The following is a 288,358-nucleotide window of genomic DNA, read 5'->3' as shown; positions in this document are numbered from 1 at the left end:
TCTCTTGGATGATGAAGTTGTTTGTATACCATGTTTTGGTGTTATTTTTTTTTTGTATTGCTTTTTGGGAAAACACATTTAAAGCCAATGCACCCTAAAAATAAAACATACAACAAACCACAACAACAACAACAATGAGGCGAATTCATTTGTTAGCTAGTACATGTGTTTGTTAGAGTTTTGTATGGAGCAGATGAATTCGCCGGGAAATTGTAACTGAATGCTTTAATTGTTTAAAGATACTCTTTAGTTCTATTGCGATACTGTCCGGGTACGGTTATTAAAAGCGCTTGTTAAATCCCTATATGAGGGCGAACTGAACGACGGCCTAAAACGGTATTTGTTTGTTTGTTTTCTTAAGTGTGTTTGTTGTGTGGAGAGCAAGATTTTTTTCGGATTATACTAAACAAAAATTTAAGAAAATAACAAAAATAAAGAAAAAAATTTCATGGAATTTTAAAATTTATGATGAAAAACAAACTATGTATTTGCAAGTTTATTAAAAAATTTAATAACAATATTTTTGTTATAAAGAAAATCAACCCCATTTAAATTACAAACGACTCCATTCATGACCCGATAAACGTGTAGTGCGGTAGACTAAAGAGTGTTTTTTGGAAAATTAAAAAAAAGGCAAGAACAAATCGTGTATCTACACATACGGTGGTACTCGCTTTACTCATAAAATATTAGAAAAAAATTTACGGAATTCAAGCCTCATAAAAGTGGATCCTTAGACAAAAAAAAACACACTCGTGAACATTTGTTTTTAAAAGGAAAATTAGAGCATCATAAAACCATTGAGAAACTACGTTCTTTTTTTCCCAAATTGTAGTGGCTGTGTGTAGTGAACATTGTGTTTTGAGATTAAAACGGTTTGAAAATCAACAAAACAAATTGAAATTTTCATAGTGCGGGTTTTTCCTACACACTTAACCAAACACAGAGTCTGTCATTTCCCTTGTTTAGAAACGAAATAATAAAAAAAATAAAAAATTATTCCCCCTACATATAAAAAGTGAAATTTATTTACCAAAAAAAATAAATGAAAAAGAAAATTATAATAAAGTAAAATTTAATGTTAAAGAAAATTATCATTGCAGTGTGTATTCTACTAAGGAATCCAAAAAAATCCCCAAAAATATAAAAGCAAAATTTATTTCAACAGTAATCAGAAAATATGCTTCATTAAGTGTTTCAAACGAATAAATAAAAGAATAATAAAAATACATTTTGTATTGATATTACCGCATTTAAAAAAAGAAGAGAATCTTTGAGCAAAAAAATCATTAATATTTATTTAAGTGAAAAATAAAAGAAAAGAAAATCTTTTATAACTCCCGCTCGAGTGTTTTATAATTGCAGCATCATATAGATAAAAGAAATAAATAAATAAATATTGGAAATAAAATTCGTGTAAATTCGTGTTGGAAGAAAAAAAAAATTAAAAAGGAATTTTCTGCATTGTACTTCATTTTCATAACAAGGATAAAGGATTAATAAAGGTTGGTATTTTGCTGAGATGGAACTCAAAAGAAATTTTTATAACAAAAAGTTTTCGCAAATTTTATAAAATAAAAACTTTATTTTGAATATATACAAAGTTCTTAAACAAAAATTTACTGTCCCGAACTAAAATTTTTTAAAGCATTTTTTTCAAAACCTTCTATTTAAAGTTTTAAAGCATAAATCTGGATGAATTTGAAACAAAATGTTGGATCTATTTAAGCTGTTGTTCATAATTTAAATGTTTATAAAAATGGATTTTTTTTTCTTACAAAAATTTTATAAAATAAAAACTCTATTTTGAATAAGGGGGTTAGTTTTTAAAATTATTTTGCTAAATCGTTCTATACAAAGTTCTAAAACAAAAAAGTGTTTAAAATATTTGCAAAATGTTCGAATATTACTACAAAATAATAAGATAATGCCCAGCAGTTACGGCCGACTTCACCGAACTAAATTTTTTTTCAAAATTTTTTTCTAAACATTTTATTATATGTTTATAATAAAAAATTTGGGAGATTTTTAGACTATTTACAACAATTATTTAAGCTGTTATTCAGAATTAAAATTATTTTATCAAAAGTTTATAAAAATTAAATTTTTTTGTAAAAATTTTTATAAAATAAAAGTTCTTTTTTAAATAAGGGGGTTAGGTTAGTTTTTAAAATTATTTTGTGCAATCATTCTATACAAAGTTCTAAAACAAAAAGAGTTTAAAATTATTGCAAGATTTTCCCACTTTGCTACAAAATGAAAATATATAGCATTTGCGGTTGACTGTCCCGATTTTAACCATCATTTGAATCGTTTATTTCAAAAACCAGACAAGCAAAACATTATTGATTTTGAGTAAATTAAAGAAAACTTCCTTTTACAAAATTGCCTATGAAAGTTATCCATTTGTATAACTGTTTGATAAACATAAAACTTTTTTGTTTTTATTTCACATTTATACAGACTTACAACATTTAAGAATAAACTTGATTTGGGCCATGTATTGCATAATATAAAGTAAATCACTTGATTTTTTTTTTTGCACTAAACACGGATTTATCAGTTTTGCTTTGCATAATAGGGGGTAGTACCTCTACAAAACAATAATAACTCAATTTTTGATTTTTTGTTGCTTAACTGGTTTTTGAAATGAACGATCCATTTACAGTATGATTATAGGATTACCGCATAATCAACATATTTATGACTGCTCAAACATTATTCCGATATTACATATTTTCAATACCAAACAAAACTTATCAATACAGAGTTTTTTTTTTAGAAAATTTCAGCCAGCTAGCTCCTGTCGTTTTGACCTTATCGTATTTTCAATAGACAGACGGACGGACATAGCTAGATCGTCTTATAAACTTGTGAGGTCCCAGGATATATGAGACAAATATTTTAATGTGTTACAAACGGAATGACAAAATCAATAAACCCCCTATCTTTTTGATGGTGGGTATCAAAAACTTTGAAGCAACCACACACTACATTACTTAGAGACACTAAAGTGACAAACGACTTCAAAAAACTGTAAGTTTTGAAAATATTGTTTTAATTTTAAGTTTTATTATTTAAATAGACGACCCCTTTAACAACTTTAAAATACTTCACATTAGATTACTGAGGAAGAGCACAAATGTATGAAATTATCCAAAAATATATAAATTAGAGTCAGCAATGTATTTAATTAGACAGCAGTGTAAAATTATAATGAATTCAAATTATTTTAAAGAAAAACAATTGAACTTTACAAAATTATATTTAAATTGTTTACATACGGAACTGAAATATTCTTTGGTTACCTCAATGATATCAGAAATTTTAAATATTTGTATAACATTTCGAAAATTCGAAATTCAAATCTGATGGTTTTATATGTACTTAGTTCAAATTAATAAATATTTGCCAGCATGAAATCAAATATAAAAGTTAAAATTTTGGCACAATAAAATAATTATTTTAAATAAAATTGCTTTAATTAATTAAATTTTCAGGTTGATAAAAATTGCGCAAAACTGAAGTGCTTTCGTTTATTGGAAATGTTTATTGAAACGGTTAAAAAAATTATTTTATTTTTATGATTTTTAGAATTTTAGTTTTCCATTATTAGCAATAATACAATATCTATGATCATATATTAGTGTTTTGGGGAGTATTTATTGAAAAACCATGCCCCTAAAAAGAGGCAGAAGAGTCAAAATTTCAATTTTTGAGTTTACATTCTATATACATACAAAAAATTATTTAAGTTAAAATTTGTTCAATCATTTATTTGTTCTCAAGTACAGAAAAAAATGATTCTACAAACAGAAAAAATAAAATTTAGACACCTATTAAAAAAACAATTGGCGAAATATTTTTGGACAAATTGTTTAGAGATCGATGAAAGATAATTAATTAAATTATTGAAAGTCATTTTGATTTTGTTTTCAATGCAAATAAAATATTAAATCTACATCAAAATTTTTATTAGCTGCAGAGCTGTAAATGAATCATTAATTTATGAATTAATTCGCCAATCATTCATTCATTGAGTTGGCAAATTTTGAATTAATTTTTTTTTACACAAAAAAATTAATTAAATGTAATTTGAGTCAATTCAAATGAATTTGGTAAAAATTAATTGCAATTCATTTCCAATTCAAATTTATTTATAGAAGGAATTACTACAATTAATTCATAATTCAAATGAATTTGTCAAAGTGAATTGTAATTCTTTCAAATTCATTTCAATTGAATTGATTTTGAATTAATTGAAATGAATTAGAAAAAAGAATTGTAAATTCATTTGAATTGATTGAAATTTGAATTTATTTTGTAAGTAAATCTACAGTAAGCTTCACTGTCGTTTTCTTATTCAACTAATATTTTATATAAAAGACAACAAGCTTCACTTTCGTAAATCAAAAAATTCTTAGATTTGAAATTCCCATTATCAGGTAGCGGCAGAGTAGGAATTGAATTATTAGGTATTAGGCGAAAATCTTATAAAAAATGGGAAAATTTTGTTTATTTCCTAAAAGAAACATACATTTTTATTTTTATCAAATAGTGTGAAAATATCATTAAAGGTGTGTTTAACAATTATTTTTAGTTTAAATTATTTCATATTTGCATGTTGTGGAAAATTAATTTTTTTAAAATTTTTCAATATAATTTTAAAGATTCTAGCCACTTTGAATCTCAACATAATATTTTATGCTGTCAAAGCTCTGTTCTTGTACTCGAAATTCTTACTACTTTTTATACAATTGGAAAAATTTGTTTACCCTGCTGCAATTGTCAAATTTGATTGCGTCAATGAAATTTGCGAGTGTAGACCGCAAATTACCAAATGTAGCAATCCATTGCGCAATGATTGCTCTACTGATTGCCTGAGCAATTATTGCTAAGCGATAAGCTGTCAGTTCAGTTGCCATTAATGTAAAATTTCTTCTTTCTATGATTCGGTGCGATTAATTTATACATATTTATTTTATTTAAGTACCAAAAGTAAAAAAACAAAGAAATTAGTGAAAAAAATCATTTAATACAAAATATAAGCAAAATAAACCAAAGTTTTTCATAGAACTTCTCTCTTTGATAATTTTGTATTAGTGACGAACGTTTTCTCCACCTAAAGCTATCAGCAATCACTTTGCTGTTGTACTGCCGACGTTATTGCTTGAGTTTAACAATAAAAATTGCTACGTGGAGACCTAGGGTTACTTTTTGTGTTGAAAACTTCCAGCTGTAGTAAAACTAGTAAATTGTAGTACTGAATATTATCATTTTGGTAGGAGAAATTTCCATTTAGATTTCCCCCTAGATCTGCTCTTTTGATTGTAATTCACTTTAACAAATTCATTTGAATTGAAAACGAATTCCAACTCATTTTTACAAATTCATTTGAATTGGAAATTAATTGAAATTCATTTCTGCCTAATTCGTTTGAGTTGAAAAGAATCAATTAAAATTTTAGCTAATTCGTAACGAATTAAAATCAAAAAAGAATGATTAATTAACAGCTCTGATAGATATCTAAACGCAGATAAAAATAATGGTTGTGATAAACATAATCTAAGAGCAACATATCATGATAAGATTTATAATTGTAGTCCAAATATATTATGATCATTATTAGTATCATAAAATATCATACTATGATCAAATATAGTGTTATTATTATTGTCATACATGATCATAATATAAAGTATGAAATCCCAATGAAATCTTATAATGATCCAACGAAATCATAATGTTAATGCCAAAAAGTCTTATCTGGCTCTGGCATTAATACTTGTGATGGTCAACATTTTCCCTGTCATTACTTTATATACAGAAGCTGAATGTTGTTAATAATAGGCTATCTCTTTCTCACACAATGCCTAAAAGAATCTGTCAACTTGGTCAAAATGTCCCAAATGTTGTTTCCGTTGCTTTCCTAATGAATTCTGATCTCTTCTTGTCTTTTCTGCTTGCAAACCAAAAGGTACAATTTAACAAAGAATTAAATAATGGTTTCCTAGTAGTCCTAAAATCCTAATAATTGTTTTTTATTTTCTTCTTTTCTTCGCTACATTTCCTATTGGGATTTTTCTGAGAAAAACGCAAAATACATAAATATTTTGGTTTTTCCAAAGTCTCAGAGATTGATTTGTTTCCAAATTCATCCAGAGTTCCATTATCCATTTCTCACCCTAACATTTGGTCCTTCGAACCGGTGATGTATAGGTCACTGGTTCATATCCGGTTCGAAGGACCAAATGTTAAGCTTAGAAGCTGGGTTAAGGGGGAAGGGCTGGATGAATCGGAAGGTTGTTCAAACTCTCTGAGCCGAAACAAAATCGTTTAGATTTTGTACTCAGAATAATTTAAAAAACAATCTGAAACGAAAAGGAAGGAATAAAACAAATGAATTAGGAATTTTTCTAATTATTTATTAAATTATTTGGAAGGTGGAAGGAACAATTGGAGTAATACAGCGATGTGAACAGGTTAGAATTAGATTTGTATCTCTCCGAAAAATAAGTATTTACGATTCTGCATAAATATATATTGGGGAAAATAGGAATTGCAGGAGAAATGAGGAAAACGCTAAGAGTTGTTTTGGCGTAAACACATATTATTATTAAAAGTTATTTTTGGGAAAACAAAATTTCATGCGTTTAGCAGAGTGGATAAGAAATTTTGGTTATAAATACGGTTGATTATGAGTTCCTACGCTTATAGAAACATAATATTTAATGGTTATTTGTAAGTTTATATGGTTGTTCATAATATAATATGTTTACCTGTTTATCGTTATTTAGCTGAAATATACATAATTATGTTTCAGTGAATCATACTCAAATTAATGTAAATTCGATGAAAATAAAAATGTTTACAGTAACTAAAATCTTGTTGAAATTAAATTAAAATAACAAGTATATTTCAACAACAACAACATATTGTTACAAAGAACATAGTATAGTTATCGCTACCATGTTTTTTCTCTGCGTGTATCTATATTTTAGAGATAACCAAATAAAACTATTACTTTTAATTTCTCTTGAGTACTATTTATTTCTATGCTACCAATTCAAACTAAAAATTCGTTTATATATTTTTAATTAATTACAATTTGTTAATTAAAATTCTTGAAATTCGTATGTTTGTACTTTTTTTTTCCAATTTTCCTGCTAGTGAGCTCTGGCACACATTAAAATTTCCCTTTGAAAGTGCATATAAAAATCATTCATATTATGTTTGTTTGTTATTATTGCACGAGTAAAAGTATCTACGATCTAAGTGTTTTTGTTTATTTATTTTATTTTTCTAGAGAGAGAGTGTGTGTGTGTAGCTCAGTATCTGTGTAGAATTTCCCCTTCATAGCCAGCAGTAACATGTTTTAAGGGAGTTTTTTTTTGTATTTTGTTTTATTTTACTTTTATTTTTCTACTTTGTGAATTTATTCAGTTTTTATTTTATTTTCTTTTATTTTTCGCCCAGTAATCATGTAAAAGCTAGAAAATTACTTTTAATTTAGCAAACACTTTTCTGTTTAACACATACACTCGAACACTCTTCCATCCATACATAGATTCTCATATAGAGATTTTTGTTGTATGTGTGTTCACATGCCCAGACACATTAAGACAATGAAAATTAATGGCATTTTATATGCATTTTGCAAAAATTATATGCACGTTACTCGTGTGTTTTATATGGGTTGGTTGGCTGGTTCTGGTTGTATTTGAAAAAAAAAAATAATAAAACATTAACACGGTAAATTATAACATAATGTTAAGGAATATTAACGGCATTTTTAAATATTAATTAAAATGATGATTAAAGGCTGGTAAAACAGCAAAATTAAAAAAAAATATTCTAGAAAATTAATTTTATTTCGAATCAACCAACAGACTAATTGATGAAAGTTACTTAAAACTAAAGTAATTTTGTTTATTGAAAAACTTTTCAAAACAAAATCTGTTGATAATGTATACTATAATTACACAGGGCAACAAACTCGAAAAAATTTTAGAGGCTTTCTAAACCACTACACAATTTTGATGTATTGTGGTTTCAGTAGTCCAAATATGGTCCAAATTTTAAATTCTATGGAGAAGTTTTTTTTAATTTTTTTTTTGTAAAATTGTGATTTTTTTAGATGTTTCCCCACATAATTTATGATAACTCAAAAAGGGTTAGTCCTATATTATTAAAATAAACTTGGAAAAGTTTTAATTTATATAACCTTTAATCCGTTTATGTATTGCGTTTTAATCGGCTCAGTAGTTTTGGAGCTATAATAACAAATTTAAGCAAAAAATATATTTTTTACTTGAAAATAGCAAATTTGTTTGTTTTAAAAAAATCATGAAAGATTTAAAGCGGCAGTAATTGTTCAGATTTATTGCTTTATCGCAAAGCCACATGTAATAGGAACAAAATGAGATATCAATTATAAAAATCAATGGATTATTTTCGAATTTATTCACAATTAAGTGAATTCGCTCATTTTCACAAAATTTTACTTTTTTGTTTGATATACATAAAATTGAGTAGTTAATGTTCTTCTTTCGATTGATTGAATTTTGAAAAAATTTTATTCACGATATGTACAAATTTTCACATATATATTCCGTTTCCATCGACTCAGTAGTTTCGGAGTAATAATAAGCAAAAAATATATTTTTTATGTGAAAATAGCAAATTTTTCTGTTTTAAAAAAATTATGAAAAATCGGAAACGGCAAAAACTGTTAAAATTTTTTACAATATCGCAAAGCCACATATAATGGCAAAAAAATGAGATATCAATCATAAAAATCGATGGATTATTTTCGAATTTATTCACAATTATGTGAATTCGTTCATTTTCACAAAATTTTACTCTTTTGTTTGATATACATAAAATTGAGTAGTTAATGTTCTTCTTTCGATTGATTGAATTCTGAAAATATTTTCCCAATGCTATGTACAAATTTTCGCATATATAATGCGTTTCAATCGGCTCAGTAGTTTCGGAGTTATAATAACAAATTGAAGCAAAAAATATATTTTTTAAGTGAAAATAGCAAATTTTTTTGTTCTAAAAAAATCATGAAAAATCTAAACCTACAGAAATTGTTCAGGTTTATTACTTTATCGCAAAAGCATATACAATAGCAAAAAAATGAGATATCAACCGTAAAAATCAATAGATTGTTTTCGAATTTATTAACAATTAAGTGAATTCGCCCATTTTCACAAAATTTTACATTATTGTGTGATATACATAAAATTGAGTTGTTTGTGTTCTTCTTTCGATTGATTGAATTCTGAAAACATTTTCCCCATGCTATGTAGAAATTTTCACACATATATTGCGTTTTAATCGGCTCAGTACTTTCGGAGTTATAATAACAAATTGAAGCAAAAAATATCTTTTTTACGTGAAAATAGCAAATTTTTTTGTTTTAAAAAAATCATGAAAAACCAAAAACGGCAGAAATGGTTCAGTTTTATTGCTACATCACAAAGCCATATGCAATAGGAATACAATGAGATATCAATCATAAAAATCGATGGATTATTTTCGAATTGATTGACAATTAACTGAATTCACTCATTTTCAGAAAATTTTATATAAATGAACTTATTTTTCGGTTACAGTCAATACAAAAAAAAATTTACGTTTAAGGCAGAATTAATTCCACTTTCGAAAGTAATGAAATTCATTGACAAGTAGAATTATTATGCCAACAAAGTGTTTATTTGATCGATATTAGAGTTTTGTTTTCAGTTTAAACAGACAAAATTGTTTTTCGTTATTAAATATGCATTAACTGGGATAATTACACTGTCCAACAAATTGAGACTTTTTGTTTTGAATAGAATAGCGACCCTATAATTCTGAGAGGGCATATTAAGTAGATTATTAGTATAGTAATTTATTTGTGGACTAAACTTATAGTCCCTGGTCTGGGTTTTTTTACAGTGGATCAAAGTTTTAATTTTTTGATCGAAGGGAGAATTATACTAACTGAAAAATATTTTTTAATTTAATGTCTGAGAGAATTCTTATTGTCAGAGTTATATTGTGGAATTTGATGGGTATAATTTTTGTGGAAGATCTTAACCCTCTAGCTCCACTCTTTAGGGGTCAATTTGGGCTTTTTTTCAAGAAAATCCCAAAAAGTCCTTTTAACAAGGACATTTAGGGGGTTGTCGCCTAAGATTCCAAAGTTGTAAATAAAACTCTTTACGCTTAATTAGCAAAATTACATGCCACCTTGGGTTTCACATTTTTTAAAAAAAAAAAACGCCAAAAATCAAAGTATGATAAAAATGAGCTGAAATTTAACATATAAATAGTCCTTAAGGAGGTCTACAAAAAATATGCATACATATGTAAGTTATCTCTTTTAGTTCAACAGATATTTAGGTTTATTTTTTTTTTAATTTGATTGATTATTTTTTTTCGTTTTTTAGATATGGCGGGTCTACGGAGGGTCGACATTTTTTTTTTTAATTATCAGCTATATTTATGATAACATTCCGTATAAAATATAAACAACTAGTTAACAATTATCTCGTTCCTATAAAAAGTTACAGCCACAATTTGTACATGTAAAAATTACCGTATTTTTACGGTTTTTACCAAAAAAAAATCCCCATATTTTTTCTTTTGTATAAAAAAAAATTTCTTCGGGACTATATAAAATTTGTTTATGATCCGGAAAGAGAACTTAATGCAAAAGCGTGTAAAGTAAAACTTGGCTCACTTAAGCGGACATAACACCCCCCAGACCAATCAAAACGTGGCCAATTTTTTTTTTTTTTAAATTTTGGTTTGAGTAAAAAATTCTAAAAACTCAAAGCACCGATCCTCGAAACAGTTCAATATTTGTATAACCTTATATCTTATTTAAATATATACAAAATGTTTTTACTATCACATGGTAAATAACTTCACAGTAGGTTTTTTCCTAAAAAAAAACTCAGTTTTTGGAACACATTTTCCCCATTTAAGGAATTTTGGTATTTGAAATGAAAATATTTCAAAACTTATAATGCCATTGACCCATTTTGCATCTACATTGGGTCCCAGTTTAGTTATGATATCTTTAACCGTTAACATTTTACATTAATTAAAATTTTATATATTTTCTTCATGGATAATCACAATATTATAATTTTTTTTAGATTTTAAGGTAAATGACATCCAAAAAATTCATAAAATTATTTCGTAGTGTTTTCTCTAATGCCAAATCTTATATATAAAAAGAAATGTACATTTTGATGTCACCACTAACTGCGAAAACGGGTCGACCGATTTTAACCAAAATTTCAGGGTACGTTGGGGATGGTCTGTAGATGGTTTATGTGAAGTTTTCACGAAATCGGCATAGTAGTTCCGGAGATATGGCATTCTTCTGTACGAGTGTTAGTAACTGAACTCCTCCGTAACGGCTGAGCCGATTTCGATGACATTTTTTGTGTGTGTTTGAGTTTGTCCCTGGATGGTTTAGATTCACAATTGACCTATATAGGTACAATGGACGTGGCACCTCCCATACAAAATAAAAATTTATTATTGCATATCTGGAGTACTATTATAGTGGCAGTCTTCAAACTTTGTATGAGTTATGGCAGAACAACGTTTGCCGGGACAGCTAGTACTTATATTTATTCTTCACAAGCTCCACAAACCTTGCCCGCTTTCAAAAATTTTAAAGTTTTTTCATATATTGCTTGTCGATATAGCCATGTCCATCTGTCTGTCTGTATGTTGAAATCAACTTTTTGTAGCCCCCAAATAACTTACATGCATGACTCATACATCAATATATCCGCTATAGACCCGGTTCGGTTCTTATTTAAAACCAAAACCAAACAAAAAATTGTATCCTAATTTTTGTTCAGTAATAAAACGAAATTGAAAAAAAATTTTAAATTTTCAATTTCAAGATTTTTTCCGAATTTTTTTTTCAGTAATAAATTTAAAAAAATTTAAAAAAAAATTTTAGCATAAATTTTTTTTCACAAAAAAATTTCAAAAAAAAATTAAATTTTTTTACCTAAAAATAATGAGTTAAATAATTCATTGATAGATTGGGATCACAGAAGCCGTTTTAAATAATATCAGAATGTGCTCATGGAAATGTCTGGAAAATAAGTTATTATATAATAGATATGTAAATAAGTCATTATAAAACTGCTTCTAAGTAATGCAGATGGTATGTAGTAGTCACTGAAAAGCTAGTTATTGAATAATTGTAAGTCATTATCAAGTTTTTGCTGGTTAGTAATTTAAAATCGTAATAATATACATATGTCATTTAACATCAAAACCAATTTTGTTTAAAGATATTTCCAATTTAATAAAAAAGAAATTGGTTCTGCTAAAAGTTTTAAAACTTTTCAATTTTCCATTTAAACAAAATTTTATTAAATTATCAAGTTTTATTATAACATTTAGTTAGCAGTATATTAGAGCCGCCTAATTTGCCACTTTATAGAAATAAAATTTCATATGCAAATCATGTTTTTCGAAATAAGTTAGAATGTTTAACAAAAAATTTTCCCAACATTTAATCAAATACAAAGTCAAGCAAATAAAGTATGTAAGAAAATCATCATCATCAATACAAATTGTTTAGAAATTCAAATGAATTTTGAGCAGCCATGTTGCATGTTGTGTATAGACAAATAAATTTTGTTTTAACAACACAATGATTGGCTTTTTCGATATTAATAATTCCAGACGAGCTTCATGCCAGCCAACATGTACTAGGTCTTCTACATTTAGCACCCCATTCCAGGGTTTGCTGGTGTTTAAACATTAAAAATTATGAGTCAAATGGAAAATTGTATAATAATGCAATTGAATTTCAATAAATTTTTTCGTCAATACACAAATTTTGAAGAAAAAAATGGAAAAGAATAAAGAGTGAAGGATAGGAGTGTGAGCAAGACTAAGAACTTGAGAATGAAAAATTTTCAATAAAATTGGTTTTAATTTTCTTGTGTTATTGTTGATTTCCAACACCAGACAGAAAAATTATAAAAATTCTTTTGTTGTTGGTAATAAAAACTTGGTTATTGTTAGCACGCAAAAAGGATATAAAAAGGAATGGCAATTTTTTTTGTGCTGCCTACACTCAGGCATACATACATACACTCACGCTTATTTTCACAAAAAACACTTACCTACACTTTTAGACACATACACCAAGGGAGAAAATTTGTATGTGTCTAAAAGCAGAGTCGTCGAATATTGTTAGAAAGTCTGAGTCGTTTGTTCGTTCGTCTATGTGAAACATAAAATTCCAATTTGTGTTTATTAAACTCAGAGCTATGCTTATACTCTCACAGAAACACAGCCCAAGGATACTACTTTATTGAACAGCTAGAACAACAACAGGAACAACGACAAAAAAAAACTACCCCCGTAAACAGTAATTTCTATTTTGGTATAGAGGATGAAAAATTTCGAAAAAAAAAATCTATAACAAGGTTAGCCTGGCATATATCCTGTTTTGTGTTGAAATAAAGGAATACAGACACACACTTTTACAATTCCTTATATATATTAGGGTGGATTTGATTTTGCAGTTTTTGGATTTTCAATGTTTAAAAGGTTTAAAACTGTTCTTAGTCATCTGAAGATCAAATGCTGAAAATTTGAGCAAAATCGGATTTCAAACAGCAAAAACTTGGTAATGACTTGAAATTAATTAATAACTTATTGGGTGTATGACTTAAATATGCGCAGTTTTTTTTCAAATGTTTAGCTTTTACTTTGAAACATTTGATCATCTTTTGAGGCCAAGAACGAATCAAGCCAAAATTGGATACTATGTTCCAAAGTTAAGCGTATCCCAGAGAGAGCGTTCTGTATCGATCGAAATAAATAGTAGTCGGAAGGGACACGTCCTGGACTATATAAAGCGAGTGAGGCAAAACTTCCCAACCACTTCTTTCTAAATAATTTTGAACAGGTATTTCAACACGTGGCCGAGCCTGTTTGACATGATGGAATATTACGGTTTCATTTCTGGCCGGATTCCGAGCACTAATCAAGCCAATATCGGATACTCTGTTCCAAAGTGAAGCAACATACGGATTCTGAACCAAAAGAACTGCTCTTCTTTTGAAGCCAAGAACGAATCAAGCCAATTTCAAATACTCTGTTTCAAAGTGAAGCGAATCCCAGAGAGACCGTTCTGCATCGATCAGAACAAAAGTAGTAGGATAGAGCACGGTCAGGACTATGATGATGTTGAGGCAAAACTTTCATGTCTGGCCTTATATTTTGCTCGCTTTAAACCAGGCGCGTATCCAGAGGGGTGAAATAGGAATTCCCCCCCCCAAAACCGAAAAGTTTTCATATAAAAAAGGAAAAAAAAAGAAAAACTTAGAATAAATTAAAAATTTCACCCCCAAAAATGATTGACCTGGATCCGTGCCTGCTTTAAACAAATCGGTTGCATTCGTTACAGATTACCCGTGGTGGTTTGGTCAGATTCCAGCAGCAGATTCCTTTGCTCCTACCAAATACGGTACACTACCTTAGCGCCATGGATTGATTCGGTGCCAAAATGATTTTCTTTTTTTTAAATTAGCGATTTTTTCATATAGATTCCCAGCGAAAAGAACTACTCATCTTTTAAGGCCAAGAACGAATCCAGCCAATATCGGATACTCTGTTCCAAAGTGAAGCGTATCCCAGAGTGAGCGTTCTGCTTCTATCGAAACAAATAGTAGTCGGACAGAGCACCGTCTGGACTATAAAAGGGTTGAGGTAAGACTTCCCAACCAGTTTTCAATTTCGAATATTTCGGTTTCATGCCTGGCCTCATATTCTGGGTGTTTTTCGGCCAATGCTCGCTTCAAACGAATCAGTTGCGTTCGGTACAGGTTCCCTGAGATGGTCTAGTCATATTTCAGCAGCTCATAATAGATAGGAAACTTTTGCTCCCACCAAATACAGAGAATTAGCTCAGCGCCATGGATATTTGGCTTAACATATGGTCTGTGTTATCGTAATGAATCCAAAATGATTTTCTTTTATAGCGTTCAAGCAGCATTTCAGATATACAAAGTCCTATTTCAAGGTTTCTCAGCTTCACTTCGTATGGTACCCGATTTCCCTGCTTTTGAATGAATCCTGCTGATTGCAAAGGATTGTAAATTGCTGATTGAGTAGCTTCCGAGTGATCTGGCAAGCTCTTGTTGAGTTTGACAACAATCTTCATGAAGTAGTGCCTTCATCTCTTGGTCCTCAAACTTTTTTGTCTGGCCTGGGCGATCTTTGTCTTCCGTGTCAAAATTGTCACTTCTGAACCGCACAAACCATCTGTCCCATGTTAAAACCGAATGCCGAATGTTACCCAGTTTCCCTGCTTTTGGTTTCAAAATTGCTCTTCTTGAGTTTGACAGCAATCTTCATGGAGTAGTGCCTCCAATTCTTGCTTTTTAAACTTTTTTGGCTGGCCTGCGCGATCTTTGTCTTCCGTATCAAAATCATCACTTCTGAATCGCACAAACCATCTCCCTCACGTTAAAACTGAAGATCTCTCAGCTTCAATTCGTATGGTAACCAATTTACCTGTTTTTGTATGAATCCTGCTGCTTGCAAACGTTTTGAAATTGCTGATGGAGTAGCTCCCAATGATTTTGCAAGTTTTTGTTGAGTTTGACAACAATCTTCATGGAGTAATGCCTTCAATTCTTTATCTTTAAACTTTTTTGGCTCAAAATCAAATCACCACTTCTGAACCGCACAAACCATCTCTCGCACGTTAAAACCGAAGGCCTCTCAGCTTCAATTCGCATGGTACCCAGTTTCTCTGCTTTTGAATGAATCCTGATGCTTGCAAGTTTGACAAAAATATTGAGGGATTAATGCCACCAATTCGTGGTCTTCAAACTTCTTGGCTGGTCTGGGCGATCTTTGTCTTTCGTGTAAAAATCACAACTTCTGAATGGCACAAATCATCTCTCGCACATTAAAGCTGATGAATCACATCACCATAAGCTTTGGTGTACAATTGTTGTGATTAAAGAAGTAAAGCAAAACTTCTCGAATATGACGCTTTGTTGGCACAAAATTCGACATTTTGGAAGCAAAAAAAGCTTTGTTGTTTACACTATAATGTTCAATAACTAAGTGAGAATAAATGAAGGAAATGTTCCCTTCAAAATTATGTATAAGTTATTAAAACCAAAGATCGGGTTCAAACGATACACCATTTATGGGAAATCCCTCATTTTTAAGTGATATAGCCAATACTTTTCAATGAAAAAACTCCAATATAAGTACCACCCTAATATACCTATACTAAAAGCAATACACAGTAAGTAACAAACTTTGTGTTTGTATGTAAAAGTGTCTGTATATTAATAGACCATAAAATGCATTTACGCTACAATTTTCAAATAGTTTTCATTTTTATTTTGAGCTCCTGTTCGTGTTTTGTTAAAACTGCAAACCACCCTTTTTGGAAAACATCTAGTTGCTAGTTAGAAAACAAACGCCTCTCTCTATTAAAACCAGAAAAAAAAACATATTTTTATTTCATACTTATTGAATCACAAATTATATCGGAAATCTAGCAACATCCGTTAATGTTGTTTCTCTAATTCTTCCCTTAACCACAGCCTTTTTTCAAGCAAACAATGTCAGTGTCATGAGTAATGAATGCATTTGTTGTGTGCGTGCGCTTTTCTAATGTCTATTATTATTATTTCAAATTATGACAACAATATGTTGTGAATGCCATTAATTTTCAAACATCTTTCTATATATTAATAGTCTGTGTTTCTAAATTATGTTGGTTTGGTTTTTTGTAACCATTTTTTAGCACCTTTTGTATGGCGGTATTACAAGTTGGGTCTTTTTTTGTTGTCTTTTGTGTTTCCTTTTTTAGTTTTGTTTTGTTTATAAAAAAAATAGCAATGTAATCCTTGATTTTAACACTATTTGATTTTTCTTTGTTATAATTTTATTTCTAATTTTCTCATTTTGTAAAGCGACCCTAGTTGTGTTAAATTATATTAATGAAAAGAAACAAACACCTTTGTTAAATTGTTTTCATTTTTGATATTAATGGCCATTTAATCAGGCATAAAGTGGAAAATTATGGTTTTTTTAAAAACTAACTTTTGTAAAAGGTCTTTTTTAAAAGTATTAAGTAAATTACAATGCACCCGGAAAAATATCTGTAGTTCTAAATATTTACCATAACCATTTCAAATTTTTTAAAAGTTTATTAACAATATTATGGTCACTGTAATTATTATATGATTGTGGTAACCATAACATTGTTAACTTTCCATTCACTTCATTCTAGCAATCATATTTATGATTGCAGTAAATTGTAGTTATGGAAATCATGTTCATGATGAATCATTATATCATAATATGTTGTTCTCTATGATAACCATAATCCGAGAACAACACAATACTGTGAAGTATTACATCATAAGAATTTTTGCCACAAATATATACTTAATAACTGCAATCATATATATGATTGCTACAGCCATATAAATGGTAACTTAACCATATTATATTTACCACAATGATATACATAATTACTGTGACCATAATATGGTTAAAAAAATATATATTTTCTCTGCATGTGTTTTCAAAACTTTTGTGAAAATTAATCTGAAAACGGACCTTTGGATTTTTACAGTGGTGGTTATAAAATTTTAGAAAAGATAATAACAGATTTGTTGATGTAACCGAAAGTCTTCCTTATCAACTGATTTTCAGTTGCTAGAACCGAAAATGTCTATGTGTGAAACAGATTTGCAAAAAATTCGGATACTACTATGAATCTTTATCAGACAATCAAGAAGTCCCTAAACTGTCAGCTGTCAAACTGTTTTTTCGTTGGCAACAATTTGCTGTACAAATGACCCCAGATTTCATATTTCATTAAAATAGAAAATTTAAAATATTGCAATGGATTCTCTTTATAGAACATCCCTGATCGATTTTTTCATCGACATTTTATGAAGTGATGTAAATTTCTTTCCATTATGTTATCAATTATTTGGTAAGAAAAGTTTCAGTTGGTCATAGACTCTGCTTCCATAGTTATGAATTAGTATAAGTTCATTAATAAAAGTTAAATCTGAATTCGTCATAGTCAGTAGCAGTGAAGTAATCCACAGTACTTAATAATAAATATATTTGTCTGTCTACTGCTTAAGGTATTTATAGACGGCAATACTGAATATTAATATTTGTCAAAAACTCAAGTATCATAATACAATTTCATCGTCTAAACAAAATGTGTATTAGATTTTCAAAAAATACGAAAATTTCTTTAAAACTATTCAAAAACTAGCTAAACTATTCAAAAACTTTTTATTTTCATATGTATCGGATATGTATTTTTAAATACAAATAAGGCAAACAAAAATGTCAAGAAAATATAAAATAAAGTTTTCAGAAAAATATCAATAAACAAAGAAATAAAATATTTGTAATACTATCGTTTAAACAATAAATGTTTTTTCGAAATGATTTTCTGAAATACCTAATGATTGCAATAATATTTTAAATTTGATAAGTGTTAATACTGAGTATTGCCGTCTATAATTTTTTTTATAATAACCAGGGCAAGTTTTTCAAGCTTTTTATGTGAAAAGTAAGCTTTTGAATATTTCACAAAGATTTTATAAAAAAAAATATTTTTCCTGTGCATATATCGAACTTCGACCATAATTTATTTAAAAAAATATTACTCTTGAGTTTTTTATGCTCCACGATATATCGAATATTGGTTGGGTCCTTTGGATAATTAAATACTATCTAGCTAATACCCACCTTGAAGTACCGATCGACTTAGAATCACTTTCTGAAATTGTGCGAAATTTTTATAATTTTTTTACAATAGATGGCGTATCTTTTGAACGCAGCTTTTGTTCTTAATAAATTATGAATTCTTACTTAGTTATTAAACATTATATTGTAATCAACAATGTTATTTTTTTCTTCGATAATCTCAAATTTTGTGGCAACAAAGCGTCATATGAGGAATGTTTTTCTTTACTTCTTTAGTTTGAAAAAAAGTACCGCCGATTGTGCACCGAAGCTTATGTGTTTCATCGGTTTCAATATGCGAGAAATGGTTTGTGCAGTTCAGAAGTGATGATTTTGATACGAAAGAAAAGGATCGCCCAGGTCAGCCAAAAAAGTTTTCAAACCAAGAATTGAAGGCATTACTCAATGAAGATTGTTGTAAAACTCAACGAGAGCTTGAAAAACCATTGGGAGCTACTCAGGAATGTTTGCAAGCAGCAGGATTCATCCAAAAGCAGTGAAATTGTATATCATATGAATTGAAACTGAGAGACCTTGAGCGACAAGGTTTTGTATGTCTGAAATGCTGCTTGAAAGCTATATCACCGAATCATTACTTGCGATGATAAATTGTTCCATTACAATAACCCGAAGTGTAAGATATTGTATATTAAGCCCGCCCAACCAGACGAATCGACAACTAAGCCAAATATCCATGGCACTCTGTATTTGGTGGGAGCAAAATGGTCCTGTCTATTATGAGCTGCTGAAATCTGACCAGAACATCACAGGGCACCTGTAACGATTGCAATTGATTCGTTTGAAGCGAACATTGGCCGACAAACGGCCAGACATGAAACCGTAATATTCCATCATGACAACGCTCAGTCACATGTTGCAATACCTGTTGAAAAGTATTTTGAAAGAAGTGGTAAGTTTTGCCTCATCCGCCTTATAGTCCAGATATTACCTCTTCCGATTACTATTTGTTTCCATTGATGCAGAATGCTCTCGCTGGGATAAGCTTCACTTTGGAACAGAGTCTCCAAAATTGGTTTGATTCTTTCTTGGCCTCAAAAGATGAGCAGTTCCTTTGCCTCGGAATCTATATGTTGCCAGAATGATAGGAAAAGGTCAATACTTTTTCCAAATGTATTCACAAATGTTTCAAAATAATAGCTAAAATTTGAAAAAGTTTATCATAACTGATTCAAGTCGCCATAGAAGGCTAAAACTACATATTGATGGTAAATATACAAGATTCGGCATAGCCGAACATAAAAACTCGCTTTTGTTTTTTTTTTTGTCATTTTATTAATTTTGTTTTTAAAACTGGTAAATCATTGTAATGTTCTTTGTAACAAAACTTTTTATTGCAATAACATTAATTTAAAGTTTTAAGTGATATTTTTGGGTCATTCCAAGAAACTTTACTGAAGAAACCATAGCTCAAAAAATTAATTTCGAGCCCGCGGATTTTTCAAAATATTCAAGAATCGAGACTAAATAAAATTTTATTTCCTCAAGCGAAATGTATATGTGGAGGTTTTATTTTTTAGTGCCACCAGAGGTCGCTTTTTTATTGGATTTTACCACAATTTTTTTGTTAAAATTTACATACATATATTTGACTTTCTCGTAATGAAATCCTAAAGCAAGAATTTAATGTTTGATCTATGGTTTCATTGGCAAAGTTTCATGGAATGACCCATATAACAAGAATATCCATTAGGGTAGGTTGTTGTTGTAGCAGCAGTGATTTCTGAGTCGGCCGAGTGAACTCGGGTCATTCCGGTACGTAGAACCGGATGTCGTGGGAATGATTGGAGGGGGGTGGGTCAATTTGATCGGGTGAGAAAAAACACGACAGGCTTATAGTAAAATCGGAATCTAAACAAAATTCTAAGAAAATTACCAAAAGAAAGTATGGATCTATAATTAAACCCTTGCTCGCGCCGAGAGACATGAAGATTTAAGATTTGATTTTAAAAATTTCTTAACAGTGTATTTTGAAGTCTCTCAGCGCGAGCTAGGTTTTGATTTTAGACCCACAGTTTCTTGGAAAAATTTTCTTAAAACTTTTCGTGCTTTCATTTTGCATATTTTCCAGTTTTGTTGAGCTTTTTTCCTTGCTTGTTTGTGCATATTTAAACCTACACTGATTATAACATAGTTTTAAATCTATTAGGTTTTAATTTAAATTATTTTCAGTAGTTTTTCATATGTAATTTTCTAATTTTATATTTAGAAAAAAACATCTGCTAAACAAATGTCACAAGCAACCATAAAAAACAAAATTTTAAAATCAGCTGCCTCTGGGTTAACATTAAACTAACAGGTAGACCGGAAAGATAAAAGTAAAACTAAAATTATCACAAACCAAATCAAATCCAGAATAAAAGAAAGCAAAAAATGCATTAACACTTTAAAAACATTTTGTTTCTACCTGCTTTTTTAACAAAAAAGAAAAGTGATAAGCCAAAAAATAATAAAAAAAATTGTTTAATTTGAAACTGGTGCATTAATACAGAAATATAACAAAATCACTTTATCAGACATACAAGTGTAAATTACAGATGTTTTTCATAACTCAATATATCTCAGATCTATTTTTTAATACCAAAGCCAGGGTGATTAACGAGTCTCTAGTTTAACGGTTATTACAAAGAGATAAAACGTCTAAGATTTCATTAAAACCAGCATTTTATAGCAACTATATTAAATTCCTATTAATAAACAAATATATGGGATTTATTACAATTTAAATTATCAAACAAACATGACTTAAACACTCAAGTAATTTGATCTTTTTTGTTCATAGTTCCAACAAATGTCGCCCTCTCTGTTTAAAAAAACATTTTGTTCAACTAAATGTTTTTGGTTTGTTTCAATATTCAATAAACAACATTTTGGGAATAGTTTTGAAATGTTAGGTGGTCTTTAATAAAAGTTATGGTTTGTTAAACACCATATCTTTAGAGGAATTTGGTTTAAATTTCAAGCATCCAGCCTAGCATACCTTCCCTGTTTAAGGTATAGGATTTTGTTATAAGTAAAACAGAATTTGTCTTTTACTATTGTTTTGTTTGAACAAAGTGTTGGCGTTTTGTATTTTTTTGTTTTCACAAAATCATTCAAGATTTGTTTAAAAATATTGTAACCTAAATAGCTTAAAGCCATTATCTCTTACCCAGTATTGGAAAAATAACTTTAAGCGGTTTCTTTATTGCATGGAATCATAAAAAAAATAATTTAGCACTAAATGAAAACTACAAGACACAAATAAATAAAAGCCAGTACAACAAAACTGAAATCTATTATGAACATGTTTATGAATAAATGATTTGCTTTTTTGTTCAATTCTTTGAAATAATAATTTTGTTCTAGTATTGAGATGGAAATACATAATACTGAAGGTGTGTCAACTAAAACAATATTATTACTATTATTATTAATAAGTCTGACATAAAACATTTCGAGGTCTATTAATTTTATAACAAACTTCATATAAAATTAATAACTGAATCAAAAACATTATTACTAAACATTAAACAAATTCTTAATGGCAAACAAAATGGAAAAAGTGTTACAAAAATTTGTTGTCAAAAGGGAGCCACAACATATTGGAATTTTAAATTGTCATCATATTTGTATTTTTTCGGAAATTTATTACTCATATTCATTGGTTTGTTTAAAGAAATAATGTTTAAATTGTTGAGACATGTTTATAACACCCACTAAATTAAATAAATCTTAATTTTTGAACACACACATTTAGGTACCCATGCATGTGACAATGATTTAAAAGGGGAACTTTAAATTTATGCCACCAAAATGAAAGATATTCTCCCTGCCTAAAGTTTTTTTTTAAACAAATTTTGAATTTATATGGTTACCCAGGCTTTAAAAGTGATGGTTTTCACAAAATGATTAAATTTTTATATGAAGTTTAAAAAAACCCAGCAAAAACTTTCAATGCCAAAAACAGAGACCCCTGGAGACCCCTTATCACCCACTTTTACTACTAGGGACTTAAATAAATCATTCTTTGGTCACTAGAATAACTGCCCAGCCTAAAATTACTACTCTTACCAAATATTGTATACCACTACAACACCGTAAATACAAAATTACTACACTTGCGGAAAATATGTAAATTTAACAAGCAAGAGAGCTATATTCGCCTGTACCAAATCTTATATAACCTTCACTAAATTATACTTTAAAATAAAAATTTTGAACACGATTGGCTAAAAAAAATTAAATTATTATACCCTTCACCTTCATGAGAAGGGTATATATAAGTTTGTCATTCCGCTTGTAATTTCTACATTTTTCATTTCCGACCCTATAAAGTATCGATTAAGCCATGTCCGTCTATCTGTCTGTCTGTTGAAATCAATTTTCTGAAGACCCCTGATATCTTCGGGATCAAAATCTTCAATAATTCTGTCAGATATGCTTTCGAGAAGTTTGCTATTTAAAATCAGCAAAATCGGTCCACAAATGGCTGAGATATGAGGAAAAAACCAGGACAACCTCGATTTTTGACCTATATCTGGATTACTAAGTCATTAATATAGACAATATGGATATCTAATGATAGATATTTCAAAGACCTTTGCAACGACGTATATAAGACCATAGTAAGTTGGACATACAATGGGTAAAAATCGGAAAAAATATTTTTTAACCCGAAATTTTTTTTTTACCAAAAAAAAAATTTAAAAAACAAAATTTTAAATTTAAAAAAAAAAATTTTAAATTTAAAAAATTTAAAAAAAAACAATACGAAATTTTTTTTTTCCAAAAAATGAAAAAAACTGAAAAAAAAATTTGTTCACCTAAAAATATTTAAATTTTTTATTTTGAAGTATAATTTGGTGAAGGGTATATAAGATTCGGCATAGCCGAATAAAGCTCTCTGACTTGTTTTTTTTTTAAAAAAAATTTGTTTGGTGAAAAAAAAATTCGGGTTACAAAAATATTTTTCCCGATTTTGACCCATTGTAGGTCCATTTCACTATAGTCATATATACATCGTTGCAATGGACTTTGAAATATCTATCATTAGATCAGATATACATCAAAAATATTCCAAAAATCGAGGTTATCCCGGTTTTATCCTTATATCTCAGCCATTTGTTGGCCGATTGTCTCGATTTAAATAGCAAACCGAGCAACCGAGAATTTCCGTTCCATTGATGTATGTATTCGGGGGCTACCAAAATAATTTTTTTTTTTCAAAATTTAAAAAAAAATTTTCGAAATTGTTTTTTTAAATTTTTTTTTTAATTTATTGGTAAAAAAAATTATAAAAAAATTTTTTTTTGGTGAAAAAAAAAATCGGGTTATAAAAATATTTTTCCCGATTTTGACCCATTGTAGGTCCATTTTACAATAGTCATATATACATCGTTGCAATAGACTTTGAAATATCTATCATTAGATCAGATATACATCAAAAATAGGCCAAAAATCGAGGTTATCCCGGTTTTATCCTTATATCTCAGCCATTTGTTGGCCGATTGTCTCGATTTAAATAGCAACCGAGAATTTCCGTTCCATTGCTATATGAATCATGTATGTATTCGAGGGCTACCGAAATTATTTTTTTTTTCAAAATTAAAAAAAAAATCGTTATTACAATTTTTACAATTACTTTTTAAAATTTTTTAGTGAAAAAAAAATTCGGGTTACAAAAATATTTTTCCCGATTTTGACCCATTGTAGGTCCATTTTACTACAATCATATATACATCGCTGCAATGGACTTTTAAATATCTATCATTAGATCAGATATCGAGATATACATCAAAAATAGGCCCAAAAATCGAGGTTATACCGGTTCTTAGTTGGACGATTGTCTCGATTTAAATAGCAACCGATAATTTCCGTTCCATTGATGCATGAATCATGTATGTATTTGGGGGCTACGGAAAGTTGATTACAACATACTGTTGGACAGACGGACATGGCTATATCGACTATGTTATCTAACGTATCTAACGTATAACGATCCAGAATACATATACTTTGTGGAATGACAAACATTATACCCTTGACCCTCATGGTAAAGGGTATAATAAGCAATTGTATTAATTTACATGATTTAGGGGGCCAATTTTCGTCACTAAAACCAGAGAGTCATGACTAGGAATTGTCTCAAGCAATAATTGAATTCAAACCACATGTTTTCTTACATCAATATCAACCAATTTAGCTAGAAAGAGCTCTGCTATCATGTGATATCTAACATGACTACTTGATAAGCCTATTTTTCAAAGACCTATGGTGCTTCCAGCCCAAAATCCCCACCAAAAAGTGATACGAGGTGGATGCAATGGATTCTCTGAACAGCAAATGGGTTAATTTTGGCACTTAATAAAGCCAGCATGATTTCACTCGAAATATCAAAACTAATATTTCATTAAAGAAGTAGAACTACTTCCCCGTTTTTAAAGAAAACCTAACTGAGTACTTATGCGAACACGTTTGAACATGTTTGTTTAGAAATAATTCTACTTTCAAAACATTATTTCGCACCTTTACAAAATGAGAAGCTAATTATAAAAGTGTTCAATTCAAAAGTATTCTCAAGCCTATAAAACTTTTAATAAAGCTTAGTATATTAGAATAAAGCTTAGAATATTGATAAATAAAATTAAAATTGAATTATTTACGAATTTGTTTGGAAAAACTTTCAAGTAATTTCCTATTTTTCAGAAAAATATTTAATTAAGAGAAATAAATCAAACTTTTATTGATCTCACAAATATTAAAGTTTTTAATTAATTTACAAAGCTTTTAATCAAGCTTTGTAAAGTGTTAGGAAACCTCTTTTACAGCTTTGATTGAAAAAGCTTTGAAACCCTATTTTTTTGAAAGAAATTAAATATAATTTTAGATCTTTCGTGTCTCAAGAATCGCATTTTTAATTAAAAGCTTATTAAATTGCCAGGAAACCTTTATTACGAGTTTGTTTGGAAAAGCTTTCAAGTAAAATGTTACTCTTTTTAAAAAATGGATTTTTTAAGTTGTTTATTAATCTGCTTTTAAAACGATATGTGAAACAAATTAACATAAAGTTTATAAATTTTAAGTTTATTGGAAACATTTCTGAGGCCGTTTTAAAATTCCAAAATATTATAAGCATTTTTAATATAATTTCTATTCATAATTTTTAAGAAATTTTTCTTTTCAATTAATTCATAAATATGTATAAAAAACTTTAAGGAGCAAAATTATAAGTTGGACCGATATTGCCCATTTTCAATACCAAACAAACCTTATCAATAGGGAGTATTTGTGTTTTCATCAGACAGACGGACGGACGGACATAGCTAGATCGTCTTAGAATCATATGAGGACTCAGAATGTAGGTATATACTTTTTGGTTCTACGACAAAAATTTCGACAAATATGTTACTAACGGAATGAAAAAATCAATATAGCCCCCCTCCTTTTGATGATGGGCATACAAATATGAATTATTTTTAATCCAATAATGTGATCGATTTTAGTGAAACAAAACAGAACAAGTTCCCGAGACCTCATACTAAGTGTCTTAAAGTTTTAAATTTACCCCTACTAAGACAAATCCATATTAAAGTAACAGTTTCCTTTCACATAAAAGTGTTTGAACTGTAACATGTCCCTATCCCCTAGGAACCAATCACGGCACTAGTTATGTGTCACTTATCTTTCCTCTTGGGTATGTTAATAATTTTTAATAATCCTCTTTTTTCTTTCTCATTTATTTAATTAAATAATTGTGGCCACAATTCATATCAAGTTGATTCACACTTTTTTTTTAAACATAAATTTTTGAATTTTTAGCTGGCTGCTAATTTTCTGCTTCAAAGCTTTTATGCTCATATTATTGGGATTACTAATAAACAATACCCTTTTATTTGATGGTATTTTTGTGTTAAATCATTAAAAATCATAAATCATTTTGTTGGCGGTTTTTTAAATATTTTCGCTTCAGTTTTAATTTGTAGCACATTCTTTTGGCAGAACCGAAACGAGCGAATCACTTACATATGAGATGGGTCTGTTAGGTTTTTTTATAGTTTTTTTTTGGTTTAATAAAAATATGTAATTATGTATGTGTTTATGTGTGTTACTGAGTTATTGTTATTTTTAAGATCAAGATTAAAGATTAATTAGTAAACATTGTTTATACATATGTGTTTCATAGTTGGCTTTTTTCCTCTCTCTCTTTTTTTGGCCAGGGCGTTACACTGAATGATTGTTAGGAATTTGATGATTTGCGGGGAGGAGGAGGACAAGTAGGACTGTTAAAAGCGGTATCTTTATGTTTTTGTAAGACCACAGTAGTTGTTGTTAAAGGTCACTGATGGTTTTTGACTGTGGTTATTCGTATTGTTAGAAGAAAAATTAATTTAATTTGTTTATGAACAATTAAAATTTTTATTTTGTATATTGTAGGGCACAAAGAATACACACAGGAAGCTGAGAATTTAAGTATTTGAGATGATTTAATATCCGCTGAACTGTTTGAGTGTTATAGTTTTATTATTATTATTATTTTTTAATTTATTATAAAAGAAACTTGTTAATATAAAAGAATATTGTTTAAGTTTATTCACCCTGGTACATTTGTTATTAATTTAATATTTCTAAGTTCATTTACACATTCATAATAATAACAAGTAAGAGAGCCATATTCGACTGTGTCGAATCCTATATACCCTTCACCAAATTATACTTTAAAATAAAATTTTTAAATATTTTTAGGAAAAAAAAATTTCAAAATTTTTTTTTTATTTTCGAAATTGTTTTTTAATGTATTTAAAGAAAGTTTTTTACAATTTTTTTTTAAATTTTTTTTTTTTTAAATTTATTGAAAAAAAAATTTATGACAAACAAATTTTTTTCTTGAAAAAAAAATTCGGGTTAAAAAATATTTTTATCGATCTTCACCTATTTTAGGTCAACTTAGTATATCCTTATATACATTGTTGCAATGGAATTTGAAATATCTATCATTAGATGTCCATATTATCTATATTAATGTTAGTAATCCAGATATAGATAAAAAAATAGGCCAAAAATCGAGGTTATCCCGGGTTTTTCCTTATATCTCAGCCATTTATGGAACGAATAGCAACCGAGCCGGAAGAATTCCCGATATATTGATGCATGAATCATGTATGTAAGTTATTTGGGGACTACGGAAAGTTGATTTCAACATACAGACGGAAATGTATCATTAAATAAATTGAGATTTACACGAGAGAACAACTTTTTGCAACCCCGAAGCCCACTAGACCCCATTCCAATTATGAATTATGATCAATCCTAAGCGATGAAGCTCACTTTCATTTAAATGGCTATTTTGATAGTAAAAATTTTCCGCAATTGGGGTTCAGAGAATCCACATTTGATTGTCGATAAACAAATAAATCTCCAACGTGTCACTGTTTGTTTCGGATTTTGGGCTGAAAGCATCAATTGATCATAGTTCTTCGAAAATGTGGCTTTTCAATAAGTGAAACTAAAGGGGATGCTATAGACGAGACATTAGAGGAGAGTATAGATGAGATTATAGAGGATACTAAAGAGAGACTATAGACAAAACGAGACTGTAGACGAGACTATAGGTGAGACTATTGACGAGACTATATACGAGAAAATAGGCGAAACTATAAGGTAGACTTTTAGGCGATACTATAAGCTAGACAATAGGCGAGATTATAGACGGGATGAAGCGACAGGTGTAATGTCTACCGTCCTGCATAGAACGTGCCATTTTGAACCGCTTGTGGTCAGGGTCCCCAAAATTCCCCCACATTTTCAATTACTCATACATTAAGCCTCATCTGGTGCTTGAGATCGCGATATGATAACAGAGTTTGTTTTGTTAAACTTGGTTAATATCGTGAAAACATGCATGAGACATTATCTGATCGTGCACTCTCTCGTTTTGGTGATCAGAATTGACCTCTATATCGTGTGCTTTAACATCAGTGGATTTCTTTTGTGGAGTTATTTGAAGTTGATTAATTTATTATCTCAAATAAATTCTTACGAAATTTAATATATTGAGAGGAAGGAACTACTTTTTTTTAAAAACTTTCATTCAAAGCAGCTGAAAAATACATAAGAAAATTTGAAAATTTCAAGAACTTAACCTTTGACCCCAGCCTAATTGTGATCAAATATTCAGCAACTTTTATTTTGGTTTGAATTATAATACTCAGAAATTGTTTTATCTAATATGAACAACAAGAAAAATTCATGGTCAATTGTATAAAATACTGCAAAGAATAACCTTTGACCCCAGAAATGAAAAGGTTAAACTATCAAAATTATGGTCAAATATTCAGCATATAATTCAATTCTATGACCAACAGTTAAAATTCATGCTCTAATGTACATATTAGAATCAAGAATAAAATTGTCCTCGAATTCCCTAGAAATCTAATCATATTTATGACTATATTAGGAGAGGTATTGAGTTAATTATTTTTCATTTTTATTCTATTAGGTATCCAGAATAAGACTGTAAGATATAACTTTATTTGTGAAAAAATTGTTTAACAAAATTGTAAATTGCGGGTTTGAAAATGCTGTAAAGATCAAAAAAAACTATAAAACGAAAAGAGAGGCAATTTTGAAACAAAAATTTTAACTCTTTTATGAAGAATCAGCTATACAATTCTAGCACTATTACAAGTAATCAATGTATCTCTTCTAGACATTGCAAAACATTTAATTGAATTTTTAATAACTTGGACTTTAATTCTTTAGTGTGTGTAAAACATGCTCACGTTCAAAATATATAACAAATCTAATTGATATTATTCAAAAATGTTTGCTGTTGTCCTAAGCTGTTAAGTATTGAAAAGCAGCAAAATCTGTTGAATAGAAAAAGAGTTATGAATCAAAAAGTAAGGCAACTTCGAAAAACAAAATTTACACTGGTGTATGAAACATCAGCAATAAAATTCCAGCAGTTTTTCAAGAAGTCAATATATCACTCTTAGACTGTAATTTTCACTAATCTCTTGCTACTTAGCTGACTCCAATTTATATATTTCTTAGGACATTTGGGACACGATCTTTGCAATGCAAAGAAAGGTGTATTGTCATTAAAGCTTGAAGTCTTTTGTCACTTTAGTGTCTCTAAGTAATCTAGGGTGTAGTCTCTTCAAAGTTTTCTATCTGCATTTTTGAACTGCACTTTAGAGCGTAGTTATTTTACCCACCATATGTAATCTATGGGATAGTTAATTCTTTAGTTCAGTTCTAGTTCAGGTTCTAGTTCAGGTTCTAGTTCAGGTTCTAGTTCAGGTTCTAGTTCAGATTCTAGTTCAGGTTCTAGTTCAGGTTCTAGTTCAGGTTCTAGTTCTAGTTCAGGTTCTAGTTCAGGTTCTAGTTCAGGTTCTAGTTCAGGTTCTAGTTCAGGTTCTAGTTCAGCTTCTTGTTCAGGTTCTAGTTCAGGTTTTAGTTCAGCTTCTAGTTCAGGTTCTAGTTCAGGTTCTAGTTCAGGTTCTAGTTCAGGTTCTAGTTCAGCTTCTAGTTCAGGTTCTAGTTCAGGTTCTAGTTCAGGTTCTAGTTCAGGTTCTAGTTCAGCTTCTAGTTCAGGTTCTAGTTCAGGTTCTAGTTCAGGTTCGAGTTTGTCATTTATCACTTTAGTGTCTCTAAGTAATTTAGAGTGTAGTCTCTTCAATGTTTTCTGTCTCTGTTTTAGTACTGTACTTTAGAAAGTAGTTACTTTACCCACCCGATGTAATCTATTGAATAGCCAATACCCCAAATGATAGGTAAAACCACTAGTTGGGCACTTAGCCAGAACTGCTGGTTTGGGTTAAATCGAGTGAAGTTTCTTTGATTTCAAGTTTAGGTGGAGGGCATTTATTGATGTTATTCAAAAGCAATTTCACTAAACTGATTTCTTTTTTACACTTCATGAATTTAACCTTATTACTATTATCCTGAGTGTATATCTAATTTATTAAATTAGTTTTTATTGCTTAAATTATGAACATTTTAACTCGCACAATTTATGTTTTATTTTGCTTTCTTTAAATTTGTTTACAACCATAAAACAATTTCTATTTCCAATAATTAAAATTTATTTATTTATTACAATTATTTGTTTAAAACAAATTGTGTTAAACGTATTTTTGGTAATGTGCAATTACAACAAATCAATGACTTTACTCGTATTAAAGTTTTATTTTTACAAAATTTTTAAATAATTTTTTCTGTTTTTGGGGAAACGTAACAAGAATTTATGTGTGTTTTTTGTTGGTTTATAGGAACTTGTAACCCAACCAAAAAAAAAAATACTTTATTTTCAAATGATTGACTATTAGTTATTTCCTTTTATGTGACTCTTTTTCTTTTTTAATTTCCTTTTCGTTTTTTTTTTTTTTTGTATTAAACTTTTCTTTATGTTTGGCTGTTGGTGTTGGAGTTAAAACGAATTTCATTTAACATATAAATTTATGTTAATAATTTAGCCATAAAATATGTATGTTTGCTTATGTCTTTCCAATACACAATAAAACTCTCCAAATTGACATTGATAAATGTCCAAGTCCAACCAACCAACCAACTGACCGACCAACCAACACTTTCAAATGTCTGCAGTTGTAGCAAGCACCAAGTGTGTGTTTGAAAAGTAACACTTGGTTACATTTGGTTTTGAGTCTAAATCGAAAAAAAATATCAAGAAAGAAACAAAACACTTTATATGTTTATAAATGAGTATTAAATGTGGTTTTATAGTCGTCTACATATATTTTTATATATAAATTTATACATACAACATATCTACTTATATGGTAAAATAATACTCGTTCAATAATCGTATAAACATTGAACATGATTTGATTATGAAAATTGATCACGTTGTTAGAGAAATGACGCTTATAAAACATGATTCTAATGTTTATTTATGTTTTAATATTTAAAGAAAAAATAAGTTTTATTAAGGTAGTTTTGAAAAATTCAAGATTTTTGGGAAATATTTTTTTGAATTTTTTTCAAAAATTAAAGGATAGGGAGTAGAAAGAAACGGAAGTCAGTCAAAAGGAACTAATAAATTATTAAATTCATACATTTTGTGAGTTTTTTTTACTTTTATATTCCTGATTTTATATATTGATATATAAGGTACAAAAACTTATAAATCGATTCACAGTTCTAATTCGGTTCTAGTTCAGTTCTAGTTCAGTTCTAGTTCAGTTCTAGATCAGTTCTAGTTCAGTTCTAGTTCAGGTTCTAGTTCAGGTTCTAGTTCAGGTTCTAGTTCAGGTTCTAGTTCAGGTTATAGTTCAGGTTCTAGTTCAGGTTCTAGTTCAGGTTCTAGTTCAGGTTCTAGTTCAGGTTCTAGTTCAGGTTCTAGTTCAGGTTCTAGTTCAGGTTCTAGTTCAGGTTCTAGTTCAAGTTCAAGTTCTAGTTCAGGTTCTAGTTCAGGTTCTAGTTCAGATTCTAGTTCAGTTTCTAGTTCAGGTTCTAGTTCAGGTTCTAGTTCAGGTTCTAGTTCAGGTTCTAATTCAGGTTCTAGTTCAGGTTCTAATTCAGGTTCTAGTTCAGGTTCTAGTTCAGGTTCTAGTTCAAGTTCTAGTTCAGGTTCTAGTTCAGGTTCTAGTTCAGGTTCTAGCTCAGGTTCTAGTTCAGGTTCTAGTTCAGGTTCTAGTTCAGGTTCTAGTTCAGGTTCTAGTTCAGGTTCTAGTTCAGGTTCTAGTTCAGGTTCTAGTTCAGGTTCTAGTTCAGGTTTTAGTTCAGGTTCTAGTTCAAGTTCTAGTTCAGGTTCTAGTTCAGATTCTAGTTCAGGTTCTAATTCAGGTTCTAGTTCATACAGTCGCCAATAAATGCTGTAGAATTTACATGGTAAAGGATATAATAACTTTTAAAAGAATAACTTTTTCCTTTTTAAATTTTAGTGTCCTTTCTTGTAGTTGTTCTTTTTTGTTCACTCCTTAGAAAATTGAAAAAAAACACGACCTACTTTTTGGGACTTTTTATTTCTATTGGCGTTTTTATTTTAAATTTATGCAAATTTTAATTTTATTTTCTTCAGCTACGATGAGAAGGACCAAAACTGTTTATCTTAATTTGACAAAAGCCTGGCATCTATTTCCGAAAATAAAAAGAAACGGGGACACAATAAGAGCGACAAAAACAACGTCACATTACATTTATTATTAAGACATTACTATGCAAATATTATTAACATTTTTGTTCCTTTTGTTACATTAACATTGTGTTGCTCAATGTAAATTTAGTTTTCATTTCTAAAATTTACAAAGTAACTAACAGTTTTTCTCTATTTAAATATTTTTTCACAACTCTGTTAAAAGAGAGGGGTAGATAGGGGGTGGAAGTTTTTGTGTATTGTGAAGCGTGCTGGTTTTTTGCGTTTGAAAAATAAGTTCATAAAACTTATTAAATTAGCATATGAATCATTTAAGATAATTTGCATACAAATTGGTCAACTTGAGTTTAATTAAACACAATTGAAGCGTAAAAAGAATACACATTACATTGTAATACAAAATATATAAGTACAGCGAAAAACACAGCACAGCGGAAACTCCAACACTGAAATATTTACAAACATTTTAACCGCAATTATTTCAAATAAATGAGTGTATGAGAGATTTGAAAACATGTATTCAAATGGCATTATGCAAATATTAACTTCAGGCCCCATTTCCTATTTTATTCAGAAAGAAAATCTAATTTAAAAATTAAAGCAAAATCTGATAAATATAAAGAAAATTAAACACAAATGAATAAACAAAAAATTTATGTAAAAAAAATGTAATTTAAAAAAAAATATTTGGACTTAACATACTTTCATTGCCAGACCCATAGACGCCTGTCTGGCTTTTGTTCAATGGATACAAATAAAAGACAATTATTTTTATTACAATTTCATTTCATAACAATGTTTTTTTCCACAACCTACCTACCGCAGTATAAAATTTCAACGTATTGTACAATTTTGTTGTTTCTTTAGTTAAAGTTTATTTCTATTTTTATGACCAGCCACTTCCATCCATCCATCCAACCAACCATCTAGTTAATAAAGTTACGCCTTTTTGGTCGTAGAAACGCTGACTGACTGCCACAACCAATAAAATCTGAAATGTATACTTACATTTCTGTTTCATCATTTCCATCATGATGATGAGTTAGACTCAGATATCTCTTGTCCAGTTTATGTCCAAACGTGCTTTAGTAATTGCATGTTTGTATTACAAACATAACAAATGTTTTAGACAAAATGTAATGGAAATCTTTTTTATTAGTTTTACTCATTACACGTGCTATAAAACTATAACAACACGATCAAGAAAATTTACTATAAAATGTTGGTAATGAATCACGTTTTTTGTAGAGGAAAAATATCGAAAAGAATATGAAATGTTAGAAGTTTTTACAAAATAGTAAATTATTTAATTTTATGATTTAACGCTTCTTAACAAATTTATAAACCATAATTAAATTTATAATTGTTGCAATATGCTGAACTGTTCATAAAACTATAACTCAATATACTTCAAAATGTTATGCCATTAGTGCCTAACATGAACCAGAACCAGGCCTAGAGCCTGAACTAGAACTGAACTAGAACTGAACTAGAACTGAACTAGAACTGAACTAGAACTGAACTAGAACTGAACTAGAACTGAACTAGAACTGAACTAGAACTGAACTAGAACTGAACTAGAACTGAACTAGAACTGAACTAGAACTGAACTAGAACTGAACTAGAACTGAACTAGAACTGAACTAGAACTGAACTAGAACTGAACTAGAACTGAACTAGAACTGAACTAGAACTGAACTAGAACTGAACTAGAACTGAACTAGAACTGAACTAGAACTGAACTAGAACTGAACTAGAACTGAACTAGAACTGAACTAGAACTGAACTAGAACTGAACTAGAACTGAACTAGAACTGAACTAGAACTGAACTAGAACTGAACTAGAACTGAACTAGAACTGAACTAGAACTGAACTAGAACTGAACTAGAACTGAACTAGAACTGAACTAGAACTGAACTAGAACTGAACTAGAACTGAACTAGAACTGAACTAGAACTGAACTAGAACTGAACTAGAACTGAACTAGAACTGAACTAGAACTGAACTAGAACTGAACTAGAACTGAACTAGAACTGAACTAGAACTGAACTAGAACTGAACTAGAACTGAACTAGAACTGAACTAGAACTGAACTAGAACTGAACTAGAACTGAACTAGAACTGAACTAGAACTGAACTAGAGCCTGAACTAGAACTGAACTAGAACTGAACTAGAACTGAACTAGAACTGAACTAGAACTGAACTAGAACTGAACTAGAACTGAACTAGAACTGAACTAGAACTGAACTAGAACTGAACTAGAACTGAACTAGAACTGAACTAGAACTGAACTAGAACTGAACTAGAACTGAACTAGAACTGAACTAGAACTGAACTAGAACTGAACTAGAACTGAACTAGAACTGAACTGAACTAGAACTGAACTAGAACTGAACTAGAACTGAACTGAACTAGAACTGAACTAGAACTGAACTAGAACTGAACTAGAACTGAACTAGAACTGAACTAGAACTGAACTAGAACTGAACTAGAACTGAACTAGAACTGAACTAGAACTGAACTAGAACTGAACTAGAACTGAACTAGAACTGAACTAGAACTGAACTAGAACTGAACTAGAACTGAACTAGAACTGAACTAGAACTGAACTAGAACTGAACTAGAACTGAACTAGAACTGAACTAGAACTGAACTAGAACTGAACTAGAACTGAACTAGAACTGAACTAGAACTGAACTAGAACTGAACTAGAACTGAACTAGAACTGAACTAGAACTGAACTAGAACTGAACTAGAACTGAACTAGAACTGAACTAGAACTGAACTAGAACTGAACTAGAACTGAACTAGAACTGAACTAGAACTGAACTAGAACTGAACTAGAACTGAACTAGAACTGAACTAGAACTGAACTAGAACTGAACTAGAACTGAACTAGAACTGAACTAGAACTGAACTAGAACTGAACTAGAACTGAACTAGAACTGAACTAGAACTGAACTAGAACTGAACTAGAACTGAACTAGAACTGAACTAGAACTGAACTAGAACTGAACTAGAACTGAACTAGAACTGAACTAGAACTGAACTAGAACTGAACTAGAACTGAACTAGAACTGAACTAGAACTGAACTAGAACTGAACTAGAACTGAACTAGAACTGAACTAGAACTGAACTAGAACTGAACTAGAACTGAACTAGAACTGAACTAGAACTGAACTAGAACTAGAACTGAACTAGAACCTGAATTAGAACTGATCTACAAAAAATTTAAAAAAAAAGTTGACATTAATTCAAAAAAATTTTATGTGGTTAGATATTTGCCTAAAGTTAGAGTCTTATAATTTTATAGACTTTTACTTTTTCCCGGCAATAAAATGAAAATTTTAAACTCACTTTCATGCTAAAACAATAAATGGAAAAAAATAAATTTTATAAATTTTACCAGACAGCTAGTCACCTAAATAGCCATTGTAATAATTACATTTATAAAAAAATGTAAACAAGGCCTAAATTTGCTTAATATAGACCAACAACATAAAAATAAAATTAAAAATTTATTCAAAAATTTATAAACATAATAAAATAAACATTAAAAAAATCAATAAAGAAAAACCAATAAAAATATTTATTTAAATAAATAATTTTTAATGTCAAACTAAATTTGGTAACAGAAAAGAAAATTAATGTATTAATGCTTAGTGTGTTATTTTGTTAAATGACAAATTTCATTACAATTTCTAGACAAGACATCTAGAGCTACCATGAAATTAAACACAGAAAAATTATTTATTTCCTGTTTTATTTTGGAAACCCTTAAAACTTGCTTTAACTTAAAGCAAGTGAAGCCTTCTTTAAGGTGTTTTTGCAAATATTCATTCATATAGAAGGAAAAAAGTTACGCTTTAACACTCTTTAGCTGTAGCAAAAGAAAGTAGATATTACTTTTAGCATTTTCATTACATTAAGGCTTAGCCTTCCTTCCCCCACCCCCCATTCCTTTGACAGCTGCTGTATTTTAAGTTTGTTGCTCCTTTTTATGTTGGGCTGTTTCTGTAGCTGTGGAGAAAAATGTCAATTTCAATAATAACTTTCACCTTGCTTACGTACATACTTATTTCTGCTAGCTTTGCAAAGAGGCAAAAGTAGCAACAAAGTATGCTACAGTTTTTCTTCTTAAAGGCAACAAAATAAAAATCCATAAAATCAACATTATATGTTTGTATGTATGGATGTGTGAGAGCTACAAATAAATGTCTACGTGTAACGACTCGGGGAGAGAAATAAAAAAAAGGCATTTTTACTCCCCTGCCCCCTTCATTTGTTATTAAGAGGAATGTGGTAGAAAGTCGTTATTTCTGGTGCCTTTTTCATTTTGCTGCTTGCTACGTTTGTCTGTCTGTCTTTCTATCTTTATGTATTTATTCCCTTTTGTAGCATATTTTTACCATTTATATATTAAATTGTATATATGTATGTATGTATACAAAAGTGTATCTGTATTTGTTTTACTTCCTTTTCGGCAATCAGGTAAACTTATTATTGTAGCTATTGTTGGAATTCTTAAACAACCCCTCGATAAGTATGAAATTTTGCTGCCTGTATTTGTTTCATTATTGCTTTAGAAGGCCAGTATTATTGAGTTTGTTATGTTGTTTTTATAAGGACCCTCTGTATTTGATAAATATTTTTATTTATTTTTTGTTTCAATTTTTGGCAAAAGTTTTGCTTTAGTTTTTGTAGCTCATATGGTTGGGTTAAAACAATCAAATATTGTTTTCTCAACTCACACATAACCTCACACACAATTTGTACACACATCTAGGTATATACACATGAATGTATTAACTAAATCTCATGAATCATTTAACGAAAATACTGCTTTATTTTCCAAAATAGTTGAAAACTAAAGTTTTTCCATTTCGCTGGCAAACATGGCCTGTATCATTATAAATGATAAATGTTTTTTTCCTTTTATTTTCTTTCGTTTCTTTCCAGCAATAATATGGAATTCAATTCAATTTCTTTATATTGCTATTGTATAATAAGACCTAAAAGTATGCCATATATTTTGCACCTAAATGTAGGCTATAGATTTTGTTTTGTGTGTTAGGCTAAGGGTGCATATAAAATATAATTGGTATTATTATTGTAGGAAATAAAAAAAAAAGCAAATAATAAGGTAACATTTTTATGGTTTTTCTATATGGAAAATATTGCCTACTTTAGGGAAAATAGCAAGTGAAAATTATAATAATTTTAAATTGTTTACAGTAATGTTTTAGGTTATTAGATTTTTTGGGGAATATATTTATACATATTTGTTGTAATAAATTTCTTAATAAAAAAGGTGCTTCTCAAAAAGTACCTTTTATACAATTACTTAGAGTGAAATAGAAATATTATTAAAGTAAACTTAAACAAATTAAAATTTACATATCATTTAATCCGTTTATATATTGCGTTTTATTCAGCATAGTAGTTTCGGAGTTATTATAACAAATTGAAGCAAAAAATATATTTTTTACATGAAAATAGCAAATGTTTTTTTTTTAAAAAACTCATGAAATTTGTTAAAATTTTTGTTACAATAACAAAACACATGTAAAATTTACTCTCAAAGTACACGTATGTAAGCACATACAATTCTCTGAAAAAGAGCGAATTCACTTAGTTGTGAATAAATTCGAAAATAATCCTTCGATTTTTAATGACGATATTTCATTTTGTTCCTATTACATGTTGCTTTGCGACAAAGTAATAAATCTGAACAATTTCTGCCGTTTTCGATTTTTCGTGATTTTTTTAAAACAAAAAAAATTGATATTTTTACATAAAAAATAAATTTATTTATTTTTTAAATTATTTATTTGTTATTACAATTCCGAAAGTATTGAGCCGATTAAAACACGATATATATGTGAAAATTTGTACATAAAATGGGGAAAACGTTTTTAGAATTCAATCATTAAAAAGTAGAACATTAACTACTCAATTTTACAAAAAACAAAAATTTTGTGAAAATGAGCGAATTCACTTAATTGTAAATAAATTCAAAAACAATCAATCGGGATTTACGATCGATACCTTATTTTGTTCCTATTACATGTTGCTTTGCGATAAAGTAATAAATCTGAAGAATTTCTGCCGTTTTCTATTTTTCATGATTTTTTTAAAACAAAAAAAATTGCTATTTTCACGCAAAAAATTATTTTTTTGCTTCAATTTGTTATTATAACTCCGAAACTAGTGAGCCGATTGAATCGCAATATATGTATGCAAATTTGTACATAGCTTGGGGAAAATGTTTTCAGAATTCAATCATTCAAAATAAGAACATTAACTACTCAATTTTATGTATATCAAACAAAAAATAAAAATTTTGTGAAAATGAGCGAATTCACTTAATTGTAAATAAATTCGAAAAGAATCAATCGGTATTTACGGTCGATATCTTATTTTGTTCCTATTTCATGTGGCTTTACGACAAAGTAATAAATCTGAACAATTTCTGCCGTTTTCGATTTTTCGTGATTTTTTTAAAACAAAAAAATTGGATATTTTTACATAAAAAATAAATTTTTTTCTTCAATTTGTTATTATAACTCCGAAACTACAGAGCCGATTGAATCGCAATATATGCATGAAAATTTGTACATAGCTTGGGGAAAATGTTTTCAAAATCCAATCAATCGAAAGGAAAACATTAACTACTTAATTTTATGTATATCAAACAAAAAACTATAATTTTGTGAAAATGAGCGAATTCACTTAATTGTAAATAAATTTGAAAAGAATCCATCGATGTTTGTGATCGATATGTCATTTTGTTGCTATTACATGTGGCTTTGCGCTCAAGGAATAAATCTGAACAATTTCTGCCGTTTTCTACTTTTCATGATTTTTAAAACCAAAAAATTAGCTATTTTCACGTAAAAAATTTATTTTTTGCTTTAATTTGTTATTATAACTCCGAAACTAATGAGCCGATTGAAACGCATTATATAAACGGATTAAAGGCTATGTAAATCTCAACTTTTCTAAGTTTATTTTAATGATAGCGGACTATCCGTTATTGAATTATTATTAATTAAATAGAGAAATGTCTAATAATAATTTTACTTAACATTTTTTTTAAAAAAAATTTATCCATTGAAAAGTTTGACTATTTTTGTACTTAGGTAGCCATGATGCATCAAATCTATATAATGGTTAGTCAAGCCTTTTTTTGCTATTGACCTGGGTAATCGTTTGACCTGTGTAAATTTATGTTTTAAACGGTTAAAAAGATTTAAAAGGAAAATTTTCCTATATAGTCTTTACTAAACAATTAATGCACAAGTAATGCAGAAAGTATGCAGTAGCCATTACAAAGTATGCTTATCAGTAATACCCTGTCATTACTCAGTAATGGCTGGGTTTTAAATATTTTCTTAAAAAGTTTTCATTTATATTTTCTTTAAGTAATATTTTTTCTAAAGTATACTTTCCAGCGACTTAAACAATTAAAATATTTCTATTTAGATTTCATTTGCATTATGAAGAGAAGATTTATTTTTACAATTTTCCTTTTGTAAAGTAGTATTTTATGCATGATTTGAAAAGTTCCTAGAACATGCATACTTACATGCATAAATATTTCTCGCAATTTTTATTCAACATTTTTTTCTTTTTATTTTTTTTTCAAAAAAGATTTTCTTCCCCATATAAATGTATTGATTTTTACAGTTATATACACAACATTTTAATAGAGCGTAGAAATATAGCAGCGGGCGAAAATAAGGAAAATTGAGCTAAAGATTTGATTTAATCTCTGATCAGGGCAAGATCAGCACAGATCTTTGTAATTAAGGAATTTGTTTCCAATCTAAAATACCATAAAACTACCGTTAACAAATAATCTCTTAGGTAATGGAAAGTAGAGCTAGATCAGAAGCATTTGATTTGATTTCTGATCAGGGCATGATCAGGTGAACTTGTGCTTCAAATGTAATTGTAGAAAATAGTTTCTTTGTTATAAACGAATTTGTTTTCAATCAAAAATATCTTCATTAAAAGCTTCTGTACACAAATAATCTAAAAGTTAATGGAAAACTGAACAAGATCAGCAGCATTCGTGCTAAAAATATGATCATAAGTTCGGATTTGATTTCTGATCAAGACAAGATCAGCAGAACTTGTGCTGAAAATATAAATAATTTTAGATAATAGCTCTCGGCTTATCATAATCTGAGAACAACATATTATGATAAAATTATTCATCATAAATATGGTTGCCACAAACATATATTTGTTTACTGTAACCATACATATGGTTGATACAATCAGGTGAATCGTAAATTAACCATTCAGTTACCACAATCATGTAAATGGTTACTGTGACTATAATATTGTTAAAAATATTGTAACACTATTTAAATGGTTACAGTAACCATGCCCAATTATATTTTTTTTCTGCGTGTACATGCCAAATAATCTAAAAGGTAATGAAAAGTAATTTATGAAAAATCCATGTATTTTACAAAAGATATTCAGTCTGTGTTTGTCATTCTGACGTTTTAGTCACTAAACCATTACCAAGATTTCTTTCTTGCAGCAGATTCAACAGAATCTGGGCAAGAAATTAAATTTCTATCTCAATTGGGAGTAGATCACATAGTTAGTGTTCTATAACATTGCAAGTTTTACTTAGTTCAACGCCATATCCTTCTTATAAAAACCTTATCCGAAATGAATCGTTTTTTGCAAAAACCAGTCAAGCAACAAAAAATTCAAAATTGAGTTATCGGGCGAATAGTAAATGAATCGTTTAATTAAAAACATTAATATTCATCGAAAAAAATATCAATTTTGTAAAAGTAATTTTTAGGTTGCTAGAAAGTTTTCTTTGATTTACCCAAAATTTGTTGCATGGCTGGTTTTTGAAATAAACAAGTCTACTATGAGTAAGATGTTACGACAAGGTAATGTTAGAAGCATCAACACATTTGTTGATCCTCTACTGTTGTCATATTTTGAAAAAGTGGGGGTGTAGAAGAGCTTTATGCAAAATTTAATTTTTTTTCTCTCCGCTGCACTTCATTCTAGAATCTAGACTCTTTAAAAATGCAAAAAAAATACAGGAAAAAAAATATACAAAAATAATCTGTTGTTTAATCTTTTCTACTCCTCACATTGCGTATTACATGAAAGGGAAATGAGTTTCTGTATTTATTATTTTCTTTTTTCATATTTTCAGTCTTGTGGTTTTGAGACTCGTACAATTTATTGAAGATTTTATGGTTGCTACATATTGCATATTTTGTATTTACAACAGCTTTACATGTCATTTCCACAATAAAACACATGTTCCAATGTAATCTGCCATAGATTTACCAAATATTTTCTTTAAAAAAAAAACTTTGTTCGAAACAATTCATTTCAAGCTTCATTAAATGCAGTCAAGCTTAAGAACAAAAAAAAAAAACAAAATAAATCTCAAAAGATTTTTGGTTTTCCTAAGTATCACTTGACCATATGGTGAGAATTTTTTTGTTTGTTTTCATGCTCCTAAACTATGCCCTTCCTTTCCTTTCCTTATCCTTATCCTTTTGCTTTGTGCTCTAACTTGCCAAAGGAATGTGTATTTATCATGAGAGTTGTATGTATGAATTTTTATGAGTCTGATGATTATTTTTACAAGTGTCCTTCCTTCTTGTGCATTCAAAGTATGGTCTATATAAAAAAGAAAATAAACAACAAAATTTTACTTCTTAATATAAACACATTTCATTTTATTCAAGAATTTTTTAAGAAAAATACTGAGGACTTAAGCACACATGTTGCAAGCACATAATTTACTCTTGAATATGAATCATAAAATTTTGTTTACAGCCCATACACAATTTTTTGTTTAAATGTTTATTTTATTGAGGGAGTTTCTTTTTAAAAAGACGGCATATAGCACCACATCAAATGAGAAAAAAGAGTTATGAAAAAATTCATTAAAATAATGAAATACTGAATACAGTCATTCATGAACAAAAGAACTGCTCAAAACAAATCAAGCCAATATCAGATACTCTGTTGCATAGTGAAGCGTATCCCAGAGAGAGAGTTCTGCATCGATCGAAACGAAGAGTTGTCGGACGGGGCACGGTCTGGACTATAAAGCGGGTTTTTCGGTCAATGCACAGTGGTTTTGAAACGTTTTTTTTTTTAAATAATTCGGTATCTCGGAAACTATTGGCGTTATTTTTACGAAATTTGGTTGGAACTGAGGTACTTTCGAGTTGATTTACGTTTGCTCAGCTACCTAACGCTAATGGGGGCCAGTGCATTGCCCTTCAAAGTTGGTCATCTCGGGTATCACATTTTTTTAAACAAATCGAAAAAATCCATTTATGGGATCATAAGCTGAAATTTAAAATGTAAATAGTCCTTGAGTATATCTACAAAAATAGGTTATCTTTATTAGTTTAAGAGATATTTAGGTTTATTGATTTAATTTTTTAAATTTTACTCGAACTTTTTGTGGTTTTTTATATATGGCGAGGGTCGAAATTATTTTTTAAAATATCAGCTATATTGCTGATGAAATTCTAAATAAAATAAAAAAAATTTCTAACAGTTATCTAGTAACTAAAAAAAGTTACACGCATGCAAAGTTGGAACTTGTAAAATGGGCCGTATTTTTTTTCCCAAAAAAGCCTATATATTTTTTCTTTCGTAGAACAAAATTTTCTTCGGGACTATATATAATGTTTATATGATCCGGAAAGAGAACTTAATCCAAAAGCATGTAAAGAAAAATTTGGCTCTTCTAAGCGGACACAACACCCCCCAGACCAATCCAAAGTTGGCCAATTTTTAAAAAAAAAAAAAATTAGGTTTGAGTAAAAAGTTATAAAAAGGCAAAACACCGATCCTCAGAAAAGCTCCATATTTGTATAAACCCACGATACAATAATTGTAGAAGGTAGAATCACTAGGGAGAGTTTTCAATATTTAGCCCTATAACATCAAACTTTGATTTTGATGTTTTTCATATTTTTTTATATTTTCTTTTGTTTGACGTTACAAGAATTGTATAATTTAGAATTTATTTTCTACTGGATGCACCTTATATTGTTGTGTCATGTATAAACCTATATGTTTCTTAATTACTTACAAAGTAATTTTACTAGCACACGAAAAATAACTTCACCGTAGGTACTTTTCTAAAAAAAAATCAGTTTTTGGAACACATTTTCCCCCTTTTAGGAATTTCGGTATTTGAAAATACAAAATGTGGAAAATTGTAATGCCATTGATTTAAGGACATTTTATTGTATATTAGTTACAAATTTTGTTATGATATCTTAAACGGGGAACATTTTACATTAATTCCATTTTTATATTTTTCTTTAATGGAAAATCACCATATAATAATTTTTTTAGTTTTTAAGGTAAATGACTTCTCAAATATTTATAAAATTATTTAATTTTACTAAAATATCAATCTTCAAGTCCTAAGGTTTTCACCAATATCAAATACTTATATAAAAAGACTTTAGTTACTCCTCAGAAGTTCCATAAAACTTGACCCCTTTGAAAAATGTGTACGTTTTTCATATATTGCATGCAAAATACTTACAAACGTGATTTATATATCAATATATCCGCTATAAACCGGGTTTAGTTGCTATTTAAAGTCTAGAAAATCGGCCCTCAAATGGCTGAGATATAAGGAAAAAACAAGGACAACCTCGATTTTTGACCTATTTTTTATCTATATCTGGATTACAAAGTCATTTATATATACAATAGGGATATCTAATGATAGATATTTCAAGGCGCTTTGCATCGACGTATAGATCACCATTGTATGTCGGACTAATAATGGATCAAAATAGCAAAAAATATCTTTTAACCCGAATTTTTTTTTTACCAAAAAAATTTTTTTGTCATAAATTTTTATTCAGAACAAATATCAGTATGTTGAAATCAACGTTCCGTAGCCCCCAAATAACTTACATACATGATTTATACATCAATATATCCGCTATAGACCCAGTTTGGTTGCTATTTAAAGTCGAGAAAATCGGCCCTCAAATGGCTGAGATATAAGGAAAAAACAAGGACAACCTCGATTTTTGACCTATTTATACCCTACACCACCATAGTGGGGAGGGTATAATGCGTTTGTGCAGATGTTTGTAACGCCCAAAAATATAAGTCTAACACCCACCTTAAAGTATACCCATCGACATAGAATCACTTTCTGAGTCGATTAAACGATGTCCGTCCGTCCGTCTGGCTGGTTGTCCATGTAAACCTTGTGCGCAGAGTACAGGTCGCAATTTTGAAGATATTTCAATAAAATTTGGTACATATAATTTTTTCGACCCAAGGACGAAGCCTATTGAAACTGGCTGAAATCGGTCCATTATTTCACCTAGCCCCCATACAAATATCCTTCCGAAATTGGACTTTATCGGTAATAAATATTTAATTTATATATGTATCTACACAAATTTCGCTCCAAATAAGTTGTATATATACAAAATTCATGTCACCAAATTTTGTTACGATCCGTCCATAATTAGTCATAGCTTCCATATAGACATGCTTCCGAAAATCACTTTAACGTGCTTAAATCACTTAAAAATGTTGGTATATGCACAAAATTCAACATAAATAACTTTCATATAGACATAAATCACACGACCTAATTTCATGGTGATCGGTCCATAATTGTTCATAGCCCCCATATAAGGCCCACTTCCGAAAATCACTCAAGAATATAAATTATTGATATTTTAAAAGAAAAATAGTTTTACTCATTTACTTGGAGTAAGGTATTATATGGTCGGGCTTGACCGACCATACTTTCTTACTTGTTTTTATCTATATCTGGATTAGTAAGTCATTTATATAGACAATATGGATCCAATGATAGATATTTCAAAGACCTATAGAACACCTATAATGGGTCAAATAGGTAACAATAAGGTTTAACCTAAAAATATGTCACCAAAGATTAAAAAAATAATTTTTTTAAAAAAAAAAATTTTAAAAATTAGTTTAAAAAAAATGTTCCCTACAATATTTTGCACTAATAAACTAGAAAATAAAATATTTTTTTTTTAAATTAGAAAAATTATTAAAAAAAAAAAATTTCCCTACAATATTTTTCACTAATAAATTAAAAAATAAAATATTTTTTTCTTTATATTAAAAAAATAAAAAATTAAATGAAAACCAAATTTAAAAAAATATCTTTTTTTAAATTTAAAGAAAAAAAAAGAATGAAAAAAATTATTTTCAAAATATTTGCGCTGCAATTAAAAAATATTGTTTTTTTTAAATAAAAAAAAAATTTTAAAATTTATTCTTCTAAATTTTGTTTAAGATTTGGCACAGAAGAACACAAAACCTTAAATAAAATGTGCGATTTCTAATTTTAAAATATATGTCCAACAATTTACTAAATTTCTTGCATTCTTTTCTGTCTTTCTAGGTAAGAAACTAGTTTGAACTAAATATTATTTGGCTCTCTTACCGAATATTACTGTAAATATTCGTTCTCTCGCGAAGTTCAACGAATGCTTACGTACCAGACACGATTCTCAATGAAATCCTGCAGCATAAAAACGTTAAAGCAAAAGTGACAGGTAAAGAGTACCAAAGTTATACGTTAAATACATAAAAACGTAGTCATAACCCATATTAACTACGAAGTTTATTTCTAATGCTCTAAGCTTTTTCCTATAACTGCAATAAATTTGTTACAATTTTTTTTAGCATTCAAAGTGGTTTTTTGAGACTATAGAAGACACTCAACAAAAAAATGTTAGTCACGTTTTCAATGTTTATTTTCTGTTTATATTATATTTGGTTTGTCTTCTATGGCGTCAAGTCATAAAATTTATTAAACTTCTTTTTTTTCTGCTTACAAGCTATGTTACGTTTTGTATTTTATTGTTTATGTTTTGCAATACAATAAACAAACAGAACAAAAAAAGAAAACCTAACAATTTCATATAAAAATTAAATAAATTTAAACTGAAGCCCCCCTAAAAACAAATACAATAAAATGTAGTAAAAAAACAGTACCCCAAAACCGTTAATAATGCTTAGATTTTTTATATTTTAAAGCAAAAAAAAATAAAAAAGGAAACATTGTCACGTTCTCAAAACTTTTAAAACATTTCATCTAACAAATTATGTATGTCATTCTGTGTTTTTTTTTTGTTTTTTGGAATAAGTGTGACATCACATTTAAATACAACACAACATCATCTATAACAATAATAAAAAAATATGAAAATAAAAAAAATATATCACAAACATGTTACATACGAAATTATGTATGAAGTACGACAACAAAGTGAAAATTTTCTACAAAAATTTACATTTACATTTGTCACTCACTTATTTTACGTTGTATAAACAATTTTATTCTATTTCAATTTATTTATTTTGTTCTTTTTTATTTTAAACTAAAACTGAAGAGAAATGCTATTTGAATTCTAAAAAAAAAAATATTTGAATTGAAACATTACATTTAAATTGAAATTCACATGCAAGCATACTACTACGTTTTTATGCAAATGTTTTATTTTTTTCTTTCATTTTTACAAGTGAGACTAATGATATTTGCTTTATTTTAGCATAAAATTGTTTGTTTTATCATAATGATAAAATCTGTCACAAAATTTAAATTTTTTTCAAGGTATAAAATAAAATGAAACTGTCAGGGACAAACAAAATATCACAAAAAAGTGTGAAAAATATAACATTTGTATACAGTTTACTTTACTATCAAAATTTTAAAAGAAAAAACTTTTATTTTTATTCGTAACTAAAGCATTGATAATTTTTTTTTGTATCATTAAAACAAAATTAGCTTAAGTGTAAAAATTCATTAATTAAGTGGATTTTAAATTAAAAAATTTGTTTCATGATGTTGCTATAATAAACCTGTGATAAATTGTTATCATGTGATAGATATGATGTTTTGTATAAAAATTACCTTTTCAAAGAGTAAGCTTTTAAACATATTAAATCATTTTAACAAATTAGGTTGCGATTATTTTTATCACAATTAATGTAAATTGAAACATAAAAAATTGATTGTAAATAAGTTGTTTATAATCTATATGTACATGTGTTTGACAATAAACTTATTTCAATAATCAAGATATGTAGGGTATAAAAAAATACAAAATAAAACTTTTAAATTTTTAAAATTTTTGAGATTCATTGCAGTTTAAAAAGCTATCACTGTGAGAAAATATTTAAAAAGCAATATTGCAAATACCAAGATTTTCTTTGAGATATTTATTTTAGAAAGCATGTTTATCTGCAACAATGTAGGAAATTTCTAAAATTTTACCTGATTCGTTATAAGCCTATCAAATGTAATTTAAAAACATAAAAAATGTAAGAAAATTTTTCAAAAGTGAAATTTCCCTAGAAGGGAAATTTTTTTAAGTAAGGGAAGTTTTTAAATTTTTTACACATTGTTGTTTTTTCGTTTAAGATTTGTTTAAATATATTGGAAATTTATTAAAAACTCATTTTAATAAAATTTCCTTAAAAGGGAAATTTTTACAAACATGGGAAATTTCTAAAATTTTGCCAGATGCCTTATTCTTCAATTAATTTTGTTATAAAAACCTTCAAATTGTTAACAAAATTCTTCAAAAGTGAAATTTCCCTAGAAGGGAAATTTGTTATGTAAGGGAAATTTTGAAAATTTTGCCACATTGTTTTTATTTCGTTTAACATTTGTTTAAAAATATTGAAAAAATTTTAAAAACTCCTTTAAATAAAATTTTGCCAGATGCGTTATTATCCAATTAATTTTGTAATAAAAACCTTAAAATTCTTCAAAAATTAAATTTCCCTAGAAGGGAAATTTTTTTATATAGGGGTAATTTTGAAAATTTTACCAGTTTGTTTTTATTTCGTTTAAGATTTATTTAAAAATATTGAAAAATTTTTAAATAAATAAAATTTCTTTAAAACAAAATTTGCCTTGAAGGAAATAATTTATTAGCATGGGAAATTTCCAAAATTTTGTCGGATGCCTACCCAATTTATTTTGTTCAAATTGTTAAGGAGACTCTTCAAAAGCGAAATTTCCCCAGAATGAAAATTTTTTATATAGAGGAAATTGCAAAAATTCTACCTGATTTGGTTTTTTTGAGATGTTTTAAAAAAAATATTAAAATTTTTTTAAAAACTCGTTTTAAAAAAATTAGCTTTCAATGGAAATCTTTAGAAATTAAGGAAATTTTCCTGCTTTTAGCAAATTTGGTTTCAACATTTAAAGTATATTAGAAAAATAAAGAAAATTTAATCAAATTCCTTTAAGACAAAATTCTCTTAATAGGATTTTTTTATAAACATGGGAAATTTCTAAGCGCCAGAAGCCGTTGTTACCAAATTAATTTTGTTATAAAAACATTTAAATCGTTAAGGAAATTTTGAAAAAAGTGAAATTTCCCTAGAAGGTAAATTTTTTATTTAGAGGAAATTTCCAAAATTCTACCTGTTTTTGTTTTTTTGAAATTAAAAACTAATTTTAATAAAATTTCCTTAAAAGGGAATTTTTAGAATTTAAGACTATTTTCCCAATTTTGGCAAATTTGGTATAAACTATAAACTATATTGAAAAAATATAGAAAATTTGAAAAAGTGCCTTTATAATAAAATTTCCCTTAATGGGAATTTTTTATAAACGTGGGAAATTTCTAAAAATTTTAAAGATACGTTATTATTAGTATTACGTGTGTTTGAAAAAGCTTAAAAAACTTAAGAAAATGCTTCAGAAATTAAATTTCCCTAGAAGGGAAATTTTTTATGTAGGGGAAATTTTGAAAATTTTACCAGATTATTTTTTTCATTTCAGATTTGTTTAAAAATATTGCAAATTTTTTTATAAAGTTCTTTAAATAAAATTTCCTTAAAAGGGAAATTTTTAGAATTAAGGGAAATTTTCCAACTTTTAGCAAATTTGGTTTTAGTATATAACGTATATTGGAAAAATATAGAAAATTTAAACAAATGCCTTTAACACAAAATTTCCCTTGAAGGGAATTTCTTATAAACATGGAATTTTTTTTTATAAAGATCTTCAAATTGTTAAGGAAATTCGTCAAAACTAAAATTTCCCCAGAAGGGAAATTTTTTATGTAGGGGAAGTTTTGAAAATTTTATCAAATTTTTTATTTTCGTTTAAGATTTGTTTAAAAATATTGAAAATTTTAAAAAATCTAAGAAAGTATTACAAAAATAAAATTTCCCTACAAGGAAAATTTTTTAATATAGGGGAAATTTTTAAAATTTTACCAGATTGTTTTTATTTCGTTTAAGATGTGTTAAAAAATATTAACAATTTTTTGAAAACTCCTTTTAATAAAATTTCTTTAAAAGGGAAATTTTTAGAATGTTAGGCAATTTTCCTACTTTTAGCAAATTTGGTTTAAACACATAAAGGACATTGGAAATTTTGAATAAATGTCTTGAATAAAAAATTTCCTTTGAAATGAATTTTTTCTCAACATAGGAAATTTCTAAAATTTTGCAAAAACCTTCAGTAAATTCCCCAAAAATAAAATTTCCCGAGAAGGGAAATTTTGAAAATTTTACCTGATTGTTAAAAAATATTGAAAAATTCCCTAGAAGGAAAATTTTTGAAAATTTTACCTGATTGTTAAAAAATATTGAAAATTAGAAGAAAACTCTTTGTAAAAAAATTTCCCCTGAAGGGAAATTTTTAGAACCTAAGCTCTGATTCTATAATCAAACTAATTTATTTGCTTAAAGTTTTATCACAGTTTGTATAAAAGTTTTATTAATTTAGTTGGTGTTTTTATTGTTAAATATCTGTGTTAGTTTCTTATTTTAGAAAATCAGTGATAATTTGTTTATGATATTTCTTACAACCAATAAAAGTTTATTTATTTTTGTAATGTAATGTCTATATAAACAGCTGTAAAAATGTTTATTATCTTGATAAACTAGTGATATTTGGCCACGATTAGTTTTAAAGCCTGTTAAATTCAACTTTGGGCTAAAATAATTTGTTCTATTATTTTCATTTAACACTCTTAAATGGTGATAATTTTTATTTCATATTAAATAAATAAATTTTATAGTTCTCCATTAATAATGGTTTGCAAAAAAAAAATCCCATAAAATACAATACATTAACGACCATATAAAAATGTCTTTTAAAATCATCACAATTACTTAATACATACAAACATATTTGTAATCATCAATAATCTACAATAATGTTTTTTTGTGGTATTTTTACTTTTCTTTCGATTTTTTTTTTAAATGGAATTGAATAATGGTTTCACTATGTTAAGTAGAAGCAAAGAAAACAAAAAATCCAACAAAAAATCTTGCCAGATTGTGTCTGACATTCGCAAATTAAATTATCGCCCATAAAACTCATTGAAGCTTTAAGAAATTTTATTGTAAAATTCTTTATTTCAACTCAGTTTAGTTAAGAAATGTGAAAACTGTGAAAGAAATGAAATAAATAAATCAATAAATAAAACGGGAAGACGCCAATCTCTGTTACTCTTTATTATCAGTTTTTATTCATTTAATTTGATTTTACACTTTTTTCTTCCCAGTTTTCAGTATTGTTTTATACATATTGAGGAATAAGTGATTGATTGATTTATGTTAAATGTACGAGTATTGTTTTGAACTTATTTTGCAATGAATTAATTGAAAACTGCAACTAGAATTTTTGATTATATGTCTAGAGTTTGTCTTTGATATTCACCTTTAATCTTTTGATAAAGTTCAGAGTTTAAATATTGAAACATGATGCTAAAAGTCCTAGACGATCATTAAGTCTTAAAGGAATAGTCTGTCTCCCAGCAAAAATTTGGTAATGGCTTACCATTACTACTTAACATACTTAATAATGACTACTACTTACTGGAGGCATTACCTAGAACCGATTTTTCAAGATTAAAATTCGAGATTATGCAGTGCATTCAGATAATGATGTTTGTAAGTCCTTACGATTAATGTCATAATATTGTTACGTTTTTACCTTTTAAAAACGATGGTTTATTTCCTTTAAATAAACCGTAATTTTAACAACTCTTTATTTATTCAAATTTACACAACAAATTTACTGCAACCACTGCCACTATTTACATACATCGCCATCTTCCTTCCAGTAGCTTCATGAATGATCTTAATGGATAAAACTAGAATATTCGAATTCTAGAGCTTTTAGCAGTTTCATTTAAGTTTCGAATGGGCTCCATTGAAATTACCGGTTCAGAACAAAGAGATCAGTTAATTTAATGGAGTAAGACTTGTCAAAATCATTTCCTTTAAATAAACCGGATACTTTTGATTGCAAATAAAAGCAATTTAGTGGTTAATTATTGTAACAACTCTTTATTTATTCAAATTTACACAACAACAATATTAAACCACTTAAATTACACTTTATAATGTATAAGAATGTAGTTGATGTTAAATATAACAGCGCCTTTGATAAACTGAATGCCGACTGCAACCACTGCCACTATTTAGATACATCGCCATCTTCCTTCCAGTAGCTTCATGAATGATCTTAACGGACAAAACTAGAATATTCGAATTCTAGAGCTTTTAGCAGTTTCATTTAAGTCTCTAATGGGCTCCATTGAAATTACCGATTCAGAACAAATAGATCAGTTAATTTAATGGAGTAAGACTTGTCAAAATGTATTAATTTTATTAAAAATTTTATGATGAAATAAAATTTTCATTAAATTATTCCACTATACAACTAACATTTGTTGTTTTATTTCCTTTAAATAAGCCGGATACTTTTGATTGCAAATAAAAGCAGTTTAGTGGTTCAAAATTGTAACAACTCTTTATTCAAATTTACAAATTGCACTTTATAATGTACTAGAATGAAGTTGATATTAAATCTAACAGCACCTATGATAAACTGACTGCAACCACTGCCACTATTTATATATAGCGCCATCTTCCATGCAGTAGCTTCATGAATGATCTTAAAGACAAACTAGAATATTCGAATTCTAGAGCTTTTAGCAGCTTTATTTAAGTCTGAGATCACTGGTTTAAAACAAATAGATCAGTTAATTTATTTGAGTAAGACTTGTCAAAATTTATTAATTTTATTCAAAATTTTATGCTGAAATTAAATTATTCCACCCTACAACTATTATTTGTTGCTAATTAAGCTATTTTCGAAAAGAGCGTTAAAATTTGTTTATTTTCTTTCCCATAAAATCTCTTAATTACAGCATGTTTATCAAATAATGAAAATTTAATTTCCTCACTTCCAACAAAAAAAAAAACAACCACAAAAGTAACTATTTACTGCATGAATTTAAACTGCAGCATCATAATATTACTTCCCCAACAATTTGAAGTCTTCATTATTATGATGGTGCTAATTAATATTGAAACGCCTTCATTTCTTTGTGTTTTTATTTCATTCTTTTAAATTACATTTAACCAAACACTTGCTGCATCTGTTACAAATTTAATATCACACTCATATAAAATTAGCATTATCTGGCTTTATACCAAAAATAGTAACTCAGAGTTTGAGTTTGAAACATTGTCAGTGGAAAACTGGCTGCTTTAAATGATGTTTGCTTGTCAATGTTGTTTGCTATATAAAGTGAAATGGAAAAAAATCCCCAAAAAAATCTTACTATGAGACATTAAAAGACAAAAGACATATGCTGCACAAAAAGATAAATACAGCAACGAGAGCATCACAGGCATCGTCAACATCATCATGGTTAAGGCAGCAAGCAGCATATTAAACAAACAATGACAATGCGTTAAACTAAAGTGAAAAATAATATTAATGACAGACAGACAGACAGAAGGGTACAGACGGACCGAAAACACACACTTTTATAAAATAAAATTTCAAATACAAACTGATAGATTGTCAGGCAGACAGACAGACCGACCGACATTCAAACACCCAAACAAACGCTTAAATGTTTAAACTACCAACGCAAAATGATTAAACCCGTACATGGAACCACCACCACCTACCCACTTATACACACCTAAACAGACAGACTCTTTTCTCTCTCTCCTTTTTCTGTTAATTTTCTTCAATTCAAACTCCAAACATTTGAAAACTTTTAATCCCTACAACTGTTTAAATTGAGTTTAAAAACTCTTGTCTTGTTGTTGCTGATTTTCTATGTATTTTTTTTAATTTTCTAATGTATGTTAGACACAGACTGTAATTTTGTCATTAGAAGTTGGTAATTTAACGCACATACGAATCCACTTTCTTTGATGTGTACATTTTTATTCATACATACATAGTTTGGAACACATGTCTCTACTCTGTATTACCATTTAATGGTTTATGGTTACACTTCCTACGGTTTTTTTTCTTTATTTTTTTATATTTGTTGCTGCCTTTTGGAGTTTCCAAGATTTTCTAAACCATGAAATGATTATGGAAATACGAAGACATCCTTGTTTAGGTTTTTTGAAAATTGATACAAACACAGATAAGTTGTGTCTTTTAAATTAATCACTGAATATTTATTAGGGCAGTTCATTAATTGCAGGAAATTTTTAATATTAGAAGTTTTTACTGCTTTCGGCATCTTATTAAGATGCGAAATATTTCGAAATATTATTGAATAAAAGAGAAGAGATACTTTAAAGCTCTCATAAACACCAGGAGATGAATACATTTGGTTACTTACCTGTAAACAAAATTAATGTCAACGATAATTAAATGAAAAACAAACAATACAATCAATAGCTGATCAGATACAACAGAGAAATAAAGATACAACAGAGAAATTTGAGTTTAACGGTCTGTAACGGCTGCTCGAAACTTCTACTTACCAAAAATGTTGATAACACACTGTTATTAACATTGTTTGTAAATATAACAACATTAACTGTTAAATCTGCTAAAAGCAGTCGAAAATCGAATTTAATTCATAATAGGCAGCTTTGTCAGTTAGATAGATAATTCATGAAACTACTAGAAGATGGCACTGTGTTTAAAAATAGTAAGCGAAAATTGCAGTAAGTTTTAAAATTAACTGCATTACCAGTGTATTGTTGTACATTATAAAATGTTAAATATAAGTATATGAGTTAACAGAGAGTGACTGCTGTGTAAATTTAAAGAAATAAAGTGTTGTTACAATGTTTAAGCTCCTAAACTACTTTTATTCGCAATCAAAAGAATTAAATTTATTAAAATTAAATAATCCACCGTTTTTAAAAGGTTAAAACGTAACAGTATAGTATTTATACTAGAGATAATTGTTTGTCGATCTTCTAGCTATTTTGTCATTCCAAAGGAAATTCCTCTCTTGCATTAAATATTAAGTAGTTACTGATGATTTGATAAATGTAAAACTGTGAGACTTTTTTGTTCAATATTTGAACAGTTACGGTGCTAAATTTTAATCTCAAGAAAAATGACTCAAACAAATTACATTTTTGATTCTCCAAAGGTTATTTTAAATAGCTTCAAAGAAGTAAGTTTAAAACTAATCAGAACAAAGCAACTGATATTACTACTGTCATACGAGAGCGGAACAAAAAGTCCGTGACTTTTTGATTCTCCCACCTTTTAACTGAGGCCCAACACCCAACAGGCATGTGTCAGTTGACTCCTGTCAAAATTTGAACAAGCTGCGTCATTTAGTTTATATTAGACAGCCATTGATAGCAGACTACCACGTAACAAGGGGAGAAAATGGAAAAAGTGAATTTCATAAGCTCACTAAGCATTATTTTCTATCATCACTAAATACTAGTGATAAATACTATGGAAGCTCTGTACCATCAATTTCAATGGCAAACAAAGGTTTACAGAAGATGTCTAACGTTCTGGATGCCCAGTTGAGGTATATATATATAAAAAATGTTCAATATTTTTTTGGCCGATCAGAGATCGAAAGTGCGATAGATTGTCGAAGCAATAGGCATCTCACGTGGCTCAAAGTTTTCAATTTTGAATGATCACTTGTGTATTGCAAAGCTTTCCGGAAGATAGGTGCCGCGTTTGCTCACAAACAAACACAAACTCAATCGAGTGACAACTTCGCAGGAGTGTTTGACGTTATTTTTTTTCTCATCACCCTCCTTGGGAGCATATGGCTTCCAAAAAGCATGTCCATCTTACACGATTTGTTGCAGTCTTCCCATGTAAGGTGATTGCACTGCCCTAGTTCTTGGAATATCGTGCGTCTCCATGTATTCTTTGACCGACCACGGCTTCTTCAACCTTGAGGGTTCCACTCTAGTGCCATCCTTGTTATACTTTCAGGATTCCTTTCGATAGTATGACCGATCCACCTCCATTTTTGACGTTTTATTTGTGTTAGTATGAGTTCCTCGTTGGTAAGGTTCCAGAGATCCGTGTTGCTGATGTTGTTTGGCCATAATATTCTGCACATGATGCTGAGGCACTTATTGATGAATACCTGTAGTTTTTGCGTGATGATGTTCGATGCTAACCAAGTTTCACTTCCGTACAGCAGAATAGACTTTACACATTCGTTGAATATTCTAAGCTTGGTCCGTCTGGATATTTGTGAGTTTCTCCAATACTGGTTGTAGTCTTCCTAATGCTACTATCGCTTTTGCTTGAATGTTAGAGATCTTGTGCGAGATTAGACAAAAATCATTCGCATATTCCAAATCTCCGAGTTGACATGAGAGGCTCCATGATATTCCTCTTCTCTCTAAACAGACTTCGCTCATGATGTCATCCAGCACTATAGTGAATAGCAGGTGTGATAGGGAATATTCTTGTTTTACTCCAGCGTTTGTGTGGAATGTTTGACTTTTATTCCCGTTGTGAAGAACTGATAGTTCTGCATCCTCGTACATAGCTCTTATGATTCGAGTTATTTTCTGGGATACTCCTTTTCTTCTCAATGCTTTTCATATGGCAGTTCGTCTGGTGGTATCGAAGGCTTTCTACGAACAGTAGTTACAGGGGAGTACGCCATTCTAGACATTGTTCTATTATAATGCGTAGAGTGTTGCCCTGGTCTACGCAGTTCCTGTTTGGAGGTTTTTCATTATTCAACCGCCATTTCGTAACGTTGACGAAAAGTATATCCAACAAAACACAGGAGTCAAAACAGTGGGTTTATCGATTTCGGGTGATTCGGCGCCAAAAAAGGCCAAGATGGGTTTGTCAGCCAATAAATTTATGCCGACCGTTTTTCGGGATGCACGCGGCATAATCTACATTGACTACCTTCAAAATGGCGAATATTATGATAGAGACGACCGCATTTGGCCAAGAAAAAAGTTCTTTTTCACCACGACATTGCGAGGGTGCACACGTGTGTCGTTTTCATGTCAAAAATCCATGAATTAAGCTATGAATTTTTCCTGATTCGCCCTGTACTAATGATTTAGTCCCGAGTAACTATTACTTGTTTCCAAACCAGAAAAACTGTCTGAGCAGAAAGTAATTTGACTCCAACGATGAAATCATCGGTATTTTACTGAAGTTTAGTGGAATGTTTTCCACACCATCATCGGTGGACTCATTAATGAAGAGCAAGGAAACAATGCACCGTCTTCGCGATATTTTAGTACTAATGTTCAATAATGAGACTTCGTGGTACAGCAACTTCGGAAGGCAGTCGAACACAGCGACATTGGTCAATGGCACCGGCATTGGTTCTGTGTTCAATACAGTGAGTTCCAATAACAGTTCAATAGCGACTTAGGTCAACGGTTCAAAATTACAGGTTGTGCCGACCGTTTAATAAAGAGATTTCGATCAGCTGTTTTAGCTAAGTACTGCCAGCTACTGTAGAAATTAGTGATTTGGGTCGTCAATTCAAAAATCAATTTTGGCCAGAGAGTTAATATATTGGACCATTGAATATAACGATTTTGGGCCAACTGTACAGTACAACAACTTTGTTGTTTCAAATACAGCGACTTCGAACGACTGTTGAGTTAAGTGGCTGGAATCGACAATCGACCTTTGATCGTCTTTTGAACATAGCGGCTTCGGTCTACAGTTCATTGTTCAATTTTAAGCTTTCATTCAAAGCAATTTCATCGACCCTTTAACACATGGCCTTTCATGTACTATTTATAGACTTCAAGTCAAGAGAGAATTCAGAAATATTCGCTTGACTCAACAAACGAATAGTCCTTCAAAGTTCCTGTATTATACTGTATTTGCAAATACACTGAAGTCTCCTAATCTCTTGATTTGAAGTCTGTAAATAGTTCCTGGAAGTCGATGTGTTAAAAGCTCAGTATTGAACAATGAACTAACATAATTCGACTGTTCAGTAATCGACTTTGGCTAACGGTTCAATAATAATAGTAACTTAGCATGACTATTCCCTACAAATATTTCGGTCAATTGTTCTGTATCGCTACATGGGAGGACTGCATGCGTTTGGAGCTGCTGCTGAATACATTCAGAGACTTCTATAGGGTATATGTCTCATTTTTCTTTAGCTGGTCTGATTGTCTTAAAATTTCCTAAATTCTTTACAAACATTTTAAATGTTTAACACTAATGACATATGTTCTTTTGTTTATAAAGCAGGTAAATAATGTTTATATAATTTCTACTCACAATATTTTCTCATGTAATACATATATTAAATGTAATTATCATAAATATTATTTTTGTAGTTATACAAAATGACAGACAACGCCCCCTTACTCCACCCTTTTAATTTGATAACCAAAGACATTTACAGCCCGAAACGGTTTGGATTATAATTTAAAGGGACAAATAAAAGGTTTACATTATTACATACATAGAATGAGACAAGAAATAATTCTATTATTTGTAACATGAAACAATTTCCAACTCTTTTTTGTTTTGATCTAAAAATTTTCGAAAGGAGTTGGTGTAACACACCATTATTTTCATATAATTATTAGGCCTAAGGGTAAGTTTAACAGTGAAACAACTGGTAAATTACTTTGAATATTAAAATTGCTTACAAAACAATCATTCGGAAAACACTATCGAGAAAACCAGCAAACATTTTGGTTTCAGGAAAAATTTCGAATTATGTGAAATTAAAAACTTTTTCAAGTATCAAACATAAAAGAAATATTTGATAAAGATTTGATTTGAGAAAAATATAATTCTCAAACAAAAACCGGAGTTTAGTTTGAGAAATATTTTATTTTCAAATTAATATCAAACCTAATTTTAAAATGCACTTTTTGTTGAGAAGGTTTTTATTTTGAAATATTTATCAAATCATTCTCTAACATTTGAGAAATGTGTTAATTTCAAATCATTCTCAACTTGCTAGGAATCCTGAATGTTTGCTGGTTAGTGTATGTTTGTCTAATAATTGAAATCTATAGCAGGATATCAAGGAGTGTGTGCTTGTGGAGACATGGTGTTAAATATGTTTGTAGCTGAATGTTTCCGGAATGTTTTTTGCTGCGTTGGCGTTTTGTTTTTTGAGTTGTGATGTGCTTGCTGCTCTTCCATTATGCAGAGTAATCTCTGTGTGATATTAAATAATGTAACAGTTTGAGCGACATCAGCAACTGTTGTGTGTGCCATATAAAATAATGTTTCAGAGGACTTTCAACGTACATACTTATATTTCAGTATAAGTAGTAGGGATATTCACTAGTTAGGATAAATGGAACTTAATATAAACCTTTAAGGTTCACCTCGTTACTCAGGGCCTATCGAATTTCTAGGTTTATAAGCTAGCTCTACCTATAAAATCGTCTGCTTATGTATGGTATACATTTCTGCTCCAATCTGTGATTATCCCTAATACTTATACACATAATAATACCCCTCCATACTCTAAGCCTGTTTGTTTGTGCTTGTATATCTAAAATATTATAAAGTTTAAGTACTTTTCTGTTTGTAGGAGCCAAAGATTCAGTTGAAGTTTCTGTTTAGTAACATTGGCATTACAAAAACGAAGAGCAAACAGAAAAAATACTTAATACAAAAAAAAACGCAAAACCAGCAGCAGCAAAAAAGGGTTCAAAATCACACTGAGAACGCCATGGATGCCATGTGTTGTGCGTATGTGTTAAAAATACAATTTAATATTGTCTTAAACGTTTTGAATTCTGGGTCTTTTTACTATGTATTGTTGGAAAAACGATACTTTTTTTTAAGTTGTTAATTTCTTATTTTCCTAGTAGAGTACATATGACTATGAGTTGTAGGTGGTGAAGTTGTTAAAGTAATGTATGTTGTTTGTAATTAATATTTCTTAGAAAAATAATTAAAATGTTAATAAGTTAAGAAATTCTTGAAATCTAAAAGAAAAATATAAATATGTTAAAAGTATTAAAAAGAGGAAAAAAAAACAAACAATAAAACAAAAGATATTAATGACAACATAAAGGGATTTTCAAATTAAAAATCTTAGCAAATTGTTTAATTACTTAAAAATGTTGGGATACAAAATTTTGACAGATACTTCAAGGCAGGTACTGGTTACAGGAAACCCAAAGGGGTTAAGCAAATGCCCCTGGTAGAGGAGGTTAAGAGCGGGGATAAAATTCCTGGGTTTAAAATATAAAGGATCCACTTATTTTCAGACCGAAAATATTGGATGTATGACTTAAACATGCGGGTTTTTTTTTGTGATGCTCTGATCAGATTTCAGCTGCTGAATGGATATTTGGTTTTGGTGTCGTTTTGGCTGGTTGGTCTGGCTTCACATACGATCTCTTACGCTTCGGCTTATCGTAATGGATCCATTTTTCGTCGCAAGTAAAGATATGGTGCAAAAATTATTTTCTATTATAGCAGTTAAGCATCATTTCGGACATGCAAAATCGTGTTTCAAGGTCTCTAGGTCTTTTCGGCAGTATGCATCCTGCTTTTGGATGAATCCTGATGCTCGCAAAATTTTTTAAATTGCTGCTTGAGTAGCTCCCAATGATTTTGCAAACTCTTGTTGAGTTTTACAACAATCTTCATGGAGTTATGCCTACAATTCTTGGTTTTCAAACTATTTTGGCTGACCTGGGCGATCTTTGCCTTCCCTGTCTAAATCACCACTTCTAAACCGCACAAACCATCTGTCGCCCTTTGAAACCGATGGAACACATTCGCCATAAGCTTCAGCGGCCCCTTTTTATACCCTTCATCATGAGTGACAAGGGTATATATAAGTTTGTCATTCCATTTGTAATTTCTACATTTTTCATTTGCCACCCCACAAGGAATATATATTGTGGGTCGTTATGGATAACGAAGTCGATATAACCATGTCCGTCTGTATGTTGAAATCAACTTTCCGTATCCCCCAAAAAAATTGCAAACATGATTGATACTTCAATGTATCGGGAATTCTCCCGGTTCGTTGGCTATTTAAAATCGAGAAAATCGGGCCACAAATGGCTGAGATATAAGGAAAAACCCGGGACAACCTCGATTTTTGACCTATTTTTGACCTATATCTGGATTACTAAGTCATTAGTATAGACAATATGGATATCTAATGATATATATATCAAAGACCTTTGCAACGACGTATATAATAGTAAGATGGACCTACATGGGTCAAAATCGGAAAAAATATTTTTTAAGCCGATTTTTTTTTCATCCAAAAAATTAAAAAACCAAAAATTTTTTTTAAAATTTAGAAAAAAAAAATTTTAAAATTTAAAAAGAAAAATTTTAAATTTAAAAAATTTTTAAATAATTCGAAAAAATATTTTCCAGAAAATGAAAAAAAACTACTTTGAAAAAAAAAAATTTTGTTTACCTAAAAATATTTAAAATTTGTATTTTGAAGTATAATTTGGTGAAGGGTATATAAGATATAGCTCTCTTACTTGTTTTTTTATCAAAAAATTTTTTTTATAAATTTTTTTCACTAATAAATTTTAAAAAATTAAAAAAAAATTGCGAAAAAAATGTTTAAAAACAATTTTGGAAAAATTTTGAAATTTTATTTTTTTTTAATTTTGTATTTTATAGTATAATTTGATTAGGCACAGCCGCATATAGCTCTCTTACTTATTTTAAATTAAAGAAGTAAAGCAAAATTTACTGGCACTAAATTCAACATTTTCCAAGAAAAAAACTTTGTTCTAAAGATACGCCACCTATTGTAAATTTCGCATTTTTAAGTCAATAAATAAGAGGTTTTATTAAGCTTTAAATATCACTAAAACAGAAAATATTAAAATATTTAAACAAATTATGTGTTTAACTGCGACTAAGTATTCATTTCAAAGACTTGTAATTGCGGACGTGTCAGAGTAAATCCGAATTTTAAAGATTGAAATATCACAACTTTTCTTAAATTATCATGATATCTACATATCATTTATAACTTTGTCAAAAACATATTGAATATTTATTTTCAAACACACTTAATAAATATATTTTTTATTTTACTTGCAGGTTTTATCGCCCAGTTTAAAAGTATAGCAACGGAATTTCCTGCATTTCAAGACTCATATTATGACAACAGGTAAATATTTAGCTTATTAAATATACTATCCCAGCAGTAAGGCAAATAGTCAATGTATCCCTTATAGACAATAATTGTCACTAATAATGAATCACTTGGCTACCTCCAATTTATATATTGTCATTTGACACTTATGTGCTCTTTGTAGTGCAGGCAGTTGGTTACTTTATACATCCAAGGTAATCTAGCGTGGAGACAATTGTCACTTAATTGTCTCTAAGTAATCGAGAGTGTAGTCAATTTAAACTTTTTTATGTTTATATTTTAAATACAAAATCAAGGTAGATTAAAACTAAATAATTTTTCAAAAATTATAAAAAAATAAACAAATTAAATTAACTACAAAACAAAAAAATAAACTGACCCAAATACTCGTTATTTTATGACAACCCACAAAAAAAACTATACGATAATGCAGTCAAAAATTACATACAAAATGCAACTTACGTGCTGCAACCCACTCCCTATTATCCCCAACATGGAAATGAAAACTGTCATATAAAAGTCAAAAGAATTGAAATACGAGCGACACAGAAATAAATAAATGATAGATTACCAAAACGCCCTTTTTACCATAAACGCTCCTACAATACGATAAAAAACACCTTTACAGCAACAAAACAAGAAAAACCCCAACTAGTACAATATAATATACCCTTTTCATAATTTAAACAGATAAAAGATTGAATGAACATAACACAAAATCAAAGTAAAATCACTATGAGCTTTATATTGATTTAACAAATAAATAAACAAAAGCCAGAAAAAATATTATAAATTTTGAACAAATACTGTCAGATTTGTTTATAAAAACTCATAGTCATAAAAGGAAATATTACTTTGTGTTTTTTTTTTGTTTTGGCTCATAAAAATATCACAGAACATATAAACGAGTTAATTTCTATTGAAAAAGATAAGAATTTTTATGATTATTACGCCTGGCGATATTTTCCCCACTAAAGCCACACGAGGGGTTTGTTCAAGTAGGCTTCTTTCTTTCTTCTATTCTATTCCCCAATGCATGCAAGAAGACAATAATGAATTATGATTATTTTTTATTGATACGCGTATCTATAGTTATGTGAAGAGGTTTCTATTGTTGCAAGTTTTAAAAGAGATTGTAACTAAAGATTTTGTGGTCTTTGTTGTACGAGTTTTTTTGTCAGTGTAAAAGCGAGGCGCCATTAATCATTTATTAATCATAATGCCAAGCGATAATGAATTAAAAGGCACAGTGGTGTTGAATGGGGGAAAATAAGGATAAAAGTTAAATACCAAACCACGAACTATCCCCTAATATTCCAATGAAGTTGATATTGGATATTCTCGTCCAACTTAATATCCGAAAATCCACCAAAATGTTCAAAGTGAGAGGCTTGATGGCCTGTTTGATCCTTGTGAGTATGACCGTGTACAAACCTGTCAATAGGTAACTGAAAGCGAAATGGAATTGCCTAAAATGTACAAGACAGCAGTTGGCCTCAAGTACCTTAAAACTTTTTACAACTTTATAACTTCATAACTTTATACATAACTTTATATCTTTACAACTATGACTTTATAACTTTATAACTTTATAACTTTATAACTTTATAACTTTATAACTTTATAACTTTATAACTTTATAACTTTATAACTTTATAACTTTATAACTTTATAACTTTATAACTTTATAACTTTATAACTTTATAACTTTATAACTTTATAACTTTATAACTTTATAACTTTATAACTTTATAACATTATAACTTTATAACTTTATAACTTTATAACTTTATTACTTTATAACTTTATAACTTTATAACTTTATAACTTTATAACTTTATAACTTTATAACTTTATAACTTTATAACTTTATAACTTTATAACTTTATAACTTTATAACTTTATAACTTTATAACTTTATAACTTTATAACTTTATAACTTTATAACTTTATAACTTTATAACTTTATAACTTTATAACTTTATAACTTTATAACTTTATAACTTTATAACTTTATAACTTTATAACTTTATAACTTTATAACTTTATAACTTTATAACTTTATAACTTTATAACTTTATAACTTTATAACTTTATAACTTTATAACTTTATGACTTTATGACTTTATAACTATAAAACCTCACAACTTTATAACTTAAGTCTACTTACAACTGGATCTGTCCTCTAACAGCGGTGATTATAGTAACTGGTACGATAAATAAAGCTAAAACGTAATTTATAATTATTTCTCACCACTTTTGCTCTAAAGAAAATAAATTTCTTAAATAAATAATTAACATACGAGTACAAATATTTGCATCTGAAACAAATTATGACTCAACACAACAACATTTATTTAAAAATAAAATCAAAGCACACACTTAATAATAAAAATGTTAATCTTGTTACTCACATTAAAGTAAAAAACACCGCTTTTTATTATCATAAATAAGCAAATTTTAATAATTTTATGATTAATCCAAATATTTAATTAACAAAACAAATATTTAATAAAGTAAACAACAGAAAAAGACATAAACATTTGTATTTATTGCATTTATTATTATTATTATAATTCGTATAATCTACTAGTGATAAACCAGAAAAAATATCTTGCTTCCCCTGCCTTAAACACGAGCCTGTTTACAGTCCATATTTATGTGAGAGAAAATATCTGATGAAAAGAATTATTAAAACCACTTCACACCTCATTTGCAATTTAACTAATAACGCCTGCTGTTTGTTCACAAATGATATTCAGTCAGTTTTATTTTTTGTTGGTTACAAGTCGAAATCGTAAGAGTTTCATTCTTTTTATTTTATTTTATATGATTGTTTAAATGTTGAACGGCTATAAATGTTGCAAATTTGTAGCTGTACGAGAGTATCATTTGGCCCCTGCAACAAATTAAGTTTAGCTATCAACACCGATATGTTTGTGGTCTGTTGTTGCATTGTATGTGCCACACTCTGTGGCATGTTGTATTCATCTTAAAGTATTTAATTTTAATTGCAAAAGCACGTTTGGTGTTGCTGATGTTGTTGTATTTTATTTAGTTGGCGTGGTGCTGCTAAAATCTATCCTTAGTTGGTGTTGCTGATTCTATTTATTTGGACCGTTTCTGTATCAAGTCACGAGTATGGCAAATCATATGGAACAAGTTAAAGTTATGCCCCTTAAACATGTTCGTTTATTTATTCTTACTTTATGTTGCAGTACGGGTAGTGCCACATTATTGTGTTTCAAGGTTACCATACATGGTTTCCAATGATCTGAACGTTATACGTATTTATGTATAAAAAAATATATTCAAACTAGTTTTCAGGGGCAATTATTATAACAAAAAAATATTAGGGGGAGCAAACTGAGTTTAAGTTTTAGAAATATATCCAGTTATAAAATTATAAAGTTATAAAGTTGTAAAGTTGTAAAGTTATAAAAATATAAAGTTATAAAGTTATAAAGTTATAAAGTTATAAAGTTATAAAGTTATAAAGTTATAAAGTTATAAAGTTATAAAGTTATAAAGTTATAAAGTTATAAAGTTATAAAGTTATAAAGTTATAAAGTTATAAAGTTATAAAGTTATAAAGTTATAAAGTTATAAAGTTATAAAGTTATAAAGTTATAAAGTTATAAAGTTATAAAGTTATAAAGTTATAAAGTTATAAAGTTATAAAGTTATAAAGTTATAAAGTTATAAAGTTATAAAGTTATAAAGTTATAAAGTTATAAAGTTATAAAGTTATAAAGTTATAAAGTTATAAAGTTATAAAGTTATAAAGTTATAAAGTTATAAAGTTATAAAGTTATAAAGTTATAAAGTTATAAAGTTATAAAGTTATAAAGTTATAAAGTTATAAAGTTATAAAGTTATAAAGTTATAAAGTTATAAAGTTATAAAGTTATAAAGTTATAAAGTTATAAAGTTATAAAGTTATAAAGTTATAAAATTATAAAGTTATAAAGTTATAATGTTATAAAGTTATAAATAATCTATTATACATTTTACTTTAATTCCAATTGCATGAATTCTATTTCTATTTTTATTTAATTACAATCATTTTAAATTTCTATATTTTTTTCTAATACTTATAATGCTTAGGCTTTCTTTTCTAATTTGAAAAAGCATGTTACACATTGCTGAGCACACAAAAATAAAAAAAAAATCTAAACCATAAAACCAACAAACTGAAAAAAGGATGTCAAAAGGACCTTTGTAAACAGAAATGTTTAACAACAATGAATTTATTTATTTGAATTATTTTAGAAATTTCTATTACGAAAAAACAACAGCATTAATGTTACATTAAAAAGGTTAACAAAAACATTATAAGTATTTTGTTTGTGCAATAAATTTTGTTGCTGATAAAATTAAAAAAATGTCGAAATAAAATAAATTAGAAATTATATAACAAATTCATGAAGCATAAACTAGCAACGGCCAAAAAGGAGCAGAGTATGACAAAAAACTGATATAAATTAAATTTAAATTTCATTTCTATTAAGAGGGAGCAAAGAGACTTAAATATAAACGAAATTATGGCAAATTAATGTCAATTTATATGAAGCAGCAGACAACCGGTTGTGACAGAATTTTTTGTGGAATTGTCATAACTTAAGCAAAAAAAGTAATGTAATTTATTTAATATTTTTTAATGTATTAATAGTAAATAAATTATAATACTTTTGTTAATGCTATTAATATCCTTTATAATAAATGGATTTATCGTTTAATCAATTATTTTCAGCCAGCAGATTTTTTTTAAAAAAAACTTTTGTTTGTCTGTATAAATACGAGCATAGTTACATGTTCATCGATTGCTTATATTCAATAAGGACTATCTCAATAAATTATGTATATTTTTATAGTACATGTGTAAAACTTTCATAGGCTCTAAGGCACTAATTAATAACTAATTTTGCCACTATTTTTGCTGTTCATTATCATCTTGTTGTGCCGGGGTGAACATATGACTCGTACATACATGCACCAAAAATTAAAAAAAAACTAAATTATCAGTTCATGATCAAACACTTAAAAAGGTGAACAACTTGCCAAGCAACTCATTCCAACAACATTTTGACAGCACCAAAAGATTACAAACCAGGTTTAAGATGCCAAAATAGCTTTAGAACAAGAAACAGAGATACAGATCAACACTCCAGGGAAACCGCTGAAAAACTGATAAGATTGTGAAGATGTTCTAAATGTTCGAAAAACAAAGAAACAGAAAAACCAAAATAACAGATGATAATAAGCAACGCCCTATAGTACATCTTAGCTGTGTTTAAATTTAGCCTAAGAGGCTGGGATAATTTTTAGCAATATAAACACGATCACATGGCGGCTTGCAAAATACAAGTTTTTTTTTATATAGTCTCATCTTGCAGTGGTAGTAACTGAAGTAATTTGCTACATTTTACACTACTTTAGGAAATGATAGTAAAATTATATAGGGGGTAAAGAAAAGATTTTGGATTGCTTAGAAAATAGGTTTCAAAAATCGAACTAGATTGAAATTCTTCCCTCCATACAAACATATTTTGCCGGTCTTTTTAAAGTTATAAAGTTATAAAATTATAAATTTACAAGTTTATAATGTTTTAAAGTAATAAAGTTATAACGTCTAACGTTATAAAGTTATAAAGTTATAAATATACAAGGTTATAATGTTTTAAAGTATTAAAGTTATAAAATTGTAAAGTTATAAATGTATAAATTTACAAGGTTATAATGTTATAAAGTCATAAAGTTATAAAGTTATAAAGTTATAAAGTTATAAAGTTATAAAGTTATAAAGTTATAAAGTTATAAAGTTATAAAGTTATAAAGTTATAAAGTTATAAAGTTATAAAGTTATAAAGTTATAAAGTTATAAAGTTATAAAGTTATAAAGTTATAAAGTTATAAAGTTATAAAGTTATAAAGTTATAAAGTTATAAAGTTATAAAGTTATAAAGTTATAAAGTTATAAAGTTATAAAGTTATAAAGTTATAAAGTTATAAAGTTATAAAGTTATAAAGTTATAAAGTTATAAAGTTATAAAGTTATAAAGTTATAAAGTTATAAAGTTATAAAGTTATAAAGTTATAAAGTTATAAAGTTATAAAGTTATAAAGTTATAAAGTTATAAAGTTATAAAGTTATAAAGTTATAAAGTTATAAAGTTATAAAGTTATAAAGTTATAAAGTTATAAAGTTATAAAGTTATAAAGTTATAAAGTTATAAAGTTATAAAGTTATAAAGTTATAAAGTTATAAAGTTATAAAGTTATAAAGTTATAAATTTATAAAATTACAAAGTAATTATAAAGTTATAAAGTAGTTATAAAGTTAAAAAGTAATAAATGTAAACATTTTACTTTAATTCCAATTGCATGAATTCTGTTTTATTTTTATGGCTTATAACCCAGCCATTTATAAAACGATTTTTCTGATTTTGAATAGCAAAGTTCTTGAAAATATAGCTTATTTATGGCCCCTATAAGACACCAAGTTATCTCCATGTTTTGATTTCAACTAACAAAGGACAGTTTTCGTTTTAAAAAAACTTTATTTTTTGGCAAGCGTTTTGTTATATTCCTCAAAATTTCAAACATAGTTTCTCTTTACAAGTATGTTTATCATTATAAATATACATCTATCTCTTCTTTGCATAAATAATTAAAGATCTTGCAATAATTTCAAGCCAATTAACCACTACAAGTTGCACTACACCATGTCAAGTAAATCAAGCATAAAACCCACACATAATAAGCACACAAAAAAAAACAGCCATAAAACCAAAAAACACTTTTAGCTATTAAGGAAAAAGATATTTCGTTTTATCATAAAATAGCAAGAACTACTCAAAATCAGGCATGGAAAAGTTTATACTATGTTTTTCAAAATATGTTCGAAAGTTCGAATTTAAATTCGAAATATTGAAGGAGCTCCAAAAATACGAAAATAAAATAATATTAAAAAACATTTTTAAAAAAGCTTTTGTTTAAATTGTTCACTATATTTAAAATTTTAAGAAATTGTCCTAGAGATTTAGAGGCTTTATGAAATGTTTGAATATGAGTTTGAATTTTCGAACATAAATTCGAATTTTCGAATATAATGGTGCATCTGGTTTAGGAATTATTTACAAATTGTTTTAACAGTTTCAAAAATGTTTCGAACATAACTTCGAATTTTCGAATTCTTTTATTTTTGATTTTTTGAAATATTGTTCAGCAATGAAAACTAAAATTATTAAAAGGTTGTATTTTATATTTCAAATATTGTAGATTTCATAAAACTCGATTATTGCTATTAAAAACGTATTTGAAATTATATATAGAATAGCGGAAACGTTAATTTTTGTTTTTTCGGTAACGGTAGCCAACCTTGATAATACATTTTCCATACCTGCATAAAATACACATAATTTTCACCAAATAGCATTTGGTCCAAAAAATTTAAAAACTTCAACAAAATATACACAAAGAGAATAAAAATTTGAAAAAGATTTTAAAACCAACATCGCAAGATGTTGGCTGCTTGCGGTCATACAAACTTTTAAACACATTTTAATGGCACTTTAAGCACAAAATTTATGCAAAATTAAGAAAAGTATTAAAAAATTCACTAAAAATTTTGCCACAAAAACAGAAAGAAACATAAGTATTTTCTTATTTTTTTTTGTGGTTTAAATAAGAGATGGGACAGAGATGTGCAAATGCAAGCATGTTTCAACATGTTTGTGGTAAATTAAAATAATTTTCTTGTTTTAAGTAACAAGTAATAAAAAGAAAGAACAGAATCTTAAAGGTTTATTAAAATGCATAACAAGGGTATTCAGGGGAGGAACACATTTAGTAAATTTAAAGAAATATTTATTTTTTCTGTCTGATTTTGAGAAAATGTTTCCAAAAATGTAATAACTAAAAATTCATAATATATAAATTAAATTACGATTTCCCGATGTTCATTACATGTTCATTAAATTTATGTAATTTGTTTTTTGTAACCTTGAATACCCTGTCTTTATGCCGCCTGTAATTGGCTCAACTTTGAGAATATAAATTCAAAAAATTTAACGCTTTTGTGTGTTTTTTCCTGTTTGTTCTTTGTTATTTAATGTTTTCAAGTTGCGGTTAAGATGTTGCGGCCTTAAACATGCCACAATCTTGTTGTCTTATTTTATACTTACGTTGTTGTTGTTGTCTGCGTTGTTTGTTGTAAGTGGTAAATGTGCGCAACTCTATAATTTTCCAATATAAATAATGAAGTGTAGTCTGTTATTTTTCTTGGTTGTTTTGCGTTTATTTTAACGTGGGTCAACCGAAATTATATACAAAATGTAGACAGACAAATAAATATTTAAACATACATTTGTTGCATCTTCCTGCTCTTTCCCCATGTTGGCAACTCAAATAGATACTTGAGTATGTACTAAGAGATGTTTTTTTTGCATCAGCATTTTTGCAAAAGTTTTCCCTAACACACAGCTGTATGTGAATAAAGTCTTTAACATCTTGTTCAAGTTTTATTTTTTTTATGGGATTTTGGGGAAAATCCAAAAAGAAATATAAGTTACAGTGACATTTTCAAAACTCTTTTTGCTGTTATTGTTTGCTCTGCAAGTAAATAAAAGAAATTAGCTTGGTTTTGCCGAATGAGATAGAGGAAAAATAAAAACCATATAATAATGTAAATTCTGTGTTTTTTTGTTTGGTTTTTTATTAAATAAACATTTTTGGCAAAGAACCAACAGAAAAATATTATTTGTTTTTAAGTGAAATCCAGCAGACTACGACGACACATTTAGAAAAGGACTTTTGAATGTAAAATATGAAAAAATAAATGGTTGACGTTTACCAAAAAAAAAAAAGAATGTAAGTTCAAATGCACTGTGGTTTTGCAAGAGGAACATGATTTGTGTAATTCAAACTTTAGTTTAGACACTTTAAGTTAACGAACTGAAATATTGGTCTTAAGGAACAAATAATGAAAAAGAAAATATCTATTTTAGGGAAAATAGTTTTTAGAAAATCTGTTTTGCCGAAAAAATTAGTTTAAGCTTTTTTTAAAAAAAAAACATTGAAAACAGTATATGTATTTATACCCTACACCACCATAGTGGGGAGGGTATTATGCGTTTGTGCAGATGTTTGTAATGCCCAAAAATATTAGTCTAACACCCACCTTAAGGTATACCGATCGACTTAGAATCACTTTCTGAGTCGATTAAACAATGTCCGTCTGGCTGTCCATGTAAACCTTGTGCGCACAGTTTGAAGATATTTCGATTATATTTGAAACATATTATTTTTTCGGCTTAGGGACCAAGCCTATTGAAACTGGCTGAAATCGGTTCATTATTTCACCTAGCCCCCATACAAATGTCCTCTAGAAATTGGACTTTATCGGTCATAAATGTTTAATTTATCTATGTATCTACACAAATTTCGCTCCAAATAAGTTTTATATATACAAAATTCATGTCACCAAATTTTGTTACGATCGGTCCATAATTAGTCATAGCTCCCATATAGACCCGCTTCCGAAAATCACTTTAACGTGCATAAATCGCTTAAAAATTTTGGTATACACACAAAATTCAACATAGTTAACTTTAATATAGACATAAATCACATGATCTAATTTCATGGTGGTCGGTCCATAATTGGCCATAGCTCCCATATAAGGCCCACTTCCGAAAATCACTCAAAAATATAAATTAGTATTATATGGTCGGGATTGACCGACCATACCTTCTTACTTGTTTAAAAAGGCATTTTTGTGAAAACAAATTTTTTGTGAGAAAACAACTTTATTAAAAAAAATAAAAAAAATTCACTTTTTTATTTAATTAAAGAAGCTTTGATTTTGATTACAGCTTTTTAACAATAATGCATTTTTGCCACAAAAAAAAATTATTTTTTTTTTTTATTTTTTTAAGAGATTTATTTATTATAATTCACTTTTTTATTTAATGAAAAAAGCTTTGATTTGATTATTTTTTTTAAAATAATTAATTTTTGTAAAAATTGTTTGATTTTTTTTTTCTTTTTAAGAGATTTTTGGAATTCTTATTTATAAAGAGCTATTTTTAAAAGCTATTTGTGAAAATGTTTTTTTAGAGAGATCTTTTTAAAAAGTTATCTTTTCTAAAAATAAGATTTTTGAACGAGCTTTTTGTAAAAAAGCTTTTTAGAGAATAGAGGGTTTTGTAATATAACTTTTTGTGGAAATATTCTTTTGGAAAACATATTTGAAAAGAGCTTTTTGGTTTTATTTATTTATCTGAAAAAGATTTATGAAGAGAGTTTCTGGAAATAGCATTTTTGAACGATTATTGGAAAAAGTTTATGAAGAGCTTTTTTTAAAAGGTTTTTGTGAAAAATTGTTTTAAGGGAGATTTTTTTAAAAAGTGATATTTTCTGAAAATAAGATTTTTTAAAGAGCTTTTTGTAAAAAAGCTTTTTCGAGAATAGAGGGTTTTGTAATATAGCTTTTTGTGGAAATATTCTTTTGGAAAACATATTTGAAAAGAGCTTTTTGGTTTTATTTATTTTTCTGAAAAAGATTTATGAAGAAGAGAGTTTCTTCAAAGAAAATATAATTTTTGAACGTGGTATTTTGGAAAAATAACTTATAGAAATTAAAAAAAAGCTTTGTGAAAAAACTTTTTGTGAAAGTAACTTTTAGTTTTTTTTTTTAAAAGAACTTTTTGTAAAAAAATTTTATGAAAAAAGTTATTTGCCTCTTTGGAAGAAGGCTCTTTTTGAAAAGAGCGTTTTTGTAAAAATATTCTTGCTTCTTTTTTGGAAAAAGCTTGTTTGCAAAATGAGCTCTTTTGTAAAAATGAACCATGTAAAAGTGGAATTTTGGAAAAAGATCTATCTTTTTCTGAAGGAGTATTTTTTTTTTAAAGAATTGTTTGTTAAAAAGTTTTTATGAAAAGGCTTCTTTTGTCAAAAAGCTTTTTTATAAACTTAGCTCTTTGTTTTGTGGAAAAACCCTTTTTTGTCAAAATGTTCTTGCTTCTTTTTTAGAAAAAGCTTTTTTGCAATATGAGCTCTTTTATAAAAATGAGCCATGTTCTGGAGAGAGCATTTTGTAAAAGTGGAATTTTGGAGAAAGATAGAGCTTTTTTTCTGAAGAAGTCTTTTTGTTAAAAGAATTTTTTGTTAAAAAGTTTTTATGAAAAGGCTTCTTTTGTGAAAAAGCTTTTTTATAAAATGAACTCTTTTGTAAAGAGAGGCTTTTTGTAAAAAGGGCTTTTTCTTCCGTGATTTATTTTTTTTTTTTTTGTTAAAAATGCTTGTTTTGTGGAAAAACCCTTTTTTTAAAAATCGCTATTATTTCAACTGATTTTATAACGTTTTGCGGATTTTTAATAGCGATATTCCTGTTTTGTTGGGTTAAATGAAAAATCGAATACAAAGTTTTAGAACATCAGGGCAACTCAATTGATACCTATTTCGGGTATGCACCCATGCCAGTTTTGCCTTATTTTGTACGTTCCAAAAGACTCTGTCAGCTAGTTTTGAACGTAGTCTCTCCTATGTTATGTTTTGCAAATTTCCAGCCATTATCCCTGACTCATCAACTTCTTTGCCTGCCCCTCAAACCACAATATAAACAAGTTCTTTTTGATATTTTTAGAACTCGTTGTATAGTGGTGCCAAGGTTGTTAAATTTCGAAAATTAAACCCTGATAATCCACAAATCTGAATGCAATATAGACATTAATCTTCCGAGATTTATAATTTTCCGATTTTATAATATTCCCAGATTTATAATTTTGATAGCAGATTGTCTCTGTGTAAAAATACTAATGGGGGATATAATTATTATTATCAAAAATAGTACCACGATCTCCTAATTTCCAAATGGGTTGCTTTATTCTATATTTTTATAAATTCCGGTGTTGCAGTAAATATTAATCCCATAAATTCTAATCCTTTGTGATGTTAACCCTTGCTAAAACTTTTAGTAACTTCTGGTGTCTGGCTCAGTGGTGATTGTCTGTCCCATTCTATACAAAGCTAAATGATCATAAGTATTTAGAAAATTAAAAATTATTTATACAAACTTTCATAAATGTATTTCAAATTATTTCAAATCAATAATTACCCTGTGAAATAGGAATTTTACCCCCCAAATCCGAAAATTTTGCATATAAAAAAGGAAAAATAAAAGACAAATTTAGAACAAATTTAAATTCTCCCCCCTCCCAAATGGTTGACCTGGATCCGCGCCTGACCTTGGTATATTCTTATCTCCATTGAATCAAAGTTGGGTTCCGTATTATGTTTTGGTCCTTCGAAACGATTATGTGCATAGTGGGTTCACTAAAATACTATCCAACTTTAAATACTCCAGGTATTAAAGCTTTTATAAGATTTTAAAAAATTAATTTAAAAAAGCAACATCCTAAAGAGCCCTTAAAAATTTGTTTATTAATTTCAATTTATTTTGTTTCAATTCATAAATATAGGTCAATTTTATTTCCCATAATATTCATAGTTTAATATTAATGTTGGCCAAAAATTCATTTAAATTTCAAAATAAAATATATTTTTATTAAAAATATTTCATCATCATGCAATGCAATTATTTATTCCTCTCTTTTTTTCCACACCGCAAAAATTATTTATGATTTTTTATTAAAAATTTATCGATATTCATCCACAATTATTATTATTTTATGCAAATTATTTTGTTGTTTTGCCTTTTTATTCCTGCTTTTTTTTCTGTATTATAAATACATTTTTTCCGCTTATTAAGTGGCCAATTTCCTGCTAATAATATTTCTTCTTGCTGGCTAAAAATGGCTTATAGCGGTTATAGGAACTGTGGAAACGAGTAGAAGGGAAGAACAAATCCACCTACATATTGGGTTTAATTTTGATCCAGCTGTTTGGTTATAATACCAATGAATAGCAACCAAAAAAAAAAATCTGATTTTTTTTTTGCCATTTTATGAATTTCATTTGAACGGAATAAAATATATTAGTTTTGTTTACTTGTATGTATTCACTCTGTTGTTTATGGTGATGTTGTTGAGTTTCTTTTTCTTCTTTTTGTAAAATATTTTCTTAAAATTTGTGTTGTTTTTTTGTTGCTGCTTCTCTAAACTGTGCGTATTTCCTTGTAATTTTCATGTTACTACAAATGCCGGATGCTTCATGGTGGAAGAAAACACCTTTAGTTTAGTGGCTGTGTCTTTGGCACTCTTTGGGTAAAGTGGCTGAAGTTGGCTGATCGACAGTGGGCATTCGAGAGGAAGAAATTTTAAACAAATTAACAAAATTTTGTAGTTATTGTTTTGAATTATATTTAAATCAAGCAAAATATGTCATACATATATATCACACACAATTTTATGAAAATTAGCGAATTCACTTAATTGTGAATAAATTCGAAAAGAATCCATAGATTTTTATGATCGATATTTCATTTTGTTCCTATTAAATGTGGCTTTGTGATAAAGCAATAAATCTGAACAATTTCTACCCTTTTCTATTTTTCATGATTTTTTTAAAACAAAAAAATTTGCCATTTTCACGTAAAAAATATAGTTTTTTGCTACAATTTGTTACTATAACTCCGAAACTACTGATCCGATTGAAACGTAATATATATATGAAAATTTGTACATAGCATTGGGAAAATGTTTTCAGAATTCAATTAATCGAAAAAAGAACATTAACTACTAAATTGCATGTATATCAAACAAAAAACTAAAATTTTGTGAAAATGAGCGAATTCACTTAATAGTGAATAAATCCCAAAATAATCAATTGATTTTTATGGTCGATATCTTGTTTTATTCCTATTAGATGTCGCTTTGCCTTAAAGTAATAAACCTGAAAAATTTCTACCGTTTTCTATTTTTCATGATTTTTTTTAAACAAAAAAATTTGCCATTTTCACCTAAAAAATATATGTTTTTGCTTCAATTTGTTATTATAACTCCGAAACTACTGAATAGATTGAAACGCAACATATATATGAAAATTTGTACATAGCATGGGGAAATAGTTTTCAAAATTCAATCAATCGAAAGAAGAACACTAACAACTCAATTTTATGTATATCAAACAAAAAACTAAAATTTTGTAAAAATGAGCAAATTACCTTAATTGTGAATAAATTCGAAAAGAATCAATCGCTTTTCATGATCGATATTTCATTTTGTTCCTATTAGATGTGGCTTTGCGATAAAGTAATAACTATGATTATTTCTGACGTTTTATGTTTTTCATGATTTTTTTAAGGCAAACAAATTAGCTATTTTCACGTAAAAATAATATTTTTTGTTTCAATTTGTTATTATAACTCTGAAACTATTGAGCCGATTGAAACCCAATATATATGTGAACATTTTTACATAGCATGGGGAAAATGTTTGCAGAATTCTATCAATCGAAAAAAGAACACTAACTACTCAATTGTATTTATATCAAACAAAAAACTAAAATTTTGTGAAAATGAGCGAATACTTAAGAGTGAATGAATTCGAAAAGAATCCATAGATTTTTCTGATCGATATTTCATTTTGTTCCTATTACATGTGGCTTTACGATATAGTAATAAATCTGAACAATTTCTGCCGCTTTCTATTTTTCATGATTTTTTTTAAAACATAAAAATTTGCTATTTTCACGTAAAAAATATATTTTTTTGCTTCAATTTGTTATTATAACTCCGAAACTACTGAACCGATTGAAACGCAACATATATATGAAAATTTGTACATAGCATGGGGAAAATGTTTTCAAAATTTAATCATTCAAAAGCATAACATTAACAACTCAATTTTATGTATATCAAACAAAAAACTAAAATTTTGTGAAAATGAGCGAATTCACTTAATTGTGAATAAATTCAAAAATAATCCATCTATTTTTATGATCGATATCTCATTTTGTTGCTATTATATGTGGATTTGCGATAAAGGAATAAACCTGAAAATTTTCTGACGTTTTCTATTTTTCATGATTTTTTTTAAAGAAAAAAATTTGCCATTTTCACGTAAAAAATATATTTTTTTCCTTCAATTTGTTACTATAACTCCGAAACTACTGATCCGATTGAAACCCAATATATATGTGAAAATTTTTACAGAGCATGGATAAAATGTTTTCAGAATTCGATCATTCAAAAGAAGAACACTAACAACTCAATTTTATGTATATCAAACAAAAAACTAAAATTATGTGAAAATGAGCGAATTCACTTAATTGTGCATAAATTCGAAAAGAATCAATCGATATTTATGCTCAATATTTGATTTTGTTCCTATTACATGTGGCTTTGCGGTAAAGTAATAAATCTGAAAAATTTGTAACGTTTTAAATTTTTCATAATTTTTTTAAAACAAAAAAATTGCTCTTTTCACCTAAAAAATATAATTTTTTGCTTCAATTTGTTATTATAACTCCGAAACTACTGAACCGATTGAAACACAATATATAAGCGGATTAAAGATTAAGTAAATGTAAATTTTTCTAAGTTTTCTTTAATAATATTGGACTAACCATTTTTAAGTAATTATTAATTATGTGGAGAAAAGTCTAAATAAATTCATAATTTTATTTAAATTTTTTTTTTTAAATTTGGACCATATTTGTACTACATCAAAATTGTGTAGTGATTTAAATAGTCTCTACAATTTTTTTTCGATTTTGTTGCCCTGTGTAATATGATCTTCTATAATGGTCCTTCCAAATTAAACTTCCAACTAAAATAAAGGTCCTTCGAACCAAAAATAAATGAATAACTTAGAAATCACCATTATCTACAGCAACTCCCACTGTTCATTTCGCAAAACCTCTAGTGAATTTGTTGCTTTTGTTTTATGTAACTTGGTTTGTATATAATAAGACGATATATGAAGGTAGGTATAAGATCCCAGATAGTGAGAGAGTGGTAGAGGGAAAGGGAGAGAAAAGGAGACAAACAAAGTAAAAACAAAAGTAAACAACTGTAGAGAAGAAATTGCTTATTACCGTTGTAAAGAAACAAACAAACACCATATGTAGGAATGAATGAATGCCTTGGAGAATGATACCAGATACAACAACAAGAGCCTCCAACATATAGTGACGCATTTCCTTTTTCAACATTCTAACGAAAACCTTTTGTTGCATGGTTTCTTTAGTCTTTGTCATGAGTGGCAGGAATAGTGGATTCTTTGTTGTTTTAAGGTTGTGTAGATAGAAAACTATTATACTTTTAAGATAAACAAGCTAAATCAAATGAATAAGCATCTTTTGTAGGTAGATATTGTTGTACTTTAGAATTGTAGAGTAGATTCCAAATGCGGATGAATGTAATTGTGAATGTTGTTGTTTTCGCTTTTCTCTTCTGTTTTTTTTTTTTTGGTTATTTTAAATAGAAGGCTGTTAGAGAAATATAAAGGAAACTAGTTAGTTTAGTTTAAACCTTTTAAGGGGGAATAGCATCTAATAAAAAAAAAGTATTCTAGAGTAGGGAAGTAGATAATGATACTCTAGGGTACAGTGGTAGCGAAGGACCATGTAATTTATAAAAGAAGTAAGTAAATGAATTGTGGTTTTTAGAATTCTTATACCTAAAGAGTGATTTTAAAGCTGGTGTGTTTTAAAATGACTTTGAATGTTTGATTAGGATTTAACAAGTCAGAGTAGTAAATAAATAATTTCAGTAGCACTAATCTTGCATTTTTTTGGTGCTCTCAATCATTAAAATTTAAAATATGAAAAATTTAAAGTTTACACATTTTTTTGAATTTTCGAGTTTTGGATCAAAATACATATCAATCAACATTTACCAAGAAATTCCAATTAAACCCATAGATAATTAAATATAAAATATTAAGACTATCTGTAATCGACAAACCATTTTAATTTGATACAAAAAAACTATGAGTGCTATATTCGGCTGTGCTGAATCATTTTTAAAGAAATTTTGTTTTAATTTATTTGTGAAAAAAAAATTAAAAAAAAATTTTTTTGGTCAAAAAAAAAATTCGAGGTTCTCTCGATTTTGACCCATTGTAGGTCCGACTTTGCCCTTATATACGCCTTCGCAAAGGTCTTTGAAATATCTACTATTGGATATCCATATTATCTTTATTAATGACTTAGTAATCCAGATATAAATCAAAAATAGGTAAAAAATCTAGGTTGTCCTGGTTTTTTTCCTTATATCTCAGACATTTGTTGGGCTGATTTTAAATAGCAACCGAAAGAATTCCCGATATATTGATGTATGAATCATGTATGTATGTAAGTTATTTAGAGGAAAGTTGATTTCAACATACCAAATGAGCCAAAAACGAATCAAGCCAAACGATGCCAAAAACGAATCAAGCCAATATCGAATACTCTGTTTCAAAGTGAAGCGTATCCGAGAGAGAGTATTCTGAAACAAATAGTACAAAAGCAGGTGTGGCACAACTTCACAACCACTTCATTCTAAATACTTTGAAACATGTGGCCCAGTGTTGTCATGATGTACACCAAATAGAGAGCATTACCTTAACTCCATGGATATTTTGGTTTTGGTGTCGATTCGGCTGGTTGGTACGATCTCTTACGCTTCGGATTATCGCAATGAATCCATTTTTCATTGCAAAAATGATTTTCTTTTATGGCGTTCAAGCAGCATTTCAGACATACAAAATCCTCTTTCAAGGTTTCTTAGCTTCTCGTACCCAATTTGCCTGCATTTGAATGAATCCTGCAGCTCTCTCTTGTTGAGTTGACAACAATTTTAATGGAGTAATGAATCCCATTCTTGGTCTTCAAACTTTTTTATCTGGCCTGAAAGATCTTAGTCTTCCGTATCAAAATCACCGCTGTTGAGCCACAAAAACCATCTCTCGCACATTGAAACCGATGGAACACATTCACCATAAGCTTTCGTGAGCAATCGGTGTGCTTCAGCGGCACTTTTTTTTCAAATTAAAGAAGTTAAGCAAAACTTTTCGCATATGACGATTCGTTGGTACAAAATTCGACCTTTTCGAAAAAAAAAAAAAAAAACGTTGCACAGTGGTATGAGAATAAAAAAAGAGGGAAAGGATTAACAATAGATCTATATATCAAATGAAGAAGAAAGTGTTTAAAAATCATGACTGAGTCCAAAGTTACATGCATTTGAATATAAAAAAATTAAAAAAGCGATTTTTCGCAATTTTTTTTGGGAAAAAATTACTTTTATTCTTTTTAAGTTATCTAAAATTTTTCTAAGAGGATGTATAATGAATTTGTACTTTTTGAAAAGCTAACTTTACGCCAAATATTTTAAATGAACAAAACATTTATAATTTTTGATACCGACGGGATCAGGTCCATTGAAAAAAAGCCTATTTTTTATGTAAAATTCAACTTTAGGGCAAAAATTCTCAAATCGCATACTCGACATCAGAATATAGTAACCTATTTTGGATGGCCCAATAAGTTCTTAATTATCTTGTAAAGGATTATGGATATTATAGCCAAAAAACGAAAAAAAAAACATTTTTGGGATTTTTCAAGATTTTTTGGGGAATTGCGGGATACTTGATAACAAATTTCAAAATTTGTTTTTGTTTTTCCATTTCAAATAGAAAAATCGCCCAATAGATAGCACCATATAACTTACAATCATGATAATGGGAATATTCCTGGTTCGGTAGCTATTTAAAATAAACAAAGTCACGACTATCTCGATTTTTTTCACCAAATTTTTTTTAACAACAATTTTTACTTTACTAAAATTTAGTTTTTATAAAATTTCTGTCATTAAAAATTTATTTTTTTTAACAAAAAAATTGTTTCTCAAAATTTTTTCTAAAAATTCTTATAAATTTTTTTTTCCAAAAAAAATTTTTTCACTACCATTTTTCTTTTTCATGAAAAATTACTTTTTCACCTACAAATTTTTTTATTTCATCTAAATTTTTTTTATCAGAAATTTCGTTTTCCACCAAAAATTTTTTTACAATATTTATCTTAAAGTATAGTTTAGTGAAGAGAATATAAGATTCGGCTCAGCCGAACATACCACTACTACTTGTTTTCATTAGGATTTAATTCCCAGACAGTTTTATCAAAATCCAAACGAATTTCTGAATTTACAGACGATGCGGCAAATTTAACTAAAATGTTCAGACTTGGACTGTTATATCACAATAATTCCAACCTTAAACTCGTAGAAATTCTTTATTATGTTAGGGCTTTATTGTTAAACCCAAAGTTATTGGCAAATATTAACTTTTACGATTTGGTGGTCACTTTTCTAACCACCTTTTCTACAGTCTTTAAATAATATTTTATTGACATTTTGCTAAACAATTACATTTTTTGAAGTCATCGTTTAGGTTTTGCAAAACTTTGCTGTCTGGTTATATTAATTTGAAAATATTGTAAACCGCAGTTTTTCTAAGAGACTTTCACGCATTGAATGTTACTTTGCTATTTCGTTTGTGTTGATCATTATATTTAGTCAAAATGATTAGCCTTCGAACTAATTTATACGCTAAGAAAATTCGTATCATAATTAATTTTAATGCCAACCGCCATGGTGGTTAATAAACTAACCACCCCATTCCATAAAAACCTTGGAATGGCTTGTTTTTTTATTTTTATACCCTTCACCTTCGTGAGAAGGGTATATATAAGTTTGTCATTCCGTTTGTAATTTCTACATTTTTCATTTCCGACCCTATAAAGTATATATATTCTGGATCCTTATAGATAGCGGAGTCGATTAAGCCATGCCCGTCTGTCTGTTGAAATCAATTTTATGAAGTCCCCAGATATCTTCGGGATCCAAATCTTCAATAATTCTGTCAGACATGCTTTCCAGAAGTTTGCTATTTAAAATCAGCAAAATCGGTCCATAAATAACGGAGATATGAGCAAAAAGCCGGGACAATCTCGATTTTTGACCAATTTTTGATATATATCTGGATTACTAAGTCATTAATATAGACAATATGGATATCTAATGATATTTATTTCAAAGTCCATTGCAACGATGTAGATATGGCTATAGTAAGTTGGACCTACAATGGCTCAAAATCGGGAAAAATATTTTTTAACCCGAATTTTTTTTTCATCAAAAAATTTTTTTTGTCATACATTTTTTTCCAAAAAAAAAAAAATTAAAAACTAAAAAAATTTTTTTTAAAAAATTTGAGAAAAATTTTTTTAAAAAAAAATAAAAAAACAATTTCCAAAAAAAAAATTTGAAAAACAATTAAAAAAAAAATTTTGTTTACCTAAAAATATTTAAAAAAAATTATTTGAAAGTATAATTTGCAACGATGTAGATATGGCTATAGTAAGTTGGACCTACAATGGCTCAAAATCGGGAAAAATATTTTTTAATCCGAATTTTTTTTTCATCAAAAAATTTTTTTTGTCATACATTTTTTTTCCAAAAAAAAAAAAATTAAAAACTAAAAAAATTTTTTTTAAAAAATTTGAGAAAAACTTTTTTTAAAAAAAATAAAAAAACAATTTCCAAAAAAAAAAATTTAAAAACAATTAAAAAAAAAATTTTGTTTACCTAAAAATATTTAAAAAAAATTATTTGAAAGTATAATTTGGTGAAGGGTATATAATATTCGGCACAGCCGAATATAGCTCTCTTACTTGTTTGTTTTATGTTTTCAAATTTTTCATAATAAACTGACCTTCTATATCTAACTATATATAGATCGTCAGTTCCTGTCTATCCAAGTAAGCCCATTGGACAAAATACTGAATGAATCTTGGAATATAATTTCATACATTTAATATTTTTCGTTTCATGCTTGAAAAAACCAATTGATATTGATTCAAATCGGCTCAAAATTTCACATAGTTCTCCTGGAGTATTTTTAGCCTATATCATCTATATTTGGTTAAAAGTCCCATGTAAGGCCCTCTAATAGTAGCTCAGATTTATCCAACTATATTATTTTACTCGTTGTAAAACAACCTTAAGCAAATACTTGCTAATTAAATTTACCACACTTGATTATACATTTAATTTTTATTACAACATGTTCATAAAAACTAGTTTTAAACAAATTAAATTAATGTCTGATCTTTTTTCTATTCTCTTGCAGCTTGTACACTGGAAATAATATAAATAAAAAATCCATAAAAAAAATATAATTGTTGCATTTACTAAATTTGAACACGTAGCAGCACACTTAAGCTGGCTGCGTCAACGTGACAATATTTGCCAACATTTCTATCAGAGACAGACAGACTGACGGACACCCAAGCAGCATATTTTACAACTAAATTTTTATATAAATAAAAACTACTAAAAACATAAATAATAACAACTAAATAACAAATAGAGCAACATTAGTTGGCAGCAACAGAAAAACTAGACTTTTTAGAGACTGAAATAATGCACAAATAGATGTGGCAGCAACAAAAAATAAACGAATAAATGCAAGCAAGAGTGTTGGAAAAAATAAAACAACAAACAGCATATAGCAAGTGATAAATTGCCTGGAACGTAACAAGACGCTCATAAAAACTTCAACTTTAAGCATTTTATGGTGAATGTCCTTTTTGTTGGTTTTGGCTGTTCCTAGACTACTAACCAGCTCCACTGCAAAGTGCCACTCTACTGCTACAAACTTAACAATTTCAACATCCTTTTTTTCTCTTGCTCTTGGAGACAGAAAATAAAAGGCCAAGGCGACGACGAACGAGTACAACAATTACGTACGTGGTGGTGTCGCTGAGGCACTTGAAAAACGTGTGTATGACTGAGAATTCCTTTTGCCATTTCGAGAACAGCTCTAAAGGAAAACGTTATTGTTGGTGTTACTATTATTGTTGGTAGTAGTTGTTGGTGTTAAGGATCAAGTGCAAGGTTATATTACATTTCCAAATAGCAAGCATTGTACTTGACACTCAATGTTATAGTTTCCTTGGCTTCCAGAATTTAAGTGCAACAAACAACAACAACAAAAAAACTTTATATAATACAACAAAGCCAGCAAAAAGTTTACAGCATAAAACAGAATTTCCTTTTCTTTTTTTTATAAGAAAACTAAATAAAAAAAATCAAGTAATACAATTTTTAAGCATTGTATTTTGAATTGAGTGCAAAACATGAAAGCAGCATAAACTTGTAACACCCTCTCAGCAACTAAAAGTATGCAACATTATCATTGTTCAAATTACTGCCACTAAATATCCTATAACTTTTATTTTAAAAGAAAATTCCTTTTATTCTTTAAAGTTAAAGAAGAAAGAAACATTGACAATTTTATGTTTACTTTGGGCGTTAAGGAAAATGCTATAAATATGACATATTTGAAAAGCAGTTCTTATGACAAGAGCTGTCTTACTCCTGGTTATCAACACGGTCAACTTTTGAATACAATACATCACCATCATCATCATCATCTACAACAGCCTTTGGATAAAATCCATGTGAATAGAATGTTTCGCTTAGCAGTTAATAAAGGCATTTATTTAATTTTATATCTGACATTGCTGATAACGATCTCACTGCAAGGAGTACAAGGTAAGTGTTAAGGAATTTTTATTGTATATTTACATGGTCCTACGCACCTGAAATATCTATAAACTTTTATTGTTTGTTATTTTTAGTTTTGGAAAATATTTATTTTACAAAAAATGTTTTAGAAATTTAAACATCTTAAAATAAAGCAATTATTATAATGCTTCAAGTATGGTCCTTCGAACTGGGGAAATATAATAAAGATTGTTATTGTTATAGGGTTTTCTTAAAGAGATAAAAAACAATGTTTTTAATTTTAGAATTTGAAAATTATGTATGGCAAAAACCATTATTAAATCATTTCCATAATGGTCCTTCGAACTTTGATAATATTAAGTGGATTCTTATAAAGGGTTTTCTAATGGAGACAAGCCAATATTTTTACAAGATGGCCAAAACAAAACATTAGCTAAGGTTTATATAATCTGGTGAAGTCCATAAACAGCCATTTTTGGAAATTATTAAAAGTGAAAATATATTTTTTTTTTAAATTTATTAATGAAAACAAGTAAGAGAGCTATATTCGGTTGTGCCGAATCGTATATACCCTTCAACAAATTATACTTCAAAATACAGATTTTAAATATTTTTAGGTAAAGAAAATTTTTTTTTTTTTTAAAGTTGATTTTTTCATTTCTTGTAAAAAAATTGTTTCCCATTTTTATATTAAATTTAAAATTTTTTTTTTAAATTGTAAAATTTTTTTTTTAAATTTAAAAAAAAAAAATTTTTAAAACATTTTTTTAAACGCCGCTGCAAAGTTCTTTGAAATATCTATCATTAGATATCCATATTGTCTATATTAATGACTTAGTAATAGGTCAAAAATCAAGGTTGTCCTGGTTTTTTCCTCATATCTCAGCCATTTGTGGACCGATTTTGCTGATTTTTGATTGGAAACTTATTAATCAAGCATGTCTGACAGAATTATTGAAGATTTGGATCCCGCAGATATCCGGGGTCTTCAGAAAATTGATTTCAACAGACAGACATACGGACATGGCTTAATCGACTCCGCTATCTATAAGGATCCAGAATATATATACTTTATAGCAGTGGTACGCAAAAAGAGTCATTTAATTTGTGTGCTCTTTTGGGTAAAAAATAAAATATCCACAACAACATCAAGAAACTGAATGAATTGTGTGTATTTTTACGCTCTTTTGTTCACATTCGGGTTGTTTGACGAAAATCATCGTAACCTCAACAATATGAACGCCTACCATGGCTTTATAGGGTCGGAAAATTATATTGTGGAAATTACAAACGGAATTACAAACTTATATATACCCTTCTCACGAAGGTGAAGGGTATGAAAATGTATTACAAAATTTTTTTTTTCCGTGGAAAAAAAATTCGGGTTAAAAAATATTTTAGGTTCAACTTACTATGGCCTTATATATGTCATTGCTGAGGACTTTGAAATATCAATCATTAGATATATTTTCTATTTGAATAGCTTGGTAATCCAGATATAAATGCAAAATAGGTCGAGGTTGTCCTGGTTTTTTCCTTATAGGTCAGCCATTTGTGGGCCGATTTTCTCGATTTTAAATAGCAACCGAATCGGGTCTATAGCGGATAGGTTCCAATTACATATTCTTAATTATATTTTAATAAAGAGGCTTCCGAAAATTGACACTTGATATCGGCATTTTGTTGAAGCTACATCAATTGAATTGGCTGTCAATTATTCAGTTTGTTTTTTCAAATCACCATGGAAGGATATAGAGATTACCAAAAACACGTGCAAATGATAAAACAGTTTTATCAATCGCGCTAATTTTCATAAACAAATCATTTTCTATGACGATGCCCATTTCTGGATGCATGGGAACGTCAGCAAATAAAACTGTCGAATTTGGGACGACATCAATCCACATAAGATCGAAGAGCCTCCAATGTTTGGTGTGGCTCTTGTGCTGGCGGAGTCATTGGTCCATATTTCTGTATCCAGCGCTACAGGTCGATGATTACCAACTTCTTTTGGCCTGAATTGGATGATATGGACGCCAAAGGTATATATAAGTTTGTCATTCCTTTTGTAATTTCTAAATTTTTCATTTGGGACCCCACAGAGTCTACATATTCTGGATCGTTATAGATAGCGGAGTCAATATAGCCTTTTCCGTCTGTCCGCCTGTATGTTGAAATCAACTTTCCGTAGCCCCTAATAACTTTCATACATGATTCATACATCAATATATCCGCTATAGACCCGGTTCGGTTGCTATTTTAAATCGAGAAAATCTGCCCACAAATGCCGGAGATATAATTAAAAAACCGGGACAACCTCGATTATTGGCCTATTTTTTATCTATATCTGGATTTCTAAGTCATTCATATAGACAATATGGAAGTCTAATGATAGATATTTCAAAGTCCATTGCAACGATGTATATAAGGCTATAGTAAGTTGGACCTACAACGGGTCAAAATCGGGAAAAAAATTTTTAACCCGAAATTTATTTTTTATCAAAAAAATTTTTTCATCATAAATTCTATTTCCAAAAAAAAATTTAAAAAAATATTTTAAAAATTTAAAAAAAAAATTTGGAAAAAACTTTTTTAAAAAAAATGTCGAAAAGAAAAAATTGTAAAAAAAACTTTTTTAAAAAAAATGTCGAAAAGAAAAAATTGTAAAAAGAACTTTTTTTAAAAATATTTCGAAAAAAAAAATTAAAATTTTTAAAAAACAATATTTTTAAGTATAATTTGGTGAGTAAAATTCGGTTAAGTAAAATTCGGCCCAGCAAAATATAGCTCTCTTACTTGTTTTGATGTATATCTGGATTAGTAAGTCATTAATATGGAAGTATAATGATAGATATTTCAAAGTCCATTGCAACGACGTATGTAAGGCTATATATAGTAAGTTGGACCTACAATGGGTCAAAATCGGAAAAAATAATTTTTAACCCGAATTTATTTTTTATCAAAAAAATTTGTTCGCCATAAATTATTTTTCAAAAAAAAAAATTAAAAAAAAAATTTCAAATTTTAAAAAAAAAATTCAGCAAAATTTAAAAAAAAATCGAAAAAAAAAATTGGAAAAACAAAAAATTAAATATTTTATAGTAGTTTTTGTTATAAAATTTTTATGTAAAAAAAAAAAAATTAAAAAAAAGGTTTTTCACTATAAATTAAATTTTTTTTGTTTTGAATTTTTTTTTTTTAAATTTAGTTTATCTGAAAATATTTAAAATTTTTATTTTAAAGTGTAATTTGCTGAAGTGTATATAAGATTCGGCATATAGCTCTGTTACTTGTTTAATTTAAATGAAAGACCTTTTGGGAAAACCCTATATTTACTTTAATTAAATAAAATTTTTGCTCTAAAATATGTAATTTTTCAATTGTAACTAAAACTAAACTTTATTTTAAACAAAATTCTTTAATTTTTTTTGTTTTTCTTCAAATTTGATAAATTTTAAACAATCTATCAACATTGAATTACTTAAATACTTGTTTCCATTTGTTGTTTATTTCATAAATGTATTGTATAAGTACTACTAACAGCAACAGGAAGAGTTGAGAAAAAGTTTTGAAAAACTTTTCCTGCAAAAAACCCCAAAAAAAAGTTTTCAAAGCTCTGTAAATGTTAGCAAAATGCATACAAATAATATAATAATTCTTAGGGAAACAAAACAAATTCATATGGAATTCATATACAGACATGTTCTAAAATTTATATGTGTTTCTAAATGTAGGAAGTATAAAAACTATTTTACTTGCAACTCCCCCAGCTTAATTTAATATACAGTACATATATGAATAAGGAAGAGCCTGCCATTACTTGGCTGTTGTACGAAAGTCTACTTATTTATCTTTAAACCCCTGAGTAAAATTTATTTTATTTTGGTAAAAAATATTAACAAGTTTTTTCTATATATTACTTACTTTATTTATGTTGTTGCTTTGCAAAAGTTCTATAAAAAATTATAAATATCTCGTTAGAACATTGTGGTACATAAACAAACAGTTTTAGAATATTTTGAAAATTTTAAAGTTTTGTATTAAATAAAAGACTAAATAAGCTTGTGACAATAAGGTGGATATTATTGAAAATTTATTTTTAAAATTAATTTTGAAAAAAACTTCTTTAATGAAGCAAAAATTCTGGCGGTCTTGATGGATACGACACCAAAAGTATGCAACATTATTTTTGCTAAAATTACTGCCCCTAAAAATCCTTTAACCTTTTCACTAATGTTTAATTACATGGCTGACTTCAATTGATATATTGTTGGATAATTTACAAAGATAAATCAATTGGTTACTTTATACATCCCAAGTAAGCCAGCTTATATTCAATTGTCACTTTAGTGTCTCTAAGTAATCTAGGAAGTAGTCAATTTAAACTTTGTTTCTAATGACTTTAGAAACTTACCTAAATTAATATTTTAGTTCAAGTTAACCCACTACTGCTGGGATATTTTGCTTTACTAAAATGGGTAAGTGGTTTATTTGGAGTAGCTTCCATGTGCCATTATTTGTACACATATATGATGTTTTAGTGGCGGAGTATTTATGCTCTACATTGCCATGTATCATAGTTATAAAAAGTCATTAATTTAACGATTTTTTTTTTCATCTCATTTCTTCTCCACACATAGTAAACTTATTTACAACCACAATTCCTAGAAAATATTTTCATCTCCACAAAAAATTTTATAATAATTTTTTTCGGCACTTTTTGAGTTATTTTTTTTTTCTTTCTATATAATAAATTGAGTTTATGTTTGGTGTATAGGTAGTGTAAACATAAAAAAAACTGTATAAAAATTATATTTAAGTGTCTGAAAAAAAGTTTTATTGCTATAGTAATATTTCACTTTATATATGGTATAATTTTTTCTTGTGGGGCAAAATTGTGCAGAAATTATATAAAAAAATACTGCAAAATAAATAAATTTATATTTATTATGGAACATAAAACAAACAAGAATATGATGAGTTTTTAACATTAAATTGAAATTTCAATATAAAAATTTTCCAAAAAAAAAACTTGTGCTGTAGGTAGGAATTTGATATATCTTTTAATTACCTCTCTTTATTAAATTGGAATTTTGTTTAATTTTGTATATAACCCGCCTCAGGTTTAATTAAAACAAGCAAGGGTGACGAATCTTATATACCCTTTAACAAGTAACTTTAAGATAAACAAGTAATATACCCTTCTCCAAATTATACTTCAAAATAAAAATTTTAAATATTTTTAGGTAAACAAAATTTATTTTTTTCCAAAGTTGTTTTTTAATTTTTTGGAAATTTTTTTTTTTCGAATTGTTTTTTTTTTTCAAATTTTTAAAATTTAAAATTTTGTTTTTGGGTTTTTTAATTTTTTTTAATATTTAGCGAAAAAAAACTTTTGGTGAAAAAAAAATTCGGGTAAAAAAATATTTCCGATTTTGACCCATTGTAGGTCCAACTTACTATGGTCTTATATACGTCATTGCAAAGGCCTAAGAAATATCTATCATTAGATATCTATATTGTCTATATTAATGACTTAGTAATCCAGATATGTATATGTAGGTCAAAAATCGAGGTTGTCCTGGTTTATTCCTTATATCTCAGCCATTTGTGGACCGATTTTCTCGATTTTAAATAGCAACCGAGCCGGAAGAATTCCGGAGATATTGATGTATGAATCATGTATGTAAGTTATTTGGGGGCTTCGGAAAGTTGATTTCAACAGACGGACCGACGGCCAAACATACAGACGGACATGGTTTAATCGACTCCGATATCTATAAGGATCCAGAATATATATACTTTATAGGGTCGGAAATGAAAAATGTAGAAATTACAAACTTCTCACAAAGGTGAAGGGTATAAAAATATTTTTTGGTGGAAAAAATTTTATGGCAAAAATAAATTTTTTTCTGAAAAAAAATCGAGTTAAAAAATATTTTGTTCAGATTTTAAACCATTGTCGGTCTGAATTACTATGGCGTTATATATGTCGTTAGAAACGTCTTTGAAATATCTATCATTAGATATCCATATTGTCTATTTTATGATTTAATACAGACAAATATCAAAATAGGTCAAAAATCGAGGTTGTCCTGGTTTTTTCCTTATAACTCAGCTATTTGTGGCCGATTTTAATAAGAAACCGAAACGGGACTCTAGCGGATATATTGTTATATGAATGATGTAATCAATTAAGTGTTTGGGCCATAAACTATTAAATTATTATAAACAAAAGCATACTTTTAGGCAGCTTTAAACAATTTTTTTTTAATTTTTTAAAGTTTTTTGCGATTTTTATCTTGAAGATGAAGTTTTTTTGATTTTATATGTTCACAATGTTTGATCTTTACGACAAGGGCTACAGCTTTGCCTCAGAGAGTAATTGAAAATGGTGACTTTTAAAAAAAAATTACACCGAGGCCCCAAATCTTTGGGGTCCCATAAAAAAAGTTAATGACTTTGGGCAAAACTGGGAGATACGGGTCTTTTATCACGTAGTATATGGTTTTTTTTCCTGTTGCACTGTGTAACAATGGCCAATACTTTGAAAAAATTCATGTTTTACAAATGTTTCAAAAAAATCTAAAAATTGTATGTAAATTTTCTATAAGGCCCTCGTCAATTGTTTCCCAAATATAAAATTTCTTTTAATTTTGTTCCAATTTTGTTTAATAAATTATGTTTGCTTTAATATTTTTTCCAAAACTAATAAGATACATACAAACAAACATACAAATCGGTTGCTATACTTCCTAATACTTTTAGCCATTAATAGCATTATTTCATTTAGAAACCATACATACAATTGTATGGAGGAGCCCCTTAAAAGCTTATTAAGTAATCAAATACATATTAATGCTTATTTCTAAACAAAATCTCATATATATTTTTCAAAATTAATGGCCACATGCTTTTAACGAAACTAAGCAATAAAGAAAATATTCCCAGGGTTTGGAAAGGGAAAACATAAAAAAAATAAAGCAACAAAAAAAAATAAGTGATTTACAAAAAAATGAAACAATAATAACTTAAAGTACTTGAAAGCCATTAGACGACCTTTAAAAATATAAATAAACAGAAATTTTTTAAACAATAGTTTTGAAATATGAATAAAAACCACAATTAACAATTTATAAATTTGGAGTAAGAGTTCATGTTGGGGAAGGCTTTAAGATAAATTTAGAAATTACAGTTTTGAAATTTTGTTAAACAAAATGTTTACATATGTTATCCGCAATTGTACGTCCGTCTATCAAGCTCAAAGACTTACCACACATTTTAAATATTGTCATAAATGAATTTATAAACACAGAAAACAAAGACAAAAAGAATCTTGACACAAAAACAAAATACGCATCCATAGAATCCATAAATATCTACATGATGACAGTTTTAATAACATTTGAAAACATTTGTTGTCTCTAACAACAAAATCCATTTACAAAAAATAAAAAAAAAACTGAAACTAAAACTAAAAACACATCTTGAAGAAAATAAAAACTAAAAAATAAAAGCAACTGATAAGAACTTTGTATTCGTTTTCAAGTTTTGTTTATGTTTTTTTCAAAAAAAAAAACGAAAAAAGAAAAACAAAATCTTTATCTCTTTGGGATTCGTATTTCAGCTGCACTAAGTATCCATCTACAGTTTTCTATCTTTGTCTAAAAATGTATCTTATGAATGTGTGTCGCTATTGTTGGTTGTACTGCATGGAGATTTTTATGTTAATGAGCTATTTTAAGTGAATAAATGCATGTTTTTTTGGTCTTTCTCTCCTTTCTCAACATACGACGGACGTTTCCAGCAATTGGGGTCACTTAAGATTTGTATCACACAAAGACAACAAAGGAATTTTAGAAGCTATAACCTTAGTTAACAAACGGGTCTTGTAATAGTAGAAAATTAGGGGACGCCTTTTGATTCAGTTACATTTGTTTATAATTTAAAAGCAAAATATTTGCAGATTCTTAAGATTTTATTAATTTGTTAAAAAATACTTTACTTGATATAAATTAGAGGCGGGCCTTATCGGATTTAAAGCTAAATGCTGTAATAAGTAAATTTTTTTATAAAAATGTTTTAAATATTAAAACTGTTAGGCTTGGAGAGTTATTATTTTTGACGTCGTAAAAAAAACTTATTATTGGGAGTACGAATTAAATATTCGGGATTTTTTAAACATTTTGTCATTTATTTTGAAACATTTGTACAAAATAAATTCTCCACCTTCCTAGGAAAATAAGGATTCCGAGCCAAAAGAACTGATCATCTTTTGAGGCCAAGAACGAATCAAGCCAATGTCGGATGCTCTGTTCCAAAGTGAAGCGAATCCCACAAGCAGAGAAAAAATATAATTGGGCATGGTTACTGTAACCATTTAAATAGTGTTACAAGATTTTTAACAATATTATAGTCACAGTAACTATATACATGATTGTGGTAACCATAATATGGTTAATTTGTGATTCACATGATTGTATCAACCATATATATGATTACAGTAAACAAATATATGTTTATGGCAACCATATTTATGATGAATAATTTTATCATAATATGTTGTTCTCAGATTATGATAAGCCTTAAGCCGAGAGCAACATAATATGATAAGTCCTTCAGCATATGAATGGTTGTCACAAACATATATATGTTTACTTTAACCATATATATGGTTGAGACAATCATGTGAATCGTTATTTAACCATATTATGGTTACCACAATCATGTAAATGGTTACTGTGACTATAATATAGTTAAAAAACTTGTAACAATATTGAAATGGTTACAGTAACCATGCCCAACTATATTTTTTCTCTGTGTGCAGAGAGAGCTTTCTTCATCGATCGAAACAAATAGTAATCGTTCGGGGTAATTACTAGGGTATTCATTCGACTAATGATCGTTAGATTAATCGAATAATTTCTTACGAATAATTATTCGAACAATTTAAAAATGGCCATTTTCGAATAACATATAATTCGAACTATTTTATGCAGAATAATCGAATAAATGTTCATGTATATTTAAATTTATTAAATTGCTTAATTATATAAATATTACTGCAAGAAGTTACAATTCTAAAAATAAATCTTTCAACATTTTTAACTTAGGACTTGAACCAATGAAAATAAAAGGTACGGAATAAAATATTTGTTATTTAGCTGGCGAGATATTAGAAGAATCGCAATTAATAATCAAAATATTAACTTAGGTTAAAGTGGAGTTGAATGTGATGGAAAATGTGATTTTGAAACGTTCGACGACCGTTTTAAAATTTCACATTGATATTGAGGATGACATTTATAATGATTACATTGAAATAGATGAAGGCCATGATCTTAAAATATATGTATATAAGTGATGTTATTAACCGCGTACGTAAGTTAGAGTGTCCCAAAATTTTTTTTTTTTTGGAATTTTGGAACGCATTAGTTTTGAAGTGCATTTACAAGGGGAAAAAATGCAATTTTTTCAGTTTTTGTAAAAAAATTTCCATTAAATAACTACTTTTGCAATTTAATTTAAAAGAATCGAAATGTTTACGTAATTTTCGTTCTAATAAGATATAAAACACAAAAATTGGTTAAAAATTGTCAAAGTTATTAAAAAATCGCCAGGCCATTAACGTGTCTCAGGCCACTAGAACAAGAAATTTATGAACAAAATTAACATATTTTGAGAAATATTAAAATAAAAGCTTATTTTTACTTAAAATATATTCATATTTACTTGTATATGAGTTTTCGTCTTCGTAGGATACCGTTAACCTATTCGCAGGTATGACCAAAAAACATTATTTTATTTTAACGGCAGTTTCAAAACTCCATTTTCAAATTTTTAAAAATTTTGTTAAACAAATTTCAGAATTTTTTGATCATCACATGGTCGTTTATTTACAACATAATGGGGAATTAAAATGTGAAAAAAGTATGACAATACCTCCTATAGTTTTTCCTTATCTGCTATTTAAATTTTGCAATTTTCGAGAAAAACTAATTTTTTGGCGAATATGCCGAAGTTCCTTACTGTTATGATTTTTAAATAAAACCTATTCAGAATATTATAGTCCATATAATTTTAAATATAGTCTGAAAGTTTTAGTAAAATCGGAAAACGTTAACCCTTAAATCGATAAGGCCAAAGGTAAAATTTTCCAATATTTGGCATTTCTCATGGAAAAATATCGAAATGTTATATATTTTTGGGCCGATTTTGATGAAACTTAAGAAAAATTTAACACAAAGTCTGGTATTTACAAAAACAGCACAAAAGTTAAAATTAACCCATAATAGCACTTATGGGTCATAATAGCACTTATGTCAGCATTCCGCCGATATAATTTTTTCCCAGAAAATACCAGTTTTCATTTTCGAATTATCGCCAATCGTCTCCATATGTCTGCCCCAACGTGCGATGTATATTAGGCTATTATAAGTTGGACCTACATTTGGTCAAAATCGGGAAAATTATTTTTTATCCCCAATTTTTTTCGCCAAAAACTAAAAAGTTGTCACAAAATTTTTTTCACTAAGAAATTTAAAAAAATATTTTTTTCTTAAAAAAAAAAATTAATTTTTTAAATAGAAAATTTAAAAGAAATTAAAAAAAAATATTTTGTCATACAATTTTTTTTCACTAAAATATTAAAATTTTTGTCATAAAATTGGAAATAAAAAATTTAAAAAAAAAGAATTATTTGTTCATACAATTCTTTTCACTAAAAAATTAAAATAAAAATTTTTATATTAATAATTTGGTGAAGAGTATATAAGATTCGTCGCAGCCGAATATAGCTCTTCAAATTAAAGAAGTAAAGCATATGACGCTTTGTTGCTACAAAATTCGACAATTTTTAAGCAAAAAAAATCTTGTTGTTTTCTATAATGTTCAATAACTAAGTGTGAATAAATGTTAGATATGTATCCTTCAAAATGACATATAAGTTATTAAAAACAAATACCTCTTTCAAACGATACACCATCTATTGTAAATCCCGCACTTTTTAAAATGGCCCGCCTCAGTTTAATTACTATTAAATTCATATTTATAACATCAATAATTTGTTTTTCTAAAATATTTCTTTTTATTACTCATTTCCAATTGTAGCTTGATGGGAAATTATATTTAGTATTAACCAATTTCCCAAATGATATCATAAAGTTGTAAAAGAAAACTTTTTACAATTATTTGGCACAAAATAATCAACAACAAATAAATATCAAACAAAATACTGTTGGCCCTTCACTTATTTATGATAATAGATACAATGATATTTAACAAAAGTGATTGGCTGCCTGGCAGTACAAAATGGAAAAAAAATTCCTGTAAAATTAATCTAATTTCGCTGGTTATTTTGTGAAGGTTTTATCATTTATCTGATTAAAATGATAACAGTTATTTTTTTGGTTTTGCTCTCTAAAGAATTGTGGCAAGCAATTTTTATCAAACACATTGGCACAATTTAGCACGCACAAATTGCTTAAAAGCAAAGCAAACCCATCATCTAACACGAAGTTATTTACGCATAAAGAAGCAAACGGGAAAACCTCCCCAATTGTAGGGCATAAGAAACATACGAATATAAAAAGAAATTGCCGCAGGCAAAGCCTCAAGGGAGCTTTAGTTATTTTAATATATGGCTGTAGTGGCCTCCTCCCCTGGAATTGAGTAAAGATGAAAATATATATATAAAAAAATAGAAGTTTGTGTTAGAACTAAGGCACCTTGACACTAATCCAATTACAGTTCCTGCGTGATTTTTCTCTGTTGTGCCAGAAAAAAGAAGAAAAAAACACGGATATTCATTTCTCTTGCCTTATATATGGTATTTATTTGACAAGATACCAACATCTACTTTAAAAGCATTTTCACAAATTTCTTCTCAAACACTGAAAAAATAAAAAAAAAACTCAAACAGAAATCCTTATTTAATCAACATTGAGAGCTTTAAGCCACACCAAACACTCAACATGTCTAGCAACTTTTAGTTAAGAATTATTTCTTTTTTTCTTTGTTAAGTTTATACTTTTTTTATAAGAAAATTGAAAAAATTTTTGGTAACAATTTTCAAAGTGACCTTTTGCTGAAAAATAAGGAAATTTGTAGCATATTTTTTTTTTCAGTTAAGAAAACATATCAAAAACACCAAGGTATAAAAAAATTCACTTTGATGGTGTAGATTATATACTTAAAAATTTATAAACACATTTATTTTGTAAAGTATGGTTAAGTTAGAGGGACAGACAGACAGACGGACGGACTGTTAGCAAGTTAAACGTGCTTATGGTCGGGTGTTTTACAATGTAAATATTGTATGTCAACTGTTATTTTCTTTGCCAGTTTATTTTATTTCTATTTTTAAGTGCAAACAGTTTGTTTTTTTCTTCTTTCTTTAAACCTGTCTCAAGTTGTTGAGGTGTTAGCAGAAATGTCTTTGCATTTGTAACATTAAGATTTTCATTAAGTTTTAAATAGTTTTCTTGAATTTCGCCTCAAAATTTTGGGGATTTGTTAAAATTTTTTAAACGCAAAGCGGAATGGAATGTGTTTTAAGGGCCCAGTGCCAAACCTCACCCAACATTCTTCTGATTCTTAAATTTGTGAAAAATATTTCTAATTTCCCAACCAAATTGAGATCAAATTAAAGACAATCTAGTTAATTACAATTTCCTATTGGGTGTATGACTTAAAAATGAGGGATTTTTTTTAAATTTTTAGCTTTTATTTTGAAACATTTATTCAAAGTATTGGCCATTGTTAGCCAAAATTACTGCTCATTTTTTGAAGCCTATAACGAATCAAGCCAATATCGGTTACTCTTTTCCAAAGTGAAGCGTATTCCAGAGAGAGCGTTCTGCATCAATCGAAACAAATAGTAGTTGGACAGGGCATGGTCTGGAGTATAATGCGGGTGAGGCAAAGCTTCCCAACCACTTCTTTCTAAATAGTTTTTAACAGATATTGCAACATGTTTCCGAGTCTTGTCATGATGGAATATTACGGTTTCATGTCTGGCCGTTTTTCGGCCAATGATCGCTTCGAACGAATCAGTTTCCTTCGGTGCAGGTTCTCTGTGATGGTCTGGTCATACCTCAGCAACTCATGATAGATAGAACCTTTTTGCTGCCACCAAATACAGAGCATTTCCTTAGCTCCATTGATAATTGGCTTTGATGTCGATTCGGCTGGTTGGCCAGGCTTCACACACGATCTCTTACACGATAACTCGAAACGTACACAGAGATAACAGAATCGTGATAGCAACCGAATTTGTTGCCAATCGAATGATTCGGTTGCACACATAGAATTTTTCAGTTTTAACAACAGAAAGTCAGTTGATAAAGAAGAATTTCAGTTGAGGCAACCAAACTTTAATTGCCCCTTCCAAAATATTGTAGCCACAACTGTAAAATTAGGTCACTAAGACAGAATCATTCGATTGGCAACAAATTCGGCTGTTATCACGAATCTGTTTTCTCTGTGTACGCTTCGGGTTATCGTATTGGATCCATTTTTTATCGCAAGTAATGATTTGTTGCAAAAAAGATTTTCTTTTATATCGTTCAATCATCATTTCGGACATTAAAAATCGTATTTCAAGGTCGATCGGCTTCTATTCAATTTATCTGCTTTTAATCGTTTTGAATTTGCTGCTTGAGTAGCTCCCAATGATTTTGCAAGCTCTTGTTGATTTTCTTGGTCTTCAAACTTTTTTGGCCGGCCTGGGCGATCTTTGTTTTCCGTGTCAAAATTATCACTTCTGAACCGAACCGACCCAACCATCTCTCGCACTATGAAGCCGATGAAACACATTCATCATAAGCTTTTCTCTGGGAGATATTAAGTTTTCCCTAATTAATTTGCCAAGTAAAAAAACATAAGATCGACATGTTATATATCAATGTATAGGGGATGTACTTTTCAAAAATATATATAACTTTTGATAATTAAAAAATTCCTGGAATAAATTTTTGAAAAATATAAAAAAAAAAATTTTATTGAGTTTTTGCAAAGATCAAAATTTTTCAAATTGAAATCAAATTTTTATTTATGAATATTTTTTAATGAAATTTGACAGTTGTATACATTTTTGCTATTGAAAATGGAAATCTAAAAACAGATTTTAAAATTTGTTATCAAGAATCCCGGAATTCCCAAAAAAGTTTTGAAAACTCCCAGAAATCGGATTTTTTAGTTTTTTGGCTATAATATTTATACCAGGGCCGGGATTATCCAAAACCTTTGAAAAGTAATTCAGAATATATTAGGTCATCCAAAATGGGTTATTATATTTTGATATTGACCATGCGATTTGAGAATTTTTGCCTTAAATTTGAATTTTAAATAAAAAATTGGCGTTTTTAGTATAGACCTGGTCCGCTCGAAATTGAATATTTTCTAAATTTTTTTCATTTAAAATATTTAATGTAATTTGAACTTTGCAAAAAGTATAAATACTTTATACATCTTCTTAGAAGTTTTTTAGATAAATTAAAAAGAAAAAAAGTACTTTTTTCCCAAAAACTAAGCAAAAATCGTTCTTTTTCAAATGTTCAAATGCATATAACTTTTGACTCATTCATTCTTTTTAAACAATTCTTTTGTAATTTGACATATACATATATTGTTGTTAGTACAATAAAGGAAAAGTGGAGAAAATCGGGAAATATTTAGGGAGTAGGGTGGTAAAAAATTTTGAAAATTTAATTTTCAAATGCGAATAGCTTCAACGAGGTTTTAGTGGTCGACAAGGAGATTTTTGAAAAATTCTCGGCTAGGTTTTGCTAGCGTATGCTATTTATCTCTTATAATTTCCGAGTTATAGGCAATTCAAAATTGAAATTTTAAAAATTTGCCATATTTAGCTTAGCCTTTTTTAAATGTAGGGCATACTTCTGGACCAAATAGACTCAAATTTTTTCCCAATAATATACGATTTCAGAGCAATATAAATTGTACATCCAAAAATAAACGATTTTTAATTTAAAAATTCAAAAAATAATAGATTTTTTTTGTTTTTTTGGGCGAAAAAGTGACATAACTCTTTTTTATTAAAAAAAAAACTTTCTGTAAAAACATATAACAAAAATGTTTTTCTGTAAGGTATCTTTACATAGAACATTTTAGTGTAAAAAACATGTCCTATTTTTCGAAAATTTCGCCCCAAGCAATTTGTAATTTGACCTATTTTTCCGTCCGTCCGTCCGTCCGTCTGGTCGGCTGGCTGGCTGGCTGTCCATGTAAACCTTGTGCGCAGAGTACAGATCGCAATTTTGAAGATATTTCGATGATATTTGGAACATATTATTTTTTCGGCTTAAGGACCAAGCCTAGTGAAACTGGCTGAAATCGGTCCATTATTTCACCTAGCCCCCATACAGATGTCCTCCCGAAATTGGACTTTATCGGTCATAAATGTTTAATTTATATATGTATCTCCACAAATTCCGCTCCAAATAAGTTTTATATACACAAAATTCATGTCACCAAATTTTGTTACGATCGGTCCATAATTAGTCATAGCTCCCATATAGATCCGCTTCCGAAAATCACTTTAACGTGCATAAATCGCTTAAAAATTTTGGTATACACACAAAATTCAACATAGTAAACTTTCATATAGACATAAATCACACGACCTAATTTCATGGTGATCGGTCCATAATTGGTCATAGCTCCCATATAAGGCCAACTTCCGAAAATCACTCAAAAATATAAATTATTGAAATTTTAAAAGAAAAATGGTTTTGCTCTTTTACTTAGTGTAGGGTATTATATGGTCGGGCTTGACCGATCATACTTTCTTACTTGTTTAGTTTAGATAAGTTAATTTTGGTCTTACAAAAAAAATATCTCAATTAAATTCAAAAATATGCCAGTTTAAATCTCCGTCCTTCAAAAATGCTGCACTTATTTTGGAATTTCAATACTTTCAAATGGGTGCTTATATGGCCCTCCTTAAATGTTTGGCAATTTATATCTTTTTGTAACTTTCAATTCATAATGGTGGAATTTGAACACTTCCAGATGGGTGCTGCAAACGGTTGTACGGGTATATTGCCAAAATCAAAATATAATGCCTTTCTCAAGTCGTCTACAGCCTAACAAAATTGTGTTTCTATTTTCCCATTTCAAATTTCCTTCTCTATATTTACCTTAACCTTGGCTGTTGTATGTATGGATGTGACTTGTTTGCTTAATATTTAAAATACACCGCACAAAATAAACCAACAAACACTGAAAACCATTATCCTTTTTTTAATATTTACAGGTACAATTTTTACTTTCTGTACATGCCACATTATTTTTTGTTCATTATTTTTTCGTAAAATTCTTAATGCTTGATAAAATATTCTGTTTGTTACAAAATAAAGTGTTTTAAAAAAAACTAAAGCATGGAAATGGCTTAAACATAAGCAAACGACTTCAGGAGATTAGAATTGTGGAAAAAGCTAAATCAGGATTTAGAAAAGTAAATTTTTTTGTTAACTTAAAATGATTATAACAAACATCAACCAGACAAAAATCCAATCAGACATTTTTTTTAACAAAAAAATAAAAATAAAAACTATTTTGTTTAATTGCCTTTTAATTGACATTTGTTAATTGCCATCATTTATAATCCATAAAGAGGAAAAAAATGAAAAACAAACTCACCAGCAAACTCAAAAATGCTTTAATTAAATTAAATTGTTTTTATTTTTTTTGTGGTATAGCCGACTCTTGTTAAATTTGTTGATTTTTTTTTTAAATTTTATTGTTGTTTTTTTTTTTTTTTGTAATCCTTGCTGATCAAATTACTTTAGTCATTATCAGACAGACAGCTTTATAGTAAAGTAATCGAAACCAAACTACAAACAATCTGTAAACAAGTACCTACTAAATTGTCATTATTGACAGCTGTCAAAACATTATACAAAAAAACCAAATATTATATGCATATGTATTTACGTTTGTAAATATGTATGTATAAGAAAATGATTTAAAATGACATTTACACAAAACATATGCAAAAAACAAAGCATTGCTGTAAGTACATGACTGTAATTGTTGTTGATAATTTTGCAATAAAAATGTTGAGGTTGATGTCGTTGTTCTGACAATCAATGCTGATGATGACGATGGCTGCAAATAATAATAAAATTTTTTGTAAATTAATGCATTTAACAAACTGCTATTATTTTTGCAGTTTCCATTTTTCCTTTTTTTGTGATTTTAGATAAACACATGTTTAAAGAATTTAATATTATTGTTTATGCTGAAAAATTGATTGCGCTCTCCAACAAATTGAGACTTTTTGGTTGGAACATTTTTGTAGAATAAAGTTCAGGTTCAGCTTGTTTGAGATTTTTTTACATTAATATTTTGGTCGACGGGAACATTATACCAAATGAAAAAAAGTTTAAAGTTAAAATCTAAGAGAATTCTTAATGTCAGAGTTATATTGTAGAATTCTAGGATCATTTTTGTAGAAGATCTTAACCTTCTAGCTTCTATCTTTATGGGTCAATTTGACACTATTTCCATAATATCAAAAAAGTCCTTTCAAAAAGGATATTTAGGGATTCAAATATTGTACGAAAATTTTTGCCGGAAAATTTCAGTACGGGTCATCAAATATAACAAAGTTGTAAATAAAGACAAATAAGAATGTTGAAGCCATTTGTTGAGGGGGACCTTATTTGGGGACTAGAGACAAAATAGAACATTTCTGAAAAACTACCTTTTTTCTAAAGTATTTGGTATATGGTTTTTTAGCTTATATTTTGAAATATTTGTACAATATAAACTTATTCAAAGTCTTTGCCATTCGTATCTATGAACTTTTCCCATCTTTCTGGCAACATATGAATTCCGAGCCAAAAGAACTACTGATCTTTTGGGGACAAAAACGAATCAAGTCAATATCGGATACTCTGTTCCAAAGTGAAGCTTATGCAATAGAGAACATTCGTCGATCGAAACAAATAGTATTCGGACGGGACAAAGTCTGGTGGTATAACACGGGTGAGGTAAAACTTACGAACCATTTCATTCTAAATATTTTTTAACTGGCTGCATATTCTGGACGTTTCTCGGCAAATGCTCGCTTCAAACGAATCAGTTGCGTTCGGTACAGGTTTTATGTTATGGTCTGGCCAGATTTCAGCAGCTCATAATAGATAGGACCCTTTTGCTATCACCAAATACAGAGCATTACCTTAGCGCCATGGATATTTGGCTTTGGTGTTGATTTGCCTGATTCGCCGGGATTTACATACGGTCTTTTACGATTTGGTTTATCGTAATGAATAAATTTTTGATCGCAAGTAATGATTCGGTGCAAAAATGATTTTCTGAATTTGATTACTTTTTTGGATAAAAGTACCTTTTTTGAAAATAGTACATTTTTGATAAAAGTACTTTTCTGATAAAAGTACATTTTTTGATAAAAGTACTTTTTTTGATAAAAGTACATTTTTGATAAAAATATTTTTCTGATAAAAGTAGTTATTTTGATAAAAGTTTCTTTTTTTGATAAATGTAACTTTTTCGATAAAAGTACCTTTTTCGATAAAAGTACCTTTGTTGATAAAAAGTCTATATTTTGATAAAAATACTATTTTTTGATAAAAAGTACCCTTTTTAATAAAAGTACCTTTTTTGATAAGAGTATCTTTTTTGATAAAAGTACCTTTTTTGTTAAAAGTAAAGTTTTTGATAAAATTACATACTTATTATGATAAAAGTATTTTTTTGAAAAAAAATTACGTTTTAGATAAAAGTACCTTTTTTGATAAAAGTAAATTTTTTGAAAAAAATACCCTTTTTTGATAAAAAGTACCCTTTTTTAATAAAAGTATCTTTTTATAAAAGTAACCTTTTTGATAAGAGTATCTTTTTTGATAAAAGTACCTTTTTTTGATAAAAGTACATTTTTTGATAAAAGTAGCTTTTCTGATAAAAATATTTTTCTGATAAAAGTAGTTATTTTGATAAAAGTTTATTTTTTTTGATAAATGTAACTTTTTCGATATAAGTACCTTTTTCGATAAAAGTGCCTTTTTTGATAAGAGCACTTTTTTGATAAAAAGTACCCTTTTTTAATAAAAGTACCCTTTTTTAATAAAAGTAGCTTTATTATAAAAGTACCTTTTTTGCAAAAGTGATTTTCTGAATTTGAATTTTACTACTTTTTTTGATAAAAGTACCTTTTTTGATAAAAGTAAATTTTCGATAAAAGTACCTTTTTTATAAAAGTTAATTTTTTGATAAAAAAACCCTTTTTTGATAAAAGACCTTTTTTTGATACCCTTTTGTGGTAAAATTACCTTTTTTGATAAGAGTACCTTTTTTTATAAAAGTACATTTATTGATAAAAGTACTTTTTTTGATAAAAATATCTTTTTTGATAAAAATACTTTTCTGATAAAAGTACTTATTTTGAATAAAAGTACGTTTTTTGATAAATATTCCTTTTTTTGATAAAACTAACTTTTTCCTTTTTTTTTTTTGATAAAAATACCGTCTTTTGATAAAAAGTACCCTTTTTAATAAAAGTACCTTTTTTGATAAAAGTACACTTTTTTGATGAAAGTACCTTTTTTGATAAAATTATCTTTTTTGATAAGAGTACCTTTTTTTGATAAAAGTACCTTTTTTGAAAAAAATACCTTTTTTGTTAAAAGTAAAGTTTTTGATAAAATTACTTATTTCGATAAAAGAATTTTTAGATAAAAGTACTTTTTTGAAAAAATTACTTTTTTGATAAAAGTACTTATTTTGATAAAAGTACCTCTTTTGATAAAAGCACCTCTTTTGATAAATGTTCTTTTTAGATAAATGTACATTTTTTGATAAAGGTACTAATAAAATTTACATTTTTCAGTATCCGATTTTTAAAAAAGTATCCTTTTGTATAATTTAAACAAGTAGACTTTTGTATAAAAAATATATGAGTAGATTTTCCTGTGAAAAATTACTACACCATTTCCAATTGTATTTCAGAATTTTCCAATTGTATTTCAGAAATTTCTAATTATATTTCAGAAAATTCCAATTGAAGTTCAGAAATTTCCAATTATATTTCAGAACTTTCCATTTATATTTCAGAATTTTCCAATTATATTTCAGAAATTTCCATTTATATTTCAGAATTTTCCAATTATATTTCAGAATATTCCAATTATATTTCAGAATTTTCCAATTATATTTCAGAAATTTCCATTTATACTTCAGAAATTTCTAATTGTATTTCAGAAATTTCCAATTGTATTTCAGAATTTTCCAATTGTATTTCAGAAATTTCCATTTGTATTTCAGAATTTTTAATTTATAATTAAAAAGTTTCTAATTGTATTTCAGAATTTTCCAATTGTATTTCAGAAATTTCCATTTGTATTTCAGAAAATTCTAATAGCAATACAAAAGAAAATTTCTGAAATACAAATAGAAATTTCTGAAATACAATTGGAAAATTCTGAAATACAATTAGAAACTTTTTAAGTATAAATTAAAAATTCTGAAATACAAATGGAAATTTCTGAAATACAATTGGAAAATTCTGAAATACAATTGGAAATTTCTGAAATACAATTAGAAATTTCTGAAGTATAAATGGAAATTTCTGAAATATAATTGGAAAATTCTGAAATATAATTGGAATATTCTGAAATATAATTGGAAAATTCTGAAATATAAATGGAAATTTCTGAAATATAATTGGAAAATTCTGAAATATAAATGGAAAATTCTGAAATATAAATGGAAAATTCTGAAATATAATTGGAAATTTCTGAAATTCAATTGGAATTTTCTGAAATATAATTAGAAATTTCTGAAATACAATTGGAAATGGTGTAGTTTTAAATTTATTTCAAGTTAGCTTTAGGTGGGTCATAGCTGCCGTAAATAAATATTATCAGATAAACCAAATCCCTCAATAAGCATTTTTACTTGAATTCAAGTTGAAAGCAAGTGTAATTCAAGTCTTGAGTTATAGTCAAGCAATTGAATTATTGTTGTATTACACTTTATATCAATAGCATTGTCCAGTAAAAAGGAAACATGTTTGAAAAATATTTAAGTTTTTAAAATATTTTTTAAATTTAAAACATAATTATATTAGGATTCAAGTCAAATTCCAACAAAATGTTCAAGTGCTTGAATTTTTGGGGCTTTGGTGCTTCTTGGATCCATTTGAAGGAAATTATTTATATTTTATAACGAAAAATTATTTAATTTTCAAGTAAGTGGTTTCGCCTCATTCAGTTGAACAAAATCAGCCGAGTTTAATTGAATTTGATAAATTCGTGAACTCTTCTTTAGTTGTCATTTATTTACATATTTCGACAGGCGTGGCATGTCTCTATTCAGGACACAATTTTAGACTGGAATTAAAAATCAAACAAAAGCACTTTTAATACATTTATGGTTTAAGAAGTCCTTTATATAACCCTAAATATCCCTTCCTTTTATTATAGAATTATGCAAAATATTGTTGTTTTACATTTATTTACTCTCCATAAGTTCTTTGGCTACACTTCCACTTCCTCACATACACTTATCTAACAACAGTGAAATGTTAGAAAAAGAAACTTTTATTTTGGAATGACTTTAACAAAACAAAACACACTTCATCAATTTGGCAACATCATGTTGCACGTAGAATTTTCTCGTTTTTTTCCAATTTTTTGTTACAACTTGTACTACTTTATGGAACGTTTGTTTTTGCTCTCTTGGTTTGTTTGTTTGTTTTTATGCCACAATAAAAATTACAACATATACAACAACAATACGCCTGGTTATAGCTGTGTGTTGTTTTTTTTAGTAAATTACACAATCGACATGGTCATCATTTGTTGTAGGAACTTTAGCTGGTTTTGGTTTTTTTTATTTTTATTTCAAAGAGACCCATTCATTCATCCATCCATGGCTAGAGTTGCTAGTCGGTGGCCGTGCTTTTGCTGCTGCTCTTAACTCTTATGGGCTTTATAAAACGTCTGGCCGGCCTGCATTGTCATGGCAGACAGTAAAACGGCGTCCACAATGACGGTAGTCTTCGTCGTTATACATACGTTTTTTTTATTCAGTTGTATACAAGTAAGTTAACTTTTTTGTTCACTACGTGCAACGCGCCGCACATCGTGGCCAGTAAATCATTTTTTATATTTTTATAATACAATCTTTATAAAGTTGAGTTTTTTATTTGTAGCTTTTTGTTTTATTTGTTTTTCATATATAAACAAAAGTATATAAAAAACAACACAGCTCGTCGTTTAAAGTACTGATCAAATGGCTTTATTTTATCCCCCTACCCCTTAGACTTCCTTACCCTGGCTGCATCTTTTGGAATAACAATAACAGCCAACCGTTTAATATGGCTGTCGTTGTTGCCACAGACACACAACAGTAGCCGTGTCTCGTTCATAATGTTGATGTAAGACAAGATAACCATTTATGAGGAGTTAACCCGCTTTTTCATCACACAACAACTCATATTTATAAATATGAATTTTTTTTCTCTTGCTGTTTTTTGTTGATTTTTAAGTAAATGTAATTTAATACAGATATTGCTCTTTAAATACGTTGATATGATTATAATTTATAGTTTATGAAATGTATAAATATAATTGGTCAAGGTAAAGACAGTGACGAGTGCAACAAATTAATTCGTTGTAAAAATATAAAAGAGGAAACAGAAAGTTTGTTCCTAAAAGTAGGCAACAGTTTTCATGCCAATCACGAAGAGGGGGATCATTCCGTTTGTAAAATATTGAAATATTGGTCGTAGATCCAAAAACTATTTGTACATTCTGTGGTCTTATAGGGGAAAGACTAATATTCTTTGTTGATTAGAAATATTTGGTATTGAAAATGAGAAAAATCGGTCATGGAAAACAAGAGCTATGTACAAAATGCACAGAGGGGAAGAATCAAAATTTATTTGGAAATAAATCTGGCATTTCTAAACTGCTGGTCCAATCGGGATAAAATTTATTGTGCGCGTAGACAAGGACCATTTGAATTTAAATTATTGAAATGGACCCTACAAATGCATACAAGTGCGGCGCTATGTGGGCTCAAAATATGATACCTCCGATAGGTAAAATTTTTAAACACGTGTCATTTTTTTACCAAGATGTTTAAATTTCTGGAAAGCTCTCGGCTAGGCCTTGAGAAACCATGCATAATTGTACTATTTATCTCTTATAATTTCCGAGTTATAGGTATTTCAAAATTAAAATTTTAAAATTTTGCCACGCCTTGCTCGAATTTTTAAAAATATAAGGGGTACTTTTGGATCCAATGGACTCAATTTTTTTTGTTAGGTACCCAACTAAATTTCCAATATCATACAAAATATTACAGAGCATTATCAATTATGTATCCAAAACTAAACGATTTTCAATTTAAAAATTCAAAAATAGTAGATTTTTGCTGTTTTTTTTGGGCGACTTAAAGAATTAACTCTTTTTTTATAAAAATAAAACTTTATTTAAAAATATATAACAACTTTATGTTTCTCTGTAAGGTGTCTATATGCAGAACAATCTAGTATAAAAACTATGTCCTATTTGTTGAATATGTCTCTCTTACGCCCTTCGGAATGTGGCCTATTTTTTTTTTTATCAAAATTTCAACTTTGGGCCAAATTTTCAAAAATCCCAAAGCTGGTATCAGAAAACGGAAAGCAGCTTTGAAAACCTTGATGTGTTCCCTATTCTTTCCCATAGTATTTCCAATAACGATAAAAGATTTTCAATTTAAAAATTAAGAAATAGTAGATTTTTGCAGTTTTTTGGGCGTGGTGACTTAACTCTTTTTTTATATTAAAAAAAAAACTTTCTTTAAAAACCTATAACAACTTTATGTTTTTCTGTAAGTTAACTTTATGAAGAATATTTTGGTATAAAAAACATGTCCTATTTTTTGAATATGTCGCCCCTACTCCCTTCAGAATTTGACCTATTTTTTATTAAAATTCCAAATGTGGGCCACATTTTCTAAAATCGCAAAGCTGGGATCAGAAAACGAAAAGCAGCTTTGAAAATCTTAATGTGTTCTTTATTTGGCCCCAAAGTCTTTTTCCAGCCCCAAGCGAAATGTGGATTCTATGGTCAAAATTGTAAAAATACAACTTTTGGGCTCCAATTTTTAGGAATTGCGGGATTCTCTTTTACCTTTTGACAAGTTTTTTACACTTTGTTATTTATAATGACAAATTTAAAAAACCCTTGGAAATTTCATTGAGTTTTGTTAATAAATAAAGATTTTATTACATATAACATATTTGAATGGGACTTCAAATATTAGGAACATTTTGATCCACATTTATTCCGAATATTTATTTTTTGTTTAGATAAGTTAATTTTAGTTCATATAAAAAAATTTCAAGTCAATATCTCGATTAGATTCAAAAATATGCCACCTTAAATCTCCGTCCTTCAAAAATATTGGGTGACATTTTCCCAATATTCTTTGTTGATTTTAAACGTTTGGTGTGTTTGGCTTATAGCTAACTTATTTATCCAAAAATAGGTTGAATCGTTAAAAAGTTTTGGATCAAAAATTTAACCAAATCGGTAGAACAAGATAAATCACCCCTATCGCGAATCAACATTTCACATGAAATATTTTCCCTTTTCCTTTTTTCGTTCATCAACTTTGTTCACGTGAAAAAAATTCCCCTTGTTGTGAAATTTGTAGATGGAATTTTGTAAACAATAAACAGCTGTTACGAACAAAATCAACTATTGTGAATGTAAAGTTCATCATGATATTGCCGATAGCAATTTTCCCTTCGAGGGAAATAAATATTTCATGGGAACAAAATTTCACATGTTATTGCCGATAGGGGTGAATGTTTTTATACATATCTATGGGAGTCCTTATTATATTGGTGGTGGATATACAGATCTAACCCTCTTACTTGTTCATCGATTCCTTTCTTGTTTTTTTTGAGTTTGATTTAAATTTGAATTAGTAATTAAAGTTTCTACCTAAAGCTTTAATTTTTGCTCAACCTCTCTCCTACAATGTCTGCTAAAAGTCTCCCACACATTAATCTAAATAAAAGATTTTTACTAAATTAGTTTGCAACATATCACTTTCATTAAATGCATAATTTGTTTAATACAATAAGTTCTTTTCATATATACTTCTACAAAAAAAACACAACAATGTGTCTATTTAGTTGCAACACAAAGTAAGACACAGACACCCATGCACAAGTTGCAACTATAAAGATACTATCTCGAACAAAGAAAATAAAAAACATGAAAAACATCTAATGTTAAATAACATATTTTCTCCTTGACTTGCACTTGACTTATAGTCAACTATCATCAATTTAACACTTGCCATTGCAACAACTACTGGGACGACTACTAGCAACTACTGCTTTGTGATTCTACTTACTATCCATAGTATAAAATTATTACCATAGTGTTAGTAGAGTAATTTTAATATAACAACAAGTTATTGGATATTTTTAGTATCACAAAATAAAATATAATAAAAAGGAAGGAAGGAAGGAAAGAAAGTACAGTGGGATTTTGTGCAAGTGCAAGTCAATATAGTATGTGTTTTTAGTGGCAAGTGTTACATTAGCCTTTATATTTTACACAATATATTAGATAGTTTGTTATATATGCAACATTATTGTAAAAATGCTACTTAACAAGAAAATTTATGGTTGAATTTTTAGGAAACTTACAAACATACTCTCACAGGCTGGGAAAAATGCATGTAATTTTATTTACCAGCAAACATAAAATCAAAAGTTTGAAAAATTCTAATAATTTTTATCAAATATTTTATTTTTATATTTTCATAAACAGAACATGTTCTTTTGGTTCAGTGTCTGTAGATATCTTAGAAGTCAGCTGTTAAAGTGACAGATCCCCATCCCTGATGTACCAATCACGGTTTCATTTCTGTATCGATTCCCTTCTCTCTATGAACACATTTTAGAAACCATTTTCTTTTGAAACTCAACCGCCCCCCCCAGTTTGCTGGGTTATTTTTGTCATACATCCAAACACTTGGTTGAGCTGATGGCTGCCTCAATGTGGTAAAATTATTTAAACATCATTTACTATATGAGTTTTGCACTTTCAACTTTTAGTGCTTTAACCACTACTAAATATTTACTATAGCTGCAACATCATCATCTGTGTTATACCCATCATCATTTCGATTATTATGAGTAGCAACATTATCATCATCCTTGTTGACATCTTCCCAGCAGTTTTAGAGACAGTCATAGTCATTAATGTCTGATCACTTGGCTGTCTCCAATTTATATATTTTGGGTCAGTTGAAACGATAAGTCAATTGGTTACTTTATATACCCCAGGTAATCTAGCGTGAAGTAATCTGGAGTGTAGTCACTTTAAACGTTTATTCTGAAATGCATTTCAGAAAGTAGTTATTTTAAGAACCCAAAGTAATCTATTTTAGAGTAGTTTATCCAATGTGTAGACTACTTTGGACCAGTTATAAGACAGTCTATTTGTGATCTATGTTGTGTCATGTAACTACTTCTCAACCTAATCACTAGTTCGGGACTAGGTCACCCAGAACAGCCGAGTTATTTGCTGTTGATATTACGATGCAGATAATAAGTGTCATTGTATTTGTACAGCCAATAGTGATTGCATAATGGGTTTTCTTTTCAGCAGAGAAAGTATCAGCTGTAAAGGAAACTAGCAAAGTCATAGTAGAGAGTTTAAACGATTTATAAAGCAAAATCGAAACACTTGAAATAAAAATATATCCAAAATAAAGAACAAAAGATTTCCTTAATTAGTTAAAATGCTAATATTCTGAAACTTCATTACTTACACGATACATGACGATTTCATTGGAGGCAAGTATTTACCGCAAGACTTGTTACAACTAACTACTTTAAGAATCCATTAATCGGAACTCACAGAAGCTGATATCAGCAAAAACATGTAATTCAATAATTCCAAGTCGTTATCAGGCTTTTGATTTGTTTTGAAACGCTTTTTTATTATGAACTAGTTGATCGCCCCCGGCTTCGCCCGGTAACATTTACTAATGTTAGTTCTTCAAGTTTCTCCAACCCACGTACACCAGCCTGTTCTTATTTATTTGCAAATAAAATATATAAATTTGTACTGCATACTTTAGGGAGCTTTTTTATTACAGTTGACTGGACTCACAAAAAAAGGAATTTCCGAGTTTTACCCGGAATTTTTGAATTTTTTTTCTTTACAAACCATCTCCTGAAAATTTCGAATCGAATAAAAAAAAATCAGCCAAATCGCTCCAGCCGATCTCACGTGATGACATTACATACATGGACCATTTCATTTTTATATATATAGATAGATATTAGAGTGGCCACAATATTGAACTTTTCCGATTTTTTCTGCTCCCAATGTCTAAATTAATTCTCTGTCATTCAAATGCTAAATTGCCAAAAACTCGAAACATCAAATAAAATGTGCAACCTTTAAATGTTTGCCGATTTTGCTCATATGATCAGTATTTATGTAGCTTCTAGATATCGGAAAAAATGTAAGCATCGAAAATGCAATAAAGCAGAACAAAGGCCACCTTACTGTCTTGTCGAAATTTCCCTGACCACTTTATGATCTTCATTGGTGCAGTGTTGAATTTTCCCCTTCAATGCATGGGATTGTTGACATAGACCTTTGACTTTGAAAAAACCTATAAAAAGAAAGCCAAATGATCACACGATTGAGAGGGTAATTTCTGATCACCGAAACGAGAGAGAGTAAAAGTCCAAATATCTTATGCAGGCATGTGGTCTTGTCTTGTGAAATCCACATGACATTCATATCATCCCATTTTGGTAGAAAGTAACAGTCACTGCTTCGAAGAAGTATAATCCAATGATGCCTCCATCTAAAAATCGCCCACAAACAGTGACTCATTGTGGATGCATTTGTTTTCGACCATTCCATGTTGGTTCTCCAAACCCTAAATGCGGCGCTTAAGTTGAATAAAACAGCGAAAATATCTTAAGTGTAAAATACAAAACTTTTACATGAGAAGCATAGCAGTGTTAAGCTAAAATTGCCTTAAATTTTTTTAACGATACTTGATAGACTTGGCAGATTATTAAATGAACGATTTTCATCTAAAAACGAAAATCGAATATAATGTTTGATAAGCTTTTTTCGCTGTTACGCATCGATACGTAGGGCATATTTTTCGTTATAGAAATTGTTAAATTAGAAACTGGAATTAACGTAAGCAGTGCCAAACCACCAAACCTTCAATATAAAAACCTCTCTCCTAATTATGATTTACTTATAATACCCTTCACCATGAGTGGCAAGGGTATATATAAGTTTGTCATTCCGTTTGTAATTTCTACATTTTTCATTTGCGACCCCACAAAGATAGCGGAGTCGATATAGCCATGTCCGTCTGTGTGTTGAAATCAACTTTCTGAAGACCCCAAATAACTTACATACACGAATGATACATCAATATCTCCGAAATTCTTCCGGCTCGGTTGCTATTTAAAATCGAGAAAATCGGTCTACAAATGGCTGAGATATAAGGAAAAAACCAGGACAACCTCGATTTTTTACCTATTTTTGACCCATATCTGGATTACTAAATCATTAATATAGACAATATGGATATCTAATGATAGATATTTCAAAGACCTGTGCAACGACGTATATAAGACCATAGTAAGTTGGACCAACAATGGGTCAAAATCGGGAAAAATATTTTTTAACTCGAATTTTTTTTTTCACTAAAATTAAAAAAAAAAATTTTTTTAAATTAAAAAAAAATTATTAAATTTAAAAAAAAAAATTTTAAATTTAAAAAAAAATTAAATTTTGTTTACCTAAAAATATTTAAAATTTTTATTTTAAAGTATATTTTGGTGAAAGGTATAAAAGATTCGGCACAGCCGAATATAGCTCTCTTACTTATTTTTTGTAGAAATATTTCTGTATAAAGTTCCTCCGTTTATTAGTTGCCTTCACAGAAATGAATCTGTTATACCCTCGATTTAGCAAATAGTTTGCTAAAAAAAAGTCTATCTGTATTACTGTGATACAAAAATAAAATATGTATATAGAAAAAATAGCATAAAAGTTTTAAAAAATATTGCTGACATTAAGAGCACCCTTGTAAACAGTAAACAATGCATGTTTACACATGCACTGTGCTAAACACACAAATGCATACATAGTATTTACTACATTTTACTATGTATAAAATGTGTGCAATAGTTATGGTACTTTATGTTATAGGGGACGAGCTCAAAAAAATATTAAATTTTTCAGAGAGAATGCGCCCTGTAGTTTTAGTAGCAGTAATTGGCGACTTAACACAAGTTACACCGTTACTTAGGTAGATTTTTTTTTTTTTTTTTATTGTATTTTTTTTTTTATTTATTTTTTGATTGTAATATAAATCTTTATAACTAGTAGTCAGAAGTACCTTTCATCAGAAAATTCGTTATATAGTCATTAATGAATTAAGCTACCGCCATCAATATAAAATTAACTGGTGGTCGATAGCCATAGCCACTAAGGGCCGATCGCAATCGAATTTTCAGATGTGCACAATAAGAAAGCACCAAAAGGACACAAATTGTAGATTGTGCATCAGATTGCATAAAACAATTTTAGAATACATTTACTTATGAGTTATGATTTGTTTCCCGATCACTGCTATAGATCTTCATGAGTGATCAATAGCCTTGAATGTAGGTTGTTGGGTAACTACTTATGGTTCTTAGTGACTAACAAATTCGTCAATGCGAAATAGCCACTAAGGGCCGATCGCAATCGAATTTTCAGATGTGCACAATAAGAAAGCACCAAAAGGACACAAATTGTAGATTGTGCATCAGATTGCATAAAACAATTTTACAATACATTTACTTATGAGTTATGATTTCTTTGCCGATCACTGCTATAGATCTTCATGAGTGAGCAATAGCCTTGAATGTACGTTGTTGGGTAACTACTTATGGTTCTTAGTGACTAACAAATTCGTCAATGCGGAATGTTTAATCGCTCACTATGTGTGTGTACGTTTATTGTTTTTTTTTTCAAGTTTTTTTACCATAAAACTTTAGTGTTGATGACAAATATTGGTGTTGCAGCTTTTATTTCTACAATTTGTTTGTTGCTGCTACTACAAAGTCAGTTTGTTTTGCATTAGTGTTTGTTTGTAGTCATGATGGGTTCAGGACATGCATGGATAAGTTGATACGATCGTACTTCTTTTTTATACTTTTCATATTGAAGAGTACCGTAGGACTCACTTGACTAATTTTTATTCAAAAGGGTCTGCTATTAAGTCATATTGTCCTATTATATTAATTGTTGTGGTTCTTCAAACAAAAAAAGTGTTATTTTATGAGTTTAGAATTTTTTTTGTTTGAAACACAACAAAAAATGTATTAAACTAAATTAATATAATAGGACATTATGACAATATGACTTAATAGAAGACCGTTTGTATCCCCCAATTGTCTATAACAATTTTTACTGTACAAACATTTTTGTATAACAGTTTTTTCAATAGACAAGTTTGTGTATAACAGTTTTGCTATAGAAAAAATTGTGTATGACAGTTCTTTCTGTATAAACATTTTTATGCAGCAGTTTTATCTCTAGAAAAATTTGTGTATAACAGCTGTTTATATAGAAAAATATTTGTATAAAGCTTTTTCTATAGAAAGATACACGTTTTTCTATTGAAAAATATGTATATAATATATAAATATATAATAGTTTTTCTATAAACAAGTTTGTGTATAACAGTTTTTTCTATGGAAAAAATTGTATATAACAGTTTTTTCTATAGAAAAATTTTTATATAACAGTTTTTTCTATAGAAAAATTTGTGTATAACAGTTTTTTCTGTAGAAAAATTTGTGTATAACAGTTTTTTCTATAGAAAAATTTGTGTATAACAGTTTTTTCTATAGAAAAATGTGTGTATAACAGTTTTTTCTATAGAAAAATTTGTGTATAACAGTTTTTTTCTATAGAAAAATGTGTGTATAACAGTTTTTTCTATAGAAAAATTTGTGTATAACAGTTTTTTCTATAGAAAAATTTGTGTATAACAGTTTTTTCTATAGAAAAATTTGTGTATAACAGTTTTTTCTATAGAAAAATTTGTGTATAACAGTTTTTTCTATAAAAAAATTTGTGTATAACAGTTTTTTCTATAGAAAAATTTGTGTATAACAGTTTTTTCTATAGAAAAATTTGTGTATAACAGTTTTTTCTATAGAAAAATTTGTGTATAACTGTTTTTTCTGTAGAAAAATTTGTGCATAACTGTTTTTTCTGTAGAAAAATTTGTGCATAACTGTTTTTTCTGTAGAAAAATTTGTCTATAACAGTTTTTTCTATAGAAAAATTTGTCTATAACAGTTTTTTCTATAGAAAAATTTGTCTATTACAGTTTTTTCTATAGAAAAATTTGTCTATAACAGTTTTTTCTATAGAAAAATTTGTCTATAACAGTTTTTTCTATAGAAAAATTTGTCTATAACAATTTTTTCTATAGAAAAATTTGTCTATAACAATTTTTTCTATAGAAAAATTTGTCTATAACAATTTTTTCTATAGAAAAATTTGTCTATAACAATTTTTTCTATAGAAAAATTTGTCTATAACAATTTTTTCTATAGAAAAATTTGTCTATAACTATTTTTTCTATAGAAAAATTTGTGTAAAACTATTTTTTCTATAGAAAAATTTGTGTAAAACTATTTTTTCTATAGAAAAATTTGTGTAAAACTATTTTTTCTATAGAAAAATTTGTGTAAAACTATTTTTTCTATTGAAACATTTTTGTATAACCGTTTTTTTCTATAGAAAATTTGTGTATAACAGTTTTTCTATAGACAAATTTGTGTATATCAGTTTAATCTAATGAAGAATTTGTGCATAACTGTTTTTTCTGTAGAAAGATTTGTGTATAACAGTTTTTTCTATAGAAAAATTGATGTATAAAAGTTTATTGTATGGAAAATTGTGTGTATAACAGTTTTCTTTATAGAAAAATTTGTGTATGACAGTTTTTCTATAGAAAAGTTTTTGTATAACAGTTTTTTCCAAAAAATAACAAAAATGCTATTTGATTATTATGAATTGCAATAAAAAATTCAATATTATTTTGATACCGTACAAAACTTTAATTGTCCATCCCTGGTTCTGCATATGTAGTTGCTGATATTTTCTCTCTCTAAGAGAGCAATAACCGCAACATTTATTTGTGTAATTCTGGGAAAAAAATTAAGATTTTTTTTGGAGTTAAACTTTTAGGTTTGTTAAAGGTTTTTGCGTTTGTTAAACAAACATTTCACGCTTGATAATTAGCTGAAATTGCATAATAAATTTTATTTTTATTGTTTATGTCATTTGTATTATTGTTATTTTTTTCGCATGGCTCTTTTCCTCCATTTAAGTGAAGTAATAGAATTGAGTTTATGTTTTTTTTTTTTGAGGATTTTAAGATGAGAGTTTTTTGATAAGTTTAAGATTATTAACGTTTTGATAATTTTTAAAGTTTTATTAAAATATATATAAAACTAAGCTTTAAGAAAGTTAGCAATTATATTATGAAATAAAAGAAATAATAATTTTTATGTCTTTTTCTGAGAAATTTACTGCTTAGAATACAAAGTTGCTAAGTCCACTTTTTATGAAATGTAAACAAAAGTAAACCCTTTGCTGTTACCTTCCGTATGTTTAACAATAAAGAGGTTTATAAATCAAAAATAGCTAAAATTCTTAAATTATTTAAATTTCTATTATAAATATTAAAAATGGCTCTTAAGTTCGCCATAGTTTTCAAAACTCCTTAAAATTAAAAGAAACTCTTAAACTCATCTGCCATATTAAATGCAAATTTATTTCCACCCACTGAACACAAACATGTGCATTTATTATGAAATTTTGTTGAAAATTTCCTTAGATGCTGCCAAAGGAAATCTGCCAGAAAAATCATTACGATGATGAAGACGACTAGAGTATAAAACCAAGTAAATAGAAGAGATGGACAAGTTTTCTCGTTATTAAAATGTTTTATATGGTTGTAGTTGAAAAACAAAAAAGAAGATGAAGGAAAAGTAGAACTTTTAAAGAAAAATTCCATATGGCAAAAATTAAAAACAGCCAATGGAAATGAACAGGCATTTAAAACTCTATTTGGCACTCAAACACACAAGACCTTAAAGTATTGTGTGAATTGCAGAGAGTAGAGCAGTGATTTAAAACTTTATCAAGAAATGATTTTCATACAAATACGTACTTATATTTTCTATTTTTGTTCGGCAATCATTTGGTTTTGAGAATATTACTATTTTAATGTACTTGTAAATCTATTCTTTTTAAAAACTTTTACTACTCGTACTTTCTTTTTTCCTTTCATCCTTTAGCCCATAAACCTAAGTACATTAGTATGTACAATTTTATGGCATTTATTTAACAAGTTTTTTTTTAAACATATTTTGAGTTTTTTCCTATAACTACTGCTATATTTGCTAGAATTATCATATGTACAAGCAGACATTCATACAAGAAACAGTTAGAGTGTGAGAGTAAGAGAGAGATAGCTAGAGTTTGTGTTGCTTGTTTGTTGAGATAAGGATACGGATGTGTCTGCACTTGCTTAAGCAGCCGTTTTTACACAGGAAGTAGACACAAAAAATAAAAAAGAAAATACTGCAGTATTATTACAATTTATAAAGCAGTACATACATGAGTGTGTGTATGTGTTTATGTGGTTATATTAACCATAATAATTTATTGTTGCCACTAACTTGCTTTATAAGATGTAATAATCACATGCTGGTATGATTTTTTGTAATGCTATTTCTTCTAGGAGTATATTAAGTCATAAAATTTTGTAGGAAATTTTAAATGCAAGAATTTTATAGTTAACTCTCAATCTTGCAAACAAGTATTAGAGAAATTTGGTAAATATTTGAAAAAGAACATATATTTAGCATGATTTGTTAGTAAACTTAAGGACATGATTTCATATTTTGGGAAAATACTCAAATACAGCCTATTTTATAGAAAGAATTCTGTATAACAGCATTATATTTTGCTATAGAATTTTTGTTTTATAATAATTTTTCTGTATAACCGTTTTTTCTATAGAAGAATCTTTGCAAACCACTTTTTTCTATAGAAACATTTTAGTATAACAGTTCTTTTTATAGACATATTTGAATATAACAGTTTTTGCAATAGAAAAAATTTAGTATAAGAGTTGATCCTAAGAAAACTTTTTCTATAACACTTTTTTCTATAGAAAAATTTCCTCAAAAAACTTTTTTCTATAGAAAAATTTAATATAACAGTTTTTCCTATAGAAATATTTGTGTAAAACAGTTGTTTCTATAGAAAAATGTTTAAGTTTTTTCTATAGAAAAATTTGTATATAACAGTTTTTCTATAGAAATAATTCCGTATAACAGTTTTTTCTATAGGAAAACTTGTGTATAACGGTAGTATGATACAAAAATTATAAAAACATTTTTGTATAACAGTTTTTCCTATAGAAAAAAATCTGTGTATCAATATTTTTTTGTTGACAAAATGGTGTATAGCTATATTTTCTATACAAAAATTAGTGTATAACAGTTTTTCCTATATAAAATTTGGGTATAACAGTTTCTCATATAGAAAACTTTGTGTATAACAGTTTTTTCTATAGAAAACTTGGTGTATAACACTTTTTTCTATAGAAAAATTTTGGTATAACAGTTTTTCCTATAAAAAATTTAGTGTATAACAGTTTTTTCTATAGAAAAATTTGTGTATAACAGTTTTTTTATAGACAAATATGTGTAGAACAGTTTTTTCTATAGAAACGTGTTTGTATAACAGTTTTTTTTCTATAGAAAAATTTCTGTGTATTAATACTTTTTGCTGACAAAATCGTGTATAACAATATTTTCTATTGAAAAATTAGTGTATAACAGTTTTTCCTATATAAAATTTAGGTATAACAGTTTCTCCTACAGAGAATTTGTGTATAACAGTTTTTTCTATAGAAAAATTTGTGTATAACAGTTTTTTCTATAGAAACATTTTTGTATGACAGTTTTTTCTATAGAAAATTTTCTGTATAACAGTTTTTTCTATAGAACAATTTTTATATAACAGTTCTTCTATAGAAATAATTCTGTATAACAGTTTTTTCTATAGGAAAACTTGTGTATAACAGTAGTATGATACAAAAATTATGAAAACATTGAATAGTTTTTGAAAAATATTCACTTTTAATAGCGAACGCGACAATCTTTGAAAATCAATATAAAATATTTTTTGTTAACTCAACTCAATTTTACTGTGAATTAAAATGTTCTGCCACTTACTTAGAACAATAGCGAAGTACTGATGATTTGTACACAAGAACGCGACATTAGAACATGAACAAATCAATTGAAACATTAATCCAGCTATGTTTCGCCTCTTTTAAAATGTTTTGTTGATAGAAGAATTTCATAATAAATACAATACCAGAGAGAAAATGTCATTAAAAGAAAATTTTAGATTGCAAGTTTGAGCCTTAATTATACCTGAAATTACTTGAACAATTCTTTATTACAACCGAGCGATTAAATTATGACGCCATTATAAATGTCACGTGCTAGATCATATTAAAGTTTGTATAAAACAATGCAAATATTTAAACATAACAATAATAACCAGTAAGCCACATTATTGTACTTCCAATTCTTGTGGGAAATGAGTTCTAATTTTTGTCGCATTCTGGATACCATGTTTATTGCTAATAAATTGGAAAAACAAAACCTACTAAATATAGTGCTACTAAATAGCTATTAAAAATTGAAAGCAAGAAAACAAATTTTTAAAATTTTCATTATTTATTCACTGCAATAGCGCTCAAATGTCGCGTACTGGACCATGGAAATGCCCATATATCAAACCACTAAACTAGTGATATCTTTACTGCTTTTAAAGCTCCTAACACTTGTCATCCACATATACCTGAATTTTATTTTAGCCACTTTTATACTCTTTACAACACTAAAGATTTTTATGATATTTGTTGTAAAATTTAATATTACATACAACACAATTAACACTTTAACTACCCCAACTATTTAGTTTACTTTAGCTGCTCACTTACACGGTTTGAACAAACTACCGCTTTTTTATTACTTCATCTGGGAGCAGAGTAGTTAGTGTCTGTCAATCCGTCTGTCTGTCTGGCTGGCACTTAACAAAAAAGAATTTTTATGTTATAAATGAAGAAAAAAAAGAGTTTTTCTTTTTTATATTGTTTAAACAAATATGAGTATCATTGTGTTACACAAAAAAAGGGTGATGAATGCTACAAATAAAATAACAAATAATAATCGTAAAAAAACGGTAGCTAAAATACTCTATATAGAAAGAAGTACAAACAGAAATCGAAACTTTTTATCTCTGTTCATCTATGAATGAGAGATAATAAAATGGTTTTATGGCTCTGGCAATTCGTGTGTACAACATAGATGAGGATGATAGGGAGCAAAAGAGATACAAAAAAAGAGGTTAATGACATTATTGATTAAGTCGTTTAAAAAAACACAGAAAAGATAATGAAATTAAAATTGAAAATGAAAAATAATTTTAATTTTTAATGAAAAATATAAATTTAATTCAATAGTATTTAAATTTATCATTTTACAACTTTAACAAATGACAACAAAAAATTATTATTTAAACCCCTAAATGACGGTTTTTTTCGCTGTCACTACAAATGATGATGATGCTGCATCAAATATTGAAAATTAATAAAAATCATGATTTACGATGTGTCAATTTCAGCTGGTGCTGGTTATGTTGGCTGTTTCAATGCCATCTTTACAGTATTTTTTTATTTATATTTTTTTGGGATTTTGTTGGGGGCTACTGACTATTGTCAGTGGAGCTCCCTGCTGTGTTCTCTATGGTTTAATTGTGTGCAAAAAAAAAAACACAACATTTTTAACATGGGTTAAAAGTTGTGTGGTCCACCACAATTTGTTCAAAGTTGTTTTTTGCTGCTGGTGATATTTTTTATTAAAACCAGCAAAATAAAAAGGAGTTGTAATGGAAAAAATGTCAAAACCTTTATGTGTCTATAAATATGATATGTAGGTAGAACTGAATACATTTAATGGAAAAAATTAAGCTGCTTATTATATTTGTTTAGAAAGGAATAAATCTAGCGTGTTTTTATAAACATAAAAAAGAATAGCATTTTCATCACGGGAAGGAATCTAGAATTTTCGATAGGACCTTACCCGTTCCCAAATTTGATAAAACTACATTTTTAGCTACTTAAAAATTGTATTTTTGTACTTTTTTGTCACGTGCTAGATTGTAAAAACTAATGCAAATATTTAAACATAACAACAAATAGCAATAATCTTCATTATTGCACTTCCAATTCTTAGATATTTGCTTTATTCTAGATGAATTCGGAAATGTGTTCTTTTTTTTGTCGCGTTCTGATTACCATGTTTATTGCAAATAGATTGGAAATACAAAACCTATGAAACATAAAGCTAATGAAAATGGAAAACAAGAATAAAATTTTCATAATTTGTTCACTTCAAACTAACTAAAATGTCGCGTTCTGGACCATGGAATTGCCCATATATCAAATCATTAAACTAATGATAACTTTATCGCTTTTAAAACCTACTAAACATATGGCTACTAACTGGCTATTGAAAATAGAAAACAAGAAAACAAATTTTTAAATTTTTCATTATTTATTCACTTCAAAAGCGCATAAATGTCGCGTTCTGGACCACGATAATGCCCATATAGCAAACTATTAAACTAGTAGTATTATTCGGTATTTTTTCAAGTTTGTACCTTTTGAAACATTTGAAAATCTAAATTGATTCAAAGTTTTAGCCAAGACCTTTTCAAATCCTTCTGGCAACATATGTATTCCGAGCCATATTATCTGCTCATATTTTGAGACCAAGAACGAATCAAGCCAATTTCGGATACTCTGTTCTGAAGTCAAGCGTAATCCATAGAACGTTCTTCATCGATCCCAACAAATAGTAGTCCGACGTAGCAAGGTCTGGACTATAAGGCAGTTCAGGCAAAACCTCCCAACCACTTCTTTGTAATAGTTTTTAACAGGTATTGGAACATGTGGTGTAACGTTGTCATAATGGAATATCACGATTTCATCTGGTTGCATATTCTGGACGTTTTTCGGCCAATGATCGCTTCAAACGGTTTCCTGTGATCGCCTGGCCAGATTTAAGCAGCTCATAGTAGATAGGACAGTTTTTGTTCCACCTAATACAGACCATTACGTTAGCGCCGTAGATATTTGGCTTTGGTGTCGATTCGGCTGGTTGGTCGGGCTTCACGTACGATCTCTTCGCTTCGGATTATCATAATTGATCTATTTTCCTTCACTAATGATTCGTCGCAAAAATGATTTTCTTTTATAGCGTTCAGCCAGCATTTCTGACATACAAAATCGTCTTTTGAGGTCTCGCGGCTTCAATTCGTATGGTACCCAATTTCCCTGCTTTTGGATGAATCCTGCTGCTCGCAAACATTTTGAAATTGCTGCTTGAGTAGCTCCCAATAAATTTGCAAGCTCTTCTCGAGTTTTACAAAAATCTTCATGGAGTAATGAGTCCAATTCTTTGTCTTAAAACTTTTTTGACTGGCTTGAGTGATTTTTGTGTTCCTTCAAAAATCACCACTTCTGAATCAAACAAACCATCTCTCGCACGTTGACACCGATGGAACACATTCACCATCGGTGTTTTTCAATGCTACTTTTTTTTCAAATTAAAGAAGTAAAGCTAAACTTTGTTGGCACAAACTTATTTCATTCAAAATCCCTTAAAAACTAAACCTTCTTGTATTTTAATTATAAATTAAAAACCGATTAACTTCAAAATAATTTTAAATTCGAAATGAGAAAATATTTTTTTTATTTTAAGTGTTATTTCTATGACTGCTTTAAAGTTTTATTTCTTCCCTTCTTTAATATTATTTTTTTAGGCAGGCAGCCCTCAGTTTGCCCTTGACATGAGTATGCTAACTAATCTTGGTGTTTTTTCTATTTTAAATTAGAAATATTTTTCAATACACTTTATCAAGAAAATGTCTGCTTTCATAAACGTTTACCAACACCCTTCCTGTATCCAAACAAAAAAAAACCCAAAAAACTGCCAAATTTTGCATGGAATACATGTTTTTCCCCCTTGGAATGGGTGTTACAATGATAAACGAAAAAATTGTGTATGTATGCCATCAAAAGCACTCATAGCTAAAGGGAAAATGTAGCAGTAAAGTGGCCTTCATAAAGGCCTTATTTGGGAGACACAAGGGCAGCTAGCCGCATTGCACAATCATTTCTATTTCGTCTATACTTGTTCCAATGCCGATAGAAGCCCCATTTTGGAAGGGCTATTATAAGGAGTTCCGTAAGGAGACTTGTCAAACAATGGCTTTATAGAACATGCTCTGAGACAAGGCAGAGGCGAATAACTTTCGAATCTTCAATAATGTGTACATATGTCTTTTAGAAGGCCTTAAAAATTAAGCCCTACCAAATATTCCCACTGATTACATATCCACACACAAACATTTGTTTAATTACTGTAACTGTGTGAGTTTAATGCAGGAATAAGGGTAGAAATTTGTTGTAGAGGTATTAAAGCTTCAACAATGTTAGAAAACGTTATTGGTTGTTGCTGTTATTCCTGTCATTATTGCGGCGTTGGTGGTGGTGTTACAAAAGCTTAAAGAAAATAAGGATATTTGTGGCACATCATTAGTAGAAATCAAAAATGTTTTCGTTTTTTTCCATTTTGTGTTGTTATGGGGAACGCGACGGAACAAGGGGAGCAGCATTAATCAGTATGTGCTAGGAGTGGGGGCAAGATGAAAAAATATTGCTTACGATTGCAATAACTACAGAAATAAGGGTGTCGTTTTTTTTACTAAATAAGAATTTTAATTATTTTTTTCTTCGGCAATGAATGTAAGATTTTTAAGAGACGTTTTATTGGTAAGATGGAAGTATATGAATTTTTGGAAATTTCTTTACAATTTAAAAGACATATTTTTTTTAACACTTATAAAGAAATAAATGAACTAAAACAAGAATCTGCACAAGAACTTGGTCTAGAACCTGAACTGAAACTGAAACTGAACTAGAACCTGAACTAGAAGCCGAACTAGAAGCTGAACTCTAAGCTGAATAAGAAGATGAACTAGAACTGAACTAGAACTGAACTAGAACCTGAACTAGAAGCTGAACTAAAAGCTGAACTACAACTTAACTAGAACTGAACTAGAACCTGAACTAGAAACTGAACTAAAACTTGAGCTAGAACCTGAACTAGAACCAGAACTAGAATCTGAACTAGAAACTGAACTATAACCTGAACTAGAACTCAACTGTTGAACTAGAACCTCAACTAGAAACAGAACTAGAACCTGAACTAGAACCTGAACAAGAAACTGAACTAGAACTGAACTAGAACTAAACTAGAACCTGAACTAGAAACTGAACTAAACCTTGAACTAGAAACAGAACTAGAACTAGAACTAGAACCTGAACTAGATCCTGAACTAGAACCTGAACTAGAACTGAAGAAGAAGCTGAAATAAAAGCTGAACTATAACTGAACTAGAAGCTGAACTAGAACTAAAGTAGAAGCAGAACAAGAACTGAACTAGAAGCTGAACTAAAAACCGAACTAGAACTTGAACTAGGTAGAACCTGATCTACAAATAAATCCTAAACTAGAATTGAAATAGAAGCTGAACTTGAACTTGTACTGAACTGAACTAGAAGCTAAACTAGAAGCTGAACTATAAGCTGCACTAGAAGCTGAGCTAGAAGCTGATCTAGAACTGAACTAGAAGCTGAACTAAAAGCTTAACTAGAACCTGAACTAAAACTAGAACTAAGTAGAACATGATCTAGAACTAGAACTTGAACTAGAACCTTAACTAGCAACTGAAATAGAACCTGCACTAGAATCTAAACTCGAACCTGAACTAGATCCTGAACTAAAACTTGAACTAGAACCTTAACAAGAACCTGGACTAGAATCTGAACTATAACTGATCCAATTATTTCACCAATAATGCTGCTATTATAATAGCATTAAGCCCTACCTCAATGGGTTAAGTCTTCAACATTAACATTGTAGCATTCAGCACTTAAATCTCAGCTCAATGCAATAGAAAAAAACATAGACTTAAGAAAAAACCTCATAAAATAGCCAAACAACACACACTCAAAGCATGTCAGTGTAATAGATTACAGGCGTTAAACAACATGACATTACCATGGCGATTGCTAACGTTTTGATAGAGGTCTCAACATGAGATTTACGAGCTCAGCTAACAAACACATGAGCTTGCAAGCATACATATATATGCATTTTCAACTATTTACAACTATTTGTCTTTGAATTGTGGATTTTAGACTTTTAGACAAATGTCAAGCATTTGATAATGCATTTGGGGGAAAAAAAATTACTTAGAAAGACACACACAAATAAAAATCAAATAAACATTTTAAAGCTCAGCGAAAAAAATCCATTAGTGTAAACATGCGTGTCGAAATAAGACTAGAGGAAATTTATAAAAAAATTTAACTAAACTACAGTGCAGCTTAAAAGTGTAGAGACAAGAGATAAACTGCAAATTTATTAATAAACCATAACACTGTTTCGAAGCTGTGGATTCATATTTGTGTACTGGCTAAGTATGAGACAGAATAAAGTTCAACCATAACATTTATTAAATTTTAAAATTTTGCTTGTTTTTTTAATTTGATCCCACTGTTCGTTAAACTAATGTTTTCTACTGTTCATCACCAGCTAATACCATGTCCAATTCACCATGACATTCGCAGTGTTTATGTTAGCTGGATTTGTTTTTTGTTTTTTTTTCAATTCTAGGCTGTAATCATTATCTAAACTTGGCTGCTTTTTGTTGCCTTCCCGCATTTTGTTAAAATTAAAAGAAAACTTGTTATTAAAAACACTGTCAGTTAGTTACTTTGAATTATGAATAGTGTTTGTGGTGCTAGTGTGTCTCCTCTAAGATAAATGATCAAATGACATGCAAACAAGTTAGACTTTTATCATTTCCACAACTCATATGGACGTGTCTATGAATGTAAACTCATAAAACACAGTGAAACAAATGAATGAAAAAGCATCCAAGTACATTTATGTAAATAGAACAAATATATTTTTTATTAACAAATTGCAGTTTCCATATAATAAACCCGTTAAAATAATTTTTAATTTTTGCTTCCATTTTATTCTCCCCCAACCCACTGTACCTTTTCCTGATTTCTTTGCTATGCTTTTTAGTCAAGTTTTCTTCTTTTGCTAAATTGATTAATAAATTTGCCAACAACTTTTAATTAATTTAAAAAAGATTATGCGGACAGCCAACCATCCAACCAACCGACCAGCCAACTTTGCGGCCACCGTAAATTGATGTTGACAATTTATTTGAAATTTTAGACAGAGAAAATCTTAAAAAAACAGGTTGTTTTCTCATGACATTCACTCGCAACATGAGTAGTGGTACAATTAATCTGAAGATTAAAATTTTACACTTCAATTGAAATTAATCCATTAAAAAATACATATGAGAAATTTTAAAAATCTTTACAGTTTTGCGAAATAAGAAGAAACAATTTTAAAGAAAATTACGCTTAAAATGACACATAAAGTATACGAAGAATTTAAAAACGGTAGACAAATAGTTGTCAAATAAATCGTGTTGAAATGGTGGAGTATGGATGTGAGAATAAACTGAAACTTTATTCCGTGTTGCAAAATTTTCAAAACTAATAATGATTATAGTCAATAAAACGGAGAAAATTTTGAAAACATGTCTAAGATTTCCAAGATCTGTTCTAATGCAGCTTCCATTTCAGGTTCTAGTTCTGGTTACTGTTCAGGTTCTAGTTCAGGTTCTAGTTCAGGATCTAGTTCAGGTTCTAGTTCAGCTTCTAGTTCAGGATCTAGTTCAGGTACTAGTTTATGTTCTACTTAGTTCAGGTTCTAATTCAGTTCTAGTTCAGTTCTAGTTCAGTTCTAGTTCAGTTCTAGTTCAGTTCTAGTTCAGTTCTAGTTCAGTTCTAGTTCAGTTCTAGTTCAGTTCTAGTTCAGTTCTAGTTCAGTTCTAGTTCAGTTCTAGTTCAGTTCTAGTTCAGTTCTAGTTCAGTTCTAGTTCAGTTCTAGTTCAGTTCTAGTTCAGTTCTAGTTCAGTTCTAGTTCAGTTCTAGTTCAGTTCTAGTTCAGTTCTAGTTCAGTTCTAGTTCAGTTCTAGTTCAGTTCTAGTTCAGTTCTAGTTCAGTTCTAGTTCAGTTCTAGTTCAGTTCTAGTTCAGTTCTAGTTCAGTTCTAGTTCAGTTCTAGTTCAGTTCTAGTTCAGTTCTAGTTCAGTTCTAGTTCAGTTCTAGTTCAGTTCTAGTTCAGTTCTAGTTCAGTTCTAGTTCAGTTCTAGTTCAGTTCTAGTTCAGTTCTAGTTCAGTTCTAGTTCAGTTCTAGTTCAGTTCTAGTTCAGTTCTAGTTCAGTTCTAGTTCAGTTCTAGTTCAGTTCTAGTTCAGTTCTAGTTCAGTTCTAGTTCAGTTCTAGTTCAGTTCTAGTTCAGTTCTAGTTCAGTTCTAGTTCAGTTCTAGTTCAGTTCTAGTTCAGTTCTAGTTCAGTTCTAGTTCAGTTCTAGTTCAGTTCTAGTTCAGTTCTAGTTCAGTTCTAGTTCAGTTCTAGTTCAGTTCTAGTTCAGTTTTAGTTCAGTTCTAGTTCAGGTTCTAGTTCAGGTTCTAGTTCGGGTTCTAGTTCAGGTTCTAGTTCAGGTTCTAGTTCAGGTTCTTGTTCAGGTTCTAGTTCTAGTTCAGGTTCTAGTTCAGGTTCTAGTTCAGGTTCTAGTTCAGGTTTTAGTTCTGGTTCTAGTTCAGGTTCTAGTTCAGGTTCTAGTTCAGGTTGTAGTTCAGGTTCTAGTTCAGGTTCTAGTTCAGGTTCTAGTTCAGGTTCTAGTTCAGGTTCTAGTTCAGGTTCTAGTTCAGGTTCTAGTTCAGGTTCCATTTCAGATTCTAGTTCATGTTCTAGTTTAACTTATAGTTCAGGTTATGGTTCAGATTCTGGTTCAGTTTCTAGTTTAGCTTATAGTTAAGTGTTAGATCATTTCAATTTCAGTTCATTTCTCATATTAAGTAGTTGGCATGTCTTCAGCCTTTGGCTTTATTTGCATAAACATTTATAAATTTGTATACATGTTCATCCCCCAGGCCTTAAACTTCTCAAATAACTGTTGTATATGACTTGAAACATGATTTTTCTTAAAACTTAGTAAAACTTTGTTTAAATTTGTTTTAAATTCAGTATCATTAATCATTTCTTTAAATTAAATATATAAAGTTTTTAAGTTTAAGGATTAAAATAATCCAACACTTCTTTGTGTAATGAATACTGTGTTATTTTTTTTTTATAAATTCTCATTTTTTCTAAAACATTTAAACAAATCACTCTATTCATTTTGTTGAATGTTACAGAAAACACCTAGAAACCTAAATTTGTATAAATTAAAAAAACAGTATCCCTACAATATGTCATGTTTAACAAATGAGTGATTTTCAGAAAAAAAAAACTATATATATTCATAGTAGAAATCACCTGTTTTTCACTAGAATACAAGATAAAAAAAAAACAAATGTACCATGAGGTGACCCACATTATCTTTTCATAACTATACATTCATGTAAATTTACACATTTATAGTTCAACATTTTCAAAATCTAAACTGACATTAACAAAGTGTCAGTTTGGGTATAGTTTTTTTCCAACATTTCCACTTAAAATTTACATATGTATGTAATATACATATGTGTGCCTTTATTTAAAACAAGACCTTAAACAAATGAATTGCTGTCTTTAGTTTTCATTAGAAAAAAAGTATTCTTTTTTTTGCTAAATTTTCTAGTTGGAAAAATAACGCGTGTGCCACATATACATACCTTGAGTTTTGTTGTTATACTATGTGTATTTTGTTTAAATCCTGCTGTACATATGCTTTTTGTACAAATTTCTCTTAGTCATTGCTGGTAACAAATTTCCTACCTTTTGCTGCCAACAAAAAGGAAAGTAATTTCATTTTATTCATCATAATGTTTGGGACAAAAAGGTTTTCTCACTAGTTTGTGTAAAATACTACTCCTTGTTAAACTTCACACCTTGATTTTGATCCCTATTTCTACCTTCCTCCTCCTAGTTTGCAACGTTTTGCCTAACAATGATTATGAGTTTTTGTATATATTAATTGTAGTCCTTTATAACAAATTCTTTACTACCCCCAACCTGAATTCTGTTAAATATTTTAGCATTTTGAAAACACCAGCTGCCTTAAACAGGTCATTAGAGAGGATTAATGGGCATTTAAGCTAAAATTATATTAATCTGTTTTTCTTAAGAATTTAGACACTGTAAGAGTGTGTTATAAATGACCATAGTTTTATTTTTTGTATATTTAATAATTTTAATATAAATTTATTTAAATTAATTTAAGCTTTTTCTGTTTATTTTACTTTCAGGTATGTGTTCTAATTGTTATTAATTACTGAAAGGTTAATATGGTAATGGTTATGAAAACTGCTCATTATGGTTAGTATAGCCACAGCAAAAAAAGGTAGAGTATGTTAACTATGTTAGTTAATAGAGAAAAATTGAGGAAAGTGGCCTTAAGACAAATTGTTATGAATTTTTTAACATCAATCTAGAGCAATAATTATAAAAAATTGGATTTAAAATTGCTGAATCGTTTAGATTTACAATCGTTAAAATTAGTTTTTAAATCATCATTTAGCATCTATTAAAATTAAGGAATATTTATTTAAATTCTTTAAATTTCGTTTAAAAAAAATTAGCATGAAACTCAAAATTTAAAAGAAAAAATGTGCAACCTCGAAATGTAATGCGATTCATTCAAATTGTAGTACAAATCATGATTTACCATCAATAAAACATATTGTACTACTCCTAATGCAAAATATATAGAAAAAACACATGTGTGGAAAACCACACAACACGTAATATAATGCGATTTTGCGAAAAATTTCAGTATTTAATATTTAGATGACGGAAGAAAAGGTTTAAAAAAAACTTACCTTGTTTACGCTCTTGTGTAGTTTTCCACACATATGGTATGTCTACGTATTTTACACTAGCAACAGATTTTTTAATACATAAAATCAAATTGTAGTCATAATCATGATTGACCATCAATAAAATACATTCCTAGTGCAAAATATTCATAAATATCACATGTGTGGAAAACCACACAACAGAGTCAGAAACGCCACTTTTTAAATATTTTTATATAAATAAATTTTTAGAATAAATTTATGCATTTTCTAAGCTAAAACATTTGTTTTTTTATAACGCTCGTGTGTAGTTTTCCACACATACGTTATGTCTACGTATTTTACACTAGCAACAGATTTTTCACTCAAATTGTAGTGCAAATTATGATTTATCATCAATAAAACTTATTGTAATATTCCTAGTGCAAAATATACAGAAAAAACACATGTGTGGAAAACCACACAACGTATTTTTTTAAATATCTATATACAAATAAAATTTTGGGATAAATTTAAGCATTTTCTAAGCTAAAACTTTTTTTATAAATGTATAAAAAATGTTTCATGTTGTGTGGTTTCTCACACAATAGTCAAATGAGCGCTAAATCTTTATCTCAATCAATATTTTTTTATATAAGATTATAGAAGCACTTGTTTTTCTTACAAATTAGAATAACTTTTAATAGCAGAGTATAAGGGATCTAGTCTACTATTTTTTTGAAAATATTTCTCGTGTGTAGTTTTCCACACATACGGTATGTCTACGAATTTTACACTAGCAACAGATTTTTCAAACAAATTGTAGTTCATATCATGATTTACCATCAAAAAAAACATATTCCTAATGCAAAATATATATAAAAAACACATGTGTGGAAAACCACACAAAGGGTAAGCAAAATTTTGGAATAACTTTATGCATTTTCTATGCTAAAACATGTATAAATGTATCAAAAAGTTTAATTTTGTATGGTTTATAACACAAGAATAAGAATATAGCACCTTTTTTTTAAATTCGAATAATTGTTAATGTATGTGACCTACTACTACCGTCATCTAGTCTAAATAGTGTAAAACCGTATTAGAAGTAATAATTAAGTGTCAAACTTACCTTTCGTCTAATGTTACGAAAAAAAAAACACCTGCACTGTTATAAAAATAAGAAAAAATATATTTAATATTCTTTAATAAAACACTTGACAAAAAACAAATAAATAAAAATGTTATTAAACAAAAAGAGACAAATTGCTTTCAAAGATTAAATATTTAGAACAAACAGCTTTCTTTACCTTTTCTGTAGAAAGCATAAAGGTAGAATTAAAGCCATTGTAAATAAAGTATGTATTAATATTAATAATATTTTATTTGTAAATACCGTGTGTAGCCTACGCCACAGGATATTCCTGGCAGCTTTGCTATAATAACAAATCCCTTCAAGAAACTGAAGCAAGCTGTTTCCTTTGTATAGAACACACCTTCTTTCACCTACTACTACAACTGTTCGCTTGCCACAAATGAAGGATGACAGTCTAAGGTAGAAACAAAATATTAATTCCCTTAATACAAAAACACTGAGAGAGAAAGAGATAGAGATCAGGAGTATGTATGCATGTGTGGGTATTTATGACAGTTTAATATAATATGTCATCATAATACAATGAAACGTAAATAATATTTGACCATATTTTTCTTTTATTTTGTTTCTTCAATGTCGCAAGTAAAGAAAAACTAACAGCTTATAAAGACGGACGGACGGACTGACGGATAAAAAGTTTTTTTTTATTTATTGTTTGTTGATGTAAAAGCGAAGTATAAATATTTAAAGTGCTGTGAGAGTGTGTTTTTTTTTGTGGCTGTTGTGTTGTAGCTTTGAAAAGAATTATATAAATTTATGTTATTTTGGATTAATGTCAAAATATTATACAATATGTTTGTATGTTGGAGACAACAAACATTTCTGTTTGTCTGTCTCTTCCTTTCCTATATGGGGAGTGTTTGAAAAAAAAACTTATGAAATATTTAACTTGTCAAGAGGCTACAATTGGATTAAGAACACAAGAAGACAAGTAACAGCTCTTGAACTTGTTACATTTTTTTTTTCGTTTTTTCTTTCAAACTCACACTTGTTCTTATTTATGAAAGTCTCTATAGCAGTGGTCGGCACTGCAGTGCCACCAGGGATCGAACATGATCGCTTATTTACCTGCAACACGAATGCCAATCAAGTTTAGAAAAAATAACAAATAAGATGAAAAATCGAAGACAGAAATATAGAGAAATAAAGTACATAAGTAGTTATTATAACCCATGTTCTCCTTATGCCGATCACTGCCAATTTATTACAGACATCAAAAATCAAACAATAAACTGCTTTTTTCATTGGCAAAGAAGAAAAAAATTATTATTGAAGCAGTCCTCAGAACTTTAACACTCCTACTGTCTAATAATTTTAAAATTATTTTTATAAAATTTTTTAAATATTAAAGATCTCAACATCTTATTTAAACGTAACCATAACATTCTCTTTATCCCTATCCTTTCTACACTTCTTCATTGCCTCCAATAATACAATAAAAAACTGGAATTTTTATTTAAGGCTTTAAAATTTAAAAAGCTGTTGTAACGTCGAAAGTCAGAGTTCGTTTTCGACAACACAAATAAAACCTTTAAATATTATTTATTTTATTTTTTTTTATTATTTTATTGTCTTTGAAATTAAACTGTATGAATTTTGTTATTAATCTGTTTTATTTAAGTAATTGATTTAAATGTAACTGCTTTTAATATAAACAACGCCATCTATTATTCAGTGGCATAAACAAGTAGTCATTCCTACCATGGAATACAACACTACCAGTGTGTGAAAGATAAAATAGTACGCAAATTTTATAACTGTGTGTGTAGTGTTCTAGGGTATAAAAGGCGTGCAATTGCTGAACATCGATCAGTCTGTAAGGAAGTGACCAAGCGGTAAGAACAAATTTTGGTGAGGAGATTAACTCTCCCCAAATATTTTCTTATTGGGTACTTAAGGACAAATAGTGAGAGAGTAGTGATACATACAGAAGTTAAACTTCTAATTTGTCCACTATATTTCTGCCTAAAAAATCACTGAAGTTAACCTTCAAAGATTGTGGCATCTCTCAATTGTTCGTTAAACAGCACCTGGTTGTGTATACGGAGATTAAATCTCCAAATACTCAATTTTAGAACAAAATAGTTCTCCGCCAGCCTCCTCAACAGCAGTTTTACATAGTGTCAAGTTTTATGTTAAGTGTTTTGTGTTAAAATAAAGTACGCTTTATAACGTGGTGTGAAATAAAGTGTTTTATTTAGACGACCCTGGACTCCGCTGAACTTACCCCAGCAACCAGCGGAAACGTGTCGTTACAATTGGCGCCCGAGCAGGGACATTTCATTGTCCAACTTCAAAAAAAAAAAAATAATAATATATATTAATAAAATGCTGAAAACTTCGTGGGCATACTCCCTGAAACGGGAAGAATTGGTGAAGTACCTAGGCCAGGTCGGAAAAGATAGTGCAGGAAACGTAGACGAACTCCGCAAGAGGTTTGCAAAATTCCTGTCTTCAGACCATACCGAGAGTGAATTAAAAGAGCTTTTGGAATTACAATCAAAGCATGAGGCCACAAGTAACTTAGCTCCAACATCACCAATGTCAAGACTACAGATACCTTTGGAAGCATCTTCCATCCCAACAACCTCCCCGGTAAAAGTGGAGAATAATAATAAGACGGTAGACTCTTCAGCCGCAACTACGAGGTTGCCCATACCACCACCTAGTCATAAGGAACCACAACACTTACCTAGCGAAAGCCGTATTATGGTCATTGATTTGGTCAGAAAATGGGGATTAAAATATGACGGAGGCAAAGACCCACTAGGTTTCATTGAGCGGACAGAAGAACTTGCGGATATGTATAACATCGAACTGGATCAGTTACCACGAGTGATGCCGGAGTTGTTCAGAGAAAAGGCACTGATCTGGTTTCGGAATAACAACAGGCACTGGGAAAAATGGACAGCGTTTAAAGCTGATTTCTATGCATTTTTTCTTCCTACACGTTACTTTGAGAAGCTGGAGGACGAAATCCGTAAGCGTACGCAACGTTCTCGGGAGTCCTTTAGGGAATATGTGCTTGCCCTACAGGATCTAATGCGACACTCTGATCTTTCTGAAAAACAAAAAATTGAACGAATATTTCACAACGCTCATCCAGATTACCAGTGGTACATTCGGAGGAAGGATTTTAATACTTTAAGCGAGTTAATAGAGTTAGCAGATGAATTAGAGTGTATACCCACCACGTCACAATCCAGTCGCGGAGATCATCACCGAATGGTGAACACAAATCCAGATGATAACAAAAATCGTTTTCTATGGAAACATATTGAAAATTTACCAGAAAGTAAAAATAATGATAATAAAACATGCCTATTATGGGAAGAAGATAAAATAAAGGCAGTAGTGTTAATAGAACATCAATTAATTACTACCATCATCGACACCGGAGCCACCAGGAGTTTTATTACACCAAAACAAGTGGAACGAGTATCAGTTAAACCATTATACGTATCAGTAGACATCGATGTGCTTTTAGCTGATGGGTCCAAAAAGATAATTTCAAAAGCGGTTCGATTTGAAGTAACTCTAGGAAACATTACAGCCGAATGTAATTTTCTCATCATGAACGAGGCAACAGTAGACATTATCCTAGGGCTAGACATATTGCAGATGTTTGACACCACATTCAGTTGTGCAGGACTGATGGTAAAAAGCAAACATCCGGAACCAAGTTATTTTCATGATAGCCGTATTGAGAAGGTAAGCAGTATTTTTAATATAAATAAACCAGCAGACAAGACAGCCAGCGTAAATATAAACGAAGATAGTAATAAAATTCCAAACTATAAACTGGAAATTACACGTTTTTTGGAAAGAGAACTGCCAAAGTTTCAAAATATCACTGGGTTCTCAAATATCGCCACACATAAAATTGTTATGAAAGATGACCGCCCAGTCAAGATAAGGTACGCACAACGAAATCCTGCAATGCAAGCGATAATCGACGCAGAGGTGAATAAACTAATGAGTCGCGGATGTATAGAACCATCACACAGCCCATATAGTTTCCCAATTACATTAGTTAAAAAAAAAAATGGAACGTGGCGAACCTGTATGGACTTCCGACAATTGAATTTACGATCTGTCCCCGATGCTTACCCTCTACCGCGGATTGATGCCATTCTAAATAGACTTCGTAACGCCAAATTTATAAGCAGCATCGACTTGAAGGATGGTTACTGGCAAATACCATTGGATGAGGAAAGCAAGAAATATACTGCTTTCGCTGTATCTGGTCGAGGTTTGTATCAATGGCGTGTAATGCCTTTTGGACTGCATTCAGCACCTGCCACATTTCAACGAGCTTTAGACAGAGTGATAGGGCCGGAGATGGAGCCACACGCTTTTGCTTATTTGGACGACATTATTGTAATCGGTGCTACATTCGAGGAACATTTGGCAAATTTAAATGAGGTTTTTCGACGCTTGAGAGCAGCAAATTTAAAAATCAACCCTGAAAAATGTGAATTTTTCAAAACCGAAACGAAGTACTTAGGTCATGTGGTGGTGCAAATGGTATTCAAACAGACCCCAACAAAGTATCGGCCATAAGAGACATGTCCCCTCCAAAGAATTTGAAAGAAGTCCGAAGGTTCCTGGGCGTCACATCTTGGTATCGTCGTTTCGTTGCAGACTTCGCTACAATTTCAAAACCACTGACCCAACTCTTAAAAAAGGGTAAACATTGGAAATGGGGAGAAGAACAACAACATGCTTTTAATTTACTGAAGAAAAGATTGACAGAAGCCCCAGTGCTATCCTGCCCTGATTTTACTAAACCTTTTGTCCTACAAACAGACGCAAGTGATTACGGGCTCGGAGTAGTTTTAACACAAAATCTGGATGACACCGAGAGGGTAATATCTTACGCAAGTCGACATCTAAATGGAGCAGAAAAGAATTACTCGACTACAGAAAAAGAATGTTTGGCTATAGTATGGGGAATTCGTAAAATGAGGCCCTACTTAGAAGGTTACGAATTTGTTGTAATAACCGATCATCTATCCCTAAAATGGTTAAATAACATCGACAATCCGACCGGCAGATTAGCACGATGGGCTCTAGAGTTGCAACAATTTAACTTCCACGTTGAGTATAGAAAAGGAAGACAGAATGTGGTAGCAGACGCTTTGTCACGACAGCCGGTAGAGAACATTAACATGATTCAAACAAACAGTTCTGATTCATGTCCATGGTTAAAAGCACGAATAGCCGAAGTAAGTCAACAACCCGAAAAATTTTCCGATTACGCCATAGTGAATAATCAGTTATATAAACATTTTTCGCGAGATATAAATGATGAAGACAGCACGCCATGGAAATTATGTGTTGCCTCCCCATTGAGAGAGCAGGTTATCAAAGAAAATCATGATGCAGCAACAGGTGGTCATCTGGGAATAAGAAAAACTATCAATAAGGTCGCTGCCCGGTATTACTGGCCAAAGCTGTCCAAAGATATTTGTCGTTACGTTCGCAGATGTGAGTCTTGCCAACGATATAAGGTAAATCAACAGCTACCAGCAGGAGAAATGCTTACCCGTATTCCCGAAGAGCCTTGGGCCACCATTTGCGCCGATTTCGTGGGTCCACTACCAAGGAGTAAACATGGTAACACGATGCTTCTTGTATTCTTTGACAACTTTTCGAAATGGTGTGAGTTAGTACCTTTAAGAAAAGCTACAGCGGAAGGCCTCGTTAAATCATTCCGTGAACGCATCTTGGCACGTTATGGTGCCCCAAAAGTTATCATTACGGACAATGGAACGCAGTTCACATCGAGGGTTTTCAAAAGATGTTTAGAAGACATTGGGGTACATCAACAGTTCACGGCTCCCTACACTCCACAGGAGAATCCCACAGAAAGAGCTAATCGAACCATCAAAACAATTATTGCCCAGTTATCTGATAAGCAGCATAACACATGGGACAAGCTTTTACCTGAAATAATGTTGGCCGTCAATACCAGTGTCTCCGAATCAACGGGTTACTCTCCTGCCTATATTACACAAGGCCGGGAACCTCGTCTTCCAAAAGCCCTCTATGATGAGGTCACAATGGGCACAGGAGCGCGGAACCCAAATCCGGATGAACGAGCCAACGAACTGAAAGAAGTTTTTTCTATCGTTAGAAGAAACCTAGTGAAGGCTTCACAAACCCAGCAACGCCGCTATAATTTGCGCCGTCGCAATTGGAAACCAAAAATTGGTGATCAAGTTCTAGTTCGTCAACATCCTCTATCCAAAGCCATTGATAACTTCGCTGCTAAACTCGCACCGAAGTATGGGGGGCCTTATATAATCAAGGGATTTGTGTCCCCGGTTATCGTGCAAATACTTGGAAAGAATGGCTATATGCGAACTGCGCATCTGAGTGAATTGAAATCATATTGCTATAAAAAATCATAATCATTCGTATAAATAAATTTTCTTTTTGTGTTTATCTTCCAGATCCAACATCGAAATAAAAAGAAAAAAATATATATCCTCGAAAAAAATGAGTGACGACAGAAAAAAGTTCGAAAACACTCGCAAAAGGTTCCGACAAAACATGGAAAAGGAGAAGGCCAAGGTGAGAAAAACGATTTTCCTCGATGATGACGATGTTCCTACTACCAGTAGAGGTAAAAATAATGCATCTAGTCAACGATTTGGAGCTGGAACCAACAGAAAGTCACGGCCACCAACTAAAAAGAGCGAGCCAGCATGTTATTATCGCATGTCAACCCATGATAATAACCATAAGACGCAGTCCTTTGTGGAGCAGGAGGTAGAGCCGGAAAATTTGAATGAAAATCCCTGGTTCAAGGAGCCAGAAATAATTATTTTGGACGATGAAACTGAAACTCCGCCGCGACCCGATGAAGATGACACGTGTTTCATCGGCCTGCCTGAGGCCGAATCTCTTTTGACCGGGCCATATCTACCAATATTAGAGGAAATCCAACGCACTTTCTTTGGGTTTGATGACCGAACAATCTGTGTGCGACCACGAACACCTCCTTCACCACTTCCTCCCAGATCACCATCATCGTTAGACTGGGAGAACGAAAATTTCCATCCACCAACGCCCCCTCCTAGACAAGGGTTGGGTTCTGTGGAAATAAAAGATCGGCAGTACCTTCACTTGGGAATGAGATGCTATGAAAGATCACTGGTAGTTCGTTTAATGGTTCCTTCAACGCAACCAACAGAAGGGATTTGCTATCAATCCGTAAACGAATGCCATACAGTTGAACCGGAAGCGTACGTGGATTTAACTACTGAATCACCGCACTCAGTTTCATCTAGTGTCCAAATTAATTCAAATAATGAGCGCATCCCTATTACACCAGGCAGGGATTGGCTTAGTCCAAGGACCGGAATGTACCAAAATTCACCGTTAAATGTTCGCCATCTTACCGTCACAAAGGAGACCTCGCCCTTGCCATTTCACCAACCTCCAATAATCAGAGTTACGCCATCATCATCTTCTTCTAAATCATCGTCATCATCTTCTGCTAAACCATCACCGTTACCTAGATCCTCACCAAAATCACTGTCATCATCATCACCGTCTTCTAAACCATCATCATCACCGTCTTCTAAATCATCATCATCACCGTCTTCTAAATCATCATCATCACCGTCTTCTAAATCATCATCATCACCGTCTTCTAAATCATCATCATCACCGTCTTCTAAATCATCATCATCACCGTCTTCTAAATCACCATCATCTTCTTCTAAACCATTACCGTTACCCGAACCTGCACAAAAATCATCGCCATCATCATCTTCTACTAAATCATCATCTTCATCAAACTCATCACCATCAACATCTTCATCAAACTCATCGCCATCATCAACATCTTCATCAAACTCATCGCCATCACCATCTTCATCAAAACCCTCACCTGCATCTGTACTTGTACAAACAAAGGATTCAGTGCCATCCCGTTCGACAACACCACCCATTCCAACGAGCCCAAAAACGATACCTTTGTCACAAGCTCCGGAGAAAATAAAACAACTGATAAATGAAGTACTAGCTGGTCGAAAAGGACAGAAACAACTACGCTTGATGAGGATAGTCAAGGGACAGCATTTTCGAATATTGGTATCTCGAAGCGGAAACGTTCGGATTTTGTGGATACAGACAGAGGGGGAGGGAGAGTAGTGTAACGTCGAAAGTCAGAGTTCGTTTTCGACAACACAAATAAAACCTTTAAATATTATTTATTTTATTTTTTTTTATTATTTTATTGTCTTTGAAATTAAACTGTATGAATTTTGTTATTAATCTGTTTTATTTAAGTAATTGATTTAAATGTAACTGCTTTTAATATAAACAACGCCATCTATTATTCAGTGGCATAAACAAGTAGTCATTCCTACCATGGAATACAACACTACCAGTGTGTGAAAGATAAAATAGTACGCAAATTTTATAACTGTGTGTGTAGTGTTCTAGGGTATAAAAGGCGTGCAATTGCTGAACATCGATCAGTCTGTAAGGAAGTGACCAAGCGGTAAGAACAAATTTTGGTGAGGAGATTAACTCTCCCCAAATATTTTCTTATTGGGTACTTAAGGACAAATAGTGAGAGAGTAGTGATACATACAGAAGTTAAACTTCTAATTTGTCCACTATATTTCTGCCTAAAAAATCACTGAAGTTAACCTTCAAAGATTGTGGCATCTCTCAATTGTTCGTTAAACAGCACCTGGTTGTGTATACGGAGATTAAATCTCCAAATACTCAATTTTAGAACAAAATAGTTCTCCGCCAGCCTCCTCAACAGCAGTTTTACATAGTGTCAAGTTTTATGTTAAGTGTTTTGTGTTAAAATAAAGTACGCTTTATAACGTGGTGTGAAATAAAGTGTTTTATTTAGACGACCCTGGACTCCGCTGAACTTACCCCAGCAACCAGCGGAAACGTGTCGTTACACTGTGTATAAATTTCACAATTTAAATCCTTTTCATGACTATCTACCATGCTGTAACAGCACAATGAAAGTAGGTTTTTATAAATTTTAGACGGCAAAAAAAATGTGACAGCTTATGTACCAAGAAATGATATTAAATGCTTCATGAGGATGGTGACGATGTGTGTAACTGATTTTGAGCCTTGTCAAATCATATAATCCTTTTAAAACATGCCTCAATGTGTACAAGAAAGTATAAAATTTTATTTAATAAGACATAAAGTGAACGGAATCAATAAGGAGTTAAAGGAAAATGGCACATAACAAACAAGTACTCTAGATATTCTCTAGAAAAGAGCTAGTAGTTGCTGCTAGATTTTTTTTAGAAAATAACTAGCAGTTGCTGCTATATTTTCTGTAGGAATTACCTAGAAGTTGCTGATTGATTTTCAATAGAAAATAGCTAGCAGTTGCTGCTTTAATTTCTATAGCAAATAGCTAGAACGGCTAGGTTTTCTAAAGAAAATAGCTAGCAGTTCCTGCTATAGTTTCTATAGAAAATAGCTAGCAGTTGCTTCTGCTAGGTTTTCTATAGAAAATAGCTAGCAGTTGCTGCTATAATTTCTATAGAAAATAGCTAGCAGTTGCTGCTATAGTTTCTATAGAAAATAGCTAGCAGCTGCTGCTAGATTCTATAGAAAATAGCTAGCAGTTGCTGCTATAGTTTCTATAGAAAATAGCTAGCAGTTGCTGCTATAGTTTCTATAGAAAATAGCTAGCAGTTGCTGCTATAGTTTCTATAGAAAATAGCTAGCAGTTACTGCTATAGTTTCTATAGCAATAGCTAGCAGTTGCTGCTATAGTTTCTATAGAAAATAGCTAGCAGTTGCTGCTATATTTTCTACAGAAAATAGCTAGCAGTTGCTGCTATAATTTCTATAGAAAATAGCTAGCAGTTGCTGCTATAGTTTCTATAGAAAATAGCTAGCAGTTGCTGCTATAGTTTCTATAGCAAATAGCTAGCAGGTGCTGCTATAGTTTCTATAGAAAATAGCTAGCAGTTGCTGCTATAGTTTCTATAGAAAATAGCTAGCAGTTGCTGATATAGTTTCTATAGAAAATAGCTAGCAGTTGCTGCTGTAGTTTCTATAGAAAATAGCTAGCAGTTGGTGCTCGATTTTCTATAGAAAATAGCTAGCAGTTACTGTTACATTTACTATAGAAAATAGCTAATAGTTGCTGCTAGATTTTCTATAGAAAATAGCTAGCAGTTACTGCTATGTTTTCTGTAGAAAATATCTAGTAGTTGCTGCTAGAGTTTCTACGTAAAATAGATAGTAGTTGCTGCTCGATTTTCTATAGAAAATAGCTAACAGTTGCTGCTAGATTTTCTATAGAAAATATCTAGCAGTTGCTGCTAGATTTTCTATAGAAAATAGCTAGCAGTTGCTGCTAGATTTTCTATAGAAAATAGCTAGCAATTGCTGCTAGATTTTCTATAGAAAATAGCTAGCAGTTGCTGCTAGATTTTCTATAGAAAATAGCTAGCAGTTGCTGCTAGATTTTCTATAGAAAATAGCTAGCAGTTGCATCTATATTTTCTATACAAAATCTAGCAGCAGCTATTTTCAAACTATTTTCTGCTGCTATATTTTGTATAGAAAATAGCTAGCAGTTGCTGCTATAGTTTATATATTAAATAGCTAGCAGTTGCTGCCAGATTTTCTATAGAAAATAGCTATAGACTTTCCCATTACCATAATTAAATATTTAATAGGAAACTTGATAGTTGTTTGCTAACGCATTTCTTTACTTTTCAAATGAATTGCTTTATAAGTTTACAAACTCCATAAAAGTTTTTGCAACATCCACAAACAGTAGCAAAACTATTATTTATTTAATTATTATAATGTACTTGTATCTGTTTCTTTCCCTTCTTTGTTTTAATCATCTTAAAAAAGGACCATTCAATACATTTCATTTAATTTGTTTGCCCTAATAATTTTTCCAATTGCTTCACTTCGATGTATTGCAGCAAAGCAGGGTGGTTGGTTTTTGGTGTTGCAATGTTAATATTTATGAATATTTCTCAATAAGTTTCATTAACCATACAAGAGGGTTTTGCGAAAAGAGCAATGAAGCTTGAAATCAATATTGCAACTTTGATGAGTTTTCTTATAGTTCTGTAGTAAGGGGCGGGTGGTGCTGTAGTATAATAGAGTGAGAGATGAAACAGATAATAGCAAATAATTGAAAAAGAAGGTCATGAACTGCTATAGCTGCAAATGGGGTTGAAGTTTTGTAATGAAGTTGTAAAACAATAAGCAAATACAATAGAGTTATGACTAAAATAATAAATAGAGACATTAATAGAAAGACCCCAATAATATCTTATATTTAAGGAAATGTTTATTTTATTTTACTATATTCTATACGTAAATTTGTTAGTTGAAATCGTGGTAGATTAAGATTAACATTCAATAAATTTGAGCATTAAAATTGCCCCAGAACTCTTAATATTTGCCGGTTAAATTTTAATAATCATAACAAGAAAAAGAAACAAACATTGCAAAACTAATTTTAGACTGACTCCCTGCTAGTGCGTGTTAATTAAATGATAAATGTATGAATCATTTTCTCTAAATGTCTGATAATTTGCTAAACAAAACACTGTATTTTCTTGAATACAACAACATGATGTGTAAGGGAACTATTTTGCACTGTGCTGCCGATGTTGCAACAACGCAACGTAATATGAAACACTTGTAGCAACTTTAGGAGCTAAAAATAATCTTTAAGAAAACAGGGCATACATGCAAATCATATGCAGCAGACATGGTAGATTTTGTGTAACAGAAGTTGTTTTGCCAGGTTTTTATTATTTTTTTTATTTTTTTGCGTGAATTACAGCGAAAATTTATGAGTCTTTAAGATCATTTAATAAATTTTAAATTTAGAGATATGTATGTACTTTAGAAAAGTGCCAACAAAACACTTGAGTGTAGAATAGAGAAATACAGAAATACTTTTGAAAACTTGGCAAAATATCAATTTAGGATTATTTTAAGTGAGTGGAAACACCATTACAAAGTGTATATTTGCAAGAAATGATAGGAAATTGTGCAATGGATTAGCTATAATGCAACTAAATATAGTTAATAATATAAAGCAGTTTAGGCTATATTTTCTATAAGGAAAATTAAGCAATTTCTTTATGATTCTAGTAGAAAATCAGGCACTTTTTTGCTAAACATTCTATAAAGCCATCAAATGGTTTCTGCTAGGTTTTCTAGAAACTTCTAGCAGTTTCTATAAAAGAAATTAGTCAGTTTTTTACTTTTTTTTACATAAATCAGTTTCTTCTATATTTGCTATAAAAAAAATAAAGTCAACTCTGTATTAATATCGATAGCAGAAATTAACTGCTTGCTAATAACTAAAGCAGTTCTTTCTAGATTTTCTATAATGATTTATCAAACTGATTTTGCTAATTTTTGTTAATAAATAAGCAGTTTCTTAGATTTTTTAAGAAAATCTATCAGTTTATGTTAGATGTTTAATAAAACAGTACCAATAAGTTTCCGTAAAAAAATCAATCGTTTTGTAATAAGCAAATTAGGCAGTTTCTACAGTAGTTTTGTCAGCAGTTTCTGTCAAAAACACAGTCGTTTTTTACAATAATCATCGACCAGTTTCTATAAAAATTGTAAGCTTTTCCACATACAGAATATCAAAAAGTTTCCTCAAATAAAATCGAGAAATTTCTATAAAAAACGATGAGTTTTCGCTAAGAAAATCAAGCAGTTTGTACAAAGAAAACCAAGCAGTTAGTATGAAGAAATCTTGGCAGATTGTACAAAGAAAATCAAGCAGTTTTCTTAAATGTTTCCATTAGGCAAAATTTTGTACAAAGAAATCAAATAGTTTCTATAAGGAAAATCAATCAAATTCGTTAAAGAAATGTATGTAGTTTGTACAAAGAAAATCAAACAGTTTCTATAAAGGAAATAGACTATTTCTATCAGCAGTTTTGGTGAAGAAAACCAAATAGCTTCTGGATAACTTTCGCAGAGAGAACTGAAGATGAATATGCTAGATTTTCTATAAAAAAATCATAAGGAAAATCAAACAAATTTTGTCTTCAGTTCCTGTGAAAAGAATCAAGCGGTTTCTACAAATAACATCAATGAATTTTTATAAACAAAGCAAGCAGTATAAGAAAGGTATAGTTTCTAGGCAATCAAACAGTTTCTATTGGGTGTATGACTTAAAAATGCGGGATTTTTTTCAAATGTTTAGCTTTCATTTTGAAACATAGTATTGGCCATTTTTAGCTATTTTTCCCATTCTTCTGGAAACATATGGATTCCGAGCCAAAGGAATTGCTCATCTTTTGAGACCAAGAACCAATCAAGCCAATATCGGATACTATGTACCAAATTGATGCGTATCCCAGAGAGATCGATCTGCGTCGTTCGAAACAAATAATAGTCGGACGGGGCACGGTCTGGTCTAAAAAAGCGGGTGAGGGGAAACTTCCCAACCACTTCATTCTAAATACTCTTTAGCAGGTATTTCAACATGTTGCCGAGCGTTGTTGTGATGGAATAATACGGTTTCTGTTTCGGCAAATGCTCGCTTCAAACTAATCAACTGCGTTCGGTACAGGTTCCCTGTGATGGTCTGTTCAAATTTCAGCAGCTCATAATAAATAAGAACCCTTTGCTCCCACCAATTACAGAGTAGTACCTTAGTGCAGGCGCGAATCCAGAGGGGGTGAAATAGGAAATTCCCCCCTCCAAAACCGAAAAGTTTTCATATAAAAACGGAATAAAAAGAAAAATGTAGAACAAATTTTAATTTAACCACCCCCCCCCCCCAAAAGGTTGACCTGGATCCGCGCCTGCCTTAGCCCATGAATATTTGGCTTTGGTATCGTTTCGGCTGATTGCACGGCTTTCACATACGATCTCTGACGCTTCGGACATGGAAAATCGTCCTTCAAGTTCTGTCGGCTTCAATGCACATGGTACACAATTTCCCTGAATTTGGATGAATCCTGCTGCTCGCAAACATTTTTAAATTGCTGCTTGAGTAATTTCCAATGATTTTTCAATCTCTTATTGAGTTTTACAACAATCTTCATGGAGTTATGCCTCCAAATCTTCGTCTTCAACTTTGTTTGGCTGCGCGATCTTTATCTTTCGTGTCAAAATCACAACTTTTGAACCGCACAAACAATTTCTCGTACGTTGAAACCGATGGAACATTTTTTTTCAAATGAAAGAAGTAAAGCAAAACTTCCCCCATATGAAGCTGTATTGGTACAAAATTCTACATTCTCGAAGCAAAAAAAACTTTGTTGTTTACACTATAATTTTCAATAACTAAGTGAGAATTAATAACAGATATGTAATAAATTCAACAAAAAAAATCACACAGTTTCGAGGAAGAAAATAGAGCAGTTTCTCTAACATAAATCAGCAGCTTTTATGAAGTCGTAGAAGAACAGAAGTCCGTGCATGATACCAACTAACCATTGCATGGAGAGTAAGTTACAAAAATGAAGACAATGGGCTAACTCAGACTTTACTAGTCAGCTTTTCTTAATCAGAGAGCAATATGAAGATTCTCGGTTTCCAGAAGATCCGTTCATATCGAACTATAAGCTCCAAGATATCATATTTGTTAGGAGAGTTCAATTAGAATAAAACGAGGGTTATTTACTGACCGATAAAATATCTTTTACCGGCTCTGGTGCCTAACTACATAGAATAGACGTATACTAGGAAGTGTTTTAGTTTGTTTGGATGAATGTAGTGTTTTTAAGGAGGACATTCTGGCGTTCCTTAAACTTTTGAACTTATGTTAACATAGAGAAACAGGCCATTTGAAGATTTCATTTGAATTTGTTTTGCGCACATGGATTTTCGGAAATCCGTTTATATCGAACTACATGCTCACCGAAATCAACTTCGATAGAACACCCCCAATAAAGATTCTGGATATAGATGTTTAGAAGAGTTCTATTAGATTAAAATGAGGGTTATGCCATAACTACTGTCGGTTCTAAGATGATATAAGACACCAGCTCTTGTATCTATATATTAGGGTTGAATACAAGGAAGTCTTTTTGACAGGTAACGAACTGGATCTGGACAGAGTTAGTATTAGGGTAATCATAGGTATTTCGCGTGTGGTCAAATGGTTGTTTTAGACTGCAGAGCATAGTATCTGTCCTTGTCCGATGCTGCAAGGCCACAGAAAATATTTCCACAATGGATTAGAATAAGTTGTAAGCTAGAGGATATTTTTTCCTTCATCATGGAATAAAGAGGTTTAATTGAAGATAGTTATTAAAGCACTTATGCAAGAGTAGATCTTCGGTTTCCTAGAACATATAACCAAGATTGCTTCTTTATTAAGGCGATTGAATGGAAAGAAAATAAAGCTCTTCCTCTTACTTTGTGTCCTCCCTACTATTACAGTAAAGTAAAAAAAGCTCATTTAAAATTCACACTTCTAAAACTGTGTTCATTATCTAAGTTTTAGTGGTCATTTAATATGCGACACAACTATGTCGTTTTTACCCTTTCATGCTTAATGACTTTAGTTTTTGCATTAAAACAACAAACACTTAAAGTGCCAGGGAAAAACTGTCATTAACTCGAGTCGCATAGCGTTAAAGGTAAATAAGGGTATATATTTAACGCCTTTTAGTGCAACCAATTCAAGGGTCGAACAGTCAAATTATTTAAAACAGTTTAAATGGCTACAAACAATATGTGAACAAATTGTCAGCGAAACTACTTTAAACAGATGGACACTCATACGGTGGCACAAAGTGTATCAATACAATATGAGACGGTCAAAAAATGCTAATTAAAAAATTGTGTTTTTTTTCTTCTGTTGTCTGCACAATGGAGCACAGCGAGTGTGTGGCCTGGCTGTCACAGTAGGAAGAAGGAGTAAGTCTGTGTTGTCGTGTGTAAAGCGGTAAAATTACAAAGTCATTACAAAACGTAGACATGTCTGTACAAACAATGACAAACGTTTTATATTGCAACGTCAATGTTGTAACTCAACTCAATTTGGGTTCTTTCAACCAACTGTGAAATGACACTGGCGTCATTCGTGACATAGGAAATCATTACACAAACATACATATATACATACAACACATGTGTGTTTTGTTGCAACTTCTGCTGAAGGAGGACCCACCTCAGGCTGCCATCACACAGTCAGTCTTATTATAGCGCACTGGTGCGTTTGTAATGAATTGGAAAATGAACAAAATCAACATTATTTTTTTGCAGTAAATGTTTTGCATAACAATTGACAAGCATTTTTACAATATTTTTCCAACAAATTTACAATTAAATAAAGGATAATGATGTATTAATCAAATGTTTATTGTGCGAGCAACAATGCAAATAATGATTGTTTAGAGAAATATATAAAAATAAAGAGTTAGATGGTTAGTTGTGTGCACAATGGGGCAAAAATTGTGGAATCGCAATTATTTATTGATTTTCATGACAAGGAGACAAAGGAAAGATTTTCTTTTAAAGAAATTACTACTGAACTTTATAGAAATTTAGTCATAGTGTTTATAATACTGGTGCAAGGTAATGCAAAGAGTAGCTAGTATGAACACAAGTTAATGCTATTACTGTTTAAATTGAAACCTAATGAAATCGTTGCTGTTATATTTATAGAATATGTATTTCTTTTAATTAAACTCTATTTATATACAAATAACAATTCAATCACATGTTTGCCTTAGCTTGGCTGAAATTTCAATTATAGAAAGTCTTAGTAATTCTATAACAATTATTATAAATTTTATTATTTCATTAAAAATTTGTTTCTATCATTATTATTATGCTTTAGTAAGTAAAAAGAAAATGTTTGGTATTTTATTTTTTTAATTATTTACTGAATTTTCTTCTTTTAATTAATTGTCAAGATTGATAGAAATATAAATGAAATATTTTCTTTTTTTATTATTATTTATGTATTTTTTAACTGATAAGAGAGCACTTTAGAAAAGAAGATGTTTGAAATAAAAAATTTTTGTTGGATTTTAAAGCAGCAAGAAATTGAAAAATCTTGTTAAAATAAAATCATAAAAAAGTAATTTTAATTGCATCTTTTTATAGAGTTTTTCTTATGTTCTTAAATAGTTTAAAGTGCATTTCAAGTATTTTATCAATTTTTAAGAAACAAATATTTTTTATTATTTTGTTTTAAAACGTGAGAAAATGTAAAATAAATAAGTAAAAGTTTTCTTTCTATCTATGACTTTAAATACACAATTTTTAAATTTTGTTCCTTTATTTAGAAACCTTTATACAATATAAATTTATTCAAAGTATTGGCCATTGTTATCTCTGACCTTTTCCCATCTTTCTGGCAACATATGGATTCCGCACCAAAAGAACTGCTTAACTTTTTAGGCCAAGAACCAATCCAGCCAATTTCGGATACTTTGTTCTGAAGTGTAGCGTATCCTAGAGACAGCGTTCTTCATCGATCGAAACAAATAGTAGTCGGACAAGGCAATGTCTGGACTATAAGGCGGGTTAGACTAAACTTCCAAACCGCTTCTATTTAAATTATTTTTAACAGGTGTTGCAACATGTGACCTAACCGCATGCCGCATATTCTGAGCGTTTTCCGGCCAAAGCTCACTTCAAACGAATCATTTGCGTTCGGTACAGGTTCCCTGTGATGGTCTGACCAGATTTCAGCAGCTCATAATATATAGCACCCTTTTGCTCTCACCACATACAGAGCATTACCTTAGCGCCATGGATATTTAGCTAAGGTGTCAATTCGGCTATTTAGCCGGGCTTCACATACGATCTCTTACGTTTCGGGTTATCGTAATGGATCCATTATTCATTGCACGTAATGATTCGGTGCAAAAAACGATTTTCTTTTATATCGTTCAAGCAGCATTTCGAACATACAAAATCGTCTTTCATGGACTCTCAGCTTCAATTCGTATGGTTCCTAATTTCTCTGCTTCTGGATGTATACTTCTGCCTGCAAACGTTTTGAAATTGCTGTCTACATGGAGTTATGATCCCTAATTCTTGGTCTTCAAACTTTTTTGGCTGGCCTAAGCGATCTTTGTCTTCCGTTTCAAAATCACCACTTCTGAACAGCACAAACTATCTCTCGCACGTTGAAGACGATAGAAAACATTCACCATAAACTTTGGTGAGCAATCAGTCTGATTCAGCGACACTTTTTTATACCATACACCACCATAGTGGGGAGGGTAATTCTTGATAACTTGTAATCTAACCAGCTATTGATTGTTATTTTTGTTTAATTTTCGATAATTTATTAAGATTTAACCTTGAGAACTATAAGAGCCGGCCACTGATTTAGAGTTGTAATTAGATCAGTGACCGGCACAATGAGATCATAACACATTAGTAAATGTATTGTAGTTTAGCATAAAGTCTATTTTCATAGAGACAAACTCCAGTTGGTTCTGTTTTTTCGTGTTCTCAACATCAGCATTCGTCCCTTGGTGGCTATGAGTGCCGACCTCTACATTAAATGTTCATTGTAGGAAATATCCTTAACATTTATAATTGCTGCTGACAGTTAGCTATTTTGTCATGCTGACATTTTACTACATGCTGTACAAAAGGAAATCTAGATATATCATTAAAATTTCTATTTAACATGACATGCCATTACATAGTAACCTTAGATACCAATTTCCATAACCTGTCATGTCATTGCTGACATTTATTTAATGCAAAAAATTTTTATAAAAAAAAATCCTTTAATAAAATTTCATCATCCAACAACATGACATCAAATTGAAAAACAACTACAAAAATATCAGTAACTGCTTACTGTTTGAATGTTTAAAGCTAAAAAAAATCCATAAAAATATTTTTTTCAAACTTTATTTAAAGCCTTTAGGATACGCAGGTGTTTACACAGAAATCACACACACGAGAAATCCTGTGTCATAAATTGAGAACGAGCAGCAAAAAAAAATAAAAAAAAGAGAAAACAAAATCATTGATGACTATGAAATTGTTGGCCATACAAATTGTCTGTACAATGCACAAATAACAATTTTTGTTTTATCCACAATTTGAATTGATTGCAACTACAATACATAGTAGATGTGGCAGTCATACATGCGTGCCACATGATGATGACTTAGCAAGAACAGCATCAAAAAAAGAAAATAATGATAAAACAGAAAAACTGAACAACTGAAAAACTCAAAAAATCAAGCACAAAATTTATGTGCACCTCAGTGAGTAAAGAGAAGCGTAGAGTTGTGGAAAATTTGCATATCAAGTCATATACATACAGATTGATTTCAAATAAATAAATGTCTTCTTCTACTTTTTTTTGTGTAGCCCTCACATACAGCGAACACATAGTGTAAAGGGGCGCTGAAAAAAAAACGTAGACAATTTGTAAAATATGCCGCAGTAAGACGTGATTATGGCTGAATTTTAAATATTTATTACTTATTGCTGCTTCTGTTTTTAAACGCCAAAGATACGAATATATGCAGCATTTGAAATTCACAGAAATTTTTATTAAAATTCTTTTATATAAATATTTTAACAATAATGGTTTTTAATTTCCTTTTTTTTGGCCATGGAGGGGATTATTGGTGTGTTATTGTGTTTCTTGCTTGATTTTATCAGCAATTTTTGAAAGTTCTAATTAGAATTTTTTTAATATCCTTAAATTATTTTCAACTTCCTTGTTATCCTAAGGACATTTATCTAATGTATTTCTAATTATAAGGGTAAATGCGTTTTACATATTCCTAACTTCTTGTACTCCTCATCACGGTAATAAATAATTTATTAATTCCACAATTGGTTGTCTTGACTGCAAACAAGCCCAAAAACAATTTATTTTGTATATGAAAACCATAGAAATTTGCGAAATCAGTAAAGATATTTGCCTTTAAGTCTCTAAAATGTTAATTTTTTTTCTAAAAACAAATCATAAGGACACGACGAATTGTTATTTGAGACGTTTAAACATTATTTTTTAATCTTCAAAGTCTATTTTTTACACTATTTTTTCTTTTTAAAATATTTTAATCTTTAATCCGATTTTTCACGAAAAGAGCTTTTTCACAAAATTAGTTTTTTACCAAACTAGAAAAGGAATAGTGCTATATTCGGCTATGCCGTATAAGGTAAGATTGATAAAAATTAAAAAAAAATTATCTAAAAACAAAATATTGATGAGAAAAAATTCGGGTTAAAAAAATTTCCAAAAGTATGACTTAGTAATTGACAATAAGCTAAAATCAAAGTAGTAGCGGTTTCTTGTTTTTATCACAACCACCTGCGGGCTGATTTCCTCGACTTTAAACAGCAACAGAAACAGGACTATATCCGATAATATTGCTCTATCAATCATGATTGTAAGTTATTTGGCTGCTTAGAAAAGTTGATTTCAACAGATATACAGAGAGACACTTTGCTCAAAATAAACTTTTTTTTGAATAATATGTTTTTCAATGAAGTTTTGTAAAAAAAACGAGTTTTAAGAAAAAATAAATTTTACCTGAAAAATCTCCAGATTTTTTCACGAAAATAAATTTTATTTCTTTTTACGAAAATAATTATTTAACAAATTTATTTCAAAATGTTCCAATATTTTATACAAAAAGAAATAGAGCTATATTCTGCTGTGCCGAATCTTATAAACCCTTCACAAAATTATACTTTAAAATACATTTTTTTAAATGTTTTTAGCTAAAAAAGTTTTAAACATTTTTTTATTTTTTTTTTAAAAAAAGTTTTTTCCATTTTTTTTTTTAAGTTTTTAAATATAATTTTTTAGGAAATATAAATTATGACAAAAAAATTTTTTGATGAAAAAAAAAATTGGGTTAAAAAAGATTTTTTCACGAACATAAATTTTATCTCTTTTTACGAAAATAATTATTTAACAAATTTGTTTCAAAATGTTTCATAATTTACAAAACAAGTAAGAGAGCTATATTCTGCTGTGCCGAATCTTATATACCCTTCACCAAATTATACTTTAAAATAATTTTTTTTGAATATTTTTAGCTAAACAAATTTAAAAATTTTTTTTTATAAATTTTTTATTTTTTTTTAAAAAAGTGTTTCCCATTTTTTTTTTAATTTATAAATATGACAAAAAAAAATTTTTGATGAAAAAAAAATTCGGGTTAAAAAATATTTTTCCCGATTTTGACCCAACTTACTATAGCCTTATATACATCTTTGCAATGGACTTTGAAATATCTATCATTAGATATCCATATTGTCTATATTAATTACTTAGTAATCCATATATAGATCAAAAATATGCCAAAAATCTAGGTTGTCCTGGTTATTTCCTTACATCTCATTTGTCGATTTTAAAAAGCAACCGGAGCCGGAAGAATTCCCGATATATTGATGAATGAATCATGTATGTAAGTAATTTGTGGGCTACGGAAAGTTGATTTCAACATGCAGGTCAGACGGACAAATTGTTTTAAAGCTTTGTTCACGAATACAGAAAAAGCTTTTTATGTATAAAAACAATTTTTTCTGTTAGAAAAGATTTTTTATAAAAAATTATTTGTATTAAAGTCCTTTTGTGACTTTGACACAAGATTTTTAAAAAAAGCTTTTTTTGTGAAAACTATTTTTTATGTGTAAAAAGCTTTTTTAAAAAAACTTATTTTTCTAAAAAGATTTATCTTTGTTTTTTTGTTTCTTCACTGAAAATTGTTTCTTTTTGTATGAAAGTCAGAAATAAGCCATTCTGAAATAAAAGTTTTGATTTTTTTTAAAAAAAATTATTTTTTTTGTACAATAAATTTGAGGTGGCAAAAATCAAAATTACACGTGCCCCTAAAAAATATTGAATAAACCTCTTTTACAGTAAATTGTCCAACGAAATGACACTCTTATTACAATCAGATTTTTGGTTCAGAAGATATAGCCTTTCAAAGTGATCTTCAGTTTTCAAAAAAACAGACAATTTGTAGGTGATTTGGTCCGCTTTCAGATACAATATATCAAAAACTGCGTAACAGATCGTCATTATTTTTTATTCTTTTGATAGATATATTTATTAAGAAAAGAATAAATAAAAATTGTACTGTTTGCTTTGTATTTGTCCAGGTAAATCGATATTTACCAACTATCCATTTTTTCAATATTTCTCAACTTTGAACGAAAATAAAAAAAACTATCAATTTCTATATTTACATTATTTTCAAAATAAGTGCTTTGATTATTCATTTACCTAATGAAAAAATGTCCAGCTGCCCGTTCTTGCCCCATTTTTTGGTAGAGTTAAAATTTTGAAAAAAGACATGGTTTCAAAAATGACATATGACCGTAAAATCCACCAAAACTTTTTTTTTAAAAAAAAAAAATTTTTTTAATCATTTCTGGAATAATTTTAAATCATTAAAAAATATTTTATTTTACTTCCCATAAAATTGATTTTTCCACAAATTTCAATTTTGCTAACCCATAAGTAGCCACCTGAAAGGCGTAGAACCATTTTCAAACACTCATTTCATATGCTGATCAATTATCTATCACATGCCTTTTAAATTGGAAAAGAAGCTTTTTTATATAAAATTCAATGAAATGTTTTTTCATCAAAGAGACAAAAAATGTTTTTTTTTTTCAATGATAATGTAGCATGTTTTTCAAACATATTTTTATGTTTCTGGAAAACAAATAAACAATTTTGAAATAGCATTTTTCCAAAATTTAGTTTTTCACAGAAAAATAATTATTATTTTCCACAAAAAAGTTTTTACAAAAGAAACTTTACTTTATACAAAATTCTTTTTACAGCAAAAGCATTTTACAAAATATTTTCCAAAAAGCTCTTTTTTCAAGGATATAAAACAAAAAGCAGTTTTCATCAAAAAGTCTTTCTTGCACAAAAAAACGAACTAACTTTAATAAAAACAATTGTTTTTTACAAGAAAATATTATCCCATAGATATAGAAGAGCTTTTTTTTAAAAGAATAAGCTCTAGGTTTCTTTTTCACAATAAAGCTTTTATCAAAAAAAGTTTGTTTTTTAAATGAAATTTCTTAAAAAAATCTCTAAAAAGTTAATTTTTACTAAAAAATAACTTTTTTTACATATGGGCGATTCCACGAGAATCGCTACCACGACTGAAAACACAAAAACCCTTGAAACTTTTTTCAAGATGATTTGAATAGAAGAAAATAATAAAATGTTACTATGTGAAAGTATTTAGATCATATTACAATATTTTAAAGTCAAAAATAATAGTTTAAACTGATTACATTTAATTTTTTAATGTTTTAGGCTAAAATTGCGGCGAACACTAGGCTCCCAATTAGCTTGTAGTATGAAATGAATTTGACTCTGATTGTTTTTTTGCTATTGTCAAATTGTTTATTGAAACCGAATGTATATTTTCTATTCACTTTTTTAGTTTTTGTATACATACATATATTTACAGAATATATATTGTTTTATTATAAGAGAAAAATCTGTCACGTACGGTATGTCACTTACGATATTAAATTTTATTTATTATAAAATCATCCAAAGATTGTTTTTATTTAAATATGATGGATTGTAAAGGAAAAATATTTCGTTTAGTGTAAGAAATTAAAAGAAAACATAACGCCTCTCACGATTTGAATATTTTCGCATATTTCTACATGTAACTCAAAATGAGTTCCGTTTTATGTCACGTACGATATACCCTTATTTCGCTCTATATTTTGGACAACAATATTTCGAAAGAACTTTTTATAATTTTAAAATATATTACCCTCTGAATGGAACATAAAGACCAAATTATTTTTCAGATATTCTTATTTTTGCAAAATCTATTCCACTCTATAGGCGTACAAATGTCACGTACGATGATATGGAATTACCCATATCATTAAACCCTAAACTGCGTAGGTTATTTACAAGTCATTAAAAATCGTATTCCCACTTTAAAAAATTTTCTATTCTAATCATTTATTTCTTATTTATCTGTTTTCTTCAGTAATACCAATAATAATAAAAACCTATAAAAATAAAACATTAAATTCTAATAAAGAAAATATTCAAAGAAATCTCACTCATTTGAGTATTTAAGTTGTATTTGAACCTTAAACAACATGTAGTTAGAGTTATAAGTAAAAATTGATGTCCTACAGAGTAGTGAGTGAGTAGTTGCTGTGGTGGAGTATGGTGGTCAGTGGTCATAAAAAATTATATTTTTGTTTTATGTTTATTACACACCATAGAATAACAATTTATGTTAAGTGAAAACTATTGTAAAATTGATAATTTTAAGAAAATAAAACATGGACTTTTATATGAAAACACAGTCGTAAAAAAAACGGACATAAAATCATAGTAAAGTAATTTATTGAAAATATACAATATAAAGAATATTTAAAAAAAAAATTTAATATTGATCTTAAGTGTTAGTTAGTTTTAGTTAACTAGGAAATTATGAATTTAATGTGTTTATTATCAGTAATATTTTGTAAGATTTATGTATTTTTTTTTAATAGACTTTTATGTTTAAAATCTTAAAACTTTCTTTTAGTTAATTAATATTTTAAGTTAAATTATGACTGCATTTTCAAGTGACTTTATTTAGAAACTTTAATTTCCGTTTGTCATAAATTCTTTCTTTCAATTATCTAAAACTATTTACTATCTTTTAAATTGATTATAAAAAGAAATTCGAAATCATTGAGACTTCAAATTGTGCTGGCTGTATATTTGCTCTAATTAGTGATATTATAGTTAGTTTTTGGTCAAATAACTATTTAATTTCATTGCTTATTATATACAATTATTGCCAAATTCTCTATGCTCCACAAAATGCTGCAATATTTAGTATTTGCTTAAATGCTGCATACTACTTTCAAACTCCATTTCATGTTGCTTAACGTAAATACGTATGAATGTACCTCATTATCGTAATGAGCCACCATATAAAAATTCATTCTAGCTGAATATACTCTCTCGTATGTAACTAGTACTCAAATTATATAGAAATATTTTACTTATTAACACATGGTATAAGTTTTTCTTTCCCTGGATACTTGAGCAAAATTCTACCACAAGAACTTCAATGAAATTACATAGAAATTTCACAAATTACTCCATATTCTTGGTGTAGTTCAATGTGTAGTTTTTTTTTTTTTTTTGATTTTTCTGGAGGAAAATTATAGTAAATTTAGCAAATTGTTGTTTTCAAGAATGTACGCTTTTAAATTGCATCATGAGGAACGGGAATAAAAAGAAATAGCTCACATTAGCATTCTGCAAAAATTTAGCAGTTGAACAGACAGTTAGAAAAGATTGGCATGAAATGGGAAATAATTAGGGATATTCTTTTAAACAAGAAATAAATTACGTGTTCACAGTTGAGGTGGTAAAATTTAGCTATTTATAGTTCAACTTGTTTACCAATTAAATATTAGGTCCTATTCTATAATATTAATAGTGGGAATTATGTACCTACTCTACAATAGTCAAGGAGATAAACTCGGATATCATGTAATTACATTATATACAACAATATGACAAGTTTAATTTTCTAAAACCTTTAAGTACATTTTCGTAATTCCCATAAAGAAAAGAAATGAAGTCTTTCGCTAATGGGGTCCAAAAATTGTTCTTAAATAAAAATTAACAAATAATAGAAAACATAAAGAATTGGAATTTGTTTATGTTAAATATAGCACATATAATTTTTTTAATAAAAAGGAATCGCGGAAAAAACTCCATTTGATTTGATACTATAGACCTTTAAACAACTAAGTGGTGCATGACCCCCTGCTACTCTTCCAACAACAAATTGTCAATGAAATTAAATATACGTTTGTTATACCAAGAAATATTTATCCAATTCCGCAAACTGGGGTCAGATAAGTTAAATACATATAATTTTCATAAATATGAAATTTTTATTTGTTATAGCTCTCAATTTGTGTGTTTAAATCACTCTCATTAACAAAAAACACAACTGAAATAAACTAGTTTTATACAAAATATTTGTCATTCTTTTAGAAAGCTTGGTATTGAAAATTAGCAAATTTCATTGAGTAATAAAAAAGTTATAGACCCAAATGTGCGACAACGTTGAAAAAAAAATAGAAACAAAAATTTCCCAAAACAATTTCCAACCTTGCTGGCTTAGCTTGGTTTGTTTTTGCAGGTATGATTGTTGTTGTTTCTCTTCAAGCAACCGGAGAGTAGCTTTTGTATACATTCGAATTGAACTTTCTTTCATTGAAATGGACAATAAAGTCAAATTTTCTCGTCTGAATAAACCAATATCTTTGCCTGGATCTAATTGAAAATTTCTTTAATGGAATGAAAGTTTGCATCACCAGCATGATTACATTCTCAAGATAATTGTCATGGCATTGACTTTATTATCCAGGAAACGAAGTTTCTAATTGATGGACATTTTCTTAGATAAAAAAGGAACTTTTTGTAGCTGTCCTTGAAGGGTTTCGAAGTTTGGAGACTGAAATGTCTGCACATCGTGGGAGTGTTTATAATTTAAGCTATCTCCTTATTTCTAGTTGATTATACTCTCGTGATGCCTTATCTCGGCTCGTCTAAGTGCGATCAGTACCGGCAATGCCAGGTCAGAAATCTGCTACCAGTTCCCCTCTTTACGCATAATATATGTATCTAAATTCAGTGGTTCTATAGTTGGCATATCTGGTCCACTAAAGCGCGGTTCAGCATCATCCTACTCCAGACATCTTGGGCACATAGGTTAGCAGGTAGTTTAGGATACTTCCATGATTCCTGTGAAATTGAGTCATATCGTAACAGAGACATCCGTGAGTTCTTCGATACCATTCTAATGTATTCGGGATGATATTGTATGTCCATTTTCTCTTAGTAGAAATGTCTTTGCTGGGCTGGTATGTGGTGCCTGACACAGTCACTGTCTAACATTATGTTTAGATATTTTAAAGACCTGGGTGTTTCCTACTCTAGTAATCACACATATATTGTGTATAGCAAATTCAAGCCTATAAAATCTGGTTGTAACAGTTTCACTGTTTCCGAGGGAAACAACTTTCCATTGATACTGATGTCGATGAGTTGAACATTTTTGGCCGAGTATAAATTGGGGCGTTGCGGAGTTAATATCTAATTTTCCTGGATGCGTTAGAATAATGAATTTTTAGCTCCAACGAGGATTGCTATGTTGCTATATTTTTATACCATTCCCCATGAGCGGTATTCCGTTGTAATTTCTACATCATTTTCACTTGCGACCCCACAAAGTATATATATTCTGGATCGTTATCGATAGCGAAGTCGATATAGCCATGACCGTCTATCCGTCTGTATGTTGAAATCAACTTTCCTTAGCCCCCAAATAACTTATAAACATGATTAAATGAATATATCGGGAATTCTACCATCTCGGTTGATATTTAAAATCGAGAAAATTGGTCCACAGATGCCTGAGATATAAGGAAAAAACCGGACATCCTCGATTTTTGATCTATATCTGGATTACTAAATCATTAATATAGACAATATGGATATCTAATGATAGATATTTCGAAGTATATTGCAACGATGGACCTACAATAGGTTAAAATCGGGAAAAATATTTTTTAAACCGAATTTTTGTTTAACAAAAAAATTTGTTTGTCATAAAATTTTTTCAATAATAAATTTAAAAAAAATTCTTTTTTAAAAATGAAAAAAAAAATATTTTAAAAAAACAATTTCGAAATTTTTTTTTTTAAATTTTCAAAATACGTTTTTAAAAAATATTTTTTTTTAAATTTTGTTTACCTAAAAATATTTAAAATTTGTATCTTAAAGTATAATTTGGTGAAGGGTATATAAGATTCGGGACAGCCGAATATAGCTCTCTTAATTGTTTTATTTAAAGGCGTGTCTACGGAGCAATTTTACAGTAGTTTTCACTATTGTCTAGTTATTTGTCTGAATCCAATTTATATACTTCTGGCTCGCTCATTGATACATTTTTAATGAAAACAGATGTCAATTGGGTCCTTTATACATCTCAAGTAAACTATCGTGAAGTCAATTGTCACAATCTAGGGTGTAGTCAGTTCAAACTTTATTTGCACTGCTCTCTAGCATATAGTTATTTTACCCACCATAATTAATATATCAGAGAAACAATTGTCCCTAAGTGTATCAATGTAATCCGGAGTTTAGTCTTTGTAGTTTGGACACGCACGGTTTAAAATATCAAGTCACATAGTAAATTATGTAACCCTAGTTATAGGTAAAATCACAAGTTCGGGGACAGTTAGCCAGATCTACTGTGCAATTCTTGTGTTATCTGCAGGTTATTAAAGATTGCAATTTCCTTATCATAGGAACTTCCCTATTGTTTGCATTCAGCAACGAAATAAGGTTAATATAAAACCAAATTGCTAAAACAACCAATTTTTTCTTCCAGAAATTAGGAGGCGATAGCAAAAATTCTTTATAATTTGACTGTTGAATGATAAAATGCCTGCAACTTTGAAAGTACTCAAAAAAAAATCAGCCATAGAGGAGTATAAGAAATTACACATTGTTTAGCATAGGAATTTCTAAGGAACTACGATAGTTTATTCATAGTTGCTATTAGAGGTACTAGGAACCTTAATTTGTTGGAGCACAAAAACATGCATACTTGCAACACACACAAATGCAGCCAACAGCAACTATACCAACAATCCCAACCGGCCAAATAATCGAAAGCAAACATTTTCGTTAAATGATTTGAGAATTTTTACAAAAAAGTTTTGTAATTGTAAACCATTCTCCATCGATATTGTTAATGATTCATTATTGATATCGCTATCGAACCTTCAATAATGAAAGTTTTGTCATAAACTATGCGACAGGTGAAATTTTTTCGAGCGATATTCATTCTCGAATGTTTGTAAGTTAAATTGTTGGAATGCTCTGGTTAGGTGGTATGTTTTATTAAGAATAATGAGTATGTGTGGAAAATTGATATATCGTATGCTTACTGTGCAAATGTGATAAGTCGCATTTCAAAATAAAATTCTTTTATCTTCTATATATATAAAAATTAAATGGTCCATGTATGTAATGTCACCACGTGAGAACGGCTGGAGCGATTTGGCTGATTTTTTTTTATTCGATTCGAAATTTTCAGGAGATGGTTTGTAAAGAAAAAAAATTCAACAATTCCGGTTAAAACTCGGAATTTATTTTTTTGTGAGTCCAGTCAACTGTAATAAAAAAGCTCCCTAAAGTATGCAGTACAAAATTAGATATTTTATTTGCAAATAAATAAGAACAGGCTGGTGTGCGTGGGTTGGAGAAACTTGATGAACTAACATTAGTAAATGCTACCGGGGCAATCAACTAGTTTTAAATATTTTTGAAATCTGTTAATGAGTGTATTTTTACTTATCCTAACGTGTTGCATTAAAATCTTAATTTTAATAAAATGTGGACTTAGCACATTTGCTCACTAAGCTAGCGATATGTAAGTAAATGTGTGTATGTGTTGAAAACTCTTTACAATTTTCCGTTTTCTAATTTTCGAAAAAAGGTATTATGCTGGAAAAATTATGGAAAATTACTTTTCTTTTATTTTCTTCCTATTTTTTTTTGTGTTGTTCATTATTTTCGTATGTATTTTATTTTTAGCTAGAAGTACACAACTTAAGTATAATTTGTAATATTTCTTTCAACACATTGTCTTACAACGTTTTGATTATGTGTGGGGATGTTTGTGTATTTGTTCATTTTTTGCCTTGGGGTGATTGTTTTTCATTTTAACTTTTATTTCAAAGCTTTTTGTTTTTCTCCTTAAGTTGTTATATATATATTTTCTTTCATTCCTTTTTCGATTACTCCAACATACATTTAGATGGCACATATACTAAGGCAGAGTGATTAGAAATAAATCGGGAGAATGAAAGGAGTTAATTCTTGTAAAGAATTTGAAAGTAAACTAAAAATTGTACTCTTAAACATTTTGTGAGAAGTAAATACCTAAAAAGATGTTTAAATACTAGATTAGAATATAGACATTACCAAACCACTTCTTAGTAATGCATAAAGTAATTAGTAGTCATTACGAATTATATTAATCATATATTTTCTGGATTATTTTAATCAATAATGATTTCACTAAAACCTAGTTACAAATATATGTTTGTAATTCTTTACTTTGTTTTTTGCCATTCCATAGTAATTATCAACAAATTCCTACTTCTTTTAGTATTTTTTGATCTTTTGTTTTTTGGTTCATACTGATTTATAGCAAACATACAAAGTGTTGAGAGTTTATTTCTTTCATTTCATTCTTAACATATATACACCATCATAAACGAAATAACCCCTTGGGTAACATTTTCAAAGTTTTCCTTTTGTAATTTTTTTTTGTAAATTAGAAACACACAAAGTAAAAAAAACCTATAGCAAATACAAAGAATAGAAGAAAACTTTTCAACATATAGGAAAATTATTATTACTCCTCCTTTTATAAATAAAACAGAAAAACAAAACAATTTCTTATTAATTTTCCTAGTATTTGAGGAATATATGGAAAAGGGTTTATAGGTAAACTGTTTTATGAAAATCCCTTTCAATTAAAGAGTAGAAATGTAGAAAGCAGCAAAGTATTTGAAAAAGTTTGAGGGCTTTAACTCAGTTTTATTTTATTTAGTTCTTTGTATTGACTCCTACATACCAGTAAGTACTTACTTAGAAGCAGTTTATTAATGTATGTTATAATGCAAGGCTTAAAAAACATTCTATGTCTACAAAGAATACTAATTATGCTGTGTTGCAAAGAAAGTGATTAAATGTATTGATAGGTTTAATTAAGAACTTAAAAAAAGCCCTTAAAAATTTTTGATTTTTTTTTCAGGTAAATATCACTTTTTTAAAATTTTAAACACGCCTACTTTGTAAAGTTGTTGAAGAGGGCGGTGTATAAATTTTAAAATTTATATTATTTTGTCATAAGTTTTTTCTAAATACAAAAAGCTTAAAAGTAAAAATATTTTTTCTTTAGCCACGCCTACTTTCTAAAATTGTTAAAGTGGGCGGTCTAAAAATTTTAAAATTTATTTTTCTCTGTTTTAAACTGTTTTCAAATACATGTTTTCCTATTAAAAATAAAATAAGATACAAATTTTACCTAAAGACAAAATTTTATTTTCCCTACTTCTAAAAAAGTATCACAACTTTGACATTTTACTATTAATTATTAGTAAATAATAGCTTATTTTATTTAGAATAAATAAGGCTTTCAAACAAATTATGCCAATTCTAGTCATATACATATAAAAAATTAAAAAAATGTTGATATTAAAAACAATTGTAATTTTTGCACTTTATTTAAAAATTAATGTTTGAAATGACTATTATTTGAATAAATATTCTTAAAGCTGTATTTAGTTATAGTAATTTCCCAGGTTAAGAAAATTAAAATATTTGAGGAGCCGCAGAACAAAAAATACTTTTTTGAAAATTTAAAAATTTTGGGAAATTGATTTTTTCTAGAAGATTTCAACCCAAATATTATAAAATTACCAAAAAATCAATTTGTGAAAAAATTCGAAAAAGTACCTTTTGTTATGCGGCTCCTCATTTTAGAATATTAATTGTACATTAATATAGATTTTTTATTAATTTTGTTTAATATTTCCTATTTTTACAAAAAAACAACCAAATCTCCACCTACCAAAAGTAAAAATCGCTTTTTTTCAATTTTAGCCACGCCCATTTTTTAAAATTGTTAAAGTGGGCGGGGTATAGATTTGAAAATTTAAATTCTTTTAACATAAACTGGTTGTAAAGGCTTTCTAAATAAGATTTGTGTTACAATTAATTTGTTTTTTTTAAATAAAAATTGGAAAAATTAAATAAAATAAAAATTTTAAATTGCGAAAAAATTGGAATTACAATATTTTGAAAAAGTTTCACAACTATGATATTTGTAGATACACTTTTGTAAAGGTTTGTTTATTTTATTTTTTAATAAATTATACTTAAAAAACATTTTTTTAGTTTTAGCTACGCCCTGTTTGTAAAAAATGGGCGGGATCTAAAAAATAAATTTTCCAAAAATTTTATTTTAAATTCCCCTATTTAGAAAAAGTATCACAACATTGGTATTTTATCAATAATTTATGTGAAGAAAAGCTAATTTTGTTTAAAATAAATCAGGATTTCCAAAATATGTTTGAAATGATACACAGAGAAAACAGATTCGTGATAACAACCGAATTTGTTGCCAATCGAATGATTCTGTCTTAGTGACCGAATTTTAAAGTTGTGGCTACAATATTTTGGAAGGGGCAACTAAAGTTTGGTTGCCTCAACTGAAATTGTTCTTTATCAACTGACTTTCTGTAGTTAGAACTGAAAAATTCTATGTGTGCAACCGAATCATTCGATTGGCAATAAATTCAGTTGCTATCACGAATCTGTTTTCTCTGTGTAGACATTTAAAACAAATTTTTTAAATAATTTGTCGCTAAAGTTGAATAATTAAAAATTCAAAATGTTTGACATTGAAATCAAAAAAGCCCATGGAAGCCCATACTATTTAAAAAATTGGAAACTGATAGAAATTCGGGTCAAATACAAAACTTATACAAATCGGGTCGAAATCACTTTATGAACAGATTTAACAATGTCCATCCGTCTGGCTGTACATTTGTACAGCTCTCAAATTAAAGGATACTTCGATGCTTTCACCTATCCCCTATTCAAATGCTTCATGCCTTAAGTTCTGAGGGTTGTGGGCCTTTAAAAATTTTGGCGACAATTGTTATTTCAAGTTAATTAAGTTTGTTCTATATAAAATTGATAAATTTTCTTCTAAATTATTTTCACATACCAACACGTTTAATAGTTATATTTCTTAGCATTCAAAATATTTCCTCTACCCATAAAAATCTATTCCAAATTCAAAACTATTTAACAAAAATGTTTCCTGATGAGAGATATTTTTAAAGAAAAACAAATATAAAACAGGCTATTAAAAACGCTACATTAAAATGATAGTATTTTCTTTATTACCAAAGCTTTAGGATTAAAAACATAAACCCCAATAGAAAACAAACCAATTTTGGGGATGTACCCAATACCGACGGTACACACTCTCGCTTCGATCATCACACATCACAAAAAAAACAAGCCATAAAACTGTCAATTTTGTTAGAAAATTAATGACAAACTACAGATAAATTTTAATGGACTAAAAAGTCAAAAGATGTGTTTTTGTGTAAAATGGTCTAGTGGATTATAAAAATAAAATAAAAATTTAGGGGCTGGGTAATTCACTAAAATTTTTTTCTGGTTGTTTGTTCATAAATTATAATTAATTAATGCAGTGTTGTCTATATTTGTCTACATATTTGTTAAATATAATTATTAAATTACTTCCACTATATGTTGTCAAGCTAATTTGCCTTTTCATATGCAAAATATTATAATTTTCTGTAATTTAGTTGATTTAGTTTCCTGTTAAATACATGTAATGTGTAAAACATAAAGCTGGCAAAATGTTGCAGCAAATATATAAAGTCTGTCTGTCTCTGACAGTGACAATCATGAGCAGTAAAAATGACAAAACGTATAATACATGTACAATATTTGTAGAATAACAACAAAATTATCATATTTATAATTATAATTGTATAATTTGTTTAAATTTATAAATAAACACACCTAGTTATAAATACAAAAAAATAAAATATAAAAAAAATATTTAATTTTTATGTTGTTTTTAAACAGAACTTTTTTCTGTAAAACTGAATATTTAATGTAAACAACAATTGTGGGTATAAAACGGCTTGTAAAAGCCCTACACATGAAATGAGCTACTAAATAGGAAATTTTTATTTATAGAAGAGTAAGAGTTAAAAACTGAAACAAAAATATGATTTTCTTCCTTTTCTTCCTTCCACGCTGTTATTAACATTGTTTATATGTACATTAAAATTAACTGTTAAATCTGCTAATATTAACATTAAAGCTGCTAAAAGCTCTAGATGATCATTATGGAAATAGAACATTCTAGTTTTGTCCTTTAGATAATTCATGAAACTACTAGAAGATGGCACTGTGTATATAAATAGTAACAGCGAGTTGCAGAGGAGACAGTATATCGTAGGCGCTGTTAGAATTAATATCAACTGTATTACCAGTGTATTCTTATCAATTATAAAGTGTGTGTAATTATTAAAAAAGAGTGACTATTTAAAATGTTGTGTAGGATTTTAATAAAAAAGTAGTTGTTTAAGGGAAACAAACCACCGTTTTTAAAAGGTAAAAACGTAAATATAATATTACTCATACGTCCTCTAAGTAGGAATAATTGAATACTTCATCTTCACATTTTTTAAATTTTTAAATAAACAAAAATTATTTGAAAATTTTTGATTTAAAAAAAAATTTAATTTTTTCATAAAATTTTCGAATTTCACTGCATTTAATTTAAAATTTTTGTTTGCAAAGACCATTATTTGAATACAGTTTTTGTAAATCTGATTTATTCTAAATAAAATAAACTGGTTTTAACTTAACTCGAATGACAAATATCTAAGTTGTGGTACTTTAGCTAAATAGGGATATTTCAATTTTGGAGTGTACTTGATGTACGACTTTGAACATTTAATGGATCCTAAACCAGTCATTTCCAAACCGATTTTAAATTTTAAAAAAGACTTTGAGAGGAAATGTTTAGGTCTTTGAAATAGTATGCATACAAATTTCTAAAAATCAAAAAAAATATATAAATTTGTAATTTTTTTCAACTTTGATGACCATAAATTACAAATTTTTGTTTAAAACGATTACTATTTGAATGAATTTTTTTTAAGCCTGATTCGTTCTAAACAAATTGAGTTAAGCTTCACTTAAATTTCTAGTCTTATGTTAAAGTTGTAATACTTAATCCAAATAGGGACATTTACATTTTGACTTGTGCTTGATGTATGACTATGAGCACTTAACGTTTCCTAGCAAAGTCATTTGCAAAGCGATTTGAAATTGTTAAAAAGGCTTGGAAAGAAAATTTTTATTTCTTTAAAACACATCAGGAAAATTAAAAATATTTGAAAATTTCTTTAAAAATTTTAAACAAATTTTTCTAAATTTTTCATCACTTGTTTCAAAATTTTCCAACATTGATGACAAAAATTAAAATTTTTTGTTAAAAACTACTATTATTTAAAAACACTTTCGAAAATTATTGTGAATAAAGTATGTTAATCCCCACTTAAATAGCTTGCTAAATGTCAAAGTTTTAATACTTAATCAAAATAGGGACATTTAAATATTGGCTTGTATTTGATATATGACTTTGAGAACTTAAAGAATATTAAAGCAGTCATTTCTAAATCAATTTAAAATATTTAAAAGGACATAGAAAGGAAATTTGTTGGCCTTCAAAATAATATACACATTTCTAACCCTAAACTAAAAGTATTTAATAATTTTTCTTAAAATATAAAAAATTAACAATTTTTTTTTTTTTTTAATTTTAACTTCGTAGCCATTTATTTAACAAATTTTGTTTGAAATTAATATCATTTGAATTATTTGTTGCAAAGCGCCATATATGCAGAATTAGAAAATCTAATTCTTGTAAAAATGTATACACAAATACTTTTATAAGAAAGAAAATTAAAATTTTGGAATTGGGAAGAATTTTTTTTATTAAATTTTTACTAAATTTTAGAAAAAGTCTTGTAAATCTTTAAAATCACAATTCAATAGTATTTAGAAACAAATTGTGACAAAAAAACTAGAAATATAAAAATTTTCTTGCCGCCCACTTTAACATTTTCTCAAAGTGGGCGTGACTAGTAATCAAAAAGTCTTACTTTCACTTTTGAGTTTGATCTAAAATTGATTATAGATGGAGATTTGCATGGTTTTTTAACAAATTTGTCAATATTAATAATTTCAATTATGCAATTATTGCAATTATTTGAATAATTTCAGTTTTCCTATTCAGAGAAACCATCATAACTTTGGAAATTTACAATCGTTTGGTTTTGTTCAGAATAAATATAATACTTAGTTTGAAAGCCTCATTAATTCTGTATCAAAAAAGATAAGCTTTAGAAATATGTATGAAAATTTATAAAAAGTTTGAAACTTATTATAAATAGAGAAATATAAAAAAGTAGTAATTTTTAATTTTGGTTTAATTAATTGAAATAATTTGGAAAAAATTCTTTAAATAATAATTCAAATAATATGTAAAACCAATTTAGGACAAATAAAAATAAATTTTAGAATTTAGACCCCACTTTCACAATTTTATAAAGTGGGCGTGGCTAAATTTTAAAAAATCTTTAAAATCATAATTCAAATAGTATTTAGAAACAAATTGTGACAACAAAAAATAGAAATATAAAAATTTGCTTGCCGCCCACTTTAACATTTTCTCAAAGTGGGCGTGACTAGTAATCAAAAAGTCTGACTTTCACTTTTGGTTTGATCTAAAATTGATTATAGATGGAGATTTACATGGGTTTTTAACAAATTTCTCAATATTAATAATTTCAATTATGCAATTATTAGAATAATTTCAGTTTTCCTATTCAGAGAAACCATCACAAATTTGGAAATTTACAATCGTTTGGTTTTGTTCAGAATAAATATAATACTTAGTTTGAAAGCCTCATTAATTCTATATCAAAAAAGATAACCTTTAGAAATTATATAGTAATTTATAAAAAGTTTGAAACTTATTATAAATAGAGAAATATAAAAAAAGTAGTAATTTATAATTTTGGTTTAATTAATTTAAATAATTTGGAAAAAAATATTTTAAATAATAATTCAAATAGTATGTAAAACAAATTTAGGACAAATATTATAAATTTTAGAATTTAGATCCCGCCCACTTTCACATTTTTACAAAGTGGGCGTGGCTAAATTTTAGAAAAATCTTTAAAATCATAATTCAAATAGTATTTAAAAACAAATTGTGACAAAAAAATAGAAATATAAAAATTTGCTTGCCGCCCACTTTAACATTTTCTCAAAGTGGGCGTGACTAGTACTCAAAAAGTCTTACTTTCACTTTTCAGTTTGCTATAAAATTGTTTATAACTGGAGATTTGCTTATTTTTATAACAAATTTTGTAAATATTAAATAAAATTAAAAAATCTACCCATTGTGCAAAAATTATCAGGTATTTCTCAGAAACAACCACAACTTTATTAATTTACAATCGTTTGCAGTGAAGGATAGCTGGTTTTATGCAGAATAAATAGGTCTTTTATAATATTTATTCAAAAATATTCATTTCAAATATAATTAGGAAATGAAATGCAGCCAAAATTAAAATATTTGGAAAAAAGGTTATAAAATGTTTAAATTATTAAAAATTGTTTTATATATTCACATTATATTGTAAGTCCTTATAAAACAACTAGTTATTATAGCCCTTACCTGTAACTAGTTTTTCTAGTGATGTCAAAGTAATGACTGTCACCAACTTGATGACAAACTCTTTGACTAACTTAAGCGGATCCTAACTAAACCAACACAGTCTCACTTACTTACAAAACCTAAAGCAGGGGAGTTTTTTTTTAGATTTTTTTTTCGTTTGACATTCCTGTTGTAATTCACTCATTTAATATGCGTATGTGTGGACTGTAATTACCATGTTGCCAATGTTTTTGTCATTTTTTTTTGCTTTACACATCTAAAATAACAAGTAAGAAAAAAACTTAAAAAAATATATCTATGTATGTATAATAAAATGAAAAACTTTTTTATATGCTAATTTAAAATTTTATACATACAAAAAAGAAACATAAAATGACAGAAAAACTTCAACAAACGACAACATGAACAACATTTAAATACACACACAAAATATACAGACGGACGGACAGAAAGTATGCAAGTACCAGCTAACAGATGCATGCTTAAAACTATGGACAAAAGGACAGACGGACGGACAGACAGACAGACTTAGAAATAGACATGTTAGTCAAGTTAGCTAAACTAAACGGGCAGGCAGTCAGTCATTCAGCCACAGTCACATAGAAAGAAGTTAACAACATTTTTAACGTTTAAATTGTTTGTCTGTTAAACAACAACAAAAGGGAAACATCAACTTACTACAATGTCTCAACTTGCATTTAACAACCATCATCATCATCATCACCGTCGTCATTATTATTGTCGTTGCAGTTGTGGCCATTGCCATAGAATTCATAAATATTTAGTAGACAAAAACCCAAAAGACCATCATCAATCCTTCCTTGAAGGTGTATCTTGTATGAAGAATTCATATATAAGGTATAGAGCAAGTGACTCTCAGGTTTACACAAGTATAAGCAATTTGAATAGATTTAATAAATAATGTAAAATATCGAAATTGTTTGTGAGCATCTATCTAGTTTAAGAATTCAAATAATAAATATTAATTAGCTTAGTTATCTCAGAAATGAATCTATAAAATTAAATCATGTAATGACCTAGAGTAAATAACACCTTTTTAGATAAATTCAAAGAGACACCTTAAATCTCCTGATAACACCATACGACACTCAATATTAGACACAAACCGGATGATATACGTCTGAAACAATAAATTAAATGGGGTTTTTCATTTCGTGATCCTGTTTCCTTTTAAAAGGACTTCAAATTTTCAGAGGAATTAATTTTTAAAAAAAGTTTTAAAATACTTCTAATCATCCTACTATGTCAAATTTGGTGTCAAATGATCAAGAAGAGTTGTAAAATATTTCGTATTATTTCTATTTTATCCTGTAAGGATCAAAAGATGTCAAAAATGTCCTTTAAAATTTTTATCCTTGAATATCCTTTTAGATTTCCAATAATTTTTCTTTTTAAAAATAGTGAGTTAAAGATCCAAATATTGAATACCACATGCAAAAATTTCATCCTTCTATCTTAACTACTTAAGTGTTAAAAAATATTTTTAAATTTGAATTATTTTATTTTTTATATTTTATTGTTGTGAAAAGCAACGAAGAAAACTTTTTAATAAACAAGTAAAATGGTATAGTCGGGCAAGCCCGACCTTATGATACTCTACACCGGGTATATGATTATAAAGAGTTTTATTTTGATATGAAACTTATTTGTGTTGAATCTTATTTGAATACACACATTTTCGGTAGTGGGCCTTATATGAGAGCTATGACTAATTATGGACCAATCGTCACAAAATTTGGTGGAATTAATTGCGAATATATGAAACAAATTTGTGTTGAATTTTGTTTGGATACTGACATATTTCAGAGATTTATGTATATTAATGACATTTTCGAGAATGTTGCTTATATGGGAGCTATGGAATATTGTTGACCGATAGTCACGAATTTTGGTCATGAGAGTTCGGCTTACATAAAACTTAATTGTGCTGAATTTGGTTTCAATATGTTTATAATTAAGATATTTATGAGAGCTTAACTATTTTCAAATAGGCCAATTGTATGCGGGCTAGGATAAATAATGGGCTGATTCTAAAAAAATTCAACATTCTTTGTCCTTGGGGCAATATAAAGGTTTGTGCCAAATTTTGTCGAATTATCTTTAAACCTGCGACCTGTAGTTTGATTACAAAGTTTACATGGATGGACGGACAGACGGACGGACATCGCTCAGTCGACTCACAAAGTGATCCTGAGCAGATTGTTATACTTTAAGGTGGGTGTTGGGACAATATTTTTGTTCTTTTGACATACAATTTGTCATTGTTGGAATAGCAGGAGAATTTTTAAATATTTTTTGAAAAATCTACTTCTTTGAAGGATCACGAAATGAAAAACTGAAAACACAGTTTTCCTCCATTAAATTTATAGTTTCCGACGCATATCATCCGGTTCGTGTCTAACGAATTTTTTCTCTATTTGTCGGACGGTATAATCCCCATTTCTTAGTAATATCTAAAATATTTGAAAAGCCCTATTTGTTCTGAATAAACCCAGCTATCACACACTTCAAACGATTGTAAATTGTCCAAGTAAAATCCGAAAAATCCCTGATAATTTTTGCACAATTGGTAGATTTTTTATTTTATTTAATATTTAGAAATTTGTTATAAAACTATGGAAATCTCCAATTGTGAGCTATTTTAGAACAAACTTAAAAGTAAAATCTATTTGTTTTATTTAAGCCCATACTCACTTTGTAGGATTGTGAAAATATGCGGGTTCTAGATTCTAAAATTTCTACTTTATTACACCCTACACTTTTTTGATCTATATCTGGATTCACCAAAAAAAAATTTTTATCATAAAATTATTTTCAGTAATAAATTTAGAATTTTTTTTTTTAAATAAAAAAAAATAAATAAAAATGAAATTTTGAAAAAAAAAATTTTATCATAAAATTATTTTCAGAATAAATTTAGAATTTTTTTGTAAAAATTCAAAAAAAAAATAATAATGAAATTTTGAAGAAAAAAAATTAGGAAATCATTTTCTAGTACAATTTAAGAATTAAGTTTTCCTTAATTCTTAAATTATTCTAATTTCACTTTAAGTTTCTAAATATTTCCGTAGAAATTTGAGCAATTTCTCAGGTTGAGAGAGAGAGATTTGACCCCGCTTGATTTTTTCTTTATGGGTTTTCTGACCATAAGTTTATGCTTATAAGCTACATAGACTTATGACTAAAATCAAGATACCTCAAACTCAAGATAACCAAGGTCAACACACAAATTTTGCCGAATCTATGCGGGAGAATCATTTAGTGTTGGTGCTCTCACATTTGTGATACCTTGATAATCTGCGTCGGACATTTAAAGATGTCATATTGGCAGACTCCAATTGAAATTTTTTTTAGGTCATTTGGCACATATATGCTCTTTGTAGTGCAGAGAGAATTCTATTGCTTACTTTATACATTCCATGTAATCTGGAGTGAAGACAATTGATACTTAGGTGTCTCTAAGTAATATAGAGTGTAGTCTCTTGAAACGTTTATTTTGTATTGCACTTTTTGTAAGTAATTCGTACAAACTGTTTTTATACAAATTGTGTTGATATAATTCTCATACAGTTTAATTTCTTTTTGCTTAAGTATACTGACATCCCATGTAATCTAGCGCGAAGTAGAGTTGTCGGAGGAAGGATTGTTTGTAAGCAATCGGTTGTTGGACTGTGTATAAGATGTCTTTTTAGCAGACAATTTGAGGTTAATGTGCATCCGTACATGTTAAAATAACTAGTTATGTAGCTGATTAAGTAACCAGTTAGGTAGCTAGTGATCTAAATGTCAATATGTAACCAATATGTGAATACAATGCGTTGACTACTCATTACAATCCAAAAGACTCAAGCTTAGCACGTTTTGAAATATCTAGTTACGTAGCTATGCATTTAGTTGTCACACTAAATTATATTTTAAATCACTAGTTCGGGAATGCCTCCTAGAAATGTTGGCATACATCGAGCTTTAGTACCTCGTTTTCAATTTCAACATCCTCTCTTTAGCTCTTTATTGGAAAACTTTAAATAATTGTTCAATTCACAAACTTCCCAGCAAAAACTTTCATTGCGAAGTGTAATAAGTTACAATGCTAAATTCTGGCTCTTCTAAGTGGTGAAATCAATCACAATATCATTTTAGCTCATTATTTTTTCACTTTTATGTCATTGGAGGCAAGTGCTTACCAAACTAGTTACAGGTAATGTCTTAAATGTCCCAATACATAATATGCTTATGCAAATGACTAGACCAGTGGTACGCAAAAAGAGGCATTTAATTTGTGTGCTCTTTTGGGTAAAAAATAAAATATCCACAACAACATCAAGAAACTGAATGAATTGTGTGTATTTTTAAGCTCTTTTGTTCACATTCGGGTTGTTTGACGAAAATCATCGTAACCTCAACAATATGAACGCCTACCATGGGACTAGACTGTAAGCAGTTAGGTAACATATAATAAATAAGTCTCATTATACAACTACTTCTGTGTAATGCAGTCGGTATGTAGTAGTCATTGCAAAGTAATTGCAAGTTTTTGCTGGGTATTGCATGAGTTGTATTTATATCATCTGATTTTATAAAAGTTATAAAAAAGTTTATGATAGTTCTTATGCATAAATGTGGTACAAAATTTTGCAGATTTGTATTGAATGCAGTATGAATTGTGTTTGCAGATATGAAATCATAAAAAATCGATTTTTTTTTAAACACAATAGCTTGTGAATTTTACAAATTATATTTAAAAATACTGGAGTTTTTATATTTTGTTTAGATCCTAGAAATTTATAGAAATCTTTAAGCATACATGTAACACTATAACTTCATTAAAAGAAAATGTCTTAAGCAAGCGCAGTCTAGCTAGCTGGCTTCCTCTTATTCGGTATTGTTTGGTATCCTGTTTAACATATTTAATGATCAATTTGTACAGGATGATATTTCTATTAGAGTGGTGGAAAACATAAAACAAGACATGATGTGACACATTATGCTTAACAACAATATGCAGCAAAAACCGTATGCAAAACTGGCTGAGCGAACAAATGTGAAACCACATGATAAGGTAAATAAGGTTCTAGACGAGCATGCAGCATAAATGTGGCATTATAATGATGATGACTGGCTGGATGGTTGGCTGCATGGATGGGAGCTTATTATCATAAGGCAAATCATGTTTAAAATTGCACATAAAGTCAATAGAAAACGTATGAACGGGGTAAGGACGTGTTTGTGTTAACTCGCCTAATGATGACATTCAAATCGTGGTTGTCATGACAGCCGTGCATTGCATTGCAGTGGCTGTGCTGTGATGTTGATGATGGTGTGATGAAGATGATGGTGCCAGTATTAGTGTAGTTTCTAATAATTTGCTTAACATGCTTATCAATTACTATTATTATTATTATTATTTTCATATTTTTCAGTTTGTTTTAAAACAAACTGCAGCTTATATGTATATAAGCTCATTTATATCTGCATGCAGATACCTACAATGTATGAATGAATGAGTCTGTGTCTTGTTGTATGTATGAATTTAGTTGCCACAAAAACGTGATTTTCATTTTTAATGAGCTTAAATATTTGCATATTATTTGGGTTATGATGTGCATAAAATCTACAGTATTAATTTCAATTTATAGCAAAAAAATATCCATAAAATATTTTGAAAAAAAAATTCAAAATATTTATAAAGCTAATATTCAATTAAAAATATACTGCAGTTTTAATATTTTATTAGTATTCCAACATTATTAAAACTAATTTAAGTTAATTGATTTAAAACATGCTAGAAAATAATATTAAATCTACTTAAATTCCTCTAACCATTATCATAAACCCAATTTCATTAGAAATTTAGTTTGAAAAGTTTTTAAAGGAAACTAAAAACAAAAACTAAAACAGCAAGAAAACCAATTGTTTTAAAATGTTTTTTTTATCTTGTCTATTTGCAGCTCAATATCAATCACCGCGTATAATTGAACATCCCACGGATTTGGTGGTTAAAAAGAATGAACCTGCTACATTGAATTGTAAAGTTGAGGGTAAACCCGAACCGACAATTGAATGGTTTAAGGTAAGTTTATCAGGCAACTTGCTCTAAATGAAATTGTTTTAGTTTTGGGAAGAAAAAAAGTTAAAGAAAATATAACAAAAATAAAAAAAGTAGTTGTAATATACACTGCGTAACGAAAATATAGTTATATAATGATAAAATTGGAAAAACCTGTAAATTATCTAAGAATTTACAAGACTTTATGAGATGAATGAGTGTATCAATATATAAGTTTATCAACCATGAGAAATATTAATCTAAGATCTCAAGAAAGTATATATTTATACACTTAATGTGTATAGCTTTCCAAATTTATTGAGCTGTATTTGTCTGTGGTGTGTTTAAATCACACTCACGTCCAAAATACTGAATGAAAATCCATGAGATTTTTTTAAGTTAGTTATCATTATTCTAAGTATGTTCCTATTGAAAATCATCTAAATCGGATAAAGTGCAAACTAATTATGATTTAAAATGTTTATCAACCTGGAAAAAAAATTTAACAGTGAGGCAGAATCGTAATTTTTTGGAAATAAAAACGGCATTCCTAATCGGCTGGTCCAATCAGGACAAAATTTGACATGAAAGTAGCCAAAGAGTATTCGAGTTTATGTTATTAAAATGGGGCCTACAAATTTTCCTGGGGCGGCGCTATGGAGGCTCAAATAGAGTATCTTCGACATGTAAAATTTTTAAACAAGTGCAATTTTTTTGTTTCCAATCCGATTTCAAAGCTTTTGTTTGGAAAGCTCTCGGCAAGTTCTTGAAAAAAACATGCTTGCATGTGCTCTTTATCTCTCACAATTTCCGAGTTATAGCCATTTCAAAATTGAATTTTAAAATTTTGCCATACCTTGGCCCGCTTTTTTAAAAATATAGGCCACATTTTTGGAGCCAATGGACTCGATTTTTTATGTTAGTTAGAAAACTAAATTACCAATAATATACAAAAGATTTCAGAGCAATATCGATTATGGATCAAAAAATAAACAAAAATTCAAAAAATAGTAGATTTTTGCAGTTTTTTGGGAGAAATCTTTTTTTTATTAAAAAAAACTTTCTTTAAGAAAATACAACTATGAACTCGATTTTTTTTTGTTAGTTAGAAAACGAAATTACCAATAATATACAAAAGATTTCAGATCAATATCGATTATGGATCCAAAAATAAAACAAAATTCAAAAAATAGTAGATTTTTGCAGTTTTTTTGGGAGAAATCTTTTTTTTATTAAAAAAAAACTTTCTTTAAGAACATACAACAATTTTATAGTTTTCTATAAGGTATCTTTACGTAAAACATTTTTGTATAAAAAACATCTCCCAATTTTCGAATATGTTGACCCTACTCCCTTCGGAATGTGACCTATTTTTTATCAAAATTTCAACTTTGACTCACATTTTTCTAAAATCCCAAAGCTGGGATCAGAAAAGGGAGAGCAGCTTTGGAAACCTTCATGTGTTCCCTATTTATCCCCAAAGTATTTTCTCAGCTGGGATGGAAATGTGGACCCTATGAGCAAAATTGTAAAAAATACCATTTATGAGATTTTCTCTGCAATTTTTAGGAATTGCGGGATTCCCTTTGACCTTTTGACAAGATTTTTTACACTTTGTTATTTTGAATGGCAAATTTAAAAAACATTGAAAACTTCATTGATTTTTGTTAATAAATCAAGATTTTATTACATATTTATTGAGTTTCTAAAACTAAAATTTGTATCAAAATTTTAATAGGATTGCAAATATTGCAACAATTTGATCCACATTTATTCCGTAATATTTTTTTTTGTTTAGATGAGATAATTTTTGGTTTTACAAAAAAATAAGTCAATATCTCATTTAGATTCAAAAATATGCCACTTTAAAACTCCCTCCTTCAAAAATATTGCACTTCTGGCTTTTCGGATTCTTTCCCACAGTGGATTGTTCTTGTAATATGTATAAATAAGTACATATGTTGTTGAAATTTATACGGTAGTAGAAGTTTACTGTGTGTTTCAACTGATATTTGTAGCTTTCTGAACCGATTTAACGATGTCCGTCCATCCGTCCCTCCATGTAATCCAACAGGTGGCAGTTTTGAAAATAATTCCATTCCTAAGGCATTCATTTGCTTTAGGAATGGACCCTATTGAAACGGTTTAAAATTAATTCAACAATATTATGATCACTATAATCATGCATATGACTGCCGCAACCATATTGTTGGTGTATGATTTAAAATAGATTAAGTATCTTTTGAACGCCTTATATAAGTTCATAATAATTTGAATTAATTCACTCATTTGGTAATAACACCTTTCCTTAATTCATAGACTTCAAATTGTCTGTCTAACACCAGCTGTATTTCTCTATCTATTGTAAAAAATAAAATCGAAAAAACTTAACCAAATGCCAAAGAAAGTAAAATTTATTGATCCCCAACAATTTATAGCTCAATTTATAGCAAAAACACTTAAATATACAAACAACTTAAAATAAAATTGAAAAACCCTAAAACGAAAATATAAACAAATCTTAAAATATATAAAAATACATAAATTTTACTGCAAATTTATACTAACTATTTCTTGCATTCTTTCCATTTTCCCTTTTAGGATGGCGAACCGGTGAATACGAATGATAAAAAAACCCATCGTGTGTTATTCAAAGATGGTGCCCTGTTCTTCTATCGCACCATGCAGAGTAAAAAGGAACAAGACAGCGGTATCTATTGGTGTGTGGCCAAAAATCATGTCGGCAAAGCAGTAAGCAGACATGCCACACTGCAAATTGCGGGTAAGTGCAAAAATTTATTACAAAAAAAAATAAAACTAAACTATAAAAAAAAGAAGCAAAAACAATATTAAAAGTGTCTTTAGCACATTAAGTGTTGGCGAATAATTAACACTTATTAAAAATGAAACCACAAACAACAGCCACTCTGGCAAAGTGTGACAAAAATGTAGGCCCACTGTTTGCACAGTTTTTAGCTTAATGTACACAAGAAAATATGGTCATAAATCTATCATTTCGACTGTTTGTTAACTAAACATCAATTGTCGATTTTCAACATGATAAAATAATGTTCCAGTTCTTTTTTCTTTGCTGCTGCTGCTGCTGCTGCTTGCAACGTGTTTATGCCACATTCATGTGTTTTGTTTCCAGACAGCAATCTATGTTAAGCGCTTCATTTAAAATATATTTTAACACGGCTTTTTAGTTTTAGTTTAATTTTTTTTGCCTTTACAGGAATACATTTTCAGTTTCTGGAATTTTTGTGTTAGAATTTTGTATTACATGTGTCGCTAGTGTTGCTTTTCTCCCTGGAGTTGACAAATTTTACCAGAGTCTGTTCATGCTTTATATTACAACTCGTGTTAGTTTCTTCTGTGGTTGAGGGGGAGGTAGTGTGAGGTAGAGCACTGTTTGGTAATTTATTAGAAAATATTTCATTTTTATGGTTTTTACTTTGAAAAATTTATAAAGTGAGACTAAAATAATGTGACACAGTAAAGATATTAAAAATAAACTATTAAAATTTGTTACTTTTACCCAAAATAAACGATTTTACTGTTATTTTGTTAAGCACCCAATGAAATGAAAAAAATATGACGACAGATAAGGCTAAGTTAAAAGTACAGTTTTGAAAAATGGTACTTTCTTAAATAAAGTACCAAATTCGAAACGAATAACCAAAAAAAAACTTCCATTTAGCAAAAGTAGTCTGTGGAAAAATCTGGCATCGAAAGGGTTAATAATTGCTTATGACACGATGAAGCTGTAGGAATATTATTTTAAAATTAGCACAGCACGAAGTATTTAAAAATATGAATGCTTTATTATTTAATACAAGCACATTTCTTAGCACATAAACTATAATCTTAAAGTATAAACTGAGAAAATTTCATTCAGAAATTATGAAGATGAAGGGCTGCTGTCAACAAATGTATTATATTTTGTTTAATACACTTCCATGAAAGCGTTAATATTGGGTAGGAGGAAAAGTGAGCTTTAAAAACTCGAAAAAAGTCGAATAATCTTTTGATGATATAAAATCATCAAAAGATTATTGACATAAGTCGAACATTTAGTTTTTGAAAAAGTGAACAAACGATTTTTTTTCTACGAAGAGTCGAACAATTTTTTTGTTAAAATAAGTCGAATAATCAATTTTTTGCTGAAAAGGTTGAAAAATCAATTTTTTCTGAAAAAGAGTCGAACAGTTTATTTTTTGCTGAAATACGTCGAACAATCAATTGTTGCTGAAAAATAGTAAGAATCTTTTGATGAAATCAAATCGTACAATCTATTTTTGGCTGAAATAAGTCAAACGATTTTTTTGCTGACGAAGGGTCGATAAATTTCAATGAAATAAGTCAAACAATAAATTTTTGTGCTTAAAGGGGCGAACAATAATAAAATCGATTCGACAATCTTTTGATGAAAAAAGTCGAACAATCTATTTTTATCTGAAATAAGTCAAACAGTTGATTTTTTTCTGAAAAGTTTGAACAATCAATTTTTTTGCTGATTTTTTATTCTGCAAAAAGTCAAACAATCTTTTGATGAAAAAGGTCGATTGATTTTTCGCTGAAAAAGTCTAACAATCTATTTCCTGGAGAAGATTCTAACAATTTTTTGCTAAAATAAGTCGAACAATCTATTGTTGGCTGAATAGTTCGAAAAATTAATTTTTTCTGAAAAAAAGTTGAACAATCTTTTGATGGAACTAAGTCGAAATTTTTTTTGCTGAAATAATTCGAACAATTGATTTTTGGCTGAAATCTTTTGATGAATACAGTCGAACAATCTATTTTTTCTAAAATAAAGCAAACAATTGAATTTTTGCTGAAAAGGTCGAACAATCGATTTTTTGATGAAATAAGTCGAAGAATTTATTTTGTTCTAAAAAAGTCGAACTATCTTTTAATGAAAAAAAAGTCATCAAACGACTTTTTTTGCTGAATAAGATTCGAACAATTGTTTGCTGAAATAAGTCGAACAATCAATTTTTGGCTGAAGGGTCGGAAAATCGATTTTTTTTCCGAAAAAAAGTCAAACAATCTTTTGATGAAAATACGACGAACAATTGTTTGCTGAAAAAATTAATTTTTAGATTTAAAGTTCGACCTTTACCGATTTTTTTTTCCAATAATTGATTTTTTGCTGGAAAGGTCGAACAATCGATTTTTTGCTGAAAAGGTCTTTTGATGAAAAAAATCGAACAATCTCTTGATGAAAAAAAGTTGAACAATCACTTGATAAAAAAATCTTGAACAATCTCGTGATGAAAAAAGTCGAACGATTGATTTTTTGCTGAAAAAGTTCGAACAATAAATTTTTTAATGAAGATTCGAGCAATTTTTTGCTGAAAGAAGTCGAACAATCAATTTTTGGCTCAAAAGGTCGAAAAAAAGTCGAACAATTTTTTGATGGAAATAAGTCGAAATTTTTTTTTGCTGAAATAAGTCCAACAATTGATTTTTATTCAGCTAAAAATCTCTTTTGATGACAAAAAGTCGAACAATCTATTTTTTTCTGAAATAAGTCAAACAATTGACTTTTTGCTGAAAAGTACGAACAATGGATTTTTTTGCTCGATTTTGTTCTATCGAACAATCTTTTGATGAAAAAAAGTCGATTGATATGTTGCTGAAAAGTCGAACAATCAATTTGATGAAGAAGATTCGAACAATTTTTTGCTGAGAAGTTCCAAAATGGATACTTTTCTAAAAAAAGTCGAACAATCTTTTGATAAAAATAAGACGAACAATTTTTTTGCTGAAATAAATCGAACAATTGATTTATGGATGAAAAGGTCGAACAATCGATTTTTTTTAAATAAGTCAAATAATTGATTTTTAGTTGAAAAGGTCAAACAATTGATTTTTTGCTGAAATAAGTCGAAGAAACAATTTTTTTTTTAAAAAAAGTCGAACAATCGTTTGATGAAAAAAATTCAATTGATTTTTTGCTGTAAAAGTCAAATAATCAATTTGCTGAAGAAAATCGAAATTTTTTTGCTGAAATAAGTCGAACTATCAATTTATGGCTGAAAAGGTCGAAAGATAGATTTTTCGAGTCGAACAATCTTTTGTTATATTAAGTCGAACAATTTTTTGCTGAAATAAGTCGAACAATTGATTTTTAAATGAAAAGGTCGAGCAATCGATTTTTTTTTTAAATAAGTCGAAGAATCGATTTTTTTTAAATAATTCAAAAAACATTTTTCTCAACAATAAATATATTTTTTGCATAAAATAGGATAAAAGCCGAAAAACTGACCTTAGCAAAAGTCGAATATTCATAAATGTATTGATGGTGAAAGAAAAAAAATAAAAATGTCTCCTTTTTGTTTCAACTATAGATGGCATTGCTCAAACAATATTTTAACAAGAACAGAAACTTACTTGTTGACCCCTCTAATATAAATGTCATGATTTTAAGCATTAGCTAAAGTTAATGATCATTATCGAGTGAGTAAGTAAGTAATATTGATTGGGCAGCTAGATGATGGTGATGATTATATTGCAGAGCTACAAGTGACTGTTGTGTCTGTGATACCCTCAGTTTGTATTTCAAAATGTCTGTCCATTCCTGTCTGTCTGAGTGACTGCCTGCCTGCCTCCATCCATCTTTATCTTTAGAGAGTTTTAGTCTAGATTAAAGTGCATTTTTTTTTGTTATTCTTGTTGTTATTTGTTTTTGCTGTGTAGGATCACACCATTGTGATGTTTAAATGTTGCACTTTAGCGTGTTGATTTTGTGTGTGTTTGTTTTTTTTATGCTATTTATACTTTTTTTTAAAAAAAGATTCACTCGTGTTGAATCTATAAAATACATAGATACATAAATATTATACATTTTATAAAGCGTGAACATCTTCTGGGGTTATTGGTGTTGTTATGATTTTTTTTTATTTTTTCTCTCTTCTACTTCTACTACATCTACTGATTGATAACACTGCGGGCGGTCGTTTTGTTGATAATACTCTTGTAGTATTTGTTATTTAATTTTATTTGAATTTTTCGTTTTTTTGCTTCTTCAAATATTTAGTTGTAGTATTGTGGATTTTTATTTAGTTGTTTCTTATTTGAACATTTTATGTAGTTTAAAGCATAAAAGTTTAACAAAAATGTTATAAAATAAATAAAATAGTGTTCAGTTGGAGTTTTTTTAGTAGGGGTGTGATTAAGAAAAACAATTTATTATTTCCGTTACTTTAAGCTTGTTGAAAAATAGATTTAATAGAAGTTTTATTTTTTATAATAATCTTGGAACTTGTTAGTTAAATGCAGGAAATTTAGGGAATTAAGTAATTGGTATAGAGAACTCTTAAATGTTTAAGCCTTAATTTAATTACTTTAGCAATTCTAAATATGACTTCAAAATGCGGGTTTTTTTAAATATTTATTTTGAAACATTTGTACAATATAAATTAATTCAAAGTATTGGCCCTTGTTAGCTATGAACTATACCCATCTTTTTGGCAACATATGGATTCCGAGCCAAAATGACTGCTCATCTTTTGAGCACAAAAACTAATAAAGCAAATATTCGTTCATGTTCCGGCAGATACAGAGAATTATCTTAGGGTCATGAATATTTGGATTTGGTCGGTCAAGCCCGACCATATAATACCCTACACTAAGTAAAAGAGCAAAAACATTTTTCTTTTAAATTTTCAATAATTTATGTTTTTGAGTGATTTTCGGAAGTGGGCCTTATATGGGAGCTATGACCAATTACGGACCGATCACCATGAAATTAGGTCGTGTGATTTATGTCTATATGAAAGTTATTTATGTTGAATTTTGTGTATATACCAACATTTTTAAGTGATTTAAGCACGTTAAAGTGATTTTCGGAAGCGGGTCTATATGGGAGCTATGATTAATTATGGACCGATCGTAACAAAATTTGGTGACATGAATTTTGTATATATAAAACTTATTTTGAGTGCAATTTGTGGATAAATTAAAAATTTATGACCGATAAAGTCCAATTTCGGAGGGACATTTGTATGGGGGCTAGGTGAAATAATGGAGCGATTTCATCCAGTTTCAATAGGCTTGGTCCTTGGGCCGAACAAATAATTTGTACCAAATTTGATCGAAATATCTTCAAAATTGCGACCTGTACTCTGCGCTCAAGGATTACATGGACAGCCAGCCAGCCAACCAGACGGACGGACATCGCTTAATCGACTCAGAAAGTGATTCTAAGTCGATCGGTATACTCTAAGGTGGTTGTTAGACTAATATTTTTGGGCGTTACAAACATCTGCACAAACGCATAATACCCTCCCCACTATGGTGGTGTAGGGTATAATAATATTTCAGCCATTTGTGAGCCGTTTTTCTAAGTTTTTAATAGCAACCAAACCAGGACTCTTCCCGATATTTTGATGTATCAATAATGTTTTTGAATAATTTGGGGGCCTCGAAATGTTGATTTAAACACACAGACAAACTGACGCTCTTTTGAGTTTATGAATGGTCAGCAATGTTGAACCTAGTACAATTTGTTATAGCTGCAGGGTATTTAAGATTCAGTACAGCCGAATTTATTCTTCTAACTTGTTTTATTTCATTTTTTGTTTGTTTTCTAAAGTAGTCTCTATGCCGTAGTTGTTTTGCAAAACCCAAGAACTTTAAACAGTTTCATAATTTATATTGACACTATATTTAGCCATAAATTTAATTTACAATTCAATTGTTCTGTTGCAAACAATGGTTCCTACTTCTAAGGAAGTTTGCTGCTATTATTGTATTTTGTGCTATTGTATGAAATTTATTGACAAAAATTGCAATATAGTTTCTTCTATGTGTGTTTTTATACACATTAAAGTTTATTATTTTTTTAACATAAAACTAAAGTTTAAATGGTCGGTACATACAATTCAAAAGAATTTTATGTTACTCTAGTTGTTGGTTGTAGTAGAAAATATGTGAAAATTTGTATATATTTTATATTAATAGCCTTAAAGTAAATTCTATTATTCTGGCTCGAGTTTCCAAAAATTCTCAGAATACTTTGTCCCTCTACAAGCTTCCTGAACAAACTTAATTGTCCAACATAATAAACTTCATCAATTTAACTTACTTCTGCCGATCAATATAGAATTCAGGATTGTTTTCCCAGCCTCTAAATAAATTTATTTCACACCTTTATTCACCAAAGTGAGTTAGGTAGAAAATAATTACAGGAGATATTAGATGCAGTTTAATGGGAAAGACAGTAGTGGGGCATAAAATCCATTCCAGTCTGCTAAATGTCTAAAAGACTATTTTAGACATTCTTTCAGTTATTACAAATACATGAACCTGAACCTAAATAATAAAATTTTCTTTATATTAAGTAAATTACGAAATCAAATAAAACACTAAATTTTCATAGTTGATACATACAACCCTCAGTTTAAATAATAACTGAGCTCGAAATTAAAATGCAACAAAAACTTCTGTAACGAATTGTGATAAATGTAATTTATTTACCCTAAACCATTATCATATCCAGCTCCAGGAAATATTACTTAGTTTTTTTTCTCATAAAAATCCTACGTTTTGTATTTAATAAAAAAAATTATTAATTCAATTAAAGCAAACATAATAAAAAAATTACACTTATTATAAAAAACTACAGAATCTTGCTAATGAATTTATGAGATTTTAATTGTCTGGCAAAAGCAATGGGGAAGAATTAAAAAAAGAAAAAATAATTGTAATGAAGCCCTCGAGATTAAAACAAATTGGGAATTAATTAAAAAGTTAAGTTTAATTTGAGTCTATTATAAATCATAAGTATAAAACAAATTCAATGTTTATAAAATGATTGGAAGTCATACCAGAAAATACATGTTAAGTTAAGTATATTAAATTGTATACACATTCCAGCAAAAGCTTGGTAATGACTTGTAATTACTGAACAACTTATTTTCCAATGAAAACTGCATACCATCTGCATTACCAAGAAGTAGTTTAGTATTAACTGACATATAATCGATATATGTGCTTGTTTACGAAATTCAGAATTAAATCATGGGAAAATTCATTCAAACTTTGAATGATTAATTGCTAGGGTGACATTTGGTTGCACTATTTCGATTTTATTCTAAAGTCATCTAAAAAATTCTGCAAATTTGAGAAAAGTCGGAGCAACATCTGATAATTTTGGGCCAAAGTAGAAATATTTAAAAAAACCTATTCAAAAAAAGCTTTTGTATTTTATTTAATCATATACATATGTTTAATATGAAATATAAAAATTTTCTAACAACATTTTTCCATTATAGCTTTAGGCCAATAAAATCATGAAATTTCTGCTGAAATCACAAATCATATATTTTAAATTTTTAAAATTTTTTTAAACGAAATTTAATTAATATCGATTCTAATAATCACAAAATGAGGCTTAAAACTTCGGGATTTACAATAAATGTCATATCTTTTAAATGCTGTATTTGTTTTAAATAATTTACATGTCATTTTGAAGAGTACATATCTGTCATTTCTTCCCACTTAGTTACCGAATATTATAGTGTAAACAACAAAGTTTTTTTTGCCTCGAAAATTTAGAATTTTGTGCCAACAATGCTTCATGTGTGTGAAGTTTTGCTTTTCTTCTTTAACGCATTGACTGCCAAGGCACTTTCAGCAAATAAGATGCTGGGGGCCACAGGATTTTCTTTGGAATTTTTTATGGGATACTGAGTTAGAAAAAATACTCAGTACAAGTTCTGAAAGTGATGAAGAATGTGAAGATTACAGTTTTGATGAGAAACTTCCAGACAACATCGAAAAAATTCTTAAAATCTAGCACTATTGTCTGACATGGCTAGAGAGAATAAAAGTCGTGTCGGACATATGTGTCCGACGTGGCGTAAACCGCATAGTGCAGTGTCATACATATGTGTCCGACGTGGCAGTCAATGTGTTAATTTTTTAAAAAAAAAGTGCTGCTGAAGTACACCGATTGCTCACCGAAGCTTATGGTGAATGTATTTCATCGTTTTTAATGTGCAAGAGATAATTTGTGCGGTTCAGAAGAGATGATTTTGACACGAAAACAAACATCGTCCAAGCCATCAAAAAAAGTAGGAATACAAAGAAGCCGAGAGACTTTAAAAGTTAACAAGAGCTTGACAAATCATATTCCAGCACTAATTTTAAAACGTTTGCAAGCAGCAGGATTCATTCAAAAGCAGATAAATTGGGTACCATACGAATTGAAGCCGAGAGACTTTTAAAAGACGGTTTTGCATGTCCGAAATGATGCTTGAACGCTACAAAAGAAAATCATTTTTGCACCGAATCATTAATTGCGATGAAAAATTGATCCATTACGATAACCCGAAGCTTATGATCTGTACGCTCCTTTCTATTATGAGCTGCTGAAATCTGGCCGTAATATTCCATCATGACAACACTCGGCCATATGTTCCAATACCTGTTAAAAAGTATTTAGAATGAAGTGGTTGGGAAGATTTGCCTCACCCGATTTATAGTCCAGACCGTTTTCCGTTCGATTACTATTTTTTTAGATCGATGCAGAACGCTTTCTCTGGTATAAATTTCACTTGAAACAGAATATCCGATATTGGCTTGATTCGTTACCAGGCCTCGAATTCATATTTTGCCAGAAAAACGGGAAAAGGTCATTGATAACTATGGCCAATACTTTGAATAAATTTATATTTTACAAATGCTGCAAAATAAAAGCTAAAAATTTGAAAAAATCTCGCATTTTTAGGTCATAATATAACAAGAGAACTATAATCGGCAGACAAAAAATTTTATTTGGTGAAAAACATCGGGTTAAAAAATAGTTTTCCCGATTTTGACTTATTCTATGTCCTATTATTAGGTATCTATATTTTCTCTATTAATGACTTAGTACTCCAGATATAGATAAAATCAAGTAAGAAAGTATGGTCGGTCAAGGCCGACCATATAATACCCTACACTAAGTAAAAGAGCAAAAAACATTTTTCTTTTAAAATTTCAATAATTTATATTTTTGAGTGATTTTCGGGGCCTTATATGGGAGCTATGACCAATTATGGACCGATCACCATGAAATTAGTTCGTGTGATTTACCTCTGTATTAAAGTTAACTATGTTGAATTTTGTGTGTATAACAACATTCTTAAGCGATCTATGCATATTAAAGTGATTTTCTTAAGAGGCTCTATATGGGAGCTATGACTAATTATGGACCGATCGTAACAAAATTTGGTGACATGAATTTTGTGTATATAAAACTAATTTGGAGCGGAATTTGTGGAGATACATTTATGACCGATAAAGTCCAAATTCGGAAGGGCATTTGTATGGGGGCTAGGTGAAATAATAGACCGATTCCAGTTTTAATAAGATTGGTCCTTGGGCCGAAAAAATAATATGTACCTAATTTTATCGAAATATCTTCAAAATTGCGACCTGTACTTTGCGTACAAGGTTTACATGGACAGTCAGCCAGCCGACCAGCCAGACGGATGGACGGACATCGTTTAATCGACTCAGAAAGTGATTTTTCCTTATATCTCAGCCACTTGTGAACCGATTTTCTCGATTTTAAATAGCAACCGAACCGGGTCTTTAACGGATATATTGATGTATGAATCATGTATGTAAGTTAATTGGGGGTACTGAAAGTTGATTTCAACATACAGACAAACAAACGGATCTATATCGACTCCGTGCGGTCTCTGTGGGTTCTTAAGTGAAACATGTTGAAATTACAAATGGAGTGACAAACTTATATACACCCTTGCCACTCATGGTGAAGGGTATACAAATTTTCTGACATCGTCAATCCATTATAGCTTGAAAGTAAAAAATAAATCATAAAATTTCATGCAGATCTCAAATTCCAAATTTTACATTTTCAAAATTTTTTTAAACGAAATTTAAAAAATTTGTTTTCATTTATAATAAACATAAAATGGGGATTAAAATCACAAATTTAAACAGTTAGGATAGGGACCGAAAATATTTCTTAAAAATACATTTCGTAGCCTATTTTCTAATATTTAATTTCTGACTGTTTCATTGGGTTGCTATCACATATTTCTAGTTTTTAAATTTCTAGGAGATTGTAATTTTGAAACTCCCTTTATTTATAGCTTTAGTTCAGCACAAATTCGTCATTCACTCAATAATGTTCATTTATGAGGGATATTTGTTTTTTTTTTTTAAATAAAATTTCATATTTATTTAGCTGCTATTTATTTAGCCTGCCATCAGCATGTCTCTTCATGTTAATGCAAGTAAATTTTACACCATTATTTACATGTTTACCTTAAGTAAATACATAAATACAAAATGTTTAAAGCGGCTTTTGTAGCTTTGATTATTCAACACATACATTTTACTTACATATGTATACAAATTTAATAAGGTCTTGATAAATAATAATAAAAACATTAACATACATTGTACTTGAGAGTGTCAAATATTTACCATTTCATTATGTAGCCACACTTTTTCTTTAGGTGTTTAAAATTACTATAAATATTTAAATAAAAAGAAAAGCAACATTTAAAGTAAATTAGGGAAATTATGTAGCTATGTAATGAGTTAATTACAGAAAATTTCTATTATTTTTCATTATTATAAATTAAAATTCTTTTCATTCAAATGTCTATTACAAAAAACATTTCTTGGAAATCTATAATTTTTTTATATAACAATTTAACACCTTTTGCTAGGTAATTACACAAAGAAGTTTTACTGCTTATTATAAATTCTTAATGAGTTTTCTATTAGATAAAAAAAATATAAAAATGTTAATCAATTTTGAAAACAAAAGTCACGTATGAGTTTAGTGCAGTTAATTAATTGAATTTAAATTGAAACATTTATGGCTTTGGCTGCATAAAAAAACATAGTTAAAGACTAATTAAATAATATTCGCAGAAAAGCCAGATTATTAGGAAATACTTATTTTGATAATGAGATTTTAAAGGATTTATTAATAAATTCACAGCGTAGCAGCAAAAAGTTTTGCAATTACAGAATTCTGATAAATAATGACTTCTTTATTAGCGGCTATAAATATATGTATGTACATTTGGTTGGAACTTATTTTGGATACATCATAATATTTGTCGCAGACACACATTAGTTTTGTATATTCTAGGTCTTCCTAAGATTCTAAGACGATATAGCTATGTCCGTCCGTCCGTCTGTCTGTTGAAAGCACGTTAGGGCGCAATCGAAAGGAGATGGCCTGCAGAAAAACCCTCTATTGATATTTGTTTGATATTAAAAATGGGTAATATTGGTCATTGATTTCATCTAGCCCCCATACAAATGTTCCCCCCCCCCAGCCATAAATATATTAATTATGCGACAATCCAGATAAAATTTTGTTCAAATTAGTCCTACAGATAGCGGAGTTGCTTAAGCTATTAATGTAGATATGTTTGTCTGTTTTATTTATAAAATTAAAACTAAATTGTTAACATGATAATCACTTGTTGGAACCATTGGTCCGCCCGTCCGTCCCTGTGTCTGTGACTGTCGTGTGATAACAAATCAAACTGTCCACCTAAACTTGTTGGTCGTCCATCAATTTGCACCCTCATTTTTTTTTTGTTGTCTGCTCTGTCTGTAGCATTTTATTAGTGATATTTAAAGTAGCCAGCCTCTTATACCATGTTCTACATGGATTTTTCCTTGTTACACTCTGCTTTACATTCCCAGTCATGATGATTGATTTGACGAACAAATAACAAATGCAAACAAAATGACAGAAAACATCTCGTTCATAAATTAAAAACAATTGAAAGTGTGAAAGAACAATCGATACATTCATCTTGATGCTAAATATATTGTATTTTAGACGCAACTGAATGATGTGGATGAATGAGGGAATAAAGGAATTTATTTATTTCATTTAATTTGAGCTAATTTTTGTCTTACATGTCTGGTCTTTAAAGAGTGTTTTGCTGCTGTGAAACATGAAAAACATAAGACTTTGGCTTTAAATTAGGGGCCAATGTTTAGTTGCTGTTACAAATTTAATGTTAAAGCTTTAAGGAGAATTTGGCCAAATTATAATTTAAAATACAAATTTTAAATATTTTTAGGAATAAAATTTCAAAATTTTATTTTTTACAAGTAGTTTTTAATTTTTTTTTAAAAAATTTTGTTTTCGAAATTCCTTTTTAAAAATGTTTTTCCGAATTTTTTTTTTAATTATTAAAAAAACTTTTTTTTTTTTAATTTAGTAAAAAAAAATTTCTCACAAAAAAATTTTTTTGTTAAAAAAAAAATTTTAGTTAAAAAATATTTTTCCCGATTGTGACCCATTGCATATCCAGCTTACTATAGCCTTATATACATCGTTGCAATGGAATTTGAAATATCTGTCATTAGATATCCATATTGTCTATATTAATGACTTAGTAATCCAGATAGAAATTAAAAATAGGCAAAAAATCGATGTTGTCCGGGGTTTTTCCATTTGTGCGCCGATTTTCTCGAGCCGGAAGAATTCCCGATATATTGATGTATCAGTCATGTTTGTAAGTTATTTGGGGGTTACGGAGTTCAACATACTATGTTTATCAAACGTAATAAGAACAATAAATGTGAGTTATAGTTGACAATAAAATGTATTGTGTGTATGTGGCTTATTTTATAATTTTACAAGCCTAAACATATTGCCTACTTTTAGGATGCCATTTAAAAACGAATATATAACATATTTTTAAGCTAAATTATAATTTTTTCATTCTTATTTCATTTAATTTTAAAATTTTGTAGATTTTTTTCAACTGCGTGTTCTTATGAAACAAATTCAATAAGATATTTCTTGTTGTTGTTCTTTTATTTAATTTCACATGTTGTTATTTGACAGTTTTTTTTCCAAAAGTTTTAAAGAAACATTAGCATCTGTTGTTATTTTTGTTTGGTTTTGTTGTCTTTTGGAAATATTCCAAATAAAATTTTTCTTTCGTAAACAATTCTTGTCATACAATACTTTTCAGACAATTGTCATAAGTCTCTTTTTTAATACATACAAGTTCGAAGGTTATATTAGGCAGTGAGGATTATCAAATACTCTACAGCTACAAGTAGAATTATACAAATTATACTCGTTTCATTACTGATGATCATTCTCACAAGGGCATACCAGTGCTTGATGCTCTCAAGTTTTTACAATTTTTCCGTCATTTAAAAACCAAAATTTCAATATTATTTATTAAAAACAACATTTCCTAACCAAAATTCTAATATTTGATCTCATATTGATTCTTTGAATTGCTAATTTACAATTTTGTAATATGATTTTTTTAGGACATTGTTAACTCTTTTATATCTGGGGTCAAAACATCAAAGTTAGACCTCTAAAAACTATTACTATTACTCTACTGGGCAAATTATGTAGTTTTTTATTTGAACTTCAATATTAAAGACTATTAACAATATTTTTTCAGAATTAACCAGAAGGTAACCTATAGCTTGCGTTTTGAATCCTCAATTAATATTTATTAGAATCGAAAACCATTTTTTTTTAATTTTTTAAAATTTATTTTAGAAAAAAAAATTTTAAAATGTAAAATTTTGAATTCGATTCATGCATGAATTTTTTTTGTAATCCTCAATTAACATTTATTAGAATCGAAAACATTTTTTTTTTAAATACAAAATTTCTTTGAAAATAAAAAATTGAAAATGTAAAATTTTGAATTCGATTCACTCATGAATTTGTATTATTTTACTTGGTATCAAATTAGAATGGGTTATCGATTAGGATTCTACAGCTCGATTATTCGAAAAAAGTCGAAATAAAATTTTTGTTTGGAAAGAAACCGTCGAACAATCGATTGAATTATCCCAAAAAAGTCACAAGGTCGATTTTTTATTTAAAATTTTTGTTGTAAAAGTTTTATAAAATGCGAGTTTCTTATCAATAAATCTAGCAATCATATATTTTAACATTAAAATAGGATGAGAAAGTTCGAAAAGTCTAAAAGTCGACTTTTAAAAATCGAGAGGTCGAAAAGTCGACTTTTTGTTTTTACAATGGAACCCAATTTTCGATGTTCGGAAATGTTTATATTTTATATTTAAACATCTGGGATAATAAAACACAAAAACAACATTAAAATTTTTTATTTTTTTTTTTAGAAAATAAAGCTATTTAACCCAATTCATAAAACAATGTCCGATTTTGCATAAATTTCCATTATTTGGTTTTTAGAAGAGGGAAAACAGTTTTAGATCTTGAGGCATTCAAAAATCGAAAAAGTGGAAAAAACATCCCCCCCTTTTAGGCTCATTTAAGACACATATATAAATAAAAACAACACTAAGTTAATTTTTACGAAGTTGGCTAACATTTTGATTCATAACTTTTCTTCCACTAAACCAATTTGGCTGATTTTTAATACCAAACAGCCTAGAACAATGATAAATATTTTAGAAGAATTTCATTTATGTTCGTTTTGTAGTTTGGACGTGATAGTGATTTAAACAAACATATTTAATTTAAACGATGTATAATTTTTCAAAAATCAAGGAAAAGCTTTTTGGTAACTTGTGTGAATTTCTAAATGTTACATATTAAATGACAAATTGATATTGTATTAAATGTATAAACCTATATTAATATGTCTTTGAATTCTTTGTCATTTCAGTGTTGCGTGATGATTTTCGCTCACAGCCCAAGGATACACGTGTGGCTAAAGGAGAAACGGCATTGTTGGAATGTGGGCCACCCAAGGGTATACCCGAGCCAACGCTAATATGGATGAAGGTAAGATTTCATTTCTTATAAAATATTGTTTAGGTAAAGAAGTGAAATATATAAAAATAATTGAAATCCCAATAGCTAGAAAATTTGTACCTTATCTCCCCTAACTCTTGCTTTCTCTCTCTCTATGTTTGTGTAAAACCTAAAAATTCATATTAAGTGAAGAAATTAAAAAAGTTCACATGTGTTCAAAAGGTATACTTACAAATGAATCTCTATAGGGATGGCTAGATTGTTTTCCTTGTTTTAATCATGCAGCACGAGAGCATACATTTCGTTTGGAAAAAAAAAATCACTTAAATATAAACGAATGTATCTAAAAAATGTTGTGCATACATTTAAATGTTAAGGCAGCATAAATTTGATTTTATAGATTGTTTTCGTTCGTTCTGCTTTCATACATATTTTAGCAAAATACATACATATTTGTAGATAAAAACATCATGAACTAAAATAAACTATGCAGCTCATATGTTGTCAGGTGTAATGTTGAAAAATAAAACAGAAAAGAAATCAACTGCTAAAGCAAATGTTTTTCAAATGGAAATGTCATGCAAAATTTATTTCAACTCATGTTCAAGCTGAAATTTATGTATAGGTATGTATGTATTTATGGAAAAAAGAAACTAAATAGAAAAGAAAAACTATTTGAGCAAAATGTGGAATTTCAATATAAATATTTGCTTAAATGTTTGTAATATGAAATTATTTAACAAATATTTTAAACATGCTAAAAATCAAGATATTAAATAGTGAATCCCAAAAGTGGTATTTATGAGCTTCGCTACTCCAATCGTAAAAAATTTAAAAAGTACCATTAGAAAAACAACTTTTAAAAAGACCAAATATTCCAAAATATTACCTTTGACCCTGCAGATGATCTTAGGAAGTCTAGGTCATAATATTCTCCAGAGAGTACAAACTTAAAAAAGTACCATTAGAAGTATATAGATACAATTTTACCAAAAATTTCAATATTTCCAATATATCATTGTATCGAATGGAAATTTTAGATTAGATTCAACTTAAATATTTCTATTTGCTACATATTTTCTTTAAATGGTTTCTCTTAGTTTATATTTCTAGCTCTCTCTTCATTTTCATCCCCCTTTCCCCCCAAATATTTCGCTTAATCTAAAACCTAAATTTGTATTCATTGTATTCCATTACAATTCATTACATTTTCTATATTTTTGCTTTTTGTGTTTTTATTTTTTTTGTTACAGGATGGAGTTCCTTTGGATGAATTAAAAACGAAATCTTATGGAACCACATCACGTATACGCATTGTTGATGGTGGTAATTTATTGATAAGCAATGTCGAACCAATTGACGAGGGCAACTACAAGTGTATCGCTCAAAATATAGTCGGTACACGTGAGTCCAGTTATGCTAAACTAATTGTTCAAGGTAAGTGTCTAAAATACAATCACAAACGGTCACACGGACATGGAGATGGACATGGATGATTCAAATATGTTCATTTCAAGTAGGTTAGGGATAAGAGAATGAATAAAAATGATTGAATTGAGAGATGTCAGGAGAAGATTTCTTAGGAAATGTCTACGTGAGTTGTGTTTAGAAGTGGGTTAATGGTTTTTAACAATGTCCGGCTGACTGTTAGATGGATAATCTATATTTCTTGTTTCAAAATCATTTTACTGTGATAACATTTCCATAATACAAATTTAAGCAGGTACAGTGTTTCCAAAACAATGATTTATAAGATTTAGCAATGATGGTCAAAAGGAATATTGTATAACAAAGGTGAGAGGTTAACTAAGATGATGAAGACCAGAAAAATTAATATATTTAAAGCTCCTACAGTTAGAAACTTTTATATGATAAACTGAGACTTAAGTTTACATAAGTAACTTCATTTAAACACTTAATTATCAGGTCAGTTATAAATTATTCTTTGTATCTTAACTACTTGATTTTAGTTCATTGAATCTTTCAAAACCAATTAGTTCCAAACATTTCAATACAAAAAACTATTACTAGAATTTAATTTTTTTCAACTATTTAAAGCAAAATCTCTCAAATCTATCTATTTTTTTTTAACAAAAATTGTCTTTTATTTAATCACAATTTTGTCTTAGATTTCTTTTATTGCGCTTTTACAAACCTCCATAAAAACTAAGCACTTTTAAGTGGTTGGATGCTACATTTAAGAAAATTGCACTCCAAATCCTATAAAAAAGAAGAGAAAAAACAACACAAAACTAAACCATAAATGCCACTGTGAAATAAAATAAAGTAACAGAAAATGTCAGGACAAAAACCAACAAGAGCTGAAACTAAAGAACACGACAGCTCAGCAGGATTTCGCACGATTTTTTTGTTGTTTCGTTGTTGTTTCTTCTTAAAGGAGCATTGCAAGAAGAATATTTAAACTAGAAATCTTTAAATTTCACGTTTTCATGTAAGATTTTCAAAGAAATTGCTTTCAAAGTATTAAAAAAGATGGGAAAATTATTAGATTTTTTAAAACCTAAACAAAAATGACACAATGCTACAGGCTAACTTGCGACCAAAGAAGTTGTATATAGGTCAAGATTTTCTTGTAAAATATTTTATAGATTTGAATATATGTTTAGTATAAGATATTTAAAGAAGTCAATTTCCTAAATGTTCTTAATACTAAACTCAATTTAAATCAATTGCGGATCTTATTATATTCAATTTCTCGTCATAATCGTGGGTCATATTATAGTCAGTTTATAGTCTTAATCGTGGGTCATATTATAATCACTTTATAGACCTAATCGTGGGTCTTATTATAGTCAGTTTATAGATCTAATCGTGGGTCATATTATAGTCAGTTTATAGTCCAAATCGTGGGTCTTATAGTCAGTTTATAGTCCTAATCGTGGGTCATGTTATCGTCAGTTTATAGACCTAATCGTGGGTCATATTATAGTCAGTTTATAGACCTTATCGTGAGTCATATTATAGTCAGTTTATAGACCTTATCTTGGGTCATATTATAGTCAGTTTATAGACGTAAACGTGGGTCATATTATAGTCAGTTTATAGACCTAATCGTGGGTCATATTATTTTCAGTTTATAGACCTATTCGTGGGTCATATTATGGTCAGTATATTTACTTAATCGTGGGTCATATTAAAGTCAGTTTATTTACTTAATCGTGGGTCATATTATAGTCAGTTTATTTACTTAATCGTGGGTCATATTATTGTCAGTTTATTTACCTAATCGTGGGTCATATTATAGTCAGTTTATAGACCTTATCTTGGGTCATATTATAGTCAGTTTATAGACGTAAACTTGGGTCATATTATAGTCAGTTTATAGACCTAATCGTGGGTCATATTATTTTCAGTTTATAGACCTATTCGTGGGTCATATTATGGTCAGTATATTTACTTAATCGTGGGTCATATTATTGTCAGTTTATTTACTTAATCGTGGGTCATATTATAGTCAGTTTATTTACTTAATCGTAGGTCATATTATAGTCAGTTTATTTACTTAATCGTGGGTCATATTATAGTCAGTTTATTTACTTAATCGTGGGTCATATTATAGTCAGTTTATTTACTTAATCGTAGGTCATATTATAGTCAGTTTATTTACTTAATCGTGGGTCATATTATAGTCAGTTTATTTACTAAATCGTGGGTCATATTATAGTCAGTTTATTTACTTAATCGTGGGTCATATTATAGTCAGTTTATTTACTTAATCGTAGGTTATATTATAGTCAGTTTATTTACTTAATCGTGGGTCATATTATAGTCAGTTTATTTACTTAATCGTGGGTCATATTATAGTCAGTTTATTTACTTAATCGTGGGTCATATTATAGTCAGTTTATTTACTTAAACGTGTGTCATATTATAGTCAGTTTATTTACTTAAAAGTGTGTCATATTATAGTCAGTTTATTTACTTAATCGTGGGACAATTAATTGTTGGTCATATTATAGTCAGTTTATGGAACTAATGGTGGGTCATATTATAGTCATTTTATAGACCTAACTGTTGGTCATATTATAGTCAGTTTATGGACCAAAGCGTGGGTCATATTACAGTCAGTTTATAGACCTAATCGTGGGTAATATTACAGTCAGTTTATAGACCTAATAGTGGGTCATATTATAGTCATTTTATAGACCTAATCGTTTGTCATATTATAGTTAGTTTATAGGCCTAATCTGGGGTCATATTATAGTCATTTTATTTGCTTAATCGTGGGTCATATTATAGTAAATTTGTCATCATAATAGTACATTAATTTATAGTCAATCTCAAGACTTAATCGTGGGTTATATTATAGTAAATTTGTCATCATAATAGTACATTAATTTATAGTCAATCTCAAGACTTAATCGTGGGTTATATTATAGTCGGTTTATTTACATAATCGTGGGCTATATTATAGTCAGTTTATTTACTTAATCGTGGGTTATATTATAGTCAGTTTATTTACTTAATCGTGGGTTATATTATAGTCAGTTTATTTACTTAATCGTGGGTTATATTATAGTCAATTTCTCGTCATAATAGTACTTTAAACTATTGTCAGTCTCTAGACTTAATCGTGGCCTTTTGTAAAACGAAATCTTTATTACTTGAAGGAAATTTCTGATTAGTTCCCTTTATCCTTTAATAACTCTTTTTGTTTACAACAAATATAAGAATAGTTTTCAAAGAAAAATTTTAATTTTCAACTCTCTAGACTTCTATCTATCTTCTATTATTTTACAATTTTACTCAATTTACAATACAAAATATATACAGCTTTAAAAATCATTCACAGCTACTTGTCTTTTAAAAAATATTTGCTTATAAAATCTAAACCAAAAGGCTTATTTGGACGCCCTGTTGTTTCACTTAGTTTCTCTTTCAAATAAATTCGACAAAAATCACAGTTTTCACAGTGAATATCACATTAATGTATTTAAAGCAAATCCACAAAAAAAGGAATACTTGTGGTGTATGTGTGATATGAAGATTTGAAAGTTTGGCGCCATCGGGGGATATCAAATGAAATAAATATTTAAAAATTATTTTGTTTTTCCAAAAAAACATATATTTTTAACATGGCATAGAAAAAACTAAATAAAAAAGGCCATGAAAACGCCATGGGTGTGGAGCAAAAAAAAAAAGAAAAAATACTCACAAATAAAACTAAATAATTGGGTATTTATTTAAATAAACACACAAACCAAAAAAAACAAGACCAATAAAATTCATGATTTACACATATTTTGCATGCAGAGAATTACAAAAAAAAATCAAAATCTAACTATGTACTAGCAAAGAATATCAGATAAAAATCCAATTGAAAGAAGTAGTAAAAAGAAATGCTTGTCCAGTTTTTAATTAATTGTTTTCCTGTAGCTAGAACAAAAAAAACAAGACAGAAAAGTAACTCCCCATTTAAATGAAAGAAAACTTTTGTTAGCAAACAATGGTCAGCAGGTTTTGAACTTAGAAAAAGTCATTAGTGTAACCAAACTCAAAATAAAACAGAAAAATATAGAACAAAAAATAAAACTCTTGAAACTTTAACCATCATCATTGTCTCCCCTCTACTACGTTACAAAGGACTAAAATCCAATATTTTTGTCTTTAACTGTATTAACATTTCAAGTGTCATACTTTAGTTTTAATTTTATTTTCCTACCATATTCTACTAAATGAGGGTTTAAATATCTTCAGCAGCATCGCTAGCAAAAAAAGAAAATATGGAAAACTTTATTAATTTCTTAAAACTTTAATTGCTCTTATACTTTGTATAACTCTACTTTATATTATTTTAATTTACCTCCCCGTTTTTTATTTCTAGTTAAACCCTACTTTATGAAGGAACCACAGGATTTAACCATGTTATCTGGTCAAACAGCCACCTTTCATTGTTCCGTGGGTGGTGATCCACCACCCAAGATTTTGTGGAAGAAAGAGGAAGGTAATATACCAGTTTCTAGAGCTCGCATACAACATGATGACAAAAGCTTGGAGATTACAAATATAATACCCGAGGATGAGGGCACTTATGTGTGTGAGGCCCACAATAATGTGGGACAAATTAGTGCGAGGGCTTCGCTAACGGTACATGGTAAGTACACGATTATATCAAAGCAAATTGTTTATCCTAATTATGGCCATATAATAGTGAAATTCCGATACAAATCGTAGTTCATATTGTAGTCAGTTTATAGTCCTAATAGTGGGAAATATTATATTCAATTTATAGCCCCAATCGTGGGTCACATTGTAGCTAGTTTATAATCACAATCGTGGGAAATATTATGGTCAGTTTGTAGTCCTAATCGTAGGTTATATTATAGTCAGTTTGTAGTCCTAGTCGTAGGACATATTGTAGTCAGTTATTAGACCTAACTGTGGGTCATGTTATAGTCAGTTTGTATACCTAATTGAGGTTTATATTATAGTCAGTTTGTAGTCTTAATCGTGGGTCATATTATAGTCAGTTTTTATACCTAATCGTGGGTCATATAGTCAGTCTTTAGACCTAATCGTGGATCATTTTATAGTTAGTTTAGACACCTAATCGTGGGTCATATGATAGTCAGTTTAGAGACTTAATCGTAAGTCGAATTATAGTCAGTTTAGAGACCTAGTCGTGGGTCATATTATAGTCAGTTTAGAGACCTAATCGTGGGCCATATTATTGTTAGTTTAGATACCTAGTCGTGGGTCGAATTATAGTCATTTTAAAGACCTAATCGTGGGTCATATTATAGTCAGTTTTTAGACCTAATCGTGGGTCATATTATAGTCAGTTTAGAGACCTAATCGTTGGATATATTACAGTCAGTTTAGAGCCCTAATCGTGAGTCATATTAAAGTCAGTTTAGAGCAGTGATGTTCAAAAATAAAAATGAAGATATTTGGTGAGAGAGCTACCCAGCAAACATAATGTCGAACACTTAAAATAATAACAAAACGAAGAAAGTTTAGATTTAGAATTTTTGTCAAATAAAACCAAGTTATTAAATTAATGAAATTTAAATTTCAGGGAAATGAAAAATATACATTATACGGCCGAAAAACTCTCAATTTTTTAATTTATTTTTAACTTTGTTTTTTTTGTGTTCAATTGTAATTGAAACGCGTGTGCTTGCTATGCTTCATCCAAAAACCAACCAACAACAATGCTTATTGAATTTCTGAAAAAATGAGACATTTATTACGCTCTTTAAAAGAGCGTAACAAATGTGTTTAAATTTTTTAAACAATTGTTGTATGGGATGAACATCACTGGTTTAGAGACATAATTGTGGGTCATATTGTAGTCAGTTTGGAGACCTAATCGTGGGTCATATTAAAGTCAGTTTAGAGACCTAATTGTGGGTCATAATATAGCTAGTTTAGACACCTAATCGTGGGTCATATTATAGTCAGTTTAGAGACCTAATCGTGAGTCATATTAAAATCAGTTCAGAGACATAGTTGTGGGTCATATTGTAGTCAGTTTGGAGACCTAATCGTGGGTCATATAAAAGTCAGTTTAGAGACCTAATTGTGGGTCATATTATAATCAGTTTAGACACCTAATTGTGGGTCATATTTTAGTCAGTTAAGAGACCTAATCGTGGGTCATATTATAGTCAGTTTAGACACCTAATCGTGGGTCATATAAAAGTCAGTTTAGAGACCTAATTGTGGGTCATATTATAATCAGTTTAGACACCTAATTGTGGGTCATATTTTAGTCAGTTAAGAGACCTAATCGTGGGTCATATTATAGTCAGTTTAGACACCTAATTGTGGGTCAAATTATAGTTAGTTTAGACACCTAATCCTGGGTCATATTATAGTTAGTTTAGAGAATTAATTGTGGGTCATATTATAGATAGTTTAAAGACCTAATTGTGGGTCATATTATAGTTAGTTTAGGGACTTAACTGTGGGTCATATTATATTCTGATCTTGCGACTTCTAGTCTTAAATAAAGATCCTTATTATAGTCAATTTCTGTTCATGATAAAGGTTTTATTATAACATTTATACTTATGGCTTTAAACACAATTCTATTGTTGTCCTTTTTAATTGTTTACCTTCTTTCTAAAATATCTTTAAATTAATACAAAACAATACCATATTTCTCTAGCACCACCCACTTTCATTGTCAAGCCACAAGATAGAAAGATTGGCTTAAATGGTGTTGCACAATTTCCCTGTGTTGCCGATGGCAATCCACCACCCTCGGTGTTCTGGACTAAAGAAGGCTCGAGTACTTTGATGTTTCCCAACAACTCGTATGGTCATTTGCATGTCACGGTTGAGGGAACGTTGCAAATTAATGGTGTACAGAAAGATGATGCCGGTTACTATGTGTGCTCAGCATTTAGTGTAGTCGACTCAACCACAATACGAGCATTTTTACAGGTAATTTTATTTTTTTTTTTAATTTTGTCTTCATCTCTACATAAAATTTAAAATGTCAAACAATTGCTGGATAGCTATTGTATTGGAAATGAAATGATACATACATATGTATGTATAAATATAAAATTACGTTTAAAGAATGTATTTGAAATGTTGATGCTGTTGATATACTATAGACATTATTAAAATTTCAAACAAAAACCTCAATTGTTGCCCTAGGTTACCTCTGTTGATGATACACCGCCACCCATTATACAAATTGGTCCTTCCAACCAGACCTTGCCAAAAGGCAGCGTTGCCATGTTGCCCTGTCGAGCTTCTGGCCACCCAACGCCACGTGTCAAATGGTACAGAGATGGCACAACCTTACAAAGTGGCAATCGTTATACCATTGTACAGGGCGGCTCTCTAAGAATAGACGGTAAGTGGGTGTATGATTTCATAAGGAAATTTCAAATTGAAATGTTTTGTGTAGACATTTTGTTTTATTAATATATTTTGTGTTTTCAATTTTAATTTTCATTTTAGATTTGCAATTAAGTGACTCTGGCTTGTATACCTGTACGGCTTCTTCGGAAAGTGGTGAAACTTCATGGTCGGCCACTTTAACGGTAAGTTTCTTAAATATGTTTTTAGCTGGAATATTTTGTTCATTTTGTTCAAAATTTTAATTATCCATAAATCCTTTTGGTTTTATGCGTTTTTAACTGCGTGTGTTTTTGTTGAACACAAACAACTAATTAAAGTTAAAATACATAAAATTATTTTTATTATTATTTGTGTTGTTTGCGTTTTGTTTGTAGCTAAAGAGTTCAGCAAAAAAGAAAACATAATGAAGAACAAAACGTTGTAACACCAAAATTTAATCTTTATGTTTAAATGGTTTTTATGTTTTTTTTTTGGGAATTTCTAGGAAAAATTAGGGTGTATTTTTAATTAAAGTATTTTTAAGCAAAACATATTATATTAATTTTAGCTAAGCATTAAAAAGAATTAAAATCAAACAGATATTACGTTATTAAGACTGGTTAACGTGATGTCATAGCTAATTTTTTTAATACTTTAAAACTAACAGATTATTGTATTTTTTTTAAATTATTATATTATAAGTTTAAGTATTTAACTATCTGTTTAAGGATTTTTGCACATATTCACAAACAATTTTTAAATTTATCAAATGTTTATACAACAAACTGACTAAAATATAACCCACGATTAGGACTGTAAACAGACTATAATATGACACACGATTAGGACTGTAAACAGACTAAAATATTACCCACGATTAGAACTGTAAACAGACTAAAATATGACTCACAATTAGGACTTTAAACTTACTATAATATGACCCACGATTAGAACTTCAAACTGACTATATTGTGATCCACGATTAGGTCTGTAAACCGACTAAAATATCACCCACGATTAGTACTATAAAGTGACTAAAAAAGGACCCACGATTAGGACTGCAAACATACTAAAATATGACCCAAGATTAGTACTATAAACTGGCTATATATAACCCAAGATTAGGACTGTAAACAAACTAAAATATGGCCCACGATAAGGACTGTAAACAGACTAAAATATGACCCACAATTAGGACTGTAAACAGACTAAAATATGACCCACGATTAGAACTTTAAACTGACTATAATGTGACCCACGATTAGGTCTGTAAACTGACTAAAATATGACCCACGATTAGGACTGTAAACAAACTAAAATATGACCCACGATTAGAACTTTAAACTGACTATAATGTGACCCACGATTAGGTTTGTAAACTGACTAAAATATAACCCACGATTAGAACTGTAAACAGACTAAAATATGTCCCGCGATTAGTACTATAAACTGACTATAATATATCCCACGATTAGGTCTTAAAACTGACTATAATATGACCCACGATTAGGTCTAAAAACTGACTATAATATGACCCACGATTAGGTCTAAAACTGACTATAATATGACCCACGATTAGGTCAAAAAAATTACTATAATATGACCCACGATTAGGTCTAAAAACTGACTATAATATGACCCACGATTAGGTCTAAAAAGTGACTATAATATGACCCACGATTAGATCTAAAAACTGACTATAATATGACCCACGATTAGGTCTAAAAACTGACTATAATATGACCCACGATTAGGTCTAAAAACTGACTATAATATGACCCACGATTAGGTCTCTAAACTGACTATAATATAACCCACGATTAGGTCGCTCAACTAATTATAATATGACACAGGATTAGGTCTCTAAACTGACTATAATATAACCCACGAATAGATCTATAAACTGACTAAAATATGACCCTCGATTAGGTCTGTAAACTGACTAAACTATGACCCACGATTAGGTCTGTAAACTGACTAAAATATGATCCACGATTTGGTCTGTAAACTGACTACGATTATGACTGTAAAATGACACTCGATTAGGTCTGTGAACGTACTAAAATATGACCGACGATTAGGACTATAAACTGACTAAAATATGACTCACGATTAGGTCTGTAAACTAACTAAAATATTTATGGCTCAAGATAAGGTTAATACTGACTATAATATGATTATGACTCTAAACTGACTACCTTAAAGTATTTTATAGTAAAAAGAAATCTGTTTTAGATTTTGGTTTTCATTTATGCTTAAAATATAAACTGTCATGTCATCCCATGTAAATTATGTTATGAAAGACAGCTGTTTGTTTTCTTTTGAATTCAACAATTCTAAAATCATGCCTTTAATTTGTTTTGTTGGTAAATGGTCCCATCATTTAATAACGTACACACTTGAATTACCAATCGAAGCTTCTTACAAGATTTTGAATAATTTAAATACACTGGAAATTTAGTTTAGTTTAAAAAACAATCATGCAAAATATGATAAAAAACAAACTAGAAACTGAAGCTGTAAGAGAATCTAAAATTAAATAATTATGAGAAAATCTTTACTAAATGTGACCTTAATTTATGATAAGTCGACTTTACGACATTTTTCAACTTTAATATTTAGAAACACAAGCTGTAACAGAACTTAAAATTAAATAATTATATTTAGTTACCTAAGAGATAATCTTTATAAAAATTTATAAAAGTTTTAAAAGTCTACTTTAGGACCTAAATTTATGAAAAGTCGAACTTAAGATTTTTTTGGCTATAAAACTTTTTCAATAAAATTTTCGCCTTTTTTCATTTAGTTGATTTTTTAGTTCGATTTTTTTTCAACCAAAAAGTAAATTTCAACTTTTTTACTTTACTTAGCTATAAATCAATAGATCGATTGTTCGAAACTTTATATACAAATTTCTAAATATTCAAACCAAAACTGAAATTAAATTGAATTATAACATTAAGTGGCCTCAATAAATTTATAAAATTTAGAAAAGTTGAGTTTCTGACCTTTATTTATAAAGAGTCTATTTTACGACTTTTTTTTGAGTTTAAAATTTTTCCAATAAAAAAATCACCTTTTTTTAATTTAGTTGACTTTATTTTATTTTTCGACTTTTTGCCGACCAAACATTTAATTTCTACTTTTTGATTTCACTCAGCAATATCTCAATTGATCGATTGTGAAAAATCGTATATAAATTTATTGATTTGTGAAAAGTCGAATGGTCGACTTTTGCTTATTTATAAAAAATCTACCATTCGACTTTTGCTTATATATGAAAAGTCGATTTTTATCTTTTTTAAAATTTTTCCAATAAAAAAAGTCGACTTTTATGAAATAACCTAATCGATTGTTCGACTTTTTTCACCAAAAAGTCGCGTGATCGACTGTGACTAACTTGTGTCTCATTTTTCTTAGTGTACTTTAAATTTAATATTTTTGTTTTTTTTTTTCTTTTAAACCAAAATGCTTTGTCATTTATTTGTAAAAATCTTTAAGAAAACATATTGAAGAGTTGTTCAAAAGATTCTTAAAATAACTTTCGAACATATTTCAAGTATATTGTAAGAGTGTGTGTAAACAAAATAATTTAAATGGAGGCAAGCACAAGCATGTTTTGGCATATTAATTAAGTTAATTTTGGGAATATATGCATTCATATGAACGAGTATACTACATTAATAAACTTATAATTTTATTTGGGCCAACAAAGAAAAAGCATTATAAATTTGAAGCATTAAAACAGGGTCAGAAGAAAAAGAAATGTTGAAGTATTTCAAATGTTAAATAAATATATAGACATGTTACCCAAAATTGGCTGCACAATAAAATAAAGGTAAGGTATGGGAATTGGTATAGGCCTCTTTTTTGTAAATGTTAGAAATAGTACCAAAATCTGCTGTTAGTGTCTTTAAGGATTTAAATTCATCATTTAATTTATTATTTCGTAATGATTAGGTTAGGTTTTATTAACCTTTGCTACGACTATTAGTAAACTACGTTACGTAAGTTACTCAACTACGTAATTTATTATATTATATTACGTCACGTAACTTTTATATATTACATATTTTTTTATGTAATATGATGATGGAAAAATTGCCCATCTTAACATTACCTATAATTTTACCTCAAACAAAAAATACAATTAAAAATCATTTATCATGCGTGAATATTGTGGTTTCCTATTTTCTCTTGACTCTTCATTATAATGTTATTTTTTTTATACAATACATATGTATATTGGAAATATAATTTATTTGATTTTATTTAAATGTTAATTGCATTTCAAATGGCATTCATGCAAACATGTGCAGTTTTTTTTTTCTTTGCAACACGTAAAGCTACTGTAATCAAAAAAAATATATAAAAATTGTATCAAAATGTCATTACAATTCATTATTATCATTTGATATATATAATTTTTTTCCTTTTTTCTGTATGGACATACAAGATAAAAAAAAAATATTTGTATTTATAAAGTTGAAAAAAAAATGCTTAAATTACCCACAAAACCGATTCTGTCAATATTTGAGAGTGACTGCATACATGCAGGCATGCCTGCATTCATGCAAACCTCCAGCACACACAAACCGTATGCAAATGAAGTGCAACCGACAACAAAAATAAAAAAAATAAACCAGAGTCATTAATTTTTGTACAAACTTGCTCCATTTCTTGTTACAATTTTATTTTATATACATATTTGTTTTTATGTTAGCCTCAAAATATATTTAGTTTTTACTCTCCTTCGGTTTGTGGCTTTCAGTCAGGGTTGTAACCATCATGACCACAACAACAACATCAAATTGACTTTTTATAGGAACCCCAAAATGTAAGAGAAAAAAGCGACGCCGTAAAATGTAATACACACATGGACAACCAGAAATGCACAGCAAAATGTTTGGCAGCAAATCAAACTAAAATGCTAAATCGGGGAGTATACACAATTTCCTAAAGGCTGGAAATGCCAGCATCGATTTTACTGAGATATCTCATGACATGATCAGACTACATTCGTTTAACGAAAAGCTGAATGAGCGACACAACTTCATACATATACCTATATTTTGGGGCCTTAAAAAATTCTAAGACAATCAAGCTATGCCTATCCAGTGGGTCTCTCTGTCTGTTGAAATTTCGATAAACTCAGATAAAGAAATATAGTTTTACAAATTTACTGTAACCATTTCAAAATTTTTACAAGTTTTCAACAATATTATGGTCACAGTAATAGTTTATATGATTGTGGTAACCATAATACAAATATTTTTTTTTTCTAAAACCTACATTTTTATATTTGTTATATTTCAATATGTTTGGACGAATCAATTATTTTGGACGAATAATCGTTGTAAATTATTCGAATAATTTTTTATTCGCTTAAAAAAGTTGAATAAAATTTTGTGTTTTTAAATAAAAAATATATTTAAGCATTAAAAATTGTTTATTCGGTAAAATTTGGTAAATTTTTTTACACCCTTTTAAAAATTTTTATGCGAATAAAATTTTCTTATTCGAATAATTTTTTATTCGTTTTATTTTTGTAAAAAAAATAAATTTTTTATATATTTGTTATATCTCAAAGTGTTTAGTAACCATTTTGGACGAATAATAATTATAAATTATTCGGATAAATTTTTATTCGTTTTATTTTTTATAAAAATATTTTTAAGCATTAAAAATAGTTTATTCGGTAAAATTTTAAATTTTTTTTACACCGTTTTTAGAATTTTTATGCGAATAAAATTTTCTTATTCGAATAATTTTTTATTCGTTTTATTTTTGAAAAAAAAAACAATTTTTTTATATATTTGTTATATTTCAAAGTGTTTAGCAACTATTTTGGACGAATAATAATTATAAATTATTCGGATAAGTTTAAAAAAGTTGAATAAAATTTTGTGTTTTTAAATATAAAATATATTTAAGCATTAAAAATTGTTTATTCGGTAAAATTTTGTAAATTTTTTTACACCCTTTTTAGAATTTTTATGCGAATAAAATTTTCTTATTCGAATAATTTTTTATTCGTTTTATTTTTGTAAAAAAATAAGTTTTTTATATATTTGTTATACTTCAAAGTGTTTAGTAACCATTTTGGACGAATAATAATTATAAATTATTCGGATAAGTTTTTATTCGTTTTATTTTTTATAAAAATATATTTAAGCATTAAAAATTGTTTATTCGGTAAAAATTTTAAAATTTTTTTTTATACCCTGTTTAGAATTTATATGCGAATAAAATTTTGTTATTCGAATAATATTTTATTCGTTTTATTTTTTAAAAAAATATATATATTTTATATATTTGTTATGTTTCCAAGTGTTTAGTAACCATTTTGGACGAATAATAATTATAAATTATTCGGATAAATTTTTATTCGTTTCATTTTTTATAAAAAAAAATTAATTTTTTTTTATATTTAGTATTTGTTATAATTTTAAAGCTTTTCGTTGTCAAATTATTCGAATAATTTTTTATTCCTTTAACTTTTTTTTAACAAATCAAAAGCAAAAGAGGTATATAGGATTCCACATTACGGAATACAACACTTTTACTTGTTGATAATTTTCTAATCTAAATGAGCTCCAAATATATAGCCAATAAAAGTAAAAAATTTAAGTAAAATTTATAGCTAAATTGTTTATTGGGCTTTAGGGCTTTTGTAATGTCATTGTGCAAAGTATGCACTTGCTGCCATCAAAATCCCCCATAAAAACTGGCCACCAGTTTTTTTCATTTTTTGCTGTAGTTTTTTAATGTTTTTTTTTCTCTATTCAGTGTAGATGTTGTTGAAACATCAATCATAAGTTTTCAGTTCGATTTGTAGTTTTTTTGCTACCTTGCAGTCCGTTGTGTAAATAATTAATTGTAGCGCCTTAAGGCCATGATGAGTTTGAGGATTTCATAACAAATCTAGGGAAATAAAAGAGGCATATAACTATTGTTGGAATAGTAATTTATCACTTATTGGTGTGCAAGAATTGATGACATAAGTGGCTGCTGTGATAAGAATAGCAGATTTTTGATTGAAATTCAAATTCAAATAGAATAAGAAAATTAAAGAGAAACAAGTAGGAGGGCTACATTCGGCTGTCACCAATTATATATACCTTTTACCAGAAAGCATACTTTGAGATAAAGATTAAAAATATTTGAGGTAGAACTAAATTTAAAAAAAAATAATTTTTTAATTGAAACTAATTTTTTTCCGATTTTGCCCCATGTGGGTCCAAATTACTATGGCGTTATATACGTCCTTGAAATATCTATCATTACATATACATTTTGTCTATATTAATAATTTATTAATCTAGATATCGATAAAAATATGTTAAAAATTGAGGTAGTCGTGTTTTTTTATTTATAACTCAACCATTTATGGGCCGATTTTCTTGACGGCATGTGAACCGGGACTATAATGTATATATTTATGTACTATGAATCATGTATCTAACTTATTAGTGGATAGTTGATTTCAACATACAGACGGACGTACGGACATGGCTATATCGACTGCGCTATCTTTCAACAAACAATGACAAACTTAGATTGTACCCTTGCCACTCATGGTGAAGGGTATCAACATACTTCATTAATTTATCAAATTTTTTACGTTATTCCCAAAACTTTTCTTCGAATAATTTTTTAGTTAAAAATAGATCTACTACAATTTTAGAAATGTAGGAACATATAAATTTATAGCTCTAAATAATAAACTGGTTGGAGTTAAAGAAAAATCTGAAAATTGTTTAGGTTAAATAGTAGTAGATCTACTACCTTTTTAAAAATGCAGTACTGTAGAAATCTATAGCATCAAATAATAATAACTGGCTTGAGTTAAACAAAATTTTTAAAATTTTGGAGTTTTGGTAACATTTTAAAAAAGTAGTATATTTACTACTATTTTAAAAACAAAGAAATTTACAATATTTTAGCTTTAAATAATCACAATAGCTCTAAAATAAAGAAAACATTAACATTTTGCGATTTTCCTGACACTTTGAAATAGTAGTAGATTAACTACCTTTTCAAAACATATAGGTTTTCACAAATTTATAGCTCCAAATAATTCTAGCTAGCCTTAATTAAAGAAAAATTTAAGAAATTTGTAGTTTTTGTAAATTTTAAAAAGTAATAGATTTACTACTACTTAAAAAATAATTTACAGTAATTTAGCTTTAAGTAACCACAATAGTCTAAAATAAAGAAAATATTAACATTTTTCATGTTCTCAAGATTCTAACATCTTTGAAGTAAAAAATAAATTTGAAAATACCCTCTATATTTGGGTGTTAAATTCTTAAATAGAAAATGAATAGAAAAAACATAAGATTTTTAAATAATACTCGGTCATGAATGCGACATTCATAGATCTTTGAAGTACAAAAATATTGAACAATTAAAAATTTTTTTATTTTGTTTTCATTACTAGCAATAAATATAAGATCAAGAATGCGACAGAAAAATTTAATAGAAAAATTAAGAAATCTATGCAATGGAACATAATTAACATAAAATAATGAGACATTCTGTTGAAATGATCATTAGCAATAAATATGTGATCAAAAACGCGACAAAAAACGCCACTGTATATAGAAAAATTTTAAAATCTATGAATTGGAATATAATAATGTGGCATTCGGTTAATAGTTGTCATGCTAAAATATTTCTATTCTTTTATTTTACAAACTTTAGTATAATTTTTTCAATCACGTTTGTAGTAAGGATGAGTTCAAGTACTTTTAACACAAACTTATTTTTGAAACTTAAACACTTACAATAGCGAATGCGACATAGACTTTGTTAAGGACCCAGAAAACAATACTTGTTGTTCGATATCATCTCTCTTATAAGAATAAATGATTTTCATTACGGTTACTAATAAAAATCTATTAAAAAATAAGAAATTGTGAATGATATTTACACAAAAAAAGTGAAGCAAACAGATGAGATGTAAAATGGATCCATTACGATATCCCAAAGCATAAGATATCGTATGAGAAGTCCGACCAAGCAGCGGAATCGACACCAAAACGAAATATCCATGGCGCTAAGGTAATGCTCTGTATTTGGTGGGAGCAAAAGGGTCCTATCTATTATGAGCTGCTGAAATCCGGCCATACTACCAAAGGCAACCTGCATCGAACGCAAGTGATTTGTTTAAAGCAATATAGCAACAATCGGCCACATGTTGCATTACCTGTTAAAAACTATTTAGAAAGAAGTGGTTGGGAAGTCTTGTCTCACTCAACTTATAGTTTACATAATAAACAGTAAAAAATACCATTATTTATTTTTTTTTATTAATTTCTTGTTTAATTAACAACTTGTTAATAAAAATTTCAATTTTCTTCCATGTTGGTATTCCAACAAATTAGCATATAAATGACCATAAACTAAATATAAATTACCTGACATAACAAAAAAAATTACAATTGATTGACAGCACAATTAATGTGAATGCAGGTATATCACAAAGAAAACAACAAAATAAAACAAGACAAGACCTTTTCTGGCTCACTTAACTTTAATATCAAACATGCAACATTATTTTTGTTTATGTAAAATTTTATGTTATTTTTCCTAGAATTCCTGTAAAACAAGAACAAAAAAGAAACGTATCTCATAAATTAACTTTAAACTAACTGTTTATTTGTTTCAATTCTTCCTTTTCTTTTTCTCTTCATTGCTGGTCTGTTTACTTTTCCTGCCACAACACCAGGTGGAAAAGAGCAGTTCATCAATATTACATCGTTCAGCAGATCCCAGCACGTATCCAGCACCACCCGGCACCCCAAAAGCTGTCAATGTAACACAAAATTCAATTGCATTGCGATGGTCGAGAAGTCAAGAAAAGCCACAGGCAACAAGTCCAATTATTGGGTAAGTTTTCTTCTAATATTATTTTGTTGATTTCCAAGTTGTAGAGGAGAATGTAAGAGACCAACTCTTCTTTTTTTCTTTTATTGCCACAAATATAAAACCAAATAGTTGTAGTAGTTGTTCAATTTGTTTAGTTAATGAAACTTTTGATTTTTTGGTTATTTTTTTTTCCTATTTTTGTAGAGGAAAAGGAAATTTTGTTTAAAATTGTTTGATGAAGCAGTAAGTGAGTGCTTTGTATAGATAAATGAAAACTATTTTAAAGTCTTGAGGAATATTTATTTCGATATCAAAATAAAATCTTTTATGAACATTTATAAATCCGAATCGTATATTTCATATTAAATCACTGCTATTGAAATTCCGGTTAGTTTTTTTGTGTATGAATTTGAATCCCATCTTATTTATTTCATGAGATTTTGATCAGCTGATGTTTCAAGGCTTTTTTCCGCTAACATTGAATTTAAACCATTTTTTTCGTAAAAAATTCATTTGGTAAATACACATGGCTGACAGTTACCACTTTTCCATTCAATTTTTATTTTTATTTTTTTTCCAACAGGCTATTGTGCTGGATATTAGTGAAATAAAAAGAATCTATTGATATACCAAAAAATTGCAAAAATTGTTTTTGAACACTAGAACAAAAGTTCAAATTTTTTGGGAAAAAGCTCGAAAAGATAAAAATAAAAATTAAATAGTTTAGATTTAAATCCCTTTTTGATAGCCAAAATAAGCCTAAAAACATTTCGTATGTTTAGAATACCAAATGGACACACATGAAAGTTGACCATTGTTTTTTTTTTATATTTTCTAGTTAAACCATTCTAAAACTTTTCTTAACTGCATATTGACTGACCATTTAACCGTTTAATATGGCTGGCCTGGTTTGGACAATTTTGTCTGTTCTATCGTGCCATTATCCACAACTATGTTACGATTTCTTCTTTTGATTTTGGCGTGGCTGGCCTGTTTAAATTTTTCGCTTTTTTGTGGCTTTATTCTCTTCTATTGTATTTGTTATACAATTAGATTTTTTTTTCTGTAATGGCTTAGAGGTTTTTGGTCAGGCGTCTGGGTTCTTTTCTAGCTTGTTTTTCTTTTGTAGAGCTGCAGCATGGTGCAGCATGATGCTTCAAATGCATAAAAGGTATTAAGTAAATGTTAGTAGAGAAAATAAGCTGAGGATATTGAACAGCAGCTGCTGATGATGCCTGAAAATAGTAGATTTTTGTTGTATTTGTGATAGGGTCAAGAGTTTTTGCTAAAAAAGTTTTTTTTTGTAAACTTTTTTAGGTAAAAAATGAAATGTGTAAAAAAGCTTCCTTTAATGATTAAAGCTTTTGCGATTTTATAAGTATTTAAAATTTTTAGGCGTAAATACTTCTAAACGAAAGCTTACTTATGTAAAAAAGCTTCACTTAATGATAAAGCTTTTACAATTTAAACAAGTTTCAGCTGTTCCGAAGTATGTTTTAAATTTTTGGTGAAACGAAGAACAGGTGAAATTTTTTTTTGTGAAAGCTTTTTTAGGCGGAGATAGCTTTTTTTTGTGAAAATTAAACAATTTTTTAGATAATGTTATTTGTTGAAAATAAAAGCTTATTTTAATTAAATATTTTGGTTGTTGGATCTAAGCATGACCTGGGCAAACTTCTTTGGTATAAAGGTTTATTTTTGATGATTTTGGCAGGTAAAACTATGCAGGTAAAACTATGCAAAAAAAAAAACATTTTTAATACAATATGCAGTTTTTTTAATTGAAGAAAGCTTTTTTAGTGAAAAGCTTTTTTCTGTTCTCGCAAAGCTTTATATGTTCTCTTAATATTGGCAAGTAATTTTTTCCAAAATTCCTTTTTGCAAAAAAGTTTTTTTATGTAAATAATGTAAATGTAAATGAAGTTGAAAAAAGCTTTTTAAAATAAATGTTTTATTTGAAAAAGTTTTGTGTTTTAGTGAAAAGCTTTCTTTTGTTCTCGCAAAGCTTTATCTGTTCTCTAAATATTGGAAAATTATTTTCGAATATTCTTTATGTAAAAAAGCTTTTATAACTTCATAAGATGAAAAAAGTTTTTGTTATTGAAACGGCTTTGAAACATCTTTGTTATTTTAAGAATGCTTTTTTAATACAAATTTTAAAATTTTTGCAAGTATTCAGCTTTTGTTGCGATTAAAGCTTTTTCTGTTCTCTAGACATCTAGTCAAACCTTTTTCGTTATAAACACTCTTTTTACGAAACTAACTTCTTAAGATGAAACAGGCTTCATTTCGTCACACAACGCTTTTCGATTATTAAATTAAGACTGGCAAACAAATACATGACAATTTATGATAAAACAAGTTTTTTTTAATAAGCTTTTTTTTAAAAAAAAGCTTTTTTGGTTTCAAAGCTGAATATTATTAACAGACAACAAATTTTGTTGAAATTGTTTTTTTTTTGAAAAGCTTTCTTTTTGAAAAAGCTTAGCTGGTAATATTTCTAAAAAAGCTTATTTTATGCAAAAAACTTATTTAAAACAAAAAATTATTTAAATTAAAATCATAACTGACATACAAACGATTTTGTTTCAACTTTGTAAAAAATAGCTTTCTAAAATTTTTTAATGATTTTTCCCTGAAAAGTAAAAAATATTTATTTTTTTTTTCAAAAAAAGTTTTAACAAAACTTTTTACTTCCCTGAAAGTAACATTTTTGTCTTTCGCTGAAAAGTAAAAAACAATTTTGTTAAAACTTTTTTTTTGAAAAAAGCTTTTTTTACAAAAAACCTTCACTTGGAAATAAAAAGAAACTGTCATGATCACAGACGATCACTTTATATATAATTCCCATTGTGTAATATGGAAAGCACAGCCCTGTATTTTTATTCAACAGAATTCCATTATTTCACGTGAATTCTTTGCTTTCTTTGCTAGCAAAACAAATCCCAGAAAATTTTTGTAAAAGGCAGAAATTGCTAGCAATGTTTCATTACATTTTGCCAAAGAGACTAGCAACCATATTGCGCTTTCTGTTTATGTGGCCTGCCACATGCTTAGTACTGGACATTAAAGCAGTAATGTTTTGGACACAACAATAACAGCAATAATAGCAGCTAAATTTGTGCATTTAGTTAGAGTTTTCTATTGTATGTAGAGTTTGGCTTTTAAAGCCTGTTTTTTTGTCTTTTGATAGTTAGGAAAAGGAAAAGCGTATGGCATGTTATGGTTGCATTTAATTTTGGTAACAACATTTTTGGGTGTTGTAGGCCAGTGGCACCTTTTTTCATAGACAATTTCCTAGTTTTTTTTTCTTGTTATTTTGTTAGCGATTTTTAACACAAGATTAATGGCCAAATTAGCATAATGAAAATAAAAATATAAACAACAAAAATGTTGAAAGACGGTTATATATTTCTGTTAAAACGTCTATTGTTTGCAGTACAATAAGAAAGTTTTTGCCATTTATGGTTAAATTATGAAATTTTTTACAAAAAAATTTCCCTAAATTTTAGAAATCTAATTATTTAAAAAAAAAATTTCCTTAAATTTTAGAAATCTAATTATTTTTAAAAAGAATTTCCCTAAGTTTTAGAAATTTAATTAATTTTATTTTGGTTTTTTGAACTTTTTAGCTACACTGTGGAATATTTTAGTTCAGATTTGCAGACAGGCTGGGTTATAGCAGCTCATCGTGTACCTGATCAACAAATAACGGTAAGTATTAAAGAAAATTTAAAAATATCTAAAAGTAAAACAATTCGCTCTTTATTTAATGTATGTACTTTTTATGCTGGAATAACAATTTTAAGTAATATAAAACTTTTCATTACTATTTGTGCTAAAAACACAAGGTTTTATGTTTTTTTTTATCAAAAAACCACAAACAAACTTAGCTTCTCCTTCTTTTGTAAAATGTTTGCAATTTTCAGCCTTTATTGCTAATGTTTTTTAGCAAAACATTTTAATATAAAACAAAGTTTTCATGTTCAAGAACAAAATAAACTAAGTTATTAAATATTTTGTATAAAACATTTTCTTACAGATTTCCGGCCTAAAACCAGCCACTTCGTATGTTTTTCTGGTGCGTGCTGAAAATTCCCATGGCTTGTCGGTGCCCTCCGGCTTATCGAATGTCATTAAGACTTTGGGTTCTGAGTCAGGTACAGTGCCTCCCAGTGAAATATCCGAGGCTCGGGAAATATTAAGTGGCAAGGTAAGTGAATTTTTAATAAGAAAATTTTAAATATTTTAACAAGCCATCAAACATACAAAACAAAAAGGACAATTTATTTACCAGTGTTATCAATATTTATGATATTTCTGTTGAAATATACCCAGTATGCAACATTTCGAGTCAGTTCTTTTTATCGAACTTATTTCGAATTAAAATCGAAAATATGAATTTATTATGATACTCTATCCAATCTACATTTTTTAGAATATCGTATTTTAATATTTTATAGAAATGGCGAATAATGTTCGAGTTTTTTTTTAATGTCAAATTTTATTTTTGCACAAATTGACAAATTCATATACATACATATTATTCTTTTGTCAATTTGTGAGAAAATAAAATTTTATTTTTCGTATCCTATCAATAACATATTCAAAAAAATATAGTTTAACACGTAAAATGGATCAAAGACGTCTTAAAAGAAAAACGCAGCCAATTATTGATGTTGTTTTTGACAATTCGAATCTCATAATCAGCAAACATCAGAAATATGTGCAGAGTTTATTGCATTTGAAAATGAAAACACATCTAACGCAACATTATTGGATAATAATAAAGGTATTGAATATGCATTATTTCATGAAGAAATTGCTCGATGGTATAATGTATACGAAATTGTTCATATATTTAATCGAAATCGAATCAATTTAGAACATTTTTAATACCGAAAAAGGTATAGTATATCGATAAAAATTAGAATCAGAATAATAAATAATTTTCGACTCTTTATCGCTCTGCACTCTACTTAGGAAAACACGCACATTCTCGACATTATATCGAAGTCGATATCGATAAAATTTTACGAAAAAATGATTCATTTTCGACATAACTTCGAATCATTTTGCATACTGGGTAGAAATTATTTTTGTGTGTTGCTAACAATTGTTGGTTTGCTATAAAACTCAGCGATTTGGAAAACTGTATGCGGTGGAGCATGTCACAAAAGCACTCACCTAAAGCAAAAAAGGTCATGCTATTTATACAGCAAGTGTCAAAAAGAGGTCATACGTTAACAATTACCTTTACAATATATTTAGTAGAATTTTTATGTTAAACTATTAATATTTGAAGTGAAAGTCCTATAATGAGTGCCTAAATTTTGTCTAAATTGTTTTAAGAAAATAAAAACTTATACAGTTTTGACTCAATCTCTACTCGACAAACCTCAATGCGTAGATTAATATTATATATAGTCTTATTTAGGAAGTTATAATTATAAAAAAATCCATTTTTTTTTCTTTTCAAAATCGGTCTATCTCAGCTTTAATACGTTGTAAAGAAAACGAAATGCTTGAAATAAATTCTACAAAGTATCTTTAATATATCACCAAAATTTCTTAAAAAAATCTTTATCACATAAAAAGTTATAGAGCTTTTGAATTTACTCTAACTTTTTGAACTACAGTACGTATGATTAATATTAATTAATGATAAATTTTAGTAATTTTGATAATTTTTATTGGTTTTTCTTACAAAATCCAATGTTTAAGTATAACTCAACAATAAATAGACTTTAGGATTTTATAAAATATAATTGTTTGTTTTAAATTAATTTAATTTGAGGAAAAATTTGTTAACAAAACCTAAAAAAATTTTCAAATCCAATAATTTTTTCGAAAAAAATATATTAAAATTTCAGTATTTTTGCTATTTTAAAATTTGTTTGTCATATTTCTTAGGGTTTTTTTGCCGCTAACTGTAAGTGGCAGAATTTTTATGTAGTTGAACAAATTTTTTTTGTATGTGTTGTACTAGAATTTATTGTTTTATTTGCTACTATGTATTTATACATGTTTTATAAAAAAACATTGTTATTGCTAGTGTTTTTGCTACAGGTCGCCTCCCTGAGGAGACATATATTTTATTTGTTTTTAATAAACTAAAATAAATATTTCAATATTTTTCAGATATAAAAACAGGTTTTATTTAATTGTATGTATTCTGAAATTTGAGTAAAATACTAAACAATTATTAACCTTTGAGCTTTATGAATTTAAAGATTTAAATTAATTTCTAGCTGATTCATTTTTTAGTGTGTGACTGCGTGATAGTCTGTCTAGTTATCAGGTTTCTGTTGCCATATATTTTTCTTTTTTTTTTAGCTTAAGTTTGCTTAACTTTCCTTTAGCGTTATTTTTACGCCATATTCATATTTCCAATTCCATGCACCTGAGTCAATATTAACTTGCCATATACAATTGAACAAAAAGGACATGTGTAGTTTTCACACAGCTCCCAATAAAAGAAACAATGGTGTTAATAAAACATTTTCTTTTTTCTGTATAACAAATGTGCACCAGGGCACCAATTGACCCAATTTTTTTCCTATATCGGTATCATACACAGCAAATATTACAAGGAAAAAAAAATGGAAATTCCAAAAAAATGGAAATTTTAAATGCGTTACCAGCAATATCAAGGAAGTACTGAAAATTCAAATGATTTATAGCAAAAACTAGGAAAAAAAATTGTGTTTCTTTACACAGTATTTATAGTCAACAGCAAGGAAATATTTCATACAACCAAAAGCAATTAAAAAGTAATACACAGAAATAAATGGTTTATTAAGGGAGTGAAAGAAAAGATTTAAAAAATAGTTTCGCTAACATGTTGAGACATGTTATTCTTCTACATGAAAAGCCTTATATATGTAACTGTGATGATTCTCAGAAATTTTATTTAAATTTCTTTAAACACTTTTAAATTAAACCAATTTCTTTTGTAATGATTTAGCCTAAGGCCCACTAGGCGTATGATTAATATTATTTATTAACATTTTGTTTCAAATTGCTTAAATTTTCCATAATTTTATTAATAAATATTATGGAACATTAGTTTGGCTATAATTTAAGGCTCATTGAGTTTTTTTTAACATATATTACTAGTTAAGGATAAAGGAGAGGGTTAATAAATGGCAACAAAGAAACGAAAGAAAAACCCTCAAAATCAACTTCATTTTATTAGAATTTTTCATAAATCCTCAAAATTATTATCCTTGTGTAAGCTTTTAGTAATATTTCTTAATAGCAAATTTTTCAAATTGTTATTATTTCCTTAAGCTGTAACATTTTGGCATGTAGCTACAAGAAATACATTAATAACGGAAAGAAAACTTTCACTTTTAGCACAAAAAAAAAATAAAAATAAATCGCCAGGAACGAAAAAAAGGGAAATCTATTATAGAGAAATTGATATTTTGCAATATTTTTATAAACATAACAGAAATAAATAAAATACAATACTGTTTAAAAGAATAGGAGCACTAAGATAAATATAAATATAAGTAAAAAATTAAAAATAAATTAAATGATTTAAATAGATTCTTATTTTATTAGTAAAACCTATTATAAAAGCAAGATTTATAAAAATATGAAATTAAAATTTTGTTTCTATAATAGTTCTTGTAAAATCTTCTTATACTACCTCTAACAACTCTTTAAAATGGCTAATTTATAGAGAAAGTTATTAACAATTTCCTAAAACAATTGCTTAGAAACCTCTATGCGTATGATTAATATTAATTATTTATATAATTTAGAAATCAGCAAATTTTATACTAAATTTTTACAGAATAACAACTTTTTAGTATTACAAATCATTTAAAAGCACATAAGCAATAATTAGAAATAGTTTTAACTTGGAAATAATTTATAATCATGAAAATATACTTGACTAAACCAAAAATAAGCGATTTTTTTTTTAATTCAATTTTATAAAACTTTTATATAACAAAACTTTTAATTTTGCTTTTTTCGCAAAATTTATCAATATTTTAGTTATTATATAAAGTTGTGTACTTAAAAACATGTAAAAATGAAAATTAAAAATTTCATATTCATCTCTTGGTTACACAGTTCCTGTAAAATTAAATGCAAATTTTATATATTTTTTAGAGGGTCTAAAGTCTTGTTAAAATTTTCTTAGAGTTTCATTTAAAAAGTTTTATTATATTAAAAGTTATAAGAAATTTTCTTTAACTATTGCTCATATACCACTACGCGTATGATTAATATTAGTTCTTAGGATTATTTACAAATCAACTAGATTTTCATGATTTTAGTGTAGAATATATATGTGTTTCTGGTAAAACTCATTAAACAGAGTTTAAGCTATTTACAAAATAAGTTTTTTATTGAAAATAATACAATTGCAGGAAGATACCTTGACTAAAAAATACAAATTTTTCAAAATTTAAAAAATCACCCCTATCGCGAATCAATACTTCACATGAAATATGTTCCCATTTCCCATTTTTCGTTCATAAACTTTGTTCACTTGAAAAAATTCCCCATGTTGTGAAATTTTTAGATGAAATTTTGTAAACAATAAACAGCTGCTACGAACAAAATCAACTATTGTGAATGAAAATTTTAGGGGAATATCACGATAGCAATTTTCCCTTCGAGGGAAATAAATATTTCATGGGAACATAAATTTCACATGTTTTTCACGTAGGGGTGAATAATTTTACTTCGACTAAATATTTGTTAATGAATGAGTTTCAATTTTCTTAGTTTTTGTAGTAGAAAGTATTTTTGATGCAAAACATAGAATTTCGAATGTTTTATATTTAAATAAAATTCAGAATCATTGAAAAATTGGACTGAATGTAAGAAATTTCGATCTTTAACTTCATGTGAATGGCATAAGTTGGGTTGCAATATTTTCGATATTTTGACATGAAAATTGTATCAAGGGCACATTCAATAGTGACCCAATTTTGAGCTTGCCTAGTGGCAGAATTAAAATTTCAGAAAAAGTTAGCAGACTCGCTCAAAGCTGATAATTTCAATAGCAATTTGTAATAATATTCAAGTAGAAACTCATTTTGATAGTTAATTATTTTTTTTTAATTTCAAAAATGTCTAAAGTAATGGTTTTCTCTCAATTTGTATGGTAGTATTCAAAGTATACCAAGTAGTCCAACTCTCTATTTTATAAATTTACTCTCTCACATATACGGGTACTGTGTAAATTCAACACCCTTGTGAGAGAATTATACACATCAAAAGTCTCGAAATTTTAACTATAAATAGTCCAAAAAATATAGTTTGATACGCGTAAATTCACTAACACACATTATTTTATAATTTTTTTCAACATATTTAGCACTTTTTCTTTTCCGAAGCACGTCCATTTCGCACAAACTAAAAAATATTTTTTTTTATTAATTTTGACGTTTTATTTTGTTTGTGGTAGGTTTTAAAATATAGAACAGAGTTTCAATTTTTGGTATTGAAAATAGAACAAAATTTAAATAAATTAAAATTTAATCATTTTTTTAGAACTCTGTGTGTCTGGGGAAAATTCAGAAGGCACCAACACATATATATTTTTGTTACTAACACATATTTAGACTTAGGCACTTTTTCACTAACACATGTATAGAGTTAGGTACTGCTGTCAAAGAGTTGGACTACTTGTTATACTTTGGTAGTATTCATAGAATAATATATCCATAGAAGCGTTACTGAGAGGGAAAAAACCTAAGTTTTTGACAACAAACCTAAGTCGTGAGAATGTATTAGTACATAGTTTTTGGATTGTATTGGTGCCATTTTTATTTTCGCCAGACACACAGAGTTGCATAAAAATTTATAAATTTTAATTTATTTAAATTTTCTTCTATTTTCAATGCCAAAAATTTAAACTCTGTTCTATAAATTAAATTCCACCACAAATAAAATTAAGTGTAAAAAATTAATAAAAAATATTTTTTTCGTTTGAGCAAAATTAAAGTGTTTCTGCAAAAAAGTGTCCTGAAAAGTATTCAAAAAATTCGCCAAATATTGTGTAGAAGTGTAATAAAGTGGTTCGGTCTGTATTTAATCGAAAAATCAAAGTTAAAATTTGAAGTATTTTGATATGTTTAATTCTCTCAATAGTATGTTGAATTCACATATCACAAGTACGTGTGAAGAGAGTAATTATTGTTACTCTCAGCTTACTCTCAGTTGCGCCTCTAGTTGTACCCTATGGTAGTATTAATCAGTCTTAATCTAATGAAAGTCGAACTTATCTCGTACTTTGCCTAAAGTCCTTCGTTCGAAATTTCAATAATTCGTTTGTTTTTAATATAAAAAAACCGATGAATGACTCAAGATTAAATATTTTGTTATTTATTTGATTATTTGGGCGCTTTTTTGTTACTCCTTTTTCAATCTTTCTCTTTTTAAAGCGTTTTTTTTATCCAAAAAATTTATAAATTTTCAACACATATTTATTTTAAATCACTTTTAAGATTCTAAACATATGTTCTTTTTTAATTAAATCAGTTGACTTAGTTTCCAAAAACCTTGTTGGAAGAAAAAATGATCAAACTTTTTACTAAAAATAAAAATTTAAAAAAATCGTTTTAAATCACCTGTAATCTAGAAACTTTTAAATATAACAAAACAAAAACTTTTTTTAAAATATCCTTAAAGTCTTCTTGTAATACCCTAAAAGTGGCTTTTAAAACAATCTATTACTTAAAAAGTTATAAAGATTATTCGATAGTCCCCTGCAAATGAACTACTAAACGTATGATTAATATTAATTATTCCCATTTTTCAGAAAAACTTAATTTTTATTAAATTTTCAACAGAAAATTAAACATGTTTAAAGGGGATTTTATTAAACAGTCTATAAGCTTTAATATGGAAATAATAATATATTGAAACTAATAAAAATATATAACAAAATATTTGCCTAAACATGAAGAAAAATTTCTCAGATTTTTTTTTTATAAAAAAATTTCCCAAAAAATTCAAAATTTTTCTGTAATATCTTACAATATTCCTAATTATGTAATAATTTTATATATTTGTTATTTTTTTTTTTAAAAAATTATTTCCAAAGTAGTCATTTTATTTTACTGCAAAGTGTAAATATTTATTTCGTCTTATATGAAAGGCGTTGTTGCTATTTGTCTGCTCCAATAAATTTAAATAACTCTGCCAAATGAAATAAATGCAAAAGAACAGCAAGAAATATGTCTATTTTTTGCCTCAATTCCTTAACGAAATTGCCTAAAATACAAAAAAACAAGAAATTTTATATATAAATATATTACAAAACAACATGATTTAAAAGATAAAGCTTAAGGCAGTTGAGGAAAACATGTAAAACATATAGCGAAATTCTTTTTGCCAATTCCTTAAAAACAGAGCTAGAGAATCAAGGGTGGCTGTTGAACTGATGCTAAGTGGTAATATCAATCATTGTTAATGCAGTAAGGCATACAAATACAATAATTTAAATACATATATGTATATTTACACCTATACATATGTATGGTAATATATTTATATTTACAAAAAATAAACCAAAATTCAAATCGAGTTTTGAAAAAAAAGAATTCATGCTTAAGGAAATCCCCTTAAGAAAAAAATCTATATTTATGTGTTGAATTTATATATTTCAAAATACGAGTGTATATGTTCTCATAAAAGAGAGAGAGTATTAAGGTGTTGTTATGCACATTTATTTTCATTTTGCTCGATTTATAAAATTATTCACACAATAAATTGTCGATTCATTTTAGTTTTCTTTCTTTTTTTTCTGTAGCACACTTTTAGGTGTTTGTGTTATTTTGTATTTATTTTTTTTATACACATGCTTCCTTTATTTTCTATGTATGTGGAAAGTATAAGTAAAAAAAGTAAAGAAAATTCCTTAAGAGTGTGTATGATATATGGCCTATTATTACATTAATGTGGGTATTGTGTTGTAGAAGTAATTTTCCTTAAAAAGGGAAAAAATATATAAAAACCAATTGGTATGTTTAAAAGAGGGTAAGATGATTTAAAAATATATAAATTTTTAGGGTTAAAAATATTAAGCCTAGGGCCCAATAATTTTATAAAATTTAAGATTAAAAATAAAAATTGGTTTACCAAAAACTTATTTTAAAAAAATGTAAATTTTTTAAGAAGTTATAAATAATTTTCTACAGTTCTTACTGAAAAAACTACACTGCGTATGATTAATATTAATTAATGAGCTTTAATAAAAATCTTAAAGTTTTGTTAAGTAATTCCTACAAAAATAAAAACCTTAGTATTTTAAATGATTTTAAATAGTAAAAATTTAAATACTAAAAGAATTTCGAAGTTAAAATAAACTAAAATTTCTAAAAATATTCAGCAATTTCATAATTGAACCTGAAGATGAAAAGTCCGATGAAAGGCTAAAAGTAGTAGTAAAATGTTCAGCCTATAATTCTGTTGATGTCTACAATAACATTCTGTAATACTTAGTATCATTAAAATTAAGAGTGATTAAAAGTTTATAGTGAAAATTATTGTCAATGATAATATTCTACCGAAATCCAATGAATTCCAATGGCTGGTAGATCTAAATTATTCAACTAATATATTTTCGCTTTTATTCTATCAGATGACCTTAAAATTGCAAGAGATTATTTTAGATTTTCAAAATTTATTTAACAGAATTTTCAAAAATTCTATAAACGTACTTGAAAATGGCAAACTATTATCCTACTTAGACAAAAACTTTTTTTAAGTATTTATGATTCTAGCATATGAAAAACAAGCCTTGTATTTGACAAATTTCTTAAAAAAAATATTAAAAATTTTGTTGCAAATTTTAATCAAGTGATCTTAAGCACATAATTAAAAATATTTGTAGTAACTTGCATATTTTTATACCGCTAAACGGACTTTATATGGAATATATAGCGAACATGATATGACCAAAAAGTAAAGTTGAAATTTACATAACTTTTATATAACATAATTAGAAATTATAAAGTTTTCCTTAATTTTAATTCATTAGTTTAGTTGTTGAAAATATTTTAAAGTTTAAATCGTAAAAAAATTTCAAAAAATTTCCTATAAATTTCATATTCTAATCATTGTACCGCAGCCCCTATAAACTCTACTGCAAATTATATATATTTTGTAAAATATCTAAAGTCTTGTTATAACTTCCCTTAGGTTTCTTTAAAATTGTTTAATTATATTAAAAGTTATCAACAAATTTCTAAAACTATTGCCCATATACCACAGTTCGTATGATTAATATTAATTGTTAATGTACTTCGGAAATCTGCAAAATTTGCCTGATTTTAGGGAAAAAATTTTATATGTTTCTGGTACAAATCATTTAACAGAGTTTAAGCTATAATAAAAGTTAATTTTTAAACTAAATAATTAAAAATGATAAAATTTCATGAATAAATTGAAAAAAAAAAATATAAATTTTTAAAATATTTTTTTTTTATTTTTTAAAGAAAATTAAAAATGGATTTAAAACAAATCCATATCTTATTAACTTTATAAAAATCACAGACTTGTAAAAAAACCGTGTGTGCAAATTGTTATAAATTGTCATAATGTTTGTAATACAGAGAAAAGTACAGTATAACAAATCGAATTCGTGTTCTGTATTTCAGTCTATTTAAAACTTAATTGTTTAAAGCTATATAAAGGCTCTTTCTTCCTTTTAGTCTTAATTTTTGGCATGTAATGTTATTAACTTTTTTCTAAATCTCTTGCAAATCCGAGTTTTGTATTTCAATATATTTAAAACTTAATTTGTAAAGCTACCAAAAGGCTTTATCTTCATTTTAATCTTAATTTTGGCATATAATGTTATTAAGCTTTTTCTAAAACTGTTGGTAACATATCACAGTGCGTATGATTAATATTAATTAATATCATATTTTAAAAACTCTTCATTTTACTATACATTTTGTCGCAATAAAAACCATTTAAGTGAGTGTGAATGAACAGGAGACTAATTTGGATTAAAATTATTTTATATATGAAAAATTAAACATATTTATGAATTAAGAAAATGTTGTTTTCAATTTTAGCCGGGGATAAAATTGAAAACAACATTTTCTTAATTTTTGAAATTTTTATAAAATTTAATTTTCTATGATAAAATCATAGTTATGATGGAAAAATTGTCATTAGATTAATAAAAACCTTTTTTCTTTGAACAATAATTGAAATAAATTTCAAACTATGTATTGAAATTTAACTAATTTTATCTTCGAAATTCCGTTTCAATTGAAAACTGTTTATTTAACTTGCCTAATATCACCTGCCATTATATAGAAAAAATCCCTAAAACTGCTGTAATACTTATAAAGTTATAAAGCTTTTTTTAAAGCAAATACCAAAAAACTACAGTGCGTATGATTGATATTAATTGTGGTCATATTTCATAAGTTCGTAATATTTTATTGGTAAACAGTATAAAAATTAATAATGTTATTATTGCAAATTAAATAAAAGAGTCCAGGCTATTAAAAGAAATAAATTAATATTTGGATTATTAAACATTTATGAACGATTTTTGGGATTAGAAAAAAAAATATTTTTTTCAGAATTTTAGATATACAAATTTTTACAACTTTGACATATTAATAAGCAGAAAGCATGCCCTAAAATGAAGGCTTATTTGTTCTAAACAACTACTTAAGAAAATAATTTGAATAAATAAAACTTAATACGAATTTTACAACTCCAAGCCGTTTTAATATAACTTTAAGACAGTTTAAACTTAAGTTTTTTTTTCAATTTCTCTTCACGTAACTAGCTGCTGTTCGTTAAAGCGTAAAATTTATTAGTTATATGTCTGCGAGTAAACAATTTCCAAAAATTTTACTGATGTTTGTCAAGTAACTAGAACATGTCTGGCACGAGCGCAGCTAAATCAATTATCTTAACAACTACATAAATTTGCTGCTACAAACGAAAACTAGCAATAGCAGCAAGTTTCTATCTGTTCTGATACAAACTCCTTGCTTTTGGTTTAAAGGAATAAGCCTTTTTTGTCTGTCTGTCTTACTAGTCTCAGCTAAAATGCGTGTTAGCTGGTAAAATAATGTTCAAAGTATAATTGTAAAGGGAGATACACACAGAGAGTGAGAGAGAGAGTACATATTTCCAATTACACTTTGAAGTTTATTTTACAATTGTAACAATCATTTTAAGGATTTCATTTTTGTTGTCAGTTTTAATTTCAGTTTGCAAGTTGATGTTTTAGTTTCAGTTTTTCTACATTAAACATGATTTCCTCTTGGTTTTCTTGGGAGTTCTCATGATGACATGATGTTTGTTGGCCGTTCAAACTAAAGGCTTTTTTCTTTGTTAGATATTGGTTTTCCATTTCAATCTATTGGTTTGCCAGTTTAGTTCTGTTCTGTCTGGCTGGCTGTGTCTATCAATGTTTAGATCGTATGTCTAGTTTTGTTGTGTTACATTATTGAATGTTCATTTCTGTGTGATGTTGTCAGAAGGGTTGGGGAATTAGGAAATTGTTCTCAAAGGTATTGAGGAAAAATGTATAAGAAATTGAGTCAGAGGCTGAGGCAGCATAACATTGATGGAATATGTATCAGAAATTGAGTCAGAGACTGGCAGCATAATATTTTGGAGAAAGTCAGTGTTTTGATAAAGATGTAGTTGTCGTAGGTATTCGACTGTAGCAAATAAATAGCCAGCATATTGAAATCAAACTACTATGTACGAAAACAACCAATAGAACCAATCACCTTTTTTGCTCATAACTCAGTTATGGTTGAATACACTCTCCTGGTTTTCAATATAAATATTTTCGAAAGAATATGTGATACTGGTATCTTCGTGAAGAATACTGCTAGTCGGTCGTCATATAGATTTAGTGAGGAATTCATTGTCTTTAGGCTGGGATCTTGGTGGTCTGGAAAGCCGGGGAATTGAGAAGGACGTTAGCTGTGTCTATCTATGTCGACAGTTAAGCTGTGCTGAAGAACATGAAGTGCCAAGAATCAACTTCAGTGTAAAAGAGAGCTATTGAAACGATACCATCGATCCTGGGAAATCAGAACGAGCAGCTTAAAATTTTGAAGTCACATGTGGTTAACTTCAGGATAGTGGGGGACTTCAAGTTAAGTATACAAGGACTGAGTTTGGGTAGCGAAGCAATGTAACATAGAGAAAATGTTATTTCGGACGAAAAAAGCGAAATGGGCTAATGAGTCTATACATCGATAGGATAGGATGGGTCCAAGAAAAATAGGTCGTGGACGATCATGTGTGGCAACGATTTGGACAGGAATTAATGGTGAACAAATTGAAGATAAGATAATCTATCTATCACTATTCTAGGGTAATATCTGAGAGAAATTTGAATGATTTGGCCAATTTTAGGATGAGCTGGGTAGCGAACATTGGTAACGTAAAGATAAATGTTGTCGTGGACGAAAAGAGCTCTACATGGGATAATGAGTCTATCGTAGACGATCTTGCGATACAACGATCTGAACTGGAATAAAAGGTGAATAGATGCTGGGAAAGCAAAATGGTCTATAAAGAGTCAAGGGCCATATGACCCAAATTGGAATAGGAATAAAGCAGAATGCTGATAGGGTTGGAGCGTTGTAATCTAGGGAAATTTGTGGTTCTGCTAGCGGTTCACTGATTGCAATATTAGCAAAACCAATAATGACACTCCTAATTTTTGAGGGATGTACGAGGATATCGATGAGACTATATATTGATTCATATGGATCCAAGTTGGAACAAAGGGCCGTAATGAAATTCTTCCATCGGGATCTGTCCTGACCCATTTCGGATTCTAGTTGCCTTCTCCAGGTGTTCTCCTGCTGGCTTGAAGATTCCAGTCAATTGCCATCTTCGATATATCATCACGAGATCTTCTCGAAATATGACCAACCCAGCTTCATTTCCTCTTTGCAATTTCTATGTGAATGAGACTATAAAACAAATCATCTGTCTGGAAAGAAGGACTAGAAAATTTTAAATCAATTTAAAAGCCAGACGTTACTAAACTACTTCTAAGTAATGCAAACAGTAAATAGGAGCCATTACAAAGTACGACAATCAGTATAAGTTTCTTGTTAGATGATTAATAAACTTTTTACCAAATTTAAGCCATTTCAAATATCCTTTCTTGTTAAATTATTGCAGCAAACATTTGAGACAAGTCTCTAGAAAACTGAAATTGTTTTTGATTAAAAATCAATTTTACTTTTTGAAACATTAAAGTTTCATCATTATTTTTCTGTTGTACTGCTGCTTTTAAAGGATGTATTTTGTTGTTGAATTTTTTCCTTGTAAAGTGAATCCAACAGAAAAAAAACACGAAATTGTGTTCCTTGTAAATGCAAGTCAAGAGTCTTGTTTATGTCTTGTGAAGTGTTTTTTTGTTTTCCGTTCATGTTTTCAATAATCAGTTTTTTGTGTATTTTTTTTTTATTTTCATCTACCATTTTTATGTTTTTCAATTCTGTTTTCTCCTGACTTGTTCCCTGTTCAGACAGCTCGTTATTATTTTGTTCTCGGCTCAACAATTCAAGTGTTGCTGTATATTTTTGTTGTTGTCGAAAGACAGACAGACATGTATCTATGTGCAACCCTTAGTATTTGTACTGATATTTGTGTGTGTTTTTTGAGTTTTTTTTTCATTTCTATCAACACCAGACAGTCAGGAGAATATGATTTTTTTTTAAATTTTTTGCATTTTTTTTTTGCCAGGAGTTGGAAGGGGGTAAGGAATTTAATGATTGCAAACTTAAGAGTTTTAAGAGGGTGGGGTAGCATTATGAAACCAGAAAAAGAAATTGTTAAAAGAAATGGAAATTAAAAACGAGAAATGAAATATTTAAAGATTTCCTGCGAATTCCTCTATATCGCTAGAAAAGTGAGTCAAACAATCTTTAATGAATGACTCATCTTACTCTTACTTTGAGCTTCCCTCTGAAACATTAACATACCCATTACTATTCTAGTTCCAAGCAATGCAGTCGATATTTACTAGTCATTACAAGGTATATTAATAAGTAATGACATGTTTCTAACTCGTTTTTGAAGGGATTTATGTTAATATATGAAGAACTTTTAACAAAATCTTTTCATTTCCACCAATATTCGGTATATTCAGCATGTTTGGAGATAAGTTTGGTGGTGCATTTAGCCATAAAATATTCTTATCTCACTGAGAATTATATTGAGTATTTGTGTGTCATCTTACAGATTGTTTTAAATTCCAATATATCATAAAAACTGGACTTAGCTGTCTTGCACTATAAGCTAATGAAATTATTTGATTTTACATTATGAATTGCAGTTGTACACATCACATTTTTTGATACTAACTCTCCGCTATCTAGCCTTTATAATTAAGTAGTTTTTTGAAAAATTCGCAACCACATGTCTTTCAACATTTCGCATTGAATTTCAACAATGTAAGAGCCAAGCTTTCTGCATGTCAGTCAATATGTCCGTCCGTTCTTTAGCCAGCCTTACTTCTATTTAGGATTTGGGTTAACAGCCCACTCTTAAACACGTATCTAAACAATTTGTTGTCTTAGTTTGGTTATTTTTGTTATTATTAAATGTAAAATATTTAGGTCTTATCTTTCATATTAAAACAGCAACAAAATTCATAATGTGATAAGAACAAAGTAAACAAAATATATGCTGTATGAATACTTTTGTATATAGGTATATGTTGTTATTATATTTGTTACATACTGTAAAAGCCAGCAAAAAACATATTAATAACATGTCTTTAAAACTCGTTAACTTAGTAAGTAGACATATATACCGTATGCATTACTTAGAAGTGGTTTAGTAATGTCTGACTCATAATCTAATATATATGTATTTATTTGTATTGTTTTTTTTTATCTTGTGAATGATCTGAGAATCAATGAGCTCTTATAGTGCTTCCATAGAACAAATTTTCACAATAATCAATAGAACGACTACAGTGGTAAAAATGGTGAGTTAAGCGCTTTAAAAATAATATTTTTATAGCCAACATTTTTGATATTAGAATTTCAATCGGTGACAGGGTAATGCTAAGGTTTTGTTTGGATAGTAGCCATTTTTAATTTTATAAAATGTTTTTTGCTTAAGCGTATCTATAATTCGGCTAACTTTGACTAAATTAATTTAATTTTTTTTATGGATTTTATCTCACATTGGACTGTATGTAGCCCACGCTTTTGTAAAATATTTTTACAGTTTTTGCTACAAATGTTTGTAAAGCGCTCATTAATACATGCAAATAAATGCATTTAATGTGTGTTTAATAAACTGCTTAAACACATCAGCTATGCTGTTTGTAAAGGGTAAACCGAAATTAATATTTGAATTTCAAACATTTTTTATTTGCCTTCCCATAAAGGATGTATGTTCGTCTATTGAAATCATCTTTCCGAAGCTCCCCAAGAACCTTCATACATGATTTATACATCAATATATCTGTCGTAGTCCAACTTAGAATGCTATTTATATTCGAGAAAATCGTCCCAAAAATGGCTGGGATATAAGCAAAAATTAAAAAAAAAATTTAAATTTTTTTTTCAACCAAAAATTTATTTCACCAATACACCTAAATTTTTTTCCATCGAAACTTTTTCCACCAAAATCTTTTTTTACCAAAAATTTTTTTTATCCAAAAATAGTTTTTAATTTTTTTTCTTAAAGTATTGCACTCATACTTTGCATAAATGTTGCTGCATTTCGTAAAGCCTTGAATTTTCTCTTTCAATGCAGGGATGGTTGTGGGCTTGTTGGCATAGATCTTTGCCTTTGTCCATGGAGTTGAATCACACGATCTAGGGGGACAATTCTAAACATCTAAATGAAGGAGTAGACGATGAGGAGGTATTACAGGCAGTAATTGTATAGCTTCACATGCTGTGTGATATGTGTGAATTTCAGTTTGCAAGTTGATGTTTTAGTTTCAGTTTTTCTACATTAAACATGATTTACTCTTGGTTTTCTTGGGAGTTCTCATGATGACATGAAGTGGGCTGTTAACCCAAATGCTGTGTGATATGTGACACCACCTTTTCTTCTGCATCATATTCCCTTTCCAAAGAAAGTAACATAAAAATACAGAATTTGCAATAGATGGCTTATCTTTTGAACGAAGTTTTTGTTTTTAATAACTTATGTGTCATTTTGAAGGGTACATATCTATTATTTATTCTCACTTAGTTATTGAACATTAGTTTAAACAACAACTTTTTTTTATGTTTCGAAAATTTGCCAACAAAGCGTCATATTCTGAAAGTTTTGCTTTACTACTTTAATTTGAAAAAAGTCCCACCGAAGCACATCGATTGCTTCATCGGTTTCAACGTGCAAAAGATGGTTTGTGCGGTTCAGAAGTGGTGATTTTGACACGGTAGACAAAGAAATTCACCCATGCCAGCCAAAAAAGTTTGAAGGACATGAATTGGAGGTCAAACTTAATGAAAATTGTTGTCAAACTTAACAAGATCTTGCTAAATCATTGGCAGCTATTCAAGCAGCTATTTTAAAATGTTTGCAAGCAGTAGGATTCTACCAAAAGCAGGGAAATTGGGTACCATACGAATTGAAGCTGAGATAACTTGAAAAACGATTTTATTTGTCTGAAATGATGCTTGAACAATATAAAAGAAAGTAATTTTTGTCATTACTTGTGATAAAAACTGGATCCATTACGATTTGTAAAGCCCGGCCAACCAGCCGAATCGACCAAACGCAACTGATTCGTGTGAAGTGAGCATTGGCCGAAAACGCCCAGGATATGCGGCCAGACATGAAACCGTAATATTGCAATAGCTTTAAAAAAGTATTTATAAAGAAGTGGTTGGGAAGTTTTGTCTCACCCGCTTAACAGTTCAGACCTTGCCCAGTCCGACTATTTTTTGTTTCGATGGATACCTCTCTATCTGGGATACGCTTCACTTTGGAACAGAGTGTCCAAAATTGGCTTGATTCGATCTTGGCCTCAAAAGATTAGCAGTTCTTTTAGCTCGGAATCCATATGTTGCCAGATAGATGGGAAAAGGTCCCGCATTTCAAGGTAAAACGCCCAATATATTTTATAAAGTATTAATTGTCTGAGTGTTACTTCACTTTTTAATAAAAATTAAATGCACAAAATCTGCACCCAACAGTGACATTTGATCCCCGATAATTACAAGTGGGTTTTTTCTACTATTTTTGAAATTATTGCATTATAGTTTTTTATTGCCAACACTTTACTGCACTTAAAGCGGAAAATTTCAATCATGCATGAATTTTGGGACACCTTTTAAAACTATATATATATATTGAATTTAGTAAATATGTTTATATGTTTGCTAGTTTTTTCATTTGAAAACTTTTCTACTTCATGTTTAAATAAATTTTTAATATAAATAAAAATTTAAATAAAAAAAAAAAAACTGAAAAGCTTTACAGTAACTATATTAGGAGCCAAAGGCGCTAACTCGACTTTTTGAAAACAATATTTTGCATATAAAAATGTTTACTGTTTTAAAATTTACCTTTTTCATTTATTTCCATTTAGAAACCTAGGATAAATGTGATTAATGACTTAAGTTGAAAATGAAAATCTAAAATATAACTAGAAAAGTGGAGTTAATCACTTTGGCGAATGAGTCGTCCCACAGTGGAGTCGATAGGAAAAAAAGTGGTAATAAATCCGTATCATTTAAATATTAGTTAAATTGTAGAATTGTATACAAAATAATAGTACAGAAGGTGTTACGGTCCGGTTGGCCTGGCGAGCAAGGTTGGGACCTCCCTGAGGTCAATACATGCCCGAGCTAGTTGGGAACGCCAGGCCAACCAGACCGTAACAAAGGACATAATCATTCTGAAATATAAATTTATGACTATCCTGTTAAAACACAAGGTGAATGCAGGGTGTGAAATTTGACCACCTATATCTAGTTAGCAAAACTTTATAAATAAATACTTTTTCGATAATTAACCAACTTTCACATTCACAATTTCGTATAGAATTTAACAATGTTTGAGCAAAATTTTGAGTCCGCCCATCCGTCCTTCCATCCTTTAGCCAATCTTTCATTCTCGATTTGTTCTGTTTTGTAGCCGATTATTTTTTTTGTTTATTATAATTATTTACCAAGACTTTTTCCTATTTTCGCTTTACTGTGCTCAAATGTTTTTATGTTAATATTGTCACATACCACCAAATTCAGAGACTGGCGCTTGTATAGCTGCTATTACAAGCATTTACATTTATGTTATTCAATATTTTTTTTACATTTTTTTTCAAAACAATGTTGTAGCCGTCATTATTATTGTTGTTGTGTGTTTTAACAAATATTCAAAGTTTTTGTTGTGGCTGTGTTGTTTATTTATTTATATGTTCAATTTATACATGATAGTTTGGCCGGTTTTTTGTTTTGCTAAAAACGTTTGTTAAATAGAAACTGCAAATAATATTGCTTATTTATCATGGTTTTAAGATCTTTATATGACACTTTTTCTATAAGAGTGGGTATGTTGTTGTTATGTTGGTTTTCCAGCTATAATTTTCGAAAGTTAAGCAAATTAAGTGTTTATACAGAGAGACTGCAAAAAAAGTAAACTCAAATTAAACTTTATTAATTAATTTAAGTTGATTTTGATTTAAGTAACAACAAAAAAAACCTGTTGTTCTCTAATAGAATATAGATTTGATGTTATCTCAACAACATTCTGATGTTGTCAACAAAAGTGACTTGTCATATAAAAGTAATTAAAGTAAATATTGGACAACAGATTTGAATCGTAATCGATACTGAATTATTTTTTCAAATGTTAAAATCCGATTGGAAAATATTTGAGTTATTAAAATGTATACTCAAGCTCTCTGTAATGCAAAGAGAAGGCAATTGGTTACTTTACTTATCCCAGGTAATCTAGCTTGAAGTCAATTGTCACCCTAGTGCCTCTAAGTAATATATAGAGTAGTCACTTAAATCATTTTGTTGTACTGCACTTTAGAAAGTAGTTATTTTACCCACCAAAAGTAATCTATTGGAGAGTTGTCGAAGGAAGGTTGTTTACAAGTAGCCAGTTATTGGACTGTCAATTAGATGTTTGATACTGTTACGAAATTGTACTTGAATTCAAATATAACGATTTTAACGGCTGATTTAAAAGTAACATAATGCTTTCAAATAACAGTGCTGTAATAGCAAACTGTAACATATCTGTGGGCATTATTAACATTGAATAAAAGCTTTCAGTTGACCATTGATCGTAAGTTAGCAACGCGACCGTATATTCGAATTCGAATATTCAGTTAAAGAACATTGTAGAAAGTACACCGCAGATGGCGTATGTATTACAAAGCTCTAGAAAATACGAACTTTGACAGTTAAAGAGCAATCTGGAGTGCAGATGGCAGTGTTATAAATAGTGGCAGAGCTTGCAGTCGTGAATTAGTTTATCAGAGACGCTATTTGAATAAACATCAACTGAGTGCCTTAAAGGGTGCTGTGTTTTTCAAGTGAATTCGTGTACATTATAAAGTGTGTCTGTATTTCTGTGAATTTATAAACGTGTATAAAAACATTGAGTGACTATTTAATTTTGTTGTTGTACATTTTAAATAAATAAAGAGTTGTTACAATTTACAAACTACTAAACGGCTTTTATTTGCAATCAAAACTATCCGGTTTATTTAAAGGAAATAAACCAACGTTTTGAAAAGGTTAAAACGTAACAATACGATATAGAGTCCATATAGCCATCCGTCTGTATTTTGAAATCTACTTTCCGTAGCCCCCAAATAACTTACATACATGATTCATACATCAATATATCCGCTATAGACCCGTTTCGGTTGCTATGTAAAATCGAGAAAATCGTCAAACAAATTTTAGCTTTTTTTTATCTATATCTGGATTACTAAGTTATTAATATAGACAATATCTAGAGATATATATTTCAAAGTCCATTGCAACGATATATAAGACTATGTTGGACCTACAATGGGTCAAAATTGGAAAAAATATTTTTAACCCGAATTTTTTTTTCACAAAAAAAAAATTGTTTGTCAATAATTTTTTCACTAATTTTAAAAAAAAAAATTTTCTATAAAAAAAATTTGAGAAAAAAATTTAAGTTTTTTAAAAAAAAAAAACAATTTTGAAAAAAAAAAATTAAGTTTTGTTTACCAAAAAATATTTGAAATGTTTATTTTAAGGGTATTTAAATTTTCTATAAAAAAATTTAAGATTTTGTTTTAAAAAAAATTAAAAAACTATTTTGAAAAAAAAAAAAAATTATGTTTTGTTTACCTAAAAATATTTGAAATGTTTATTTCAAAGTGTAATTTGCTCTCTTACTTGTTTTAACTGGTTATTTCAGGCCAATTTGCACCGGTATATGTTAAAATAACCCTTTATGTAGCTGAACAAGTAAACAGTTAGGTAGCTACTAGGGTATTCATTCGACTAATGATCGTTCGATTAATCGAATAATTTCTTACGAATAATTATTCGGACAATTTTAAAATGGCTATTTTCGAATAACGAATAATTCGAACAATTCTATGTAGAATAATCGAAGAAAACGAATAAATGTTCATATATATTTAAATTTATTAAATTGCTTAAAATTTTTCATAATTCCAAATTTAAATAAGTAATAATGACCCACAAAATTACATTGTTTCTGAAATTCGACAAATAACTAAAGATAAAGGGAGTCTTTCGATCACTGTAGATGAGTGTTCCGATAGCTCATTATATAAATATATAAATATTACTGCAAGAAGTTACAATTCTAAAAACAAATCTTTCAAAATTTTTAACTTAGGACTTGAACCAATGAAAATAAAAGGTACGGAATAAAATATTTGTTATTTAGCTGGCGAAATATTAGAAACCGCAATTAATAATCAAAATATTAACTTAGATTAAAGTAGAGTTGGATGTGATTTTAAACGATCATCGAAAGTGATATTGAGGATGACATTTATAATGATTACATTGAAATAGATGAAGGCCATGATCTTAAAATATATGTATATAAGTGATGTTATTAACCGAGTACGTAAGTGTTGCAAAATATTTAATAAATCGAATGATAAACACAAGTATTGCAAACTAACGTTTTGTTGCAAGAAAAGCATGCAGTTCGTCTTATATATGATTTTGAACATCGTTGAACATCTTTGTTAACATGATAATAAACAGTTTGCGTATTTGTAAATGCGTCAATCATGCACTGCCTGACTTCAACTTAGCCACGTTCACTGACAATGATATCAAACTTTGGACAGATTCCCTTTATTGAGTAACTCCTCAAGACCACTTTATTAAGCAAAGATTCGGCAACGTTGATAGAACTTGATGTCCAATACAATTTGTTATAAATAATTTAGAAATAGTGAATAATTAATTTACTAAAGAATTAGTTACTCAATTTAAAACCCGAATTAATGAACGACATAAAAAAGTTCTTAATACGTTTATATTGTATAAAGCATAGCTCCAAAACAGAAACTAAAGTGTTTGCTAATCAATTTTGTTGTAGATTGTTCGAGAGTTAATCTGATCCGAATATTTCTGTTGAAAATTTAATGATGGACTTTGTTTTCGAATGTTTTTTAACATTATCAATACTTGAATTGTTAACTTTAACATTCACCCCTATCGGCAATAACATGTGAAATTTTGTTCCCATGAAATATCCATTTCCCTCGAAGGGAAAATTGCTATCGGGAATATCATGATGAACTTTACATTCACAATAGTTGATTTTGTTCGTAACAGCTGTTTATTGTTTACAAAATTACATCTAAAAATTTCACAACAAGGGGAATTTTTTTCACGTGAACAAAGTTGATGAACGAAAAAAGGAAAAGGGAAGATATTTCATTTGAAATGTTGATACGCGATAGGGGTGATTATTTTTTGTTTTTCTTTAACAATGAAATATTAAAAACCCGTCATCAAAACTTCATTCTTTACTTTTTTAAAAAATTGTAATTATTCGAATAATTCGATTAATTTTAAACGTGTGATCGAATTATTCGAGCAAGTTAAAATCTCTTATTCGAATTATTCGTTTTATTCGATCAAGAGAAAAATCGAATAATTCGAATACCCTAGTAGCTACTAAGGTAACTGAATCTGTGAAACCGGTATGCGAATCCAATTTGTTGAATACTTTGAACCAATTATCAGATAGTCTCATTGTAGTTAATCAACGCCCTGCTTAGGACATGTAAGTGTTAAAATAACTAGCCACTTCTGTAACTAGTTGTCACCCTAAGTGATAGGTAAAATCACTAGTTTGGTAACAGTCACCAAGAACTGCTGGTTATGCATTTATTTATGTATGTCATATAATTGTATGGTACTGTCTGAATTTGTACTCGTATTTTCATTACATTACCAAACAAATTTAATGTTTATTTAAGCGTTTTTGTGTATCTGCTGTAGGCCATGATCTCTTCATTTCGCTACAATTCTACCAAAAATTACAATATATTTAATTTTTGTTTTATCAACGCGTGTTTTTATTTGTACTTAAACAACAATATAAATTGAATTGTTTGCAAGTTGTATGCGGAATTCAATGAATGCACAGCATAACAATTATTCAATGTATTTAGCCGTTTATTTAAGTGTAAAATAAATATTTATTAAAAGATAACAACAGTTTGCATACACATATTTGCAAATAAATTTATAGATATTTAAATAAATAGTAAGGATAAAACAGGATGTTCAAAAAGGGATGCTAAATAAAAATGGGAAATTTCATTAAGCTGTCATAAGAGAAATTTTCAGTAGAAATTTTTTTCTAACTAAACGATTAAATCCATTTATAAATTTCAGATGATTTGTTGTATTTACAAGGAATGTACTGGAATCTCCTAGTACAAGTCTGGTCCTATAGAGCAAAACTAAACATCTATTCTCCATTTGTAAGGACCCATATTCCCGCAACTTTCAAAAGTCGTCCCTACTCTTTAGCGCCTGTAGATTTTCCTGCAGATTTTTCAACTCAACTCTGTGTTGTTACGATAGCATCGTATGAAATCATAAATTCACGGTTTATGTTTGCAATTTTCTTGATTGTTTTTTCTTCATACATATGTTTGTATGTAGGTAGATACTCTGCATATTGTAACATATGCAGATATTTTCACACGCAGTTCTTTGGTTGTAATCGGTGTTGATGATATATTTGTATTGCATATGTAAACATGATGTTGCAGTTGCATTTCGCAACACAATGATAAGGGAATAAAAGGGAACTATAACTATGAAATAATAGTTTTACAAATATAAAATATGAAAGCGGGCGGTAAAAAGTAAATGCAAGTAAAAAATGAAACCAATATAAATAAATACTTATGTATTTATATGCATTCGTATATTTCAAATTTATGCTGAAGGTACAGTGGGCTAGAAACTATAGTAGATTCTGAGAATGAGTTAAGCTTTCAGAATTATGTGTTCATAAATAAAAACATAAATTATTTAAAAAAAAAAAATAGATTAAAAAAAATTAAAAAATTTTTTGGTGAAAATTTGTGGGCCGATTTTCTCGATTTTAAATAAGAACAAAACCGGGACTATTCTTGATATATTTATGTATCAATTAGGTTTGTTAGTCATTGGTGGGCTTTGGAAAGTTGATTTCAACAGACAAATCTGGACGTGGCTATATCGACACTGATATCTATAACAATCCAGAATATATATATATATAATATAGGGTCTTAAATGAAAAATGTAGAAATTACAAACATATGTATATAGGGTGAAGGGTATGGTATAAAAAGAGCCATCATTACCACAATATGAAAAAAGATATGAAAAATTAATAATAATAATTGCTGCCCACTGTATTTATTTCATAACTTACTTGCATGCAAATACTATGCATATTTAAATATGCATTCATATATGTATTCTTATATTGGAGTATAGATACATACATGCATATATAAGTTACGAGGTAAATGTTTACAGTATTGAAACAAAATGTAAAATTATGTATTTAAAATAAAATCAATATTTACTACCCCTAGGAAAATATGTATGAAAAAATTGTGTACAATATTTCTTGAAAATAAAGGGATTTATGTGAAGTTTAAAAGCTATACTTATGTGAACATATTATTTAGAAGAAGTTAAGGCACGTATTTGCTACATTATTGATCAAAACTATTGATAGATGAAGATTTGTAAGGATATGTTTCCACCAGTTTTAAAAGAATGTCCTGCAAAAACACAGTAATGAGATGCTTTCATTTATAAGCTCATTGAAGCAGCTAAAAGGTCTAGAAATAGAGCATTATAGATTTGTCCATTAAAATAATTTATGAACTTGCTGGAAGATGGCACTGTATATAAATGGTGGTTGATGTCAGTTTAGTTGAACATCAACTGTATTACCAGTGTATTCTTCTACATTACCAGTTTGCTTTTAAAGTGTGTAATATAAATATCTGTATTAAAAGAATTGTATAAATTTAAATAAATAAAGAGTTGTTATTAAACTGCTTTTATTTGCCATCAAAAGTGTTAGGTATATTTAAAAATATACACGTAATTAAAAGACGTTTTTAAATGGTAAAAACTTCTATTATTTCAGAGCCGAGCCTTCTATTTGATATGAATATATATTGATTTACATTTCATTTACTCTCTGATTTTACGTGCTTAATGTTCATTAGCTTTAGTGTTTTCATATTTCAAAAATTTTTTGAACAAACTGAAAAAACCAAAATTCTGGAACAAAATTACCTTTAGGTAAGGCTTGACACGTTTTTAGTCATTTTAGAAATATACATTTTTTTTTAGAAAAATTTCGAAATTTTTTGTTTTTAAAACGGCATTAAAAATTGGAAAATGCATATACTCTCTTAATTTTTAAATTCAAATGAATATAACTTTAGAGTCAGTGACGATTTGTAAACAATTCTTTTTTTGTTTGACATATACATTTGTAGTTAGTCCAATAAAAGAATAAAGGAGCAAATCGGGAAATATTTGTACCCGTTTTTATCAAAAAACTGGAGTATGGTGGGTGAAAATGTTGATAATTTAATTTTCAAATGCGAATATCTCCTAAGCTATACGAGATAGTTGATAGCCACGACGAGGTTTTTTGTAGTGCTCGATGAGGTGATTCTACATGTGTAAGTTTTTTGAAATCGGAACACAAACAAAGAAATAGGATCGTTTTAAAAATTGATCATACCCGAGTCCTACTTTTGGACCCCTAGCCGCACCTCTGGTGGACTCATTCGGTCAAAATTCAAACTTTAAACTCGACAACACTACGTCTTTGCACATGTCAAATTTCATTAAAATCAGACTAAGGCTTTAGATTTATTTCACTCTTTTTTTCTATACCACTTTGCACTGCACGATGTAGCTAATTACTACGAGTTATGTATTTTGATAAAATATTAGGGGATATTTGTATTATTTTTTCTGAATAAAATGAAAAGTTGTGGATAGATTTTAATTATTTAGAGCTTGTTTTATTTGGAACTTCATTTTCTAAATGTTTAAAAAAAATTCGAAATTTTTCTAAAAAATTATTTTTTATTCCAAAATTAATTAATATTTCTAAAACGACTGCGAAGATTATAAACATGTTAAGCTTTACTTGAAGGTAGTTTCGTTGCGGAATTTCGTTTTTTCAGTTTATTCAATAAAGTAAACCACTTTTGAGTTACGCGAATATATGTTGTGCAACCTCCCCCATTTTCGAAATAACGGTATATCTCGAAAATACGAGCTAACCTAAAAAAACGGTTAGCACCACTGAATTCAGCGTACCCGAATTAGTTTAAGCCGCTGGGTGCCCCTCTTGACAGAAAAAAGTGTCAATTTCATGCACAGTGTAATCAATGTCGCTATTGCACAAAACAATTTATCGTTAAAGAAATGTAGAAAAGCAGCAGAATAAAATAAGACATTTTACTTTATTGGACTTCTGAATTCTGGGCACATTTATTTGGGCATATTTATACTTTCTTCTTATTTTCTATTGGTAGAACATAAAAATATATGTACACATCCGAATCTTTCGATCTGTATGCCTAAAAAAGTGTGTATTCTGATGAAAGGTAGACAATTCTACATAGCATGTAGGAGAAAGAACATGCTCTATTTGTGTAGAACAATTTGGTAGAAAATACGTTCTTCTTTCAATTCTACTTACTTGCACAATAAACGTCGATATACTTATACCGGGAAGAGTGCTAAAAGAAAATAGTAAAAAATAGTATTTATCAAAACCTCTACTGCCAGAAGATAATTAACATTTTCAGAAAATTATTGCTTCAGATATTCCTTGCATAAAAGACTAATTTTAATATAATTTATTTGGATAAAAAATGTGCATGCTTACTAAATTTTTTTAACATTACACAAGCTGTAAAATAAAAATTTACCAACGTTTTGTAAATTTTTATTTATATAACTTTTCCAATTAAAATATTAATAGAGTTTTGCATGATGGTGCCACAAAATAAACAAAAATTCGAAATAAACTTTAATAATAGGAAATAATATTAATATAGCCAGCACCTAAAAGTATGCTAATTATTTTTTAAATCAGTCGTTTCTCTCACACATGCTTATGCAGTGTTAGTGTGTTTGAGAATGTATGTATGTTATGATGGTGGTTATTTTTATATAAATTGTTAAATAAATTTACATTTTAATATAATTAAACTGAAATTAGTTCATATATTGTATATTTAATGATTTTTTTTTATTTTATTCTCTTTATAGGTGGTTGAATTAATTGATGCTGCTGCCATAAATTCCACAGCTGTGCGTCTCGATTGGGTAATGCATGTCAGTGTAACAGAGAAATTTGTTGAGGTATGTAAATTTACAAGAGAATAATACAAATATACTTGAGTATGTTTTGCAAACAATTAAGTGTAAAAACAAACACACTTATAATTACTTTCCGTGTGTGATTTTTTTGGCTTCAAACAAATTAATTAATTTTATTTTTTTCTTAATTTTTAGGGCCTGTATGTACGCTATCGTGATGTTAGCGCCAATTCACAGCAATACAATATAATGACGGTATTAAATCCCTCAATTGAATCTCATGTGGTGGCCAATTTAAAGGAGTATACGAAATATGAATTCTTTTTGGCGCCCTTCTTTCAAACGTTGGAGGGTCAGCCGAGTAATTCGAAAATTGTGCAAACCTATGAAGATGGTAAGTTTAAGGAAGATGTTAGAAACTGTTTACAAAACTAATTTTGTAGGCAAAACTTCATCATGTTAAAGTAGTGTAGATTTCCAAGTCACATATTGTAATTTAAAGTTACAATATTGTAGATCAAAGTTCTCTTCTACATTTTAAATATTCAGGATTTTATTAAATAATTTATTTTATAAATTTTCGTTTTTTATTTTTTGCGGTATGCTAGCATTATTATGTTTTTATAACTTTACCACAACTTTGTTGCAAATTTTAAAGTTGCAGGTGTTGCCTTGTTAATATTTTGCATTTATATTAATAAAATTATAAATATTTTGTGTTGCATTTTAATAAATTTCATTAAAAAACCTCATCAAAAAGTTACAGTTTTAAACATACAAAAACTTTACAACATTACAAAAATAATAATAAAAACTAACCACCAGAATAAATATTTTTTTATGATTAAAACTATACACAACCCACAGGTTAAAAGAGACACCCAACTGTTAGAGAATTTTAAACTGAGTGCACTTGCAACTGCAATATAAACTTTATATAAAAGGGAATCGTTAAATTAATTCATGTTAAACAGGACTAAATTTTTAGTGCCAAGTAAGAGGGTTAAAATACTGTCCCATAGCAACAAAGATTTTAGCAACAAGTGCAAACTCGAATCAAATTACTGTCTAAATATTTATGAGAATAAGATCCTTACAGCACGAAATTCCCTAAACAATCTTTAATAATTCCAATAATCATGATAAAATTCGGGAAGAGGTCAAAAATGAAGAGCTCAAGGAAAGGTTCAGATATTTTCGGAATGTAAAAGGAATTTTAACATGATTATTGGAATTATTAAACATTGTTTGGGTAATTTCGAGGAGTAAGTACAACACTTGATATAGTTTTGAAATTCTGAAAATTTGAGTCAAATCAAGCCTATTGAAACCGTATCACCGAATTTATTATACCCTTCACATTCGTAAGTTTGTCATGCCGTTAGTAATTTCCACAATATAATTTTCCGACCCTATAAAGTATATAAATTTGGATCCTAATAGATAGCGGTGTCGATTAAGCCATGTCCGTCTGTCTGTCTGTCTGTCTGTTGAAATCAACTTTCCGAAGCCCCCAAATAACTTACATACACGGTTCATACATCAATAATGATAGATATTTCAAAGACATTTGCAACGACGTATATAAGACCATAGTAAGTTGGACCTGCAATGGGTCAAAATCGGAAAAAATATTTTTATCCGAATTTTTTTTTTCTAAAAAATTAAAATACCATTTTTTATCCGAATATTTTTTTCGCTAAATATTAAAAAAAAAAATGTACAAAAACAATTCGAAAATTTTTTTTTTCTAAAATATTAAAATAACAACTTTGGAAATAAAAAAATTTTGTTTTTCTAAAAATATTTAAAATTTTTATTTTGATGTATAATTTGGTGAAGGTTAGATAAGATTTGCCACAGCCGAATATAGCTCTCTTACTTGTGTACAATACATTTTGTGAGTTTTTATAATATTAGACAAATTAATATCACAGTATCTTAAATTTAAAACTGAAATAATTAATGAATTCATACCTATACTCAACCTTTTTCATTTCTAAATTTTTTTCCATAATTCTTTTTCCTTTCAGTACCCTCTGCCCCACCTGACAACATACAAATTGGCATGTATAATCTAACGGCTGGCTGGGTTCGTTGGTCGTCACCACCACCTCAGCATCATAATGGCAACTTGTTGGGTTACAAAATAGAGGTAAGTGTCGATTTTCTATGTTTTTCGCTAAATAGAGAATTCCAAAATAATGTTTAGATTTTTGTGCAACTGAATAATTAATATTGCTACAGGACAACAAAAAAATATGAATTTTAATGTGTTTACTCAACCACTTTACAAAAAAATTTCTCCCACTATTTTTGCTTTATTCCCATGTATTTTTTTTATTGTTATTACAGGTAACGGCTGGAAATACCATGAAGGTTTTAGCCAACATGACTTTAAATTCCACCACTACTTCGGTGTTGTTAAATAATTTGACCACAGGAGCCACCTATAATGTACGCCTGAATTCGTTTACCAAAGCGGGAGAAGGGCCCTACTCACAGCCGGTAAATAGCTCTAACTGCTTTATTCTATTGTGTTGCGAAAAATATTAACTTAATGGCTTAATTTACCCCTATCTGTATGTGTGCTTTTGTATATTTACTTCAACAGGTATCGCTGTTTATGGATCCTGCACATCTGGTGCATCCACCACGTGCCCATCCCAGTGGTTCGCACAGCAGCATTACTGGCCATGCGGGTGAGGGTGGCCATTTTGCTTATCATCCCAATGGCGCTGGTATGCCTGATGATGCTGCCACTACAACAACTCAACGCAAGTCAACAACAGTTGTTCACGAAACATGGTTTATGGCTTTGGTGATAACAATGCTTTTGGCCATATTAATATCCGCTGCAGCGGCCATGTTGTTTTTCAAACGGCGTCATCAGTTGACCAAGGAATTGGGTCATTTAAGTGGTAAGTGGAAGGAGAAGTAGGATGAGGAAAATAGTTTATTGTGCTGGCAAAATAACTGTCTGAGTAATGCGAAACATTTGAGTAATATGGCATAAAGAAGAGCACAAAGAGAGAAAATTTATAAAGAATGTCACAAATTGAATACAGATTATAAGGAAAATTATGGTACGAAGGACCATAATTCATTTAAGGCATTTTTTGCTGTTAAGAATTTACTTAAGATTAATCAGATTTTCAATATAAATGGATATCAAAGGATCATTTTGTACAACAAATTTGATTTATTTAAAAATAAATAAATTTTGTAATTTTGAAGAACCATTTATTAGTAAATATGTTTTTTATGGATCAAAACTATTTCAAAGACTGATAAATCATTTTTGATCAGACATAACATGATTTTTATACCCTTTACCATATAAGTTTGTCATTCCGTTTGTCATTTCTACATTTTTCATTTGCGACCCCTCAAAGTATTATATTCTGGATCGTTATAGATAGCGAAGTCGATGTAGCCATGTCCGTATGTATGTTTAAACTTTCCGTAGCCCCAAATTACTTACATACATGATTAATACATCAATACATATATCGAGAATTCTTCTTAAACATAGCTGAGATATAAAGAAAAAATCAGGACAACGTCGATTTTTAATCTATATCTGGATTACTAATTCATTAATATAGAAAATATGGATATCCTATAATATATAATGAAATGACCTCTGCAACGGCGTATATAAGACCTACAATTGGTCAAAATCGGGAAAAATATGTTTTACTCCGATTTTTTTTTTACCCAACAATTTTTTTCAGATATAAATTTATTTTTTTTTGGAAATTGAAATAAAGTTTGGAAAATAAATTAAAATTTTTTTTTTTAAATTTTAAAATTATTTTTTTTTAAATTTGTAAGATTCGGCACAGCCAAATATGGCGCTGTTACTTGTCGGTTAGTCCCATTTAAATGAGACCTACAATTGGTCAAAATCGGGAAAAATATTTTTTACTCCGATTTTTTTTCCAACAATTTTTTTTTCAGAAATAAATTTAATTTTTTTGGAAATTGAAATAAAGTTTGGAAAATAAATTTAAGTTTTTTATTTTTAATTTAAATTTTTTTTTTAATTTGTAAGATTCGCCACAGCCGAATATAGCGCTGTTACTTGTCGGTTAGTCTCGGTTAGTCCCATTTAAATGAAACTTGACATGTGCAAAGATGAGGTATTTTCGAGTTTACGTTTTGAATTTAGACCTAGGGCCCACTAGTGGGCCCTAGTTGCGCAGCCAGGGGTTCCCAAATTAGGACAACTCGGGTATCTTAAATTTCTTCGTTTCCAATTTCAAACAAATTCCATATATAAAATCTCCTCGTCGAGAACTACAAAGAAGCTCGTATTGGCTTATTTTATAGCTTAGGACATATTCACAATTGAAAATTAAATTTTTCCACATTTTTACCCACCATGCTCCAGTTTTTTGATTAAAGCGGATCCAAATATTACCCGATTTTCTTCTATTAGACTAACAACGTATATGTTAAATAGAATAATTGTTTCTAAATCATGACTGCTTCCAAAGTTACAAGCATTTGAATTTAAAAAAATGTAAAAAAGGAGATTTTTCGTTAGTTTTTTGGAAAAAAATACTTTTTTTCTTATTAAGTATCCAAAACATTTCTAAGAAAATGTATAAAGAATTTATACTTAGTGAAAAGCTAACGCCACATAAAATATTTTAATTGAATAAAAATATGAAAATTGTTGATACCGTGGGGAGCAGGTACATCCAAAAAACATTTTTGTATGAAAAAAAAACTTTGTTTCTTTTTAATTTATCAAAAAAATGTCTAAGAAGATGTATAAGCAATTTATACTTCTTGAAAAGCTAACTCTACGTAAAATATTTTATGTGAAAAACATTTGAAAATTGATCCGAAAAACAGTTTTTTTTATATAAAATTCTAATTTAGGGCAACAATTCTCAAATCCCATATTCGATATCAAAATATAGTAACTCATTTTAGATGGCCCAATATGCTGTTCATTACTTTGTAAAGATTTTCGATATCACCGCCCCTGGTATGGATATTATTGCAAAAAAAAACTAAAATATCCCATTTTTGGGATTTTTAAAAACTTTTTTAGGAATTTCGGGATTCCTGATAACAAATTTCAAAATTTGTTTTTATTTTTTCATTTTTAATAAAAAAAATCTATATAACTGTAAAATTTTATTACAAAATATTCATAAATAAAAATTTAATTTCAGTTGGAAAAATTGTTATCTTCACAAAAACTCAATAATAAGCATTTTTTGTCATATTTTTCAAAAAAGTATTCCACAAATATTTTAATTGTCAAAAGTTATACATATATATATATATATATACATATATATATACATATATATATATATTTTTTCAAAATAGATAAAACTTTAAGAAGAAAATTTAGTAATTTCTCTAAAAAAATCAGAAAATTATTTTCGATTAGGAGCCCTATTCAATTGAATTAGGTTCGAAAGACCACATCTACCGAGGTCTTTTTGGAAGACCATTAGCCTTTAGATTGCCTGAACAAACATCCTCAAATGCATTCACTAATATTCACACCCTATCTAAACAGTTTAATTATTCTATAAAAAATCATTAAATGTTAACTTGAATTTCTATAAAACCTAGTGAATTTTCAATAAATTTTACACTAATTTGTTATACTCAGTAATAATGAGTGTCATTATCATTACATGGCCTGCAAACAAATTGTCCATTCAATACTTTTTCTACACTCTTTAGAAAAAGTTAATTGTCACCAATTTGTCCCTAACAAACATGACATTTTTCATATACAATTTTTTTCTCTCACTCTTAACAATTCTATACTAGTAATTTACAACATTTTCACCAATTTCTAAATCAATCATGGTCAGGGTAGTAATTAATTTCAGTCTGTGTAGCAAAACAGAAAAAAAACTACAATCCTCTATGTATATTGACACTCTAATGACTTCCTTTAAAAACAAAGTGGATTTCGTTAACAAACAGAAAAAAAATCTTTACAAAAATCCTTAATTAACTCGATACTAAAAAGGAAAAATGTATAAAAACTAGTATTGAAACTAATAGTATTGTATAATAAAAGACTAAACCAAATAGTATTGATTACCAAATAAAAAAATACAGCTTTCTTTTATATAGTCATACATGTTTGCACCAAAAAAACTTAATAAATATTTTCTGTTTCCTTTTTTCTGTGTATCTTTATCTGCTCACTTTTTTTAGTAGTTAGTGCCAATGAAATTACTGCCTTGAATATCAATGGCAAAGACAGTTTATGGATTGACAGAGGCTGGCGCACCACAGATACCGATAAAGATTCCGGTTTAAGTGAAACGAAACTGCTGTCCAATACCAACAGTCAATCGAATTATAATACATCTATAGATGGTGGCACGGATTATGCCGAAGTGGATACCAGAAATATGAGTACATTTTATAACTGCAGAAAGGTAAGTAAAACAAACCAAAAAAATATATCTCCAACATTATTTTAATATTTTTGTTAAATTTGTTTTTCATATATTTCTTATTCTTTTAGAGTCCTGAAAATCCTACTCCCTATGCTACCACCATGATTATAGGTGCTTCTTCGACGGAGACTACTTGCATGAAAACATCTGGCTCCAGTACAGATCAAGATTCTGGCACACATTCCCCTAATTCTGAAGGCATTAATCCCCACTGTCCCCCTAATGGTCCTACGGCCAAACATAGTTATCATCAATATCCTCCCGGTAAGTACTGGATAATATTGCTTTAAATGTTTAGAATCTGTTTGTCTTTTCTTCAGTTTAAGTTTTTGTTTATTATGTAAAAGTATTGGGTATAGAATAAAATGTTTGTTTAAAAAGTTTATTCAAAATGAAACCAGAACAGTTTCCCTGTGACGGTCTGGTCAGATTTCAGCAGCTCATAACAGATAGGACTCTTTGGCACCACCACATTACCTTAGTACAATGGGTATTTGCCTTTGGTGTAGCTTTGTCTGGTGGACAGGTCTTCACATATGATCTCTTACGCTTCAAGTTAATGCAGATTTTGCATGTCCGAAACATCATTTCGGACATGCAAAATCGGCCTTTAAAGTTTTACGGCTTCAATTCCCTTGCTTTTGGATGAATCCTACTGCTTGCAAACGTTTGGGAATTGTCAATTGAGTAGCTCTTAATGATTTTGTTGAGTTTGACAATAATATTCATGGCGCAATGCCTCCTATTCTTGGTATTTTGGCTGGCCTGGCCGACCTTTGTTTTCCGTGTCAAAATCGTCACTTCTGAACCGAACAAACCATATCCCGCACGTTGAATCCGATAGAACACATTCACCAGAAGCTATGGTGAGCAAGCTGTGTGCTTTAGGGGCACCTTTTTCAAATTAAAAAAATAAAGAAAACTTCCCGCTTATGACGCTTTGTTGGCACGAGATTAAACATTTTCGAAGTATTAAAAACTTTGTTGTTTCAATAACAAAGTGAGAATAAATGAAAGAGATGTACCCTTCAAAATGGCATAGAAGTTACTAAAAACAAAAACAGCGTTCAAAAGTTCATTGCTAGTTCAGTTCTAGTTCAGTTCTAGTTCAGTTCTAGTTCAGTTCTAGTTCAGTTCTAGTTCAGTTCTAGTTCAGTTCTAGTTCAGTTCTAGTTCAGTTCTAGTTCAGTTCTAGTTCAGTTCTAGTTCAGTTCTAGTTCAGTTCTAGTTCAGTTCTAGTTCAGTTCTAGTTCAGTTCTAGTTCAGTTCTAGTTCAGTTCTAGTTCAGTTCTAGTTCAGTTCTAGTTCAGTTCTAGTTCAGTTCTAGTTCAGTTCTAGTTCAGTTCTAGTTCAGTTCTAGTTCAGTTCTAGTTCAGTTCTAGTTCAGTTCTAGTTCAGTTCTAGTTCAGTTCTAGTTCAGTTCTAGTTCAGTTCTAGTTCAGTTCTAGTTCAGTTCTAGTTCAGTTCTAGTTCAGTTCTAGTTCAGTTCTAGTTCAGTTCTAGTTCAGTTCTAGTTCAGTTCTAGTTCAGTTCTAGTTCAGTTCTAGTTCAGTTCTAGTTCAGTTCTAGTTCAGTTCTAGTTCAGTTCTAGTTCAGTTCTAGTTCAGTTCTAGTTCAGTTCTAGTTCAGTTCTAGTTCAGTTCTAGTTCAGTTCTAGTTCAGTTCTAGTTCAGTTCTAGTTCAGTTCTAGTTCAGTTCTAGTTCAGTTCTAGTTCAGTTCTAGTTCAGTTCTAGTTCAGTTCTAGTTCAGTTCTAGTTCAGTTCTAGTTCAGTTCTAGTTCAGTTCTAGTTCAGTTCTAGTTCAGTTCTAGTTCAGTTCTAGTTCAGTTCTAGTTCAGTTCTAGTTCAGTTCTAGTTCAGTTCTAGTTCAGTTCTAGTTCAGTTCTAGTTCAGTTCTAGTTCAGTTCTAGTTCAGTTCTAGTTCAGTTCTAGTTCAGTTCTAGTTCAGTTCTAGTTCAGTTCTAGTTCAGTTCTAGTTCAGTTCTTGTTCAGTTCTAGTTCAGTTCTAGTTCAGTTCTATTTCAGTTCTAGTTCAGAGCAGAGGAAGAACTGACTTGTCAATAAGCTGTCCTAACTGATGCAAAAACATTCACAAACTCGTATCTAAGAACACATGTTGCTCGCACTAGATTTTGTTTCTTTTTACTTCTCTTATCCATATTACAATAATTTCGAAATAAATAATCTAAATACTGAAACCTTATAATACAAAATATAACTTAAGTCATAAATAAAATGTTTGTAGGTCTATGTTTTAACTAGTTAAATAGAAAACTAATAAATTACTATACCTAATACTTTTTTTATTACTTAAGCTTTTTTTCACATCCTTTTTCATTCTTATCCATGCACATTTGTTATCATTATCCTATTGCTTTCTTATTTTTTCGCAAGATTTAGTTTTTGTTCTCGCTAATAACCATATCATAAGATTTTTAAGGTTCTCTTTAATTCTTTTTATCTATTGTTTTATTTAAAAGTATAAATTTCTTTTTATTTGCGTGCAATTGTTTTCGCACTCGATTTGTTAAGCTTAAAGAGATTTTTCATTTTGGTATTTTGTTTATATATTTCAAACATAATACCGTTATCCTTGTTATCCTTTTGATTTTAAACAAATGATTGCTATTGACAGCTGCTCGTTTAGGCAGCAGTAACTGCCTGAGAAGGGGGAATATTTTTGTTGCCAGCTCATTTTGCGTTTTACACTGAAATAAAAACCCTCCCTTTAGTTATTTGAAGGATGCTAGAAGATTTGTTTAAGCCAGAGAACACTAGAAATGTTGAAAGTTTTTGTGAATCATGGCAGTTTTTCAAGTATTTATTTCTTTAATTTAAATTATTCAATAACTAGAGGCTAAATTTCAAGTGTTTCCTGGTAATGTTTTCAACTGCCAACAAAATAAATACAAAACATATAAGTTCAATAGGGCATGATTAGTATTAGAAATACCACGATTTCATTCAGCCTTGGGTCATAGCAAAACGTTTTAGGAAATTAAAACAGATTTGTGCTGGTATTTAAATAATTTGTATTTAGTTGGGGTTTTGTTTATTTATTTCAAATCTAGAGCTGCTTAACATTATTATTTTCTTTAGGCTGTTTTATTATAGAATATTAAATTTTAATTTCATTTTGATTTAAACATGTATAGTATTTATGTTAATTTTTTTTTTCACTTCCTATTTTTCTTTCCCTACTCCAACTCCAACTTGATGTCGTTACCAAAAAAAAAATATAAATGTGTTTTTGTTTAAATATTGTTAAAACTAATTAGAACAAATTAATTGGTCAGAATTTTTACCACCACCACCGGAACATCCACCACCAGTACCCTCTTCATGTGGCTATGCCCCCGGCTCACCACAATCCTCAAGGAAAAGCTCCAAATCGGGAGGTTCTGGGTAAGTTTCATAATCAAATACCTCACCTCAGAACGACTTTAATTAATTACACAAAATATTAATTGTAAATTTGTTTCTTTCCAGTGCTTTAAATTCTTCCATACACAGCAGTTCTTCCGGTGGTTTCTCCACCTGGGGCATGGCTCCTCAGTGTGCTGCCGGCGCCGGTGGACGGGTGCCTCCTCAGGAGAATTACTACAATAATCCTTTACCCTGCGTGGGTGGCTCACAAAATCGTTACCAGATTACACCCACCGCTCAACATCCTCCTCCCCTGCCTCCTTACTTTCCTCCCGGAGCTGGTGTAGGCACAGCCCAGCTGCCTCCACGTAATATACATATCCATTATCCGCCACCCAGACATGCTGTTAGTGAATATCAACCCACAGGTACTCACAATTCCCGGTGTTCTAATGGCAGGTGAGTAATGAAAACACTACGCGGTATTTAGATTAAAAATGAACACAATTCGACAAGTTGTAGTTCGTCAGTGCTATGTTATGCAGGGCAAACATTATCTCTTTTGTTCGATGTTTGGTTGAGTCCTACTTTGACTTCGAGGTAATGGTCCTAAGATTTCAGTTTTCCAAATAGTTATAGGAGATGTTAAGGAACGAGATATTATTATCAGGGTATCACTGAAGAGATATAGAGACTGACAGCTCCATCGACCCTGAATCCTTATGTATTTGAAAGTCTATATAACGATGATCTTTACTTTCTCCGGGTTACATTTTCCATCTAGTTTTTAGGGACTGGCAACTCCAGCGACATATTCGGAATCCTTATATTTCGGGATGTCGACATAAAGTTGACCGTCAGTTTGTAAATTGATTGAAATCAACCTTCCGAAGGCCCCAGATATATGTCCAATGTAGATATGTCGGATGTTGTTTTGCAAGTAATGGACCAACGATGTCAGTTTTCCAAATAGTAATACAATGTTAAGAAACGAGATATTCTTTGCATGAAAATATGTCTCTTCAGGGTATCACTATCTAGTTCTTAGGGACTGACAGCTCCATCTCCAGCTACCCTGAATCCTTATATATATGGAAGTCTTTATAACGATGACAGTTACTTCCTCTGGGTAACATTTTCCATCTAGTTTTTAGAGACTGACAACTCCAGCGACATATTCGGAAGCCTTATCTTTAGGGATGTCGACATAAAGTTGAATGTCTGTCTGTATATTGATTAAAATTAACCTTCCGAAGCCCCCAGATATCCCAAATCTATCTCAAATCTCTCTCAAAAGTGAGTAAATACCAATGAATTATTTAATTTTTTTAAGATAAAAAAAACCTAAAACCTAAAAATCTATCCATCGAATAAAATTTAGAAGTTTCGGTTTGTTGAATATTAGGTTCGGTTTTAGAAAAGGTTGATTTCCCTCATATATACAATAAATATAACTAATAGAAGCTATTCCAAATACAAAACTGCTGTTCATTTTATCCAAGTTTAAGTAATTCTTCAGCATTAACATCTTTTGTAATATTCTCCTTAATTTTGCTATTTCTAAACCCCGCTAACTCTCTTTCTCATTCCAGAACCTGCAACAGTTGTGATGCCTTAGCCTCACCTCTGCAGCCACTGCCACCACCCGGTGAGGGTTGGTATCAACCACTACATACGGCTCATATGCCACCCACTAACTCATCAGCACATCAAATCTATCAATGTTCCTCTGAGTGCTCCGATCATTCACGGACTTCTCATTCCAATTCTGCACAACAACACAACCAGCCACCCACACATCATCAACATTCTCACAATCCCCATGCCCATCATCACAGCCACAGTCATGTGGGCGGTGGCAATGATACAATGCGTTCGGAGAGTAGTCAAGAAAATGGCAAATCTTCCAGCCATCGATGTCACAATAAAACCAATCGGTTTCCCGAAATCATTGAAAACGATCAGAAGAGTTTAGCTGCCTCATCGTGTACTTATGAAGTGTTAGGAGAACCTCGCAATTGTAGCGAGTGTTGTAGTAGTTCGCGCGAAGGTGACACCTGCTCGTGCAGTGAGGGTTCCTGTCTGTATGCCGAGGCCGGAGAGCCGGGTATGCCACCACATATGTCGGCGGCAGCAGCTTTGACGAGTGGTCCTAAAATACTAACACAAAATAATTGATATGCAGCAACTTATGGTACAGTTGCCGGTGGTTGTACAGTAGATGCGGGCGGTATGGTCACCGATGTGGTCATCTATTTCTAGTGAAGCAGCTTTTGTAAACCACATTTACCCCCTAACTAGCCGCCGTGTACAGTAAGTGTAAATTTTAATAAAACAAAAGAAATAATTAAAACCTTTTAGCATTTAAACACTATTTTATACATTTATAATTTATTATTAAACACAACTTAACAAAAAATATGCTTAAAAATACAGACATAATCATTGTAAATTGAAAAGCATTGAGATTTTTTCGTAGCCATCGAATAGTTAAATTATTTTTAGTATTGTAAGAACTTTGAAAAATCCTAAATAAAAACAAAATAAAATTATTATAAAAACAAATTCTTTTAAAGAGAAGTTTTATTCGCAAAAATACAGAACAAAAAAAAAATACAACAATTACAAAGTGAAATTCTTGCTTATTTATGGCGTGTTAAGCAGACATATTTCTTTTTCGAATGCTATAAAAATGTTTGGGTTGCCTTTTGTTATAGCAGTTTTCTTGTTTAATGTAGCTAGCACATACTTCTTTCAGGCTGCTAAAAATAAAGGAAAGAAAAAACTATTCCTTGCTTTTTTGTAAAAAAAAAAAATTAGCTTATTTACCAAGGCTCCTGCTAACAATTGAGTTTTGAACTATTGTTAAACTATTGTAATGGTATTCCTATAGGATTTTAAGAAACCAACAGAGACTTGTGTCTGAGAAGGGTTAAAGTAGTTGTACATAATTCTAATATAGCAGCCAAAGGTGCGAAGGACCATCTGGGGACCCCTTCTTTTTCAGCCAGTTATGTTTTTGCCTTTTTTACATTTGTTGCCATTAAACTACTCTGCACTTGACAGTCTAATGTGTGTTTTTATGATTTATGATTATTTATTTAATAGTTTTTCTTTTACATTTTTATACAATATAACAGCAATAAAATTCTAAAATAAATTGTTAATTTTATAATAATGGTTATTTCCAGTGAAAATACAGTTTAACACGCCAATTGATTTGTGGAAAAAGTGCAACAATTAGTGTTTAGGTAAGAAAAGAAGTAGCAACAAATCATAATATAGAGACAATGAAATGGAAATTGCTGTAAGTCTATCATGGCTTTTAAGAAATGTTAGGGTTGAAATCTGGGTTCGAAAATTAAGTCTTAATATACTATTGTCAGTAATTTCTATGTCGAAGAGTAACCACTGGCATTTAGTTCATCGTTGACTTGAAATGTCAGAATCAAAATTAGAAAATCTGTGGTCGTTTGGAAAAACTAGATAACTCCACTTTTTGCTAACTCCATGCATTTTTTGAAAAAACAAGTAACTCCATATTTTCTTAAAAAACTGAAAAATTAGAAGTTTAAAACGACGTTGTATCAAAAACTAAGAGACAAAAAGCGAAATAGAACAAATTCGGGTCTTTGGGTTCAAATCAAACCTAAAACAAGAAAAACAAGTAAGAGAGCTATATTCGGCTGTGCCGAATCTTATATACCCTTCACCAAAATATTTAAATATTTTTAGGTAAACAAAATTAAATTTTTTTTAATTGTTTTTCAAAATTTGTTTTTTTTTTAAATTGTTTTTTAAAAAAAGTTTTTTTTTCCAAATTTTTTTTAAAATTTTTTTTTTTTTTGGAAAAAAAATTTATGACAAAAAAAATTTTTTGATGAAAAAAAAAAATTCGGGTTAAAAAATATTTTTTGGGATTTTGACCCATTGTAGGTCCAACTTACTATAGCCTTATCTACATCGTTGCAATGGACTTTGAAATATCTATCATTAGATATCCATATTGTCTATATTAATGACTTAGTAATCCAGATATAGATCAAAAATAGGTAAAAAATCGAGGTTGTCCCGGTTTTTTGCTCATATCTCCGTTATTTATGGATCGATTTTGCTGATTTTAAATAGCAAACTTCTCGAAAGCATGTCTGCCAGAATTATTGAAGATTTGGATCCTGAAGATATCTGGGGTCTTCAGAAAATTGATTTCAACAGACAGACGGACAGACAGACAGACAGACAGACGGACATGACTTAATCGACTCCGCTATCTATAAGGATCCAGAATATATATACTTTATAGGGTCGGAAATGAAAAATGTAGAAATTACAAACGGAATGACAAACTTATATATACCCTTCTCACGAAGGTGAAGGGTATAAAAATAGGTAACTCCATACGTAGTTAAAATATGAGTAAAATTTCAAAATCTATAATTTTCCTTGAGTGGTTCACACTAAAACCTACCTTTAGCTTAAGTGAGGCGCAATCCAAACTGACCATTATTGGCTTCTGAAAAGCTACTCAAAAGTAGAAAAGAAGAATTTCTCTTCAAGTTAGAGTACGCAATTCGGCAGTGCTGAATCCTACATGCATTACATTTATTTGCTCTTTATTTGCACATTTGTATCATATAAGAGTAAGCTATAAGGAAGACTGTTATCCCGTTGTAATGAAATACACTTGAGTCTTTGTCGGGTATCGATCCCTCAACCCCCGGACAGAGAGACAAGCATTCCTACTTTCTAAACAAATTTTAAAAATATGTCACAAAACAAATTAAACCGAATCGTTAATCAATGGTATGCTATTTGAGATCATTTTCTAAAATAAAAAATCTAAATTGGATAACTTTCCCAAAAGAATAATGGAAAAATTATTATACCCTTCTCCACGAGTATAAGTTTGTCATTCTACATTTCCACATTTTTCATTTGCGACCTCATAAAGAATATATGTATATTCTGGATCGTTGTCGATAGTGGAGTCGATATAACCATGATCGTTTGATTGACCCATTAATACATTGGGTACACATCGGTACACAAATGACTGAGATTTAACCCGAGGAAAAAATAATATCCCGACATTTAACCCTCTTGACCTGTATTTAAGTCATTTACATAGATAATATGGATATTAAATTAAAGGCATTTTAAAGACCTTTTCAATGACGTATATAATGGACCGACAATGGGTCAAAATCGGGGAAATTTTTTTCATCAGGCTTTTTTTTCACAAAAACATTTTTGACCAAAAAACAATTTTTCATAAAAACCTTTTTCACCAAAAATATTTTTCATCAAAAAAAAAATTATTTTTCATAAAAAAATTTGTTTCAACAAAATTTTTTTTATTCAAAATTTTTTTTAAAACAAAGTTTTTATTACTCAATTTCTTTAATTTTTCCAAAAATTATTTTTTTTTTAAATTTTTAGCTTTTATTTTGAAACATTTGTATAATATAAATTTATTTAAAGTATTGCTCATTGTTAGCTATGGGCTAACTAGGCTATGAGCCAAGATAACTGATCATCTTTTGAGACCAAGAACGAATCAAGCCAATATCGGATACTCTGTTCAAAGTGAAGCTTATCCCAGAGAGTGAGTGTTCTACATTGATCCGAACAAATAGTACTCGGACGGGGCACGGTCTGGACTATAAAGCGGGTGAGACAAAACTTCCCAATTTCATTGTAAATAATTTTTAGCAGGTATTGCAACATGTGTCAAGTCGTAGTCGTGACGGAATATAATGATTTCATGTCTGGCAGCATATTATGGGCGTTTTTCGGCCAACTAGCTACAAATGAATCAGTTGTGTTCGATACAGGTTTCTTGTTATGGTCTGGTCAGATTTCAGATAGATAGGAACCTTTTGCTTTCACCAAATACAGAGAATTACCTCAGCGCCAGGGATATTCGGGCTTGATGTCGATTCGGCTGGTTGGCAGGGCTTCACATACGATCTCTTACGTTTCGGGTTGTTGTAATCGATCCATTTTTCATCACAAGTAATGATTCGGTACAAAAATTTTATTTTATAGCGTTGAAGCATCATTTCGGACATGCTCGGCTTCAATTCATATGGAACTCATTTTCCTTATTTTTGAATGAATCCTCCTCGCAAACGTTTTAAAAATGCTGCTTGAGTTGCTCCCAATGCTTATACAAGCTCTTGTTGAGTTTGACAAACATTTTCAAGGAGTAGTGCATCCAATTCTATGTCTTTTTTGGCACCACTTCTAAACCGAACAAAACATCTCTTGCACGTCTAAACCGAGGGATCTCATTCACCATAAGCTTTGGTGAGCAATCAGTGTGCAAATTAAAGAAGTAAAGCAAAACTTCCCACATATGACGCTTTGTTGGCACAAAATTCGAATTTATTTTTCACAAAAAAATATGTTTTCCCAGGAAAAAAATTTTTCAGCAAAAAAAATTAGTTTGAACCAAAAAAAATTTCAGAAAAAAAATTGTTTTCACCAACAATTTTTTTGTACCCTTCACCATGAGTGGCAAGGGTATATTTAAGTTTGTCATTCCGTTTGTAATTTCTACATTTTTCATTAGCAAATATATTTTGGATCGTCGATAAGCCATGTCCGTCTGTATGTTGAAATCAACTTTCCGTAGCCTACAAATAAATTACATACAGTATTCATACATTAATATATCAGGAATACTTCCGCTTCGGTTGATATTTAAAATCGACAAAATCGGCCCACAAGTTGCTGAAATATAAGAAAAAAACGGGACAACCTTGATTTTTGGCCTATTTTTGATCTTGTGTATCTGGATTAATAAGTCATTAATATAGACAATGTGGATATCTAATGATAGATATTTCAAAGTAAATGTATATAAGTTATATATAAGTTAGACCTACAATCCGGAAAAATGTTTTTTAACTAGAATTTTTTTCCAGCAAACAAATTTGTTTGTCAAAAATTATTTTTCCAAAAAAAAAAAATTTTTTTTTAAAAAAATTAAAAACAATTTCAAAAAAAAACTTTTAAATTTTTGTTTTACCTAAAAAAATAATTTTTAAGTATAATTTGGCGAAGGGTACATAAGATGCGGCACAGCAGAATATAGCTCTCTTACTTGTTTAAACAAAAATTGATTTCAATCTTTATCTTAAATTATACTATGGCGATCCGAATATATCTCTCTTACTTGTTCTTAAATAGGCCATATTTTGCAAAACTTTTTGCTAAACTAAGATTTCCTCGTATGTTCATACTTTAGGTTTCGTTTGACCGCCCTTTATCCTTAAAAATGTTTTGGTGGTGCTATTCTTAAATTGTTCCAAACTTCGTTAATTGTTGTATTTCTTTTTTCCAGTCGCTATAAAACTTCTGAACTACTGCACAAACTGAAATCTTGTATTTAAATTGATGGAAAAAAAGACTTTAATATAATTTAATTGTTTAAAATAAATAAACATAAATATATTTTGTGCCATAAAATAATGTAAACAAAATAATCCATGGAAACTGCCATTTTATTTAACACTTTTATTTAACTTTCCCAAAACCCTCACAAAATAAACCTGTAAAAATCATATAAAACTCAACAAAAATGAACTGTGTTTTAAAGAAAAACTTAAAAACTAAAATAATATTTAGAAAAAAACTCATGTGTAACCACTTGAATACAAAAATTGTATAGAAATTATTAAAAAAAGACAGGGTAAAATGAAAAGCAAAAAAAAAAATAACATTTAATCAAATTTATACCCATTCCCTTATAAAACAAGATAGATTAACACAAAGAGTGAACACAAATTTGTAACTAAAATACGTAAAATTTTAAAATTATTTTATATTTTATATCTTTTTGGAAAATAAAAACATAATTCCCAAAAGAAATTCAAGCATGGTTAGTGGCTCTATATAAAAATAATAAATTTTATTTTAAGTTTTTTTTTAATTTTTCACTATAACTCTTTAAAGAAATTGTTCTCAAATGGATTTTTTTTTAACAATTTATTACTAGAAAACTAAAAAATGTACCTGTGATATACATATTTCATTAATATATTGTTTAATAATTATTTTTGTTTAATTTTTAGTATTTTGTTTTTTTCTTTTGAATTTTAAGTTTGAAAATGAAACAAATGAATAAGTAAACCCGAAACATATGATAGCATTTTAGTGAATAGTAAATTGTAGCCATATAAGTACGAGTTAAACAGAATTTTTAATTTCATAAAGTGTACATTTTAATCAAAAATCAAACAAAAATCCTAGTTTAGCACTGACAGTGGGACCGTTGATGAACACATGGTAATAAATATATAACTAGTAAACTACTGGTTTGATAAAAATAGTCATACTAACTCTATTTGATCACAGGTTATTCCATGAGGTACTTCTGCATTATTTAGATGCAGTATCGTGACATTACAAATATGGCCAGGACATAGAGCTATCAAATATAACAAAAGCTATTTCAGTCTTACAAATGTGGATCGACAATAGGCAGCCATATTTTGAAACCATATTTGAAACCTTATCGAACCTGCAATTTAGAAAATTTATATTTATTACCATGTTAATTTTAATTATTCCCACTGTTCTCCAGTGTAGTTTTATTAGGGTTTTAGCATAGTATACAAAACCCTAAGTAGTTAAAAATCTAACAAAAAAATTATTTTAAAAAATGTAACTATAAACTGTCTAAATAAAGAAACCTTTCCTTATCCACTTACTTATTAACACAGTGCTACAAAATAAACCGAAATTTAATACACCAGCCAAATATGGTGAGGAGTTAGGCAAAAATAGCTTTTCAGCAGACTCCAATTGCTTTATGAATAGTAATGCCGACAGTTGTTAATTGATTTTTAATTTAATAAATTTAAAAGAAAGAGAAAAAATCAAGGTTGGCTACCGATTCGAAACGGTTAAAAAGGCAATGCTAATTTAGATTATTTTAATAACGGCATTTAAACGGTAGTTGCAGCTGTAACGATATCGGTATTTTAGCGGTAACGATATTTCAATATTATTTTGATACTTTTTCCAACCTCAGAGTACTAAAATTTAAAATATTAATTTATTTTCATATACGAGGTTTAAAAATCATTTTGTTTTTGGACATAGTCTCCTTTAAGCTCTATAAACTGTATCCAAAGTTTCTCTAATTTGTTTATACCTTGCAAAAAATAAGTTTTGTCGAGATCATCAAAATAAGCATTTGATGACCGATTCACCCCCTAGAAACTCACTGTTTTGACTGTTTTTGGTCTCTGGTGTGTTGTGGTGGATCCACATTTCGTCCACGGTTACGAAACGGCTCAAAAACTCGTGCATATTTCGGTTGAAGAACGCCAAACACTCCTCCTTGTCACAAGATTACTGTCGTGATCGATTGTGAGCAAACGCGGTTCTAATCTTGCGAAAAGCTTTTTCATACCCAAGTTATCATCCAAAATTGGAACCACTGAGCCATGTGAGATGCACTATCAATGTCTGATATGCCGTGGAATTTTTCAATTGTTTCGGATGTAAAGATCTCAAATGGACAAATTCGGTAAACCACTTATTTACCATTAAAACTGATGGTGTAGAGCAGCCATAGTATTTATCAAGCTTAGCATTGGTTTGAGTGATTTTCCGCAAAATATAATTCATAATGAGCACACGAAATTCACATGTTTTCCATTTTCTCTTCAAGTCACGCGACAGTCTATATCCACGGCTGTCAAATACAAATTTCTCCTCGTAGTTTCTGAAGCAAATACAGTTATAATGAAGAATTTCTATAGAAAAAACTGTTATACTGTAGACTTTCTGTAGAAAATACTGTAATACTGAATATCATCTATAGCAAATACTGTTATACTGAATATTTTCTATATGAAATAATGTTATACTGAAGATTTGGCATAGAAAATACGGTTATACTGAATATTTTCTATAGAAATACTGTTGTACTGAAGATTTTCTATAGAAAGTACTGTAATACTGAAGATTTCGCACAGAAAATACTGTTATACTGAAGACTTCCTATAGAAGATACTATTATATTGAAAATTTTCTATAAAAAAACTGTTATAATGAAGATTTTCTATAGGAAAAATTTTTATACTGAAGCTTATCTATGGAAAATTATGTTATACTGGAGATTTTCAATAGAAAATACTTTTATACTGAAGATTTTCCATGGATAACTGTTATACTGTAGTATAACTGTTATACTGTAGACTTTCTATAGAAGATACTGTAATACTGAATATTTCATATAGAAAATACTGTTATATTGAAGATTTTCTATAAAAAAAACTGTTATAATGAAAATATTCTACAGCAAATACTGTTATACTGCAGATTTTTATGGAAAATTCTGTTATACTGTAGACTTTCTACAGAAAATACTGAAGATTTTCTATAGAAAATACTGAAATACTGCAGATTTCGCATAGAAATAATATTATACTGAAGATCTTCTATAGAAAATACTGTCCTGTTGCAGATTTTCTACAAAGAAAAACTTTTATAATGAAGATTTTCTATAGAAAAAATTGTTATAATGAGGCTTATCTATGGAAAATTGTGTTAGATTTTCTATAGAAAATACTGTTATACTGAAGATTTTTGTAGAATATACTATTATACTGAAGATGTTCTACAGAAAATACTGTAATACTGAAGATTTCGCATAGAAAATACTGTTATATAAAAGTATTTTCTATAGGAAATACTGTTATATTGAAGATTTTCTATAAAAAAGCTGTTATACTGAAGATTTTCTATAGAAAAAATTGTTATACTGAAGCTTATCTATTGAAAATACTGTTAAACTGAAGATTTTTGTAGAATATACTATTATACTAAAGATGTTCTATAGAAAATACTGTAATACTGAATATTTCGCATAGAAAATACTGTTATATAACAGTATTTTCTATAGGAAATAATGTTATATTGAAAATTTTCTATAAAAAAACTTTTATACTGAAGATTTTCTATAGAAAAAATTGCTATACTGAAGCTTATCGATGGAAAATTATGTTATACAGAAAATCATTCTATAGGAATATTTATGTTTTGTTTGAAAGCATCAAATGAGTCTCGGGAGTGCTATGTTACTTTTTATTATGAAATACTTAGTATCAAAAAAGTACGATTGCATCAACTTTTTCCTTCTTGCTTGTGATACACGAAATATTTCCCTATGACGCGTTCATTTAAGAAATAATGTTTCCAATAAAAGAAAACCTTTGGCCGGATTGAAATGCTTCTAACATAGGTGGGATTTGGACTTGGCCCTTACTTCAAAAGGAAACCTATAAAACGGGGCTTTTGCCTACGGTTTAAACTCTGATGTATTCCCAACACCGGCTTCGCATAGTTAAGCTTTGTCTGGACAATATGACACTATACTTGTGGACACTATGACATGTGTAGGCAACTCATAACGTGCCCCTATAACAGCCTTCTAAAAAGCTCAGCCACAGCACTATAACTTTCACTAAAATACTTGGCAATTTCATAAAATTTTCTCTTTACATATTTTGTAGTACAGTGTAATTTTCCTATTAAAATTCTAGGAAATACTTATAATATAAATACTTTTTTGCAAATTATAGACTGTTGTTTGTTTTAAGGCCATTATTAGTTTATAATTTCTTTTTTGTAAGTAAATTTTTCAATAACATAAAAAATATATAAACAATAATATAATAAACTGGTGCATTTACATATGTTGAATATAAAGTTAATAATAAATTTATTATTATATGAAATTAAAATAATATTAGAATAATAAATAAATATGCTAGCATTAAAAAAACCCTCTTAAATTCTGTTTAATTTTTTAGTCTCTGTAAATAGCTGTTTGTTTTTTTGTAAGTTTTAAATAATTAAACGTTATAATTAAGCAAAAAAAAATAAAAAAAATTGTATGGACATAAAACTAATAGTAATTAAAATAATATAATTAATAAGGACTTTTTCAATATTATGATTAAAAAAAAAAACAATAATAAACATTAATGTAATATTCAATAAAAACCACACACTCATAATAATAATAATAATAAAAATGTTTAATAAATTCGTAATAAAATACTACTTATATAGTTGATATAAAAAAAAAACAAAAACAAACACATTTTACACAAAATGTTGAATGTCATTGAAAATTTATAAATAATATTTAATTAAGAAGCTGTTTTTATTTGATTTTCATTTCGTTGAAACAGTTTAAAATAAATTAATTATATTTAAAAGTTCAATATATATATTATTCTACAATACATATATTCAAATGTATTATACATGTATGTATTACTGTAATCTAAGTGTAATTATAACATTTAACTAATAATGAAATTATTGTGTATTAATTAAATATTTAAATTTCATATTGAATTAATTTGTAGTAAATAAATACAGATAAAAAATAAAAAAAAAACTGCAAGAAAATGAAACTACAGTTACGGTGAAATAAACTTAAAACATTTGATTATTGCGAAATTACTTGGCATGTCACAACATGATGAGAAAAACTACATGTGTATGTATGTAATTCATTTATAAATACATAAGTAAGCAAGAAAAAAAACATAATAAAATTAAAAAATAGTAACTAATAAATAAATAATTTAATAAATCAATTAAACTAAAATGAAAATAAAAACACATTTTACATGGAATGTTAAATAAAAAAAAACACAAACTGTTTATTTATTTCAAAACTTAGTAATGACTGGCAGTTACTTAACAACATTAACTGTTTAAGCTGCTAAAAGCTCTAGGTGATTATTGTGGAAATAGAACATTCTAGTTTTATCCCTTAGCTAACTCATGAAACTTATAGAAGAAGTATATAAATAGTAAGAGCGAGTAGGCGCTGTTAGAGTTAACATCAACTGGAAATACTTGCGTTTGGTATCGTTGGAAAGATAATTTAATATATAATACTGTGAAATTACAAAATATTGCAATATCATGCTCTGGGAGTATGCATTGTATATGTATAATAGGATGTTTGATATTTACCATATTGAAAAGATATGTTCAATATACTTTGACAGCGTTGAGGTGATGGACCCAAGTATCTAGAGGCCTTCCTTTACAAAAAATGATTTTGGAAGATAAATACTGATGGAATGGAATTCCTGCATACCGCACATGCAGGAATTCCATTGGTAAGTTTTGGGGAGTACGACCAGACATGGTAAACTAGATAATGAGAAAATGAGAACAAGTAGTTATAGGAAGATACTCAATAAAGATCAATGATGTGCTTCCATTGGCATAACTGGCGCCGTCGGTAGCACACCTCAGATGACATTGGATACAATGCTATACTTACCACTAATTGAAAATTATGTGGCAAGAGAGGCGACTAGGAACTTGCTTAGAATCTTTGAGTCTGCTCAGGTTGAGTTGGGTACCTATGCACTGTAACATATAGGGTAATGATGTAGCAGATTAACTGGCCAGATAGGGTTCAGGATCTGGACAATGGTAGTTGGACCAAGGGGTAAAAACTCCTATATGTCACTATTATTGGTTCATCTTCGAACGATTCCGTGGCTCTACAATCCAATCCTAGAACAGTAGAACTGATTACAGGGCGTCCAAGGATATCTAGCCAAAATTGGAAGTAAAAGCAACAAAAATACTGATTCGGTTGGATAGAACAAGCCTCAGGTCTCTAGTAGGAGTCACTGCTCCATTGAAGACATCATTGGTTCATTTTCGAACGATTCCGTGGCTCTACAATCCAATCCTAGAACAGTAGAACTGATTACAGGGCGTCCAAGGATATCTAGACAAAATTGGAAGCAAAAGCAACAAAAATACTGATTCGGTTGGATAGAACAAGTCTCAGGTCTCTAGTAGGAGTCACTACTCCATTGAAGACATCATTGGTAAATGGGATCGCTAAGACCACGAATTTTGTAGATTGTGTGAGGGGATAGATTTGACGATGGGCTAGGGGATATAGCTAGATATGATATATGCGAGGTTCTAGGATTTATCAGGGAAATAGGCTGGCTTTCTTGAATGACAGTTCTCCGGGAAAATACCGATCCCTACTTATTTTCTGTCCTTCCTACTAGAATTTCATTTAAATTTCACTTCAATTCTTTCGTTTCACTTCTGCTCTTCAGTGGATCTAATGGGTCTCCGAGTGGAAGTGTATTTTATAGACCTTGTAATTGTAAATAGTAATTTAATCAAAATGTAAAAATTTTGTGAAAAAATAATTCCAGAATCTCCAAAAATATTAAAAAATTAAAAATATCGAAATTTTCAGATTCAAATTTCAGATTTTTGTCCACTGGGGTTACATTTGGTTCAAGGCTGCAGAATTTTTTTTACCATTTTATGAAGAATTCTAAATATTAGAAAATAAATACATTTGACCATGGGGTCAAATAATTATTAATGGATTCGTTTTGAACAACATTTAATATTCAGCAAAATCAAAAATCATTTTATGAAAAATTACAAATTTGACTTCGGGGTCAAATAAGTAACGTATTTTTCTTCACTGTTAAAGTGAAATTCTCTTTTTTATTAAATTATTCAAATGATGTTCTATTTCACCGCCCGACAAATAGAGAAAAAATTCGTTAGACACGAACCGGATGATATACGTCTGAAACTATAAATTTAATGGAGAAAAACTGTGTTTTCAGTTTTTCATTTCGTGATCCTGTGTCCTTTTTTAAGGACTTCAAAACTTCAAAGAAGTACATTTTTCAAAAAATATTTAAAAATACTCCTGCTATTCCAACAATGACAAATTGTATGTCATAAGAACAAGAAGAGTTGTAAAATATTTTGTGTTATCTTTATTTTATCCTGTAATGATCAAAGGATGTCAAAAGTGTCCTTTAAAATGTTTATCCTTTAATATCCTTTAAGATTGCCAATAAATTCATTTTAAAAAAATAGTGTGTTAAAGACCCAAATATTCTATAGTAAATGTCAAAATTTCATCCTTTATATATATAAAGTTCATATTAAAATATTAAAAAAACAATTATTAGAATACAAAAAAGATTGATTGAGAAAAGTGCATGTTTATAAAATACACCACAATAGTGGGGGAGGTATAATAGGTTAGGGCTGTTGTTTGCAACATACAAAAATATTGTGCCAACACCCACCTTAATGTATACCATTCTGCTCAGGATCACTTTCTGAGTCGACTAAGCGAGGTCCGTCCGTCTGTCAGTCCATGTAAACACTGTAATCAAACTACAGGTCGCAGGTTTAAAGATTATTCTACAAAATTTGGCACAAACCTTTATATTTTCCCAAGGACAGAGACTATTGAATTTGGTTAGAATCAGCCCATTATTTATCCTAGCCCCCATACAATTGGCCTATTTGAAAATAGTTAAGCTCTCATAAATATCTTAATTATACACATATTCAAACCAAATTCAGCACAATTAAGTTTTATGTAAGCCGAACTCTCACGACCAAATTTCGTGACGATCGGTCAACAATATTCCATAGCTCCCATATAAGCAACATTCTCGAAAATGTCATTAATATACTACATAAATCTCTGAAATATGTCAGTATCCAAACAAAATTCAACACAAATATGTTTCATATATTCTCAATTCATCCCACCAAATTTTGTGACGATTGATCCATAATTAGTCATAGCTCCCATATAAGGCACACTACCGAAAATGTGTGTATTCAAATAAGATTCAACACAAATAAGTTTCATATCAAAAGAAAACTCTTTATAATCATATACCCGGTGTAGGGTATCATAAGGTGGGGCTTGCCCGACTATACCATTTTACTTGTTTATTAAAAAGTCTTCTTCGTTGCTTTTCACAACGGATTTTGTTATATTTTTTTCGAATGAAATATTAAAATAAAATATAAAAAATCAAATAATTCACATTTAAAATATTTTTAACACTTAAGTAGTTAAGATAGAAGAATGAAATTTTTGTGTGTGGTATTCAATATTTGGATCTTTTTTTTTTAAAAAAAATTATTGGAAATCTAAAAGGATATTCAAGGATAAAAATTTGAAAGGATATTTTTGACATATTTTGATCCTTACAGGATAAAATAAAAATAATACGAAATATTTTACAACTCTTCTTGATCATTTGACACCAAATTTGACATAGTGGGATGATCAAAAGTATTTTAAAAAATTTTTTAAAAATGTACTCCTCGAAATGAAAAACTGAAAACGCAGTTTTTCTCCATTATTGTTTCAGAAGTATATCATCCGGTTCGTGTATAATATTGAGTGTCTAATATTTTTTCGATATTTATTAAAATTATGGCGGAATTTTAAAAACTTAATCGATTACTTGAATAATAAAAAGTACACTTTATATTCCATTAAAATTAAACTCGAATAATTGAAAACCCCTACTTAGCATCCTATTAATTGTATGCTCTTAATTTTTGTGCTCCATAAAATCATTTCATATAATTCTGTTTACTTTGACCCCTTTTTATAGAAAAACAAAAATATATAATTATAAAAACCAACAATAACAAGAAAACGAAAACAACTTTAATAAAATGATCCTGTGTAAATAGACACAAAAATAAAGCAAGAAAAACATCAACAAAATGAAAAGAAAATTCAACAGTCTAGTTAAACAAATACAAAATGAATAATTACTGGTGGAAAAAAGTTTGTAAACAAAACTGAAATGAGAGAGGAAAAAATTATTTAAAAAAAAATATAACGACAGGCTGATTCTTTTGTCAACCATGATTCTTACATTTTTTTTTTTTTACTTTTTGTTTAGCCCAAAATGACAAATAAAACCAGACTAACTGCCATTATTTTACAGCCATTATATGAAATGTAATCATGGTTGACATGGTTGACAAAGTATAATAGAATTTGTTACAAAAAATAAAAATAAAGAATAAAGAACACAAGGTCCTTAGAAAAATGCTACAATCCTGCTTTTTTAGAAAAACCTTAAAGTATGCTGCAAAATAATATTGTTTTCATACAATAACAAAAGCTTTTAAAGGGGGCTTTAGTTTGCTATATATACATTTTTATTTATTTATTTAAAGAGAAAAGATATATTTATTTAAAAAAATATTATGCACACACTTTACTTTTCCTAGCAAACCTCTTTAAGAGTTTTGTTTTTTCCATTTTTGTGAATCTAATTGAATCTTTTACAAATTATGGAAAGAAAAACATAAAAATCTTTTTTATATATATCTCCTTTTTATCTCTGTATTGCCTTGTCTTTGGGTTTTCCAGTGTCTTGTCGTGGCATTTCAAAAGTTTGTCCTTGCATTACTTTATATTTCATGACAAAACTTTCTTCTATTTATTTACTCTCCTTTGCCATTTATAAGGAGAATTCATAATGTTGTAAATAATGACAGCAAAATGTCAATTGTAAATGTAACTGACAATATTTACAGCTTTCAAAGGAATATTTAATTGTATGTGTGCGTATTACATCTGCAGCTTAAATGTCAATTTAAATGAAAACGTCAAATGGAATCAACAGTTTAAGGTCGTTAAGGAAAAGATAATGAAAAAGTAGCATTTAATTTTTCATGACTACAGAACGGAACGAAGCATTTGAATATAAATTATCATTAAGAAAATCTGCACATATTTTCCAAAAACTTCACTATAGGTCCATGAATTTGGGCGATTATAAACTGTCAAATGATGGATATTTTGTACATTATATATTTAGGTTAACTTCGGGATACGCCAGGCACCACTGCTAGTCAACGTCGGATGAAAGTCCCCTTAACCGTCTTCCTTGATGCCTTGTCTTCTAATATCAGATTGTGACTTGCTCACAGTGTGACCCAGCAAGGACTTTTACTCCGTTTTATTTCTGCTCCGATGGGTTTGCCGCGTCCTTATCCAAGTACCTTAGTTGTGATGCTCAAAGGGTGAAGTCTCATTGCCATTCAAGATTTTTATTTTTTTGTTTATAGATTTGGACTTGGATTGCTTAACGGAAGATAGAATACCGAAGCAGACTTTAGTCTTACTTTCATATTTGTATGTCTTCACCATTAACAAAGATAATACTCCCGATATATTTAAAATAGGATGCCGATTTGTAGATCGTAAAGGGCTTATAGGTTTTATGCTGACTTTTGCATTGTCTCAATGAACAGCATGCATATCGTAGACTGTTTTAGGTTTTAAATATCAAGTCTCTTCGGTAAGTGACAATTTTTGTATTTCGTTATGGCCCTTGGTTTCAATAGTTCTAGACGCAGATGCTAGAAATATTTTTTGACTCTTGCAGGTTTTTGGCTGAATTTGGCAATATCTAAATCAACTGCTTGCAAATCGTAGGTCTTTAACCCCAAGTCTGTTTATTGTCTCTCGTTATGATCTAAACGTTCAGTTAGAACTTTGCTATAATGAGGTGTTGGTTTCTAGTTTTATCTGCCCAACATTTCTTCCATACATCCAGCAAAGATCGCCGCTACGTCTTGTATATGGCTATGCGATATTTTTGATTCTCAGTTTTTAATTATTTAAGCAAAATTTTTTCAATAGATCTCCATTCTCAGTCAAGTTGAGAGTTGAAGTCATCCATAAGGATCATATTATCTCCAATTGTTAGCTTATATGATGCCTGTAAAACAGCTTCGACTTCAGTCGGTGCATAACATAGAATTTCTATATTTTCCTTACACACGATCGTGGTTTCTATTCAATAAAAACCTTTTTCACGATGTCGAAAGAAAAAAGATTTGAAAATTTTTTTTAAAAACTGAGAGTTTTGCATACACATTTTTCAAACTCTTATTTAGTTCGACATCGTGGAACAGGCAGTAAATGTGACCTTAGTCTTCTGTGAAAGGATTTCTAAGCCGTTATGGAGTTTTGATTAATGTGACTTTGCCGAAAGCAATAGTTTGAGACCTTCATTTGTCTTCATTTCGCAGGAATCTCATTTCAGCAATACCAAGTTTCAGATAGCATTGCCACGTTCCATGATCCAATTCGTGGTCCATATTTCTATTTATCCGTCCGTTTTTTTTGAGCTTTTGTTAATACTCAAAAACTGCTACATCCGGCCCTGGTCCGAGGTCTGTCAGATAAAGCCTAGGCTAGCTTTGAAGACATATTTTCATTCATAGAGAAAACAGTTTCGTAATATCAACCGAATTTGTTGTCAATCGAATGATTCTACCTTAGTGACCGAATTCTACAGTTGAGGCCAACAAATTTTAGAAGGGGTAACAAAATTTTGGTTGCTTCAACCGAAATTCTTCTTCATCAACAGACTTTCTATTGATAGAACCGAAAAATTCTATGTTTGCAACCGAATCATTGATTGGCAACAAATTCGGTTGCTACTACGAATCTGTTTTCTCTGTGTAGCAATCTCTTTTTGGCAATAGCATCATCGGCCAACATTTCTATTTTTCATGAAGTTTATTTGTATGAGAAATTTCAAAGATCATACTTCTCAAAGGTTAACTATTGCTTTTATTGTATTTCTAAAGCAATAATAAAGTCCTTATTTTTCATTAATTTCCCAGTATTCTCCTTCCAATATTGGGGTTTATAAAATTGGCCGAGACTCCTGGTTTGGTCATTTGTATAATTCCAAAATTTTGGTTACCGAAATAGTAAAAACTTCTAATCGAAATTTAGGATATGAGTATTCTAAATAAATATCCAAAAAAATATCTGACTTGCACCTTCAATTCATGCGCAAGATCAATTTTAAATTACATTAAATCTATAACGCAAGGACTTAAGTGCTCAGTCACCTCTCACGACAGGTATTTTGTATAGTAGGGCTAGAGTTAGACGCACTGATGGTAATTCCACTTTGATATCTTGTGTTCTGAACATTGGGCTTTATAAACCGACTTTCAAACAGTCATCTTTTCGCTTAAAAGAGGAGAAAAATCAAAATCGATTTTTTGTCGAAAAACGATTATGTTATCCCCAAGAAATCAAAAAGTCGACTCAGTGAAAAAGATAAATGTTTCATTTATTTTTATACGCTGCACCATGAGTGGCAAGGGTATATATAGGTTTGTCATTCCGTTAGTAATTTCTACACAAAGTATATATGTTCTGGATCGTTATAGATAGCGAAGTCGATATAGCCATGTCCCTCTGTCCGTCTGTATTTTGAAATCAACTTTCCGTAGCCCCCAAATTACTTACAAACATGATTGATACATCAATATATAGAATACTTCCGGAGCGGTCGCTATTTAAAATCGGCCCACAAATGGCTGAGATATAAGGAAAAAACCGGGACAACCTCTATTTTTGGCCTATTTTTTATCTATATCTGGATTACTAAGTAATTATTATAGACAATACGGATATCTAATGATAGATATTTCAAAGTCAATTGCAACAATGTATATAAGCCTATAGTAATGTGGACCTACAATGAGTGAAAATCGGGAAAAATATTTTTTACCAAAAAAAATTTTTTTGTCATACATTTTTTTCACTAATAAATTAAATTAAAAAAAAAATAAAAATTAAAAAAACATCAAGAAAATTTTTTTTTTTTTAAATTTTCAAAAACAATTTTGAAAAAAAAATTGTATTTTAAAGTATAATTTGGTGAAGGGTTATAAGATTCGGCACAGCCAAATATAGGTGTCTTACTTGTTTTTATTGCAAAAATTAAAAAAAAAATGCTATTTTCTTATCAATAAACCTGACAATAATATATTTTTAACATTAAAATAGGACAAAAAATGTAAAAATTCGAAAAGGCCAATACTAAAAACTGTAAGTATACAAGTCGAAAGGTCGTAAAGTCGACTTTTCAAAAGCGATAAATGACGAAAAGTTGTCTTTTTGTGTTAACCATCGAACTCTACTGCTCATTCCATGCCTAAACTCAATTATTGTCAATCTCAGACTGAACACCTTTTTCAAATGAAACAAAAACCTAATGATAAATACTTGCAATAAAATACTTTAGAAATTTCTAAGCAACACTCATTTTAATGTTTCTCAAAAAAAGGAGAAAAAAAAAGAATTAGATTATTTGTTAATATTTAGTGATTTATGTTTTGTTTGTCTTCTTTTGTGCCAAAGTACCAAAAGAAGAAAAAAAAGAGGAGAATCGAAAGAAATTAAGCCCATAAATAATCACTGGACCATAATTGTTATGCTTAACGTGTTTCACTAAATGAATGTCATTAACGTTAACACATAAAAAGCCTCCAGTGGCCTCCCAGCCAAAAAGCACAGCATGTCGTAATGTACGGGAATGGCATTAAACATTTTACTACTTGCTGGTCCATCCAACAAACAACTACAATAAAGGAAGAAAAATTGCCTGTAACCGTTTCCATTGTATTTGTGTAGAGAATAGAAAAGCTTTACATTGCAACAGCAAACTCATTTATATACAACAATTGACAAACAAACAAACACAGCAATGAAGGAATGAATGAATGAATGGAAGAGTAGAGTTACATGAGAGTCCATTGTTTATTTACGCTTAGTTTTCTTCTACATGTTTTCCGGTCATTGTCATCACATTAATATGGAACAGCACTTACATTCACACACACACACTACTACTTAATATAACATACTAACTTACTAAAATTTCATATTATTATTTAGTCCTTGAATGAGGGGCGGGCGATCAAGAAAGAGAGCAGAAATACAAAACACACCCACAAATATACACACACACACACTTAGCCAGGATTAACAAATGAAAAATAAATGGAAAATGAATCAATGCGTGTCTCTAACAGTTACAACGAAAGTTAACTGTCACTGTGTATGAAGTTAGTGTCTATATCTTTCTGGCTGTGAGAGCGCCTGTAATTGTGTACATCAACTACAGTGTGTAACGAAATCGTGAATATGAAAAGGACAAATAAAGTACTTTTGTGAATACAAAATTAAAAATTATTTAATTAAACAGGTCAACAAAATCGAAAAAAATCTTAGAGGCTTTTTAAACCACTACACAAATTTGATGTATTGTGGTTCTATTAGTACAAATATGGTAAAATTTAAAATTCTATGAAAAGATTTTTTTTTAAATTTTTAGGTGGAATTTTTATTTTTTAGACGTTTCTCCACATAATTAATGATAACTTTAATCCGTTTATATATTACTTTTCAATCGGCGCAGTAGTTTCGGAGTTATAATAACAAATTCAAGCAAAAAATATATTTTTTATGTGAAAATTGCAATTTTTTTTTGATTTAAAAAAATCATGAAATATCGAAAACAGCAAAACCACATAAAATAGCAACAAAATGAGATATCGGTCATAAAAATCAATGGATTATTTTTGAATTTATTCACAATTAAGTGAATTTGCTCTTTTTCATAAAATTTTAGTTTTTGTCTGATATACATACATAAAATTCAGTTTTCACATTTTCCCCATGCTATGTACAAAATTTCGCATATATATTGCGTTTTAATCGACTCAGTAGTTTTGGAGTTATAATAACAAATTGAAGAAAAAAATATAATTTTATGTCAGAATATAAAATTTTTTTGTTTTAAAAAAATCGTCAAAAATCGAAGACGGCAGAAATTGTTCAGATTTATTACTTTATCGCAAAGCAACATGTATTAGGAAGAAAATGAGATATCGATTATAAAAATGTATGCATTATTTTTGAATTTGTTCACAATTAATTGAATTCGCTCTTTAAACAAAATTTTAGATTTTTTGTTTGATATGCATACATAACATTGAATAGTTAATGTTATAAATTTATTTTAATAAAATCCTTTTTGAGTTATCATTACTTATGTGGAGAAATGTCTAACAAAATTTATAATTTTACTTAAAAATTTTACCACTTTTGTACTTAGGTAGCATCAAATCTATATAGTTGTTGTACAAGCCTTTTTTGCTGTTGACAAGTGTAATTATAGTTTACGTTTTGTTTCAAAATGTGGTAAAATTGTATTTTAATTCAATAGCGTAGCCTATGTTGAGAAATAATTCCAGTATTAATTGTGAACAAAATTGGTCCAAATTGATCTCCGACATCTTTATATATATAATTCTTCTGTACGTGTGTTAATAACTGAACTCCTCCTTAACGGCTTGACCGATTTCGATGAATTTTGTTGTGTGTGTTTGAGTGGGTCTCTGGATGGTTTAGATTCACAATTGACCTATATAGGAACAATGGGCATGACACCTCCCATACAAAGTAAGCATTTATTATTTCATATCTAAAGTACTATTATAGTGGGAGTCTTCAAACTTTGTGTGAGCTATGGCAGAACAACGTTTGCCGGGACAGCTAGTTAAATATAAGAATTCAAATCAACTTGTATTCCATATATCATAGGTCATAGATTGATACATATATTGTTTGGTATCATTAGGATCACTTCATACAAATATTTTGGAAAAATACAAATAATTATGTACTTTTAATATCCAAAATGTTTGTGCAGTACTAAGAGGGCGGGCCAATAGTCCGCGACTTTTTGAGAGAAACACATGTTTTTGGGTTAAAAAATAATTTTATTTTTCAACATAGTATCCTATGAACTCTAAGCACTTTGTTCAACGTTTCTCTAATTTTGTTATCCCTTCCAAAAAATAAGATTTGTCTAGGTCAAAATAGGTATTTTTTTTAAAATGATTTCATCGTTGGAGTCAAATCTCTTTTCGACGAGCCATTTTTCAGGTTCGTAAACAAGAAATAGTTACTCGGGGCTACATCCGGAGAATAGGACGGATGAGGGAGCAATTCGTAGCCTAATTCATGGATTTTTAGCATGGAAACTGCACATGTGTACACTAGGGTGGATCTTAATAAAGAAAAATTTGATTTTTTCTCAGTCTTACCCCCCAGTTTGTTGAATTTTGGTAAAAAAAATCATCCTGAAAAATGTTTAGGTAAAATGGTTGGGGTTAAGAAGTGCCTGACGCAAGCTCTCTGAAGTTTTGAGATGCAAATGAAATTTTTTGTCGGTTTTTGTAAAAATTTTGTCATTAAAAAATTACTTTTGAAATTTAATTTAAAAGAATAGAAATGTGTACGTAATTGTCATTCTAATGAGATATAAAAAAAATTTATTAAAAAATTTTAAAGTTATTTAAAATTCTCCAGGCCATTAAGGTGTCTCAGTCCACTAGAACAAAAAAATGTAGGAACAAAATTAACATATTTTGCTTAAAATACATTCATATTTACTTGTATATGAGTTTTTGTCCGTTAAATTATTCGAAAGTACGACTAAAAAAAAATTTTAATGGCAGTTTCAAAAACCAATATTAAAATTTTTAAAAATGTTGTTAAAAAAAATTTTGTGATCATCACATTAGGATATATTGAGAATATGCAAACATTTTTTAAATACCTCTTATAGTACCTGCAATTTAAATTTTGCAATTTTTAGGAAAATCTATTTTTTTTTTAATATTTTGGTGAGTGAGGCCAATTTTCTTACTGTTATGAATTTAAAATAAAACCTACTCCGAATATTATAAACGAGATAATTCTAAATATACTCTGAAAGTTTTACTAAAATTAGACAACGTTAAACCTTAAATCATGAAGGTCAAAGGTCAAATTTTTCAATATTTGGAATTTCCAATGGAAAGATAAATTTTTGGGCTGATTTTGATGAGACTAAAGAAAAATATAACATGAGGTCTAGTATTTATTATAACAGTACAAAAATGGAATTTAACCCTTAATGGCACTTCGGGTTAAACTGTCACTCAACTTTTAACACTGTACACTAGGGATATAACTAATTTCGGCGAAATTTTTGGAATACCACCACTTGATGGCCAATGTTGTACAAGTAATGAACAATTTTTTTTACAACTTCTCGCCCCGAGAAATCTACTGTTTTGTTTGGTCTCTGGTGTATTGTGGTAGATCTACGGTTACTAAACGCCGCAAAAACTCGTCCATATTGCGGTTGAACAATACCAAACACTCCAGCGAAGTTGTCACACGATTGTGTTTGTGGTCTGCTGTGAGCAAACGTGGCACCCATCATGCGGAAAGCTTGCTCATGCCAAATTGATTATTAAAAATTAAAATTGGCCAAGTATAGAAAGGGCTGTAGGGGGTAATACTCCCTTAAATAAGGCTTTTTTTATTTTAAGAACATTTAAGAACTCTTGTTTTCTTTCAGAAAAAATTAGAAATTTCTTGGAAAAAAATGTTCCAAATTTTTAAAGAAAATGTTCGACCATTAAATATTCCCAAAAAAATATATGTATTTATAAAATTGTTTAACATTCGGATAAGAAAGATTTTTAAAAAAAATTTAGAATCGAGGTAAGTAACATTGGGCGGCGATCCGCCATTCCAATTACGAACCTATTTAAATACAAATTAATTCAAAAACACATCAAGCGCTCACTGTGTGAAATTTCCGCCTGGAATCATACTCATTGATTTCGTACGTTATTTTCGGGCTTCGGGAAATTGTTTTCAAAATTACAGATGAAATGATAAACTTTTAAAATATAAAAGCCTAAGGGCCATTATTACAACTTGCCGTTATAGTTAAAGGTAACATTAAGCAATAGAAAAAGGTACCCTTAAAGGTAACTTTAACTATAACGGCAAGTTGTAATAATGGCCCTAAGTATTTCAAGATCCCCTCGCAATGACAGGTGGATGGATGAATAACCAGGTGCAACATTTTCGTCAAAGTAGTTCTGAGGGCTTTCGATTAAATGATTTTGCAAATGAACATATGCGATTGGGTGTTATTTGAGTTTTTCTCTTTTGTTTTAATTTCCAGTGTTAAATGTTGTTGGTTTTATACCGAAATTCTAAGCATGTGTGGGTATATTTTGAAATTGCTCTTTAATTCGAAATAAATAAATAGTTAGTAGTAGTACAAAGAATACTGTTTGTGGTATTTGTGCGCTGCTGGCGGTCGTTCTCTAAAATGCTTAAGGCTAAATCGTATATTATCCGCAGTATTTGGTTTTGTAATGTTTCTCGGCTGTTTTATTACACATTTACACAGCCTTTGTAGTGGTGGTATTGTACCAATACATAGACTCGACTTTACATTACAAACACTTAATACGGCTTCGAGAATTTAATTCAATTATTGCCATTGTAATGTTAACAACAACTATAACAATAGGCGGTTTATTGTTGCTATTCAATATGAGTTTTCCGGACTTTGGAGACTTAATAAGTGTATAAAATTGCATTACATTTAATATTAAAGTTTGGGATATTTTTGAAACTTAGAAAAACTAAAAGAAAAATATTCAAGTTTATTTAATTTCATTGTAGTTTAATTTCATTGTAGTTTTACTTATTGAAGCCTAATTAAAATCATGTGTTGTTTTCTTTACTAGTTCTTTTTTAAACTTTGTTATGAATAATACTAACAGGTTTACTTCTTTTAAATCCTTTTGACAAGTTCTTTTATTGTGCCCTAAATTCTACAGTATTCTACTTTTTTGTTTTTCATATTTGTTAAACAAACCCTAAAAGTATGTTCGACATTTTAAGTAAACTCTTTGAAAAACTGCCATATTCAGCTTAGCCGAATCTTTTATACCCTTCATCTTGGTACAAAAAAGTTATTTCTTTTAAAAACAGATTTACCATTGTAGAAATGTTTTCTACATTTCATTACCTATATGAACTTTTAGATCTAAAATTGTTTTACGTCATCTAAAAATTAAATGTTAAAAGTATCAATATTTTCAACAAAAAAATTTGAATTTTTTGTAAGGCGAAATTGGATATAACACGTAAAAGAACTATATTCGGTTGTGCCGAATCTTATATACGCATCACCAAATTATACTTTAAAATACAAATTTTAAATATTTTTGGGAAAACAAAATTTAAACAAAAAAAATTTCAAAATTGTTTTTGAACCTTTAAAAATAAAAAAAATTTTGTCAAAATAGATTTTTTTTAATTGTTTTCAAAATTTAAAAGAAAAAAATCTGTTTCTTTTTTTATTAAATTTTTTTCCAATTTTTTTTTTTAAATTTATTAGTGAAAAAAAATGTATGACAATAAAATTTTTAAAAAAATTCAGGTTAAAAAATATGTTTGCCGATTTTGACCCATTGTAGGTCCAAATTACTATAGCCTTATATACATCGTTCCAATGGACTAGGAAATATATATTATTAGATATCCATATTATCTATATTAAAGACTTAGTAATCCAGATATAGATCAAAAATATGCCAAAAATCTAAGTTGTCCCGGTTTTTTTCTTATATCTCAGCCACTTGTGGGCCGTTTTTAAATAGCAACCGAGCCGGGGGAATTCCCGATATATTGATGTATCAATCATGTTTGTAAGTTATTTGGGGGCGATGGAAAGTTAATTTCAACATACAGATGGACCGACGGACATGGCTATATTCAATTCGCAATCTATAACCATCCAGAATGTATATACCTTGTGGGTTCGCAAATGAAAAATGGAACCGAGCCGCGAGAATTCCCGATTTATTGATGAAACAATCATGTTTGTAAGTTATTTGGGGGCTACGGAAAGCTGATTTCAACATACATATGGACAGATGGACAGACGGACATGTCTATATCAATTTGCATTTAGCACAGCTATCAAGTGTGTTTCACTGAAAAACGAGAAGATAGTGTTTCAACACCAGTCGAAGACATTAATTTTTTGGATATATTACACAGAGGAACAAAATTGACATTTTGGTTTGGTGCCGCGGAAAATGTTTTTGATAAAACATGTATGGGACATTACATAGTCAAAACTATATTTAGTTTTTTTTGAGGAGCTCTTGTTTTTAAGATATCGCGGTTTTAATTTGTTTGGTTATTCTGTATTTTTTTCTCTTTTTGTTGGGTTATTTCATAAATGGAGACTAAAATTAAAAATGCATCTTTGTACTGGTATTCTACACAAAATTATCTTTTCTTTGACATCAATTTTGTTTATCTAAGTTTCAGGATATATTGGTGATATCGCAAGGATGTTGAAAATTAACTTTTTTCAGTTTCATCCTTATAAGTTTGACCTATGGTAAAAGGGTTTAAAAATTTTTTCACTATATACAATAAAAACTTATCAATAAACTAATTTACATAAAAATATTGAAAATTCGCTGAAAATATACTAAACTATTTGGCAAATAACTCAAAGTTTTACAGTATTTTTCATATGTATTTCATATTAAAACTTGAATGTTTTACACCTGTTTTTTTATAAATATAATTTCACTTGTTATATTATTCATTATGGCTAGTAAGATGAGATGCTGTGTTAAAGATCCTAATATGTTTTGTCACATTTGTGACGAATATATGTTAAAAGATTAGCGAAAATCAATTACAACACTGTTCTAAAGAGAGGGCCCATTTTGGAAAAAAGTTCTATTTTGCCCAAAAAAAAAAATCAAAAATTGTATATCTTGAGCAGTGTTGCCAGGAGCTGGCGAAAAAAGAAGCTATATTGGCTTCAAAAAAAGGCCAGAAAAAGCTAAACCGCTTTAGAAAAAAAGCCAAAAAAAAGCTAAAATATTATAAATTAAGAATTTTGGTTTATATTTATTTTTAAATAAAAAATTAGAAAATATGTTCATAAAATTCATCTGCTTTACTTAAAGGAAGTACTCAAAAGTTAAATACTAGATTAACCATGTCAGAAAATGGACATTGTTGGTTCTATATTTGTCCATTTGTAGTTTAATATATTCTGCCCCTGAGCCTTAAGCTTCGTAATTTTATTAGCACTTTAATTTTTCACTATCAATATGACATAATGTATTTTTTTTGGTTTTACTACTTTATTATCAACGGGAAAAAAATTGTTTTTGCGTAGAGTTTTCCTATGGTAATCTTTGTCGCAATTGCTCAATTAGTTTAATTTGTCGTATTATTTTTGTCATAATCTTCACTAATTAAAACGTTCTTTATTTTATCTCTCATTCATCAAACTAGTATGAAAAATGTGTCAAAAACATTAAACAATTTTCAATTGGCGACGATAATTTTTGTACTTTGTGCAATACTGGTTTTAAAAAAAGATGGTAAGCCAAATTATAATCAGTGTATTAATTACTTAAAAGTTTGGCTTTTTAGAATTGCTGGTTTGACGAAATTAAAACAAAATGGGTTTTAGCTCGAAGCATAGATCCACAAGACGTTTAACGGCTATTGATCGCCATCGAGTATCACAAGCCTTCAAGAGTTTGTGGGGCTCTTGTCCATTATATAATGATGAATATAATGTGTAATAACAATTTTGTCTTGAAAGAGAATTTGCTAGACATTTAAGCTTTCAGATATAAAATACTCTATTTCATTTTGAACCACTTGATATTGGCAATTGTTATTTGTTCTTTTAATACTGCACAATTCTTGAGTATGTTGAAAAGCTAAATGAAAATCAGTAATGAATTAAAATGAAAATGGTTCACAAATATAAATTTAGCCTTTTTATTTACTCTTTAGTCTCGAAATTTTTAGCCTTTTTTAATTTCAAAAAAGGCTATTTTGAAATTAAGAAAAGGCTAGAAAAAAGCCACGAAGCTAAAACCAAAATTTCGAGGCTAAAGAGTAAATAAAAAGGCTAAATTTAGCCTCAAAAAGGTTAAACTGGCAACACTGATCTTGAGTTACAAAACATTTCTTTTGCTATATATCCCACTCGCATCCCACTAAGCAACCAAATAGGTCTTAAAGGAATAGACTCAAGCTTTCTTTTGAGCGAAAAAAAAAATTTAAAAAAGGGCCCATTTTAAAAAAAGTTAGATTTTGCAAAAAAAAAAAATAAAAAATTGCATATTTTGAGTTATAAAAAATTTATTTTGATAGATATCCAACTCGCATCCCACTAAGCGACTAAATAGGTATTCAAGGAAAATGTCTGAGCTTTCTGTTGATCAAAAAAAAAATTAAATTTCGAAAAAAAAGTCAACAAAGTTTTTGATTTTGCAAAAAAAAAAATCCCTTTTTTTGAATTACAAAACATCCAACTAAGCGACCAAATAGGTCCTCTAGCTTTATTAAAAGAAAAAAGGGCCGATTTTGAAGAAAAAAAAACAAAAAAGTTTTTGATTTCGAAAAAAAAATATTAAAAATTTTTTATTTTTTTTTTTAAATAATTTTTTTCGAAAGATTGAAGAAATAGCTATGTAAACTATTTGCGACACGTTTTGCTAAAAACAATAGGTAATAAGTTACATGGATGAGAAAAATCACATGTTTGGCCAAAATGTAAAATTTTGAACACCCTCTAACTCCTAGAGTTCTTGACCGATCTTGTTGAAAAATTGTGTCTGAATTACTATCCAATAGGAAGACATCGATTTTAAAAGTTGGTTCACTTGACATTAAATCCCCCATATATTAATTTATATGTTTATATTATGAATATTGTGAAAATTACAAACAAATTGTTAAACTTATATATAAACCAATCATTGTATAGGGTATAATAAAAGAAAAGTCCTGTTCGTAACATTTTAATTGCTGTACAGTTTTCCTTTTAACCTTTTTTTCGTTATATTTTTAATGCTTGAAAACAATTGTCAAACATTTGACAGCCTTTAACTACTTGTATTCTAACCTAAGCAGATTATAAAGCTTAACACTGACAAACGGAGCGAAAGGAAGACAACATTGCAACAGTCAAATGCAATGAAAAAAAAAGAACCAACCAAACTTCAACAGAAATGAGGCTTCTTGCTACATTTGTGTAGAATGTAAAAGTCCATTTTGACATTTATATTCAGTCGAATATGTATGAATTGTCTGTTTTTTCCCCCTGCACAGTTTTTCAACTTAAGAAAATTACAGTAATTTTTAGAGCAATTGTAGGTTCTTTGGAATAGTAGAAATGTAAGTAATAACTATGTGTGTATGTGGGTTGTTAGATTTCTATTTATTTTTTTTTTTGCTTTTAGAAAAACATCTAAACTCTATGGCGCATTGCAGTTTTTAGTTTGGCAATTGTTTGACTTGACGTTCTTTTTTTAATACTTTTTTCTGTTGCTCTCCTTCTCATTATTATTGTTTGAGTTGTAGTTTGAGCAAGGAAAGGATTATAATAAAATGGAATAAGTCCTGCCAAAATGTCAGTTAAAAGTAAAGGGAATGAAAAACAAAAGCAGCAAAAATAGAAATGTCAAAATAATTGCAGTTGTTTGTGATTGAAGATAATTACTTTGATATGTATGCTCGCTGTAGATGACGGCTTACGATACAAACTTTGTTAGTTACTATTGCATTTATGTTTCCTTTATTTTCGTTTTTTTTTTTGGTGAGTGAGTGATTGAAGTTATAAATTAAAATCTTGAAGTTACAAAAAGGAAAAACTCTTGTTTGTTCATATCATATTTTACTTGTATCACCTAATAGCGTTTAAAAAATATATAAAACTTTAATGGATTAAAACTATTATTGTTTAGAGTCCAATTCAATTTTTAAAATTTATGTAGGAATCTATTGTGTGGAAGTCATTTCTCAAACAGTCTATAAATATATAAAAGAGTATCTTTATCGAGTGACTGACTGATTCAAATTCCCCCAGCCTAAACGCCAAAAAGTAGAGATAGAAAATTTGAACTAAGAATGAATTTTTGGAAATTCGAAATTTTGTGGAGTAACAACGGGTAAAGTTGGTAATATATCCTTTAACTTAAAACAGATACAAACAACATCTACTTAAGCAAGAGAGAGCTATATTCGGCTGTGCCGAATCTTATACACCCTACACCAAATTATACTTCAAAATAAAAATTTTAAATATTTTTAGGTAAACAAAATTTTTTTTATTTTCAAAAGTTGTTTTTTTAATTTGTTGGAAAAAAATGTTCGAATTGTTTTTTTTAAATTTAAAATTAGCGGAGTCAATTAAGCCATGTCCGTCTGTCTGTCTGTCTGTTGAAATCAACTTTCCGAAGCCCCCAAATAACTTATATCCACCATTCATACATCAATATCTCCGGTATTCTTCCGGCTCGTTTGCTATTTTTGACCTATATCTGGATTACTAAGTCATTAATATAGACAATATGGATATTTAATGATAGATAATTCAAATTCCTTTGCAAAGATGTATAGTAAATGGGTCAAAATCGGAAAAAATATGATTTAACCCGAATTTTTTTTTTCAACAAAAGTTAATATTAAAAGAAAAAATTGAAAAAAAAAAAAAATTTAAAAAAAAAAACATTTTTAAAATTTAAAAAAAAAAAATTTTTTCCAAAAAATTAAAAAGACAACTTTGGAGAAAAAAAAATAAATTTTGTTACCTAAAAATATGTAAAATTTTTATTTTGAAGTATAATTTGTTAAAGGGTATATAAGATTCGGCACAGCCGAATATAGCTCTCTTACTTGTTCTGATATTGGTACTTTTTTAATTCTGTATGTTAACAAACTCATCCATTTTTCATTTGGATCAATATTTACTATTATTTTACTATTTATTTTTCTTCGAAAATGTCGAATTTTGTACTAATAAATCTTCATATGCTGGAAGTTTTACTTTACTTCTTTAATTTGAAAAAAAGATTATGCTGAATGTGTTTCATCGATTTCAATGTGCTGAGACACCTTGAAAGACGATTTTGCATGTCCGATATGATGTCTGAACGCTATAAAAGATATTTTTGCATCGAAGCATTACTTGCGATGAAAAATGGATCCATTACAATAACCCGAAGCGTAAGATATTGTATGTGAAACCTACCAGGCGAAACGACAACAAAACCAAATATCCATGGTGCTAAGGTAATTCTCTGTATTTGGAGGGAGAAAAAGAGTACCACATGTTATGAGCTGCTCAAATCTGACCATATCACCACAGGGAACCTGTATCGAATGCAACCGATTCGATTGAAGCGAGCATTGGCCCAGAATATTCGACCAGTCATGAAACCGTAATATTCCATCATTACAAAGCTACATATTGCAATAAAAAGTATTTAGAATGAAGTGATTGGGAAGTATTGTCTCACCTGCTGTATAGTCCAGACAGAGTCTCATCCGACTACTATTTGTTTCGATTGTTGAAGAATGCTCCCTCTGAGATACACTTCACTTTGGAGTAGAGTATCCGATATTGGCTTGTTTCGTTCTTGGCCTTAAAAGATGAGCAGTTCTATTGGCTTGAAATCCATATGTTGGCAGAAAGAGGGGAAAAGGTCATAGCTAACAATGTCCAATATTTTGAATAAATTTATATTGTACAAATGTTTCAAAACAAAAGCTAAACATTTTAAAAAAATCCCTCATTTGTAAGTCATACATCCAATAAAAATTAAAACAAAAGTCGGTTAACCTTCGCTTTACCAAAGGTTTTTTATGTACATGGTTTACCAATACCCACCCGGGTGACACTACACTTCTATAAATATATGCGACGAACGAAATTTTAAAAAATTGAAAAAACCTTATAAAATGGTTCTATTAAATTCTCTAGAACTCTAGAATTTGTTCAGTGAGTACAAATTTCATTTAAATCGAAACAAAATTAAAACAAATATTAAACCAATAAAATCGATGTGGTCACCCGGGTGATAAAGCGAAGGTTAAGATGAACATTGTGATACTCTAATCATAGAGATAAATTGTTTCTATGGAAAAAGCAATAGCTTGTTTTATAAGAAATACATATATATTGAGGTAACTGACGGATCCTTATCTCTATAGTGAACGGCAATGAAAATAGTGTTCACACACACTATTTTTGCAAAACAAACATGCAAAGGCATGTTTTTATGTTGATATTTACACACAAAATAAGAAGGTAAATTCACTCATAAACAAATATATGGAAATGGAAATATATTTGTACAATATGTATATTAGGGAGGCTCGTATATAGAAATTTTAAGTCTTTCGTTGCTCCCAATGTGTAATATTGTTCTTCATCAGCTAATAACCAAATGCTACAAATTTGAGCAACATAGGATCATATTAATAGGTTAAAAAAATAGTTAAAAAAAAGTTTAATTCTAAATTAGGTTGAACACCACATAATTAGCGGTCTTTCCTATTAACCCTCTAATACCTAAGCATGCCTCAAGGCACTCATCCCAAAATGCCAATAAATGCAAATATAACTGATATTTCGTTTCAAAAACTTTGAAAGCTTTTTAAAATAATTTAAATGCGTTATTTAATGGCATTTTTGCGATGAGTGCCTCGGGTATGCTTGTGCATTAGAGGGTTAAGGGACCGAATTGATCTCTTCAAACAAACTAAACTTTCATTTTAGTTGGAAACATCGACACCTTATTTTTCCTCCTACAAAAGGTTTATCCCTAATATACATTATATATAATACATACAAGAGTATATGAGGAAAATCAAACATTTTGAAGAATCATTTAAACTTTATTCAGTTGGCTGGTATTTCGTTATGCATTTACTCACTATTCCGTTTTCGAATATATCAATTCGATTAGGAATTACCAAAAAGAGCTGTAAATCATATAGAAATAATAAAAAACTAATTTGTTTAACTAATTTTGCATAAAAAAAAGAAATTAAATGGTGTTTGGAAAAATTCTTCACTCGAACTTTAAACCCATATAAATGCTGAGCGCAATGTGAACATTTATTAACATGAACAGTTTTAGCATGCTTAAGTATCGGCGTATTCAACTATAAAATGCAGTTTATGTCATAGGAAATAAATTTTGAAAAATATTTTTAATCAAAATCTCTAACATTTTTGATTTTTCTCATATAAGTATGTTGTATATTAATTGCCATATTATCGCATTTCGTTTAAAATATAATGAGCATGTTATTTTATATGTTTGCGTGAACTCGCACTGTCAGACACACAGTATAACATTTCTGATTTGTTTTTGTTGCAAGGGAACTGACTGAAAAAATCAAGGAAAAATGCATGCATATGTAGATTAAGGTGATCCAAAAAATGAGAACAAAAATTACTTTAAATAATACATATTTAATACTAAATTGTATTAAATTATATTAAACAAAATTTCATTATAGTTGGAAATATTTACGATTTTTAGCTTCATATACAAATGGTGCCCTGTTAATTTATATGAGATGGCGTGTAAATTTTAACATTTCCCCTTAGCCCAGCCTAAATGTATGCTTGTTGAAATGGTAAACATTTTCTATGAAAATTCCACTGCATACACAACGGAAACTTCAGTTTTAATTAGTTGCGCAAATAATTTTTCCGCGTTTTTCTCATTTTTGTTGTTGTTGTTGTTTGTTTGTTTGTTTTACATGTTTTATATACATAAGTAAACAGAAAAACAACAACAACAAAAATCAGCTGTAGCACGTTGAAAGAAGTTTAAAAAATAATGAAAAAAAAACTTAGTATAAAAACATATTTTTTACGTCATGGTTAAATAGCCAGGCAGCCAACAAACCATACTCACAAACAGCCTGCCATCGAGCCAGTTCATCCATCCATCCCTTCTGCTAGGCAATGAAGTTTAAGCCTAAAAGGTGAATAAACATATAAATGTCTTTGGAGGTATGTGTGCTCGCGATGAGCTCGCGACAGTGAGAACTGCTGCATTTGGACTTGCAGGATGTACTGCAATAAAAATAATACTATATAAAAAAATTAAAATTTACAAAAGGTCCCACTGTGCAATGTTAAAAACTATTTGCATACAACTCACACATTCTCACAAACTACCACGCAAACACAAATATACAAAAAATAAATAAATTTTGTTGTAGTTTTGGTTTAATTTTGTTGTTATTGTTGTTGGGCATTCAATGCTGATGGAAAGTTCAGTCTTGTTTATGACTGCGTTCAACGTATGTACGTATTTCTCTGCAAACTCTCCCACTGTTAAGCAAAATTAACACAGGTCAAACTTAAGTTC

At 29.0% G+C, this 288,358-nt stretch overlaps 1 protein-coding gene across 3 annotated transcripts; it reads left to right on the top strand.

The window, feature by feature from the left end:
* The first annotated feature begins 84,565 nt into the window (after positions 1-84,565).
* On the top strand, positions 84,566-255,130 carry robo1 (roundabout 1). Of its 3 annotated transcripts, none has more exons than XM_065510997.1 (22): positions 84,566-84,811; positions 175,411-175,532; positions 178,110-178,290; positions 193,145-193,263; positions 194,487-194,670; positions 199,079-199,348; positions 201,368-201,645; positions 201,865-202,066; positions 202,174-202,256; positions 211,787-211,947; positions 215,559-215,640; positions 215,969-216,139; positions 242,697-242,789; positions 242,943-243,141; positions 244,781-244,902; positions 245,103-245,255; positions 245,362-245,668; positions 248,952-249,178; positions 249,268-249,463; positions 252,496-252,604; positions 252,689-253,024; positions 254,158-255,130. In XM_065510997.1, exons 1-22 carry the CDS (start codon positions 84,589-84,591, stop codon positions 254,741-254,743), a joined length of 4,404 nt encoding a protein of 1,467 aa, XP_065367069.1. In that variant the 5' UTR covers positions 84,566-84,588; the 3' UTR covers positions 254,744-255,130. The 3 variants fall into 3 exon arrangements, with proteins under 3 accessions (XP_065367069.1, XP_065367068.1, XP_065367067.1); XM_065510996.1 differs by having other exon boundaries at positions 84,568-84,811; positions 248,955-249,178; positions 252,478-252,604; XM_065510995.1 differs by having other exon boundaries at positions 84,574-84,811; positions 252,478-252,604.
* Positions 255,131-288,358: the final 33,228 nt, after the last annotated feature.

The sequence above is a fragment of the Calliphora vicina genome, chromosome 5, assembly GCF_958450345.1.
Source record: "Calliphora vicina chromosome 5, idCalVici1.1, whole genome shotgun sequence".
NCBI classification, from domain to species: Eukaryota; Metazoa; Arthropoda; class Insecta; order Diptera; family Calliphoridae; genus Calliphora; species Calliphora vicina.
The sequence above is the reverse complement of the archived record's forward strand: the minus strand, read 5'-3'. Positions and strand labels throughout refer to the sequence as shown.

Bases quoted from the DNA above. Each gene is read 5' to 3' on its own strand.
- robo1 (XM_065510995.1), top strand. From the start codon at position 84,589: ATGACATATTTGAAAAGCAGTTCTTATGACAAGAGCTGTCTTACTCCT. The intron at 216,140-242,696 runs GTAAGTGAATTT...TTCTCTTTATAG, and splicing joins GGGAAATATTAAGTGGCAAG to GTGGTTGAATTAATTGATGC. The intron at 245,669-248,951 runs GTAAGTGGAAGG...CACTTTTTTTAG, and splicing joins GGAATTGGGTCATTTAAGTG to TAGTTAGTGCCAATGAAATT.